This window comes from Acomys russatus, chromosome 32 (genome assembly GCF_903995435.1).
Source record: "Acomys russatus chromosome 32, mAcoRus1.1, whole genome shotgun sequence".
NCBI classification, from domain to species: Eukaryota; Metazoa; Chordata; class Mammalia; order Rodentia; family Muridae; genus Acomys; species Acomys russatus.
In genome coordinates this window covers 26,080,761-26,369,118 of record NC_067168.1, presented here as the reverse complement: position 1 = coordinate 26,369,118, position 288,358 = coordinate 26,080,761, and the positions used below count along the sequence as shown (strand labels likewise).

The 288,358-nt window shown below is 44.6% G+C and overlaps 6 protein-coding genes across 7 annotated transcripts; 2 read left to right on the top strand and 4 right to left on the bottom strand.

Moving 5' to 3' along the window:
* Window positions 1-35,833: 35,833 nt before the first annotated feature.
* Window positions 35,834-54,128, top strand: Cldn18 (claudin 18). Its single transcript, XM_051140535.1, has 5 exons — window positions 35,834-36,280; window positions 49,376-49,540; window positions 50,192-50,309; window positions 51,937-52,047; window positions 53,847-54,128. The coding sequence occupies exons 1-5, from the start codon at window positions 36,061-36,063 to the stop codon at window positions 54,016-54,018; spliced, it is 786 nt and encodes a 261-aa protein (XP_050996492.1). The 5' UTR covers window positions 35,834-36,060; the 3' UTR covers window positions 54,019-54,128.
* Window positions 54,129-74,304: 20,176 nt separating this feature from the next.
* Window positions 74,305-112,888, bottom strand: Dzip1l (DAZ interacting zinc finger protein 1 like). The gene is made up of 16 exons (XM_051140377.1): window positions 112,418-112,888; window positions 105,573-106,148; window positions 102,729-102,813; window positions 99,647-99,765; window positions 99,119-99,280; window positions 94,666-94,794; window positions 92,554-92,616; window positions 91,393-91,533; window positions 87,716-87,746; window positions 86,885-86,941; window positions 84,017-84,150; window positions 83,603-83,795; window positions 80,989-81,199; window positions 80,407-80,597; window positions 76,470-76,609; window positions 74,305-74,710 (listed from the first exon to the last, which is right to left on the bottom strand). Exons 2-16 carry the CDS (start codon window positions 106,071-106,073, stop codon window positions 74,546-74,548), a joined length of 2,322 nt encoding a protein of 773 aa, XP_050996334.1. The 5' UTR covers window positions 106,074-106,148; window positions 112,418-112,888; the 3' UTR covers window positions 74,305-74,545.
* An 8,142-nt stretch (window positions 112,889-121,030) lies between these two features.
* Window positions 121,031-127,444, bottom strand: A4gnt (alpha-1,4-N-acetylglucosaminyltransferase). Its single transcript, XM_051140632.1, has 2 exons — window positions 126,974-127,444; window positions 121,031-121,792 (listed from the first exon to the last, which is right to left on the bottom strand). Exons 1-2 carry the CDS (start codon window positions 127,382-127,384, stop codon window positions 121,178-121,180), a joined length of 1,026 nt encoding a protein of 341 aa, XP_050996589.1. The 5' UTR covers window positions 127,385-127,444; the 3' UTR covers window positions 121,031-121,177.
* Window positions 127,445-148,160: 20,716 nt separating this feature from the next.
* On the bottom strand, window positions 148,161-159,791 carry Dbr1 (debranching RNA lariats 1). The gene is made up of 8 exons (XM_051140461.1): window positions 159,474-159,791; window positions 158,832-158,956; window positions 157,254-157,334; window positions 156,361-156,446; window positions 154,278-154,502; window positions 150,943-151,023; window positions 150,403-150,548; window positions 148,161-149,019 (listed from the first exon to the last, which is right to left on the bottom strand). Exons 1-8 carry the CDS (start codon window positions 159,668-159,670, stop codon window positions 148,329-148,331), a joined length of 1,632 nt encoding a protein of 543 aa, XP_050996418.1. The 5' UTR covers window positions 159,671-159,791; the 3' UTR covers window positions 148,161-148,328.
* An 8,316-nt stretch (window positions 159,792-168,107) lies between these two features.
* Armc8 (armadillo repeat containing 8) lies at window positions 168,108-256,523 on the top strand. 2 transcript variants are annotated; one of them, XM_051140713.1, is made up of 22 exons: window positions 168,109-168,390; window positions 186,520-186,596; window positions 199,573-199,644; window positions 201,060-201,202; window positions 201,466-201,563; window positions 203,797-203,889; window positions 206,236-206,316; window positions 208,158-208,233; window positions 208,330-208,420; window positions 210,129-210,189; window positions 212,696-212,896; window positions 215,729-215,824; window positions 230,731-230,813; window positions 231,117-231,198; window positions 233,679-233,765; window positions 236,571-236,663; window positions 238,657-238,806; window positions 239,727-239,822; window positions 246,998-247,093; window positions 251,233-251,305; window positions 252,566-252,659; window positions 256,416-256,523. In XM_051140713.1, the coding sequence occupies exons 1-22, from the start codon at window positions 168,346-168,348 to the stop codon at window positions 256,447-256,449; spliced, it is 2,022 nt and encodes a 673-aa protein (XP_050996670.1). In that variant the 5' UTR covers window positions 168,109-168,345; the 3' UTR covers window positions 256,450-256,523. The 2 variants fall into 2 exon arrangements, with proteins under 2 accessions (XP_050996671.1, XP_050996670.1); XM_051140714.1 differs by lacking the exon at window positions 186,520-186,596 and having other exon boundaries at window positions 168,108-168,390.
* A 4,781-nt stretch (window positions 256,524-261,304) lies between these two features.
* On the bottom strand, window positions 261,305-285,385 carry Nme9 (NME/NM23 family member 9). Its single transcript, XM_051140618.1, has 10 exons — window positions 285,339-285,385; window positions 281,868-281,925; window positions 276,853-276,956; window positions 275,389-275,460; window positions 270,920-270,995; window positions 267,885-267,967; window positions 267,454-267,546; window positions 266,408-266,562; window positions 265,185-265,321; window positions 261,305-261,635 (listed from the first exon to the last, which is right to left on the bottom strand). The coding sequence occupies exons 1-10, from the start codon at window positions 285,369-285,371 to the stop codon at window positions 261,598-261,600; spliced, it is 849 nt and encodes a 282-aa protein (XP_050996575.1). The 5' UTR covers window positions 285,372-285,385; the 3' UTR covers window positions 261,305-261,597.
* Between the last annotated feature and the right edge of the window lie 2,973 nt (window positions 285,386-288,358).

Below are 288,358 nucleotides of genomic sequence, written 5' to 3'. Positions count from 1 at the left end.
ACAAATCAAGAGGTTTTGCCCATTTCCAAACACCTGGAGCCAGCAGAGTGAGTCCTGTCCAATGGAGGACCCACGCTGGCTGGCCACTGTGTCCCCTGTGACTGGAAGAGAGCCTAGAACACACTGAGCATCCAATAAACATCTCCTAAACAGACAATCCAAGTGAACACACACAGTTTCAAACATGGAAATTAATTCATGGAGGCAGGTTAAGTATAGTTTCTATATTAAAATTGAAAAAGGATGAAAAACAGAAGAAAATGACAAGAGAAAAAAGGGAGAAGGAAAAGGAGGGAAGGTCACAGATCAATCACTTCACAAAAGGAGATTTAAAAACCTTAAGTAAAATATCATTAAATCGAATTCCATAATAGATTGTTGTAATGTAGAGTATATTTCCAGGAGGAAGGGGGGAGCTTTTAATGTAAATATCCAATATAACATTAGGTGAAACCATCATGTGATATTCTCAATAAATAAAGGAAAAGTTCTGATGAAAATGAACCTTTTCAGGAACAGGAACAAAGCATTTATCAAGGCCTAAAATTAATAGTATACTAAAGGGTAAGGCATTGGAAGAGGTCTCTTTAAGACAAAAACTAGGCAAAATGACTGCCTTGTTACTTCTATCCACCGCTGTCTTGAACACCAGCAACTTAATTCTATCCACATAGAAGAGTTACAGAGAGGAAGCAACACCGACCCCCTAACAAGAGAACTCAGTGGTACCCAAGGTGTAGCACACTACTCAGGCGTTTACCTAGCACACATAAGGTCCTGTGTCTGAATACCAACACTGCAAATGAAGAGAGAATTCAGCAAGCTCACTAGAGACAAAGTGTGGATAGAAAAATCAATAGAGAGTCTATGCAGCAGTAATTTATTAGAAAACATAATAGGACAATAGCTTGTCCATAATGTCAAAATATAAATGTCTATATAAAGAGCCTTGGAACAAATAAATATATTTGTGGGGGTGGGGAGACTGAAATATTATTGAGGTTCATGAAAGCAAATCTGAAGGAACAGAGACTCTTGGCAATCACAGAATGGAAGCATCAATCTCATAAAGACGTCAAGTCTCCCCTAAAGAAATCTGTACATTTAATGTACTTCGAATCAATGCCTGGTCAATATCCCAACAGAAGTTTTACTTAGTAGGAAGCGAGAGGTCCTTCTTAGCAGAAGGTGACAAGAGCCTCCTGAAATTCACAGAGAAGCCTAAAGACCAGCGACATTGGGCACTGAGGAACCAGGCAGGTGGAGGACCCCTGGGGTCAGGGCAGGGGACAGAAAGTCCTTGTCCCACAAGATTTCAGACTTTCTGCAAAGCCACTGTAGCTAAGAACAATAGGCCCCGATGCCTCTCCAGATGAGGCTGCCAGTTAGTGTCGTATCTGGGAGCAAATTCCTCAGAACAGCTTCCCCCCGCCCCAACCCTACCTGGAAGCTCAGCTTTAAAGCATCTGCATTGTAGGTGTGTTATAGAAACTACATTTAAAAAAAAAAAACTTATGCAAAGAATCTAATCAATTCAGAAGGAAATAGAGTACAAATGTACTTTCTCTTAGTTACTAAAAACAGTTAAGGAAGGTATAATGTGCTTTACTGAAAGTGTTAATTAGCGGGCCACGGTAGCACACGCCTTTAATCCCAGCACCAGGAGACAGAAGCAGGTAGACCTCTGTGAGTTCCAGGCCAGCCTCGTCTACAAAGTGAGACCAGGACAGCCAAGGCTACACAGAGAAACTCTGTCTCAAAAAACAAAAAAAAAAAAAAAACAAAAAAAAAAAAGTGGCCCTTGAGCCTACTCCTTTCTTCCTCCTGTTTCTGGTCCTGGCTTGCCTCAAAGGTAACTCTTCCTCTGCCTTTGAACTCAGTGGGTAGTGTGGCTTTCCTTGCCTGCTCACTGCACAGCTATTTTCCAACACACAGTGCTAAGTAAGCCATTTGTTCTTTCCTGTGAGCCTGGCTACACCGCACACAGGAAGGAGACCACACGAGCTCGCTGACCTGTAGCTATGGGGAAGTTACATACCAAAGGTGTCTAACTTGAATCAGAAACAACCTTTCAACACTAGAAGGATATTAATGGTCTTCAAGCCAGCTCACAGAGGGTTTGTTTTGTTTTGTTTTGTTTTGTTTTTTCCTAGACAGGGTTTCTCTGTGTAGTCTTGGCTATCTTGTACTCTCTTTGTAGACCAGGCTGGCCTCGAACTCACAGAGATCTGCCTGCCTCTTCCTCCCGAGTGCTGGGATTAAAGGCGTGCACCACCACTGCTAGGCTCACAGGTTTTAATTTGAGTCCCAAGTGTTCTGTACTTCAACAGCTAGAATCTCTGTTAGAAAGTATCTCATGTAACCCTGGCTAGCCTTGAACACTCAGGCCTTTGCCCTGGGCTTTCCTACTGCACTGCCATACCAGAATCAGACACTTTATAGCCACAAAAAAGTGAAAGCATGATGGCAATATGTACAATATTAAATGAATTAAATGGTATATTTTATTTAAATAAATACTAAAATACTCCATAGGCCAGGCTGGCCTCGAACTCATTGGCAGTTCTTTGGTCTCAGTCCCCAAATGCTCAGTTACATGCATGAACTGCAATGTCCAGATTATTTATTTTTTGAAAAGGAAAAATATGTTGTAGGAGTGCATCTCTTCCTTGCAGGAAATGGCTGTAAGTTTTCCCTGAGTTTCTAGGTCAGGATCTAGTCCACGGAGCCAGCTCCAGATTTTAATATTACCATTACCTCCTCCGTCTTGAGGCATAATTTTCTTTGCGAGTGCCACAATTATGCCAGACAAATGATGACTTTGATACTAAAGGAAGAAAATTAGAAATCATTTCTTTTAATTGTCCGGTTTTTAGAACTCATTTTCAACAGGCCAGAACCAAACTGAGATTGCTAACTCCAAAAAAACCCTGGCTAACATGGGAGGCTGAGGCCAGTCGGGAGGACTTACACTGCTTCTGTGCGCCTAAGAATTTCATTTCACAACCCTTGGTCCCCACTGCAGTTGGTGATATGATCTTTTTAAACAGTCCTGAGTGCAATGTTTAAATCTCAGAGGACTCTGAATACCACATGCAAGATGCATGTTTTCCCCTCGAGGGTCATATCCCAAGAACAGGCACAGACTCTGGGCAGTAAGATGAAATGCGCCCTGGTACACACATAACACCTACCTCTGCCACCTCAAGGATGCACAGGATAAAGGCGATTTTAGGAGGTATGTTAGCCCTCTCTAGAGGGACAGAAACAATACAGTGTAGATATAATCATGAGAGAATTTACTAGATTGAACAGTCTCAGACCATAGCTCAGTTAGTAGAGTGTCTGCGCACAGGCATGAATAAGTGAGTGGATGCCCAGATCCCACGTGAAAGGCAGATGTCTGCCGCTCCAGTGCGGGGCAGTGGGGGGGGGGGGGGGGGGGGGGGGGGGAGGGGACAGGTGGGTCCTGAAGCTACTGGCCGGTCTGCCTATCTTAGTCGGGTGAGTTCCAGGTTCCGTGAAAGAACTTACGTCAAAAAAGAAAAACGAGTTGGAAAGCAATCAATAAACACTTGACTTTGACCTCTGGCCTCCACTCATATGCACAGCCACACGCAAACATGCACATACAGAAGCATGTGTGTATACTGCATGCACAGAGAGAGAGAGAGAGAGAGGGAGAGGGAGAGGGAGAGAGAGAGAGAGAGAGAGGGAGAGGGAGAGAGAGAGAGAGAGAGAGAGAGAAGAGAGAGCAATGTACATCCCACACCTTGAGTCACATGGTGAAAGACTGAACAGCCCCACCATGGTAGTCTGCTATAGGGAAAGTTAAGAAAAACAACAGCTTCTCAGTCCAAGAACTTAAAAAACCTCCAAGCAAGAGAAACCAAGAATTCAGACTGGGTCCAAGCCTGAAGGCCTGTAAGCATCCTGGAGAATTGTTACCACAAGTCAACATTGAAAGACCGTAGAACTGGAGCTGGCCAGACAGATCAGGGGTTAAGAGCACTGACTACTCTTCTAGAAGACGTGGGTTCCGTCCCCAGCACCCACATGGTGGCTCACAAGCACCTGTAACTCCAGTTCCAGAGAAGTTTGACTCCCTTTTCTGGCCTCTGTGGGTACCAGGCACGCACATGGCAGGTAGATGTACGTGCAGGAAAAAATACTTGCACACATAGAATAATAGAACAGGCATAAAGTTTTTACATCATTCACGCATTCACGCATTTTTGTTTTAAGGGGACAGCTGAAGAGTGTCCCCTCTAAGGACAGAGCCTCAGGTGGCAGCCCATCCAGTGACAAGAACCTTGTTCTCAGGGACCACAAGCATCTTGGTCCTCTTGAGACAGTGTGGGCGATTCTTGCAGGCACTGGGACTTTTCTCATTGTTAGCTTTCATCTCAATGTCTAAATTTAGTGGACTCCTGAAGTCTGGAAATCAGAACTCTCAGTGGGGTTAAATTTAAGGCTTCCTGGCAGAAGACGAAGCAGGAATCTTTGGGCTCAGTGGCAATTTTTAAAAAGAAGTTTAATTGAAGTCAGAGATGTTGCATAAATGGAAGATATAAGTTTTAATTGAAAAATAATTATAACCACTTAATCATTTTTAAATGAGGGCTGTAATTGCAGTCAGGGCACAATAGCCACATACAGACACTGAGATCCCCACTATAAAGCTGGGATGGTACAGCTTGATTTGCTAATAGCACTTCCACTTCTCCTCCCTTTTGTCTCAAAGATTAATTCAGGCAAGGGCTATTAGTGCTGTTAATTGGTTCTGCAATTTAGACCTTGTGTCTGTGAATGAATGACTGATGTGGTCGCTCAGCCAATAAATGGGAGCACTCCGTCAATGCTCCTCATTGTCCGGCAGGCCATCATCCTGGCTGCCCAGCCTCCCTCCCACCAGACATCGGGGACAAAAGGCCCCGTGCCTCTTCTAGGTCACAGCCTCAGAAGGACCTGTAGTAGGTCAGCAAGATGCCTTTGAAATGAATCTGACTTATTAGAACTAATGGATATTCAACTAGCATTCTTTCCTGCTCACCAAAGGAGGACTTTTTTTCTCTCTCTCTCTCTTTTGAACCCTCCTCTCACTTTATTACGAAGCTATCAAGGAAGAGGGGGCCTGGCTATTATGAATCTTGGCAAAAGAAAGGACCAACTGTGACATTAGCTAGAAGATAGATATATCCCCAGAGCTCCGGGAGAAACCTCCCTTTAGTTGCAGCAGTGCCTTCTTGGCATGGGCACCATACCCAGAGAGGCCTTGGAGACTTATCGGGCCCAAAGGGAAACCACATGGACTGTATTTTCCTCAAGGACATAAAAGATAAGTGTGAGCTGAAACATCACCAAAGGCATGTCTTGATTGAAGACCATCGTCATCAGCGGCCATTTGCAAAGCCACGCTGGATTTCACTACTCAGGGAAGGTGCTGTTACTCCACAAGAAAGCCCCTCTAGGCAACTGTAGACCCCTCACCCTGTGCCACAGACGTTCAGTTTGAAGCTTTCCTGGCTTTGGACACTAAGAGACAACTGCTTGCCTGTTGTTTTAGCTCCCTGGAGCGATCATAAACCAGGAAAGGCCAAAGAGGATACAGTGTGTCTTGCTCCAAACCAAGGGAGGGAGGTGAGGATGCAAAGGGCCTCTGAGCCCAGTTGACACTGCTCATGGAAACATGGGTATTCCTTCAATGTTTTTTGCAGACTGTATATCAGGGTTACACATTAGAGTCTTTGCCCGTGACGTGGGAGGTCTGTACTCAGCTTGGTTCCCATTCACACACACACACACACACACACACACACACACACACACACACACACACACACACAAATCCTTCCCTTCAAAATAAGAGTTTAAAAGCCTCTTCTATCTTGAGCAAAAAAATTAAAATAAAAATAAAGACTACACCATGAAGGAGACGCACCACTCAGATGAGAATATGAGGGAAAGTCACACAACACAAAGTAGCAGATTGCAGAAGAGCAAATTAGTGGGCACAGGTCTCTAGCCACAAACTCTATGGCAAGTGACAATAACTCTTATGTTTAGTAAATAAAGATGACGTCTACTTTGAGACTTATAAAGGATGATGTCTACTTTGAAGCTCATAAAGATGACGGCTACTTGAGGCTCATAAAGATGACATCTACTGGACTGAAGAGATGGCTCAGAGGTTAAGTGCACAGAGTGTTCATCCAGAGGTCCTAAGTTCAATTCCCAGCAACCACATGGTGGCTCACAACCATCTATATAATGTGATCTGATGCCCTCCTCTAGCATGTAGGTGTACATGCAGGCAGAGCACTGTATATGTAATAATAAATAAATAAATGTTTGTTTTAAAAAGATGATGTCTGCTTTGAGTCTCATAAAGATGACATCTACTTGAGTCTCATAAAGATGACATCTACTTGAGTCTCATAAAGACAACATCTACTTGGAGGCTCATAAAGATGACGTCTACTTTGAGACTCATAAGGATGGTATCTACTTTGAGGCTCAGCTCACCAGTGACAGAACTTGGAGATTCCTGGGTTTTCTGGACAAGTGAAGAAAATAAACAAGCATCAGAGATGCACTGTCTGTGGAGAACTTAAGGCAGTAATGATGTTCACTTAAGCTGGTTTTTATTGTCATTATGTGAGCTTCCCATTGCTGACAATGACAAATATTCCTCACTAAAGCATCTTCTATTATTTGAACATCTAAATGCTCTTTTGGATTGTGCTAAATTATCAATGATGCACATGTAAGTTTCAAATCAACATGTTTTTACTATTTCTTTTTGAATAAACATTTTCTATTGAGAAGTTAGTTAAGAGCATTCCCAGTTGACCCCAAGGCCATAGATGTACCTGGACACATTTGTTCCGGGTGTACATTCTGAAGGGTCAGGGATCACATGTGTTTGCTTTGGGCACAGGTAAACATGTTTGGCTCCCTAAAGTACTGTGTGTTTCCACCTGTCAACAGGAGACTGAAAAAGCAGTGACAGCATTGTTATTGTTAAATAATGGTGTCATTACAATCCTGCCATTTTATTAAACCACATGAAGAATTTTTGTGTTTAAAATGAAAACAGAGTGCAAACTTCATTGTAATAGTTTGCGTTAAAAAAAATATTGGGGCCAGACAGATCGTTCAGAGGTAAGAGCATGGCTGCTCATGTGGCAGCTCACAACCATCTGCCAGGTAATTTCCTGGAAATTTAGTACCCTCTTCTGTCTTCCCTAGGTACAAGGAATGCATGTGGTACAGAGACATACATGCAAGCAAAACACTCACATACATAAAATAAAAATTAAGTATATAGATAAATAAAGAGATATTGTAGCCAGGGACAATAGTACACGCCTGTAATTCCAGCACTCAAAGGGTATAGGCAGGAAGATCATAAGTTCAAGGACAGCATAGACCATATGACAAGATCCCATCTCAAAAACTAGCAACAGGAAGTGGCTAGACTGTAGTAGCTCAGTGAGGACCAGGTAGGGAAGCTCCCTGTCTTGATTACCTGCAACCTCTCACCTCCCTCAAAAGCCATCTCACTGCATCACAGACTCCAACCACAACCATGCATGCCCCAGGATCCTCTCCAGCAGAGCAACCACATGTGGCCCAGACCAGCTTGGCCTGGACAGACAGCTCTCCTGTCCCCATTACCTCTAACCCTTGCCTCACTCCAAGAACTCTCTACAGCAGACCTTCCACAAGTAGCCCAGGCTACCCCTTACACTGACCCATCTCTGCTCCCTCTAGTCTTCCTCCCACAGCCAACTTCCAGGCTCTGGCCCAGTGGGTTAAGAAACATAGCATATGTGTTCAGGGACCTACTGAGGCCCAAAGCTTTAGAGTCTCTGGAGCTAGAGTTGCAGACAGTTGCGAGTCACCAGGTACTAGGGTTTAAATTAGTCCACCAGAAGAGCAACCACTCACTCTAACCCACTGAACCATCTCTCCAGCCTTAGTGGTATGTAGGCTCAGTTTTCTTAACTACTAGATTTTATTACAACTTATTAACCAAGCATACAACTTATAACCCAACTAACCAAAAAAATAGGAAAAGGAGATTAAAAACCACCACAACAAAACCGTAAGGATATCAATTCCAAGGAACAATTCTCCTGGCGTAATCAGCAGAATTTCTTCTCCTGGAACCTGGAGTAACCGGAACCCGGAACCTCAGCAGGAGCCAGAGCCCCGAAGCCTTTCCTCATGCGATTCTCTCTAGGAGTGGCTCAAAGTGCAGCCATGAACAACCAAAACTATCCCAAGTCTCCAACAAGCCCCGCCTCCAGTTCTGGGCTCATTTATATATCTCCTCCCAGAGTCTGTTCACAGGAGCTTTTCAGCCTGCAACAATCAAGCTCCCACAACAGTAGATTAACATCACCTGTTCTCTCACAAAACCGTTCCAATCCCACACTTGGAAAACAGGTTTATCTCTCCTTCAGTGGTATCTCTTTGATAGTGAGATATATTTCTTGCAGGCAGCAAAAAGATGGGTCATGCTCTCTAATCCAACATGCTAGCCTGTGTCTTTTTAACTGGTGAATTGAGAACATTAATATTCAGAGTTATTATTGAAAGGTGGGTCATTTTCTCTGTGGCTTTTGGGGTGTGTTTATCCTTTTCTTCAGTCTGGAGTACTCAATCCACTATCTTCTGTAGAGTTAATTAGTGCTCATGATTGTTTGTTTGTTTGTTTGTTTGTTTTATCATGGAAAGTTTTAATGTCTCCTTCATTCATAAGAGAGTGATTTTCTGGAGCCCGGAGTGGTGGCACACACCTTTAATCCCAGCACTCGGGAGGCAGAGGCAGACACAGACAGATAACTCTGAGTTCAAGGCCAGTGATCTACAAAGAAAGTTCAGGACAGCCAGGGCTACACAGAGAAACTTTGTCTTGAAAAAAAAAAAAAGAATGATTTTCTGGGTATATTTTTGGGCTGGCGCTTGTGATCTTTCAGCACTTGGAATACATTTTTCTAAGGCTTTCTGGCCTACAAGTGGTTGTTCTAATTGCCTTTATATCACATGACTTTTGTTTTCTATCACTTTCAATGTTCTTTACTCTGTTTCCTTACTGGTTTAACTGTGATATGTCATGGCAGAATTATTTTCTGGTCCTGTCTGTTTGGTGTTCTGTGAACCTCTTCTTTGACCTCTGTGCCCTAAAACTATGGATTTGGCCTTCTAATGTTGTCTCAAATATCCTGACCATTCCATTAATACATTTTTTAAATGTGCATGCATATATACACACACATATATATAATTTTAAGAAAATTTTTTTCCAAAAAGATAGACACTACCATAGAGTAGAAGAATAGGAAAAGGGTTGACAAGGAAGTAGAGCTAGAAAACAAGTAGGTGTGACTATTCTAATATCTGACCAAATCGACTTCAAATCAAAAATCATCAGTAGAGATAATGAAAGCCACATCATCCTCTTCAAGAGAACGGTCCATTAAGATGAGATCAGAGTTCTAAACACATATGCATGAAATGCAAGTGCACCAAATTTCATAAAACAAATGTTATTTCCCCAATAGGCAGACTATTCAGACAAACTGATACCACACATCATATGGACCTAACAAATGTTTTTTTTTTTTTTTTAATTTGACCCAGAGGCAGAAGAGATGGCCTAGTAATTGCACAAGACCCAGGTTTGGTTCCAAACACCCACATGGTAGCTCACAGCCATCTGTAATTCCAGCCCCAAGGCATCTGGCGCCCCCTTCTGACCTCTGTACATACCAGGAATGCACATGTCCTACTTACATTCATGCAGGTAAAACATTCATACACATAATAAAAAAATAAATCATTTCTTAAAAGAAGAAATTCCACCCAGGCACAAAAGAATATTCATTCTTCTCAACAACACATGGAATGTTCTCCAAAATAGATCACATTTTAGGACACGAAACAAGCCTTAACAAATACAGTAAAATTGAAATAAATTCTTGTATTCGCACAGATCACAACGAACCAAAGCTAGATACCAACAGCAGTAGGAAATATACAAGGTATATAAACTCATGGAGACTAAACAGCGCGCGCGCACACGCACACAAAATAATAAATGAATCAAGAAAGAAACAAAAGAGTTCCTATAGTTGAATGAGAGTGAAAACACAACATGTCAAAATAACTGAGACAAACTAAAGGCAATCTTACAAGGAAAGTCTATAGTGCTAGTTGCCAACATGAAAAAATTATTAAATCTCAATTTAATAACTTAATGATGCACCTTAAAACCTTCAAAAACTAGTGTTAGAGGGAGCATATCTCAATATAATAATGGTTATACACTAAAAGTTTACAGTCAACATCACATTAAGTGGCAAAAAAAATTTACAGCATTTTCACTAAGATCAGGACCAAGGCAGGACCAATACAGTTCTTGAAGTCTTAGGTACAGTAATAAGACAAGAGAAAGAAATAGAAAGGCTACAAATAAGAAGAGAAGAGATTCTGGCGTCCTTTCTTCATGTTATATGATTCCATACATAAGAAACGCTAAGGACTCCACCAAAAACAATTCTTAGAGCTGATAAATATTTGCAGCAAAGTGGCAAGATACAAAATAAACACACAAAAATCAGTAGCCTTTCTAAATACCAATGACAAACACACTCAAAAAAGAAAAAGAAAGAAAGAAATCAGAGAAACAATTCAAAAAATCTGTGAATAAACAGAACCAAGGAAATGAAAGACATCCACAGTGAAACTTTTAAGCCACTGAGGAAAGAAATCAAGGATGACACTAGAGGATGGGAAAGGATCACCCATCCCCATAGGTTGGAAGACTCAATACTGTGAAAATGGACACCTTACCAAGATCAACCTACAGTCTCAGGGTGATCCCAATCAAGACTTCAAGAACATTCTTCAGAGACATAGAAAAAAACAATCTCAAAATTTACAAGGGGACCCAAAAGACCAAGAAAAGCCCAATCAATCTTGAACAAAATAAATACTGTGAGAGAAATTTGCCATGCCTGATATCTAATTATACTACAAAGCCACAGTAATAAAAACAGCATGGTAGTGGAACCAAAACAGACGCATGCAATAAAGGACCCAGATATAAATCCATGCAGTTATAAATACTTGATTTGACAAAAATCCAAAGATACTGGAGAAAAGACACCACCGTCAATAAATGGTGCTGGGAAACCTGGATGTCAACATGGAGAATGGAACTGGATCTTTATAATCATCTTGAAAAAAAAAAAAAGCAATTTCAAATGCATCAAAGATTGCAATGCAGGTCCTGATATCCAGAAACCGTCAAGGGAAATAGTAGGAAGTGCATTTTTTTTTTTTTTCTGAATAGGGCACAGAAAAGAAGACCAGCCATCAACAAAGGGATTTCAGTAGAACTAAAATGTTTCTGTACAGCAATAGAAACTAGTAATTGAGTGAAGAGGTGGCCCACAGACTGGGAAAAATAATTGCCAGATATATATCTGATTGAGTGCTCAAAATTAGAATATAGGGAACAGGGAACTCAGAAAACTAAACTCCAAGAAAGGAAATGACCCAGTTAAAACTTATGTAACTAAATAGAGTTCTCAAAAGAAAAAAAAAAAGGCCAGGAAACACTTTTTTTTTTTTTAATGCTTAACACAAATAACCAGGAAACACTTTTTAAACCTTAACCTTAACCATCTGAAGAATCCAAATTTAAACTACTTTAAGATTTCTTATTTGTTTGCCATCTCTGACTCTTACACTTTTTGTGCCTCCTTTTTTTTTTTTTTTTTTTTTTTTTTTTTGGCGATGATCCCTGAGCATGGGAGGTGGGGGTGTAGTATTGGTTATCCATTTAGGGCTAAGCATTGCACGAGCTCTTATTCTCTTGGTCAGTTGTGGATGTAACTGTAAGTCATTAGGGATCAACTTAAAACTATGTTCTAGCAGTTATGACCACATGCACGAGACCTGTGCAAGCTCAAGTCAGACCAAATGACAGCATGGAGAGACAAAACTCACAAAAAGTACTACCCCCTAACCAAGAGCAAATGATAACCGCTAGGAAGCATTGCCCCTGGCCCATCAAGCACATCCTAGTGAAAGCCCGTGAATGTATGGGCAGCACAAATTGTACTGCATAGGGGGACCCACGAGGTGCAAGGAAAGACTGGCCCCCTGTGAGTGTCCTGTGACCTTCATAAGTGCAGCATGGTACACACAAAATAAACAGTAAACCAGGATGTTTAGTGGTGGTAGTTAGCATTCCAGATTGGATTGGGCCAATCTGTGGGCCAGTTTGACACGTGTCTTTTGTCTTTGTTTCTGATGTTTCGCTGTATTGTAAGAAATCTGGGACTGAAATGAGTGGGCGGTTGTCCTCTTGGCTCTTCTTTGCAGGAAACTTGCCCACCCCTCCCCCTTGCTCCCCTGAGGCTCACTTCCCTGCCATGAACACCACCAGCTGTCTGACTCCTTGTAGACAAGGCGGGAGTCTTCTTTGCTTAGTCAAAGAAGCCAGGGATTGATTGGGACACCATAGATAAAAGCTGATCTTTAGTCCAAAGGCTGGAGCCCAAAGGCTGGCGGTTATGTGGGCCAGCTTTGGTGGAGGAGGAAGATGAAATAAGTCACCCCGACTAGCAGGGAACAGATGACAATGAATGGTTGAGAAGTGGAAAGAGACCTGTGCCAGAAGCAAAGGAGTCAGTGTAAAGTCATTTCAGCCTCTGAGGCAGAGGGCAGAGGGCAGAGGGCAGAAGGCAGATACTTTTGCTGGCCCTTGGCTGGCCAGCTGCTTTAGTGTGTGTGAGTCTCCTTTAACGAATAACATAAATGAGGCCCAGAGACACTAGCGAAACAGCAAAGCAAGACACTAAACCCAGGACCAGGGATCCAAGTCCCCTGTGCCTTCTTCCTTCCACGCAACATCCTGCGGTACCAGCTCACAGCCTGCCGCTCAAAATCATCTGCAGAACTTTCAAATCCTGATCTGTAATCCTTTGGGCTCACCCCGGGTTTGAACTGAGGACAAATCAAGAGGAGCAGTAGCATTTGCGAACTCACACATAAAGGTAATCTGTTACCCCCGTCGCCTTTGTAGGGAGGGGAGTCGAAACTGAGACTTGGTGCCATGGCTCCTGGATCTGGTCACCCACTGACCTTCCTGGGCACAGTTGAGAAGTGGGCGTGTTCTCTATAAAGGTGAGGCAGCTCAAAACAGTCTCACTGTGAACAGAACTGAGTTTCTTCTTGGTACCTTCCCATTGGGCTGAAAGGGACGGCCATAGGAAGGGGCAGGGATAATCGAGAAACTACCAACAGGAAGAGGCAACAAACACCTCCACAGAGTCCTCCAGAGTGGCCCAGACTGGAGAACCCCGGCTGGGAAAGCGAATGTGACAGACACAGGCTGTGAGTTTCCTGAGGCTGGCCAGGGACTTGAGGTCTGAAGCAGGCTGCTGGCTCCCTCTCGTGGCGGCATCCACCACCGGAATGCGCGCCTCCTGGCAGCTTGGGGAGTTGAAGGCAGTGAATTGGAATTCCCCTAGGGGCTTTTAAAACAAGCTCTGAGCCACAGGCCACTGCACTCCAAATAACCTGGAAGGAACTGGATCTGTGCTGTTCAATGCTGCCACCAGCAGTCAGGATCAGCTATCGACGACTACTCAGCATTAAAGAAAAATGAAGTTTAAAAAAAATTGCAGGAAAAGAGATGGACTTCATTTTAAGCGTGACATCACACAATCTCAGAAAGGACCCACGTATTTTCTGGCATACACAGAATCGAGCCGTGTGTGTGTGTGTGTGTGTGTGTGTGTGTGTGTGTGTGTGTGTGTGTGTGTGTGCGCGCGCGCGCACGCGGATTTTTATGCAATTTATATGTAATATAGATATGTAAACAAATGTAAATTTGGATACAGCTAAAAATAAGAGGATAAGGAAGGACTGAACACAGGCAATATAGACACAAGCTTATATCTATAAAGCTAAATGTTTTCCTAGTTCTGTCATGGATTTGTTTGTTTGTTTGTTTTGGTGGTGGTTACATGCATAAATTTAACCTGAAGTTTCACAGCTTCCATTTTCAATGTCAGTTTTAACTGTGTATAATTCATTTAATTGTATAGTCTTTAAGTCTGGTTAATTTTTGGTACGTCGTGTTTTTATTTTATGTTTTATTTCAAGGTTTTTAAAAATAATAAAGTAGGAAAAATGAACATTCTATTTGAGATGGAAATGCAGACTACCACTGGATTTCAAAACTTTGGGACTGGAAAAGAATTTCTGTATGGATTATATGTTGAAAGGGTTTGGGGTTTTTTGTTTGTTTTGTTTGTTTTTAGTGGTAAGTCTAATAAATGACATTACTTAATATGCCTCTTCCTTTTTTACTTTTTAAAATACAACTATTAGAAAACTTAAATTTACATAGGTAGTTCATATCTGCAGCTTAAATAATATATATGTAAGGTTGCCTTGTTTAACAGATAAAAATGCCAGGTGCCCTGTTAAATATGAGTTCCCAGTAAACACAAAATTTTAGTATATCTAGTAAATGTTTAAGTATAAATGTGTTCCATTATAAATTTTGGAGTATACTTATAATAAAACTCGTTGTTATCTATAACTCAAATTTAATTAGTATTGTTATCTGGTCACCTTCCTATGTCTCTGATGGCACCAATTGCACCCTTGCTACTCAGAATGTAGATTTTACGTGGGAGCTTGTCTGAAATGCATGCTTTCCAGCCTCGCCAGTGCTGCTGACGCGGGTTCTGCAGGCTAGCAAACCTCCACATGTAGAGGCACTGGGATTAACAGCCACCAGCCAAGTAGAGTCACAAAGGAGAAGAAAGTTGGGGCCTCTCAGTGCTCTTGGGCAAGGCAGACAACACTAAACCCCAGGCTCGGAACCATTCACTTCTCTTCTCATCCCCAAACATAAAGGTTACTTAAAAAACTGAATTTTGTATGAATTTATGAGTGAGGGAATGGATAAGTCGAATCAAGAACAAACTGAGGATCACTGAGAAGAGAACTTCACTTTTTCATTTAATTCTATGTGTTGCTATTGTGGTGTATGTATGTGCAGGTGCACACACGCCACGGCACATGTAAAAGTCAGAGGACAGCTTTGGGGAGTCGGTTCTTACCCTCTGGGATAGACTTCTGTTTCAAGCAAGGACTTTGACCCACTCGCAGCAGCCCACCAGCCTGAGAAACGCACTTCTGAGAAGAGCAAATTCTGGACTACGTAAGCTCCTGGACCACGTAAGTTCCTGGACTACATAAACTCCTGGACTACGTCAGTTCCTGGACTACGTCAATTCCTGGACTACGTAAGCTCCTGGACTACGTAAACTCCTGGACTACCTAAACTCCTGGACTACGTAAACTCCTGGACTACGTAAACTCCTGGACTACGTAAACTCCTGGACTACGTAAACTCCTGGACTACGTAAATTCCCGGACTACGTAAACTCCCTGCTACGTAAGCTCCAGCCGAAGAGACAGGGGCTCAGCAGGATAAATAGGCCACTTGAAATGAGCAGAATGTATGAACACCCTATGTGTCTGACCTTCATCCTGTTATCACAGACACTGGAGCCCTCAGTGACCCGCTTTCCATATCCGCCCTTCTCCTCTGGTTTCCAGTCTACAGTTTCACACACTAACCATGCCGCCCTACTCCCTCTGCTAATTTCCCTCCAACTCTATGCTCTTTCTTGTCGTGATTCTACTTCTCGCCTGCTGTTTCTTGAACAAATTTATAATTTATAAAGTCTCTACTGTAATTTCCCCCATCACATGTCCTACACATTTTTTCCACCTATGTTCCAGCACCCTTGCTTACCTCTGTACTAAATATATCTGTGGGAAAGAAAGGCAACCCAGAAGATACCCCTCCGTCCTCCACCCGCTTAGCCTCTAACAGCATAAGACAGTGTTTCACCCCTTTTTCTTCTCAAAGCACCCTTCTTTTGCCTTCCGTGACCCTACAGCCACAGCTGTTGTCTACCTCTCTGCTCAACCCTCCCCATCTTTTTGCTGATGCCTCTCACTCTACCTTCTCACTCTAAAGATTGATAGCATCCCAAAGACCCGATCTGGGCCCTCTGTAGAGCCGAGTTTGCGCTCTCTTCCTGAATCATCTCACTGCTCTAAGGACCATATTGCTCCTTACATCAGGTGTCATGCATATGCTGAGAGCTCACAAGGCCATGCCTCCAGGTCCCTGCAGCCAGCTGGGGAAGCCCTCCACAGTACATCTCAAGGCATCTCTGAGATAGCCTTGGCTCACCTAAGCTCATCTCTCTCCCTTCTCCCACCTCCAAAGTGGTTCCTCTTCTTGCTGCACTTTTAACTCCCATAAAATCTGCCACAGCACCCCCTCAGATACCAATGCTAGATGCTAGGGATCTGTCCCAACGGTTTCTCCCTTGCTCTTCTGTCTAGTTAACACTGTCAGCTGGCATGGGGGAGAGTCGCCTAAAAAGAGAGTCTAATGGAGCAATTGTTTTTATCGCATTGGCCCGTGGCCATGTCTGTAAAAGAGCGTCTTGGTTGTTTATTGATACAGCAGAGCAGAGCCCAGTATGGGCAGCACCATTCCCTGGGCAGGTGGTCCTGAACTGTATACAAAAGCTTGCTAAGCAGGAGCCTGATAGAGTTAGTCAGCAAGCCACACTCCCCATGGCTTCTGGTGGACCTCGTTGCCTGTGAGTCCCTCAATCGGAGATACCGTTGTGTGAAGTAGCAAGCAGGGCTGGCTCACATCTTAAATGCTAGCTTTCAACTTCTACCCTTCAATATTTCCAAATTCAGAGGCTTCAGTTTTTTTCAAAAACTAATGCCACGCATAAAAGGCAAAGTAAATCTGGAAGCAACCTACACACCCAATAGTGGAAGAAGCAGCAAGCAAACTCTTTTATGGAGCCACAGGACAAAATGTTGAAACATGCTGGCGATGAGTTCTTAATTAAGGCAATACTTTTACTGAGTATAAAGTTAAATATCAAAAAGCATGACTAAAAACTGTATTGTAGTCTGGTTTCAGTTACATAAAAACGTGTACAATATTAGGAAAAGATTAGTGGTAAATAAAAACAAAATGTTGGGAGTGGTAACTCCTAAAGGGAGAAGGAGAATTCTACATTATTTTCTGTGCTTTTGTGGTTTAGAAATTATACACACACACACACACACACACACACACACACACACACGTGTGTGTGTGTGTATTTATTTATATATTTATAATATCAAAATAAAAATTATATATGTTTATTTTTCTTAGATTTTATTTTTACAATAGTTTAGGTTCACAGTGAAGTTGAACGGGAAAAAAAAAAACAGAGACTTCCCATATATACCTTTTCCCCATCCTGTGCAGGGCTTTCCCCATTGCCCACAGCCCCCACCAAGTGCTTTTCCCCCAGCTGATGAACCTACATTGACATGTCATCACCCAGAGTCCACAGGATTCAGGCTCAGAGTTGTGCTTCCTGGAGTTTAGACAAGTATTTAGCATCAGCAGGCGTGTACCACAGCACATCACTTAAATCAGCTCCATACCCCAGAAGTCCTCTGGGCTCCACCTGACCATCCGTGTTTAGATATTGGAAACCCTTTTTATTTTCTCTCTATGTCTGTGTTTTATATGACATTTCTGATCAGGAAAAATAAATGTGTCATTGAAAGTAAGACTTTGGGAGAGAAAATCAGATTGGAGTCTTAATTTCTCCCATAACTCAGAACCTCCCTTGTGTAAACGGGTAGCTCCCCTGAATAAAGGCGCCCCGAAGTGAGCATGCAGCTCACTTACTCGCTATTGGGAGGTGGCGAAAAGCCAAGCAGGCCTGCAGCTAGTCAAACAGAAACCAGCCCTCCCACCTTATTTGCTCTCTGACTCTACTCCCCGAAAACCTGAGAGCAGGAAGCAGTCCTGCACTTCCTGAAACTAAAGGCTGATCTGATAAGGTGGGTGCTGGGTGCTAGTAGGTAAACCTGGCCATAGACGGCCATCATCACAACTCCTCCCCACACAGGCGGGAGTCCTCCTCTCATCCAATTGTAACTACCAAGTTAACTTGTTGCATACATTAGCTAAAGATGATTTCCTTTTATACTCAAAAGATTGCTTCATTTCAGTTCATCAAAAGTCAGAGGCAAACTCTCTCAGTTCACGCCCGCAGACATCTCAGTCTGGGAAACGTGATCACTACAAAAGACCTTCCCCAGGAGTGTTTAACAGGCGGAAATCTCCCTAAGAGGACCAGTACACTTTTCTTAGCTTACCTTCGTGCACCAGAGTGAAATGGTCTCCTAAATTCTGAAGGTTTCTCACAGCACCACATGCAGCCAATGTCCTAGCTTTCTCGGTGGTGTTTTTTTGACACACAAGCCAAGTTTGATTTTGTTACAGCTGAATTTCTTTGTTTTCGTTTTCTGGTTAGTCTTTGCATGTCATGCCCAAAGCTCCTGTCGCCTGTTCCGAGATGAAGATCTGTGACATTGTCTTCCTCTAAGACGTGTGTTCAGTTCTTTGGTCCGTTTTGAATTGGCTTTCATGTGTGGTATAAGGTAGGGATATGACTTTATTTTTTTTTTTAATGCAGAGATTCATCTGTTGAAGGAATTCATCTTGTTGAAGGAATTATTCTCCTTCTCCACTGAATTGTCTTTAAAAAAAAAAAAAAAAAAAAAACCTTTCAAAAATCAGTTGGCCCAAATATGATGGTTTATTTTTGGACCCTGAGTTCCATTTACTGAACCGTGAATCTATTCTTGCATTCGTGCCACGCTGTCTTGTGGATCCAGAATATGTTTTATAACCAGAAAGACTTAAGTGCTATAATTTTGTTCTCCTTCCTCGCTTGTCAGCTCTGACACAGAAGGCACTCGAGAGGCAGAGGCAGGTGGATCTCTCTGCAAATTGGAGGCTAGCCTGGGCTACATAGAGTGTTCCAGGAAAGCCAGGTCTACATGGTGAGCAGAGGAGTCGGGGATGAAGGGAAGAAGGAGGAGAAAGCAAAAGAGGAGGAAGGCTGAGGCTGAACTTTTAATGGGATTGTATTGAATTCGGTTGAGAGTTCCTAGTATCTGCTCATACTGACACCTGCTGCTTCTGTCTCCTACTGTTTGAATTGCAATTAAACATATGTTTATTCTCTCTTAGTGTCACTCTCTGTCACCATGCCTCTCTGATCCTTTCTATTGCCACCCTCCCTCCCTCCAAGACTTCCCACCCATCTCTTTTTTTTTTTTTTTTTTTTCTAAAAAATTACTTTTATGTGTGTACATATTTGCCTGCCATGTAAATGTATTACATGTACCTCTGGGGCCATCACTGGATAAACTGGAAATGTGGTGTCCATCAATCAGAATTCCTTGCCCTGATGAAAAGTAGACTGTGTCTTCTGTAGAAATGTACCGGCCAAGAGTCTCCATGATCTACATTTGCTCTTAAATGTCGCCAACCCAAAGCTAGTCACGAGCAATTGCCTAAGCTTTCTAACACAGAGATCTGCGATTATAAAACTGTGCCAAAGATGGCAGGGTGCTGTTTTCTCACACCTGTTGCTAAAGCCTTAGACTCCCTAGTGAGCGTCAGGGAGTCATACAACCACAGGCGAGAGTGAGAACTTCAAGAAGTCAAAAAAAGTCTCATGGAATTTTCTGTCAGCTATAACCAATAGAATGAGTTCATCATTAAAATGAGTTTTTCTTTGTTTTCATCTAAATAAATATCTAAAAAACTTTCTGTTGGACAAAGGACTACATCTTATTAGTCTGACTGCTCCTTGGTTTCCTCTTTCCCTAATTTAGCTGCTGTCCAAAAGCTACTAAAGTACACCAACAAAATCTATAATTTTCTAAATATCCATTATCTTTGGTCCTGCCTTTATCCCAATTAGTTCCCCATAAGACAGCGGTCGTCTCTTTTTATTCCTAGCCATTTAACCCCATGAAACTACTGACAAAGTCTGTCTTACCTAAAGGAAGACTGGTAACCACCTCTACACTTTTCTCCAAGTGTCAAAATGCAAAAGGGATGGCACCTCTGGGTAGGAACCTAAATGCTAATTTTCTTGTCTGTATTAGATCACTACCACCTGTATTAGTCAGGGTTCTATCAGCTGAAAGAGAACGCTAATCAAGCTGCCTTGGGCAGAGGGTGGGCTGGGTGGCGAAGGCAGAGGAAGACATGTTGGTTCGCATAAGGAAAACAGTCTTCAGGCATAGTCCAATGGAGAGGGTCAAATATCAGGAACTGAGTTCGACCCACTTCTCTGGCACTCTCTGCCATATTTGATTCAAGTTTCCATTGGAAATTCTGCCCTCAAATGTTTGCTAGGCTCACTACCTGAAATTCCACCAAAAGCACACCACTCTTTTCTTTCCCGATAGGCCAAAAAAAAAAAAAAAACTCCAGAATTGCTAGGGATGTACCTTAGTTAATAAAATGTTTGCCCAGAACGCACAAGGTCCTTGGTTTGAGGCCAGCGATGCACAAACTGGGCAAGGATGCACATGCCTGTAACCCTAGCACTCAGGAGGGAGAAGACAGATGGCCAATAGTTCAAAGTCACCCCTTGACTATGTAGAGAGTTTGAGGCCAGCCTGGGCTATGAGAAATTCTAACTTAACAAACAAACAACCAAAAAGGCTAAAATTAAGTCTCAGAGGCACTGGTGTCAAATGCCTATCCACAACCCAATCACTGTGATTGGGAAGTGAAAGATACCAAGCAGCAAGCGCCGCCCCCACCCCCACCCGCACCTCCACCCCCCACCCCACCCCCATCCCTGGCACCTGCCTATCCCACCTCTGCAGAAGAAGCCACTCCTCTGGAGCTGGGAACTGACCAGGGACTAAACGCTGTTCCTCACGGGAGCGATCAATGTGCGAGGACTAAAGTTAGTCAACTATCCAGTTTGTCTGAAACTGGGGGACTTTCTGAACCAATGGTTTTCTGGGATAAGGAGGTGAGTGCCCTAAGCAAACCAAGCTGGCTGGTCCCCTTCTGTTATCAGATGACTCAGAAGGCTAACGCTGAGCCACTCTGTACCCTGTGCCCTCTGACCTGGAAACCAGAATCACTGAGGCTCGGGATTTCTCCCTGTCCCAGGCTTCCTGTAAGCCCTTCCCACTTGATCCTCTGCCATTGCCATTGCCGAAAAAACGCCATCATGAGACCCTGTGGCCTGTATCTCATATGCAAATGAGGTGAACCACAGGCCCAGCCTCAAACTGTAAAGGGGCCGAATGAGCCTGATCATTCCAAGCGGAGTTTCAAGCTGCCTTTCTGCAGGTTATTCTCTTCCTCACTACCTCATGGAGCACTCTCCAGTTTCCTGAACACTCTCCATCCTCTGACTCCAAACCACCCTTTTCCCCTCTTCTTTCCGCTTCATTTCTCTTTATTACACTCTTTTCTCTTTGATCCCAAAGAAATGTAGACCTTCCTGCCTTTGAACGCTATCTTTTTTCTTTCTTTCTTTCTTTTTTTTTTTTTTTTTTTAGCCTCCCCAAAGCCATCTGCATTCGTACCTGCTGTTTTCTCTCTCAGTTTGCTCATACTTGATTTGGCTATGACCTCCAGGTCCAGACTGTACACAGGCCAAGAACAGACAAACAAATCCAGAGAGACAACTTAAGAAATTCTGTTTATAATCAATATTGAACTGTCATCTTTCAGTTTTCATGGGAGAATATCACGTATGTATGTATGTATGTATGTATGTATGTATGTATGTTTATATGTACGTGGTGCAGGGATTAAACCTAAGGCCTCACACATGCCAGCAAGTGCTCTAGAGTACATAATACATAAACATATCAGCACATTGCCCTATGTAGGATTTCTACTGCTGTGATAAAGACCATGACAAAAAGTAGTTTGGGGAGGAAAGGGGTCATTTCAGGTTAGAGTCCACGTCACAGTCCATCATCGAAGAAAGTCAGAGCAGGGACTCAAGCAGGGCAGGAAACAGGAGGCCAAAACCAAAACAGAGGCCATGGAGGAATGCTGCTTCCTAGCTTGCTCCCTGAGGCTTGTTGAGCCTGCTCTCTTACAACAGACATGATCACCAGCCCAGTGGTGGCACCACTTACTGTGAGCGGGACCCTCACACATCAATTATCAATCAAGGGAATTTCCTATGAATTTCACAATATCCTTGTCTTTAATAGCTGAATAGTATTCCAGTGTGTAAATGTACAACCGGTTTTTTGTTGTTGTTTTTTTTTTATCCATTCTTCATTTGGGGGACATCTAGGTTGTTTCCAGATTCTGGCTATTATGAATAAGGCTGCTATGAACATAGACAAGCAAATGTCCTTACTGAATGGTAGAATATCTTTTATGTATATGCCCAGGAGTGGTATAACTGGGTCTTGAAGTTGAGCTATTCCCAATTTTCTGAGAATGCAAAAGATTGAGTTCCAAACTAGTTGTATGAGTTTGTACTCCCACCAGCAATGCATGAGTGTTCCCCTTGCTCCACATCCTCACCAGCATGTACTGTCACTTGAGTTTTTGATCTTAGCCATCCTGACTGGTACAAGATGGACTCTCAGAGTCTATTCAGAATTCTTTGTTTATCTCTGTACCCTATCTTTTAATTGTATTCTTTTGCTTTTGGGTGTTTAATTTCTTGATTTCTTTATATATTTTGGATACTACCCCTCTGTCAGATGTAGGATTGGTGAAGATCTTTTCCCAATGTGTTGACTGCCATTTCATCCTATTGACATTATCCTTTGCCTTACAAAAACTTTTAAGTTTCAAGAGGTCCCATTTAATAATTGTTGATCTTAGAGCCTAAGCTGTTGGTGTTCTGTTCAGAAACTTTTCTCCTCTGCCAATGAGTTCAAGGCTCTTCCCCACTTTCTCTTCTAATAGATTTAGTGTATCTTGTTTTATGTTGAGGTCTTTGATCCATCTGGATTTGAGCTTTTTGCAGGGTGATAAGTATGGAACTAGAAAAGATCATCCTGAGTGAGGTACCAGCCCCAGAAAGACACACGGTATGTAGTCACTTATAAGCAGATCTTAGCCATACAGTACAGGATAGACATAGTACAATTCACAGACCCAAAGGAGATAAGTAACAAGGAAGAGCCAAGGTAGGATGCTTAAATCTCACTCAAAAGGAGAAATAGAGCAGACAGTGGAAGTGGTTGAAGAGAAGAAACAATGTAGAAGAGGGAGCACAGAGAGAAATGAGGGTGGAGACCAGACCCGGAAGAAGAGGAGGGGTTTGAGAAAGAATGGCAGGAGGACAAAGGGCCTACAGAGAGAAGAGAAACCATGGGCAGGGGCATTTCTGTGACAAGCTGGAGACATAAGACAGGGTAGGCTTCTTGGAGCATATGGTGTTGACTCTAGCTGAGACCCCTGGTAGCAGGGGTCATGGAGACTGAAGAGGACAGCCTCTATTTAGACAGGACCTCTAGTGGAGAGAGGGGAACACCAACCCACCCACAACAACTTCAACCCAAAATTTATCCTGCCTATAAGATGTGCAGGGGTAAAGATAGAGCAGAGATTGAGGGAATATCCAGCCAGTGCCTGGCCCAGCATAAAACCCATGCCATGGGAAAGAGCCAACCCGACACTATTAATGATATTCTGCTATGCTCACAGACAGGAACCTAGCATAGCTGTCCTCTGAGAGGCTCCATCCAGAATTGTATCAAAAGAGATGCTGAGACTCACAGCCAAGCATTGGATGAAGTATAGGGAGTCCTGTGAGAAAGTGGGAGTGGGATGGGGAATTGAAGGACTTGGAGGGGACAGGAGTGCCAGAAGAAGACTCACAGAGCCAACCATGAAGACTAGAAATGCTTGAAGAGACTGAAGCACCAACCAAGGACCATGCATAGACTGTACCTAGGGTCCCTTCACAGATGTAGCTGATGGGCATCTTAGCCTTCATGTGGGTCCCCTAGTAAGAAAGGGGTAAGGACTGTCTCTGACATGGACTCTGTTGCCTGCTTTTTTTATCACTTTCCCGTGGTGGGGCTGCACAGGGGAAGAGGACAACACCAGTGCTTAGTGTACTGTCTAGCTCAGTAACTGCTTCTTAAATGACTGCATTCATGAATGGATCAAATCTCCTAAAATCACCTAGAATGCTCCATGGCACTCCGCAGAACACTAACTGGGTCCATCTAAAATTGTGGAAACCATCCCAGGGACCTTTTGTTCCTTCCTTTCTCTTCCATCCTTGGCATGCATTATAGCACTTCTGCCAAGCTCAGTCCCTGCCCCTCAGACATGTCATCCAGAGTCATTAAGTTTGCCTGTCCCCAAGTTTAACACCTCTCCCTCAGGGTCGCCAAAATGCCCAGCCTCACTTTCAGTTCAAGAGTTGTATTTTTGGCCAGCATACTCTGCCATGGCTACTCAACAAACCTTACCAGGAAGTATCTGATCGGCTCAATCCAGGAGCACAACCGCTCAGACGTCAGCACTGATGCTGGTCTCTGAACTACCCTCGCCCATGAACATGCTGTCACCTCTGAGGAAAAAAAATAATGTGAAATATGAATACACATCTGGCTGTTGGTGTCATTTTTTATTCTGAGATAGTTTTCTATCTTTTTCTATTAAAACATTCTCTTATGGTTGTGGTAACTAATGCTATCCTTGCTGAGAAAAGCAAGTTGGCAACTTTCTCTATGTTCCTAAATCTTTCACATAACCATGTACTCATTCATAAAATCATAAAGGCTTGGGACCACCAAATCATCTGCAAACTCAAAGTCCTTTATTTGTTTTGTTTTTGCAGCGGAGAGAGAAGTTGCAGCATGGGTTACAAACTAGACTTTACGGCTGTTCACACTTAAAAGGTGACCTAGGTGGTCTAGGTCCCTGGGACAATGAGCACTAGCCAGAAGGAAGGTGTTAAGGAAAGATAGGCCTGGGGGGCTGGAGAGATGGCTCAGCGGAAAAGAGCACTGACTACTCTTCCAGAGGTCCTGAGTTCAATTCCCAGCAAACACGTGGTGGCTCACAACCATCTATAATGTGATCTGATGCATACTGTATACATAATAAATAAATCTTTAAAAAGAAAGACAGACAGACAGATGGGGGAGAACCAGGGAAGTGAGGATCCTCTGTGACGATATCCACCCTTACCACAGGCTGGATCTGTATAAGAACTTTGCCCTCTGAGAGCCTGTATCTCAGCACACAAGCATGTGCTGGCAGCAGAAAAGGCAGCGTCCTGCCTAGCATCCACTTGCATGTGTTTCCTGCTTGGGTTTTTAACTATAGATATAGTTGAAAATATACAGATCTACTTCTTGTCCAGTTCAAGAGCATATATGTTGTTTTGTTCAAATTCTTTTCCAAAAGTTAGTTTGAATTAATGAGCTGATTTTGGTCTTATGTTTTGTTGGAAATTCGTATGCAGTCAGTCATTCAACTGGTGCACAAAGCAATAATTAATACCAAAAACCTAGGGCTGGAGAGATGGCTCAGAGGTTAAAAGCACTGACTTCTCTTCCAAAGGTCATGAGTTCAATTCCCAGCACCCACATGGTGGGCTCACAACCATCTATAATGAAATCTGATACTCTCTTCTAGCCTGCAGGCAGAATGCTATATACATAATTTTTTAAAATACCAAAAACCTAATGGACACTAAGCAGTTATTCATGCTTTCTGGCTTTGAGTCTTAACCTGAATTGACTAGAGCAAATGGGCATTTATACCCCTAGTGCACAGACACGGGAGTTTTATCTCGTTACTCCCTCAAACTAAACCAAGTGGAAATGAGTCACTTGGAACACCCACGTTAGACTGAAACTCAGGTTTGATGGTCGTTTCTGTGAGTCATCTCTGAGTTGGCAGTGTGAGGTCATGACTTGAGTTCAGATCCCTAGCATTCACATAAAAAGCTATGCATGGTCATGTGCATGCACGGAACTCCAACATTCCATGTGCATGCTTGGAACTCCAGCACTATGAAAGTGACAGGAGGAACAAATCAGGCCTTGGTAGCCTCTAGCCTAGTTCCAACTTCAATGAAATACCCTGCCTCAAGGAAACAAGAGTTTACTGTGCACAGTGTTCATATACACTACATACACTTACACACACACACACACACACACACACACATGCACCACACACACACACACACACAGTTGTGGTTTAATTTGTGACTCACATGAAGAAATACAACATGACAGTTACTACCAATGGCAAAAGCAATTGCTGGTAATATCGTCGGACTCTCTGGTATCTTGATATTTGCCAGTGCCTTCTGCATAGTGTTCTGCGTATAATGCCCAGAACTGCACGTTTATTCCCATGTACAACCTACAGAACACTGCAGATAATTCAACACGATCGCTATCTCATTTTGCAGACAGAGACAATGAGGCTCGCAGAGGCTAAGTGGGCCGCTGTTGCTACATTTGTTTGCTAGCAATGAAGTGGGCATTGAGTCCAGGCTGCCCAGTTCCAGAACCCAAAGAATGTCTTGCAACTTATTTCCTCTCTCATCTCTCCACCACGATCTGCCTGTTGATTCCTGCACAGGCCACTCTGATGCCACCGAGGCCCCATTAACAAATTTGTTCCATCTGCAAGAGCTGATTTTCACTATATAGATAGTCCATGTTTGCAAATCGTGTTTAAATTTACCTTAACTAAAGCCAGTGCTCACGGACACTTCCACAGCCATAAATAAGAACGTGCCCAGGTTAGGAGTTTGGGTTATCCAACTGAGGGAGACAGAGTAACTCTTGCCTTCTGTGTGTTTTGCTTCCGTACTGTAAATAAGTGTCCTTTGTGAAGTCTATTTAGTGACTCCTTTTTTTTTTTCGTGTTTTTGCACTTCCTGTTGTTGCTGCTGTTTAAAATGGTCATTATGGAAAGTGCAGAGGTTCTTTATGCCACTTATAAGCATCAGTAGGCTCCCTGAGGAGAAAGTGCGTATGTGAGACCGTAGGCATAAATTATATTATCATTGACTATAATTTCAGTGCTAGTGAATCGAACATGTATATTAAATTAGCCATCATTGAATAGAGGTACACATAAAATAAAGTTATCTATTGATGAAAATGTGACCAGAGGTTCACAAGAACCTAATGGTGTATTTTTTCCCTACAAGCACTGTTTCAGAATTTGCTAATTCAGTATTGTGATTCTTTTAAACATAATGACTCTGAAGAGTGACAATCAATTTTATTTCAACATATCTTGTCAAAGTTTTTTGTTGTTGTTGTTGGGTTTTTTGGGGGGGTTGTTTGTTTGTTTTTGTTCTTTGTTTCTGTTTTATTTTCTTTGGTTGGTTTTTTTTTTTGTTGTTGTTGTTTTTGTTTTGTTTTGTTTTGTTTTTGTTTTTTAGCTCAAGTAGCAATGCCCTCCCTTGAAGAACCAAATCAGTGAGACACTGGATCTTCACAGTTTTGTAGCTCAGCCCCTGGAAACCCCGACCAACTGACATGCCACACCTTAGCAGCCATCCCCACAGTCGCTCACCCTCCACAGAGGAGAACCTGGTTAATCAGAAAAGAAACTCCCTTCAAAGGCAAACAGTGAGTAGAGTGTACATATGGTGGAAAACAAATGGCTCTTGGTACCATGTTGTGGAAATTATCTCACTTAGGTAGATAAAGAAGCAGGGCAAGCCCAGGTGGCACTAGTGAGTGACCCCCCTCCATTACACGAGCCATCTGTGACGTGTGCGCCAGCCTCTCTCAGAAAACGCCATCCCTATACCTGGTGCCCTCAGAACCTGGCTGTCTTTTGTCCTCTGCGTTTGTGTCGGCACTGTTCGGCATCATGTCTGTGACGGCCTGCCAGGGCTTGGGGTTTGTGGTTTCGCTGATCGGGTTTGCAGGCGTCATCGCAGCCACTTGTATGGACCAGTGGAGCACCCAGGACTTATACAACAACCCAGTGACCGCTGTATTCGACTACCAAGGGCTATGGCGCTCCTGTGTCCGAGAGAGCTCCGGCTTCACCGAGTGTCGAGGCTACTTCACCCTGCTGGGGTTGCCAGGTAAGGACCAGGCGCCAGGCTCCTAGGGTGGCTGCGGGTAGGGAAAAGGTAGGAGCCTGAGCCTGGGACTCCAGGAGAGGGACCAAGAAGCAAGAGAAACTACGATTCAATTTTGTCAGGAGCAGCAGCCACTACCACAATGGTTGTAATAGAAGTATAGGGAGAGGAGCTTCCTGGAGCTGTTGGCACTTCTGTCCCTTTAGTCCTTTGGTGTCCAGTTCCGCCAAGGACACATTTTTCTAATTGCTCTTATGTGAGCAACGGCATAGTCTCAACGACCGTCAAGAACAGAACTGAGGAGACCCAGACACTCACTGCTTTCTCCCTACAGAGCCAAGAGCCCCCTTGCTGCGTCAGAGAGCGCCTAGACCATGAACAGACTCTTAATACACAGGCCGCCTGTGCCTTGACCCCACTTCCGTGAACTCTGAAGCAACAACAAAAATAAAAAAATAGGCCAAGGGGGAAAAAAACTGAAGGAAAGAGTCGGGGTTCTCAGGACTGCATTCGATGGGCCTGTGCTTGTGGGTGGGGAGAGGCTCTGACCTCCTGGTGTCTGACCTCCAGAAAGTACTGGTCTCAAAGAACAAGATTCCAGACCCTCCCAGCACAGGAATGTCTACCTGGCAAATGAGTCCTGCCGTGAGGGAAAGATATTATGGGCTGCGAAGCCCCTTCCCCAGGTTGGCGTGTTAGCCACATAAAACTGTAGGGATTTTTTGTTTAGTGGGTTGGTCGTTTCAACCTGAAGAGAAATTCAAGTCACAAGAGGGTGTTCAAAGTGTCCTTCACTCATACAATTGAGGAAGGAAATGAGCAGGCAAGCGTGTCATTTTAGTTTTTGCTTATTTGCTCCTTCCACAGACAGACCGAGAAGTCTTATCAGGAGACTTGGTCTACGTTGGGTGTTGTAGGAAGGATCAGAACAGCATGGGGATTTTCCGTTTGACCACAGGGTCAGGACTTAGACACCCAGCACAGGAAGCAAGAGGAGATGGCGGTTATACACAGATCTCTCTTGTTCATAGTTTCACCCTCTGTGTACGGAGTGGTCCAAACTCTTGACGCACAGTCCCTATCTGAGGGGGTTTGTTTCATAAAATGTCTGCGGTCATTAGAAGTCTGAGACCTGGTACTTCCTGATAATGGGGTTGCCCTTCTGAGGGAAGGCTGCCATGGCATGGCCTGAAATCTAGCTGAAATCCAATGGCTACATCAACACTGTTATTTATGGAATTAGATGGATAAAGTTCTTAGCTCTATATTTCCCTTGGTAATTGCTGTGATCAGTTGTGTGCAAAAAACAGATTGTGAAATGGATGTAGGCAGCCCCAGTAGCCTGGCTGCTGAGCACAAGCCTTCAGGCTTGCAACCCTGGTACACCTGAGGGAAGAGAAATTCCTCTGGCCATTTGCTCAACAGCAATCAAGAACACCAGTAGCTGATCCCTGTAGAAACACTGGGAGCAATAGAACAGAAAGTATCTGTGGCTAGTCAGAGAGCCCAGGTCATGCATTATCCCTGAAATGAAAGCACCGATGTTTTCAAATTTCCAGTGGGAATGCAAACACAGCTTCTCAGGTTCAGCCAGAAACAGTCTAACACAACAGAACCTTCCAGATCAGTGCTTCCCAACCTTCCTAATGCTGTGTTCCTCATGTTGTGGTGACCCCCAACCATGAAGTTATTTTCATTGCTACTTCATAACTGAAAATTTGATACTGTTATAAATTATAATGATAATATCTGTGTTTTATTATGGTCTTAGGTGAGCTCTGTGAAAGGGCCATTTGACCCCAGGGGGTCATGACCCATAGGTTGGGAACCACTGTTCCAGAAGAACTTTACGCATAGGATTACTGGTTGCCTTCCTAGAAAAAGAGTCATTTCACTAGGCTCACAGCCAGGGGTCCACCTGTTCCAAGATGACTGGGTATAGACAAGGTTCCTTCTTGGGGGACACAAGGACAGAAAAGCAAAGCCCTTTGTTTCCCTCACACAAATATAAATCATAGGGGACTAAGCAATGACATAGGAATTATGGCATTAGGAGAAATATTTATTCATTCAATGAACATTTGCTGAGCACCAACATATTTAACAGCTTTCTGAGTACGAATAACATAATTATCAAGGGGCTTGAAAATCTAGAGACGATCAGTAAATGAAACATTTATCATATGGGGCTCCTTAACACTTTATGGTATGTATTTATCTAGAGGGTTATTCTATGCGTTTTAGGATATTTTACTCATTAGGTGGAAACAGCATTGTCTCCTAAGTCTATTTGTCACTTCGGAAAATGTCTCCTGACATTCCCAAATATCCTCAGGAGGGAAGGGCCATCTCTGGTAAGGAACCACCGTGTATAGTAAGTGACACATACAAAATATCAAGTCAGACCACGAAGGAAAGCTACATGTATGAGCTACTCAAGTTAAAGGGCACAAAACAGAACAAAGACATCAATGTGGCAGAGGGATCTGTAGGAAGTGGTGTCAGGTATGGAGACAGGGATATATATGGTTTTTAAAGGGATCTCACTGTGTAGCCTTGGCTGGCCTAAGACTCCAATGGAAACCAGGCTGACCTCAAAGTCGTAGAGATCTACTGGCCTCATATGTACGAAAATGGCAAAGATAAATTTAATTCATGAAAAATGACAATTTGAAATGCTTAACATACAACTATTTCAATAGTCTGTTTTACTCTTTGCACCTCATTTTTTAAAGTTGGGGTCATGTGTATTAAATTTGTATAAGCAAACTTTAGGGAGTTCTTTCATGGGCATATATTAGACAGTTCAGAAAGAAAGAAAGAAAGAAGGAAAAAAGAAAGAAAAAGAAAAGAAAACACAGAGGCAAATGGTTTTCAGACAGAGAGACTCCTATCAGAGAAAAGACTGTGGTGTGAAAGAATGGGAAGACACCGGCTCTGTGTGGGAGGGGTGAGGGGAGGAGGGGGCCACACAGGATAGGGATAGCTGACAATACAAGACTCAAGTGGAAAAAGTAAAAAAAAAAAAAAAAAGTCTTGCCAAGAGACATTTCTTAAATTCTTCAGATTCCTGGTGAGAATGTTATAAGACATTTATTTGTCTTCAACTAACATAGTATACAACAATAGTGGATGTTTTGGTCTTTGCTGTGTGCTGGGCATTATTTTAAGAAATCAGGACATGTTAGTATCTCTTTGACATTATTATATATCCATTGAACTAAATAGCCTATACTTTAATATTTTAAACAATCCTATGAAATAAGATCTTTTGCCTCCTCCATTTCACAGATTGAGGAAACTGAGTCACAAAGAGGATAAAGAATTTGCCAAGTGTCCATGCAATAGAAATGGCAGGTCAAAGCTGGGCATGGTGGCGCATGCCTGTAATCCCAGCACTTGGGGAGGCAGAGACAGGTAGATAGATCTCCATGAGTTTGAGGCCAACCTGGTTTACAGAATGAGTCCAGGACAGGCAGAGATACACAGAGAAACCCTGTCTCAAAAAACCAAAATAAAATAAAATAAATGGCAGGTCAGGATTCCACCAAGCTGGTTTTCTGCAAAGCCTGGGCCACTCTACAAGAATTCTAATCAAAGATGCAGGAGTTTCCCTCCAGAACATGACAAAGTGTTTATCAATAAGAAGATGCAAATGAGAAGTGTTTAACCGTTTTTGTTTAAGAATAATGACGTGATGGCCTAACTATATCAGATATTCAGCCCAATTTTAATGCTTTGATAATTAAAGTTGTGTTTTGCCACAAGGATGAATAAACAGATTAATGAAACAAAACCTAAAATTAGAAGGACACAAATGTGAGTTTAATGAAAGGTACGGGAGGAGGGGTTTACAAAACACTGGGGAAAAGAAAAGCTATTCAAAAAATGCAGCAGAAATTGAGTGGGTTTTATGAGAAGAAAATGGAATTATCAGGCAATACATAGCAAAATAAATTGAAGCTTAATTAAATGCAAAAACACACTAACTGCTCTTTAAATATTTTTAATTATAAAATAATTTATAATGTTTTTTATTTCCTAAGTGGAAAATATTTCTCTAAGGAAAATTAAATTCATTTGATTACATCGTTCAGCAAACATCTACTAAGTACATTTTATATGCCAGATACTGGAATGCACGTAAAATAGAATACATTGTGTGTGTGGTTTTTCCAAAACTGTAAATGAAGCTAAAAAGCAAATAACCAATAAAAATCATGTTGGTTGTACTTACTACAGCATATTACTAAAATTAACAAATAGTTCACATAAATTGATGGTAAAAGATATTAAAGTCTTAGTAAACAAATAAATGAAAAGCGCAGACTACCAATTCAAAAAAGGGGGAAAAAACAAACAAACAAACCAAAACCTACTTTGTAAGTATTTTGTTGTTGTGAGTGACCATACTGGCCTTAAACTCACAGCCTGCTTGATTCTGCCCCAACTCGTAACCCAGTGCTGGGCAAAAAGGTATGCGTCATCGCACCCAGCCCTTAAGCTTTCGGCTTTTTAAAAGGGAAAAAAAACTAAACAAAAAACCAAACCATCAGGGCCTCAGGACAGTGGCAGGGCTCAGGGGATAAAAGTGCTTTGCTCTGCAAGGTGAGCTCAATCCCTGGGCCTCGCGCTGAAGGAGAGACCTGACTCTGTCTCTCAGAAGCTCTGTTCCGGAAATGCACCATGAACACACACACACCCCAAACCCACAATAGTAAATAAAATAAAAAAACTTTCAGGAGCTCAAACTTATAGAGCAAAGAGATAGTAATTAAACAAATGATCGTGTATAATTTACAAATTTTACGATGTAGGTAAGGGTATAGAACTATATTTTCCCTTTTATTTTTATTTTATATTTATGGGTGTTTGCCTCCATGTTTACCTATGCGACTTGTGCTCTCAGTTGAATCTGAGGCCGGAAGAGGACATCAAATCCCCTGAAACTAGGCTCAGAATTGTGAACCACCATGTGGGTGCTGGGATATGAACCCCGGACCTCTGGAAGAGCACCCAGGGTTCTTAACCACAGAACCATCTCTCCAGCCCCTAGAGAAATATTTTTAAATACTGATACTGGGGATAAAATTTATGAGGAAATATTCTACATAAAGGAGATATCATTTTAAAAAGTGAACATAAATGCTGGCAAAAAGTTACACATTAAGTGTTAATTATTGCATTGCTTTTATGTAAAAAAAAAATTAGAGGAAGATGAAAATCTAAGTATCTAAGAACAAAAAAAAATTTATGTGAATAATAGTGTTTCTATGTAAAGGACTAGTAATTCAGACAAATTATCCTTGAAAGAGTTTTGGTGACAAAAAACACAATTAAGTGGGAGTAGCAAATTATCAAACATATAATCTCTTGGCCTTGTAAATTGCAATCTCTTTACCAATGTAAAATTATTCATCCAGAGAACTGATAAGAAAATATATCAAATAGTTTGTCTAGAGTTTTAAAAGGTGAGTGAATTGTTTAAATGCCTCCAAATCTTCAATTACAAACACCAAACATTTTTAGAGTCAGAAATTAGGGATAGTCAGCATAGCAGCTTTTTGTAGCCACATCAATTATTCATTTAGCTAGTTGAACCAACGCCTACCTACAATGCTTTCATTGCTCTTTGGATCACCATTCTCGCCAAATTATTCAGTTGCCAGTGTAACTAACAGAGTTAGAAACAGGAAGGATAATTTCTCCAGTGCCAGCAACAACAGCATCAGCTCCCAGAAACACACTGGCTGGTGTGGCACCGAGCTGTCTTTAAGCTGAACACCAGGTGGTTTCTCCGGGGATGTCAGCAAAACATCTTGCTCCATTCTAAAGGGTATTGAGCAAAGTCGTCCCAAGGCTATTACTGTAAACAGAATCAGACCAGCGGTCAACACACAGGGACACACTGCTCATTTTAACACCTGTTGTCACAACCCGGGAATCAGATTTTCTCAGTGGACCACTATTTGTTCTCTGGCAGGAACGCCTAAAGCATTGGTCACTCCTCTAAAGTGTGTAGATTTATAATTTCTCTTTTCATTCAGACTTTTGTGTAGATAGAGTTAGCTTTCGTTTACCACTTAAATGTAATTTTTTCTTTTCCAACAAGAATTGTAGCATTTCAACCAAGAAAGAAAGCACATTACCTAAATAAGATTCCCCCCCCTAACTTTGAAAGTTAGTGTAAAATATCATAGAGAAACTACTATAAATGAGAACAGATAATCCATTTCCCCCCCCCCCCGCCGCCTGCCGTTTTCAACCTACTATTTTGGTGGCATTACACCCATGTTTAGGAGGAATGAGTGCTAAGCCAGATAGCTGAAAACCAAACTCTCGGAGCCTTGTGACGCTGACAAACATGTCCTCTGGTGTGACCAAGGTTGATAAGGCCCCCAGGCACAAAGATTCCACCCACATTATTCAATCTAATTGATCAATCTCAGTCCCCCAGCAGAGAGACCAGTACCATTGACAGTTGGCTTGGCCTACAATCTCAGCTCAACAGTACTCAGCCATCAATGAGTGCATCTCATTCGTCGTGTTTAGCTTAACCCTTCATTTGGGTCTTTCTGGTTCATGCTCCATTCTCTGCAAACGCTGACCACAGAAAGTGGTGTCTGTTTAAAAGGAGCCTTGCCTCCATACACAGTAGGGGAAGACTATCTATATTAGCTATTTTTTGTGTTTATGAGAATAAAGGCTTAGGAGCAGGGGCTGGGTACATCCAAGATAATATTGAAATATGGGCTGGCTTCCTGGAAACTTGCCATGGCTATATACTAGCGGGGAGGGGCGGGGTGGTGGTGGTGATGGTGGGGGGAGGATGTGGGGTGTGTGTGTGTGTGTGTGTGTGTGTGTGTGTGTGTGTGTGTGTGTGTGTGTGTGTGTGTGTGTTTCGGGACCCCGAGACGTTCTAATTAAAACGTCTCTGAATTCAAAGGCCAGACATTCAGGACCAGCATGAGGCAACAGGTTGATAAATTCCCCCAACAAAATGTGGCCGCGGAGCAAAGACCCAGCTCTGAGCTCTTGGGTCCGGCTTTTCTCTGCGTGATCATACAGCTTCTGATAAATTCCCCTACTGTGGTGAAAACTTTGCCCCAACACGAGGGAGCTAGTGAGATCAGAAATGGCTCTGGGTGTTCTCTTTAGTTCTCTACAAATGGAGGAACTGACCTGCAAAGGCTAGATCACCAAAGGCAGAGCTGGGGACACTGTGGGGAGCCGCTCCCACGCCTCTCGGGGGAGGGTGGAAGGGACAGGTCAGGGACTCCAGCCAGCCATGACCCTCCTTGCGTACTTCATGGTAGCCTCCCTATGTGTGATAGTTGTATAGTTCCGTTTTATGAGGGACAGCGCTTTGGGCAGTCCCGATACCTGCGGATCAAGGGTGTGGCTCTAGAACCTGGCGTACTGGTCTCTGCTTTGCTTGTTCCGGCTCCTCGGTGTGGAGTTGGAGGAGGGCTAGTCTGGAAGTGAGGGGCGGGAGCCACCGTAGCTGCCCCTTACGGTATTTGTGGCTCTTGGCATTTGGCCAAACTCCTTTTTCACCTCATTCAATTCAATTCAATGAGTGCAAGAATGTACGACAGTCTGACTTACGATTCCAGAGATGTTTTTTTATAAACAAGGTCAGCCTTAGTGCTTTCTCCTCATGCTCTCAGGGGACGGGACAAACTTTGATTCCCTCTAGATGATGCATTCTGGGTAGAGGCAGAGCCAGTAGGGCCTGGAGGAGGGGGAAATCGGTCGGTCCACTCAGCCTGCTCCACGTTCCTCTCACCCTGACTGCGAAGCTAAAACCAGACAAGTGCCTCTTGGGGCCGCTTCCCCAACAAATGAAAAATATGCCCTTGAAGCAGGAGCGAAACTGAACTATCTAAGGAAAACAATGTGAGCAAACACTGAGCTGAGGGGACCTTCTGATTCGGAGCACTCCCCAACGACGACGACGACGCAGACCTTCCCAGCAGGAGGGCGGTGGCTTGCTCCTGGAGGCCTGGGATCAGCGGCTGAAGCCATGGCCACCACCACGTGCCAGGTGGTGGGGCTCCTCCTGTCCCTCCTGGGTCTGGCTGGCTGCATAGCCGCCACCGGGATGGACATGTGGAGCACACAAGACTTGTACGACAACCCAGTCACCTCCGTGTTCCAGTATGAAGGGCTCTGGAGGAGCTGCGTGCAACAGAGCTCGGGGTTCACCGAGTGCCGCCCGTATTTCACCATCCTGGGCCTTCCAGGTAGGTGAAGTGATGGAGGGACGGGAGAGGCTGACGGACTGTGGGTCCTCGAGGACTCCCAAGAATGACCCGCAATCCAACCCCGGGTGTAACCCTGGCAGCCCTAGCTCCCAATAAAAGGTGTGAACAAGATAAGTTGGCACTGCAACAAAGGGGGCAATAGCCACACAGGAGATGGGAGAGTTCATATGGCAGCCTAAGAGGAGGCGGTCTAATGTTAGGGGACGTGCTGGTGACGGCTGGTTTGAACCTTGTTGCTTAAGAAAAACATAAACGGCTTGCTTCCATGAGCAGGAGACTCTTCTGCCAGACTATACATAAGAGTATGGAAGGAGGGTGGTATTTTTGTTATAGACAGAGAAATTTATTGAGAGTGAGTTCAATTTTCAAATCTATTAAAGGTTTCTTTTTTAAATCGGGATCTCTGTAGGATGTAAAAATATTATCATTATCATCATTAAATTAAGAGTTCTTTTTTTCTGCATTTGCAATCAAAATATCTGGTATACTTGCCCTGAAAATCAGAGTTGTCAGAATATAGTGTTATAATAATTTAGAATATAAACATATGACACCATTTCACCTTTGAAGATAAAGTTGATTTTTTTTTTTTTTAGTACAGATAATTATTTCAAGGGACTTTGTATCATGGGGACTTTTGCATTCTTGATAATATACATAAAAACTCAATTCGTACTTAACAAAAACAGCAAGCAAAGGGCGTGGATGTGGCTCTGACTCTCGCGGGGGGGAGGGGGGAGCCCTTGTAAAGAGATAGACGAGACGGATTTACAAATTATCAAGAGGTTGTGGAGCCCTAGGAATGGAAGCGTAAAAAGCATCCTATGCCCTCATCTTTGCTTTGCGAAAGGAGTGAAGGGCGAGTGTCAGGGTGTGCTCGGCTTTGGAGAGCCACTTGCTGCAGGGCCATCATGGCCACTGACTCGGTGAGAAGCCTGGGCAGGGGACAAGGGAGGAAGAAACAGCCAGAATGGGGGTAGGGGAACAGACGGGGAGACTATGCTGTGTTAGAGGGATAAGTCATGAGAAGGCCATGCAAAACTGGGACTGCTACATGGCTAGCCACACCCATGTTAATTAGTAGATGGAGATAAAAGGCACCTGTCCTATGCTCAGGCACCCACCAAACACTACTGATCATGTGCTTTCTGCCACAACTTCCGCTTTGAACCTTCCAAACACCCGTTCTCTCCCATGTGGCTCACCTCCTGCTACAGCCCTTTTGCTCCCCTCTGACCATGGACTCCTTTCCCCTTGACCCCCTGAGAATCTCTCCTCTGACCCCTGTATTGCCACAAAACTTACTTTTCACCCAGGTTCTGGAGGCCCTTTGTCCTCCTGTCCTGCTGATCAACCCTTCTCCTCATATCCTCTGCCTCTCCTGCTGACCTGGGCTCCTGGCCTCCTTTCCTGGAAAACATTTTCTCATTTCTAGCTGTTGTCAAGTTCCGTCTCTGTCCTAGTCACTGACAATGAAATTAAAAGACTGCATTTTCTCGCCACTTCTGACAAACTCATCTCCTCCCTCAGTCTGGTCTCTATCCTTTGTCTTAGCTCATCTGCTCCTTTGATCACAGCACAGGGCTAGGGTGAATCTTCCACTCCTCGGTCTCCTACACATGTGAAACCCCAGGCCATTCTCAGACTCTGTTCCCTGCTTGATCACCATGCAGACATGACAGTACACCACAGGAGCCTTTCCACATGCTGTCGTGTCTTCCTTGCTCTTTCTTCCTAGGGCTTCTGCCCCATCCAATTCTCCCTCTCCTCTTAGTGTTCTCTGGCTGAGCTGCCCAGAATGTTCCCTTTCACCATCTCCAACTGCTCCTCCCACAAATTTTATCTGGAATTTTCCCACTTCTTCAAACTTAATAGGATGCACAAACCAGAGCTGCCCAAGAGCAGGCTTATAGCATTGAACTCCCCGCCTGCTCTTGACACTGCTCATGAACCCGAGATGTCTGTCTGCATATTTCTTGCACATCCTAGAGTATGCAATGCAAAACTGGCCTGTGGGCACCCCTGTAAATCCTGGTGAGGGGGACATGAGTGTCTAGATATGTCAATGAAAGAGCAGTGGATTTGATGGTACTTTTACATGGATGTTAGCAGCCCCAGGAAGAAAATGGTTATTCAGTGATGAGGGAGGTGGTCTGAATCTGAGCTTTAGATTACTAACTTCATTATTTATACATTTGTCTCGTTCGGCTATGTGTTAACACCTTTGTGAACCAGAGCAAGAGGCTCCTCCCAGTTCTGAACATAGGGCCTGATAGGAAGGCTGTTCAGCAAACTGTTGATAAATTAGGTTGAGCTGAATAATAAGATTTTATTTCAATGTTCATTTGCCATTTGCACACACACACACACACACACACAAATTACAGATATGTTTCCTCTCCCAAAGGACAGAAGATTGGTTTTGCATTTGTACTATATTTCTGCTGTCCTGTTTCCATGTGTAGAAAATGACCTGGTCCTCCTCCTTCTGAAGTAGACACTAGATTACCCAGACTTGTTATCAATAAGCATCTTCTGCATACTCACTATATTGCCTGGAACTAGACCTCCAGGGCCAGTTAGTCAGAGTAGTTAACGCTAGCTGCTGCAACAACCACCCTATGCAATTCAGAGGCTTCACGAAATGGAAATGTACTGGGTGACCACTTGAAGTCCATAGAATAAGAATAGAGATATGCCATTCATCAAAGCCAGGGCAAGAGAAGGTCCTAAAGGGAGTACAAAAGCTCCTAAACACGTCAGCCTGAAAGTGAGACGCGTCACCTCCACTCAGAAAGCATTGGCTGGAACTAGACATATGGCCCTGGAATATGGTGAGAGACGTAGGAGCTTCTGACTATTTGGTCAACACTGATCACCTCAGCCACGGGGCTCCTTTGAGCAGCAACTGTCCAGGCAGCAATCTACCCACCATGCTGGCCTCCCACCCACCCACTTCCATTTTCTTTGCCAGTGTTTTGTTAGTTGTTTCCAGTTTTGCATTACAGGATGTAGAACCTCTGGCCGGGGCCTTGTGCTCGCTAGGCATCTCCACTATAGCTCGACCCTGAGCTACCTCCCTTAGCCTCACTCCCGTGCTGACTTCAGTACTGCAAAGCAGCCAATTCCTTGACTACACAACGGCCAAAAACCAATGGGAGTGCAAGAGAAGGCATGCCGCTGATTTATGCTCATTTATTCAGCAAACGTTGCTAAATTCCTCTGTATGTCATCTGTTGTCTGACACAACAGCATGGCTTCAAAGAGCAGATATTTGGTGGGAGTGGCCAGGAATCCAGAAGAAGCAAGGGTTTGGGGAATTTCTGTGAAGAAAAAAAGATCCTTAGGACTTAATATCAGAGGAGTGTAAACACAGCCATGGAACTAAGGCATGAGCTCCTTCCCCAAAAAGCTTAGCTGGAAGGAGGGGCAACTTGGCAGTACCTTTATTCCACGGCAGGCTAGACAGGTGGCTTTTAGAGAGGAAGCCCACTTACCACCATAAAAAAAAGCCCTGAGTGTTTCAAACATGCACAGGGAGAGGAGGTCCTGGGCTATATTGAGGTTTAGGACACAGTGAGCTGGCAGAAAGCACACCCCAGGAACTGCAAAGATGACTGTAAGGTCCCACAGCAATGCACTCAGTGCTACTCTGTGTTGTTGGTCTTCTCTCTGTCGGGTAAGCGTGTGGCCAGAGGTCCCTGAGCTGCCTGTCTGTATCTCCCATGCTATGGTACATTGCTCCCAAAGGCAAGAGTGTATGAGAATAGAATGGGGGTGCTGTCCTGTATTGTCCCTCAGTCAGCCTAGGCTGAGGCATCATGAGAATGAGTGTTGGGGCGTGGGAACTTCCAGCAGCCTACAGATCCCCAGTGGTCTGGGTTGTAGGAACAAGATTCCCCTGAAAACCATGAGAAAGATAGCTTGGGAGTGGCCATGGAACGGAGTGTGGAGTTAGGTGTCACAACCTCATAAGCAGTGACACTAAGTTGCAACTGCCAGGCTCATAGGACTTAGATCAGACTAACTGGAGGAATGGGCAGGAAGATCATCTGAAGGCAACAGCGTAAAGGAGGTGGGGAAAGTGGAGGGGGGGGTCTGTGGAGCCTTGTGGGGGTTCTGAGGGAGCACACTTAACAACCAGAATACAAAGCGTAGAGACTTGTCATGTGAAACAGCTGGGTGCCTTCTTTGCTGAGCATAACAGGAACCCAGGGAAGAGGAGAGAAGCCTCCTTGGTGGTGGATGAAATCCCTAGAGACGGTGTGGAAACAGTAGCGAGATGGTGCAGGGGGCTTAATTTTGACCTAGGATGCAAGAGAAAAAAGAAAAACTGCAAGTGTTAATAGAGAATCCTGACAGATACCAATCATACTTTTAGTTATTAATCATAGCGGTCATTACTCGTAAGTTCTTCCTTAGTTTAAGCTCTTTTCTTGCAAAATCTTCACTTAGAGTTTCTCTGAAGAAACTATATCACGTCTGTCTGGGACTTAGACAGTCGTAGAACAATTGAACTCAACTCAAGCAGTATCGAGTCTCCTACAGACAGAACAGGCAGGGGAAAGTGACGACAGCAACACCGCACGCCACCAGCTCTGTGTACCTGAAAGCTGATTCCCTCTTGCTGTGTTCCAGTCCCGTGCAGCATGCAGTGCCCAGAAGTAAAGGGAGTGGCCAAGTGCTGGCCTGCACCTAGGCTCTCCTACACAGAACCATGTACAGCATTATCCTTACAAGGTAGAAACTGAGACACCAAGAGGAAGGAAATGGAATATGACCAAAATCACATGAATAGAAGATGGCCATGTAGCCACAAGTCTGAATGATTTTTCTAAATGGTCCTTTCTTCCTGCTGGAGTATTGCATCTACCCAGAGGGTGACCTGTGCACTGTTTCCACCACTTCCTGGAGACAGTAGAAGAGCAAAGCAAAGGTCAGTCAGCAGGCACAGGGGGGAGAAAGCAAACGTCCTGCCACTGCCAAGGAAGACATTACAGTCAAATACTGCTTGCTTAATACACTGGCAAACATTTGCATCATGTTCCGGGCAACGGCAAGCCCTAGGGTTACAGGCGGGTGTGTTAGGGATATCTTGGCCCCTCACATCTCCTGTCTTCATTTTCCCCACCTCTAAGACATCGCACTGTAAGGCGTGTATGTGAAGAGCTAGGCAGCTTCACAAGACCCAGCTGTTGGCACTGTTAAACCATCACTGTGGCTACAGCACCCAAAATATCCTGAGTAAAGATAACTTAGGGTGCTGTTCTCTTTTCCCTCATCCCTGTCATATCTGTGCCCTGGGTCTTGCAGTATTTCTCAGCCCCACGGCAGGCACTAAGACTCTTGGGGTTTTTCCAATAGGGGAAGTTTCAGTCACCTGTGCCCCCCTCCCCTTCTGCATCGCTGTCTAAAACCAACTGCCACTCATGAACTGAAGAGTTTCCCATCAGTCCATTCATCACATTATAAACAGAATGAGGGGTTTCAACCAACCTACACTGAAGCCAAAAACCTACAAGAGAAAAAAAAAAAAAATGACTGTTCTGAAGTATCTTTTCTAACGTCATCTTCTTGTTTCTGGCTTCTTCTTGCCTTTGGCTGCCTGTTTTCTCATGAGGTCTAATGCTCATGGTCATGTGAAACCAGCTGGTCTATTCCCAGTTGCTAAGAGAAAAACCTGGTCCTAAGAGATGGTTGATTCCACCCGTCACAAAGCTGAGCTGGGGTCTGGCAGAGCCTCGTGGTTTTTAAACAAGCTGTTTTCCCTCCCTTCAAACAAGCAAACAAAAAGCACAGCAAGTCTTTTACCATAAAGACAAATATTCCAAGACTTATACATCATCATACTTATGACGGAGATACCACAGGGAGCTGAGCCTATATATAACGCTCCTGAAGACCTGTAAAATGAGGTCACTTGCCCCAATTTATAAAGGAACAAAGCCGAGGCTTATGAACAAGAATGCCTTTGGTAAGATGGCCATTTTCACTATCTTAATTCTCCCCCAACAACTGGAGTGGGGGGCCTCTCTGACTTTGATGCATCCCTTTCCCCTAACTGGGCTTCCTTGTCTGGCTTCAGTGAGAGAAGATGCTCCTAGTTCTGCAGCAACGTCATGTGCCAGGTCAGGTTGGTACCCATGGGGGACCTCCCCGTTCTCTGAGGAGGCAAGGAAAACATAGAGGGTAGGAGTGTATTGGGGGGGAAGGCTGGGAAGAGAGGAGGGGGTTGCAATCAGGATGTAAGGTGATTAAATAAATAAATTTTTAAAAAAGTAAGGTGGAGAGCAATAGAGAGAAAAGACCAAAGTCAACCTGTGGTCTCCATTGTCCATGCACAAAACTTCCTAGCCATCCATGCAATCTGGCAAAATGGCCGGTCCTGGCTAGGTTCCAGGAGAACCCACCCCCTCCCTCCTTTGTGGTAATTTCAGTGATAAATGTCTTTATGGGCTCAGCAAGTTTTAACACTTGGTCCTCAGTTGGACTGGGGACCCACTGCTGTTTGGGGAGGGTGCGGAACCTTGCTGGAAGATGTGCCTCACTGAGGGGGAGGGATTATAGCTTTACCCCACTTCCAATTGAGACTCTCTGTTTTGTGTTTGAGTTCAAGGTATGAAGGTGTAATCTCTCAGCTTTCTGCCCCAGCAGCCTGCTAACCACACCTCCTCGGCCATTATGTACTCTCGCTCTGGAACCACAGACCAAAAAGAAACTCTTTCTTCAAAAGTCAAAAAAAAAAAAAAAAAAAAGAATGCTTGCTCAGCTTGCAGCTGTGGTGCTCCTGGTCTCGATAGTGGGGCCCGGGGTTCCACAAAGTGGCACACCTGAGGCTGGCCTTGTCAGGGTTACAGCCTCAGTTCTTGGTAGGGAGGCACATCACTGGAGTTGTATAGCTGGGTCTCACCTGAAAGGCTGACAAAATACTATAACAAAAGTGCCTTAGATCGGGAAATTTATGAACAGCAAGCCCACTGCTTGTTTCTCACAGCTCTGGAAGCCGGAAAGTCCAGGGTCAGGATGACAGCAGACCTGCTCCTCTTCCTGTGTCATCACATAGTAAAAGGGAAAGAAGAGCCAAAAGACTTTCTTGTCCCCTTTGAGAAGACCTACTGCCACTCATAAGGATTGAGCCCTCCTTCCAAGATTCTGCCTCTCTATACTATTTATACCATTGTATTGGGGATTAAGTTCATCTGGCTCTTCTGTTCATTGCTGGCCTGAATCTGTGTCGCCACTCTCCCCCACTTCTCTGTCTGTGCTTTTAACATCCCTTGGTGCCACTAGGTCCAGCCTCTCTCTTCTCAGCCGTCTTCTTCTTTTCCTCACCACAGCCACACACGTGGCAGTTTTATCACAGGTTCATGTATAGTCTGTACAAGCCAAAGCCATGTGGAGTTGCCAGGGAAATGGTTCTTTTAGGAAAACAGAGGGAATGGATATTTCTCGAGCCTGGCTTAATTTTATGCAGATAGCAAGTGGTGTCTGATTCTTATGACATCTGTCTCGCAAGAGATATCTTTATTTCAAAACTCTAGAGTTGAGGAAACTGCATCCTCGAGGTCAGATGACTTGCCCAGGGACACTCAGCTGGCATCAGAGTGTGGTAGAATTTGACACGAGGGCCTTCCTACTGGTTCCTCAAGCTCCTTGGAGAACCCAGGGCTGCTTTGTTCTGAAACTTCCCTGCCGAGGTCAGAAGTCAGCCACAGACTTCCCTATGTGGACTCTCCTCCAGCCCTTCCTGCCTCCAGTCAGAGGCCCAGCTGCCTGAAACTGTGGGTTCTCTCCCTGCTCCTCCAAGCCCCCACCCATGGGCCTTTGGTTCTCAGTAAACTAGTGCCTTCCCAGAGGTCCTCTGATGCCAGCTGAGTGCTCACAGCCCTGGGTGTTCTTTCCTCCTTGGGCCACCCTTCAGGTCCATCATCACACTTTACCCTAAAAGGTCTTACACCACCGAACAACTCAGAATGAGGCCATCCCGTTGGCATTTCTCTACAGGTTCTTGGGCATGCTCAGGTGCAACCAGGACTGAGGCCCACAGCTTGATGCCCCTCACCCATCAGCCCAGCAAAGCTACTTTGCTGAATAAGAAATGTCGCAACAAGGGGCGAGTTCCAACCTTTCTGTTTGCTTTCATCAGGCCGGAGTCTTGCTGGCCCTTCTGGCTGATAAGGCTAAGTATTCGCTGGGAAGAATGTAGTCACACCTTTGGTGCCGTGAATCAGACCACAGAGGCTGCTGACTCACATGTTATCATTTGATAAGCCTGTGTTGCTTGATCAAAATATCAAATAAGAGACTCGGAGACAAAGAGGGAAAGCTACGGTTCCAGATGATTTTTCTGTTTGCTTGTCGATGGAGAAGAGTTTGGGTTCCAGGTGGTAGACTCTTCGGCCTGAAAGGGAAGCTCGGGTCACCTTCTTGTCTCTCCGAGATCGTTATGGACTGTGCGGTACTTGTCCACTCACTTCATGGCACCTGCCTCCATCACGGTTCCCCTTCCCAAAAGAATTTCCAGGGGGTTCCAGGCAGAGAAGACCTTGGTCCACCCATTCAAGCCCAGGTCCCTAAACCCCAGGTTACGAATCAGTGTTGCATCCTTTCTAGAGGGTAGAAGTAAGAGATTCTGAAAACTCAGAGGGGCCTCAGGGCCATGCTGGAATCCTTATTCAAAGCAAGTCCTGCCTTCGTCACAGGTCTACAGGTCAAGGAAGAACAAGCAAGAAGGGAGTATCTGAAATGCTAGGACAGAAGCAGATGTGACAGGTTGCCCAGGGCTTCTCCCCCCAAGGGTTCCTGGAGCACACCAGCAGCCACTCCCCACTGCATTTTTGTTTCTGCCTGCCAGCTCCCCACATTGCTTCTCATCCAATAATGTCATATCCAACCCTGACACAGGATACGTGGAATATGTTTTTGGGGGACATATTATCAAAGCCACTCAATGGAGTAAGGGGCACCATCCTTGCCAAGGGTGGAAGAAATGTCACTTCCATGGACTGAGGGAAGAATCTCTTGCATCCTGCATGGCTGTTTGATTGGTTTTGTTTTATGTTAACAAGATGCCTTGCCAAGTATTTCTCAAAGTGGATAAATTATATATTCTTTTAATAGCTTAGGATTTGAAAGATCAAAGTAAGAGCAGTTTGTAAAACCTTTAGTAAAAACCTTAGGTTCCTTGGTAGACTGAAAACTGTAAAAGGTCCATAGGAACAAGACGGAGAGGATGTCTATGTTCCTGATTTTTCTGAAATGTCCAGTTTCCTGATAGTAACATCTAAAGACAGAACGGCCCCGAGGATATTTATTTCCAAAGGGTGTGGGCTGTCTCCTAAAGTCCTCTGAGTCACAGCTCTGGGCCACAAAAATCACTGTGTCATTCACTTAACCGCTCGCGCATGGCCACGTGTGTGTGTGTGTGTGTGTGTGTGTGTGTGTGTGTGTGTGTGTGTGTGTAAAGACAACTAGATGCACGCCAAGGGCCTACTGTCACTAAGTTTCTTTGGTGCTTACTCAGCTAGATCATTCCCAAGGTAAGAAGAGATCTAAGGCTTGGGACTGTGAAAATATGTAATCTCAGAATGCAAAAGCCTTGAAGAGAGGTAATTTCTCTTGAAAGTTTATTCCTCTATAGTGTCTGGGGAAAGTTTTGCAGAGGCTTTGAGCTCTAAATACATGAAGAAAAGTCAGGTCGGGTGATGAGCACCTGAAATCCCAGTATTTGGCAGGCTGAAGCAAAAGAATTGCTGAGAATTCAAGGCCACCGGCTACATAGTGAGCTCAGGGTATCCCTGGATACAAAATTAAACAAAATAACAACAAAGGAAAAATCCCTAAAACATGATGAGTGAACAGTTAATGGATGAGTATTATCAAGGCATTAGTAACTCATGGGCAAAACAGTTCAGCTGTGTGCCACCTCTAAATACACAAAGGTAGAAATGGATATACAAGGAGGTGGCATACATTTTCATTTGTTAATAAGGAAACGAACAATGTGTTTGTTCCTAGCACTATGAGGGGCCAGCAAAGGCCCTGAGCGTAGCTCTGGAATACAGGTTGAGCAGTAGAGCCATCACATTTTAGGAGCTGACAGGTTTTAGTGTCCCTCCAACACTAACTTCCTCTCTGGGTCTCACTGGAGTCACCAATACACTAGGGCAGAACTCAACTGTAATCTCAAGATGCCAAATGTATTAGTTCTCCCGAGAATGATCAGATGGACAGTTCACACAAACCTGCACTGAAAATGTACCTGCTGATGAGACCAAGGCTAGTGACGGTGGCTTGTAGAGCACTCCTCCCGCCAGAGAAGCAAAGTTGAAGATCAGCCACGACCTCCTGAGGGAGATGAGGAGCAGAACAAAACAGATGGAGGTCTGTAGTGTTGAGCTAGAGTCTGTGAGGTCTCATCTGAGGCAAAGAAGAGCCGTGGTAAGAAGGCATTTCTGGTGTTTCTTTTCTACTCCCACATTTGAATTTCACACAGACATTATTAACTGGCCTCACTGATGCTAAGAATGGCATCTCTTTCAGATGATCCCTTCATCAGTAGAGCTCTTAATTTGGTCCCTGGGGTCTAAGCAGTAGTGTGACCCTCAGTGGGGCTTTGTTTTTCTTCTCGAAGTAGAAATACATCCCCCAAAAAATGTTCACCAAGATGCTACAGACAGTTATCTCCCAAGAGGTGAGATAAAGACTCTTTGGGAGGGTCCTACATGCGCGGAAATATTTATAATGAGCACTTATTGCTTATATAATTAGGAACAAATTTCAGTGGCTTCAAACAAGAAAATAAAAAAGACCTTTCTATCTGTCCTCTGGCACTGCAGTGTCAGACAGAGACTCCCCTCTCATCAGCAAGGACCTTCAGCAGTGCTTTGGCCATGCTCTGGAGACTGCCCATCAACAACTAGGCTGGTTTCAATCAACACAGTCTCAACATGAATTAGCTTCAAAATATGCCTTTTCAATGATGTCAGAATGACCCCTTGATCCCTAGAAGAGAAGGTATTTAGTCCTCCTAAGCAGCTGGAATCCACAGGCCAAACTTTGTCAGAACTCTGTCCCTCCTGATTGACTTTCACCCTGATGAAAGCCTTGGAGTCCCTGGACCACAGATCGCCCCTCTCGAGAGAGACTGATTTGTGTCCAGAACACAAACATCTCACACAATAGGTCTCGTCTGCCAGTTCCAGTCACATGCCCACGCAGGAGTTAGTAATTCTCATCCAGAGGCAAGTTATTAGCCAGAAAGATTAGGGTTGGTCGATAACTCAGAGTGGGCCTGTGGATCATGCTGTCCCACGAGCTATTTGATTTCCATCTGAACAGTTCTGCTTCCTAAATTGAGAAGAAAAAAAAATTAAGCGTTTATAGCAACTTGACATTTCCATAACACTCAAGTGATTCCTTATTTTGCCAGGATATCAACCTATGGCATTTAAAAGTACAAGATTTTTTTAAATCACTGATTGATATAAGACATGGCAGCTCCATCAGGATTTGTGTGACGGAGAGAGGAAGGGGCTACACCAGGAGGATGAAACAACTGGTGTCTGGTGTCTTCTATGCACCAAGCATATGGTACAGGCATACATATGGTACACAGCTCAGCAGTCGGACTCCTCCAGACTGACCCACACTTGGGAACTTGCCCAGTGGAAGACACCAGATAATCTGTCTTCTTTATAACTTTCTTTACACTTTCAATGGGCAATCTTGATGCACGTCTCTCGACATTTCATCAAGTGTTCAGCACTGACATCCCATACCTAGTGTGGAGGGGGGGGTCTCACTAAGTGACTATTAAGATGAAAACCGTGTTGGACATATCTGGAGGTGAGGTCACTATATCAGGATCCAGTGGGACCAACAGCAACAATAGATTTCTAGAAAAGGGACACTATTGATAAACTGTGGTGGTGTTGACAGGCTTGATATTAACATAGTAATCATTATGTAATCAGAAACCTACAGCTCCCTGCAACCAGACCTTTTGGCTACTTTGTTGGTTCCTTAATCCCCTATTTATCCCACCCCTCCAACCCCCTAACACTAGGTAGGAAAGAAAGAAAGATAGAGGGGAATGGGGGCATCGCTCATTAGACTACTTCCTGCTGATTAGAGACATTGAGTTCCTTGGAGCAAATTTGCTCTTCTCCGTCAGGATATCCATTTTTTTCTTCTTGTCTCTTTATACACAACCATTTGACAAACTGAAGTGAAAAAAAACTGCAAACAACAGAAATCACAAGCAGCAGCAGCAGCAGAGGAGGAGGAGGAAGAACAGAAGCAGCTGCAGCCCCTCTCAGGGCTCTCAACGTTTATATGCCCTCTCAAAAGTCCACAGAATTCCAAATGTCACATATACACTTGCAGAAACTATCTGCAGCTGACAAGATCACGCACCTGCTAGAGCACAAGGCAAATCCCAGTCAGCTGCTGTGGGCAACCTGAAGCAGCTCCGTATGCCACACCTGGCATTAAAACAAAAGCATTATTTCCATAACATTTTTTGTTTGTTTGTTTTTAGAGAAATCAAAAAAATTCTCACTACAGCCGGCCTTAGTAGCTGCTTTTGGAAAAGGATAAAAACAGAGTACTACCGCTATAGCCTCTGCGCCTTGATTTCTTCATGCCAGGCTTAGTGCTGAGTTTCCCCCACACTCTGTGTCTGCTGCGCGAAGCTTTCAATTCCAAAGAAAAGACAAGCGAAATGGTGTTTGGGTTATTTGAGTTTCCTGTCAGCTCGATAAAGAACTTTATGATCACTGTACACAATTTTTTTTCCTTGCTGTACCCAGATTATCAAGTTTAGAAATAGTAGTAAATATCCAGAGCTCTCTCAACCTCACCCATCCATGATCTGTGGACATCTGTGAGCACATCCTTCATCACTCAAAGGAGTGATTGCACATATTCTGTACAACACCAAAGAAAACGGTTTATGGCCTTGCTAGCCCTCGAGGGCTCAGCTCTGGCTAACTGGGGTTGCTGTGTCTTACCAACATAAAACCTAATCGGTGTGGTGATTTGTCTGCTTGTGTCGTGCCCCTTCTCCTCCAGCCATGCTGCAAGCAGTGCGGGCCCTCATGATCGTGGGCATCGTTCTGGGGGTCTTCGGCATCCTAGTGTCCATCTTCGCCCTGAAGTGCATTCGCATTGGCAGCATGGATGACTCTGCCAAGGCCAGGATGACGCTGACCTCTGGGATCCTGTTCATCATCTCAGGTAAACACCTCAGGTCCCTCTTTGCTGCTACTGACACTACACTATAAGAGTGTCAACCCTGAGGGCTGGAGAGATGGCTCAGAGGTTAAGGGCACTGACTGCTCCTCCAGAGGTCCTGAGTTCAATTCCCAGCAACCACGTGGTGGCTCATAACCATCTATAATGTGATCTAATGCCCTCTTCTGGCCTACAGGTGTACATGCAGGTAGAGCACTGTATGCATAATAAATAAATAAATAAATAAATAAATAAATCTTTAAGGCAAGCATGGGACTGGGCCCTTAAAAAGCACTTGCTGGGTAGAACACTAGAAAGTGGTTTTAAGGGGAAAGCTCTTGCTGATAACCAAAGATCAGCCCCCAAATGCTTGGGTTACTTATCCTTGGCCCCAAGGTGTGTGGCAATATCTTTCTGCACACACACACACAAAAACACACACATACACACACACACATTAATGCTTCCAGAATTAAATATGAGACAAGTACCTTGCCTACTGTCTAGCACATAGGAATTCAATGTCGGTGGTTGGCTGGCCATTCTTTTACAGGAATGGAATATCCTACAGTCTTTCCATCTGAATTCATTTCAGCATGAACGACCTCAGAAACATTGTGGTCTCTTACACCCGCCCTTGTTCCTTGCCCACAGGGATCTGTGCAATTATTGGTGTGTCCGTGTTTGCCAACATGCTGGTTACCAACTTCTGGATGTCCACAGCTAACATGTACAGCGGCATGGGCGGGATGGTGCAGACTGTTCAGACGAGGTAACCTCCTAGTCCGCTTCCCGATGATCCACAGGGAATATTGTTAAGAGGACGGTTAAGCCACGTGCCTAATGTGACTGTCAGTGCCTGAAATAGCAAACATTTATCAGAGGCAGCCATGCCATAGCATAACTCCACAATGATCTCTAAATTCGTAAGCTTCGTTTTCATGAAATACCCTTGCTGATACGACTTGAGGCTGAGCTGGCATTTGCACTGAAATACGGTGACAGGTTCACAGTATTTATCTGGCATTCTTACACAGGCCCCATTGTGGTGACAATACGACAGACAGGCATGGCTAACTCAAGCTGTAAATGAGCATCAACTTAGAGCCACAGTCCGCGATGGGAGCTTGGCAGGAGCAGGGGAAAACTTCAGTATAAAGGAGTTAAGGAGCAGTACAGGTGGGGAAGGTGCCATCTTCTCCTGGTACTGCTGCCTTTTTCTCCCATTCATTCATTCACTTATTCCTTTACTCATTCATTCATTCATTTGGTAAATGTATTGAATACCTTCTGTGGCCCAGGCAGAGATCAGAATGCAAGAGACAGTCAAACTCCCCACTCTTGTGGAAGTCTAGGAGACAGAGATAAAACGTCACTATAATTTTATATCTGAAGGGAGAAGGACATATTTTGTCATTTTTGAGATTAAATTTCTTTTTATTCTATGAATATGAGAGTTTTCCTGTGTGTGTCTTTATGTCACATTGTGCCATGGCTCAGGAGGCCAGAATAAGGTTCCTATCCCCCTAAGACTGGAGTTTTAGACAGTTTTGAGTTACTATATGGATGCTGAGAATTGAACCCAGGTCCTCTAGAAAAGCAGCCAGTGCTCTTAACCACTGAGCCATCTCTCCAGCCCCAAGGGGAAAAATGTTTAATGGAAAAGCAGTATCGATACCTCTATTTGTTCAGCCTAAGTATCGATTGATGCATCTCAGCATTATGCACCAGCAAAATCCCAAAGGAGTAGGAAGGTCTGGTTTCAGGAGAGTGGTACAAATCCTCTCTGCATAGAAGTGCCTGGTAATTCTCCAGCCACCTAACAAGAGGTACAGGCAGAATAGAAAGATGATACAGCCACCATGATCTGACTCTCCGGAACTGAGGCCCCATTCATGTTTCTGCTTTGCTCAAGGCGGAGGAGGAAGTAATGTCAAAAGCTGCCATCACTCTTCTCCATGTCTCTCCCATAGTCTCTTGCTTATAAGGAACAGCCTGGAAGTAGCTAGTCAAGTCATTCCTGATTGCCTGAGACTTTCTCGATTTTAATACTAGGCATCTCACATCCTTTGAAAACACATCCTCACTGACCTAAAGCCTCCCATAGGTCCCAACTCCTAAAAGTCCACCGTATCCCATCAAACCTTTGTGCCTGAGCCCTTAGGGAAGGGTCACTATTTAATGAGGTCCACTATGAAAACTCAAACTACCCAAACTCCTTCAGAAACAACCTGAGGCTGAGTCTATCACTCTTGCGCTTCTCTGGCCAAATGTTGCAGGCTCTCTCGCTGAGCATCAGAGACCCATGGCAGGGACCAAATGGGAACAGGCATGCCTGGAGGCAGTGGGAAGAGCCTGGAGGGTTTAGTCAGCTGTAACCACGACATCTCCTCCCTCAGGTACACCTTCGGTGCAGCTCTGTTCGTGGGGTGGGTCGCTGGAGGCCTCACACTAATTGGGGGCATAATGATGTGCATTGCTTGCCGTGGCCTGACACCGGATAACAGCAAGTGAGTCCTCCCTCCCACCACAGCCAGCACTTCATTTGGTGTATACCGTGTTTTTTGGACCATGAGATGCACCTGACCGTAATACGCACCCAGCTTTTAGAGCAGTAAAACAAGAAAAATAGTAAAAACAGCAATCAGACCATTAGGCACACCCTAATTCCCCCCCCCACACTTTTGAGGCGAAAAAAGTGCGTCTTATAGTCTGAAAAATATGGTATGTTATAGCCAGAATAGTTGGTCCATATACATGGAAGAATAATATTGGCTAAGGGTGCATTGAACTTCTTCTTTTATGGGGAACCTAAAGAGTAGAACAAGACTTCTTTGAGACTGTTTAATATAGATATTCTTGAAGTTGGAGGGGTGGGGGGATAATTCTTCTAAGTTCCTACCAGTCTCAAAAAAAAAAAATGTATGTACCATGGCTCTAGCGCTAGGAACTCTGAGATGAAGGCATTGGGATCGGTGTCCGGTGAAAGTCCAGTCTCTGCTGCCAAGATGGGACCTTCCTGCATCCTCTGAAGGAGAGGAAGGCTGTTCACATGGGAGGAGGAATGGGAGGGTGAGGAAGAGATCCCTTCCACCTGGAGCCTTTACAAAACACAAATCTTTCATGGCTTGATCATGTTTTCAAAGGCCTATTCCCTTTCCGAGACTCTGACCCCTAGTTTCTTGAGACAGGGTTTTTCTATGTAGCCTTGACTATCCTAGAACTCACTTTGTAGCCCAGGCTGGCCTCAAACTCAGAGACCCATCTGCCTCTGCCTCCCAAGTGCTTGTGTTAAAAGTGTGCAATACCATCACCCCCAAAGACCCATCCTTTAACATTATCACACTGGGGGCAGGAGTAATTTTCCTGTGAATTTTGGAAGGCATATATTCACACCCCAGTAGCTTCTGATACCTTGTCTGTAAAACAAGCAAATTAGAAGTGACACATATGTACTTTCCAGACAACAGATCCTGTGACTCTTTGTCAAAACAAGGTCCCACTGGACATTGTCATCTTCATTTTAATTAACAGAAAGAACTCAGTAGTCGGCACCAATCATCTCCTTACAGCTCTGGCAGGTATATGCATTAGACAGACAGACAGAATTTTTTTATTAATTTTTTAGGTTAGAACCAAAAACAAACAAACGCCATGGAGATACACACTTGTAATGCCAACACTGAGGAGGTGGAGGCAGGGGAAATCAGGAGTTCAAGGTCATCCTCATTTACATAGAGCAAGTAAGAGGCCCAACCTGAGATATGTGAACTACTGCCGAAAGAAAGAAAGAGAAAGCAAAGAGAGAGAAGAATAAGAACAAGCAAATAATCATTTAAGTTTGCATGAAACATAATAGGTTTTGTTATGACATTTCCATACACGTGTCCAATTTTGTCATTATTTGTCCCATCGCCCCATATGTCCCCCATCTCCTCTCCCTCCTTGCTGATCCCCTTTCCCTCCAATAGTGCCCTCTTCTGCTTTCGTGTCACACGTCCTCCACCACCACCACCACCCCCTCTCTCTCTCTTGGCCACCCTTCTCTTTCTTTAAATTTCTCCCTCCCCTCACCAAGCCTCCCGTCTTCTCTGAAGGCCTGATGTAAAAGCAAGAAATTCTGCTCCACCACAAACAGCTTACGTCCTGAAGAAGATGGTAACAAAGTAGCTCAGTCTGATCAAGACTATTATACCTCTTCCAACACGGAACTGCTCAGTGCTCAAACTGAGACAATCAAGAGTTAACGGGGCAGTCCATCTTCCTTCTAAACACGCCAGTGTTCATGGACTGTTTCTTTTGCTTTCAGCTTCAAAGCCGTGTCTTACCATGCCTCTGGCCACAATGTTGCCTATAAGCCTGGAGGCTTCAAGGCCAGCACTGGCTTTGGGTCCAACACCAGGAACAAGAAGATATACGATGGGGGTGCCCGCACAGAGGATGATGAACAATCTCATCCTACCAAGTATGACTACGTGTAACGCTCTAAGACCCCACACACACGTGTGCAGAAGAAACCCTTCCCCAAGAAGAGCTCACCCCAACACAAGGAGCTTCTACCTTGTTCCCTTAATTGCTTTTGACTGACAGTTGGTAACACCTTGATTTCATCCATGAGGAGGCTAGACAGTCTTACCCATGTGTCTCTGTCTCTAAACAGCTGAGGTGTCATGTAAGAGTTAGAGAGGCCATAACACTCACCCCAGTCCTCTGCTTTGTACCATAGAGTTGTTTTTTGGGGTTTTTTGTTTTGGTTTTTTTGGTTTTTTGAGACAGGGTTTCTCTGTGTAGCCTTGGCTGTCCTGGACTCCCTTTGTAGACCAGGCTGGCCTCGAACTCACAGCAATCCATCTGCCTCTGCCTCCCGAGTGCTGAGATTAAAGGCATGTGCCACCATGCCCGGCCTGTACCATAGACTTTTTAATCCAGTGATGCGATGTAGCTTGACTCATTGACTAATACCTTGATGGTTTGGAGAAACTTTCCTTCCTCATATTTAATAAACTTGTTGATGATCTATTTCCCGCCGTTATGCCCCCAAGGAAGATTTCAAAAGGGAAAATATAGTTTAAGAGGCATTGTTTCCTACTCAATTTTGCTTTGCCCATGCCCAACTTGACTAATAATAATAATGAACACTGATTAGAGAGAGAAAAAATGGAAGAAAGATTCTTGTGATCTCCCAGACCTATCATCTGAGTTCCCATATGTGGCGACCTGAAGCCTTATTTGCCCCAGTGATTTCCAGGGGAGACAAACAAGCTTGTCTGTTTCTTGTGGCAGCTATTAATTCCATCAAGACCATGCCAGAGCTTTCCCTGGAGGTCCTCCTCTGTCAGAACTTCTCCCTAGAAAAATAAGAAGTGGTTTTTGGTTTTTTTGTTGTTGTTGGTTTTTTTTGTTTTGTTTTGTTTTGTTTTTTGGTAATCCAAATCCTATGTCCAGTTACAATAAATAGTTGATTAGCAAAATGGTATCATTTCTCTATGAATTAGCCTCACCCTTACATATAGAAAAATCTGGAGGGAAATCGAGTCTTGCATCGTCTATAGTGTACTCTGTAAGGTCCCACGTAAATCCAGCCTTCATGAAAAGCTCACTGATCCTAATTGTTTTCTTTTGGGGTCTCCACAGCCTAGGTACTCATCGGCACAGCCTTTGTTTAAACAAATAAGCAAACAAACAAACCCCAAGTCCTAGAAACTCTTTATTTTCAAAAAGAATAGTGACTGTGTGTGTGTGCTGGCATAGCTACAGTCACTGCCAGTTGACAGTAGCACTTCCTTGGCCCTGTGGTAGTTTTCTGACGCTGTGTCAGTCATTAATATGCAGGCCACACCCTTATTTGTGCTTGTGGGTCTGCCTTTTTGAGATGAAAACAGGAACTCCATCCCAGTGTGCAGCCTGAATGGGCTGCCAGGAAACGGAGATGAGAGCGCTCACCAAAACCCACCCAAGGCTGAAGCTGCATTAGTTCTGTAAAAGCCTGGCTGTACGGTTACTATGGAGAAAAGGGCAGTTCTTACATTAACAGTGGGTATATATATAAGCGGCCTCTGGGGGACGGGTGGGGGGGGGGGTCAGTGGATACACAGGGGTGGCTCCAGTCTGCCCAGACTATCTATGTCTGGATAAAGACCAGCTCATGATCTGCCAAAAAGTCGCGAAGGTGTTCACCAAGAGCCAAGGTGGTGCAGGGTCCTTCAGGCTGGGACCCCTGTTGCGTTAGGCTTCCTGAAACTCATTAGCTGAACCGGCATGAAGGGTGAACAGATCAAACCATTCTGGAGGGGGGAGGGAGACAAGGAGGTGGAAACGAGCAATTTGGGGCATGAAGATTACTGCAGTTCTTTGGGCCTAAATGGAAGGTCATGCCTTTGAGACCATAGGCACAATGAGCTTCCCCAGCCCAGAGACCCCCCCCTCCATCTCACCACCTACCCACCCATCAGAAAGTCCCTGGTCAGGTTGCGATCAGTGAGACCCAGCTGTGTTTTCAGTTAATAGTCCTCAGTCTAACACGTGATTGTTTAAAAATATCCCTATAGACTGTGCTTTGTCAATTTTTTTTGTTATTGCTCTGTCTTATTGTATGCATTGAGTATTAACCTCCGTGGTTTTGTTGCTTAAATATTAAAAAAAAAAAAAAAAACACTGTTAACTTCCATTTGAACAATTCTGTTCTTTTTTCCTAAGCTTTGAGATGCGGGTTATAAGAAGTTTCAGCGCTTCAAAGCTGAAAGCATCTTTCAGGAATCGCTCCTGTTTGCACAGTTTGGGTCTGCCAGAGCAGAAGCCCAGATGCCTGGTGGGCGGTTAGGTCTGGTCCCAGCCTGGTTAATGGTTTCTGAGTCCAGAAGTCTTAATGAAGGGAGGTTTTCAGAACAAGCAGGAGTGGATCTCGGAGCCTAAGTATCAGCTTAGACTGTTTGACCGTGGATGTGGCAGCCTGAAGTGTCTATCGGCACTGGCTTGTCCATAGCCCTGTGGGACAACAGAGCCAGTGCCTGCCCTCTTGACCTAAGGGATGGAATGAAAGCAAGATGAGCTGTAGACACCGAATCTGTATCCGGTGATGGAAATGGAAGAGTTGCCAAGTCAGAGCAGCCCGCCCTCTACTTCAGGCCGTGCCACTTTCCAGCTATTAGTCTAAGCAAAGTATTACCCTTTCTGAATCTCAATTCCCTTATCTATACAATGTGGGTAATAGGGACGCTGGAATAATAAGTACACAACTTGAAGGGACAGGGTATTGGCTTACGTAACTGGGTTAGCTGAAGCCAAGTTTGGCTCCGGCATAGCTGCGGCGAGGGACGTGAGCAAGAGAGGCTTCCTTGCTCTGTCCTACATCTCAGTTCTCTTTTCTTCCCTCTGCTTTGCTTCCCGAGAAGATCATCTAACCGGGTAAGGAGCGCTGATCACGTGGCAGGCAAGGAGCGATGATCATGTGGCAAGCAGGGAGCGATGATCACGTGGCAGGCAAAGAGCGATGATCACGTGGCAGGCCGAACCCCTGACCTTCCCTAAGCCCCTCCCACAAAGTCTCCATCCCATGTTCGTGCCTTTTTTACTCCCTAGTTTTAACCAAGGCCACTGACCTGGGAGTGAGTGTGGTTGCTTCATTTCTTTCTCCTTAGATTGGACCCAAATTACAAGGAAATTTTCAGAGGTCAAACTTCTGGGTCTCTCTAATTAGCAAATAGCCTATGGAGAGAGAAAAGAGGACCTAAGAGAGCACCCCCTCCTCCCCAGTTCTCAAAGAAAGCAGGCAAAGATTAAAATAAAACAATTAAAAATTTTAAACTTTACACCCAATTTGAAGTATGTGAAATTACAAAAGTAGTTAAAGAGGATCCTCAAGGCGAAGAGGGTAACCCAGCGATAGAGAGCATACTGAGCATGTGCGAGGCACCGGGGGTAACCCAGTGGTACAGAGCATACTGCGCATGTGTGAGGCACCTAGGGTAACCCAGTGGTAGAGAGCATACTGCGCATGTGAGGCACCGAGGGTAACCCCGTGGTAGAGAGCACACTGAACACGTGTGAGGCCCAGGACCAAAGAGGAAGCAGAAGAGAAGAGAAAAGGAAAGGTTAAAGGCAGGGAGCAGAGAGGAAGGGAAGAGAAGGGAAGGGGAGAAATGGCCCTCAAGCATATCATTTAGTGTCTGCAGGATCATTACAAACATTTATGATTTCTTTTCTTCGTTTGTTTACTTCTTGGATAATCTCCAGTCTGGACCCACAGAAGCTCACACACTTATGCATGCACACAGCAAGATTCCAGAGTCTTCCTCAAGGACCAACGTCTCTTTGATTTTTCTGTTCTTAAGCATTTGCATTCATACATGCCTCAGGAATGGTTTTGAACTACTGTATTCCGCCCCCAGCTCCAGTCAAGCTGATTTTCAACACCTCGCAGATCCCGAGTTTAAAAGGAACAGGGTATTCTCTTCATAATATCCCCAGCAGACGTGAAACAAGCATGGAGGAAGTCAAGAATGGAAGACAACATTTCAGGCAGGTGTGCAGTACACGCCTGTAATCCTAACACGCAGGAGGCAGGAAAAGGGAAGGTTGTAAGTTTGACACAAAGCCTGGACATCATCCCAAGACAGCAAGACCCATAAAAGCCTCCTAAGGAAAAAAAAAAAAAAAAATAGTGAACATATTACCAAACAATTGTTTAAAATAGTGTAACTGGGTCAACCTTAAAGTCTAGGACTTAAAATAGTTTTTGTATAGAACTAAGCTATGACAGGGTTTTGAAAATGAGCAAGATGTTTCGCTAGAGCTGGGGAGATTGCGCAACAGATAAAACGCCGGCAGCACCAGCACGGGCACTGTGCGGATCTGAGTTTGGATGCCTAGAACCACAAGGGCCAGACAACCCGTAATCTCAGCACCCACAAGGCAGACATAGCTCATTACCTAGAGAAGCTGGAATCGGCAAGCTCCAGGTTCTTTGAGAGACCCTGACCCAGTATATGCAATGGAAAGCCTCTGCACAGCTGCACACACACACACACACACACACACACACACACACACACACACACCCCACATGCAAACACATATACATATACACATCCATGCCACACATGCACACAAGCAAAAAAATATTTTTAAAATATATTTTTAATTTTTTTTTAATATAGATTATTAAAGAGTATTTTGAAAAATGCAAATATATTGCAAATTTTAATTGGTTGCTTCTAGTTAGAGATACAACTTTCTTCTTTATTAAATAGGAATGAAGTTTTTAACCAGGTGTGGTGTAATAGATGCCTTAAATCCCAACACTCTGGAGGCTGAGGCAGGCAGATCTCTGTTAGTTTGAGACCAATCTGGTTTACAGAGTTCCAAGCCAGCTAGAGCTCTACAGTAAGAATCTGTCTCAAAAAAAAAAAAAAAAAAAGGAGTTCCTTTTTAAGCATATCTAGATTAAAAACTAAAAGCTGAAAGAACAGTTTAAAAACAGATCAGGAGCCTTAGAAGAAGACATGAAATAATCATGAATCCAGAAACTTCCCTCAGAGTGGGTGTTCTAATTCTTGTTTCTCTTTGGAGATAGCTTGGCCTTCACCTCTCCCCTTGGTCACCTCCACTCACTGAGACCCACACACCTGTTAAGGAAAAAGACCACAAAGAAGATAGGACACATAGAAGGCAAAGAGGACAGACCAAAAGAAGAGCCTCTCCATCGCTCAGATAGACCTCCCCTTCATCCCACTCCCGCTGGTTCTCACACCATCTCCTGGCCAGAAGAGCCAGGCAGTAGAAACAGGGCTCGGATGATTTCAGGAGGGGAGCCTACTGTTGACAGCTGGTGGAGGCCAAAACAATCCAACCATGTGGGGAAAGACTGAGCTCAGGGCCCAAACGTGTAACTGCTGCAATTCACTAAACTGAACCTATAAACAAGAGGCCCCATATGAGTGACACAGAGGAAATTATTTTTCTAAAGAAGATTTAAGGTCCTCAGGAAGACTCATGAGATGCCTAAAGGACCATCTAAGCGTCTACGTGTATAAGACTCCAAAGCCTCGGACAGACAGGAAAATATTAAAAACGTTTATATAAAAAAAAAAAAATGATGATAGTGGAATCTCACTTTGAGCTTTCAAAGCTGTAGAAAAGTCAGGGTTAGCATTGTGGTTATTATCATCGATTGAGAATGCATAATCGGGGTTGGGGATTTAGCTCAGTGATAGAGTGCTTGCTTAGCAAGCACAAAGCCCTGGGTTCGGTCCTCAGCTCTGCACCAACCCCTAAACATACTTTGGGCATTTTTGAATAGTGTCTGAATACTAAGTTCAAACCTATAGCTAACCCGGCCTTAGGCCTAACCCTAACCCTAACTGACACTGAAACCCTAACCCCAATCCTAACCTAACTCCTGTGAGTGTTGCCATCTTTGCTTCACAGTTAAAGAAACCAGAGTTGGCTTCTTCTTCCTCGGGAAAACACCAAATGGCGGATGACGCCAGTGCAGCGGGAGGGCCCGGAGGACCCAGGGGCCCAGGATTAGGAGGGCGACGCGGCTTCCGCGGAGGATTTCGGCAGTGGTCTTAGGGGCCGAGGTCGCGGCCAAGGCCATGGCCGTGGTCGAGGCCGCGGGACTTGTGGAGGAAAAGCCGAAGACAAGGAGTGGATCCCCGTCACCAAGGTTAAGAATATGAAGATCAAGTCCTTGGAGGAGATTTATCTGTTCTCCCTGCCCATTAAGGAGTCCGAGATTATTGACTTTTTCCTGGGTGCATCCCTAAAGGATGAGGTTCTCAAGATCATGCCAGTGCAGAAGCAGACACGGGCTGGCCAGCGGACCAGGTTCAAGGCTTTTGTCGCTATTGGGGACTACAATGGTCACGTTGGTCTTGGTGTTAAGTGCTCCGGGGAGTTAGCCACTGCTATCCGAGGGGCCATCATCTTGGCCAAGCTTTCCATTGTCCTTGTGCAGAGAGGCTACTGGGGGAACAAGATTGGCAAGCCACACACTCTTCCATGCAAGGTGACAGGGCGCTGTGGCTCTGTTTTGGTGCGTCTCATCCCTGCCCCCCAGAGGCACTGGCATTGTCTCAGCTCCTGTGCCCAAGAAGCTACTGATGATGGCCGGTATTGATGACTGCTACCCATCAGCCAGGGGCTGTACTGCCACCCTGGGCAACTTTGCTAAGGCCACTTTTGATGCCATTTCCAAGACCTACAGCTACCTGACACCCGACCTCTGGAAAGAAACTGTGTTTACCAAGTCTCCTTATCAGGAATTCACTGAGCATCTTGTGAAAACCCACACCGGAGTGTCTGTTCAGAGGACCCAGGCTCCAACTGTGGCTACCACATAAGGCTTTTTACAAGAAAAATAAAGTGGATTAATTCTGTTTAAAAAAAAAAAAAAACAGTTGGAAAAGGTCAATTATTTTTGCCTAAGTAACTGTCCCATCATGCCCCCAGGGTTTGCTAGGATCAGTGTCCTGTGTTCTGGAATGTCTCTCAGTAATGAGAAAACTAAACATCAATGCCAAGACTGCCCAGCCACATTCTCTCCCGACTACACAAGGGAAAGAGATCATCAAATGGGAAAAATACACATAGAAACACATAAAAAGAACGGGAAGGAGAAAAGGAGGGGGACATACAAGAGAAGAAGGAAGGAATATGAAACCAAGAAACACAGTATTTAAATCAATTTGCTATAAATTTACTATTTTAATTCTTGATTTCAAAACTGCCAGCTAAGGGCACACAGTTGCACAATGCAGCGAAGGGCATCTGGCCAGCTTGTCTCTGGTGAGCCAACACCCTCAGCCCCTGTAAGGCTCTCAGCACGCTCTGTGGTGTGTGTGCACACGTAATGGCTTCTGGTCAAAAGAGAACTGTGGTGTGATGCCGCTCATAAGGGCAGGGAAAACCTCAGGACTACCCCATGCCCGCAAAACGCACTGTGTATAGAGAAAATGCCGGCGCCTTCCACGAGAGGATACTCAGGCACCCTTGAGGCTGGCTTTGGAAAAGGCCCTGCAAGCCCCTTGACTGTGAGGTTTCTCTAATCGTATCTGGGGTCTGAGTCAGTGTCCCCTTCCTTGCACTGAGTGCTTTGCCATTCCTTTCTTGTCTCAAGTGCAGCTAGAAGTGACTGTTCACTCTGGTTTCGGGTTTTTGACCGGTCCTGGCCTTTCCTGTTATCAAAGCTGCCGCCTGTAGCCCTCGTTGATGACAAAATCTTATTTATTTTGTTCAGCGGGTCAATTTGAACTTCCCCTAAAGACTATTTTGAAAGTAAAATGTCAAATGTATTAAGCATGTAGGGCTTACCACTCATATTTACTGCCCAAAGAGGGGAGGTTGCCATGGCAATGCCCCCTGCTGAAGAGGGTAGAGCTAGGCTGGAGGGCAGGCTGCTGAGCCAGCCTGAAAGTCTCTACCATAGTAGGAGTGTTTGCCCAAGTCTCAGGACTTAAGTCATCATTAACAGAGAGTGAGGAAAGCAAAAATGTCAGACTGCAAACAAACATGTCAAAAGGCAGGGGTGTGGTAAGAACTAGTGGAGGGACTCTGTGAGTGGATGTGACCGTGTTTTTATGAGGACTGTAGGATCATCCACAGAGAGGCAGAGCCAATAGTAGAAGGAAAGCCACAGAGAGTTAGTTACCTGGAGCTCACTGACATGAATGGCTTTGGCAGCCTCTGGTCAGGCACAGCAGAACTCCGTCTCCTCATTCCCTCCGACGCCCCCACACCGGTTAGGATTTCTTGGGAATCTGTACAAAGGAAATTTGCCCTCACTTCACAAAGGGCCATAGCAGCCAGCTTCAATGCAGGGTTGTTTTTCATTGTGGAGTCGGGGGGGGGGGGGGGCAATGGAGGGAGGGAGGGAGAGAGAGAGAGAGAGAGAGACCTAGCATTCTAGCTGCAGGGAAGGAGTTAAACTATGGTGTGGTAAAGCACATATATGCCGTCTGGGTGTGTTGGCAGTCAGTGCAAATGCTAGCACTCAGGAGGCAGAGGCAGGTGGATCTCTGAGTTTGAGGCTAGACCCATGTCAAAAACAAACAAAAACAAAACAAAACAATACATATACACTAAAAAGAAGGAAGGGAAGAACGAGGAAACCTTTAAAACACCACCACCACACTGTGCTGATGTACAGTACTGAGTTCAGCTCCCAGCACTCATGCCTGAACCTCGAACTCTAGGAGATCTGGGGCCCCTGGCCTCCCTGGGCATCTACACTCTCACTTGTGTTTACTCATCCAAGAGCATACACAAATAAACATGTTTTTTTTAATCTAATACAAAAATAAAACTCTCAGGAACAACACCACTGTATAACAACGCATGGAGGTGGGGCTGCAGACAGAAGGGAGCCCTCAAGCACTTGCTGGTGGGACTGTAAACCATCCCAGCCAATCGGAAATTAATAGTGGACTGGGCTGGAATTGCTTAGCTCCTAGTAGAGCCTCCTGCTTTGGATAGGACTCAGACTCCTGCAAATGTGGTTCGCTAAATTCCCGTGGCATTCTCAAACTCCTCGGGCTAAGACCCAGTTTTGTTGGAAAACCCAACTGAAGCTTCCTGGGGAAGAAAAGGGACTTTAAGATTCTGGGCATTAAACAGGAACAAACAGGCTCCCTTTTTAGAACAAAGGGTAGTTGGATCGGACAGACTCCAACCGATGATTCACAAAAGCCTGTCCTGACCATCTAGCAAGGCCTGTCAGGGACACGGCTGGAGACCAATAGCACACTGTGCCACGCTAACTCACTCCCGGATTCACCCACAGCTGGACCTCAGCCAACCCACCCCTCCCCTCGCATCACAGAGAGGATGCTCTCCCCTACCACCCGGTGCACACTAAAGACTTCTTTTCTTTTCTTCTCTATTCTCAAGCAAGGATACACTTACAAAAGTGCACTCTCTCTAACCAGCGCAGTCACTGTCAAACAATCCGCGAAGCGCAGGAGCTTGTTCTCATCACACTATTGTCCCTGGTGCTTCGGGATCCTTGACAGTCCTCAAGGGCCGCCGCTTCTCCTAGAACAACAGCCCTCCGCCTAGCAGATCTGACTTCAGAATTTTCATGCTGTTGTTATTTTTAGCATTCTTCTTGTCTCTACTTCATCCTATAGATTGCAACCGTGAGGAGCTCTGACATGTTTCGAGGCTTCTTTTGTTGTCACAGGGAGCTTCTGGAGAGGGTCCAACTTCACGACGGCCTTATGGAACAAGGCCACAGAGAATCGTCTAAATATTTCCATAAATATTTCCTGAGTATCTACTTCATGGCAGGTGAGACAACAGGTACCAAAAAAAAAAAAAAAAAAGAATGTGGAAGAAAGGGGGAAGTACCGTTTGTTGATATTCTGATGTGTGACACAATGTACCAAACGCCGCACTGAAACTTTGAAGTGCTCGGCCCATTTCACTCCCACAATAGCCTCTCAAAGCATCATTATCACGATTACAGCCGAGGAAACTGAGGCTTGGGAGCTGGCTCGCCTGGCTTCTCACCTAGGGATTACTGGAAGGGTGATCTGAATCGCATCTATCTGATTCAAGGCCCGCGGTGTTTCCATTCACCACCACTTTTATTTAGCACACTTTTATGATTCATAAGAAAAGGCAGGGAAGGGATCTTGGAAAAATGGAGGGCCCAGAGGCATTCTAGAAAGCTCTGGGAGTGTGGTCCTTCTACTCACCTCTGAGCCTCGGGAACCCAATCACCAGGGGCTAACAACAACCCTCCAAGATGGTGTCAAGGGTTGAAGATTCCCTGTGGTGCTCCCGCCGTGTGGTGTGTGGTGCTCGGTTTTTGCAGAACGGCCACTGTTATTCAGAACGACACAAACTACCATTTCCCAAAGAGGCAGACGCCATTCACCTACACGTGGAATTCTTGGAACTGGCCGTGAGTAGGGATTAGGACGTCTAGGATGGAAGACCACGAGATGTTTGCCAGGTGGCTTTGAGAAGGTTGTCCTCAAATTCTTCGGACAGTTTTCAATGAGAAGGAAATCTCACAGCAGATGCAAAAGTCAGGGACTTGCTTTCCTCCTTGGAGATCTTCAGTTGGTAGAGTCGCTGGCCAGGGATGAAGAGAGAATCTCCTTGGTTTAAGCCTTGCTTGTGAGTTTGTGTGAAAAGAGATAAACCGCATCCCCTAGACCTGGCCCACCGGGACCATCCCTGATAGCTACCACACAGCATAATGGATTATCAAATTCTCAAGAGCAGCTTCCAAAGTAGGGGAGGGGTGACTAAGGGAAAAGATTTGACGGGAATTGAAGACACAGGGCCTCATGTCTCTTGTAGCTATTGTCATTCAGAGCCAGATGTGTGACCCTTCAAACAAGTCCCCACCCCCTCAGCCTCCTTTATATACTGTAAATCTTGCAGGCAGCGCTTCCTATATATTTTAAATTTTAAAAAACTTTAAATAGAAGAATAGTGAAAAGAATTGTATCACATTGTGCAGAAAACTGAATTCTACACTTTAAAGTGATGAGGTTGTGTTGCACGAATTACAGCTTCATGATGATGATGATGATGATGATGATGATGATAATAATAATAATAATAATAATAATAATAATAATAATAATAAACGTGTTTTCAATCCCAGAGAGAATCAGCTGAGCTCTCGGGAGGCCTTGCAGGCCCAGACTAAGTGAATGGCCCTAAGTGTGAATTGCCTTCTACCCTATAATATAGTTAAATTTGATTTTTAAATGTTACAGGCACTTGCAGAATAAAATGTTTAAATTGTACCCAGATGATCAAGGCTGATACTCTAGAATCTTAGTATCCTGAAGGATGGAGAAGCCTGTGAAGACAAGTCTTCATTCCCTGACAGACAGGAAAAGCCCAGGTGGCAACATAGCCCCACTCCCACCCCCTGATGGGCTTATGAAACATAAAGAGGCAGGTTTACCAGGCCCAGAGCCCAGTGTGTAGACACATAAAATGGTGTAAAATGCCTATTTGGCCTAAGCAACTATCACTCAGCTTAGTAAACTCAGGAGTCTGCCCACCGTCATGTGTGAACCCAAGCATCCAACCCCATGTTCTGTTCACAGCCTTCATCAGGTCTACAACATCCGATAGCAATGGACATCATTCACCCCGGACACCCCACAACACGCTCCCAACCCCTCACAGGCTCTGTGCATGTCCTCTGCAGCCTTCTGTGGTCTCACCTCTGCCTTCTCTGAAAGCCTCTGAGACTCAGTGACCAACACAAATGGTCCCTTCCAACCAGAGCCATCTCTTGCCTCCAGTCCTGGTGGCACTGCGCTCTCACACTTGTCACAAGGCCTGGCGGAGAGTGTCAGGATGTTCCTTGCTCAATGGGCACATCAGGCATGTCTCTTCAACACCCTGCAGGTGGCTGTGTGTGGAAAAACAGTGGAGGAGGTCCGTTTGGGGAATGCGGCAACTGCAGGCTGAAAGGTTCAGAGAGTAGACGTCTCCATCTAGATTTGTATCTTTAGTTCTAAGGTGTAAATATAATGTCAACATGGAAACCACCACTCTCAACTTAAAAAGAACAATAGATAGTTTATTCTGCAGCCATTTGAGTGACCGTGGCCCGGGTACACAGATTTAGATCACCCCCAAATTGCATGTTCCAATGTGGAAGCAGTTTCACGAGGTTTTTATAGCTTTACAAAATGAAGAAAAGCATAAGCCAAGGCAAGTTTAAAATACATTGGTGGGTACATCAGAGAGGTGGGTACCACGAGATGGTACTATTCTGTAGGCCTAAGATACCATCTGGTGACATTCTTAGCTCTTCGATTGGCAGAAGCTAGCGCTCTGCTAAGTTAATAGCTTCTAAGAGGTTTTTATTTATTATCAAGAGATGTTAGTTTGGTACAGCATGGGGCAAGGGGTGTCTGTTCCAGAAGGCCAAAACAAGACCAAGATAAAGCAATAGGATCTGAACTTACAGAATTCCAATCCCTCCTCCGCAGTTACTGAAACTCCAATCGGTCCATCAATCTCCGCAGACACAGACTCCTTCCAAGGAGCTTTTCCTTCACAGCCAGGCATGGCTTCTTTTCAGGAATGTTCATTCACAAGACCAGAAAATTATGCTTCACGTGTCCCTGTGCACACTGGACAGAACTACTATTTGTGCTCATCGGTATTTTCAAGTCATTGGAAGCCCAAATTCAGGGGGAGGAGGGTATGACAAAGGACTCAAGCCCCTACAGTTGTAACCAGCAGTACCTGCGAAAGCCACACTAACCCAGATGCACCCTATGGGTCCCAGGTTATAAGGCTCACTGCCTGCATACGATCCTCTGCTATGTGAATTGGTACCCCCCGCCCCCCCACTGGCCTCTCTTGAACACATTTCAACCATCTCCTTTGGAGTCCTGCCTGCCAATTTCTGGCTTCTTCCTTGCAAGCATCAAACCAGCAGCTACACTGGAGCCAATCTGCTGTGCACTGCCCTCTTATACCATTGGTTACTCTTCTCTGTCTCCCAGGAGAGGGCTGCCTTCTCCTTCTGAGACCCAATTCTGTCTGCGAGCCATATATAGCCTAAACCCATAATTCCTGAAGGACTTCCTTCAAAAACGATTTTGTTTCAGCTGTATGCCATTAACCACTAGAGAACTAACTCCAAAGAAGAAAAGAAAATTGTAAAAAGGGGCTCAGAACCATGAAATAAATGCTGATTATAAATAGAGGCTTGAGGCTTTGTAAACTGATGTAGCTCTAATTTTTTTTTTCAAAGAACAAAGAAAAAGCAAGAGATTTTTTTTTTCCTTAATATCAAAAGGACTTTCAGGTTACAATTAGTAAATTGGCTAGCCTTTTTAAAAGAGGAAGGAAAAAAAAAGAACTTCTAAAGCCAGAGGCATTCCTGGAATGGCGGAATGCTGCCAGTCCAGGGACTGTCTGGGCCAGCCTCTTCACCTGGGAGACATGCAAATCAAAGGTTGCATAACTTCCCAAAGGTCCTAAACTTGAGGCTGACAGGATTTCAGCCTAGACCAGTCTCCCATCCTCTGGCCCTTTCTACTCAATCTATAGTGGGAGCCGCTTTCATGAGTGGACAGAGCTCCCCAGAGAACTTGGGTAGCTATGAGGCAGTGACGGTGATGTTCATGGTTGACACCTGTGGCTTAAACTTGTTTTATCCCCGAAGGTCCATGTGTTAGAAGCATGGTCCTTAGTATGGTAGTATTGAGATGGTGGACCTTTAAGAGGTGGGGCCTAGTCAGAGATCCTTAGGCGAACTGAAGACATGCTCTAAAAGATGGCAGGACCCAAGTCTTTCCCTAGCTTTTTGTCTGCCTTCCGCTTCCGTCTGGGCCAATAGTTTCCAGATTTTTGGAGCCAAAGTCAAAAAACTAAAGAAGTAAGTGCACACAAATAGAAAAACCACAAAGAGTTGTATTCAAAAGCAAAGCGGATGTGTGGCCTAGATGTGCCACTGAGAGAACAGCAGTCCGCCTGAGGTAGAGTGCTTAAGAGCACCCAGTTCTGTTTGAAGCTTTCTTCTGTGGGTCCAAGAGGAGAAGAGATTGCTAAGGGGCAAAATATGGGTGGTTTCCTGGTTTGATTGAAAGGCTTGAGCTATGTAAGCCTTTATCCTCTTCACTCATCCTTTCCAGTGATGCGTTGGGTTTTAATCACATGCCTGCTCAACGTGACATAGTCCTAAAATGGTAAATAGGAGTTTCTCCCTACATGTTTATTCTGAGGACACAGTTTGCCTTGTTGCGTGTGTATACAGCCCAAACTAGTCCAGGCTGGCTTGTTCTACTTTTCCTAATTTCTGTGTTTGACCACAAAGGTAGATTTACTAGCAGTTACTAGCGAGCCACTACCAACTGGAGGCAGAACACAAAGGAAGCCCTGGGCCTCACGATGCATGTGGCAGGTGTGAGTCACAGGCTGCAAGGTGCATTGTTGGAAAAGATATGTGTGCATACTTCAAGTCAAGTGAGGCCCCTGGTTGCTAAGATATTCCTACACTTGCCTGCATCACATCCTTGCCTTTGCAATCTGACACAGAGAGATACAGCCCGGGGGTGGGGGGATGACCCGGAAGCCTGGAATAAAGGATGTTATTTGTGGAGGATAGGAAAAGCTCTGACACTCAGCTGCCCAACCATGTAAATATGCTTAATACTGTCAAACCAAATTCCCAAGTTAAAAATGGTTAGTACTGAAGGCTTCGTGTGTGCTTTGTCTTGATTAACAACGAATGGTTGTTTGGGGTTTTTTTGGTTTTGTTTGGTTGTTTGGTTGTTGGTTGGTTTTGGTTTCTCAAGACAGGGTTTCTCTGTGTAACAGCCTGGCTGTTCTAGACCTTGCTCTGTTAGACCAGACTGGCCTCCGACTCACAGACATCCGCCTGCCTCAGCCTCCCGAGTGCTGGGATTAAAGGTGTACGCCACCACAGCTATTTTAAAAACAAATGTCCTTTGTTTTTCTTTGAGTTACTCTTGCCTTTTACTGTGAATGTTGCTGCTGCGAGCATGAGACTACAGGTATATGCCTGTATTTGGCATATAACAACAGAGGAATTAACAAACAGAATGATAATTTTAATTTTAATTTTGTAGCGTGCTTTGATTTGGTTTGGTTTGGTTGGAGACAGGACTTCTTTGTGTAGTCTCGGCTGTCCTGAATTTGTTTTGTAGGCCAGAGATCCTCCTGCCTCTGTCTACGTGAGTGCTAGGATTACAGGTATGTGCCACTGCACCTGTCTTGTGGTGTTTTTCTATTTTTCATTAACATATCATGATGATTTTGCATAGTTATGAACGATAGCATACTCTAATACATGTAAACAAAAGGTGATGATAAAATGAGTGATTAGCATTTCCATCATCATATGTTTCATCTCTTTGTGTTATGTCACCAATAAAAGAATAAAGTGGTGTATTCGTATAAAATGGAATCTTTAATCTTTTCATTTTATCTTACGTGTGTGAATGTTCTGCCCGCATGTATGTTTGCATGCCACTTTCATGCTACTTGCATGTCTGGTACCTAGGGAAGCCAGAAGAGTGTGTCAGATCCTCTGGGAATTGAACCTGGATCCTATGGAAGACCAGCAAGTGTTCTTAACTGTTGAGCCATCTCTCCAGCTCCCATAAAATGGAGTATTAATCAGTCTTTTAAAAGTGGGAAATTTGGGGGCTGGAGAGATGGCTCAGAGGTTAAGGGCACAAACTGCTCTTCTAGAGGTCCTGAGTTCAATTCCCAGCAACCATATGGTGGCTCACAACCATCTATAATGTGATCTGATGCCCTCTTCTGGCCTGCAGGTGTACATGCAGGCAGAGCACTGTATACATAATAATAAATAAATAAATCTATTTTTTTAAGTGGGAAATTCATTTACAGGCTCTAGTGTGGACCAACCTTCAAGACATTATGCTAAGTGAAAAATGCTAGTCACGTTCTTTACTGTATCCCCTCCCCTCTATCCTTTCTCTACCCTCTCTCTCCCTTCCTGTCTATCTGTCTCTCCCTGGGGTACTGTTTCTCCTTTCCTTCTCCCCTCCCCCATGCTCATTTAATAAACTCCATACAACATAAAAAAAAAATGCTAGTCACAAAAGGCTTCATATCATATGATTCCGTTTATATGATGCTCCAAGAGCAGTGAAATCGAGGGAGACAGAAACTAAGTGGCTGCCCAGGGTTGAAGAGAGTAAAGACTGGGGTGGCAAGAGGAAAAGCAAAGAGAGTTCTCTGGAGCCCTGGACCTCTAAGTTGGCTCAAGTTTCTGGAGAGCATCTGGTCATCTGTAAAAGAAGGATGAGGATGGGGGAGACTTGCTGGACCAAGCTGCCCAGGTCCCAGTCCAGCTGCACCACCGACTGATGGAAGGTACTCAAGCGGTGTCCTGGGCCCTAAAATGCACACACCAGCCTGAGAGGTCACTGTGAGGCCCAGTCAGCATTCATAGTGAGCAAGGACCAAGGGCTGGCACTCGGTGTGATGTCAGCCCAGCAACATCCCCCTTTTTCTGGCTCTGTCTCCTTTTCCTTTTCTTGAACATCAAGACTTCAGAGCCTCTCACCATTGGCCTCTGAGACACGCACCTGCCAGGTTTTCAGGCCCTTGGCCTTAGACAGGCAGCTGCCCTCTGGTTCTGTCCCGCTGGTTCTCATGTCTGAGCTCTTGCGTTGACCCACGCCATTGTCTTCCAGGAGCCTGCCGCTTTCAGGTGTCCTGTCACAAGATTTGTCTCAGCCTCCACCACTATGTGAGTCAACGCCCCTAATAAGTCCCCTATCTTCCTCCACCTCATAGGTTTTGCCCTGCTAGCATCCGTTCTCTTGCACTTCTAGCTGCCCCTACAAGCAGACTATACAGCAGTCCACAGGAGCAGACAAAACCCAGGGGCAACTGGGCAGATCCCAGAGCGCATGCATCACGGGGGGTGGGGGGGTGGGGGGAAGCCAGTACCCAGAGCGCATGCGTCGGGGAAGGCTGGCAATAGAAGTGTGCTGCTGCTCCATCTGTGAGGTCAGGGTATGGTGGAGAGAGACTGAGATGAGATACCACAAGCCTCACTTCACTCAAGCCGAGTGAATGTTGGCCGAATCTAGGAGAGGCTCCACCATTCCAGACATGCCGTTCCTCCTCCCTCATCACACAGCGACTGGGCTTAAAGAAAACACTGGAGGAACCAGGCTTGTCAACCGTAAAGAAAACACTGGAGGAACCAGGCTTGTCAACCGCTCAGCCAGAGTTTGTTCAAAGGGAGGAAATAAACGCTGCCTGCTGACCTGGAAAGCTGGAATCAAAGTGGTCAAACCATAGTGATCTGTCGCTATTCTCTTAGGAGCCATTCTCCACCTGAATTTCCCCCAAATCCTGAGAATTGTTTAGGCCCTAGTCCTGGGCTTTGTTTGAACAGAGCTTTTGCATCCTCCACTGATACAACCCATCCTTTCGCTGACCGCTGATCACAGAGCCTTCCTCCCTAGGCCCTAGGCCCGAGTTTCTATGTAGCTATGCCTAAAGCTTTGTTGTGCTCCTTGCTGTGTGATAACCTTCTCACAAAGTTTTCCAGGACTTAAATGTGTAAGAATAAACCATGAGGTCAGACTCTGGAAGTTTTGACCCAGTGCCTTAAAAACTGGTGCTGACTGAGTTGCGGCTCACCTGCCTCCCTGCAGACAGAGGGGCTTAAGGGGTCGCTGACAACTACCTACCTGCCCAACTGTGTCCAGTGTCTATGACGAGCCCTTTGCTCTCACCTCACTGAACGGTTCCCTTTATACCAATATGGCCCCGGCTCCCTCCCATACCCACCCCGTCATCACCACATCCCTTGGCTCTCTCCAGTGCTTTCCTTCCATCATGCTTCCTGTGTTCCATCTAGTCCAAGTTTCAGGACCACTCAGATGTCGAAAGAAGTCTGAAACGGTTGGCAATCAGTAAAACAACACTGGCAATGAGTTGAGCTGATCATGGCTGGAGCCCAGTGATGAGGACACGGACTCACCATACTGTTCCCTTCCCTTGTTCACGGTTGAAATTGTCCACAATGAGGAGTCAGAAATGTTATCTTTTTGTGGCAAACACAAAAGTGTTTAAGATGGCTGCTTTCTCTACTAGGATGATAAAAATTGCTATTCAAAACTGAGGAATGAAATTGGCTGGCAGGGTTCAACTACACTGAGCTGAGGCCTCATGGGACCCCAGGATCCCCCACCCCACCCCAACCAATGACAAAGCACAGTGCAGTTACAAAGGCTTGGCGAGCTCAGCTACCTGGGGACTCGAGAGTAGGCAGTTCTGGCTCTGAAGCTCCCTGTGAGAGCCTTGTGTTCTTGTCTGGGCTCTCCTGGTTTCTGCCTTGTGGTAGTTTGAATAATAACCCCATAAGCCGGGCGTGGTGGCGCACACCTTTAATCCCAGCACTCGGGAGGCAGAGTCAGGCAGATCGCTGTGAGTTCGAGGCCAGCCTGGTCTACAAAGTGAGTCCAGGACAGCCATGGCTACACAGAGAAACCCTGTCTAAAAAAAAAAAAAAAAAAAAAAAAAAAAAAAAGAATGACCCCATAGGCTCATAGATTTGAAGGCTCAATCCCCAGGGAGTGGTGCTATATGAAAGGTGTGGCTTTGTTGGGGTAGGTGTGGCCTTGTTGGAGGACGTGTGTCACTGGAGGTGGGCTTTGACCTTCCAGAAGCCCAAGCCAGGCCCAGCTTTTCTCTCTCTTCCTGCTTCCTGCACCATGTTTGCCTGCATGCCCATGCTTGCCACCATGATGTCAATGGACCAAGCTTCTGAAAACTGTAAGCCAACCCCCAATTAAATGCTTTCCTTTATAAGAGTTGCCATAGCTGTAGAGTCTCTTCACAGCAATAGAACACCGACTAAGACATGCCTTTTCTTTTTTGCCACTTTACAGTGCACTCGGCTAGATCCCCTTTCTGCCCCCTTTGCCTTGCCTGAGTAAAGTGCCGCAGTAAAACTGGCTGGCTGGTTACAGCTGGATCACGGCATCCCAAAGGCCCTAAACTGGCACTACTGAAGTGGGAGCTGCTTTGTCCCCTCGTCACCACCTTCAATCTCCTCAAAGCTTGAAAAAATAATAAAGAACAGAGAGGTAAATACATCTTATATTTAAATGCTCACTATAATACATAAATGTTTTCACACTAAAAAAAAAAAAAATACAATCTAAGCCGCGTGCCACCATGATGCACACCTTTAATCTCAGCACTCTGGAGGGAAGGCAGGCGGATATCTGAGTTTGAGGTTAACATGGTCTATAGAGTTCCGAGACAGCCAGTGTTACACAGAGAAATCTAAAAAATAAAAATAAAAAATAAAAAAATAAAAATACCAACTCCTCACCCCCCAAAATTACAGTCAATATAAAAAAAAAACAAACAAAGAAAAACTCAATGTCAGAAATGGTCTCAAAAATTAAACTCGTGATTCTGCGAGGATTAAGAGGCTTCATCCAAACTGCTCTTCCTTCTTGCCCGTGACAAGCTCTACCAGGTATCACAATCCTGAGAGCTTCTCTCAGGTTGTCCTAGGCTGGGTCGAGTGGTGTCCTGGTTAGTTTTAAATATCAATTTGTCACAACTGAGAAGGATCCAATAGGAGAGAGTGCCATTAGAGAAAGTCCTTTGAGGGCCATGTCTGTGAGGGATCATCTTGCCTGTTCCTTGGGTGTAGGAGAACCCAGCACACTGTGGGCAGTACCATCCCTAGGCAGGTGGTCCTGAGTTGCATAAAAAAAGCGAGCTGAGTACATACAGCTGTGAGCCAGTCAGCAAGCAGTAGCCTCCAGGGTCCCCGCCACGCTTCTTTGGCTGTGAAGTGAATTCCTCGGTCAGAGGTAATGCTGCGCAAAACAGCAAGTAGGCCGGCTTCGCGGTACAGCTTTCACCTCCCACAGTGATGAACTGTGACCTGGAATTGTAAGCTCAACCAAGCCCTTCCTCCTCTCAGTTGCTTTTGGTCAGAGTGTTTTATCACAGCAACAGAAATGCAACTAGGACAGGCAGCCTGTCCCCGGCTCCCATTCCACTCTAGCACTCGACTACTATGCCTGGCCCTTTGTGCCACCTACCTCTGTCTGTACCCCCAACTTAGTAGTGAAAAGCTAAAGAGTCTAGCACAGAGTAGGTAACTGATAACTGACTCGGGACCCATCTCCATGGTGACCTGCACATTACCAAAGACTTAGAAACAGCAACTCCTTCCAATCTGGGCTGGACACAGGGATCATGCAAGAAACAGATGGATGGATGTTACAGCTTTTCTAACACTTACACAAGACACCGCATTAGTACCCAGCCTTTTGGGGTAGCGGCCCGGACCCTGGCCATCTGGCACAGCAGTCCTTACAGGGGATGGGTAGAGGTCCTGCCTGTCTCCAGCTCTGCTTCTCTTCAAGGGCAAAGACTTCTTGGCTGCCAGTGAGAGCAAGAGGACCACCAGCCTCTTCCGTTTGGGTGAGCCCAGCGACACAACGAGGCTAAGCCCTCTGGCAAACACAGGCAGAATCACCAGCCGGGAATCCTGGGTCGTGATTCAGAGCTCCAAGGGCTGGCATCAAACTTTTCTGGGAGCTTTGAGCGAGACAAAGGCTTTGGCTTTCCTCTCTGGTCCAGGACCTGGGAGAGATCTTCCAAAGAGGAGATTTCCAAGTCACTCTCATCCTCTGAAACCTGCTGAGGTGGAAGAGGAGAAGAAACCAGATTTGGATAAATGCAGGAGGGCAAAAGAAAGACAGAAACGGAGGGGGGGGGCGGAATTCAGGGGGAAACAACTGGGAGAGGTGCCTCCTTGTCCTGCCTTCCAAGCCCCCTGCCTCTGAAAACCTGCTCCAGAGACTTGGGCCACAGTGACTGGAACAACTCTGGTATCCATACTAACAAGGCCAAGGCAGGCACCCTGAGAGGTTCATGTGCAGACCTGGTTTCTCATGTCTACACACATGCTCACAGCATCATGTCTGTGTCTGACATGAGTGTTCATTCACAACAGAGGGAGAAGGAGAGCCTGGAGATCTTTACGTGGGCCCCACAATGAAAACAATACAGCATGTAACATAAAGCATATAACATAAAGGATGGCGGTGATATTACATGCAGGTTTTTAGCTCCTCACATTGACAGAAGTGGAAGCCCAGAGCCTTGAACTTCTGAAGTTCTTAAGACAAATACACCTTAGTGGAAAGGACTCTTCGTCACAGACTGGTGCTCAGAGATGCCTGGTAAACACTAAACGTGAGAGGATATTGGGGGTGGGTGGGCAACAAGACAGCCTGGAATGGGTTTGGGCTGCAGTCAAGGAAAAAAATTAAAGTCCGTTTGGGGGACCAGGCTACATCCAGACTACAGAAAGAGCCCAGGCAAGGAGTTAGCATCCATGGTTCCCTGAGCTTCTGCAGGCTGCCTGGGAGTGGGCTTTGACATGCGACACTCCATGTATTTCACCCCAGCATGTAAGAAGATACCGTCCATGGCCTAGACAGCACCTCTGTCTGTTTTGGACTATTAGTGCTCTTTCTCAATGGAGAGCAGGGGAACCTGGGCCTCCTTACATAAACTCCAAGACAAGACAAGCACACTGTGAGATTACAAAAAAAAAAAAAAAAAAGTAGGTGGACGGGTTATTATAAAACAAAACGTGAGGGACTTAGGGACACGTAGCTCAATGGCAGCACCTGCTTAGCAGGCCCGAGGCCCCAGCATAGCACTAAACAGACAAGTGCTCACTTCCATCACTGTTGTTCAGCGCAACATCCTAATCATCTTAAAACGAACCATTTTGGTTGAAAGGAGGTCTGTATTTTTCTACCCTAGAAAATAAGAGAAAGTAGCAGCTGTTCCCAGATGGTAGGAGAAGGTGGTGAAAAGAGTCTGGCAATCACGTGAGTGCTAAGTCCGCAAATCCCAGAGCAGCTACAGCCTGAGGGGCACCAGGCCATCAGAATGAGCCATGGTGAGGCACCCACCACCTTGGATAGTTGGAACAAAGGCTGTGTGTGTACATTTCCCCTTCCGATGTACTGTGCTGTGTGGCGCCACTCTGATGCCTGTTCTTGGTGGACAGTGCTCTCCATGCAGCCCTGTGCTGGGGTCTTCTGTGAAGGAGCTAGGGAGAGGCCTACTGTGGAAAAGCTAGCACAGGAAGACAGCAGCCATAACAGGAAGCTCTTGGAGACAGGAAATGAGGAACTAACCCTTCGGCATAGAGAACTTACACAACGAGCCAAAGGGCTTTCTAACCATTAACATGAGCACAGAAATAATCCAAAGTGGTCATCTTTCCACATAGGCAGGGACAAAGAAGACAGCGTCACATGCCATGTCCCTCTCAGGATGTGTCAAAAGCCGGTACTTGTTCAGTTGTTCCCCAACCCTTCACCCCAGAACCCTCAAACTTGGAGCCGGAATGCCAGGCCATCCTCGAGTGTCCTACCTGAGGCTTCCTTGCTGGTGTGGAAGTCCTCTGGAGGGCCGCGTTGGGCCTTAAGAACACACTGACCCCTCCGGAGGGCTTCTTTGCTGGAGTTTCAAGCTGCTTCTCGAGGTTTTTGACCATCGACTGCACCAGTGTTGCTGGAAGGGAGACAAGTAGCCATGTCAGGGGAACAAGCCTGGCGAGTGAATGCTCCGCCCCTCTGGACTCTGTCTGGGCCCCAGTGTGGGCAGGTGGAGTAGAGAGTCAAAAGGAAGGAGGATTAGCACCTCCCCTCCCCGAAAGGGGGAAAAAGAGGCAGAGAAGGTCCAGGTTAATACCAGCCTGGTTTCAAGAGGCCTAGAATGCCTTGATAGGGGCTGGAATGATGGCTCAGAGGTTAAGAGCACTGGTTGCTTTTCCAAAGGTCCTGAGTTCAATTCCCAGCTACCTTATGGTGGCTCATAACCATCTACAATGGGATCTGCTGCCCTCTTCTGGCATTCAGGTATACATGCAGGCAAAAACACTATAATAAATAAATAAGTAAATAAATCTTTTTTTAAATGCCTTGATAATTTTTTTTAAAGCCTTGATAATTTAAAAATAAATAAAGATTAAAAAAAAACAAAACAGGGGACTGGAGAGATGGCTCAGCGGTTAAGAGCACTGTCTGTTCTTCCAGAGGTCCTGAGTTCAATTCCCAGCAACCACATGGTGGCTCACGACCATCTATAATGTGATCTAATGTGCACTGTATACATAATAAATAAATAAATCTTTAAAAAAAAAAAAACAGAAAGAATGCCTTGACAAGGTCACTGTGCTGAGTATAGTATGGCTGCGGCTGAGGCAGAGGCAGCCTTTTGAGTCACTCCTGAACTGCAAAGATTGGTGTGTAGTCAGGCGGTGTGTGACGGATTGGGAATGGCTGAGGAATTTAGCAGGGCACGCCTCGGGGCGTGGTTACCAAAGGCAGTTGTGTCGTGAGGGTTCTATCTCATCAGTGGGCAACACTTGGGAGGTGTGGTGAAAGGTAGAAGGTGGGGCCACATTGGAAGCAGGTTACTGTGGAATGTCCTGGCCTTTGCCTGTGCCCCTTTCTCTGGATCCCTGTCTGCCAGGGTGTGATCTGCTCCAGAGATGCCTTACAGTGACTGACGGGCCAGGACCTGGGAAACCATGCACCAAAACCAAATAGTTCTTCCCTTTAAGTTGCTCTTGGGTACTTCAGTCACAAGAGCGATTTCCTGTGAATTCCACACAGGAAACAGCGTTGACCAGTATCTTGGATCCTCAATGGCCCCTGATTCATGGTAAACCAAGACAGCCAAAAAAAAAAAAAAAAAAAAAAGAGCATGAACATCACAGGGCTCTCTGGATTCACATGCTCAGAGCCTCTGCCGACTTTTAGAGCTGCAACTACTCTTGGATGATTGGTCATTGGGGCTATTGGGGCTGGGTGGCTCAGCGGTTAAGAGTGTCTACCTCATTTGCAGAGGAGATGAGTTTGGTCACCATCTGTTGGCTCACAACCACCTGTAACGCCGGCTTCGAGGGATCTACCGCCCTCTTCTGGCCTTCACACGCATCTGTACTCACATGCACATGTCTACACACAGACTTACATATAATTAAAACTAAAATGAGTCTTGAAAAGACAGAAATGTTAGCCGGGCGGCGGTGGCACGCGCCTTTAATCCCAGCACTTGGGAGACAGAGTCAGGCAGATCCCTGTGAGTTTGAGGCCAGCCTGGTCTACAAAGTGAGTCCAGGACAGTCAAGGCTATTCAGAGAAACCCTGTCTCAAAAAACCAATTAAAAAAGAAAAAGAAAAGAATAAAAAACAGGGCTGGAGAGATGGCTCAGCGGTTGAGAGCACTGATTACTCTTCCAGAGGTCATGAGTTCTGTTCCTAGCAACCACATGGTGGCTCACAACCATCTATAATGTGATCTGATGCATACTGTATACATAATAAATAAATCTTCTTTTTAAAAAAAGACAGAAATGTTTATTAAATTCCTACCTTTGTTCCTTGACCTCGTTTTAATCATCTTGTTAAACTATACATTTTACAACAAAGAACCCAGAACCACTGGACAAAGACAAGCAGGGAGTAACACAGCCAGAACTGTGTCAGGAGACATGTGACTCCCAGGTTCATCATCTTGCCAGCCTACCATCTCACCTCCAGAAAGCTAGTCCTGGGGCTTCTGATGGGTTAGCAGGCTTGGATTATGCCACAGGCATGAATAAGCATTGCAGAGTCCATTAAGACAAGCACTAACAGGCTGGAGACATGGCTCAGAGGTTAGGAGCACTGACTGCTCTTCCAAAGGTCTTGAGTTCAATTCCCAGCGACCACACGGTGGCTCACAACCATCTATAATGAGATCTGGTGTGTAGGTGGACATGCAGGCAGAACATTGTATAAATAATAAATAAATGAATCTTTTTTTTAAATAAATAAATCTTTAAAAAAAAAAAAAAAAGCAAGCATTTACAGACTGCAAACTCCAGAGAACTGTAAGCTCCCTATTTTCAGCCTGGGCTGAGAAACACAACCTAAGCCAGAGGCCTCGCTTACATCTATAGTTTTATAAAGGAACCCTGAAAGGCTGGGAGCAGGTGCTATTACTTTGAGAAGACAAATGTTCAACTTCTCATCGTAATGACCTACTAGATAAAGTACATAAAGTTTAAAAAATGATTCACTCCAACTACCAAACCCTTAGCTTAAGTATCTACAAAACCCTAAAGTTGGGGGTTGGTCTGGTGTTATGTATTCAAATGTTAACTACTGGGCACCCCCCTCCCCCAAGATCTGGCTACCACCATCCTCACCAGTCTTTGCTGTGTCAACCTTGCTCTACCTAATTTAAAGTCAGCTGGTTAATAAAGTTGCTGAAGCATTGTAACTGGGCAGAGGAAGTAGGTGGAGCCTAGGTTCTCAGGCTTGGGCTCTAAGAGGGACCGTGAAGCTGGGAGGGAAAGCGGGGAAGGGGAACCGGAGAAGAAGGAAGTCACCATGGGGCAGTATGGACCAGGAGCACATGGCCATGAGGGCTGGCCTGATGGAACGGAAGTAGCCTAGGCAGGGGCAAGTACGGCAAGTAATTGAGGATGTGTAGCTGAAAAATAGCAAATTAGCTTAGAGGGTTGATATCTGCCCAGGTATGGTGTTTTAAAGCTTTTATAAATCTAAAAAGTTCTCTGTGTCTTTTATTTGGGGAGCTATACTAGCTGAAGTGGGGTAGAAAACCCATATGGTTATTTAGGAGCAATGAGGGTGTAGTGAGCCCCCCACACACACACAAAAATAATAATAATAATTGCTACAAAGCCCTTTTCGACCATTTGCATCCCTGCCTGTATCTGAAGAGACCATCAAAGAACAGTTTCTTCCCTACACAGATAAAGCACTGCTGTGACCCAAAGGCTGTTAGTGGAGACTTACTCTAGACTTCCAGTTACCTCTGCTAGTTATTTGTCCCATAGGCTCCCAAAAGAGAGCTGATACCTTAGATGGTCCATTCTACTGGTAAGAACATGGGACACAGAAGAGGTGAGAGTGCTCCCCTAACTTCCAACATTTAGAAAGCTCAATGACAAAAACAGGGGTCAAAATAGTCCCTGCCCAAGTCTAACTTCTTCCTGGCATTTCAGGGCCAATGAAAAAGTACCAATTAGAAAGCCCCATTCAGCCGAGCACGGCGGCACACGCACGCCTTTAATCCCAGCACTCGAAAGGCAGATCTCTGAGTTCAATGCCAGCCTGGTCTACAAAGCAAGTCCAGAATAGCCAGGTCTCCACAGAGGAACCCTATCTTGAAAAACCAAAAAAAAAAAAAAAAAGGAAGGAAGGAAGGAAGGAATGAAGAAAGAAAGACAGACAGACAGACAGAAAGAAACCCATTCCAGGGTACACAGAAACTAGGTCAGGAAAAGGACTCACCTGAGGAAGCCAGCCCACCCGAGCCCTTGCCAGAGGGCTGGCCACTCTCCTCTGAGGTCTCAGAATCAGACCAGCTCCAGCTGTCCTTCGGCTGGGGTGCTGACCTAGAAGGAACTTTGGGGGGCTGAAGAGACACATGCTGCACAATGTCTCCCTCTGGCTCCTCTTCAGAGCTGAAAGGCGGGGTGCTGCTGTGAGACGAAATGAAGGGAACATGAGCCAGAAAGAAAACATTTTTAAAGCTAAGACTTTGCCTTTTTGGTTTGCCCAGAGCCACCTCCACTCCGCTCCTCTCTCAGACAAAGCATAAAGCTCAGAATACCTGAGGCTCCACCTTCCACTGCAGCCCTGGGTTGGAGGGGGAGACGGGATGGGGAGGAAAGGTCCACCTGGACCAAAAGTGAAGGATTTCCAGTCTCTTCTCAGAAGCTCATGTTGAACACCACCTGAGGCACTTCCTATATCCATGTCTATCCCTGTCCCTCCTCCAGAATGCAAAGCTCTCTAAGGGTCTAGGACAGGCTCTCTGAGGCCAGAGGCCACCACTTCAGATGCTACAAGAGGCCAAAGTCTAAAGCTCACCTCAGCCCGGGCCCAGGGGAAACAGGGGTACTGGAGGGTCCATGCACTCGGGGGCGTGGAATAGGGGTGGACACCTGGGTGAGGCCAGGGCCATGGCTGCTGTGGCTCTGAGGAGTTGCCGTAGAAGGTTCTGCTGGCTTGGATGGCAGTGGCATATTCAGGATCCTGGTCTTTGGCCGGGCCTCCCTTGTAGCCAGTGTGATTCTTTTGACTAGAAACACAGAAAGGTATGACTTGTAGAACGTGCCAGTGCTGGGCACTGAAATAATGTAGAAAAAAAGTCTCACATCAAAGATGATCAAGCCACATTTGACAGTAGCCCCACATCATGAGTCCCTCTGCTAGGACAAAGATCCAGTTTTATCAGACAATGGAAGAATATTCAGTGTCTCAGCGTCACACTATCATAGAAGATCAGGTAAGCCAACCAGTCTGAGGACCCAGGCTGACTTTGCTCACAATGGTGACTACTCAAAACCTCCAATTCGAGAGGCCTTGCAGGAACACACCGCTACCACCAGAGGTCGCTGCAGGACTACATAACTATCAAGAGCTGCCAGGACCTTTCAACTCACAACCCAAGGCTGTTGTGCCCAAGGGAGGCAATTAGATTCCACTCCTCTGTTTTCCACATTTCATCCGGACCCATTAGGGGACAGGGAGCCCAGCAATGCTTATTCATGGAGAGAGAATTGAAGAGAAAGTGCATCACAGTGAGCTAGAGCAAGTGCTTTCCATGAAACTTACAAATAGGTACTGAATTCATCAGGAAGTGTTTGCCCAAGGTCAAAAATGTCTTTGGAGAGGAGCCGACAACTGACAGCTACTGTGTACCAGACACTAAGTGAAGCTCTCTGTATGTGTCTGTATGACACCCACACATCTTCAGGCAGTGTCACTCTCCTGCTTTACGGAGACTCTGAGCTATGAAGGAACTTGCCTTGCTCTCCATGATGCAAAGCGACAGGTGCAAGCCTGGCCGTCCACCTGCCATGGCCTCCGAGGCTTCCCACAGCAAGCTCCCACACAAGAGGCGTGGTCTAAACCAGCGGTTCTGAACCTTTCTGATCCTGCGCCCCCTCACTACAGTTCCTCATGCTGTGGTGAGCCCCCCAACCATAAAATTATTTCATTTCAACTTCATAACTATAATTTTGCTCCTGTTACGAATCCTGATGAAAATATCTGATATGAAGACATCTGATATGGGACCCCTGGGAAAGAGTCAACTGACCACCTCCCCCAAAGATGTTACGACCCATATATTGAGAACCCCTTAGACTCTATGTAGGCAGAGGTGAGCACCGGCACAGGGCTTGTGGGGAGTGTGAAGATAAGGACCCAGGACGGTGAGGAAAGACTTGCAAAGTGTCGTGAAAATACATCTCTCATCTCAGTCAGTGACTTGAACCCCAAAGCCAGGGGAGGGGTGATGTTGAAAAGAGAGGCTGTCTCTTGGCCTTCTGATGACAGATGGTACCTCAGAGAAGGAAGACAGCTTCCTTTCTCCTAAAGGCAGAACTCTGAGCCCATTTTTATTCCTTCCCGGCCTCCCCCGAGTGTCTAGCACTCACTCCTGTGTCTGGCTGGATCACATCTCCCGGTCTTCATTTTCTCATGTGACAGGGCAGGTCCTGGCACAAAGTGAGGCAAAGCAGACTCTGCTCTGTACTAAGTGTCGGGCCATGAGTGAAGGACTGTAAGTCTAGATCCAAGCAGGAAAGCCATCTGTCTGTCAGAGATGTCTGCAAGACCAAGAACTGTCCTTTAAGGGCAGAACATTGACCAAGGCTGGAGTTTCTCAGATAATAACATAATTTTTACCACATTCTCCTACTGCCTGCCCTGCTATCTCTTTACAGACGCTGCCTGAACATTAAGGAACAGTGCTTTTTTGTTTGTTTGTTTGGTTGGTTGGTTGGTTGGTTTGGTTTTTGGTTTTTCGAGACAGGGTCTCTCTGTGTAGCCTTGGCTGTCCTGGACTTGCTTTGTAGACCAGGCTGGCCTCAAACTCACAGCAATCTGCCTGCCTCTGCCTCCCGAGTGCTGGGATTAAAGGCGTGCATCACCACACCAAGCCAGTAACAGCGCTTTTTAACCTAAAATACCTGCTTAATACTTACACAAGAGATAATTTGGTTACTCACATGATTGCTAGGAATATTTTTGCCAATTCAAGTGAAGGAAAAGAATAAGTTGTAAAATAGTTGGCCCAGGTACCAACTAAAATCACCTCTAAAGTCCCCAGAGACGTGCAGGACGTGCTTGACAAACTATCTGCATGAAGAGCTCAGCCCTGATCTGCTGGACACGGAGACAGGACAAGCATCCTCCTGGCCACGCATGTCCACACGAGGGAGGAAATAACACGGAAGAACCTGGGTATCTTTAATCCTCCACCAGGAAAGCCTCCACAAGAGCCTCAGCCCACCCCCACCTCTCACTCTGTTTCTCCATCAGAAGGCCTCTGCCTCCTTCACCTTTGAGGAGCTCACACGTTTGCTTGGTTCATCCGAAAAATACGACGGTAGGAAGGGTAGCTTGCTCTGCCTCAGCCAGAGTGGAACCCTCTCCTCTGGTCGTGCTCTCAAAGCATGGCCTGTCCTGGGCTCACCTGCAGGTTGGCCATCTGGCTGGGACACCACAGCTGTGCTCTCCCATCTCTTCTTCACCTTGCTGGTCACCTCCTTATGGAGTTTTTCCCTCAGACGCAGAAATTCACGGAAGCTTCGGGCTGTCTGCTCTCGCTGGGTTCTCAGAAGGGAGTCCAGGTGTCGCAGAGTCTGAGCTGAAATTCCCTTTGTGTCCTAGAGGAGACAGGGGTTCACCTTGGCATACACAGGCTCCCTCCGGCTTTCCCTAGAGCTGCTGACAGGGAGGCATTGTGACCGGAGGCACTGTGACCAGTGCCGCTGGCGAAGTGGGAACAGAGAGGGTAAGCCGCGAGTATTGCGGAAAGTGTGAGAATTCATGGTCTGGGGGCTCTATCACAAATGACTAGCCCAACGGTGGCGTCCCAGGAACTGACCCTCTTTATCCCCAGGCCTTCCAGCTTCTCTTCCAGCGTGTCCTCCAGGATGGGCCGGAACTGCTTCAGCCAAGTCGGGTTGTTCCTCAGAGCTGCTAATACCTTCCTCTGCTCATCACGGGAGCCCTCCGGCTCTGCAGCAAGACACAGTAGGCAAGGTCAGTGCTCCCTCCCGAGACCGCCATGCCCAGAGCCCTGCTGTGCCTGCCAGGGACTCTCATTTCCACAGGGAGTTCAGAGCAGACCACTCCCACATGTCCACCCCTGGGCCAGAAGACGAGACATTTTTCTTTCTGGGTGTCACTGTCTCGGACTCGCCACCCACATTCCCAACTCCTGCCAGTCTAGACCTCCCAGGTCTGGGCTTGGTCTTGAGGCAGGTCAACCCATAGCTTTTAGAACTGGAATTAAGCCCCGAAAGCAACTTGTTCCCTGGGCTCTGGTCTCTGATCCCAGACCAGCTCCCATCTCAGCCAGACTTCCATCTGAGTGCCTCTCCTACCACTGAGCTCTCCTACCATTGAATCTGGTTCCGTTCCTATCCCAATTAAAGGGCAGACAAGATCATCCCTTCAAGTTTCCTCTCCAGGTTGCTGTCTTCCCTCCTACTGTGTAGTACGTACTAGAATTACTTGAGCTAAAACTGCACGTGCCTGCCCCTCCCAAGTCAGTCCCTCCCACGTATCTAGGAAGGGTCCTAGAATCTACATCTTCCCGTGCATAGACGATTCTGATAGAGGTAAGTCATATACTGCACTTTAAGAGATGCTGATCCTTGGGCTGGAGAGATGGCTCAGGGGTTAAGAGCACTGACTGCTCTTCCAGAGGTCCTGAGCTCAATTCCCAGCAACCACATGGTGGCTCACAGCCATCTATAATATGATCTGAGGCCCTCTTCTGGCCTGCAGGGGTACATGCAGGCAGAATACTGTATATAATAATAAATAAATATATCTTTTATTTAAAAAAAAAGAGAGAGATGCTGATCCTTGGAGTAGGAAAACAAGCAGCTACAAGAGCTAACTGCTACAGAGGACCAGTCCAGGACAACAGGAGGGTCTCCCAGGAGTGTCCTTCAGAGCCTGTGGGGCACTGGTTCTCACACTTGCTAATGCTTCAATCCTTTAATACAGTTCCGAGTGTTGTGACAAACGCAAGTATAAAATTATTTTCATTGCTACTTCATAACTGTTATTTTACTACTGTTGTGAATTGTAAATATCTGATATGCAGGATGTCTGATACGCAACCCCTGTCACTCAGCCCCACCCTCAACCCCGCCCCCTCAGGGGTCAAGACCCACAGGTTGAGAACCACTGCTGTAGGGGCTCCTACACCCTATGCACTTTGATTCATTTGCCATTTGCTACACAAATAGTTGCTCTATTGATTTTCCCAGGAAACATGGACAAGCGTCTGTCACCTCAGATAGAGTTGAGATGACAAACCAAAGACACAATGCTACCCAAGCCTACCTTGGTGAGCCAATAGTTAAAGTGGGGTAACTTATAAGAGCATGGGCAACTTACTGGTAGCTACACCACCAAAAAAAGGTCTCCCTCCTCAGGACTCTTCAGGGAGGGGCAAGGTGTCTGAAAGTTAACGGGCTCTCTGTTGAGCGGGTCTCGTGTGACTAATCACAGCCAACGAGTGTCCAAGAGGCCACATTGTGCCTAGAGGACAGCATTCCACAGCAAGTGTGGGCAGAAGAGTGCTGGGTGCTGAGGGCGTGGAAAAGCCCGTCCTGTCTCCCCCAAGGACCTGCTGGGCAGACACGGTGGCTCTCAAGCTGGCTACACATTAAAGCCACCCAGGCTAATTACATCAAAATTAGTGATAATGAGTCACAGACCTTAGTTTTTATCTTAAAGCTGCCTGGCTGTGCTTCCAAACATCATCCCCCACTAGGGGAACTCTGAGTTTCCACTCCGTGCCAGCAGTTCTGCAGGCAAGGCCCTGCAATCTGTGTTTGGACAAGTGCTGACCAAGCCACCCTCCTGAGGTACCTCTCAATCAGCATACCCTGAGGCATGCATCTTGACCACGGCTACCCACTGGAACTGCCTGAAAAGCTTTCAATGCCACTAAGATCCGGAACCCACCTCCACAGGGTCTGCAGGGTATGGAGGTAGCCTGGCCCTCCACATGGTTGCAAGTTCTCTGGGTGGGTCTCAATGCACAGAAAGTTTCACAGTCATTTGGGGGAAGAGTCAGAACACACAGCAAAATACATGAGGCAGACTCCTCGCTACTGTCCATACCCCCACTCCCAAAGTCCACTTCCCTCGGTCTGAGCTGTGGTCAGAGAATTTGCACATTTGCATATCTAATGGGTTTCCAAACCCCGATGCTCCCTGACGGCCTGGGACATGAACAGACACACACACCTCAGCGTGGCAAGCAAGTGACAGGTCCACCATAGCCATGGGGACTCAGTCAGCCACCTCAATCTCTCCCTGTCTATGATGTGGAGAATTTGGTTCAGGCCACCTGACGGTCTTGTTACTTCTTGTTACTTCTGGTCCTCCGTGATCTACCTACAGCTCATTCACATGGAGAAGAGAGCAGCGGGAACCATTTGAAAGCCATCGCAGCGAGTTCTCTATTGCTCTAGGTGGGGCAGGCACTGGCTCTGCCACCAGTAGCCTTGTGACTTGGTGACCCTGTCTATTGCTCCGAATGACTCTGCCACCTGTAGCCTTGTTGTAACTTGGTGACCCTGCAGACGAACATTGGTACCTTTAAACAAGATACCCGGTGCATACAAGGTGCCGAAGAAATGTCTACCACAGCTTCATGTGTCCAGATAACAGTTAAAGAGAAACTAAAAAATGAGTAGGGGGGGGGGGCGGGGGGAAATTGGCCCACCTTCTTCAGAAGAAGATTCCTCTTCTGTGTCCACAGCCTTTGGCATCTCTTGGACTTCTGAGAAGACAGGAACAATTAGTGGCACCAGAACCCTGAAGCCCACCCGACCCTCTCACCTTCACCCCACCCCACCCTACCCCACACCCCCCAACCCAAAGAAAGGCGTAATTAAGAAGCCCTGGGTGAAAGCTGGCCTCTAAGGGCCACCCCTCCACAGATTCATCTTAACCAGAGGGGCAGGATGGAAAAAGGTCACAAATGCAGACCCTGGAGGCAGGAAGGTCAGGTTCACATCCCAGCCCTGCCCACAATAGCTGTGCAGGAGCTGACAAGTCCCTGACCCTCACTCAGCGTCAATTTTCTTATGTGGAAAACAGAGTAGTAATCCCCACCCTCATTAAATCACGTGATGAGGTGAGGCCCCTGAAGAACTTGGCAGGGCACACAGTCGTTGCTAATGGCATGCCCAGACACGGTGAATTAGAAAGACTCTGTAAGGGCTCAGCTTCATCAACGCCATGCCCAAGACCCTCACTCCTTCCCTCCCACTAGAGAAAAAGCAAACTGGGCATGAAATCACCGACAGCTGGTGGAAAGCTTGCAGCATAAAAACTATACCCACCCTCCCTCCCTCCCCCCCTCCCCCCATAAGCCCTCTTCCTTGTTCAGTTTGACAGCCTGACACCAGAATGTGTGTCTCACAGACAGCTGTCCAGCGCGTCTCACGGACAGCTGTCACCAGTCTTCTACCCACAAACCACCTGGGTGATGGAAGGGAAAGAGCCTAAGACAACCTCAAAGACTGGCAGTAAGCACCCACTGTAGACTTACCCTCCACCTTCCTGAGGGACAAAGTCTGGATCTGCAAAAAGGTGGGATAGAGCAGGTTACAGCCAGCCAAGGACATTGTAGTGACTCGGCTCTGAGCAGATCAGCCCAGACCCAGGAAGACAGGGCAGTCATTGCTGTCATGTCACCCACGAGGGGCTTACCACCCGGCCCCGTGCACACCTCATCTCCCACCGTGTATCTGTGCAAAGACATTGCACCAAGAAAGAGTAGCAGCTGGCGGTCCTGCTCAGCTTTCTTGGGGACGGGAGACCAGAATGACTGTCTTCAGAGGACTGTTCCTTCAGGGCAGGGGCCCTTGGAGGCAGAGTGCGACAGGGGTACAGTTGGTATGGAAATAAAATTGACGTAAGACAGGCAGAAAAAGGGAGAGATTGTAGCCAGCGGTGCAAACACCTGAGTTGAGGACTCATCAGAGCAGAGGCCAGACAGCGTCCCTGCCTGGAGGGCTGGCCCAGGTACCCGTTAATCTGCTCAACACACCTTTCCTAACAAGGGCCTTTTCCTTCCTCCTTCACAGGTTGCCAACTGGGCAGCCCAATGTGGTCAACATGACCTCAGATGACAGTTATGGCAGTCCGTCCATGTTGGGATGGAGCGTTCTGGACTAGCAAAGGGTCAAGAGTTGTTAATAGCCAAGTGTTTTTGGTATTCTTGATCTGTCTGTTTTGCCACATGGAGCCAATGAGAGATAAGACGGCTTCTGAATAAAAGAAACACCAGAAGAAGACAGATATGCAAAAGACTCAAGTCCTGGTTCCCTTTTATTCGCAAACTTCCACTGATCCCCTGCCTTAGGCTGTGAAACACCATTTAGCTAGATGGTGCATGCTCTCTTCTGCTTCAGGGTGGGGTCTTGTCACCTGCTGTGCCATGTGCTGGTTCTCATCCAGTATCGATCCCCAAGTGTCTCTCCTTGCCTCTCTATACTGCAGTGACTATAAAACCAACTATGTGGGGTTAGAGAGATGGAGGAGCCAGTTAAGAGCACTTGCTGCTCTTGCAGAGGACCCAGATTCAGTTCCCAGCAGCCTCTGGTCTGCCAATCTCCAAGGACACCAGGCACACACGAGGTACAATACATGTATGCAGGTAGAACGTCCACTCACATAAAAGAAAACCTTTTTTGGTTTTTTGTTTTGTTTTGTTTTAACTGAAGACCGCTTTAAAAAAAATTATGCTCTTTCCCAGTGTCTCAATTAGAGTTTCTATTGCTGTGAGGAAACACCAGGATCAAAAAGCAAGCTGGGGAGGAAAGGGTTTATTTGCCTTACACTTCCAGATCATAGTCCATCACTGGAGAAAGTCAGGACAAGAACGCAAGCAGAGCTGGAACCTGCAGGCAGGAGCTGATGCAGAGACCATAGAGGGGTGCTGCTTACTAGCTTGCTTCACATGGTTTTCAGCCAGACCCACCAGCCCAGGAATGGCCCCACCCACCGTGGGCTGGGCCCTCCCCCACTGATCACTAACTGAGAAAATGCCTTACAGCTGGATCTCATGGAGGCACTTCCTCAACTGAGGCTCCTTCCTCTCTGATGACTCTAGCTGTGTCAAAGTTGACACACAACCACCATCCAGTACACCCAGTTTCCTTAAGGTTCTATTTGCTCACTGACACAGCTTTGACCAATCACACACCGCCAAAGTCTTGGGCTGGTGAGATGGCTCCGTGGATAAAGGCACTTAGATTCTCGAATCCACATAAAGGTAGGAGGAAGAATGGACTCCACAGAGTTGCCCTCTGAGCACCACATGTGTGCTGTAGTGCACACACGCACGCGCGCACACCCACACACACACACACACACACACACACACACACACACATGAACTAAATACTTCTTTTTGAAATGTTTGGGGCAGGAGCCTTTTCACCAACTTCGTCCATCAAATACAATTGTAATGGTTAGGGCTGTGCCGTTATCATCTTGTAACTATGGCAGCTGAATGTAAAAGTAAAATCAGAGTGTGGGTTCCCAGTGGCAGGGAGGTGGTGCTACCCACAGGCGGCAACTGTTGCCTCTTTGGGTACAGGATCAACATAACTGCTACTGCATGTTCTGTTAACTTGCGCCAACAGGTTCTGAAGCCACGCCTCCAGAGCGGATCAGAGGTGGCTTACAGCAGAGAAGGGGCCAGCGTTTGCAGGGAGCAGGGGACAAGGGTAGTGTTGTCAGAACGCTTCCTCCTAGACTGCAATATTCGACCCTGCAGTAAACTCCTTAAAGCAGGAAGGTAAACAACTCAAAGGGCTTCAGGAAGTCCCTGAAACTGACCAGATTCGCTAGGCCCCTCCTGGCCAGAATTAGGAATAAAAACTGAGAGTCAGGAAGCTGAGTTTCAAAGAAAGATCTCTGACGAGCTGAGCTGCAAAGACTCTTGAGACCAAACCAGATGCCTACAAGGAGCAGAAACTCCTGAGCTGCCCAGAAGATGTCTGGAGCAACGGAGTCCCTTAGAAGGGTCTCTCTCCAGCCTGCTGAGCTGCCTGAAGGCTGTGAAGTGTGCTTCACGTTCCCAGCCTTCGTGAGTGGTCACCCACACTAGGGTTGGTTTTGGCGGTATGAGTCATTTCTGGTCCCGTAAGTAACCCCAGTAAAACTACTTGGTTCATCAACATGGACTTTGGTGGCATCTGTACTTTAGCATGTCATGGATTCCCCTACCTGGGGTGAGTAAATTTGCATATTGTGTCTCCCAGGAAAAGTACTGTCACATGACAGGAGGACATAGTGACTGAAAGAATGTGGCTAGGAAACAGAAAAGTGTAACTAACAAGGGGTCCTGGTCAGTGACAATAATGCCAGGGCTATGTGGAAAAGAGGAACCTAAGGCCCCGGCTGGGACTCAGAGGGGGGGGGACTCAGAGGGGGTAGCTTTCCCACAGACCTGGGTGTCCAATGGGGAGCTGAGTACAAGCTGTGGGTGGGGGAGAATTCCTAAGAACAGGTGAGAAGACACAGCACCCAGCTTTAGGAGGCTCTCGGAGATCCAGCAACTTTTATCTCAGTGGCGCACACCTTTAATCCGAGCACTCAGGGAGGCAGAGGCTGGCAGATCACTGTGAGTTCGAGGCCAGCCTGGTCTACAAAGTGAGTAGAGGACAGCCAAGGCTACACAGAGAAACCCTGTCCCACCCCACCCCCCCCCAAAAAAAAGGCCCCATCAGAAGCCACTCCTGGTGCTGGCTCTATATTATATATTTACATTATGAATCATAACAGTGGCAAAATTACAGTTATGAAGTAGCAATGAGATAATTTTATATTTGGAGGGTCACCACAGCCTGAGGAACTGTAATAAAGGGTCTCAGCAGTAAGAAGGCTGGGAGCCACTGCACTGAAGAGGAGAGAGTGGTGTCTATCTTGAAGGGCAGTTTGAGGTTTAAATGAGGTACCATGCAAAGTGCCAGCCTGGGACCAAGCAACCTGTGTGGTCTTCGGTGGTAGAATGAGCTATCTGTCACTGCCCCCTTGCAGGACATACTGCTCCCGCCTAGAGGGAGGCGGCTGCAGCCTTTTACCTTCCAGACCCTCTTTTTTCCCCTTCACGAGCCTTCTGACACCATCAGCATGAACCCCGGAGGATCCAAAGCCATCCTCACAGAAAAGAGGCCTGGCAGCTGCTGGCCCTGACTAGGAAAAGGGCGGACCTACCGTCTCCTCCTGGGACGCGATAAGCCTGGCTTGTTCTTGAAGCTGGGCCCGGAGGGCGTTGATATGACGTTGAGACTGCGCAGCTGCCTTCTTCTGATCCTCGGACAGGGTGGCATGGAGCCTGTCATTCTCCGCCTGCAGCTGGTGGGCACAGGAAGGTTGGTCAGTAAGATGGCTGTTAGGGAGCCAGGAGGTCCCTATAGCCAAATGCTTGTGGCGGGCCTCGCTTGAGGCAAGACTGGGATTTAAAACTGTGCAGGTGTCTTTCTAAAAGTTCTAGCTGCCTTCCAGTCTAGGTACATTTTTGAGCTGTGCCAGCAAAGAGAAAATGGAATTCAGGCCTCTAGGTTCATGGAGGAATGTTCTCTGTCAGATGTGGTCACCCACTGAGGACAGTCAAGTAAAAAAGGCCACTCGAAAAATCATCAAATTCATTTTCAGATAAAAACAAGTGAAGAAAATGTGTTACTCTGCCACCTTTAATGTAAGCGTAGAGATAACATAAAGAAACTCTAAAGAATATAAATGAGACAAAGCCATCACATGGGGGCTGGGTAACCCTACAATGCAATGAGCCCAAGTGTCCCCCAGGGGTCACGCTCTGCCATGAGCCATGGCATCTTCTGGGCCGTCAGCCAGCAGAACCTGAGAAAGTTAACCAACTTCCTCTTTAACTTGCCTCCTCTCATGGGCATCTACACAGAAGCATGTCTTTGTCCTGAGGTCTGCTGCTCTCTGTGCTCTGGACTCAGTGTGCGAGTCCCTCACGGGCTCCCTCTGAAATATCACTGAGGTCTGATTCACCCACCTGGTTCTCCCTGGAGGTGGAGGTTTTTAAAGACTCCACACATGATATGACTGATAACTCATCTGAGGCTTATAGCACAAGAGGGCCCGAAGCGGGTACAACTTAGTGCAGGATGCATGGGATTCAGAGCATGGCTGGGGACGCCTGCTCCTGGCTAAGGAATCTGCAGGATAGACAGATGACCCCCACTTATATATTAAAGGGGGCTGGCAGCCATGAACAGTATCAGCAACAAAATACCTGATAACCAGCTCCAGGTAGAGAATGGGAGGGGACCTGGGGGGGGGGGGAGGAATGCTGGAGAGGGAGTGGCCATGGGAAACCAAACTCTCTTGCTCCAAAACAAGAGCTACCTCTCTCCTCTCAGCTGCCCGCTCTTCGTTCAGTGCCTTCATTTTTCTCTTCCACTCTGTTTTCTGAAAAAGGATAAAAGCTTGTCAAATGGAGCCCCCTAGGTAGTAATAAATATAAACTATAAAACTATGAAGAGTAAAAAGTACTGGCTCCTGGTTAGACAGAAATACTAGTGGAACACAATAGAGAACCTAAGCCAATTGTGGGGGAGGGATAAATAGAAACTTAGTGTGAAAGAGAGAATGGAGACATGGATTATTGACTGGTGTTCAACTAAATGGCTACCTGATCAGAAAAAATAAAAATAAAAACTTGGAGCCGGGCGTGGTGGCGCACGCCTTTAAGCCCAGCACTTGGGAGGCAGAGGCAGGTGGATCGCTGTGAGTTCGAGGCCAGCCTGGTCTACAAAGTGAGTCCAGGATGGCCAAGGCTACACAGAGAAACCCTGTCTCGAAAAACAAAAAATAAATAAATAAATAAATAAAAATAAAAACTTGGATGCCTATTTTAAACCAAAACAAGCTGTAGACAGGCTAGATAATTACACATAATAATAAAGACAGTAAAAATAATTATAATAATACTAATAATTAGCAATAATAATTGAGGCCATAGACTCACTCAAAAAAAAAAAAAAAAAACACACACACAGAGGAATATTTTCTTTTTAAACCTCAGAGTGGGTACAGCAATAACGGACGGACTAAGAGGCTAAAGGGATGTCCAGCAGTGAAGAGAGCTTGCTGCTGTTACAGAGGACCTGAGTTCAGTTCCCAGCACCCGTATCAGGTGGCCTGCAAATGCCTGTAACTCCAACTCCAGGAGACAATCCAACACCGTCTTCTAGCTGCACGCCCTCACACATGTGTGCGTATACGCAGAGACACAAACGTACACATAAGTAAAAATTAAAATGACGTTTTTTTTTTTTTTGAGACAGTGTTTCTCTGTGTAATAGCCCTGTCTGTCCTGGACTCCAGACTGGCCTCGAACTCAAGAAGATCCACCTACCTTTGACTCCAGAGTGCTGTGATTAAAAGCATGCTCTACCATGCCCAGCTATTAAAATGACATTTTAAAAGGCTGACTGTTTGATGCCAAAGAAGCTTTACTTTTTTTTTATGGGCAGACAATAATAAAGTGAGAAAAAAACAGCCACAACTAGAATAGAATAGCAAAAGGCTAGATTAATTTCCACATGTTATACAAACTCAAAAATGAGAAAGGAAAGCAGCAATAATAGAGGTAGAAGAAGAAAAAAAGAAAAAAAAAAAAAAAAAAAAAGCCAAGTTTAAGTGGCTCACGGCTGTAACTCCAACAATTGAAAGCAGAAGCCAGAGAGTCAGAACTTCAAGGTTAAGGTCCTTCTCAGACACACAGGCAGTAGAGGCCAGCCTAGGCTACATGAGACCTTGTCTCAAAAAGTGGGAGGGAAAAGGAGAGACTGCAGAAAAAGAGAACAACGAATATAAACAGAGTTCAAGTTCATAGGAAAAGAAAAGTGGTGTGTGTGTTTACATGCTTGCATGTATGTGGAGGCCCCCCACCCCAGTGGTAGCCCCCAGTGGTAGCCCCCAGTGGTAGCCCCCAGTGGTAGCCAGAGCAGACTGGGTACACATCTCCCCAGCTGCGTTCAGTGACCTCATAGTGATGGCCTGATGGGAGCCTGCACACCACAGGAACTGGCAAGTGGTCTTGTGTTTGTTTGTTTGTTTGTTTGTTTGTTTGTTTGTCTTAAATCCGAGCTGACAGCTAAGTGTTTACTCCCACACCATAGATTTGTCACCAATATCTTCATATCCCAGGACACTGTCACACTTTCTGAATTGCTTTCAAGTGTGTTAGAACAAAGGTTAGGACAAAGATGTCAAAGGACCCACCTGTGTTCACACGTGGTCACACGTATCAGGTAAACATTAGGGTTAAACACAGCAGCAGCCTCTCCTGAGACCCTTACTCTGGCCTCTCATACTGAACAAGGCCTGAAAACATAAGAGCTTTGGGGTCTCTCAACCTCACCAAATCCACAAGGCGAAACGGACGCCTCGGGGCGGGCAGCTGGATTCTCGGCTGCTTCGGGAGAGAAGGGCATGGAGCGGCCATCAGCTCACCTGTGCCTCCATCTTCTCTCGGAGGGCCTGGAGCTCCTGGGCCTGCTTGAGTCGCTCCTCTGACTCCTCATCCCGCAGAGACCCAAGGTGGGACTCAGTCATACTGTGGTACTGTAGCACCTTCAGCTTCTGAAAAACCCAATAAACGTTTCCTTAAATGGAGTCCGAGACATGATATTGGCTTTACACCTTACCCCAGTACAGAAGCAGAAGAGTGAACCTCATCACAATCAAGAGGCTCCCCCGTTTGCCACTATGTGCCTACAAATGTCCACACAAACCAGCAGTCCTCTCCCTACGGGTCTCCAGAGGCTCACCCCTATAAACACCCATGGAAAAAAACACACTTTTCCAGTGAAATTCTGCTATTCCCAAACCCTGAGCTTGCCCAACTGCTAGCCAGTTTCTTCCCAAGTCTGGAGTAAGCTGAAGAGGGCCACACTTAGGGCCCACGTGAGAAACGCTGGCTCTCCAAGCTGTACCCTGACAATTCCTGCCTCTTACACACACACACACACACACACACACACACACACATACACACACACACAGAGAGAGAGAGAGAGAGAGAGAGAGAGGCTGTCACCAGAAACAGCTGGGGTGTTGTTGCTGTTGTTGTTGTTGTTTGGCAGTGTTCAGAGCTATGTCACTTACACCTAGTGACTCTTGAACTACTGTGAAAAGAAGAGGTAGGCACAAGTGGGTCAAAGACAGACTCCTTTCCACCTGCTTACCCATGTTCTACTAACAAAGCCCATGTCTGTTCCTACACAGAAGAGACAGACCCTATTACAGCTTTAAGAATCTCCGAGCCGGAATTTAACTTAGTGCTCTTCTTGGTAAGTTTCCTCATGCACTGCTTAAGCAGGACCAGGACCAAACGTTAATCATTTTTTCAGCTGCAGTGTTCTTTGCTGGCAAATGCTGTACCAGAAGCCTGGACAACTGGGGACTTCTGATGGGTCCCCTGTATCGCTGCCATAGCACATCACACAGCTGGCTCTTCGCACTACAGACTTCCCTGGCCCGCTTTTCCTGTTGGCAAATCCTCTAGCATCTTTGTCTGCTCCACGTATCCTACCATTCCCTCTGCGGTCAGGCAACATGGCCAAAGCAAGCGCCAATGCCTCGGTACCAAGCGAGCTCCAAGGAGAAATACTTTCAAGATGATGTACGTAGGTCCCGGTGGCCTTCCTCACATCAGGATGTTGTGTCTGGTTTTGAAGCTATCTCACAGTCCTTTTCAGTCATTCTAAATAGAATCTTACCCCTTTTCCCTGAGAATTTAAAAAATAATGAGTTAACAAAATAGTTATCCGGTGACACTGAGAACCTTGTATCCAACATGGTCTCTCTATATAATAAAATATTGAAAGGAGTCAGGAGACATAGAAATACAACACAAATAATCTTATGGGCAGACAAACAATAAATAAAAACAATCATAAGGCCGAGCAGGGTGGCGCACACCTGTAGTCCCAGCACTTGGGAAGGCAGAGGCATGTGGATCTATGTGAGTTCCAGACCAGCGTGGTCTCCAAAGCAAGTCCAGGACAGCCAAGACTACACAGAGAAACCCTGTCTAGGAAAACCAAAACCAAAAGCAAGCAAACAAACAAAAAACCCAAAGAAAAACAAAACTAGAAACAATCGTCAGCTATTCCAGTATTAGAAGAACGTGATCTGAGTCAGAAAGGGAGCCATGGCTGGTAAAGGATCGTGCCTTCATTTTCTGAAACTCAAGAGTTTCTAACCAAAAGTAATCCTTTGGCCTTTGAAGGTGGTTTCCAAACAATGGCTTCTGATTCAAATTCAACAGTTATTTATAAACGTCCACTCAGCAAGCAACGTGTTGGGAAGTGTAGAGTCGGGACACTTAAAATCAGGAACAATGGTTATAAAGCCGGTGGTGAGAGCAGAGGGCCACACTGTGAGGTAGCAGCTTGCCTTGCACAGAACTTCCCGGACCCAGCAGGGAAGCACTGTGGGCTGGAGGGCTTTTAACAATTACAGATAAAACAGAGACCGACAGATACGGTCCCTCTGTACTTTCCCATCCCAGGTCCCAGGCGTGCCCTAGGACAAGCCCCCTAGGAAAACTTGCCTGTGTGTATCTATAGGCAAAATATGGAATGACGTGAGAAAAACATGTTGACAATTCACTCTCAAAACAAAGTTCTCTTGATGTGAGGAGGACCAATTAGAAATAAATACATTTTTAAAATGATTTTCCATCTGTGCATATATGAAAAGATAGGACTTAGCAGTAATTTTAACAAGGTCCTTCTACATTGGCACCGGTAGTGCAGCGAGCAGAAAACAAGACCTTGACTTTTTTTTTTAATTTTTTATTTTTTTTTTAAGACTTATTATGTATACAACACCCTGCTTGCATACATGTCTGCCTGCCAGTAGAGGGCACCAGATCTCATTATAGATGCTTGTGAGCCACCATGTGGTTGCCGGAAATTGAACTCAGGACCTCTGGAAGAGCAGCCAGTGCTCTTAACCTCTGAGCCATCTCTCCAGCCCGACCTTGATATTTTAAAAGCTACATTGAAACTTCAACTCCATCTCTTACTAGCTGTGTGGACGTGAACAAATTACATGGTGTTGATTTCACCTGGAAAAAGGGATGTGCTATACACTCTTGAAGTGCGTGCACACTTGCACACATTCCCCCCCACCCCCTCCATTTAAATGGAACTTATCCAGACAAACTGGCATATACTTGTAACTGCAGTACTCTATGAGACTAAGGCAGGATGATTGGAAGCTTAAGGCCTGTCTGCGCTGCATACGAAGTGTGATATATGTACATTTTTGCGGCGGGCCATAATGGCTCATATTGTAATCTAAGCATTCATAAAACAAAGGCAAGAAGATTGCTGTTAAGGCCAACCTGGTTTACAGAGCAAGTTCCAGGCCAGCAAGGTGACATAGACCCTGCCTTAAAAAACAAAACAAAAACAAAGCAAAACAACAACAACAAAAAAACAAACAACATCAACAACAAAAAAGCAGCGTTCCTCACAGAGGCCGGGAACAGTAAGTACATCCAATAAATGTTGCCTATTATATGCAACTACCTCAGACACCACTAGAGTATCTGCCATAGAGCCAGGATTCACCATGTATAAGTCAGGAGAAAAACAGATCCATTTATGTTCTACCACGTTTCTTGCCAGTGATGAGAACACTTTGTAGAAATAAGGTTAGGGTTCTAGAGGATTCTAACTAAACGCCAGATGGTGTTAAGTACGACATTATGTGCTAGTTTAAAGTTGTTACGAATCTGTTGTACCCCAAAGAAACTAAGGCACAGGGAAGTAAACAAACCCACCCAAGATCACACAGCAAGAGTGTGACAGAGCAGTGTGGCTTTCCCTGGGCGCTGGCCTCTGCTGCCCAACCTTACACCGTGTCAGCCCCAACAACAACAACACAAGTACAACCAGTGCAGACTAAGTCATGAATTCTGAGAGTGGGAGGAGGCCTCCCTGGGCAAAGGGCTTGTTGTGCAAACATAAGAAGCCGAGTCAGAGATAGTGGTGCCTGCTTTTAATGCCAGCACTTGGGAGACAGAGGCAAGCCTGACGTTTCAGCATAGTTGACTTCCAGGATAGCCAGAGCTACATAGTGAGACCTTGACTCAAAAACAAAACAAAATCAAAAAGAACCTAGGTTCCATCACTAGCACCTATTGAAAACCCTGGCACAGCAGAGCACGTCTGTAAAACAGGGAATAGAGCTGGAGACAAGCTGACCCTAAGGGCTCACTGGCCAGCCACTCAAGTCAAAATGGGGTGCTCTAGTCAGTAAGAGTCCATGGCTCAAAAACTAACGTGGGGGGATAAAGTGTGGTGATACATGCGTTTAATGCCAGTCCTCGGAAGGTAGAGGCAGGTAATCTCTGTGAGCTTGAAGCTAGCCTCGGCTACATACTGAGTTCCAGGGCAATGCAGAGACCTTGTCTCAAAAAACAAATAAATAAATAACCTGAGGTGGGAGGTTTGGAAAGATGGCTCAGCGGGTAAGAGCAACTTGCTATTACAGAGGACCCAAGTTCTGTTCTCAGCACCCACATGAGGCAGCTCACAACAGCCTGTAAGTCCCAGTTCCAGGGAATCTGAAGGCCTTGTCTGACTTCTGCAGCACCCACACCTAAGTGCGAATTACACATACATACATACACACACACACACACACACTCAAATAAAAATAAGTCTAAAACAGAACTAAGGTACAGAAAGATGGTAGAAGACATCTTATGTCCGCCTCTGGTCTCTACATATGTGTGCATGGGTAGGCTCATCTGCAAATGCATGCACACACACAAACACACACACACACACACACACACACACACACATACATCCACACAAGATTAATTTTTAAGAACAAATAAACAGGTTTTCAACAAAGTAACTTTGAAAAGCCTTGCATCAGGTACCTCTTCCAATGTAGAGTTCTGGTTGGCAACCGTTTTAAATTCATCCCAAAATAATTGTTTCAATTTGTCTATTTCCCCATAAAGCTTGCTCCGTTCTTTTTCCTTCCATTCATCAAACTTTTTCTTAGCTTCCATTTCTCTCTGACGAATCATCTCTAATTCCTACCAAAAAAAATAAAAAGCAACAATATATTCATTACTTCCACATTGTTAACAAACCTTTGCTGAGGGCCCGCTAAGGCCTCCCTATACATGCCTCATAAGGCTACAAGGACCGGAAGAACACCCCAGCCTCTGTCCCTGTGGTTCAGACCCGCAGCGGTCCTTTCCAGACGAAGTACAACCATGTTCCATATTTAAGAAGGTGGCCTTCTCTAACTTCCGGCTCCGGGAAACCAGTGGGAGTTTGGGCCCTGTGGGAGTCTTGCGCATGGCTGGCCACAACACCCTGAATAGTGTCGTGTCGTTCCCCCGCCCCCACTGCACCCCACCCCCTACCCACCCCCCACCCCACCCCCGCACACTCACCTGGACCTGCCGCTGCCGCTCGGCCTCCCTCTGGGCTTCCAGCTCCCCTTGGGTCCACTTGAGCTTGGCCCGAAGCTCTTCCAGCACCACCCCCAGCGGCTGCTCCTGCTTCTGCTTTCCTGCGGTCCACACAAGGAGAGGTGAAAAGACTACTGTGGGCCATTTCCCCCTCTGCGCTCTGAGAAGCTCTCCCAGAATAGGTCACTGGCCAGGGACAAAGAGCATGTCCCCACTTCCCTGTCCCTCTGGCTCCTCACACTGATAAAAACAGGAATAGACTAGCAGTCGACTAGGATGGTACAGTGTGGGAAAGAGATGTGACAACACAAAGCGCTTAGCACAGTGCCTGGCATGGCAGTTCCATAAACGTGAGCCACTAGTGGCTGTACTTTAAAGCAGTTGGACAGTAATGACAGATGGACACGCAACTATTAGGGTAACAAAAACTGAAATATAAAAGTACATTTTGTGACTTCCAAACGGTTATTACTGAGTATCTTATTAAAAAATCAACCTTGGGGCTGGACAGATGGCTCAGCGGTTAACAGCACTGGCTTCTCTTCCAGAGGACCCAGGTTCGACTCCCAGCATCCACATGGTAATTCAAAACAGCCTGTAGCTCCAGTTCCAGGGGGCTCTGGTGCCCTCTTCTGGCCTCTACAGGAACCAGGAATATGCAGACAAAACATTCATATACATAAAATAAATCTTTTTTTAAAGATTTAAAATAAATAGGCCAGGCGTGGGGGCACACTCCTTTAATCCTAGCATTCAGAAGGCAGAGGCAGGCGGATTTCTGTGACTTTGAGACCAGCCTGGTCTATGACGTGAGTCCAGAACAGCCAGCTAGGAATGCAAGAGAAATCTTGTCTCAAAAAAACCAAAAAAAAAAAAAGATTTAAAATAAATTAATAAAAACAAAAAATCAGCCTTTTCTTTGAAATAAACTCTGCATTCTAGGCAAGGGCTACATCTTCACCTAAACCCCCTTAACATTTTAAGACAGGCTTTTGTAAGTTGCCCAGGGTAGCCTTAAACTCTCAATTCCCTTGATTTAGCCTCCTATGTGGCTGGAATTAAAGGTCTGTGCTACCAGACAAGTGGAACGAGAAATTTAGGAATGGAGAATTATTTTGGTTTAATAAAGTAGTATCAGGTAAGTATCAACTAGAAGAGCTGGCCTCGGACAGCCAAACCGCCTCAGAATAAAAAGTCACTAACACCAGCGCAGCAAAAAATACCTTTAAAACACATTTCCCGGTGCTGGAGTGATGGCTCAGTGATTAGGAGCACTTGCTGCTCTTCCAGAGATCCTGAGCTCAGTTCCCAACATCTATGTTGTGTGGTTCAAAACTGCCTGTAACTCCAGCCATGGAGGAGGATCTGACACCCTCCTGTGGCCTCTGTAGGCGCGCACACACACACACACACACACACACACACACACACACACACACACACACACACACATGCATACACACACAGAAACATACACATAAATAAAAATAAATCTTTTTTTTTAATATTTTTAATTTCATTTTAATTTATGTGCATTGGTGTGAGGGTGTCAGATATTGGAGTTACAGACAGTTGTGAGTTGGCATGTGGGTGCTGGGAATTGAACCCGGGGTCCTTTCGAAGAGCAGGCACTGCTCCTAACCACTGAGCCATCTCTCCAGCCCCAATAAAAATATGTCTTAAAATAGAAAAAAAAAACCCACATTTCCCTCTCCTTCTATTAAAACACTAAAAGATATGCGCTAAGATTTACACATGAGAATGTGACTCCTGTGCACATCCTGTGCTACACAGTAGGGACACTTTGGAGTTACCGGCTATTCTGTAGCCGTAATGGGAACCGGAACTGATGGTTACAACACGAAATCACGTTTTCAAAGATGGCTTAGAGGTGGCAGAGTCCCGCCTGGTATGAAGAACCGTGCGTCTGATCCCCATCACTGCATAAGACAGGCTTGGGAGCATACACGTGCAATCCCGGTACCCACGAAGCAGAGGCAGGAGATCCAGGAATTCAAGACCAGCCTTAGCTACATTAAGCAAGTGCTAACTAACTCTAAAAAAAAAAAAAATGTTTAAAAATAAAAACGGGCAGAACTGTGGTATACTCTCGAGCCATAGTCAAAATGCTTTTTATATGCTTATAAATATATGCAGAAAATACATCAAAATAACTGCCGGTGATAACGTCCATTATTATTTTTCTTTACCTATATATCATTATCATATCAATACCTGTATCCCATATCAAAGACATGTTTTTACAAAAAACTAAGAAACCAGAATTTAAGACATAGACTGTTTTTCCTTAATAATCCCCAATATAGAACTATGAAGAGATATATAGTGCATAGTTAAATGATACTGTTTTAAGGGTGTGTGTGTGTGTGTGTGTGTGTGTGTGTGTGGCTATCTAAGGTATGAACCTAGAACTTTATTGCTTACAAGCAAGTCTTACATTACTGAGCTACAGTCTCGACTCTAAAACTCTTTTTCCCCATAGATAATTACAGTGGTGGGAAATGATGACGTTTTCCTTAATGAACATTTTTTATTTACATTATGTGGTTATTTTGTTGTACAGGTATGTCTGTTGAACTCGAAAAGCACATATAAGTTTACAAGGAGAGGAAGAAGCCTTGCCTCCTCATTTTAGAATTCGGAATGGTGTAATTAAATAAAGTGATAAAGTCATGATAAGCTACAGTACACAGAACAGCCAAAGAACTGGTCTGACTGCTCACTTGCCCCATTTATGCTCACAGCCAGCCTCAGAGAGCTGCAGACCAGGCATGGAAGCTAAAGGCCCGTCGAGTCACGGCCTGCTCCACGCACAGCGAAGGGCACAAAAATTCAGAGGCAAAGTGCTGACTACTGTCCTATTATGGGAAGGATCAGCTGCAACTAAACTTACCTGTCTGGCCGTCTTGTTCCCTATACAGACAAGACCACGCAGGGCTCCAGGTGGCCGGCCTCTCTAAGAGACCCTAACAGCAGGTTCCTGTGCGTGTGGCCCACTCACCAAAGCCTAGCCCAGCAGGTCCCAGATGCTGCCCAGACTCACCGACTTCTGCCACGCCTGCATGTCTGCGCTGGATGTGGCCCCGGAGAAAGGTGGCATTCATGAACGTCTTGTCACATAAATGACACTACACAGAGGAGAAGCAATTCGAAGTGGCAGATTAGATTCCCTCAGACATCATGGAAATTTTCTGTATTGAAACTGCCTCCACAGGGCCCTATGGGTTGCTTCAGAAATAAAAAGAATTTGAAGGGTTTGGGAGTGTGTGAGGCCCTAGGTTCAAGTCCCAGCACCACGTGAATAAGGACAGACTGATGGATGTGGGAAGGAAAAGAAAATGGGGCCACCAGGCAGTGGTGGCACACACCTTTAATCCCAGCACTTGCAAGGCAGAGGCAAGCAGATGTCTGTAGCTCTGGGCCAGCCTGGTCTACAGAGTGAGTTCCAGGCCACCGAGAAACCTTGCCTTGAAAAAACAAGAAAAAGAAAAAAGGGGAGGAAGGAAAGAAGAAAGAAAGAAAGAAAGGGAAAGAAAGGGAAAGGGAAAAGGGAATCCCAGTTTTTAGTAGATCTCACTATAGATGGCTGTGAGCCACCATGTGGTTGCTGGGAATTGAACTCAGGACCTTTGGAAGAGCAGACAGTGCTCTTAACCTCTGAGCCATCTCTCCAGCCCTGGTTTTTAGTAGACTAGGAGGCCAGTGAAAATAACCACCATACATCACAGCCCCTCATACAACCGAACGTAACCATGTCAGTAAATTTTAGTCACTATTTATAAGCAGAAATGGTACATGTAATTTCTAGGTGGTGATTTTTTTTTTTTTTTTTTTTTTAAGATCCTGGTGGCAACATACTTAACTGGAGAACTAAGTCAGGAGGCGGAGACAAGCAGATCTCTGTGAGTTCAAGGCCAGCCTGGTCTACATAGCAAGTTCCAGGCCAGGCAGGGCTACATCATGTGATCCTGTCATAAAAAAAAAAAAACCTAAAGTGCTGGCACGGGATGTAGCTCAGTGTTAGAGCCCTTGTCTACATTGCACAAAATCCTAAATTTGATCCCCAGCACTACAAAACACAAAATAAGGCTTTAAAAAGCATATCAGTTCCTACTGTACAGAATGATGGGCTTGAAGGATGAAGTCAGGCAGCCATCTTATACCATGAGATGTCTGGAGCCGTAATTCAGGACTGTGACTCGGGGAGTGCAAAGTTAGCCTTCTGCCAGCCAGGACCTGCAGGGAGGATCCTTTGTGTTGCAGAAGCTGCTACACCTGGCTGTGTGGACTACCTAGTGCTGAGATAAGACAAAGGAACTTGGGCAGAGAGTCTCTCCAGGCTCTGCTCTCTTCCCAGCCCGCCCTGAGGACTTGTAACAAGTTTATATAACTGGAGAACTTAGCAGGAGAATGCTTCCTTTACAGCCTGCCCTGAGGGCCAGGTGGGATGGAGTGTGCGGGCGGGTGCCTGATGTCTATATAAACCTTGCATTGTGCTTTAATAAACGGAGGTATCAATCGATCGATTGATCGATCGCGGATCCTCTACCTGGCCTTCTTGTCTCTGTATTCTCTGTTCTTCCCCCATCTGCACCCCTTCTTTCAGGATGAACCCTGGTTTGAAGTTGTCCCGCAGGACGGGGCAATGAGACACATAATAATCTGGCAAAGCTAGAGATACAGAACTGGGTCACTGGTAACTGGTATTCCATATGGGTCCTGTGTTGCTTACAGTCAGCTTCTGCAGGACTTTCCCATCACTTGCAGTACAGTCCCAGTGGACAGCGCCTGCAGTGACAGATTCTGCCCCCTGGAGACTTAACATGACAGAAATAAACCTCTAGTTACAAGAGGGACTTAAAAGTTGGGTGTAGCGGGGGAATAGTCTACAAGTCATTTACTGCCTCGCCCCACACTAACAGCCTTGCCCCAAACTATGAGTCTCCTGAAAACCTAAACTAGCATCCAACTGTGACTACAACATCCTAGAGCTTGGTCCATGGCCAGGGTTGATGTCTCGAGCTACTTTTCTGGCACGGTGGACTCAGATGCTCAAGAGCTGCTCTGGGGGCGAGGAATGGGAGGATACAAGGGATGGGATAAACATTGAGATGTAACAAGAATAAATTAATAAAAAATAAAAAAATAAAAAAAAAGAGCTGCTCTGGACACCTGTCTGAATCAGGAAGTCATTTTCTAAAATGAGCCTCCTTCCACTATGCCTTACCACACACTTAGTCCAACATCCACGTGCATCGGTGCACACATGCCCTTATCCAGCACACTCCGCATACAAACAGACTCTCCCTCCTTACACATACACGCACAAAGGCATGTACCTTCTATACACACTCACATCCTTAGGCGTGTAATACCACATACCCTTCATCCGTTCACACATCCATCCCTACACGCAGTCTGTACAGGCAGACATACACAACCTTTGCCCCCTCAAAGACACACACCACAGACACATCTTTATGCTCTACTTCTTAGCTGCGTCCCTTGTGTTAAGTCAGTACAAGCGCACGTTATACAACACATGTTCTGCACACACAGATATCAACAGCTCTTCAAGCCCTTGCATATACGCATTTAACACACCCCCATGCACAGATACAAACCGTCACACACTATTACACGCGTCCTCCCCGTGCACAGGAGTACTTCTTTACATAACCCTATACACTCAGCTCGCGCGCACACACTCTACACTTACATAGCATGGAACCCAACAAGAATCCTCAGGCTCTCACGGTGCCGTCTCTAAAATCTGCTCATAACGTAGGAATGGCCTCTCAATAGTCTCCTGGTCCAGTACCACTCAACTGGCCCGGTGCCTAAGGTGTACAACAAGCCCAGGCTCCCCTCAGCAAAGAGCCCTCACCGTGTGGTAGCTGTGGGCACCCGTCTGCAGAAGCAGCTGCTGCAGGGTGCTGATCATCTTCCGACGACGCCGGCTCTCCTCTCGAACACCCTTGAGCTCATCGGCCTGGCGACCCAGCTCCTGCTGGCCACGCTGCTGCTGGCCCAGGCTGGCCTGCAGCCGTGTTTCCAGCTGCGCCACGCTGGCACTCAGGCAGTCCTGGCAGTGCAGCAGGTATTCAATGATGAGCTGTGCCAGGCGCAGCACCTTGAGCAGCACGGGGTCCACGGGCTGCCTACAGTGGTTGCACACCTCTCGGTCCAGGTTACAGAAAGTGACACCAGCAATGTTCTCCTGCAGGGTGGCCACGTCCAGCTCCCGAGCCACACGGTCCACGTCCACAGCGCTGATGCGTCTCCAATCTATGCTTTCCCGGCGAGGCTGGAACTTGAAGGTGGGGAGGCTGTAGGCCCCGGACAGTGGGCCACTAAGGCCCTCAACACTGGCTGCCGGGTACTGCATGGGCAGGAGAGGCTCTGGGCTGACCACAGGGGTAGAGTGCCACCAAGGCCACTGACCGAGGAGCTGATAAAGGACCTGGAAAATGGGCGAATCCAAGTTAGACAAAGTTCAGGTGGGTGGGTGTACCTTCCATATACCTGCTCAGCAAAACCTTAAAGTGGGGGCACAGTGAGATGCCTTAGGGCAGCCGCTCACTATGCAGCACTGTGTTGACATGACTACACTGTGAGAGCCAAAAGTGGGCCTTCCACCACATAGAAACGTATCTGAATCCTCTGCCTTGGGCAAGTCTCTTCCTCTTAAACCTCCTGAGTCTGTGGGGTAGAAGGAAACCCACTTGGAAGGACTGTGGTCCATGACACACGTAGCCTAGCGCCTGGCACAGGGTGCTCCCTCAGGAATCCCCTACAGAACCCTTGGCAAAGAATTTTGTCAAATGTACAAGTGGGCTCTTCTGCAACCCTACTGTTACCTGGGATAGAATCTGACAACTCTCCAGGAATGGCAGAGCCACCAAGGATCACTACAGTGCCTTTGGTTATACCCCACGCTAGTAGAACATGTGAGGACTACATTTCCCAGCTTTCTCCTGCAGCAAGGTGTGATCATGTGACTAAGTTATTTCTGGGCGGGACTGTAACTGAAACAACCAGCCAAGAGGGGCTTAGGAAAGCCAATCTATGATGGGCCTCTTTGTTTATCTGTTGCCTTCCCCCCCCCCCCCCCCCCACCGCCCCTGCATTGTGGGTGACACACAAGGCCTTAGGCATGCCAGGCAAATGCTCCAACGTGGACCTTCACTCCAAGCCCGGTAACAGATTAGAGCAGCAGTTCTCAACCTGTGGGTCACGACCCCTTTAGGGGTCACAAATCAGATATCCTGCATATCAGATATTTACGTTGCCGTTCATAACAGTAGCAAAATTACAGTTATGAAGTAGCAATGAAATAATTGTATGGTTGGGGGTCCCCACACCATGAGAAACTAGAGGAAATGGTCATAGCATTAGGAAGGGAGAGAAGCACTGGGCTAGAGAAAAGAACTCTGATTTGTTGTTGTTGTTGTTTTGCCAAAAGACTCAGATTCTATTTTATGTATTAATGGTGGGTATGCTTTCTAGGCTTTTGTCAAACTACCAGAAGCTAGAATCAGTTAAGTGTAAGGAACTGTAATTGAGAAAATGTTTCTGTAAATCCAGACAGTAGACAAGCCTGTAGGGTACTTTCTTAATTGATGATTGATGTGAAGGGTCCAGCCCCTGGTGGGTGGTGCTATTTCTGGACATGTGATCCTGCAGTATATAAGAAAACAAACTGAGCAAGCCATAGGAACAGGCCAGTAAGCAGCATCCCTCCATGGTTCTGCTCCAGTTCCTGCCCTGAAGTGTCTGCCTTGAGTTCCTGTCCTGACTTCATTTAGTGACGACAGGAGAATTGTAAGCTGAAATAAGCCCCTTTCTCCCCCCTAAAGTTGTTTTTGATCATGGTATTTTATTATAGCAATAGAAACCCAAACAAAGACAGTAGGCACACACATTTTTTTTTTCTGTCTTTGAGCAACGATTTGAAAATATCAATGGGAATTTAAAATGAATATGTCACTACGAAGAATTAGAACTGTGGCTGGAATGCAGTTCAGTAGTGGCTGCCTATCATTCATAAGACACTAGAATTGACCTCCAGCACTGAAGAGAAAAGAATAATTTTTGGGGAAAAAAATGCTTCTTAAAGACAAGCCTGGTACATGTGGATCTACCATGCCAGATCTTGGGAGTTGGATCAAGAGGATCATGAGTTCAAGACCTTCTCCCATTACAGAGTAAGTTCAAGACCAGCCCGAATAACTGTCAAAAAAATACTCAAGAGGGTCAGAAGGCTGGCACTGTAGCTCAGTGGTAGAGCGCTTGCCTTGCATGCCCAGAGCCTTGACTTTGATTACCAGCACACACATACAAACACATACACACACACAAACAAAAATATACACACACCACAAACACACACGCAAAAACAAACACATACACGCACACAAAGATTCTTAATAAAAAAGGTCAATTATGATCTACTGTACAGACAAACTCATTTGCACCAAGAAAGGTGCCTATGAAAATATTGCCATTGCATTATTATTTGTAAAAGTGATGTACAGCAAAGTACAATATGGGATACAAATGGCATTTTATACAATGAAATTCTCTGTGGCTACTCATAAAGGCAAGACAGTTTTTATATACTGATAGAGAATAATGACTTCATACGTACACAGATATATATATATATATGTATATGACTTCATTTTTGGTTCACTATTAATATAATCACATTTAATAATAACTCCAAAACTTATATAGATCATGTTGGGATGGCCATCTTTGAGAGACAGAAATAAGACCATGAAATGGGGATAAATAAATGGATAGACAGATGACAAGCAGATGGCAGTTGGTTCGACAGATGAGCCTTACAGTGTTCCTTTGAGTGACTCATACCTGGTCTGACTATGTTAAATATGCACGGTTGTTATTCACGTGATTCATCTACATGTCTGAATTCATAAACACAGAGTTTCTAAAACAGCCAAAAGCTATTGGCATTGTCTATCTCCAGGAAGTGAAAGTGGCTGTCAGATTTTTATTTTTTATTTATTTATTTTTTAGATTTTTTATTTATTTATTTATTTATTTATTAGATTTTTATTTTTTAGTTTCTACCTCCCTACGCTATTCAAAGCTCTTCCCATCGTCACCTATTACTTTTATTATTTTTAAATTAAAAAAAAAATATACAGCTTTTGCCATTGCAAACTGGGAGCCTAAGACGAGAAAAGATGCACACCTCCCCTGTTCATCAAGTTCTCTGCATCCTGTGCAATCCCACCATTTACATGCAATTCAAAGAGAAGTGTCTTAATTTATCTTCCTTGTCAACTTGCCTGGGTTTGGAGCCACCTAGGAGACACACCTCTCAGCTTGTCTATGAGGGTGTTTCCAAAGAGGATTATCCCAGGAGGGAAGCCCCACCCAGATGTGGGTCCATCCCATGCCACCATTCTCTCCTTTCTGGCTGTGGAAACAGCGGTTAGCCACCTCACACCTCGACCACCATGCCCACCACCACAACGGACTATATTCCCTTCAATCATAAACCAGAAGAGACCCTGGCTTCCTTAAATTGCTTTTGTCAGGTATTCGTTACAACAATGAGAAAAGTAACAGCATAAAGAGGTCACAAAACTCAGCACAGAAAAAAAGCCTTGAAGAAACAGTGGGGCCAGGTGGACAGAGGAAAAGCCCTGTCCCCTCTGAACTGCCTTCCCCCAGAAAACACAGTGGCAATGGCCAAGCCAGCTCTCCCTGCTTCCCAGGACTATGAGAAGCAGCTGGGGGCAGGGGAAGGGCTCGGAGGTCACACCGGCAATGCCGCATGCAGTCTCTAGGCGTGAATCTACAAATAGATATGGTACCATTATCCCAATTCCACAAGCCAAACTGGAGTCTGGATGGTGCGTATGGTCTGCCCCAACCAGGGAGACCAGAGGTGAACCACAGCTACGCAGGCACCTGCCTCCAAAGTCTGTGGACCTGAGCTATTCCGCTATGGTAAGGCTCTCCTCTTACAAGTTTTACTTTGACGAGATGTTCACCCTTTTTCCCTTAAGCTGCTAGTTCATTCATTCATAAAGTCTCCCCTTGTTTACTGTATACCTGTTTGAGCTTAGCACAGCTGCCTGCATTGTGGGTACTGTGTGTTGAATTAACCACAGCCCTGCTCCCCACCTTGGGGTTCAGGGTGACTCCTTGCTGCCACAGTGCTGACTACAGACCTCCTCGGATGCTCCTCAGAATGGCCGCAGAATGCCCTGAGCCTAGCTTTTCAGTTCCAAGTCCTCTCCTTCCTGTCTCTAGACAGTCTTCCCAAACAGCAGCATCCGGCATAAGCATGCCTCACAGTCACCAGAAAACTAATATATGTCTACCTTGTTCAATGTGCCAGGTAACAAACAAAACAGGAGTTGGCTGACATGGTTGGTACTCACCATGCTTAGCTCCAACCTGCAGCCTCACCTCCAGGGCCTCAGAGACAAGTGCCCACAACAAGCCTTGCCGCTGAGCAACAGCAGGTAACCAGGCATGCTGTGCACAAGGGTAACAGGACACCCACTTCCTGTCCTCACAGGCCTGAGAACCTCACTCTTTAACTATTTAAGCTATGGCCTGCAGTGTTTGCCAACACTCTCTCTCGCTCCACTTTCCCTCTGCTTGTGGATGCTCCTGCCAGCCTCCTTTTTCAGTAATGCCTTTTTTTTTTTTTTTTTTTTTTTTTTTTTTGCTGCTTTAAGATGGTCCTCAGAGTCCTCAGCTCCCTGGGCTGATAACAAAACAACAGCATCACTGAGAACGTGTTAGAACCCAGAGCTGAGGCTGGCAGACAGCACAGGTGGTAAGGCGCCCGCCCCCAGAAGCAGAAAGTCCTGCATTTGCATTCCCCAGAACCCACATAAAAGCCAAGTACCATGGCACATGCGTGTAACCGCAGCACTAGGTAAGGGACGGACTCAGGCAGATTCCTGGAGGTCAATGGCCAGCCAATCTAGCCAATCAGTGAGTTGGGGGTCAGCAAGAAACCCAGTCTCAATTAACCACGGTGGAGAGCACACAAGACTCTCCTGTTATCACGTAATAACAGCATAGTTCTGATGACCTGAGCTAAATCCCCGAGACCCATATGCAGGTGGAAGAGAGAACCGACTCCGCGGAGTTCCCCTCTCACCTCTGCCGGCATGCCACACCCCTTCTCCACATACTATATACACTAGCAAACATCGAGGCAGAGAACAGTAGAGGGAAACACCCCCTGCAATAGACCGCGGAGAGCTATGGCAACATGGAGACTGTTCCCTAAAACTAATCCAAAAAGAGCTGCCATCACCTTCTGAGTCGCAAAGAAGTAAAGATGTTTGCCCAAGATCCGGACGCTGGATTCAAACCCAAGCAGCTCAGCTTGGGTCTGGGCTCCAGCCACTGTCTCTGCTGCCCCTCCAGAATAGACAGCCCTCTGCCACCTCCTTCTGCTCAAGATGGACACATGCTTCAAGGTTCCTCTCTTTAGTGTCACCAGAAATCCTTTCTAGGTCCAGAGTCCCGATTTCCTGGCTCTCCTCTGGGACCCCAGAGCACTGAGCACTTACTCTGGTCCATGTCAGTAAATGACTCCTAAGTCTTCACAAAGTACCGGGCACCAGAGCCAGCATTCAGTGTAGATGGGACCGCAGACAACGGTTCTGCCATTACGAAGGACTGGGAAGCAAGGAGGGAGGAAGGAAAAAGTGAAAGGAAAAAAGCTCACATCTCTGAACTCCACACACAGCTATCACGTTGGACATATGTTGTCCCACTTAACTCTCACAGCAAACCATTGCACAGATGAAGAAACTAGGAGAGTGAGTCAGGAAGGCAACAATTTTCCCACAATGGCCTAATTACAGTGTCTGGCTCCAGAGTTCATTCTCCGAGAGTGGTAAGCGCCAGGGTAGGCTCCAACAAGGGGACCACACCAAGACATAGCTGCATCCTTCTCCCCGCTCTGCTCCGCCATGTCTGAGGTTCTCAGGAGGCTGCACATGACCTAATTCGGACCTGTCACAGCTCAGTCTCTGACCTATTTCCTGATGGCTATTAAACTGAACAAAACTGCCAAAAAATCCTAGGCCCTTTCCCTCAAAATTCTGTGTTCTTGGAGTTCTGGGGAAATGAGGCCAGGACTGGCAAGCGGTAGAATTGACAGGAGCAAGTCGCCTTTCACTGGGACTCACTACAGAGAAATGCAGGCACAGAAAAGTGTCTGATGTGGTGACCATCAGCACCCACAGATTAGCCCCACTAATGAAAGCTCTTGTGAGTGGGGCTCAGGCACATCAGAGAGCCCTCCTACAGCCCACCGGAGCTGTCAAGACAGGGCCTCCCAGCTCGCTCTCCTAGTGTCCGCAAAACTTTCTTTTTCACGGCCTCAACAAACTTCCTAAAAGGAGTCATATTCCGTTCGCGAGTTATCACTCCCATCTTCTTCTATGATGCTAGAGGTCTGATTCCTAGAAATCTGGGGGTTCTGGCTTCAAAGGGTAGACAGAAGTGCGGGACTTCATATAGACGGCCATCTAATGATGGCAGCTATTACGCATCAAGCACCTCCACGCGCCAGGCACAGTACCAGACCATAAAAGGTGCTATTTCTCTCTGACACCACAAACCTGAATCACACCAACCAACCTCCCAATAACGATGGCATTGGTGGCATACAAACAATACAACAGATTGTTTTTTTCTTTCCTTGTGGAAATACAGTACCTGAGATTTCTTGAGCAGAATGCAAGGGCTGCCAGGGTTCACAGCGAATCATGACCCAGGGTCAGTGCTGGACATCTTAAATCCTCAATGTATCTCAGCCACAAAGCCTGTTCCCTGGTAAGGACAGGAGACAGAAGACAGAGCCACATGAGCATGTTGCTGGTTACCAGGAAACCACACACTCAAGGGGCAGGGACGCAGGCCTTCTCCAGACTGAGTTAGCAGCAGACTGTTTTCCCACATCTGGCAATAGAAACACAGGGCAGAGATGATTCAACTGCGTTTACCTGCCTCTACAGGTTTTGATGGGGTCTGGGGAAATTCCCCGAGTCCTACTTCACTCTCATGAGTTAGTGAACCAAATGCAGCGCTGTGCTAGGGTTTCCAGCCTGCTCCGCAGGGAGAACATCCAGTTCCTCTGTAGCAATTCCACACTCAATGTCAAAACAAAACAAAACAAAAAACATGTGACAGTGTTTACCACCTCCCAAGTCACCGGTTCCCTGGGGAAACAAATCCTGGAAGCTATATGGCTCATCTGCCTACCTGAATTCTACCAACGATAATGTTCACAAAATTGTCTGGTCATCTGGGTTTTTTTTTTCCCCTTTTTCATTTAAGTGACATCTCCCCATCTTACTGTCTCTTCTTCTTCCTCAAAAATGAAACCAAGAGGAAAGTTTAGAAGATGTGAGGCTTCTAGGGGGCTGTGGGCAATCATTTGCAAATTTGCCCTGGCTTCCAAGCTAACTTCACAGTGCCTGCCCTGGGGGCCTCTGGGCTTGTCATTAGAGCTAATTGTCATGGCTGCCAAGGAAACCTTCCCACAGTTTGCAAACATGCTCTCCACAAAGCAGAGGTAAGGGAGTGCCTGGAACCCCTAATGGAAATGAGAGATCAGGGACTTTCCAGAACACTACTTTTACAAACCCTGCTCTTGATCTTAAGAGTTTATTATTTTATTAAATAAATGTCTTTAAAAATTAAAAAGGAAGGCTCATTTCTACCCTTCACTGTCTAGTCTAGGGGCTGCAACCACTCTCAGAACTTCCAAGCAGCAAAAGAAGAGATTCATCCTCCAAGGCGCAAAGATCTCCCCTTGTAGTTGGGCCCCTGGGCCTAGCAACTTTAATCCAACCCACAGCTTGCTGGTGTGCGCGTGCTAGTGGGACCTAACACAGGGCCTCACACATGCCAAGTATGAGCTCTACCACTGAGCTACATCTCCAGATCCAAGAAGATATTTTTAAGACTGTACTAGAAGAGCATTTACGTGACCCTGGAGGTCAACCAAACTCCAGGGCAGGCCCTACACACAGGAATAGTAGGACAGCCGGGCAGTGGTGGCAATAGCCCTTAATCCCAGCAAAAGCAGGCAGATCTCTTACGAGTTCAAGGCCAGCCAGGTCTACATAGTGTGAGTTCAAGTATAGCCAGGACTGTGCAGAGAGACCCTGTCTCAAAAAATAAACGAGCAAAAAGAATATAGCAACAAGACAAATGGGGGGGGAGTCCTCAAAGTCGGGTGGGTAGGGAAGTGGGGGTGGGGTGGGGGAGTATGATCAGAATACATGGAAGAGCTGGTTGTGGTAGCACACACTGATAGGATTTGCTGAAGGAAGTTTGGGCAGGAGGATCACAAGCTTGAGGCTAGCCTGGGCTACACATTTGAGGAGGGAGGGGGCTACAATCGGGATGTAAAGTGAATATATAAATTAAAAATTTTTTTAATTTAAAATTACATGCAATAAATTCAGAGACTTTTCTTTATTAAAAACTTATTCTGAATGTCTGCCACAAAAAGGTTTTCTTTAAAACAAAAACGGAGGCAGGGCTTTGACTGATGGCTCTTGGGAGTATCTTAGAGATATTATCCTAGGCACAGAAGAGTCAAAAACAAACAAAAGCTGCTTCCCACGGGAGAGAAAACTTGACAGATTACACAGTGGTTTCCTGTCTATTAAAGCATTACTGCTTCCTAACAAGGGCTTCTCCATCTTTATTCGGGCCAGACCTCTCACTAGAATCACCAGGCCTGATGAGAGGCAGGGGGTTGGTCAGCCTTGCTGGCCACCACTGCCACCTTTCTACTGAGTGGTCACAGGACATTCAAAACTGCCTACCAAGTGCTCCTTCTCCACCTGGTGTTCCAAGTATCACGACTGAGCCTCTGACAAAAGTTCAGCTAACCAGGGTAGAACCAGAAGCCCAGTCCCCGAAGCCCAGCTGCAGATGAGGTTTCTGCTCCCAACCTGAGGCATGCATCTAAAATAGCAGTTTTCAAACCTGGGGGTGGCAACCTCTTTTGGAGTCCCTTATTAGATACCTTGCATATCAGATTTTTTCCAGATATTTTCATTACGATTCATAACACAGTAGCAAAATTACAGTTATGAAGTAGCAGGGAAAAAATTTTATGGTTGGGATCACCACAGCAGGAGGAACTGCATTACAAGGGCCGCAGTATTGGGAAGGTTGAGAGCCACTGCTCTAAATCCATTTCCGCGGGAGGGAGATGTCTCCAGACCTTTGGTGCTAGCAGATAGACAACCTTTACTGAGCAGGGTTGTTTTCACCAGCCAGACCACAGGTCGATAAAGGAAGCAGGAGGTAGCAACCGTTTTTTGTTTTTTTGGGTTTTGGGGGTTTTTGTTGTTGTTGTTTTGTTTTTTGTTTGTTTGTTTGTTTTGCTGAACATTTAACTCACGGGTGAATGGTGGAGCAAGTTTAGAACATCACAGACTCAGTAGGCCCCTCCTAATCTTGTTATAAATCAATCCGTGGAGTCATGGTCAGGCCAGCACCTGCCCTGGGCCCTTCTGGATCGTTTGTGAAGGCAGTCCTACCCAGGCCCTGTCCTCTGCTCCTGTCTCAATCATTCGTGCCCTGTATCCAGTGTGTGATCAGACTTCTAATTACATCCACCCGTGACGCTGTGCTCCTGTTAAACTTCAGCCCTGGACCGGAAACAGAGGAACTAGAAACGCCAAAGCTTGTTTTAAAATTATCTTGTTAGTAACCGATCCCCACTTCCCTACAGAACTCAAATCTTCAGTCTCTTATTTCGCGTTACTGTTCTCAAAAACTGCAATCCCAAGACCACCCTCCTGGAGAAGCTGAGGGTTGGGCGTCGGACATCCCCCTCCGCCCCCCATTCCGCGCCTCCAAGCACGCCAGTTCTTTCCCCGCAGGGTACCTCAGTCCAAAACAACCCGAGGCCGCTGGGATGGAGGCGCAGAGAGCAGGACGTCGTGAGGCACCCTTGGCCACGCAGCTCGGTTCCTTGCTAGGTGACCGCAGCCGCTAATGTTTAACCTGCGCGCGCAACGGCCGGGTAGCTCCGCCTGGAACCGAGCTCCCTCCCGCGGCTCCCGGCTGGATTCCAGGCATAGTTTTCCTGGGAGGCCTGGGTCACCCGGAGCAGGGGCTGGTGACTGGAGGTCTGGGGGGGGGGGGGGGGTGCCACGTCCTAACTCACCCCATCCGCGGGTCCAGACTCACTCCATCTCCTGCAGTGCCGTCCGAGGATGCTACCAGCCACGCGAACACTACAAACGAGCCCCGGGACCCAGCACGCCTTAGGTTCAGGGTCTGCAGTGCCTCCCGCTCCCGCCCCTGTCCCCCCACCCCCACCCACAGCAAAGGCGGGGCTTCTCCTCAGCGCCCCGGAATAGCTATTTTTAGAGCAGTAAGGGTCGGGGTAAGGAGGGTATGCCGCTTTGAATCCGTTAAGGAAATCCAGCACCCAAGTTTCCAGGCCTTGGTCATCAGCAGGACTGACTCCTTTGTCGCCATTCCTTCACTCCCACATCTCGCCAAGGGCAGGGTGCAGCCACTGTCCTGAGGTAAACTAGGACAGCTGCTGCCACTGCCCCTCACCCTCTGCAGGCATCTCTGCAAGCCCCCAAAACTAAAGTGGTCAGCTAGCAGTCACTTTCTGGATCCCTTATGCACTAACTTTGCCCAGAAAGCTGAGGTTAGGAGTTGTGGGAATGATTTTTCTCTCCTGATTATATTTTAGGTCCCTGCTCCAATCTCGTTGGGTCTCATGCCTTTAAGTTCTGGGACGTTTGGTTGCATCTTAGGGCCTTCCTCTCATCACCACTTCAATATGCCAAGCTATTCATCTTGGGACAGCAAGAATGAAAAGTACTGGAAGTAAGTGTTGGCAAAGGAAGGGGGGAAACGCAAATTCCTCTGCGTTGTTGATGGGAACACAAAATGGTACGGCCGATGTGAAAAGCAAAATGGTGACTCCGCAGAGAAGTTCCTTTGGGTTGCCACGATTCAGCAATAACAACGTAGTGGTAGTCTGAGTAAGAATGGCCCCGTAGGCTGGTAGATTTGAACGCTGGTCACCAGGAAGGGGCACTATTTGAAAAGATTAGGATTGGGAGGTATGGCCTTGTTGGAGGAAGTACCTCACTGGGGGGTGGGCTCTGAGGTGTTTGGTTTTTTTGAGACAGGGTCTATGTAGTCTTGGCTGTCCTGGACTCGCTTTGTAGATCAGTCTGGCCTCCAACTCACAGCGATCTGCCTGCCTCTGCCTCCCGAGTGCTGGGATTAAAGGCATGCGCCACCACGCCCGGCTTGGCTCTGAGGTTTTTAAAAGCCTATACCAAACCCAGTCTTCCTTCCTTTCTCTCTGCTTATGTATTGGGATGCATTGCAGCTACTTCTCCAGCAGGACACCTGCCTGATGCCATGTGCCCCGCCCCTCAGTGGTGATAATGGAACAAATCTCTGGAACTGTAAAGCCCCTGATTAAATGCAATCCTTTATAGTAGTTGCCTTGGTCACGGGACATGGGTGTTTAAAATAGCACTATCTGGCTGGCAAGATTGGTTCATTAGGGAAAGGGCTTTGCCATCAAGTCTGACATCCTGAGTTGAATTCCTGTAACCCACATGGTAAAAGGAAAAGAACCAACTCCTGAAAGTTGTTCTCTGACCTTTGGGACTACAGAGGCACATGCACAATGTAAAATAAAATAAAATAGTATTATTCATAACAGCCAAAATGTAGCCTCTGGTCCAAGATCAACCCAGTCAACACTCCGGCAGGAGAAGGAAGGGACTCATGAGGCCCCTGCTCTATCTGAGGAGCTGTTGTCAGTTGGTGGATTCTGGGATAGGGAAGAGTCCATTTTTTTCCCCAGCTGTATGGCCTGTGGCAGGTTGCTCATATTCCTGTGGATGGTGCCCTACAGCCATGCACATACAAGCGGTACTAACTGGACTCAGTGGGTAGAAGAAAAAGAGGAGGAGGAGGAAGACACGGGTTAGAGGGGAAACATAATCTAAATGGGCAGATATAATCTAAATGCATTGTACTCACGTGTGAAATTACCAAAGAATATCTTTTAAATTTAAACAGTAAAATCAAAAGAGAACAGACTGATGGGATAACCATTGAGATGTAACAAGAATAAATTAATAAAAAACACAGACTGGGCCCAGGGGTCCCGCTCAAACTAAGGCACCAGCCAAGGACAATACAGGCGGTAAACTTTAAACCCCTACCCAGACCTAGCCAATGGTCAGAGCATTCTCCACAGTTGAGTGGAGAGTGGGATATGACTCTCTCACGTACTCTGGTGCCTCACATTTGACCATGTCCCCTGGAGGGGGAGGAGACCTGGTGGCACTCAGAGGAGGGATAGCAGGTTGCCAAGAAGAGACTTGATACCCTATGAGCATATACACGGGGAGGTAATCCTCCCCCTCAGGAACAGTCATAGGGGAGGGGAATAAGGGGAAAAGGGGAGGGAGGGAAGAATGGGAGGATACAAGGGATGGGATAACCATTGAGATGTAACAAGAATAAATTAATAAAAAAAATTTAAAAAAACAGACAGAAAATATTGCAACATAATATTAAAGTAGTACTGTTCATAACATACAGGGAGGTTACAAATGAATAAAAGTAGAAAAATACGCCAACATTTTAAAATGTTATTACATGCTATACATGCTGTAGAGAATAAGAAAATATACATTGCCAGGTTAACATTGGTAACTATCAACCTTTCCAAAATGAGTAAGGAAATTGTATTGCTCAGTTTTCCTCCAAACTACCATCAGTGTTTTAAACTCCCTCTTTTCTATCATACAAATGGTACTCTTTACATAAGTTATTCATTTATCTTTCATACTTAATAATCAAAAACTCATCTTACTGCAAAACTAAGGACTTTTCTATACATCATTGCCTCAAAAAACCCATACAAGTATAACCCAGAATAAAGACATATGTATGACATTGTTATTGACCTATTTGCTCTCACTGAAAACAGTATATATTTTTGAGAAGTTGAAAAGGTTGTCACTCAAGTCCCTCAAACTTTCGTGTTCAGGAAGATTAGTAGTTGGAGAGCGTTCTTCAAATCCAGTGGTTTAAAAAAAAAAAAAAAAAGCCAACATGGATGACTGCACTCTTTCCCAACAGAGCCAGTGGGGGAATCCTCACCAGTGGAGAATTAATTGCCAGGGTTCACTGTCCCAGGGACACAAAGAGGGCATCATCCTCCTGACGGAGAGGGGCACACAGCCTGACTGCAGGGTCAAGTATCAGAGAACCCAGCAAGTAACGGAATAAATAAACCTAAGGCAGGACACAGGATTTGTGTTTTGGGTTGTTTGGTTTCTTTTACATTTATGTGTTTTGTTTAGTGTGGGTGTGTGCAAGTTTGGCCCAACAGGTATCTTTGCCCAGTGAGCCATCTCACCAGTTTGGCTTGGTTTGTTTTGGTTGGTTGGTTTGGGTTTGGTTTGGGTTATTTCTCAAGACAGGCCTCGAGTCCAGGACTGTCCTTGACTCACTTTGTAGACCAGGCTGGCCTCAAACTCACAGAAATCCGTCTGTCTCTGCCTCCCCAAGTGCTAGGAATACAGGTGTGTGCCACCACGCCTGGCTTCACCAGTTTGTCTTTTTTTTTTTTTTTTAAGTAAGACTATCAGAGCCATGATTCTTTTTTTTTTTTTTTTTTTTTTTTTTTGGTTTTTCGAGACAGGGTTTCTCTGTGTAGCCTTGGCCATCCTGGACTCACTTTGTAGACCAGGCTGGCCTCGAACTCACAGTGATCCGCCTGCCTCTGCCTCCCGAGTGCTGGGATTATAGGCGTGCGCCACCACGCCCGGCCAGAGTCATGATTCTTGAAGAGGAAAATTTAAGAAATGAGAAAACAGATGGATGTAGATTCATTAAGACATCATAATTTTGTGTTTGGAAAAAATGTAAATTTTCCATAAATGAAAGAACCAAGAAGTAGTTCTAGAAAATCTTGGCCTATCACTGCTTATAGAGAGAAAAATATTCATTTTCATGCCTCCTGAACATTGGAAATGAATTTGTTTTTATTTTAATTGAAAAAATAAAAACTACGTATGTTTATGATGCACAACATGCTTGGAGAAAGCTAATTTTTTTTTTAATCTATGAAGGAAAGTAGAGTCCTTGAGCTTAAAATTTGCTCTTAAACAACAGCTGAGATGGCAGGGTAAATGTGTGTTGGAGGAAAAGGGCAGTGTGGGGAAGGCAGGTGTGGACAGGGAGGGACTGTCCTAAAAACAAGTGGCCAGTAATTAGAATACATGTGCTGGGACCAAGACTGCTTCTTTGGCCCCTAAATTAGTGCTCGGTACACAGGAAGATCAATTAATATATACCAAGTTAATGAGTTAATGAGCACTGCTGCCGTTTATACATGGTTTCGTGTGTTTTAAGCTCAGTCTCCATTGTGATGGCATTGAGAAGTGACAGAACATTTGAAGAAGTGGACTGTAACTGGGTCATGGGAGGGTTCCATCATCCGAAGGAATTCATGTACTTTTGATAGGATTCTAGTTAGTTCCTGCAAAAAAAAGGAACCCCGAGCCGGCCATGGTGGCACACACCTTTAATTCCCAGCCCTCGGAGGCTTGGGCAAAAGGACCTAGAGTTTGAGGCCTGCCTGAGATACAAGACCTTCCCTCTGACACTATCCCCCTGGTGGTGGGGGATGGGAGAGACTGGTTCCTGAGCGTCTCTGGCTTCCCGATTCATCATGTGATCATCTTCTACATGTTTCCGGTCATGTCATCCTCTGTGATGGCTTCACTAGATGCCAAACAGACAGAGTCATCACAAGCAAGATTTTAGCCTCCAATTCTACAAGATAAATAAAATAGTGAGTTCTAGGACAGCCAGAACTGCATAGAAGGATCCTTTCTCAAAAATCAAAACAACCACCAGGCTCCTTTCATTCCGACAGGTGTTAAAAATTCATCTTACACTATTTGATAAAAATAGAACAGAAACAGACCTCTAAGCTACCTACCAGCCTCCCTTGCAGCTACAATCTAGCCATGGAAATACAAAGATACATGGTATTTGCAATTGTATAGGATGTGCATAACATCTTATGAAATGCATTTTTTTTTAATCTTCCTTCTGACATCCTAGTGTCTGGGTGGGCTGAAAGTCCAGCATCCACATGGAGCATGGCCTGCACACACTAGGACAACAGGAAGATTCAAGCATGGGTCCCCAACGATATACCTGTTAATAGACCCATCCTAAATTATCTGCCTTCAGACTTGCTATCCCATGAAGGATAGTGTTTATCTTTACAGGCTGTTTTCTTAGGAACCATTCTGTCATGCCCATAGAAAGTTAACTCTGAAGATGTGGATTAACTCCTAGCCCCCAGAGACAATGGAGACCAAGTGAAAAGTGTGGCAGCCCAGGAAGGGTCCAGTTTCCCACAGCAGCAGTGGCCCTCTATCTGGTACCTGTACTTGGTTCCCTGGACACTATCCCTTCTGCACCTTGAATCAGAACGCTGTAGGTCTTGGGGCAGTGCTTTCGAAAGAGATTCTCCACCAGAGTGTTGCTTCCACTGACCACAGTCCTGCCCTCTTGGTTCATGTAGTTCCACAGATGCAGCGCATAGGAGGCGTTGAAGCTCGGCTCCGTGTCCCACACTTGGTAGTAGCGCCTCCACTGCGGGTAGGGGATGGGGTAAAATCGCTCAGGATGAAGGAACGAAATGTTGCCACACTTCAGGTCACCCAACTCTTGGAAGTCTTTAAGTCTGCACCACACTCTTAACATCCTTGTCATCAAATTGGGACCCTGGTTGCCCCAAATGCGTGAGTTATAGTGCTCAACAAAGTTCTCCATGCAGGCCCACAGAAAGGAGTAGTGGGGGAGGAACCCAAATACCCCGTTACTGGAGTGCCGGGAACCCTGTGCTGCCAAGAAGTTCTCCTCAGGGATGGCCCGGATGGAGATGACATCAGTGTCCATGTAGATGCCACCATACTTCCATATGACAGCCAGGCGGCATGCATCGGAGCTCACATGGAGCCAGTGTTTCTCTGTACTGCTGTTGACCTACGGAAGAGGTACGGATGAGCCCCCAAGCCGTAAGGGTGTCTAAGAAGGAATGCAACAAGGCTGATGCCCCAAAATCGATTTGACAGCAAGCCAAACTTTATACTTTTTTTTTTTCAATTTACGTTCATTCCCCCATTTTTCCTTGAGTCTATAGCAAATGGTACCAATGCAAAGATGTTCAGCACCCACTAAAGATTTTTTGAAAAGCAAAAAAAACTTTTCATCAAAGCAGTGGAAAGGTAGGAAACTTCAGCTGGAATTTCACAATGCACAGTATGGGTCATTCTTCCATGTGGATTATACTAACCACAGATATGAAACCGTGAAAGCTGGATTTTTGTTGTTGTTGTTGTTGTTTCGAGACAGGGTCTCTCTGTGTTAGCCTTGGGTGTCCTGGACTCACTTTGTAGACCAGGCTGGCCTTGAACTCATAGCGATCCGCCTGCCTCTGCCTCCCAAGTGCTGGGATTAAAGGCATGCACCACCCCAACCGGCTTGGATTTTTTTTTTTCAAGTCCTCAAAATGTTTAAGATTGTTTTTTTTTTTTTAAAGGCTAGGAAACTTTTTAAAAATCATGTAGATTTTTCTCAAAATTCTTAATTTCTCAAAACTCCAATTTCTCAAAATTGGGGGGAAAGAAAAAGAATCTGAGGGTGCATGAATGTGTGCCTTTCTTTGCTTTAGGCCTTTCTATAAAATTCAGCGAGGACCTGCTTACCATGCACCAAGCACCATGAAGCTGCTAAAAGCACAGCAGTGAACACATGGCAAAAATCCTCATTAGGAGGAGATTGACAATAAACAAATATATACTGTGTTGGGTGTTGAGGAGGAATATGAAGGGAATAAAAAGACCCAGGTGAGGGGACAATAAAGGGGCGAGAGGGGACACAATGTCCTATTAGGTTCCAGCAGATGGGTGGATGGGTGCCCCGTGGACACATCCAGGCGGAAGCTCTAAGAGGAGCGGTCAGCCAGTGTGAGGGCCCTAAGGCAGAAGCAGAGTGGAGGGAGGGGGAAGCCAATGACAGCAGAGCAGGGTATGGGAAAGGAGGGTCAGACCATGCAGATTGGGATCAAGAGTTGAATTTATCTGGAATGCTGAGCAGAAAGGAGTGATGTAATCTGAATGGGCTTTCCAAAGGTCACTTTGGCTGCCGTGTGGACAAGAATCTGGGGTAGTAGTGGAACCGATGAGGACAGAGGCAAAGAAACAGGCTAGGAATTTGTGGAGTCAATCTATGCTTGGACCAGGGTGATAAGCCAGTGGGGATGAGAGAAGCGGTCAGGGTCCATATTGCACATAAAAGCAGATCAGGCTTTGCTATTGTGTAGGGGGATAGGAAAGAATGACTCTACACCTAAAATACAAGCAAAATGGAAGAGGAACCCAAAGGAATAAAAATGATCCGTAAACATCTTAGCATTTCCCTTTGGAATGGTAAGAGTTTGAATTAAAAAACCAAATATATTTTTCTGAATTTAAAAATATCAAATAAAAGATTAAGAAAGGACCTTTGGTCTTGTTCAAAAACAGAGTTGTTAAGATTCTACTATAAGGGGGCTGGAGACATGGCTCAGTGGTTAAGAGCACTGTCTACTCTTCAAGAGGTCCTGAGTTCAATTCCCAGCAACCACATGATGGCTCACAACCATCTAAAATGAGATCTGGTGCTCTCTTCTGATATGCAGGCAGAACACTGTATATGTAATAAATAAATAAATCTAAAAAAAATAAAAATAAAAACATTCTACTATGAACAAGAGCAAGCTAACAAAACCTCTGTAGAAAACACCTCAGTTGCTGAAAATCAGGCAGTCATTTACAATTCCTGAAACCTCAGGAACAGTAGCTAGCGCGTACCAATGATCGTTCCGAACACTTTGTAACCTGCACAGATCTGCAGAGAATGGGGTACATGGTCATTCTACCTATGGGATGAGAAGCTGAGGGTTCGGGACGTTCGGTCATTTGTCCCCAGGCACAGGGGTGAACTGAACCTAAGCAGCCTGCCTTCAGACACTCACTCCTTCGCAAGAAACTCTGCTTTGGTAAACATCAGGATAACTTGAGGATATGAGGGTCATGACTGAACTAAGAGACAAAGGATATAGAAGCCTCAGCAAAACAGAAGAGGAACCTGCCTGGATGTGAATATTAGACTGCCATCCACCTGGGACGGGGCAAGAGACTGAGAACTACGGCCATGCTGATCCCGGACATCTTCAAGAGCTACAACTGCCTGTGGGGCCCATGTAGCTGACCCAGCAGTCCTTAGGAAGTGACGTCACCATGAACCCTCTCTAACACATGCCCCCATTTATCTCCAAATGAGTCCCAACTGGGACAGAACATGCCGTGGCTCAGATCCCTCAAGAATATCACGGTCTGGGTGCTATGGTTACACACCCCAGCACAAAGCCCTACAGACTCAGAATCTCAGGGCCCACTTTGCTCCTAAAATCTAACATGTAAAATCTAGGTCCATCTTAGTGCAACCCAAGCTTTGCTACAAAGGACGTCTTTAGTTTCAAGAGGTTATTTACGTACCACACTGTAAGAGCTAAAGTGTCCTTAGTTCAGAACCAGAACGCGGTTGTGTGTGCGGTTCTCTTTGAGATAGTCTCTCACTAGGTAGCCCTGGCTGTCCTGAAACTTGCTCCGTAGACCAGGCTGGCCTCGGACTCAGAGGAGCCACCTACCTCTGCCTTCCAAGTGCTGAGACTAAAGGCATAAGGCACGGCCGCCTGGCTTAATGTTCTTATGGAATAATTCAACCATGAGAAAAAAAGATGTAGTGTACGGCATCCCAAAAACTGCAATCTTTGAGATATCCCCCACCCCCAAGGAGCAAACTACAGTTTAGATAAGAGGAATCTAGTCCAAGCATGGGAAAGCTGTGTAGTCCGGGGCCATCCTCCAGCGTCTTTAGAGCCACAGGGACAAAGCTGGCTGTTGTCTCTATCTCTAGTGCCTGCCTTCCTGGCTGTTACCTCCCCTGCTGCTCCTGGGACAGTGACACCCGCTTTCCAGGAACCCTGCCACTGGCAACTGCCAAGACTAGCAGCAGATGGACACTTACTACATTTGAACTGATCCACTTCCTCCTGGCTAATCTCAGTTTGCTATTTCCAGGCTCTTATAACAAACAGATGTGGCTTTCGCATCTAAACATCTCCGGAGCACCCCTAAAAGAAACTGACCCCCAAAAGCTGCCCTCAACCCCAGCCTGATCTACTAGAAGGGTCCCCTCAGGCTTACAGCTTAGTGTGACAAATGTTTCCAAATAACAGCAACTAGATTCAAGCCTGCCAGCCACACACCAACCCACCAGAGCCCAGGGAATGAGGCAAGCCAGGGCAGGAGTTTCTTTTCCTTTTATGACTATGCTAAAGTAGGTCGAATAAAGACCACCCAAAGATACCAGATTCCTGGAACCTGTAGATAAGGCGTGAGGATCCTTGCCAATGTGACAAGTTAAGGACACTGACATGGGGTGTTGATCCTGAATTACCCTAATGAGTCCTTGAGAATACCACAGATTTAATGATCCAGGTGGGCAGAGACTCTACATACACAGAGGTATAGTGGGGGTTGAAGAAGGAGGCAGCCAGTGAACTGATGGGCTACAGACCAAGGGACAGTTTGGCTACCAGAAGCTGATAAAAACAAAAAACAAACAAACAAACAAACAAAAAAACCCAAGCCCCTGATGTGACTGTGGCTTGCTGAGCTGAGAGGGAAATCTGTGTTGCTGTCGGCCACCAATTCTGAGATCATTTGCTAAGGGAACCTTTGTAAACTAACACAGGGACAGACACAATAGCCTCTCTTTTGCTACTTAGCTCACAAAGCTTAAATATTTGCTGACATTTGGTCCAGGGCAAGTTAGAATTTAGATAGAACTTCATATGGCATACAAAAGTTTATGGCACCAACTTTTATATTATTTCTGTCCTTAAGAATAATTTTCTTGGAGCTAGAGAGATGGCTCAGCGGTTAAAAGAACTTACTGCTATTCCAGAGGTCCTGAGTTCAAGTCCCAGCAACCTCATGGTGGTTCACAACCATCTATAATATGATCTAATGTGCATTGTGTACATAGCAAATAAATATTTTTTTTAAAAAAGAATAACTTTCTTTATAAGATCAACATTTTTGAAAGTCGATTCCATTTCAATCCTGTTCAAACATCTATTGTGTGTAGTTTCTTTACGATTTTTGTTTTGTTTTGTTTGTTGCGGGGAGAGGGGGCCTGAATTGTCTTTAGGTTTTAGAACTCTTGGTTCTTTGAGACAGAATCTCAAGTAGCCCAGGCTGCCCTACAACTTCCTATGAAACCAAAGATGACTTTAAATTCCTGACCTCCCTACCTCCACCTCCCAAGTAGTGGGATCACTGGCGTGTGCCCCATGAAAGCTTCCTCAGTTCTCTTTAACACTGGGATGGTCACACAGCTGAAATGATTCTGAGTTGTCTTAGACTCTCCTGAAGACGTCAGTTAAAAAGCTCAACTAAGACTGTCTAATGGAATCCTTGAGTAACTGCCTTCTAAATTCCCTTATGCGTTACCCAACTGTGTGTCCTCTGCGGCCAGCACTACACTGACATACTATTTCCTTTATTATGACATACTGCCACAAGAGGCGGACCATCGGATTCCTACGCGTTCCGGGTCTTCTCAGTCACATCTTGCCACAACCCAATCTGATGGAGCAGCAGACCACCGATCCTTCCTGAATTCTCAACCTGCGTCACTTTCACTTTAAATATTGCCTCCTTTCTGCCTCTGGCGTTCAAAGGGTTAGCATAGATGGGTTTTAAGTGATAATGAAAAATAAGGCCTCCTTATGCCTAGGAAAGATTATCAACTCATTCAGTTAAGAGAAGCCTCCAATACACCAAAGAGCCTCAAGGAAATAAGCCTCGATGCAAAGGAAACCTGTGCAATCACCAGTGGGAACTGGCACGTCTCCCATTTGTCTGAGCCAGAACTGCACAGGGTGAACAGAGGGCAATCAGGAAGCCACTAGCCTGAGTTTCTAGACTAGACTAACCTACTGTCCTGAGCCCTTGCCCTCAGTTTGCCTGTCTACAGTGAGGGTGTTGGACTCATTTCCTGAAGGTTCTGTTTCTCCCTCCCAATGCAGACTTTCTCGATGCTTTGAACACTTACTTTGGTGTACCATGAAAACAAGGGCGTGTCTTCAAATAGTCTTTTCATGTCCAAAGGCACAAAGAAAACATTGCCAATGGCTGACAGGAGGGAGAAGGCTGGGTAGCTGGCATTTGAAGTCAGCTCCATGGCATTGCTAAGCCCTTTCATAAAGAAGATGATGGGCTGTTCAGGGTAGATTTTCGCAGCAGACTCCACGGCACAGGAGACCAGTGGAGGTGGCTCCACTCTCTCAGAGGTCTCTATGAACACAACGCTCCGTCCATTGCTCAGGAGGCTTTCTGGCCCCTGTGGAGACATGAAGGGAGGCAGGCAGGCAAAGAAGCACTGAGACCTCAGGGTGAGCTGGTACAGCAGGCCACAGGCAAACAGTAGGACCAGGGACAGGTAGAGATGAAGTTCCCTCAGCATATCCTCCAGTCCTCAGGGCGTCTCCAGGCAACAGAGTTCATTAGCGTTCGCTCTGGTGGTCCTGATGGAGACAGCAGGCAAGAGAACGAATGAGTAAGAGGATCGCTTACCGATTTAGGCGGAAGAAATCCCAAGGGGAATATAATCAAGTCAAGCCTGGCAATATTTTTTTTAAAAATTCATCTTAGGTTTAGATTTATATAGTAAGACATTCGATTGTTTAATATACATACTATTAATGCATGAACTGTCTGAACAGAAGAAAAGAAAATCAAACGCCAGACTATTCTGAGTCTTTAGATGTCAAAAATAAGGGAAATTCTGACATACATTCATGACTTTTGTAAAAAAAAAAAAAAAATTACAAGAAACATTCTTAATCTGATAAACAATACCTGCCAGAACAATATATAGATAGATAGAAATAGATAGATGCTAATATAAAGATAATAATATAGATAATGATATAGAGCAATCAGTCTTCTCCAAAGCATGCCAATAAAGCTTGACTATGATAAACTGCCCGTCGTCTCTCTTGCTAGTCAATAGCATTCTAACTCTTCTAAACCAGTCAAGGAAACAAAAGGAAAAAAAATTATTTTTTGCCTTCCACGTAACTCTTTCAGAAAACTCAAATCCAGGAGCCCAGAACTTACCTTCCAGCCAGGGACCTGCAGTTCACCAGTACTTGAGGTCTAAGAAGTGAGGACGCAGTTTTTTTCCTGTATATGCTCTGATAACTCCCTGCCCAATCTTCTAATTCAACCACATACAGAAAAGTAAATCATTGGCAGATTAAGACTAAACAGAACTCCCCAGGAAGCCCTTCCCTTCCCTAAGCTCCTCCCCCACACACCCTAAAAGGCAAGTCCTGAGGACACTAGGAGTTCACAAGATTTTTCAGGTGACCCACATACTTGGCAAGCCAGTTTGGGGATCTATCGTGGGGGCCTCGAAGAGACTCCTCTCGGACGGAGGAAATTATGAGAGCACGATGCTGGTGCCGATACATCCTGCGTCCGCTCAGTTTAGTTTTGCAATCATGATTAAAAGAAAAGGAAGACTGTTTGCACTATCAAAGTGGTGGACATACTCCACCAGGCTAAAGGCCCTGGGATATAAAATGAAAACGCATCCCCAGGTGTCGGCTTCAATGGCTGCAGGGTCTTTTTGCCTTGAGGTATCATTCTGGGGTAGAATCGTTCTCTTACTCTCACAAGGTTAGCTTGATTGCCCTCAACTAACCAGGGCTCCCCCCAAAAGTATTGTCCCCTCCTTGGTCTACCCTCGAAGTTTCTGATGTGAGCGTTCAGCAAGCCTCTTTGAAACTCGTGTCTGCTCACAGAATCACCTGCCCAGATCTTTCTTTCAGGCAAAACCAGGTTCCCCTGGATGCTGTGGTCTCATCAGTGAGGTACCCTACTGGACAGACTGTGGACCCAAGTCCTGTATTAAGGTAGGTTGAAGCTATCGCATCCCTGGGTTTCTTTGTCTGAGCATGCCCAGAACTAGCACTTGGATCTCCACAGGTTCCTCTTTTGGGGCAATTTATTTCTTCTGTGGACCTGATCAGGTCTGAGCTCAAGGGACTCTGGCACCTTTCGAGGATTCTTGGAGTTGAAGAGATGTGGGTGTTCTTGCCTACAAACAGGAAGGAAGATGAGTGTTCTACTACATGTTTGAGACTAACTGGGGAGCTGGGTTTGTGGAAGTCATATAGTCCTTGTATCCAAGTAGGTCTATAGCTGCTTGTACAACAGCCTAAACAAAAGAGACAGCTGCCCAGGCAAAAAGCAGTATCCTCGGCGGCCTTTCCAGTGGGGGATGGGTGAGAATTTGATGCAATGAAATCCCAAGCTTCACTAGTAGGACCTGCTGACCAAGAACCAGGTAGAGTGACAGCTCCATCTGTCACAGGTTGACACCAGGACAAGCACTAGGACCCTCGAGAAGTGCAGAAAATAACCTACATCAGGCTCACTGTGAGCATAAGATGGCTGACGAAGCAATGCTGACTTTCCACCAGAGAGAGGAGGGAAGACAGACAGTGTTACTAAAGACGGAGTCAGACAGAGTGGCACACATCTGTGATCCCGGCACTGGGGAGGTAGAGGCAGGAGGATGAAGACTTCAGAGTTAGCCTCAGTCTTATAACAAGTTCAAGGCCAGCAACCTGAGATATATGAGACCCTGCCTCCAAAACAAAACAAAAATTAACGTAGATGGTACTTAAGGCTCCTTGATTAAAAAAATAAAATAAAATAAAGCTGCTTCCTCACTGTGTAACCTTTTTAAAACTTATTAATGAAGGGGCTGGAGAGATGGCTAGAGGTTAAGAGCAATGACTACTCTTCCAGAGGTTCTGAGTTCAATTCCCAGCAACCATATGGTGGCTCACAACTATCTATAATGTGATCTGATGACCTGTGGACACGCAGGCAGAACCAGAACACTGTGTACATAACAATAAATAAATAAATACTTTTTTAATTTTATGAATGACATTTCTATCCCAGTAAACTTTTAAGGAGAAAATATTTGCCCTCTGTGAGCTGGTGCCATGTGTCCAAAAAACAAACTACAGGTGCCCGGGCAATGTTCAGATCCCAGGTTGATGTCCCTCCTGACCTTCCTGAGCAGGCCGCCTGTCATTTGAGTCACTCCACATCTAGCCAACATACACCCAGCTTCTGTCTATTCAGGCCAAGGCCATAGCAGAGGTTCTTACCTCAGTCTTCGTGGACCCCTAGCACCCACAAGGATGGCTTTCAGGAACCTATCCATGGGGCTCTAATTTGCATCAAACCTGGTTGTCATTCACCAAGGCTTATCACTTTCAAAAAAAAAAGTTGTTCCTCTTGACACCAACCTCCCTGCCCCAAGACACTGTTTCCAAAATGTCTTCAGTTTTTTTCACTAAAAAATATTAGGCTTGGGCTGGAGAGATGGCTCAGAGGTTAAGAGCACTGTCCTGCTCTTCTAGAGGTCCTGAGTTCAACTCCCAACCACCACATGATGGCTCATAACCATCTGTAATGAGATCTGGTGCCCTCTTCTGGCAAGCAGGTGTACTCACCAGAACACTATATACATAATAAATCAATAAATCTTAAATATACATATATATATTAGGCTTTCTAAGCTGGGCATGGTGGCCCATGCCTTTGATCCCAGCACTTGGGAGGCCAAGGGAGGCAGATGGCTGTGAGTTCGAGGGCAGCCTGGTCTACAAAGCGAGTTTAGGACAGTCAAGGCTACACAGAGAAACCCTGTCTCAAAAAACCAAAAACCAAAACAAAACAAAACAAAAGTAGGCTTTCTCAAAATCTACAAGCATCCCTAGAAACCCTGGTGTGAATATTTGATAGAGAGCCCAGAGAGCTACTGAGCTTTGAGCAGCAGATATGCCAGAATATGCTGGTGAGGGTCACAGATCTGAGCATTACCTGCTTGCCTGCTTTCCAAGGAACTTCTGCTTTATACAAAAGAATTCTTTCTCTGTCAGAGTACAAGCCATATCATAGTCTATGGAGCCCAGGTAACAGTTTTGGTTGGTAAGGTCTTGAGAAATGTAGATTGGTATGGCCCCAAACAAATAAACCAGATAGGAGAGAAAAAAAAATCTCTGAATCCAGTATTATTTCTATTCCTATTTATGAAGCTGTTTCTTAAATATTGGGGCTAAATTTTTTCCTTTTTTGTGGGGGGAAGGGAGGCAAAGCAGAGAGGAAAATCACTGAACCATACGGGAGCCTTTAGAATTCTTTGTCTCTGTGCATACTCTTTGATAATCTCAATTAGAAATAGTTCAGGAATTGGAGCTAAGCAACTACTTGAATAAAGAACCCACTGTAACAGGCCAGGGGAGGTAAAAGGACCTTTAAGAGTCAATGTTTATTGACTTGAATTGCACCTAGAAAGTACACTTTGCCTTTCCGTAGCTTCTTTGAACTCAGGTTTATTGTGAAAAGGAAATGTGTAAGTCAGCGACACTCATCCTATTTGCTTTGGCTTTTAGTGCCACGGTTCCGGTTTTTAACATTTGTTTAGCAAGTGGGACTGATAAACTTGTTAAAAACATTTAACTACTCACATCACAAAACAAATTATCCAAAGCGATAGCTTGGCCACGCGGCTTACTACTTTCCTTACAAACAAAGTCCAAAGAGGGCTTTGTATGGCTGGACATGAATAGATGGGGAGAGACAGCTAGACACAGGCCTCATCTCACCACGGAGTGGGAAACAACCAGATAACATACTGCTCGGGAACCCACTAAGAAATAACAGAAAAGGTGTTGCAAACTTACGTCGGTTGCCAAAGACCCCAACAAAATACAGGCCGCTAGTCTTCTCAAGTCCAGCAGCCAGGGAACACCTCTACAACGGCAATGGTTGACAACTCCTGTCTTCTGGAGGGCTATGAGCAGGGCTACTATTATTTCCTGGGGGCACGGGGGACGGGGGTGGGCGGGAGTGCAGGGGTAGCAGCTGCAGTAGGTGGTGACCTCTATGAGGAAGCTCAAAGCCTGGGTGACAGTGAGAACCAATGGGGCAACCTGAACCACGGAGGCCACGTGAACTCTTGACAACCACCTACGTCCGGAAGGTGACCACAGAGACCAGGAGCTCATGGAACCGAACCCAGAGGAGCCAGTGCCCCCCTCGGGCTGAGGTTCCAAGACTCCAGCCCAGGAGGCAACAAACCCGGTTCCGAGTCCCACAGCCGCAGGTGCCGGAGATGGAGGCCGTTTTCTAAAACACCCCGTACCCAGATAAGCTCATGGCGGGGGACGGGGGGGGGGGGGGGGAGGGGGCAGGGGGGCTCTTGTGAGAAGCATGAATGTGCCTGCAGCCAAAGTGAAGACGTGGTTTAACACTATGAGAGCCCGACAGAGCTCTGTGGGAGGGCATGCCACATGGGGCCCAGGACCACATATTCATGATGGACATCTGGGAGCCCTAGGGTACCAACTGTCCAGGAGCCTCACAGAGATGGCCTGTCAGCTGTCAAATTTTTGTCCTTCTAGATCCTTGGCATTTGTAGTACAGTAACAATTAAGGACAGTAACAATAAGGACATTTTCATGATATTAAAAAAAAAGAGTAGTGATATCATTTTTTAAAATTTATTTATTTTTATTTTATGTGCATTGTATGTCTACGGGTGTCAGATTTTGGAGTTACAGACAGTTGTGAGCTGCCATGTGGGTGCTGGGAATTGAACCCGGCTCCTCTGGAAGAACAGTCAGTGCTCCCAACCGCTGAGCCATCTCTCCAGCCCAGTAGTGATATCACTAAACTCTGAATGAAGTCAGTGACTTAATGGCACCATACCTTGCAATGTCTTTTCAGCTACCTTAGACTCCCAGTAAAACAGCCCTAGCCTTGTGCTTCAGGTTTCTTTCTTCTTGATTTGGGCACAAAGACTTCCACAGCTGTCAAGAACATTGTAATATTACACACACACCCATTTCACATTTAATCTGCATATAAAACAGCTACTGGGAGGAAGAGGTAAAAAAAAACAAATGTTCTCAGGGAGCCACTCACAGCCGCCTACAGCACTTTGTAAGGCTTTGTGGCCCAAGTGCTCTGATTCAGAGTCCAATTCCATCTTCCACAAGGGAAGTGGGAACATCTTAGACCTATCCATCCTGCCACCACTGGAGCAAAAGCAGCATAACTACTGTATGGAGTGAAATAATTACATGGATTAAAGGAGAGGTACACTGTGGATTCTAACAGCAGACACGTGAGTCGAGGGGATGCGCCAGATGAAGACCTTTGTAAGGATACCAGTCTCTGTGTCTGTCTCTCTGTGTGTCTGTCTCTTTCCTTCTGCCCCCCCCCCTCCTCCTTCCAAATGGTAAGCAACAAGTGCCTTCCATTTAAGCCACCCACTATGGGGTATATTTTGTTGTAGCAGACTGAGCCTTGGCAGAAACACCATGGTAAGATTCCTTGTGTTTCACGAAAATCTGTTTTTTAGCTCCAGACCATGTTAAAACTGCCCCCTAAGAATTAGAACCAGGGACCGGGTGAGGTAGCTCAGTGGGTAGGGGACTGGTTTCAACCCTGAGGATATGAGTTCCATCCGGGCAATATACCGGGTAATGACCAGGCCTCAGTGGGGAAGTAGTGATCTGTATCCACCACAGGTCACCACAGCACAAGGTCTCCTCCCCTCTCCGTCTTCACACTTTCTGGGCTATGGGCATGTCTTTTTTTCCCCCTAAATGGAAATCCCTATCTATACACACAGTCCCCCAAGTTGGAAGCCACAGAGCCTGAGAATGGTGTTGAGAACACATCCCTTCCTCCTGGAGTACAAGCTGTGTGTGTAAACACAAGTTCTCCCAGAAGCAGATGCTAAGGCAATGTTTACAGTGAGTGCACTTTACTAGGACACTAGCGATATGGGTTTTCAAAGTGGGCACATGACTTTGTATAGCTGAGACAGCTTTCAGTTCACACTGAGACTCTGGGAGAACCCCGGCAGGTAATATGGCAGGCTGCCCGCCCTAAGACTGTCTTAGCTAAGGCAGGCTCAGCCAAGTCACCAGGCAGTCCTCAAGCTAAAGTCTGGCATTAGAAGAATCTTGTGTCTCCAAAGAATAGGTAGACTTTAGGGATCTTTTTACACACAGTCGTTGGCTAGCAGTGGCTGCCAGAGGAGCCTCACAAGGAACTCACTGCAGTATCTTCCACCATTCCTCCCTCAACCCCGACCTGCCCCCCCATCCCCATCCTCCACCCCTCACCACCACCACCACCCCACACACAGCTCAGCTACACTCTGCAGTCAGAGGTCTGTGAGAAGGCATTCTCATGACCGCCATATGGGGCTGTACACATCTACTTCCTCCCCAGGGCTCATGGGGAACAGTGTTTCTGTGCTTCTGTTCCTTCCTGAGGATAGAGTTTAGTCCATCCTCATTAAATACACATTGCAAGCCTGCAACTCATTACCTCTCTTCTGCTAACGCATGTGCTCAGATACCTTACTGGGCGGATAGCTTGCCTTCATGCTTGCTTGACAGCCATGCCTTTCTGTTTAGGTTTGCCACCTGTCTACCCCAGGAGGCACCAAATTTCATCTCATAGATTATACACATATCCCTTCTTGCTGCTGTTATGTAAAACAGCTTCACTTCCACCTGCTGATGGAGACTGGTAACTCCCACTGGCTACCACCCCTGTCCCTGAACTCAAGCCATCCAACATGCCCTGCAGATGTCTGTGAATCCATGGGACCCTTGCGGTGGTCACTTAGCAGAACTCCTCACTGTTTGGGACTAGAATCCATAACACCTATGAGCTCAGAGTTTCAGTGACAATAAACACAAAGTTCCTACTAGGTCACTAGGAGTGACAGTCAGTAGGGCAGCTCTTATTTTTAACCCCTTGCTTGCTGGATCCTTCCTTTTATATAACAAAGCACCACATACAGATATCTGAATTGGCATTAATGTACTGCTTCCTGAATCATGACATCTCCTTCTTTCAGTGTTTTCCTCCAAGCCACCATGGCATCTGTCAAGCACATTCCATGAAGTTGCCTTGACTTGGAGTAATTTGTTATGAACACCAGTGGGTCCCACAGTCACAGGTCCACTCCTGTAATTCCATCACCATAAGGTAATGGGCAAACTCTGCACCCCATGAGATTCCATACTTACGAACCAAGCATGATTCACAAGCTCCACACAATGATGCTGCTTTTGAGGCTTTGCGGGAGTGAAGGAGGGCTCACACACAGACCTGGAAATTTCTTCTGAGGATGCACCCATGCATGACAGTTTATCTTATGTACCAAATTAACTAGGCTGAGCAGAGCTTGGAGAACTGGTAAGCATCATTTATGTGTGTTCCTGGGGGGGGGGGGTTCCTGAAGAAATTAGCATTTGAATCAGTAGACTGAATAAAGGTCTACTGTAGGCTCAATTATCCTTAACAATTATGCTTTATTATGAACTTATTAAACTAGCATACCTCCCTTACAACCCGACTAGCCTAAATAAGAGGGAAAGAAGATTAAGGAAAACAAGAATGAAACCTTCTGGGTGTCAGTTCCTAGGAACAATTCTCCTGGCATAGTCAGCAGGATTTCAGCATACCAGCAATTCCACCAAAGTTGCTGCTGGAACCTGGAGCAACCGGAAGCCGGAGCCTCAGCCAGAACCCAAAACCTTGAAGCTTTCCCTGGAGTGGGTCTCTCTAGGAGCATCTGGAAGTGCAGGGAGGACCAGCCAAACAATACCAAGTCCCAAATAAGCCCAGCCTCCTCTTTTGGGGCTCATATATATATCCTCTCAGTCTGCTCAAGGGTGTTTTTCAGCTGGCAACCACCAAGCTCTCCCAGGAAGTGGTTAGACTTCTAAGTGGATAAACATCCTGCTCCTTTCCCCATCTCACACTTGGGATCAAAACAAAAACATGTTTATCTCCCCTTCAGTCTACCCTTGTCAACACGTGAACATCACCCAATGGGCTGAAGGCCTGAGCAAAACAGAAGGTTGCAGAGCAAATCTGCTCTCCCTCCCTCCTTGAGCTAGGACACCCACATTCTTCTGCCACTGGACATCAGAACATTCAGACTCAGACTCAGACATTTCAGCCTCCCCTAGTCCCCAAAACTTCTTGGGCCATTTTACTTATCTGAACTTCATACAAGTATTCTTTTTTTTCAAGCTTGCAGGCAGCATGTTTGTGGGACTTCTTGATTTTCTTTTCTTTCTTTCTTTCTTTTTTTTTTTTTTTTTTTTTTTTTTTTTTTTTTTTTTTTTTTTTTTGAGACAGGGTTTCTCTAGTCCTGGCTGTCCTGAATCTCTCTTTGTAGACCAGGCTGGCCTCAAACTCACAGAGATCCGCCAGCCTCTGTCTCCCAAGTGCTGGGATTAAAAGCGTGTGTCATCATGCCCTGCTCTTGATTTTCTTATGTATCTGATCTCCTCTTATCTATCATCTGCATCTATTTATTTATCTATCACAATAATTTATCTACAAATGTCTATCTATCCATCAATCTCCCATTTACCTTCCTACCTACCCACATGCCTATCAACCACTGGACAAGTTCTCTGAAGAACAAATAACTAACAAAAGAGACCTAAAGTAGCTAACTGACCTTGGCGCTTAAGAAAGCATTTGGTTTCCTCAATAAACATTAGCAGCTCAAGGTCTTAGTGCTGATCTCTGTCTCTGACAGTTTGAACAGTCAGAGGCAGAAGACGTGAGGCCATACTTGGTTGGTGGGAGCTGGGCTGTTGAGTTCGTATCTGGTCTTAGCATTTGCCACCCTACCCAGGTGACAATGGCTGCTGAAGGCAGAAGCCATACTGAAGACTTGCCTGTCCTTAGACTAAGGAGAAATGAATGAAGAGTTAGGAAACAGGTTTTTAAAACTATGACTGGATGGAACATATTCTTGTCAGAAATGTGTTTTAAAAAAGGAAAAAGAAGAAAAGTGGTGGAGGAGATGGAGGAGAATGAGAAAGGGAAGTAAACAGCAGGGGAGCAGAAGATTCCAGAAGGGAAGGATTGAAAGAATCTGGGAGCAAAGAGCACAAACTGTTAGCAAAAAGGCACTGGTCCACAGTAAGCGAAGGAAGTGACATGTATGTAAATTTCACTAGAAAGATCCCAAGATGATATTTTAAGTCAGCATATAAGAGGCAGAAATAACTAAGCTTCAAAATCAAACTGCCACTGGCAGTGTTTGCAACAAAACTAAGTGGCGGGTATCCCCTTAGATTCCAGATACAAGTGAATGGTGACCAACCAGCAGTCCCCAAAGAACTCGCAGCTCATCTAGGGAGAGCAGAGATGAGAGAGGGGACCTGGGAGAAGCAGAAACACAAAGTGTCTGAGCATGAGAAAGTGTGGGAGAGTAGCAGGACATCAACGGTGAGGTCGTCTCTACACGAATAAATACAGTGTACAGAAGGATACTGTGATTCCCCGGCATGGCAATTAGAATGGCCAAATTGCAGAACACTGACAACATGGAAGGGTGAATGACTATGCTGCTGAGTCTGCAAATGGAACAGCCAGTTTGGAAGGCAGCTGGCAGTGACTCATGATCTACTACTGATGATGGCCCTTGATAGACACCCATGGGAGCTGAATGCTTAGGTCAACATAACAACCTGAATACGGGTTGGTTGTTTTTTGTTTGTTTTTGTTTTTGTTTTTTGTTTTGTTTTGTTTTGTTTTTTACCCCGTATAGTTCTAATTATCTGGTATTCTGGAAAAGACAGAGCTCCAGAGGGAGTGAAGAGATCAGCAGTTGTCAGGGCTTGGGGGATTTTTAGATTAGAGAAATTATTCCACATGATGCTATACTGTTGGATACAGATCAGTATTCATTGTCTGAATCCCTAGCACGTACCGTAAAGTGTAAACACTAATACAGACGGGTGACGATGAGGTATATATGTAGACCTGTCAATCATACCAAAGCATCACTCTGGGAAGGGATCATTTTTACTATATCTTTTTATTTTTTTTAAGAGAATTGGTTGGTGGGAGTTAGAGTGTTGAGTTCATACCTGGTCTCAGCATGTGTCACGATAGCCATTCTGTTAATTTTGCTTATCATAAGATGCATGTATTTGGATCATATTAATCCTCTGCTAATGCCTCCGACTTCCTCTGCATCCCCCTCCACACATACAGTCACCTTCCCAGCTTCCTGTCTCTTTTTTTTTAATTGAACTCTACTGAGCTCAACTAGTGTTGTCTGTATATGTGTGGGGGTGGGGCCATCACCTGGAGCACAGTGATTTACCGGGGACCATACCCTTAAAGAAAACAATCTCTCCCTCCCTGAGCAGCTATCAACTGTCAAGTGCTCTCCTCAGGTAGGGGTGGGGTCTCACATGATCTTCTTCAAATCATGCTGGAGTGTTGACTGGCTTGATCGCCTACAGGTCTTGTGCAGGCAACCATAACTGCTATGAGTTTCTGTGACCTGTCAGGACTGGAAGGCGCTGTTTTACCCCAGTCCTCTTCCTTAGAATCTTTTTATCCTATTTTTATCCTATGTTTTCTGAGTCTTGGGGGGAAGGAGGTTTGCTATAATGGAGAAAGCTATGCCTGTGTACAAGGGAAATCTTTGTACTTTCCTCTCAATTTTACTGTGACCCTAACACTGTCAAAGTTTCTTCTATCTACAAAAATTTAGGAAAGAAAGATGATTGACAGGTGTGGTGGTGCACACTTATAACCCCAGCACTTGATAGGCAGAGGCAGGGGGATATCCCGAAGTTTGAGGCCAGCCTGGTCTACACAGTGAGGTCCAAGACAGCCTGGGCTATGTAGAGAGACCCTGACCTTAAATAAATAAATAAATATGCAATCAGAGGGGAAATGTGTATTTCATGCAAAGAAACAAATATACAAATAGGAGATTTATTACCCCAAAAATTTTATCAAAAAAAGATTATTAGTAATGCAACATTTTAAGGTACTAGATACCAGCTAAAATCAACATCCTTTTTTTTTTTTTTTTTTTGGTTTTTCAAGACAGGGTTTCTCTGTGTTGTCTTGGATGTCCTGGACTCACTCTGTAGATCAGGCTGGCCTCGAACTCACAGAGATCTGCCTGATTCTGTCTCCCAAGTGCTGGGATTAAAGGCATGCACCACCAGGCCCAGCTCTACATCTCCTTTAAAAAAGAAGAAGAAATAAAGAAAGAGAAGAAGGGGAAAAAAGGACCAAATAAAGGTTACTTTTCAATCTACAAATGCTGAGTTTATCATCAATTCACTTTCCCTATAAGAAATGTTATGAGTTAGGTCCTTTGAGCCAAGGAATAATTGTACCAGGAAACAGAGACAGATAAGGGAATGCAAACAGCAGAATCGTTAACCGTTGAGTAAATACATATATTGTTTAAAGCCTCTAAAAACTCTACAATGCAGTTTTCTATTTAAATACAGTCAGCACAATATAACATAGAGTTTATAATACATATAAAAGTAAAATACGCAGGGTGAGGTGGTGGCGTGCCTGTAATCCCAACATTGGGGAGCCAGAAGCACACATATGCGGAATTTTTAGGCTGACGTGGCTTACACACCGAGATGTTGAGTCAAAAGAAAGAAAAAAGGCGGGGGGAGCGGGGAATGTCTGATTAAGCTAAATAAAGTTCCACAGGGTCACAGTGGAGATGTACCCCTGGAGCATTCATGTACTGTGTGAAAAGCAGTGTTACCTGGAAAGAAACCATATGGCTATAATTTTAAAATGTAACTGCAATCCCTAGAGAACCCACTAAGACCACACAACAGCACTCATAGCCACATGAGGATATGAAGGACAAATAGTAAGGAAATTTTGATTATTCAAAAAATGCTAGAAAAGGAAGTATGGCAAATGGCAATGAATTGGGGGGATATATTACATACTCACATCCACTACCCATACCAAACACACGTATGAATGTCAAAAAGTCATTTCTACCAGTAAGCAAAATACTAAAATAGAGAGAAAAGGAAAGCTTGCTATTGGTAGCTATATTATTCTGAGACTTTTCTGTGTGTAATGTGGCCTAAAGTATGTGAGTGTTCACGGGATAGTCTACCTCTGTCATTTTCTAGGTCCTCTCAGGAGTTTGGGCACCTCCAGATGCCACAGCTGCCTGCTTGCTTGCCTGCCTGCCTGCTGCCAAAAATCATCAATGAACAGGATTCACCAAACACCCAGCGCAGCTGCTCTGCGCGCCCATTTAGAACAGTCCCTGCCTACTCCAGAGAACTTGACAACCAACCAGAGTAAAGAAGCAGTAAGTGACTTTCGGAAGTGGTACAGCCACTTTGTCCTTTTATTTTTCCCTTCTGTCCCACTTTTCCAACATCTCTAGGCACAAATTTGGCAGAGTGTGGTGGTGGTGGGGTGGGGGCGGTGGGGGTTGTGTGGAGTAGATGCCTCCTTTCTCCAACCAAAACACCATTGTTGTAGAAGACTGAGAACGTTGGTATCTGGGGCTCATTCTGCACCCCAACCCCTTTTCACCCCCCTGTAAGTCTGAGAAATGCATGTCTCAAAAGCCCCCAAGTACTAGGCTGAGACTGGGCTCTGAGATGGTTCTCAGTCAGAGTGCATTTGTAAGAGAACTTCGCTGTGTCACGTGTACCTGTTACACATTTCAAAGTCCGCATTAGCATCCTGGCACTTCTCACCTCCTCCCCTCCCCTAAATCCCTCAGGCCCAAGGCCTTCCCTGTCCCCAGTTGCTCACTCTCTTTATAGACCTGCTGTTCTCGCTGTTTTCCTCTGTGCTCCGGCTCCTGATGTTCTCACTATGGTTTCTCTATCCTCTACCATTGTCCCCTCTCTCACAGGTAGCCCTGGCCGTGTCTATTCTGATGGTCATGATCGATCTACGTTCTCTGTGTCTCTTTGTCCCCTGGAACCAGACAGACTGAGGAAGCTGTGGGTCCTGGGCAAGACAGCCTCACATTCTGAGTCTCACATAGTGTTTTCTCTTTGAGTTTGAATAAGTCTGTTGTTTGTGTATTTGTTGCACTGACCGCTTAGAGGGAACACCTTGATTATCTGTGGCTCTCATGTTCCCTTCCCCCATTCCCTTTTGGAGCTAAGGACAGAACCTAGGGTCTTGCCCTTGCTAGGCAGGTGAGCTAAACCCTCAATCCCAGCAATACAGTTTTTAATTAGCTACATATAACTATTTCAGAGAGCATATTATCAAAATATGATTTTATATATGATACACACACACATTACTTTGATACCAGAGCTTCAAAGGCAGAGGCAGGCAGATCTCTATGGGTTCAAGGCCAGCCTGGTCTACCAAGCAAGTGACAGGACATCCGGGGCTACACAGAGAAACCCTGTCTTGAAAAACAACAACAACAACAACAGCAGCAGCAGCAGCAAATATGGTCTGAAGAGATGGTTAAGAGTGTGCTGTTCCTGAAGAGGACCCAAGTTCAGTTCCCATAACCCATATCAGACAGCCCACAACTGCCTGTAACAACAATTCCAGGTGGGCAGCTGACAATTCTGGCTTCCTTGGGCACGTGCATTACATGCACACACACACACACACACACACACACACACACACACACACACAATTTAGAAAAAAGTTAAAATTCTTTTCAAGATTTCTCAGTGTTCTACAAGAGCAGCAAGCAATCTTAGCTGCCGAACCATGTCTCCAGGTCATAAAAATAAATCCTTAAATTTAAGGATAAATAAAGCAAAATCCCATGAGAAACAAAGAACAAAGGAAATTTTCATAGATGGACGTAGAATCATCCCTGTGACATATTGTCAAGCAGGGGGTTGAGGGGGAAGTACTGCAGTGGCAAGGGTGTATGGATTTCCTGCTTCTCAGGCTTAAGGGATTCCATACACAGGCTGGCCATCTGTCACCAGACTCCGTCAAGGGCAGCTGAGGCATAGAAGTTCAAAAAGAAATAAAGGAGAAAGAAAAAAGAAAGAAAGAAAGAAAGAAAGGGGGCAGAGAGAAGGAGCCAGAGGCTTGGGTTTTCTATGTTTTTTTTTTAATGGTTTTAAATATTTATTTGCTTGTTTATTTATTTATTCATTTTACATGCCAACTGTAGCGCCTCCATCTCTCCTCCCAGTTCCACCCTCCTTTCTTCTTCCCTTTTATCCACCCCTCCCCTACTCCTCAGAAAAGGGGAGCCCTCCCTACCAACCCACCCCAGCACATCAAGTCGCATCAGGACTGAGCATGTCCTCTTCCTCTGAAACCTGGCAAGGCAGCCCTGCCTGGGGGAAGTGATCAAAAAGCAGACGACAGAGACCATGTCAGAGAGCGCGAGAGCCCCCACTCCCCAAGCTGTCCATCAGCCACATCTGTGCAGGGGCCTAGGTCCAGTCCAGGCGTAGTCCTTGGTTGGGGCTTCAGTCTCTACAATCTCTCCTCGGCCCAGGTTAGTTGGCTCCGTTGCTCTTCTTGTGGAGCTCCTGTCCCCTCTGGGTCCTTCTATCCTTCCCCCACCCTTCCACAAGATCCCCCTGTACTTCCCCCAATGTTTTGTCTGTGAGTCTCAGCATCTGTTTCCATCCACTGCTGGGTGGAGCCTCTCAGAGGACAGCTATGCTAGGCTCCAGCTGCAAGTACAGCAGAGTATCGTTAATAGTGACAGGGATCGGCTCTCTCTCACCGAGTGGGTGTCAAGTTGGGCCAGCCATTGGCTGGGCATTCCCTTAATCTCTGCTCTATCTTTATCCCTGCATATCTTGTAAGCAGGGTAAATTTGGGGTCAAGGTTTTTGTGGTTGACTTGGTGTTTCCCACTCTCCACTAGGAGTCCTGTCTGGATAGAAGGGGGCCTCTTCAGCCTCTATGACTCCTACTACTAAAAGTCTAAGCTAGAATCACATCCTCCTAGCAGCCTACCTTGTTGTAGGTCTCCAGCTTGTCTTAGAGATTCCCCACCCACGGTTTCTCTTCTCTCTGCAAGCCCTCAGTTCTCCCACCCTGCTCTCCCCATATCTGGTTCTCCACCCTCAATTCTCTCTGCACTCCCTCTCCATGCTTATGAAAGCAGAAAGACCATTACAGATTTCAGAGCAGAACACAAACAGAAGCAAAGGTTGGAAGATACGCAGTAGCTCCCCCTCGTGGAAGGCCAGGTGACACGCACAAAACCCCCTACATGATCTCTTCGGGCAGCCCTAGCTGCTGCTTTTTGACAGGGGTTTTGACTTTGACAATCTTCCTGCTGAGCTTTTCTGTGAAGACATTGTGTCCCATGGTCAGTCTGATCCCCCGTAGGGAGAGTAAAGTCATATAAACACCCATCCCCACGCCTCCAACTCCTCTACCCTAACCCCACCCATTTCCTCCCCATCGCAGGGATTTGTTACTCAGTGATAGAGAATTTACCTGGCACATCCTCGGAACACATACTGTAATCTCAGCGCTTGGGAAGCTAAGGTAGAAGATTTCAAATTTCAAGGCCAGCCTGGCCTACTTAGTGAGAAAACACACAAAAAATGTTTAGATGGAATTTACCTTGATCTATTTACCTAGAGTCCTCAGTTGTGGTTGCTGGCCTCTTAGAAACATTCGTTCAGAATTTTTAAAAATTGCTTTCAAGATGTATTGATTTTTATTTTATGTGTAGGAGTTTTGTCTAAGCCAGGCACAGTGGCACAAGCCGTTAATTGCAGCACTCAGGAGATCGGCTCTCTCTCATGGAGTGGGTGTCAACTTGGGGCAGCCATTGGCTGGACAGCCCCTTAATCCCTGCTCTATCTTTATCCCTGCATATCTTGTAAGCAGGGTAAATTGGGGGTCAAGGCAGATCTCTGTGAGTTCAAGGCCAGCCTGGTCTACAAAGGGAGTCCAGGACAGCCAAAACTACACAGAGAAACCTTGTCTTGAAAACAAAAACAAAAGTTTTGTCTGCATGTACGTATGTATGTGTACCACACGTGAGCCTGACACCCTTGGAGGCGAAGAGGGAGTGAGATCCATGTGGGTGCTGGGAATCAAACCATGAACCTTTCCAAGAACAGCGAGTGCTCATGACCAGTGAGCCACCTCTCCAGCCCCTTCACGCAGTATTTTAAAATGGCTTGGTGACAAAACTAAAAACAATTTGTTTATTAAACTAGCACATTTTCTACAATTAAATTTGACATTTGAATAACATAGAGCATCAAGAACTGTAGTCTAGCCGGGCGGTGGAGGCTCACGCCTTTAATCCCAGCACTTGGGAGCCAGAGGCGGCTAGATCACTGTGAGTTCGAAGCCAGCCTGGTCTACAAAGCAAGTCCAGAATAGTCAAGGCTACACAGAGAAACCCTGTCTCAAAAAACCAATAATAATAATAATAGTAGTAGTAGTAGTTGTCGTCGTCGTCTAATGATGTAATTTAAACTGTATATGCTTTGATCTGTTTAGAGTGATAACAACTTTATCCCTAGGCACATGAGCACACAACTGCCAAGCTGTATTTCTGGGTTTTCCTTCCTCATTAGAACTTTTAGACTTTTCTTGTTATTTCTTGTCTTTATTATTGATACTGATTTGTACAGCATCATCAACACCATCATTATCATCATTATTTTATTTGAGGTGAGGTCTCGTGTATCCCGGAATTCCTGATTCCCGTGGTGTACCCACCATGCTGTGTATGATATACTAGGGATTACACCACCGGAGCCCCAAGTCCCCAGGCCCCCTCCCATCAGCATTGTACACGTCAGGCAAGTGTTCTACTAAGCTACATTCCCCAACCCATGCCAACTTATCTTACTTTTCTGGGGTATAGTGATGCTCATATTGACTTTAGTCTGGATCTTGTGCTTTCTACCCAAACTCCCATGCAGATCCCTTCGTTGCCCTCGATTGCCATCAGCGTGTTCTTTTGTCTGCTTTGTTTGGCTCTTTCCAAGACAATGCAGACTGCAGTGGAGGTGGCAGGTGTCCTTGTCTTGTCCCTCGGCTTTGATAAATGCTTACTATTTCTACAGTAAACTAGATGGTAGGCATTAATTTGTTTCAATTTTTACACTATCAGCAACCGGACTCAATTTTTTTGTCATTTTCCTCATCTATGAAAACCATCATTTTGTCCTTAGACCTTTTCCTCCACTGTATGAATAGGCTTCGTAACTGAACCACCTCTACCATTTGGATCATGTTAAATCATCTTTAAAGGTACTGTCAGGCTTTACATTTTTTTTTATTGTTTTATGTATATACCTATCCATGTATTTGTTCGCATGTATGTCTGTGTGCCATGTGTGTGAACGATACTCCAGGGGACCAGAAGAGGGTATCAGATTCCCTGGAACTGGAATTACAGACAGTTGTGAGCCATCATGTGGCTGCCGGGAATCAAATCCAGGTCCTCTAAAAGAGCAGCCAGTGCTCTTAACTGCGGACCCATCTCTCCAGCCACAAGACTTGTTGTTGTTTTGTGAGACTGATGTTTCTTTTTTATACTCATTTAGATTTGGCGTCAGTGTTGCACTTGCAATTCTTTTTCTATCTTTTGGACCAGTTTACATCCCGTGAGAGGTTATCCGGCTTGGAAAGCTAGGTGGTTTCCTCCTGGGACTTGGCTATTATGCTACAGGACATGTACTCATTACAGAAAGAAATCTGCTGTACACATCATAAACAGCTTACCAGACACATATGATGATGCTTTGCTCGTTCAGAGTTAAGCCCCGAGCCCAGGTGGCACCCGGGAGAATGCAGGGTACCACCTGCAGACACTAACCACTCAAGTGTCCTTGGGAGTGTCCAAACATAGCTGTCCCAAGAGACAATAAGGAGGGAGAAGTATAGATAATAAGGAAGCACCAGCACCGTGAATCTCAGGGATGGGGCTGAGCACAGGAGGGAGGCTCAGTCCTGAGCGTTTGCTCCCTGCTTATGTAGCCTGCTCGCTGGAGGTGAGATACAGTATGGTTTATTCCTCCTAGGGTGGGAACTCACAGTGGTCTTAGATTGCTCACCACCCAAATAAAACATAACTAAAAGATTCAACTTGTCTCTGCCCACTGTTCTTGATAACAGGCGCCACAAGCTGTCATTCAGGTTACAAAGGCACCAGATATTTTATGAGAATCACTTTTTGATATTTTAAAAAAAAAAAGATTTATTTACTTATTACGTATCAGTGCTCTGCCTGCATGTATGCCTGCAGGCCAGAAGAGGGCACCAGATCTCATTATAGATGGTTGTGAGTCACCATGTGGTTATTGGGAATTGAATTCAAGACCTTTGGAAGAACAGCTAGTGCTCTCAACCTCTGAGCCACCTCTCCAGCCCTTTGATACCTTTCTTTTATGGAAGTGTGTTTACTCCATTTCAACCACAGTTCGCATCAATAAATTGTATTTCTGGGCTGGAGAGATGGCTCAGAGGTTTAAGAGCACTGGCTGTTCTTCCAGAGGTCCCGAGTTCAACTCCCAGAAACCACAAGGTGGCTCACAACCATGTATACTGAAATCTGGTGCCCTCTTCTTACAAGCAGGCACACATGCAGACAGGATGTTGTATACATAATAAAGAAATCTTAAAAAATAAATAAATAAAAGAGCCGGGCGTGGTGGTGCACGCCTTTAATCCAAGCACTCAGGAGGCAGAGGCAGGTAGATCGCTGTGACTTCGAAGCCAGCCTGGTCTACAAAGCAAGTCCAGGACAGCCACGGCTACACAGAGAAACCATGTCTCAAAAAACCAAAAAAATAAAATAAAATAAAAATAATAAAAAATTTAAAAAATTGCTCCTAAGAAATTCCAGCCGTAATTCTACCAAACTTTTACAGTGAATGGCCTCTTGTTGCCACTGCAGTAAATCCAGCTGAACCGAATTAAAAAGTAAAAGGCAGGTTTATTCAGGGATTAGTTGCTCCAGGAGGATTCAGTTTCACAGCAGGTAGTCTGTGAAGTGGAGCAGCAGAGGAGTCTCTTTAGTACCAAAACCTCCAGTATGACAGTAAAAATATTTTTGCATCTTTCTTTGCAAAAGAAAAATTTATTTATTTATTCTTGAGACAGTGTCTCTCTACATAGCCCTGGGTGGCCTAGAACTCACTTTGTAGGTTTATTTTAGTTATCTGCCTACCTATCTCCTGAGTGTTGGCATTAAAGGTCTGGGCCACTAGGCACAGCCTGTATTTGCATCCTTTCTTGAGGAAGCTAAAGCATTGTTTGCTTTTAGAATTAACATTTATTAACTCTAGCATTTGTGTTACATGTAACCACTTTCTGCTTTAAGAACTGTTGCTGTGAGAGAGAATACTTCGAATTGCCTCAGCCATGTGTATTCTTTTCCTTGTTAAAAGACTTTTCTGGGAAAAGCTCCATCTGAACCTGTGGAACTCAAGTTGAGTGGGGCAAAAGTTCAGTTTCAACTACCTTATGTAAATAAAAGATTTTGTTTAAATGAAAACAAAAATGGAAGGAAACAAGAGCCTCAAAGGTTTATGAAGACAAATGCTGACGAGACGGACGCTAGCCACCTGAGGACTTTGCTGAACTCGTGCTGGATCTGGACTAGCGGGGTGATGAGAATGGGAGCCTGGGAACCCTGAGTCCTCGTCCAGGCAGCCCATGTCGTGTAACTAGAGCCAACAGAGGTGTAGCTGTTCCACATGAGTCCTTGAAAATGCTTTACTACCTTCAATCTATCTACAGCAGGAGGGACAGCATTCATACAGTCTTGTTGGTAATTGATACTAAACTACATTTGCATATAGCTACCAAAGTTACATAAAAATCAGCTAAAATATAATATACAAGAGCCAACAGGATATTAATTTCAGCAATTAAGTGGCATTCTATGCATCAAAACATTTATAAGCCAGGCGGTGGTGATGCATGCCTTTAATTTCAACATTTGGGAGGCAGAGGCAGGCAGATCGCTGTGAGTTTGAGGCCCTCCTGGTCTACGAAGTGAGTCTAGGGCAGCCAGGGATATTATACAAAGAAACCCTGTCTCAAACACCAAAACAAAACAAAATTAAAATTTACAAAAATCTTTATAGTCCCATCTTAGAGAAGAGTGTTTGTCAAAGTTCATATGTTGTTAAGTGCTGAAAAATGGAAGCAAATAACATCTTAAAAAATGGCCATCAAGGGCTGGGTAATGGTGGCACACGCCTTTAATCCCAGCACTGGGGAGTCAAGAGGCAGGTGGATCTCTGTGAATTCAAGGCTAGCCTGGTCCAGGACAGCTAAAGCTGTTACAGAGAAGCCCTGTCTCAAAAAAAAAAAAACCAAAAATGCCCATCTATCAAATTTCATATAAATTTTAATAAGTTTATATCTGAAAAATATAAACACACCTAAAAACAAAGCTGATATATAACCAAAATTCCATCATTTCATTATTACAAAGTCCATTCATAAATCTAACCCTAAAAACAGGGTCTTGAAATCAATCACATCCTACAGCCCTGTGACAAGTGCTCCATCCTACTCATCCTCATCCTCATCATCTGCTGCAGCGTAGATGGCTTGATTCCTCCTCTTAATTTTTTTTCTCTGTTCAGGTTCATGTTCATTGCTCAGCCTCTTCAGTGGAAACTCAGCCAAGTCCTTTTCGTCCCCAGACTCCGGGGTGTCACCAGGTCTCCCCTCCCCACTAGCGGGAGAATGGGATGCATCATCAGAAGACACAAACATGGAGCCTGGCAAGTTCCTGATATCCGAGAAGCTTGTAGAGAAGTCAGAGACTTGGTCAGAAGAAGGTTCTACAGAACGCGTGTTCACGTCACTCTGAGCACTTACTGCTTCTTCGTCGTCCTCTTCTTCATCCAACATTATTTCATCTGGATTAATGGAGGACAGGGCAGATGTGTCTGTGTTGTACTCACTCCGGTCTTCTCCAGAATCGTCAGTCCCCAGATCACCCTGCTGCTCATGTTCACCACACAGATGATCTTCCTTGGCCTTCTGCAGCAGGACGTTAATGTCTGTGATGCCAAGCTGGGCACAAAACTCTGTCGTCTGTGGACTGATCCTGTGAAGCAGCTGCACCTGCGCCTGCGGCTTACTAGGATCATAACAAGAAGCTGTCACACTGAAGTTACAGGGGACTTTTGGGTCATGGTTCAATTTTTCCATCACTTCCTTCATAGCTTCTTCGGTGGCACTATAATCCCATCTGTAACGATCAGAGCAATTGGCTTATACACCTTCAAACAGTAAGTAATAAAACCTAAGTGTGGACTCCAGATATAAGGATTAAAAAAGAAACTTTAGTCAGGTGGTGGTGGCGCATGCCTTTAATCCCAGCACTTGGGAGGCAGATGCAGGTGGATCTCTGTTGAGTTCGAGGCCAGCCTGGTCTACAGAGTGAGCTCCAGGACAGACAAGGCTACACAGAGAAACCTTGTCTTGAAAGACAAAACAAAGCAAAAAGAAATTTTTAAAATTCTACATGAGGGGGCTGGAGGGATGGCCAAACAGTTCACTGGCAGCTCCTCCAGAGGTTCTGAGTTCAATTCCCAGCAACCACATGGTGGCTCACAACCCTCTGTAATCGAATCTGAATCTCTTCTGGTGTGCATGAAGACAGAGCACGCATATAGATAAAATAAATACATCTTCAAAAAAAAAATCTACATAAGAGCTGCAGAGATGGCTCAGTGGTTAAGAATACTGGCTACTCTCCCAGAAGATCCTGGTTCAATTCCCAGCATCCTCATGGTGGCTCACAGCCATTTGTAACTCCAATTCCAAGGATCTGACTCCCTCTTCTGGCCTTCATAGGTGCCAGACATGCATACAATGCATAGACATTCATGCAGGCAAAATGAAAATTAAAAACCCACATGATAAAATTATAACTTAGCAAAGAGTCTTTAGAAATTAAAAAAATAAAAAAGTACTCATCCCATAAAACAAATGTGTGTGTGTGTGTGTGTGTGTGTGTGTGTGTGTATACACTAAATCTTCACTACACTCTATCCTGAAGCATATTTACATTCACAAACTTACTTGGGTTGATGCTTAACAGGCCCCTTCTTCTGTTAGCTTTGGATAAAAATACTAGTTTTCTCCACTGACTTTTGTTTTTGTTTTTGTTTTTTCAGACAGTTTCTCTGTGTAGCCTTGGCTGTCCTGGACTCGCTTTGTAGACTAGGCTGGCCTCGAACTCACCGCAATCTACCTGCCTCTGCCTCCCAAGTGCTGGGATTAAAGGTGTGCGCCACCACGCCTGGCTAGTTTTCTCTAATGTAGCAGTCAGTCAACCTTGAGTACAAAGCTGGGGCCTCATGCCAATGCTTGCCAGGGCTAGAGGGTGTAGGCTCCTCAGTCAGGCCCAAGTTAGAGACAACAGGCAATTACTATACCTCACAAATGTGTCAGATCATTAAGCAGGCACTGGCTTTGCTATGAGGCTTGCCAAATGCTCAGAACCCCAAAAGCACTGTCCCCTCGCTCCCCCCCTCTTTCTGCAGACTGAAGCCAACTCCTCAGGGTCCAGCACACAACGCAAACCAGAGACAACACTGTACACGCAGTGCAGAAGGCAGGTGCCTACCTTGTGTGCAGACCATTGTCTTCTGGCATATTCCACAGGCCCCCGGTCACATTAGTGAGGTCGTCAGTGGCCCTGAGAACAGTAAGCCATTCAACGTCATACTCCAGGTAGTCGGGAGCACTGGGGTCATGCTCTATTTCCAACACCTACAGGGTGACATCAGAAATGTTAGGTAAGTCATTTATGTTTAACAGTCTTACAGGTTTTCTTTTTCAGTCTTACAGTATTAAATCAATTTAATTTTAAAATGTTAACATAAGCAACAGCAAAGAATTCTCAGAAAACATAAATTCTATATAGCACAAATAAATTCAGAAAAAAAAAAAAAAACCTATTTCTTTAAAAATCACTGGAAGATTTAATACCAGCAGGCAGAGGCAGGAGAATTTCTGAGTTCAAGACCAGCCTGGGCTACAGAGTGACTTCCAGGACAGTCAAGGCCTCACAAAGAAAGCCTGTCTGGAAAAAAACAAAATAAAACGAACAAACAAAATTACTAGAAGAGCAAAACTTTTGTAAAATGACTCATTTTCTTCTTACCTGAAGAAAGTCTCTGTGTGGTAAGCACTTGTCCAAAGCTAAAAACTTAGTTGCTTTGCCTGTTTGTTCTTTATCTGTGGCCTAGATGATACAAACTATGAGTTAGGAATGACACAACATCACAGGTAATTCATACATTGAATAGAATAGAAATAACATTTTAAAAAAGATTTATTTATTATGTATACAGTATTCTGTCTGCATGTACACTTGCAGGCCAGAAGAGGGCACCAGATGTCATTATAGATGGTTGTGAGCCATGTGGCTTCTGGGAATTGAACTCAGGACCTCTGGAAGAGCGACCCCTGGGCCATCTCTCCAGCCCCCCGGAAATAACCCTTCTCACATGTGCTCCCAATTCTGTGACAAAAGAATGACTACTGCATAAACAAGAAACAAACAAAGAGAAAAGGGAAAGGGGAAAGGTCTACATCCATTTGTGCAATGGGATGCAAAACATTAACCACTTTGGGCTGCCATTTCCTCCAAAATTCAAAACAAACACTGGTGATGTCGACGATGTCAGATACTGACATGTTTTATATGAGTGACTCACAGAAACAAACAAAAGAAACTGGTTGTTGCTAAAAACTTGTATTTCAACAACAACAACAAGAAACCCCTTGTATTTCATGATTCTTTTTACATGAATTATTCCAAGAAACACAACTCAAACCACTGGTTGTCTACAACTAAGAGCGCAAAGTTGCTTACAAATAGGAAAAAAAGACTCTGAGGTGTGATGGACACGGTGTAAAACTAATCTGTGAGCCAGACAGTGGCGCACGCCTTCAATCCCAGCACCTCAGAGGCAGAGGCAGATGCATCTCTGTGTGTTAGAGGCCAGCCAAGACTACATGGAGAAGCCCTGTCTCAAAAAAAAAAAGAGGTCTGGACTATGGTATTCAAACAATTTTAGACATTTACTACTTAAAATTACTAAATTATATAAGATGTGTTAATTTTTTAAAAATGTATTAATCTTGAAATTTAAATTATACCCCTATAGAAAAAAAAATTTTTTTTCAAAAGTGAATCAACAAAAGGGAACAGGGAGAAGCCACAAGGATGAAGGTAGTAAGAAGCAGCAGGACACTCGGGAGGCAGAGGCAGGCGGATTGCTGTGAGTTCGAGGCCAGCCTGGTCTACAAAGTGAGTCCAGGATGGCCAAGGCTACACAGAGAAAGCCTGTCTCGAAAAACCAAAAAAAAAAAAAAAAAGAAGTAGCAGGAAAAAAATGACTGGAAACAGAGCCAGGTGTGGTGCACGCCTTTAATCCCAGCACTCGGGAAGCAGAGGCAGGAGGATCTAGATGAGTTCGATGCCAGCCTGGGCTACAAAGGGAGTCCAGGACAGCCAGGACTACAAGAGGAACCCTGTCTTGAAAAAGGAAAAAAAGAAAAACGAAAGAAAATGCCACACGGGTTTGCCTACAGTGAAAACAGGAAGGGACATGCAGGGAGAAGACACAGAGGTACACACAGCTCACCATGCTTGAGGATCAAGGATTACAGTGGTGACAAAGTGAGGCAGAGATGACGGGAGATGTGGCAACCAGACAGTTTGGAGAAAAGGCGGATTTTGGTGTGGTGAAAGGGTGGGCAGGTCACACAGTTAAAGGAGCCTGATAAGCCAATTAAAAGGATTCAAGCTATCGGGGATACACAGATACGTGCTCCTGAGGATGACAGTGGAAGACGGAGCTGAGGAAAGCAGCAAATCAGATAGCTCAGTGAAGCTCAGGAGTTGGCTGGGATGGAGGTGCAAATCTCTAACCCCAGCACTCAGAAGGCAGAGGTGGCGAGATCTGGGTTCAAAGCCAGCCTGGTCTACACAGTGAGACCCCCCACTGTCTTATAAAAAACAAAACAAGACTCAAGAGTGCCATGAGCCCTTAAGAAGTCAAAGCAAGCAGCAGATGTGGGAAGGTGATTCGTGTACCGGTAAACCTAGCCGGCACAACCACTGAGTGACCAAAGACAAAACGAAGGTCACTTCCGCCCTTCTGTAAGACCACAGCAGGAAGGGCTTTGGGAGCATTTTCAGACAGGAAGTTATCTCAAGAATGTTGCTAATGTAGGAAAGCCGTGTGGGAAGCCTTACGTGTCACATTCCTCTCTACAAACTGCTCATCAATCTATTAAACACTCTGAGAAAGTCTATACAAGACATCAAGAGATCTCCAACCTTAACCCTGCATTTCTAAATGCTTTCCCGAGCCACTCCCCACCCATGCCACACTCCCCCCCCCAAAAAAACCCTTTTGGTAGTCATCCTGTGCTCACTCCCTCTCCCCAATTCTTATTACTCCAAAATCCCTCTAGACTCTGCATTGTTCTGTGTTCTTTGCCTTAGGTTAGAAGCTCCCCTTTTGCTAAGCAGCACTCTGCCTCTGATTTCACATCACTCCTACACACAAACCTGCCAATTACTCTTTCTAGAACAAACACCTGGCTCCACCAGTCTCCAACTTTTTCATCACCTTCTAGAGTTCTAACCCCAAACTCATGCTTTCTCATGAAGTATCCCATAGGAAAACCATCTAGAAAAAGAAGAGCTAACAACTGGAGAGTTCTGCAAGCCTCTGGAGACCTGCGAAGGGGTCCAATGGCCCAGCGGGCACTGTCCTTCTAGAGCAGATGTGCCATGCAGTGCTTCCCCAAGCTGCTGGACCAAACCCTTCTCTGCTGAACAGGTACATTGTTCCTGAAATAGTTTTGGTTCGTTTTTGGTTTTTTTTTCAAGACAGGGTTTATCTGTGTAGCTTTGGCTGTCCTGGGCTCACTCTGTAGACCAGGCTGGCCTCGAACTCACAGCTAAAACAGTTTTATTTGAACTATTTCTAAGGCCCTTTCCAATACAGACTTACTCTAGAAGGAGTAAGTGGCCATAGCTCTGGCTAGAAGCATTCTGATTCTGTTCTAACTGCATCCTGTCTGTACCTCACGGACAGGAGCTTGTACCCCAAGTGCACTGTGCTCTCAGACCTTTAAGTCTTCCAACATGCTGGTCCCTCTGTTAAAACACTCATGGACTGTAGTTCCTCCTGGCACCTCAGTTCAGCTCAGCCACGCAGTCCTTCGCAAACTTTCCCTCTCCAAAGCTAGACCCATCTCATCCCACCACAGTCTGGCTCAGGCACCCTCCAGCACCTCAGCCCTTTCCCACTGCTCTCACTCTGTTCTGTAATGGCTTGTTCATTTCTTCCCCACACTGAGTACTGAGTGAGTAAGCCCTAAGAAGTGAATTGCATTTCTGTCTCCTGTTTTACCACTGTACCCACGGTGCCTAGTTCATGGGTGTTCAATGACCAACGGCAGTGTTTTCTATCGTACCTGATGCTGCATCAAGGCGGCAAATTTTACATGCAGGTGTGCAGAAAACCAGTACGTGGGCTTCAGGTACTCCAGCAGCTCCGAGGCAGCAGGACTCCCTAACGTGTTATTCTCCACTTCTTGGCGGAAAAAAGATTTGGTCTTAAGAAGCTGCTTCTTATTTCCATAATGATATATACTTCTTGGCCAATCGTGAGATAAGAATATATCTATAGGCTGCTTTAACTTTAAGAACAGAAGAAGAGAAAAACAATTCTTAAAAATAGACTAAGCAAGACCAGCCCCTCCCTTGTCTCTGCCACCATGTACCCGGCCGCTCTTGTAGACCGATGAAGTCGCTTTCCGTGTTGCCTCATCCTAAGAACACTTTAAGGAAATAATAAAAACACTAAGCTCCCTGTTCACCTAGACAAAGAGAAGCAGCTTCCTCTGTGCCTCAGACATGCTCCTGGTGTCTGTAGCAGGGCGGAGCAACAGAAGCACCTTCATTAACCTGACAATCTGCTGAGGCCTGCCACGCCAGATTCCTAAAATGTATAATAACCACAGTTCCTTTTTCCTAGTAAAGAACTTTTAATTTTGAAGATCTGGAAAAACAGATTTAATGAGATTCTGAGTACAGTTAACACAGTAAACCCAAACACTTAACAGGAAAAGGCTAGGACATGGGCATGTAGACGTGTGGCAGTGCCTGACAGCCAGCCTAGGCTACTGACTCCTAGACCACCACCAAATCTTCCCTAAGCTAGTCACATAGTACCAACTAAATGCTCCCTCAGCTATAGAAATTAATATCTAAAGTTGCTTACAGGGAAAATACAAAATATGCTCTGCCCGTTACTTATTCTTCAGCACTATCACGTAATATGAAACAAGTACTCGGGAGACTATATTGAAACAATAACTATTTAGGCCAACATGTAATATAGCTCAGCTATAACAGTCCCTGAGTGGACAATGAGAGTTGAAGAAGGGTGAAAGCTCATACTAGAGAAACGGCAGTTACAAAGTAGCATCCTGTCGGGTCTTACGGGATTAAGTAGGATGTGGATTAGTAAGGCATCCAAAAGAACAGTACCAACAGCTCATAGGAAAAGCCTGTGCAAACACTACCCACTGCAGCTCCGGGGACCAGCTGACAAGAGCTGAGACAGGCTCTACCACAGACTACAGGGAGGTCCTGGGCAGGTTCCTTTACTGGCTAGACCTAAGCTCGTCTGGTTAAACAAGGAAAGCAGAGTGAGAGCTGCCTCACCGAACCTGAATGAGATCGTATGAGACAGCATGTGTGAAAACCACTCAGCGCAGTGCCAGCCTTGCAGTGGGTTCTCAAAAACTTGAGTTTCCCATATTCCTGAGTAAGTCAGGGTTTTGATACCATCCCCACAATTTCCCATCTCCTCTATCATCTTTTCCATTGGTCGTTTTCTATTTAATACTATTATTTAGTTATTTTTTAATCTAATTCTAAAACTTAGTAATATAAAATCTTGTTTTCTCTCTCTTTTTTTTCTTCTGAGATAAGATTCTGCTTTCCAGCTGGGCTAAACTAAAACTTATAACCTTTTTGCCTCAGCCTGCTGAGGGATCACATTAGACAGGTGTGTACCATCACACTTGCTAAAATATTAATTAAAAAATATCATTTTGTGGGCTGGAGAGATGGCTCAGTGGTTAAGAGCGCTGCCTAATCTTCCAGAGGTCCTGAATTCAATTCCCAGCAACCACATGGTGGCTCACAATCATCTATAATGTGATATGATGCCCTCTTCTGCAGATAAAGCACTCGTATACAATAAATAAATAAATCTTCTTTTAAAATCATTTTATTTCAGCAAATACTCTTTATCCTTAACCTAAGTATGTGAAACTATAAATTAAATTACAACCGCTTGTCAAAATAAGCCTTTAACCATTAAAAAAATTAAAATCTGTTCAACTGTGAAACTCCTAAAAACTGTTCAAACTGAATTTTAGAAATACTGAACTACTATTTTCAAATATTGCAAAGTAATATGACCAAACACATTTTGGTACAAAATTAAACTTATGTCAAGCCCACTGTTACATACTTTTCACGTACCTGTTTTAATTTGTAGACCTCTATGTTTCTCACATGATATATACTCCTTACGGTAGATGAATTGTAAGGGGGGCACTCAAAATGACCTTAAATTGAAAAGAAATAATCTACATGACTCTTGTCTTTCCAAAAGCGGTTCCAACTTTCCATTCACATGAACCATGTAACAAGAAGCCTGTCTTTGGAGTCCATGCCAAAGTGAGAGAGCAGAGCGGGGTGGTGTGGTGAGGAAAGAGACTTTCAGTCAACAGTTATATTAAATATGTACTTTTTAGTTGCCAATTGAACTCATGAAATGTGTGAAATCTGTATGAATCTAAGCCACTGCTGTAACTGAAAATCATTTAGATATAGTGGAGTGGAAGGTAACTATGGCATATCTAACAAGTGAGCAGATTACACATAACAAGTAAAGACATGGATTTCTAAACCATGTTTAACAAAGAAGACAGCTGCAAAAAAGGTGCATGCAATGAGATGCATGTATTCAAAGTGTAAAACACACTGTTCGACACACTGACGCTCCTGTGTATTCAGTAATGACATGAATAAGCAAGTGAACGGTAAACAGCAAGTTGGAAACAGTGATTCCCTGGCTATTAGAAGGGGAAGAAGAGGAATATGACAGGTCAATGAACTCCCATTGTACCTATACTGTTGTGTTGAAAATCAAAATCAAAATTGGCCAATACTGAATGGATAAAACTAGATCATAGAGACATAGATATAATATATAATATCTACATTTTTCTATGCACAAAATACTTTTAATAAAAATTTAAAATATAACTTACAGAAGAAATCTGATGAAGAAGTCAAACTATAAATTTTGCTTACTTTACTCAAGGGCACGTAAGCTCTAAAACACAGAAGTAAGTCCCTCAGAGCAGTACCTTTTCGATAGTCATGAGATTTGAAGATGCCAGAGATCCCACCAATCCTTACACCTCGGTATTTTACAACGCCAGCTAAACCTGAAAAATTATACAATTCATTCAGTGTTATAGGCAAAAGGAATCTACTGAGAGAATAAACCTTTTAGAAGCCTGGAATTCTATCCAGTCCTCAAAGTATTTGAAACTATTTGTCATAATAAGGTTACTCTTCCAACATCATTAATGTGCTGATAATACACAAGGCAGAGAAGGCCTGGAGCCAGTCAGCCAAGAAACCAAGTGGATTCTAAAAGGATGAATGAGGTGGGATGTTAAAAACCAACATACATACTGTGGTACCTAGCTGAATTCACATGCAGTAGGTGGCAGGAATTGGAGAGAGGAAGGAAAATGTCCTCTGTAATGGACTCACACAGTAGGAATCAAGTTAACAGGTATGTCTGGAGAACCTGTAGTTTCCATATTTCATTTTTGACTCATCTGACAATTTCCTCTTTTCTTTTTGTTTGAGACAGGTCTTACTCTGTAGCTCTGGGTAACCTGGATTTGACTATTTAGACCGTGATGGCCTCAAACTCCTAGAGATCTGTCTGCCATGTGCCCCCATGCTCAGACCAAACTCATCTTTTTCGTAATATGGCGATTGTCAAAAGATGACAAATCAGTAATAAAATAGAGAAACAAAGTTCCCAAAGTTGTAATTTCATCACTAGAAAAGCCTGAAAATTATTCTAGAAATAATCACTTAAGTAAAGAGATGATGAAAGGATTGCAAACTTTCAAAGATGGAAAACGTAGTGAATAAAATGAACATTTTAAATGATATCATAAGGAATCTAATCAGCTAAATCCAGAATGCAGGCAACGCTACAAGACAATCTTTCATTTTCTACAACAAATAAATTACATAGAGAAAGAAAAAAAATTACATAGAGAAAGAAAGAAAAAAAGAAAGAAAAGACGACCCATTAGAATCTAAGAGACAGAGTCCTGAACACCAAATGTCTGGATTCTCCCTGAGCAAGTAATTTGTAGAGCTGGTAACTTAGACATGCAGAGAAATAAGAGTACCAACAAGGCAAAAGATAATGGGAGCTGGGTGTGGTAGCATCCTGCACTCGAGAGGCAGAGGCAGATGGATCTCTGTGAGTTTGAAGACAGCTTGGTCTACAAAGCAAGTGCAGGACAGCCAAGGCTACACAGAGAAACCCTGTCTCGAAAAACCAACCAACCAACCAAATAAATAAATATAGAGTACAACAGAGTAACAGTTGTTGAAGCTAACAAGTAGAGAAATGTATTCTAGTACTCGGTATTTTCATGTATGTTTAGCATTTTCCATTATAACGTTTAATTCAATAAGACAAAATAAAGACTATAAATGAAATTTTTGTAATCATATTATTTAAACCATTAGAAGAAGGATGGACGGATGCTCGTGACTGGCCATGTAATAATTAACGACTTTAACTCAATTCTCATGATTACTTAAGCTAATGGCATTCCCCAACATTACATGTCTTCCAGATGCTGCCCCACTGGTAGAAATTCTGACAAGTGTACATAAATACATACCTAAATAGTAAATATTTGGTGCTACCCAGCCACCATAGGGTAATTCTTGCAAATGGTTTGAGGCTTCGTGGTTTCCTCCAATGAAGATTGTGAGAACTGGGGCCTTTTTCTCTCCAGAGTAATATCTACAACGTAACGGTAAAGTTGTCAGGAACCAAACTACCCACCGCAGAAACAGCAAAAGGATCAGAAGAAGAAGAAGGAGAAAAAAAAAAAAAAAAAAAAAGCCCGGCTCAAAAAAACAGTCAAACGGCCCCCTAGTATCCATCCATCTATCCATCCTCCCTCGTCCTTAAGAATGAATGAATTCTTGAGCTTCGAGCTAGTATACATTCACTGGAGTCAAGAACTTTGTGAAGTGCTCGGATATAAGTCTGGGCTTCTACAACCCACACTGACACACAGCAGCAGGTCCAGTAAAAACTGGATCACTAAATTAACTAATCCTAGAGCTCTAGCCGTCATCCCGATCCCTGGGAAGAAGACAGATGTGTACTGAAAGGACAGGAACATTTCTTAAGCGCTAGGTCCTACAGACACAAGGTCGGGGGCCGGAGGAACTAGACCCTCACCCGGAGCTCGTCCCCGCAGGCGGCCAGCGTGCACCCCGAGGACTCCGAGGCCCGGCCGCGCGCCCTTTACCTGTAGAAGGTCTGCATGTGGCGGTACTTGGGCGGCACCGCCATGCAGCGCAGGTCGGCCTCGTTGCGCACCGCCTGGAAGTCGCCGCAGCACAGGAGGAGATCCACCGGTCCCGGGCCGCGCCGCTCCGCCAGCGCCAGGGTCTCGTAGATCTTGTCCAGCTCGCCATGGCAGCAGCCGGCCACAGCCACCCGCATCGTGATGACAGGCAGCGGAACTCCACCGCGGTGCCCTCGACCACCTGCAGCCCGGGCCGAACAGCGGAGAACACCAGACGCGCCACCCGCCCAGCTCCCGCCAATATCAACAGAGCCCCGGAGAGTTTAGACTCTCTATGTAACTTCCGGCTTCCAAGTCTCGCGAGAGAGGGAGCGGGGAAGGGCCGGGCCAACACCAGGAAGAAACTTTAAACTTGTCTTATAGACTTTGTGAGACTGACTTCTAGCTATCTGACGCGTCTTGTAGTTTGAAACTAGAAAAGGAAATAAGATCTCAAAAAATAGGAATTTAATTTAGGAAAGTTAAGGTAAGTAAGTAAGCAGGAGCGATTGAGCAATTTCCTAGAGCAAACCTCTCCCAGCAAAGAAAATCACCTTAAGAATGAATTAAGGGGAGAAAAAAAAAAGAGAATGAATTAAGGCTGGGCGTGGTGGCTCACGCCTTTAATCCCAGCACTGGGAGGCAGAGGCAAGAGGATTGCTATGAATTTGAGGCCAGCATGATCTACAAAGCGAGTCCAGGACAGCCACGGCTACACAGGGAAACCCTGTCTCAAAAAAACCAAAAAGAAGAAGAAGAAAGAAGAAAGAAGAAGAAGAAGAAGGAATGAATTAAATACCCGAACGCAGTAGCTCACGCCTTTAATCAGGATGTTGGCTCTGTTTCTTAACAATTAGACTTTATTATACATCCAATAATCCTATACAAGAAGGAAAAGGGGGTTAAAAGGAAACGAGCAAACCTTCCGGCATCTGTTCCACAAGACAGATCCCCAGGTATCTCTGGCCTGCACGCTGGTCTGGCTGTAAGCCGGTCTCTGCCCAAATCCACGTGCGATCCTCCAAAACATACAGCCTTCTCCTCTCTCCTCCGTCTGCGTCTCTCGGGCGTGCAGCCAGGGCTACACAGAGAAACCCTGTCTTGAAAAACAAAGCATGGGACTGGAGAGGTGGCTCAGTGGTTAAGAGCACTGACTGCTCTTCCAGAGGTCCTGAGTTCAATTCCCAGCAACCACATGGTGGCTCACAACCATCTATAATGTGATCTTATCATACTGTATACATAATAAATAAATCTTAAAAAAAAAAAAAGAAAACAAAGCAAACAAGTCAACACAATTTCTGGAGCGAAATGGTGGCAGCTAGTCAATGAACAATGAATGGCAGAGAAGGAAACCAGCAGTCAAAAATAGAAAATTATAATTAACATGATACAAACATTTAAACATCTGAAAAACAATCAAGTAAAGGCAATTTAGGCTGGGCAGTGATGGCACACCGATTTAATCTCAGCACTCTAGAGGCAGAAGCATGCAAATCTCTGTGAGTTTGAGGCCAGCCTGATCTCAAGTAAATTCCAGGACAGCCAGGGCTGTTAACATGGAGAAATCCTTCTGGCATAAAACCAAAAAAGGAAACAACAACAAAAACAAAGAAACTGTCTTAGAAAAAGAAAGAAAAGACAATCTAATCAAGGTTATACAGAGATTTGTAAATCTATCACTGCTTTTCTTCTTCTTCTTGTGTCTACTGTTTGTTTTGGTTTGCTTTGTTTGTTTGTTTCCGTTTTTTGTGTTTTTGCGTTTCTCTGTGTAGCCTTGGCCATCCTGGACTCACTTTGTAGATCAGGCTGGCCTCAAACTCGCAGAGATCCACCTGCCTGTCTCCCAAGTGCTGGGATTAAAGGCCACCTCTCCCACCTTGTTTGTTTTGTTGAGACAGGGTCTTTCTATGTATCCCTGGCTGGCCTGAAACTATGTAGACCTGACTAGCCTGGACCTCTCAGAAATCTGCTTGCCTCTGCAAGTTACTCAGATTAAAGGTGTATGCAACTATGCTGGCTGGCTGCTTTTTTTTTTTTTTTTGAATCAGACAAAGTCCTAGGAACAAAGAACACCAAAATCAATTCTAAGGAAAGCAAGACATGTAAGCAGAGACTGAGGAGATAATTGAAAGACTCTGGAATAATGTCAAAGACTAAATACAAGGAAGACAGAGAGGCACTGCCTGCTGGGTAGATCACTGTCTACTGGGTAGATCTCCAAATAAGTTAGGACACCACCTTGCGGGGGCCGGAGGTGTGAACGTCTAAAGGAGAAAAGGGTGGTGAGGTTTGCTGTTGTGAGAACTCTTTCTCCAGGCAAGACCAGTAGTCAGCACTTACATGTGAAAGAACCACTGACCGGCACCAAGACTATGGCTTTGGTAAATTTTTGGCTGAGGTAGCCTCAGACACACCAGTAAGAGTGTGAACATGGAAAGCCACTACCGACAACAAAAACCTGCATGTAGGAGCCAACATTTTGTTTCCACAGGAGATTTATCTTCTGCTTTTTATGTTGGTCCTAAGTTACTTTACAAATGCATAGAGAAAATAAAACCATGCCCAGGGAAGCAGACATCAAGTAAAAAACAAAAACAAAACTCACTCACACACACACACACACACCCACGAACGCACACATACTTTGGAGGTGGCCATCTTAGGCTATATAGTAAGACTTTGTCTCCCTTGGAAAGACTATTCCTTCCACTTCCAGTGTTTCTCATTTGCTTGTAATTCTTCATCTAGGTTTGAGGCCCTGTGGGATTGTCCTCTTCCATATTAGCATGTTCATTGAATTTTTGTTGTTTAGTTGGTTGGTTTTGGGGTTTTGTTTTGTTTTGAGACAGGGTTTCCTTGTGTACCCATGGCTGTCATGGAACTTGCTCTGTAGACCAGGCTGGCCTCCAACTCATAGAGAACCTCCTGCCTCTGCCTCCCAGGTATTGGGACTAAAGGTGTGTTCCACCACTGCCTAGCTGTGAATATGTCCTGTCGGCATGAGCATGGCCTTGTTAAGGATTCCAGTGCTTCAGACCCATGTAAACGGCAAAACCTCCCCTGGGGGGAGGTTCAGGAACTGCAAAGCCTTCCGCTGGTCCAAGTATGAGGAAAGAGTGCCCTTTAGGGGCTGGAGAGATGGCTCAGAGGTTAAGACTACTGTTTGCTCTTCCAAAGGTCCCGAGTTCAATTCCCAGCAACCACATGGTGGCTCATGACCATCTGTAATGAGATCTGGCAGGGGCAGGTGCACATGCGGGCAGAATACTGTATAAATAATAAATGCATTAAAAAAAAAAGAAAAGAAGAGTGCTTCTTAGCTAAACCCAGTGTGTACAGAGGCTATCAAACACAGCCTTCTCACCACACACATTGACCGCCTGAGACTACTCCCCTACAGAGACCCCCCCCTACCCAAGTTAGCTAAACTTGCCTCCGTGGTCAGCTGTATAAAACAAACCTGCTCTAAGTTTCCAGCTGCTCTTGGTGCATCTCCATGAGAGCGTGGCCCATCTGGTCCCTTCTGTAAGTGTGTCTGTCCTTTCTTTGCCATAACCCCAGCTTGGCCGATCCCTAAAGTCACCCAGATCAGGGTGGACTTCATTCTATTTCATACAGGTATATAATGTATTTAGATCGCATTCACACCACCCTCATCACCATCTCCCTCCCCCTCTCCCCTCCCATGCATACTGATCCCTTTTTCCTAACTAGGCCCTTCTCTACCATCATGTCTTTTTAAAAAGTGACTCAGAGAATTTCACTGAGTTTGCATAAGGTTTTTCTTTTTCTTTTTCTTCTTCTTGCTTTTTTGAGACACGGTTTTTCTGTGTAGCTTTGGCTGTCCTGGACTCGCATTGTAGACCAGGCTGGCCTCGAACTCACAGCGATCTGCCTGCCTCTGCTGGGATTAAAGGCAGGCACCACCATGCCTGGCTGCATAAGGTTTTTCTATAGGGGCATGAGTACCTTAACAGTAGCTACACCACTTAGAAAATAATGTTTCAGCCCGGCATGGTGGTGCATGTCTCAGTCTCAGCACTCGGGAGGCAAAGGCAACTGGATCTCTGAGTTGGAGGTTAACCTGACCTACAGAGCACATGCTACTGTTGGTTCATGCATGGAGATCAGAGGACAACTTCTGAGAATTGGTTCTCTCCTTCAACCTCTTTTGAGATAAAACTCAGGTTGTCAAGCTTGGTGGAAAGTGCTTTAATTTCTGAGCCATCTCACTAGCCTGCATTCTACTTTTAAACATATAGCTATATTAAATAAAGTGGGTCAGAGGAGAGGACATCCTATTGAGACTTTAGGCGAGAGTAGCATGGAAGAATAAGGAAATAGTGGGACCCACAGGGTCCTGGAAACCTACAAGAAGAACTTTATGACAGGCAGATCTGGGTCCTGGGGTCCTCCTCAAACTAAGGCACCAGCCAAGGAGAATATAGGCATTAAACTTCGAACCCCTACCAAGACCTAGCCAACGAACATGACACTCTCCACCGTTGAGTGGAGAGTGAGATCTGACTCTCACATGAACTCTGGTGCCCCTTTTCTGACCACGTCCCCTGGATGGGGAGGCCTGGCGGCACTCAGAGGAAGGATAGCAAGTTACCAAGAAGAGACTCGATATTCTAAGAGCATATATAGGGGGAGGAGGTCTCCCTCAATCACAAACATGAGGGAGAGGAGAAGGGGGGAAGTGGGAGGGAGGGAAGAATGGGAGGAAACAGGGGAAGGGCTAACAATCGAGATGTAATGAGAATAAAATAATAAAATGGAAAAAAAAATATGTGATGGGTATTCTTGGCTGTCAACTTGATTACATCTGGAATTAAAATCCCAAAGTGGAGGGTACACCTATGAGGGATTTTTGCTTAATTTGAAGCAGCAAGATCGTTCTTTTCTTTCCTTCCTTCCTTCCTTTCTTCTTCTTCTTCTTCTACTTTTCTTTTTTGTTTGTTTGGGGTTTTTTTTGTTTTTTTCGAGACAGGGTGTCTCTGTGTATCCTTGGTTGGCCTGGACTCACTTTGTACAGCAGGCTGGCCTAGAATTTACGGAGATCCACCTGCCCCTGCTTCCTGAGTGCTGGGGTTACAGGCGTGGCCAGCAAGATCTATTTCTAATCTTTGAGGTAGGAAGACACGCCTTTAATCCAGATAGTTTGAGCTGGGAAACCTCACCTCTAATCTGGGCCACACCTTCTGCTGGAAGCCTAGGGAAGAAGAACATGGAAGAAGGAAGCTTTTGCTCTTTGGCTGCTTGTTCCTACCTCCGTAGCAGGGCCATTCCTTCCCTGACGTTAAAGCCTACTTCTCTGGGATTCTGGTATCTACTGAAGACCAGCTGAGACACACAGCCGCATGGACTGCACAACTACTGGATTCTTGGACTTTCAATTCACAGTCAGCCATTGTTGGATTAGCTGGACCACATTCTAATAAATGCTCTTTCTATAGATATAGATATTCGTTCTATAAGTTTTATTTCTGTGGAGAACCCTGACTAATACAATATAGTTATTCAACCTGGGAGTTCTTTTTTTGTTTGTTTGTTTTCCTTTCCCTGAGACAGGGTTTATCTGTGTAACAGAGCCTTGATTGCCATGGACTCACTTTGTAGAGTGAGTGTAGAACTCACAGAGATCCACCTGCCTCTGCCTCCCAAGTGCGAGGATTAAAGGCGTGCGCCACCATGCCTGGCCTCAACCTGGGTGTTCTATATAGGTACTTAGAAAGACTTTTCAAATTTCTTACTTCTTGACCTACATTTATATTTTTCTTCATTAAACTCTTATTATTGTGCTGGCTGGTCTTATGTCAACTTGACATACGAGCTAGATTTATCTGAAGAACCTCAGTTGAGAAAATGCCTCTATAAGATCCAGCTTTAAGGCATGTTCTTAATTAATGATTGATGGGGGAGGGCCCAGCCCATTGTGGGTGGCACCATCCTCGGGCTGAGCAAGCTTTGGGAAGCAAGCCAGTAAACAGACCCCTCTATATCAGCTCCTGCCTCCAGGTTCCTGCCCACATTGAGTTCTGTCCGGACTTCCTTCAGTGATGGAACAGTGATTATGGAAGTATAATCCAAATAAACCCTTTCCTCCTCAAGTTACTTTGGTCATGGTGTGTCATTGTAGCAATGGAAACCTTAACTGAGACAGTTATTGCTTTTTTTGAATACAGGGAGACATGTCATTCTTGTTTGCAGAAATTCTGGAACATTGTCCTAGGGACCTAACATGGCCTGTGCTGTCTTAAACTACCACAGCCTCAGTTATCCACAGGAGATCCTCACAAAAGTGTGCCCACTAATCTTCCCTTAGGAAGGGGAGGGAGGGCTCATGAAGTGCAGAGATGGCACAGAAGTTTCTCACAAGGCCAGTTCATGAATAAACAGTAAACAAGTGTTGAGGGAGCGTTGTGGGTGATTATCCTCTGAGTCAAGCAACTGAAATCCTTGGCATTTTGCTGTGGCAGCTTGCAATAGAGCATCTCAGTTGGGTAGCTGAGGGCACACACACACACACACACACACACACACACACACACACACACACACGAGGAGGAGGGGGAGCACAGAGAGAGACAGACCAGAAGGGCAAAAAGTTAATAGCTCAGGGAAATCCTCAACCAATACAGTAGTGGACACATGTTCTGGCCTCAAGATGGATAATCCAAAGAGGTGTTCTATGTATTTCTTAGAGGTGCTTGAAGAATACACAGTGATCTCAATTGCAGACTTTTATATTGATTTTTTTTCTTTTCTCTTTAGAGTCACCAATTCTGTTCCCTAGAAGTACTTCTCAAATAAACTGCCTGTACTCATATCTTGAGCCAGGATGAAACAAAGTAAAAAAATGTGTATCCAACAAACATTTAATACATGCATATAATAGGCATCAAGATGAAAGACTGAGAAGATAAAAGTTGTGGAGTCTCCCTGAAGTGAATAGTACAAGTAAAGTTGTCCCCTCCCCCAAAACCTATATAAAACAATATATTGTTAGAGGTAGCATAGGACAGGAAAGAACCAACGGATGCCTGAAGTCAAGGAAGGATAGGCTGGGGGGATGGTCCAATGTGTGAACCCTCTCGCCACTAAATTTGATGATTTGACTTTGGTCTCTGGAACCTGGACGAAAGGAGAGAACTAGCTCCACAAGCTGCATCACACACCCACACCCACACACAGACCCACACCCACACACACACACAGATAAATGTAAAATCATCTTAAAGAAAATATATAGGGGTGGGGAGAGTCACCAACTCGTACTTGGGGGCGGGGTTTCCTGGAAGCTCTATTGCCAAGTTAATAGGTGAAGTGTAGATCACCCATAGCTATAGATCAATTGTCAGTGCTTTTGTGTGCTGGGTGCAGAGTTACAATCTGGCTGGTTGTAGCAGACATACTAGGATTTAATTTTAGGTGCTAAAATAATAATAATAATAATAATAACAATTTTTAATTGTCAATATTTTTAATAATTTATTATTATTATTATCACCATCATCATCATCATCATCATTATTATTATTACTTTGGTTTTTCGAGACAAGATTTTTCTGTGTAGCTTTGGCTGTTCTGGACTCACTTTGTAGGCCAGGCTGGCCTTGAACTCACAGCGATCCACCTGCCTCTGCCTCCCAAGTGCTGGGATTAAAGGCGTGCGCCACCACGCCTGGCTCCTAGGTGCTAAAATTAAATGGACATGGATGGACATTTACATTTTGTATTAAGGAATATGGCAATGTGTACCAGAATGAAAAAGAACACAACACATTTGATTTCACAGACTATGATTCAGGGCAAGGCTAAAATTTTTAAATGGGTTGATACTGGCTTTAAACAAAATTATTCAAGGAGTAACAGTACGTGGGTAAAGATTGACAAACACTGTTTAGGAGATACTGTTACAGCAGGAAGGTTCTTTTAAACCTTCCAGCCTTCCAGATGTGCAACATTTTGTAACAGACTTATAAACAATGGTGAGAAATGATACAGTGGACGTAGACACTAAAGTACAGGAGGAAACGAGGAACAATGAGAGAGATACACTTTCACTTCAAGAGCACTCCGAAGTGAGATACCAACCTGTATTAGGGAAAGCTTCATTTATCTGGGTATTTTAGCACGAGATATTCAGATAATTGACCAATTCGCTCTTCCTCCACCCCCGCCCCCCGTTTGACTGGAAAAATGCTAACGCGTGGACAGTGTAATGTTGAAGTGGGTCGAGCACACAATGCTAAATAAGCAGGTCGTACTTGAGCGTTGAAGTGTGAACGGACGATTTTTATTGCAGGCGTAAGATCTGGGGTTGAGACCAGTTTCTCCAGCTTTAAGATGGAGATAATTGCTGAAACTAGGAGTTTGGTGTAGAGTGAGACAACGAATGTGAAAATGAACTTCAAACTCGTAGGTAACGCCACCTATTAGCGGTTAGCAAGGAGAACCTGTAAACTGGAATTTACGACGGCCCACGGCTCGTAGAGCTGGAGCTAGGCTCCGCCTCCGGGCAGCGGAAGGTGGGGCAGGTAGGCCTCTGCGCATGCGGAGACCTCTGCCCGCGCCCACCTCTGACCCTAGCCGAGAGTAGCTGCTGTTTCTGAGAGGACGATTCGTAAGCGGGGATCCGGCGCGGTTACCCAATTCCTCGTCCTTCTGCCCGTCCCTTCGGTGCTCCAGCGACGCCCGGAGCACGGTCGGTTCTAGGCAGTTTGCCTGGCTTTCTACAGAGTCCCCGGCTGCTCGCCCCATAGGTGGCTGTCGAAAGTGCCGGCCGAGCGCCGGCGCCGGCAGCAGCCGGGTGGGAAGGCTCAAGATGGCGTGCCTGTTGGAGACCCCAATCCGCATGAGCGTCCTCTCGGTGAGTGACCCGGCCGACGCCGGGCAACTCGGTCCTATCCCATAGCATTACCCAGGTGCCCGGAGCCTCCGGAGCAGCACCCGCTGTTGTGGTCTCTGGCGGGGTGCACGCGAGCCGGGCCGAGTCGGAGGCGTCTCCCACTCAGCGGGCTCCCACCGGTGCGGGTTCCCAGGACTGCGTCCGGCAGGCGGGGGAGGTCGGACTCCAGGCAGCCGGCCCATGGGCGCGGCTTAGGTTTGGCCGAGCGTTTCCCCTGCTTTCCTCTCGGCGCGGTTGCTTCCTCGGGACCCAGCTAGCTGCCCGCGGAGGTTCGCGGCAGGCCTGGGACCGAGCGTCCACTCCGCTGTGGCTAGAAGAGATGCGAGTTCTTCAGCTGCCACTGCACAGAGCTGCCAGGCTAAGGCGGTGTGTCTTCTGTCACGTCTCTACACCCAGGCACCTGCCCAGGGTATAACTCTTGTTGTTGTGCGTGGTTATTTAAATCCCTTTGCTCTGTGCTGCTGCTGCTGCTGCTGCTGCTGCTGAGGTCGCGGCTCTGAGACTAGAGAAACCATGTTTCTAGGTCCCGGTGTTCGTTTTTCTTTAGGGAGAGCAAAACATTTTAGAAGGAGGGACCAAAAGGTGGGAATACAAAAGATTAAGTTTCCTCATTATTAAAAGAAGGGAACATATCGATATGCCTTATCTTCCTAAGTTAAAAAGAACAACTAAAACCCAAGAAGGCGACTTTCACCTTCCACTGTATTGTCCTTAAAAGAACAGGACCAGGAAAGAAACGAACAAGAACGAAAGTTGCTGCGAGGTAACTTTGGAGGGTTTTACAACAGTTTTTTTTTTTTTTTTTTAGCAATTGGACTCCAGATAGACCCTACCAACCTCATTTGTTGTTGGAAATAAAGAAATAGGCAGGCAAAGAATGATTGGCCGTGCTTCAGACCTGTGGAGACCTACAGAGATGATAGTTGGATTATAGATGACTTGTCAGATTCCTACAGTTTTGCAAGCAACTCCAACCGGTTCCTTTTCTCTTCGCTGACCTCTCACACTAACACACTCACGTGTGCAAAGGCACCTGGCCCATCACTCCAATTGAGGCTTAGAGCCATGCATCTGCCCGCTGCTACCCAGAAAAGACTTGAGTTACAATACAGTGCAACAAATCTATCCCTGCATCCAGTTTACTAAACTGTTTACTTAAGTGTACCGTTTGCTCAATCATTGAACACAGTAATTAGCTCATTACTTCACTCTGTGATGTCCCGGAGTGTTTTGTGGGAGAACAGACCAGTGACTTTTCTCATTGTATTTTTCAAAAGGTAAAAAGGATGTGCTGCAAGAGTTCAGTTTCCTTTTGATTATGTCATATAGATTGCAGTTATCCTTTAGATAGAACAACGGTTCACCCCTCAGCCCCCCACCCCAGCATACTGATGATTGAGCCCAGTCTTTTTGAGCACACTTGGAAACTGCTGTTCTAAAACACGCTCTGGCCCCACCTGTGGTTTCTTTCACTTCTTGTACATTCTTAGCTTGTGTTGTGCATATAGCAGAAAACTTGCTTTGTCTCACTTTCCCAGTAAATAATTGTGTTCTGTTTATTCCACTCAAAAACTTCTTGAAGAATATTTTCCATTTTGAGTTAGAATTTTCTTTAGCCCTAGTCTCATTTGGGAGCATAAACTAGCTCTAAAGTGTAATTTTCCAATTCTTCAGCATTAGCGCCTTAGGAAGGCAGAACTCTGGACAAATGGTTTAAAATGCCTGAACTTGCTGATCTTGCCAGTTTAAAGGGGAGGGTCTACCTTTCAGTAAAGCACCACTTTAATATCAGGTAGTAGTTAGAAGTTCCTGGGGGCTGAGGAGATGGCTCAGTGGGTAAATCGTTGGCTTCACAAGCTTGAGGACTTGAGTTAGGATCCCCAGTCAGTACCCACCTAAACAGCCAGGTGCGGCAGTGTAAGGTCAGCACTGGGGGGTAGATCCTGGAGGCTCTCTGGCCAGTGGGGCTAGTCAGAACAGAGAGTGAGTGACCCTCACTCAGGTTCAATGAGTGACCCTGCGTTCAAAAAGTAAGGTAGAAACAGAGGAAGATACCAGACATTGACCTTTGACCTACACATACACGTGCACTTAGGTGAATCCCTTTAATAAGCTACTTACTATGTACCGGCGAACTACCAAGCCCTGTATTGTGTAGTTTAGCAAGTGCAAGGGTGTCAGAAATGCTCTGAAGGAGCTCACAGTCCTGATGACGCTGCAGTGCAGTAGCTGTAAGGTGACTAACAGGAATTCAGATAGTTTTATAGTCTGTAGGCCATTGTAGCTTCTTCCTGAGAGACCTCAATTGCTTGCCTAACCTTAACTACTCAGTTCACAGATCGACATTGTCATCTTGACTTTCCTCCTACATCTAGTCTCAGATCTTTGTGTGGATGTCATCCATAGCATCTAACAAAGCGTGTTCTTTTTCCTAAGAGGACTCAGTCATGACTTCCCGGTGTGATGCTGTCTTTCACTCATCACGCTGTTAAACTTCCCTGAATCATCTTTGACTCTTCTTTCACTTACGTCTGTATAATCAGTTGTTAAGCTGTTTCTTTTTATTAGTGCTGCTCATGTGTTTCTGACTGATGGCTTTCTTTCAGACAGTATTGCTTTGTGCATTCATTAGCACATTTGAATTATTATTATATTTACTTATGCACTTGTATCCTTACGGTGCACAGGTGAGGGGCTTGTCTTGTAATATCACTGGGCTTGAACTTGTAAGCTCAAGTGCTCCTCCTGTCTCAGGCTCTGAATAGCTGACCTACAGATTTGCCCTACTACCTCCTGCTTTAGTTATTTTTCCTGCCTCAGTTCAGGTCCATTTCTGCATAAAGTTTTGTAAAGAACACTTTGGAGGAGTACTTTTCCGTTTGAATTCTTAGTGAGCTCTGACTTGGGAAGAGTTGATATTCATATATCACGTCAGACTTCAGCATGTTTATCTTCCATACAAACCATCCGTTCCATTGCATTTCTTAGGTTGAAGTCATTAATTCTTCCAAATTCCAGTAACATTGTCTACTCTTTTGCAGTTGCTGTTTCTCTTTTTTTTTTTTTTTTTTTTTTAATTAAAAAAATTTTTTTTTTTGGGAGACACAGTCTCATTGTAAAACTTAGACTGGCTTGAATTCAAGGTCCTTTTGTTGGGGCTGGGGAGATAGCTCAAGTTAAGAGCATTTGTTCTTGTAGAGGGCACAGGTTTGATTCCCAGCATCCTCATGGTAACTCATAACTCCAGTTCCAGGGGATCTGATACCCTCTTCTGACCTCTGTGGACACCAGGCACGCACATGGTATACAGACATACATGCAAGTGAAACACACATAAAATAAATACCTTTAAAAAAAAGTTGTCTTGCTTCAGCCTCCAAAAATTCTGTATAGTTTGTTGGATATAATGTGTTTTAAGCTTCTGACATTGGCCAGGTAGGCCATTAAGTTAGGGACTTAAGTTAGGAAATATGTGGTGAGCTACACATACCTAGCTATGTCCTTTGGAGATTTTAGTCCAATAATAACACAGAATCATGGAAGGTTTTACTAACGACCCTGAACTGAGAGTTCAAGAATGAGTTAAAATTAACTAGGAAACAAACAAACAAACAAACAAATGACAAAAGCATAGCAGGCAAAGGGAGAGCCCTTTGCAGCTCCCTTTAATAATTGCCCTGCAGTAATTTCTTATCGAGAGTAAATTAATTCAGAGATAAGTGCTTGGCCTTTTTAAAAAATCCCATTATTAGAGCCTTTTCTTTTTCTTCTTGTAAATACAAGACACTTAAATGCTTAATTGAACTGTTGGAGGAGGTGGACAGTCTTAGCTCTTTGTTCTGTCCCATGGCCATTCCTGTTTAACCTAACCCCTTCAACACAGTCCTCATGTGCTTGAGACTTAGGAAATGTTTTGTATTGATTGTATTTATTTTTATTTTTTTGAAACAAGTATAGGTTTACTGGAAGTTGCAGAGGAGTCATATGTGTAACTTACTCAGGTTACCTTTTGGTTTTATTTTACATAGTTACGGAACTAGGAGATTGGTATAGTATGTGGATAGTCTTGTATCATTTTATAACCATCGCTGTTAAAAGATACAAAAGTATCCACTACCATGAGGATTTCCTTTATGTTACATCTTTTTAAGTCACACCCCTAATCCCCCACCCTTAATTTCTGGTGATAACTACTTATCTCTTTTCCCCTCTTGATAACTTTGTAAATTTTCTGCATTGTTACCTGAATGGAAATAGACAGTATATAACCTATTGGGGCTGGTGTTTGTCACTCAGCATTATGCTTTTGAGTCATCCAAAGTATTGTGTATATATACAGTTTGTTTCTTCTTTTTGCCAAATAGTAGCCTGTGAGTGGAAGTCCCAGCATTTGTTTACACCCAGTCATCAATTGAACATTTCTGTTTCTAGCCTTTGGCTGTTATAATCTATTGTGAAAAGTCATAGACAGGTTTTTTTTGAGGGGGAGGGGTGTGCGGGCACGCCTATGACTGAAAAAAATGCCCAGAAGTATAATCACTAAAAGTATTGCTTTACATACGAGAAATGTATGTTTAGTTTGTAAAGAAACTGTTGAGCTTTTCGGATTACCATTTTATATTCCTATCATTAATATATGAGAGATTAAATTTCTCCCAGTTCTTATCAACGGTATTGTTAGTTTTCATTTTAGCATCTCTAGTAGCTGTATTTGTATTTTATTCTTTTAAATGAATAGCAATGTTGAAATCTTTTCATGGAGTATGGAGAAATGTTTGTATCTTTTTAACTTTTTAATTGGACTGCTTACTTTTTGATTATTTAATTTATATGAATTTATATATTTTTAAAAATATTTTATTCAATTTTAATTTATGTGTGTTGGTGTGAGGGTGTCAGGATCTTGGAGTTACAGACAGTTGTGAGCTGCCATGTGGGCGCTGGGAATTGAACCCGGGTCTTTTGGAAAAGCAGGCAGTGCTCTTAACCACTGAGCCATCTCTCCAGCTGAATTTATATTTTTATCAGGTGGGTATTTACAAGTATTTTATGAACCGTGGGCTTGGTGCCCTCGCCAAAAAGAACTTTGATCTCTACTTGATGCCTTACAGAAAAAGTAACTCAAAGAGGATCAGAGGTTTTATTGTAAAACATAACAAACAAAAAAAAACCTAACCAACAAACAAACATAAGACAATCTTTAGACTAAAATAGGACTAGAGAAATGGCTCAGCAGTGAGAGGTTAGGCTCACAACACAAAATAGAAGAAAGCACGCACACACAGAATCCATCGAATCTTGGATTTGATGAAGAATTTTAGACCTGCTTAAACAATTAAAAAATGAGATTTGTTTCATTTTGTTTTGTTTTTTGAGATAGGGTTTCTCTGGGTAGTCCTGGCTGTCCTGGAACTTGCTGTGTAGACCAGGCTGGTCTCAAACTCACAGAGATCCACCTTCCTCTACCAAAGTGTACACCACAACACTTGGCTGATAAATTAGATTTAAACAGAATGAAAAAAAAAAAAAAAAAAACTACAAAGACCTTGTTAAAAAGATGATTGCATTTTGCTTTGGTCAACTTTGTAATTGTTTGAGGATGGCATGATAATAAAATGCCTTTGAATTGTTCATATCTACAGCTCAAGTATTTGTTGGATTTTAATTAGCTTCCTTACCATCTTCCCCAGAGGCTGTATGTCCATTTTGGTGAGCAGCTTTTAGCATTCTAGGTTTTCTAGGTCTAGATAGCTCTCAATTTTTGTCTGTTCAGTTCTTGGCAGTTGTGTTTTATTGGTCTCGCCTGTGCTGCTTATCGGTTTGCTCTCTTGTGTGGACAGTTAGTGGTGATTAGAAAACTCTGTGAAGACCTCCAGCTAGCCTCTAAGCATAAATTTGCCTTTCTTCAGTTTTAGTAATAAATACAAAAATAAAATTTGTTCATTATGTTTTAGAAGTTTGCAGTTAGTTTACAAAAACACCAGTAAGTGCAGGGTTTGTCAGGAGCGGTCCTAAAGGAGATTTGTTGATGTGAACTTCTTAATCATTAGGGGCAATGTGTGACGTATGGGAGCTGCTTATTTCATGTTTCAGGACATTTCACAGTGTTTTAAAGGAAAGGTTGCTTCCCTAATTCAGACACTTTTGGTGCTCAGCACGGCCTCTAACCTGTGAAGAGTCTGAGCTGTTTCATAGAGAAGCTTCAGTCTCATCTGGGGAGCTAGCCTTTGGATTGATTCTGGGGTTCCCTCCACCCCCAACCCAGGGCTGTGCGCATGTGCTCTGCCACTGACCTTTACCTTCTGCATTTTGATTCTTTTTTTTTTTTTTTTTTTGGTTTTTTGAGACAGGGTTTCTCTGTGTAGCCTTGGCCATCCTGGACTCACTTTGTAGACCAGGCTGGCCTCGAACTCACAGTGATCCGCCTACCTCTGCCTCCCGAGTGCTGGGATTAAAGGCGTGCGCCACCACACCCGGCTTTGCATTTTGATTCTTGATTTGATGGTTGTTTTCAAGTAAATACCATCTGCCCAGTTGATTTCTGGGTAAAGACAGAGTATTATTTGGCAAAACATAATTTCTGTTCCCTGCTGGAAACTGAAGAACAGCCTCATGCACTAAATGTTGGTGCTGCGACCCCTGCAGCACAGTGGTGGGTTTAGCATCCTCCTCACAGAAGTACACGCACATGGTCTGAAGAATCACTTGGTTTCAAGGGGTTGTGGGTTCCCTGAAGCCTGCGCACCAAACAAGTGCTGTCAGATGTCATTTTAATTATTTTTGAGTGGTAAGTAAAAGTTAACAATGCCATCTTTGGGACTTGGATCTGTGGAATTTTAACGTTTTTGTCCTGAGCATAACAGTGAACTCTTCCACAGGGTGAAAGCTGGCTGTTGTAAGGACTTTGTGTGGTTGATGGTAAATGGACTTGGAATACAAAGCTAGGTTAACTGCAGAGTCAAGCTAGAACGTAAGATACGTGAGAGTCTCAGCACAGGCAAAAGTGGAAACACCGATCAGCTGTGGCTCATGATATTGCTGATAGAGGCCATGAGGGTTACAGGCAAATAGATCCAGAGGGAAAATAGGAAAAGCTCTTAGCAACTGTTAGATGAACCGCTGAGTGTAAATAAGCACCATGGATAGCTCCATGGCACGCTGGTTACTGTTCCTGAGAATGGGAAGCAAATGAGGTTCTTATAATCAGGAGGCAGCCGGCCTGTGCACACTTGTGCTTGCAGGATGTGCTGTGGGAGACCATACCCAGGACCTTGAAGGCACTGCGCTAGTACAGTCTTGAATAACTTATTGTATGGTGCAAGGCAACATCTACTTGTGTCTAAGTAGCTCACTTTTTAAATGTCAAGATTGAGAAATAGGCACTTGCTGTATCTTAGAGGATTTCCTTGGCCATCTTATCATTGAAGGCATGTGGATAACGTCAGCCAGACCCAGAAAATATCTCTATCTCTGTGACACTCAACAGTTCTTTTTAGTCCATCTGTGCTTGTCAGAGATAGTCTCCATTTTTTTGGACTGCCACATTATGCTGTTTTGCACCATAGGTCTCTTTAGCTTATTGACTCTATCTAGGGGCATCTCATAATGCCTATACTGAAGAGTAAATGTATTATTTTTTAAAGAGAAGGAACATTCACCATCAAATATGTGGCTCTTTGTGACTTGTACTGTGCTTAGAAGGATATGCATCATAGTGTTTAGTTTTAGGAGTTGAATGCTATGTTGCTTTTGGTTCTTGAGAACACCAAAGCTGTTGTTAATCATGTGTACCAGAGGCATGAAAATATATTTCTAAAAAGCTGAAAATATATTACTAAATTAAAATCTCACTATAGAAAAAGGTGCCTCTCATATTCCTTTTACACTAACCGTGCACTGGCTTTTTGGTTATGAAAATATGAGTATAAAGTTAGGGAATATTTTACTTGGAAAAAAGCAAACAGTATTTAGTTCATCTTTGTCATCTTTTATTGGGGAAAAAACTAAGAACTGGACATATTAACTTCCCCTCTGTTGTATGCTGAATGTCCAGCTCAGCTCTATAAATTCCTACATTTTAAAATGCAAAATTGAAGCAATGAGCTGGTTCATCAGGAAAGAGGCACTTGCTACTGAGACAGACAGTGTGAGTTTAATCCCTGCTGCAGTTGTCTTCTGTCCTCACAGTTCACTGTATCTTTTGTGTACCAAAGTGTATGTATGTGCTCCCCCCCCAATAAATAAATGAAAAAACCCAACATTGTATTCTTGGCTTTACGTTTTATGAGCACTGACTGAGTTGCTTTTTGTAAATTCTGTTAATGTATAAAGCCTGGTTTTCTGTATTTATTGAGACGTCAGGTTTCCAGCATAAAAGGTAAAAATGATCTATTTGGTATTCTCATGTTTGGAACTAAAGCAGGTCATACTTTAGGAGTCACAGATGCCAGAGTATCGTACATTATGGATTGGGCTCCACTCAACTGTCAAGTGTCATTTTAGAAACTGTCCATTAGTTGAGGTTATAGGAAAGTGGGGTTTTGATTAATCTGGAAAGGAAGGATGTTGTGAAACTTAAGTAATAATAAAGAATAATCCTATGGTGGGATCTAAGGCTAAAAATAACTGCAAATGTATTATGTGAAGTATCTGAAAGAAATGTTATGCCTCTGCTTGAGTCCTAATGGGGCCAGAAAAGCATAAACATAACACACAGCCTTGGATTTAAGTTGTTAGTGTTGGCATTCTTTCTCCTTTTGGAAGTAAGTTGGAATTTTGAAATATAGAGTGAAGGCAGGGGCTGGAGGGGTGGCTCAGTGGGTAAGAGCACTGATGGCTCTTTCAGAGGTCCTGAGTTCAATTCCCAGCAACCACACGGTGGCTCACAACCAACTATAATGTGATCTGATGCCCTCTTCTGCAGATAAGGCACTCATACACAATAAATACTTAGCGTGAAGATCATTCTGTCAAGTGAGATAAGCCAGACTCACAAAGAAGAAAAAAGGAAAAAACAAAAACAAAACCCATGGAAGTAGAAAGGAACTGTTACAAGCCAGAAGGGGAAAAGGAAAAGTAGGTATAAGAGAAGATGATAGAGATGGTGGCTAGAAGTATGTGCACATGAAAGGGTCACAGTGAGACTGGCTGCTCACAGGTATATACCCCAGTGAAGAGTAAAGACAGAGGTAGTGAAACACAATAACTTTTATAGCTTTAGGTCTCTAATGAACTAGTCTAGTAGTTTCGTTTATTTACCTCTAAACTCAGGTTTGACGCTACCAAATTGCCTCTATTCATGTCAAGTCCTGACTTTAGCAAACTGTCATTTCAGACCTTTCTTGAGTTTTATAATGGATTTTTCCTTTTTTTTTTTTTTTTTGGTTTTTCGAGACAGGGTTTCTCTGTGTAGCCTTGGCTGTCCTAGACTCACTTTGTAGACCAGGCTGGCCTCGAACTCAGAGATCTGTCTGCTTCTGCCTCCCGAGTGCTGGGACTAAAGGCATGCGCCACCACGCCCAGCTTATCAATGGATTTTTAAGAAGGAATGGCTTAAATTCATCCTGCTCATGGATAGTTTAAGAGATGCAGTTAGAGCCTGTTCTGGCTTGTCTATTTAGAACCTCTGATTAGTTTTCTTTCTTTTTTGTTGCTCCTAAAGAAGTGTGAAAATTGGGTGATTGCACAGCCCAGGTTGTCTCCAGTACTCCTGGTTTGTGTGTGTTCTGTGGTAATTATTAATAATTTCTTTTTACACTTAAGTCATTTTGATTCAATGGCCCAGTGTTGTGTGTGTGTGTGTGTGTGTGTGTGTGTGTGTGTGTAGTATGCCAAAATTTAGCTGCTTAAAAACAATGTTGGATCGGAGAGATGGCTCAGAAGTTAAGAGCACTGTCTGTTCTTCCACAGGTCCTGAGTTCAATTCCCAAAAACTACATGGTGGCTTACAACCATCTATAACAAGATCTGGTACCCTCTTCTAGCATGCAAGTGTACATAATAAATAAATCTTAAAAACAACAACAACAACAAACAATGTTGGTTAGCCTGGCATGGTGGTGCACACTTGGGATCCCAGCACTCCGGGAGGTAGAGGCAGGTGGATCTCTGTGAGTTCGAGGCCAGCCTCGTCTCCAAAGTAAGTCCAGGACAGCCAAGGTCACACAGAAAAACCCTGTCTTGGGGGGCGGGGAACCAAACCAAACCTGCCAACCCTACTCCCTAAAAGAAAAAACAAAACAGTGTGGTTATCCCTTAGTTTTTGAAGGTCAGGAGAGTCGCTGAGGGTTAGCTGGCACTAGTGCCTCAGGTCCAAGTCTCCTGAAGTTGTAGTCAGTGTCAGCAGGTGCCTCAATGTGATCTGAAGGCTGATTTTAGGAAGACTCTGGTTCTCCACTCATTCCTGTGGTTGTTGGCAGGACAGCATGTGGGCCTCTTTGTAGGGTAGCTCAGAGTCACAATTAGCTTCTGACAGACAGAAAGGAGGACTTTCTGAGATGTGTCCTATCTTGCCTGCTGCAGGCTCCTAGTGCAGCCCTCCCTCCAGGAAGGCACTGCTCAGGGCCTGGACCTTGGCAGGTAGGGGTCAGTGGAAGCCATTCAGGAAGCTCTTTGCAGATAGTAACCCCGATGAAAGGAAAATTGCACCCACGTAGTACTTTGTATAATGGAGCTCAACTTGTGACTTTTTGTTTTCCTGAAATACAAAACCTGCTCTCAGATTTTCCCTTTTCTGTACCTGTTTGATTTTCACAAGATTTATTCAGTAATCAATTTCACAGCCGTTAACTGATTTACAAATTTGATAAATATGTTTTTTTTTCTGCTGAAGGAGGTTATATAAAAAAATTTTTAAAGGAGTACTGTTCTACTTTAATAAATACATTTGTGATGGCTTTATTGCAGCTTTGAGTATGTAATGTGAATTCACAGCCAGGTTTTGAGGGCATGCCAACCTGTTTTAAGCCCCTTGTCAAAAGGCACAGACTTAATAGATGTGACTCTAGCTCTCTTTGCTGTCCTTCCTGAGCATGACTGTCCTCTGCACTTTAGCTGCCTACTTTGCACATTCCTGCTTTGGTTGGAAAATGGAAGAATCACCATAGCTCTTTGGGCTGCTGAAAGTTACAAAAAATACCCATAATTCAAAGGTGTTTTGAAATGATGGAGGAGTGGCATTATGAAAAGACAGGGCACCAGTGACTCTCCTAACCTGCTGTGCCCATGGGCTGGAGTAAAGAAGGACGTGGCTCAAGCTGTGACCCCGGTCCAGACTGTTGACAGACATAAGGAGGAAGAGCCCTGCGACCTTCAGTTTAGTTTCCCTCACCCACACTCACCTCATTGTCCTTTGCACTGGCCACAGCATTAAGCTCTGTATCTCCTCTCACTAACTGCAGGTCGCCAGGGACTCCAGGGCCATGTCTCATGTCCACTTAGCTGTCTGTGTACTTTTTCCCCCTCATCCTGCCTTCTGTTTCTTCTACTAGACTTCCTTTAAATTTTACACAAAATTGCTTATTATACATAATTCAACTGTTATGATTTTTTCTGTTTGTATTTGCTTTTGAAAAAATTTTATTTATTTTTATTTTTTATTATGCTTCTTTTTTAACATGTACATTTATATTATTGCACATGAATAAAATAAACTACATATAGCAGGAAGAACCACGAGACAATCAGGAATTATATAAATGTTACATTCATAGTAATTTGGCTATTTGTATTTGGAAAACTTGAAGTAAACATCTTTTCCTATCTTGTTGGGTCTAAATTTCTGAATGAAAATCAATACCTATCATACCTCATCTCTATTAACTTAAAACATCTATCTTGATCTACCGCTAGACTTTGTTTATGCCTAAACTCTGTGTTCCTTTTGTCTGTGTTTAGAATGAGACATGTTTCTTCACCTGGTAACATTTCTCTTTTTATTTTTTCCCGAGTGTTCTTAGCCAATTTCCCGCCTCCATTCTTTCTCTAGTATTCACAAGAGTGGGTAGAGATCTATCTTACTCCTCACTGGGGTTTTCAAACCCCTTGAAGTGTGTCAGGTTTCTTATCTCCAGACTTTATCTGATCATTCCTTGGCTTAAGGTCTTAGCTCCTAGCTCACGCTACTTTTTCTTTTCTTTCTTTGTTTCTTTGCTTGTTTCTTTTCTTTTTCTTTTTTTCCCCCCTTCTGTTTTTCAGTTTTTGAGACAGGGTTTCTGTTTCACAGAGCCCTGGCAGGCCTGGACTCTATAGACCAGGCTGGCCTCAACCTGGGATTAAAGGTGTGTGCCACCACCAGGCCTGGCTCATGTTCACTTTTTCTAGTATTATTTCCTTGATGATTGATGGAAAATTAGTGTTTGTGCTATTCCCCCCCCCCCCCCCACCTTCCCCCCAGAGTCTGTAGCCCTGGCTGTCCTGTCCTGTTCTTAGAATTCTCTATGTAGACTATGCTGGCCTTGGGCTCACAAGGAAGATCTTCTCACCTCTGCCTCCTGAGGGCTGGGTGCACTACTAGACCTGGCAGAAATTTAGTTCTCTAGATAAACTCTTTTCTAAAACTGTACCCAAATCTAATAATCATACTGTCTTCCTGTCTTGAGTTACCAGCTTCCAGGATTGTTTCCAGGAATAAAATAAAATCCTTTTGTCATCTCTGTTTCAAGTATTCTGACTGCCAAATCATCCCCACCAACCCACTGTCATTATAATCAGACCTCAATGCAACTGAGCCCCTCTGGAGCTTTGCTATGTTTTCTTGATGAAATTCTCACTGATGTTCTCCATGTTCCTGAATCTAGCAGTCAGGGCTTAGTTATTATCTCATGAGCGGGTCACTAGGATTTGACGTGGTTGACTGCTCCCTCCTGGAGCCATCTGTGAGTTAGCTTCATGTATTGCTGTCCACAACACGGACACACAACCCGGACACACAACAGATTTCTGGCCGTGATCTCTCCATGATTATTGCCTTAATGAATTAACCCTGTTTATAGGAGGATAATTTTTCTGGTTTGTGTTTACAGTTTATAACTTTCCCCTAAATCCTAAACTCAACATGTACCTGCTTGCTTGGGCTGTTCATTGGTGATTCTCGGTCCTAGCATAATCTGAAGCCAAATTTTTTAATCTTCCTACCTAAGTCTGTGCTTCTTTTGTTGTTTTGTTTTGAGACAGAGTTTCTCTATGTAGCCTTGGCTGTCCTGGACTCATTTTGTAGAGTACGCTGTCCTCAAACTCACAGAGATCCCCCTGCCTCTGCCTCCTGAGTACTGCAATTAAAGCTGTGTGCCACCACCACCTGGCTAAGTCTGTACTTCTTAAATCTTATTCGTCTCACTGACTGGCATGTCAGACTTCTAGGTGGCTCAGAAAAACTTTGGGTGTTGCCGTTGGCTTTTCTTTTCTTCCACATCCTACATCCCATCTGATATCATATAGCCGTTGACAATCTTTTCAGATTTCTCTGTTCATCTGGAGTCTGTGAATCTTCCTAGCTCACCGTATTCACTGTGGTCCTGGCTGCTGTCATGAAGTAACTGAGCTCCTCCTGCCTGGCCTCCCTATATCTGTCTCGTAGCCCTTCCCCTTTCTCTACTCATTCATAAAGTTCACAGCCAGAACACACCTTTAAAAACATTGGTCAATCATGTATCTATTGTGTGATTTCCCGATTCATGCTATAAACATAAAAATCCTAACACTGACTAACAAGACGCCATACCACTGCTGTCTGTAGAAAAATAATGAATGTTGTGTAATTAACGATTTCTTAGCAGCCATGGTATTACATGTAAAAAGAAAACATAATCTAAATGTTATTAAGACCCAGATATCAAAATATTATTTCAATTCATCTATGTAAGTTGTTAATGAGATTATTTTACTTTTGTGATATTTTGGAAGTAGCGTGTACTTTATATAGTTCAGGAAAAAATATTAGAAATACTTGCTTTTTATTTTAGTTTCACAAAATTGACAACTGAAAAAGTAGATTCACATATTCATAGGGAACTCCAAACGTTCTTGAAAGTTTCCTAATGGTTGTACTGTTTATTCTTAAACTCATAATTAGTTTCAAAACTGAGCAAAATTCAGTTTCTATCCTTATTTCAAATAGTACCAAAAAAAAAAAAAAAAAAAAAAAAAAAAAAAAAAAAAGCCATGTTAGACTAGTGACCGCCATGTTGGACAAAGCAGTTCTTTCCCAACATTCGTGTTGTGGACCTCGCCCCACTGCTTTCTCCTGTGCTCATTCTGCTCCAGCTGTAGTGCCCTCTTGCTCTTTCCTGTGACAGACACGTTGTGTTTCAGAGCCTGGGTGTGTCGCTGTCTTTGTAAAGACCTGCCCTTCCCTAGGCCTTTGCTCAAACATCACCTCCTTACCGGTACTTAGTACCTGGACTAGTCATCTCTCTCCCCTCTTAGCTTTCTGTTACAAACTGCTACCTAAAGACACAAGAACTACGGGGAGAGGAGACCCATCTCTGGAGAAAAGCAGTGCAGTGCAGGAATTGCTCCTTGCAGACGCAGATGTGACTGTGTTACGAAAGATCCTTATCCTCTGAGCTGCTTCCTGTCACAGTGGCTTACGGGAGACATGGCCGACTTCATATACATCGGAGCTTTGGGCGGCTCTTCCATCATTGCCTTTGGCATCTTCTTTGGCATGTAACAGAACTCTCAGCAAAAGGCAGTGTGAGGCACTGAATGGCGAGCCACAGCTCACTTGCCCTTTCACTGTTCATAGTCTACAGCCGCCTCTCCAGCCTCCGTCTTTGTCAGCACCGGCAGCTTGCCAAGCGTATTTGGCAGGTAGTGCTTTGGCTTTACACATCCTGTGGCTGCATCCTCACACTGAGTGTCGTTCCATATCCATTCTTCTGCACAGCACTCATTTTCTAAGCCCACCCTTCCAGTGTGGCACATACACTTCTGTTTTCGTGTTCTAGGAGGAAACACAAGACTGCAAGCTGTGGCGTGACTTCTTTGTCTTCAATATGTTTCTTGCTACTTCTGTGCTTGGCCTGTTGAATGAACCAGGCACAGAGCTGCAGAGGTTGGCTATTAAGGAGGAAATTTTGAATAGCCCAACAGTCTTGAAAAAGAATTACACAGTAGGCTAGGGGAGGGACACACTCACAACTTTATTATTTAAAAACTTACTAACCGGGCATGGTGGTGCAGGCCTTTAATCCTAGCACTGGGAAGGCAGAGGCAGGCAGATCGCTGTGAGTTCGAGGCCAGCCAGGTCTACAAAGAGGCCACGGACAGCCAGAGCTACACAGAGAAACTTTGTCTAAAAAAACAAAACAAACAAAAATAATAAATAAATAAATGAAAAAGTTACTAGAAAGCTGTGGTAATCAACACGGGTACTGGCATTAAGACTATGCATGTTAATGAAAACCAAGAATAGAAATAAATGAACTTGTGGGCTTTCCTCAGCCCCCTGTAAATGGGATTTTTGAAAAAGTCACTAAGACATTCAATGGATAAAGAATAGTTCCTACAAATGGTACCAAGACAACTAGATGTTCACATTAAAAAAAAAAAAGAATGAATTTATGTTAGTTAAGATACATAACAAGCCAGGCGCAGTGGCGTATGCCTGTAATCTTAGTATTTGGGGAGACAGAGGCAGGAGGATCTCTGTGAGTTTGAGGCCAGCCTGGTCTGCAAAGCAAGTCCAGGACAACGAAGGCTACACAGAGAAACCCTGTCTCTAAACAAACAAAGAAAAAAACCAACCAACCAACCAAACACAAAGTCTGTGCATCATACCTTTTTCTTCTGTTGGTTTTATGCATATTGCAAGGCAACAGAAGACACAGCTGTGGAGTAAGGGATGAGCTGTAAAACCAGATGTCAGCCCCTGGGGAAGAGAGGCTCCATTTGAGAAGTCCAGAAGAGTTCACTATTAAAAGCCAGGAAATAAGTAGGGACTGGATAGATGGCTCAGTTGGTCAAGTGTTCACTTTAAGGTCCTGCGCCCAAGTAGAAAGCTGGGCACGGTAGCACACACTGTCATTCTAGCACTGGGGATGTGGAGTCAGGAAGGTTCCTCCAAGTTCAGTTAGACACTCTGTCTAACTTAAATAGGTATGACACAGCTTTTCTGCTTGTTTTACAGATTTACTCAGTCTACCCTAGCTTAGAATTTTTTTAAACTTTTATTTATTTTTGTTTTATGTGTTTATGGGTGTTTTGCCTTCATATATGTCTATGTACTATGTACGTACATGGTACCCACAGAGGTCAGAGGAGGGTGTCAGATTTGGAACTGGAGTTACAGCTCATTATGAGCTACCATGTGGGTGCTGGGAACTGAACCCTAACAAGAGCTGTGAGTGCTCTGAACCACTGAGCCATCTCTCCAGCTCGGTGCTGTCTAGCTTTTGCTCCCAATGTAGGTTTCCTTATTTATTCTTGTAGTTGCCTGTAGCCTTGGTTAACTAACACCATGTGATCAGACACCCCACTGACAAGCCTCAGAAGCTTTGTAAGCTAGGGAAGTGGGACAGACAGCTATTTAGATCCTGCCCCGATCCTGTTATTTTGAGGAAAATAGACCCTTGCAGGTACTTTAATGCTGGTGGAGGGCATAATAATTTCTATTTTCTGTGTGTGTGTGTATGTGTGTATATCTATCTATCTATCTATCTATCTATATATATATATATATAGAGAGAGAGAGAGAGAGAGAGAGAGAGAGAGAGAAAGTATGAAAATACACATTGATTTTGATTTTTAAAAAAAAAATCTGTAATGTTAAGAGTCTGCAGTTCTCCAGGGATAGTAGATGGTGTAGAAGTGTCAGCTAGAACCATACTGTGACAGTTAGCTTTCCCACTAATTTGAGATTCTGAGAAAACTAGAAAAGTTCCTTTCTCACAGTAACATCTTGTTGGTAATGGACAGCAGTACAGAAGCGCATTCCAGCACACAAGAGAAAATGAACAGGGGACAAAAGAGCTTTTTTCTAGTTCTTCAGTAGGTTGTTTTAAATAACATTGCATATTGAAAATTAAATGTAAAAGAACACGCAACAAAATATATATTACAAGAAATTGCGTAATAAAAAGAGCACATCCCACAGTACAAGTAAGAGGTAAGTGTCTCCCTAACTACTCTGTTTTTGAGAGAGGGGCTTACTGTGTAGGTTGGATCGGCCTCCTGCCTTGGCCTCTCTGCAGCTGGGTTTCTAAGTATGCGCTGCCTGGCTTCCCTTAGGCTGTGCATCCTAACTTTCCAACTCTACCATGTACCATCCAGTTCAGACTAGACAGCTCTGCGGGGTTATGAGTTGCCTTGACTTTGAACTGTTTTTTTTCTGAGGAGCTGCTACCACCCCACTTTGTCCATTTTTATCTTTTTCAGCTTGTTACAGTACCACTCCCTATGTCTGAGGGGCTTCCTTCTCTCTGTCCAGGAGCTGTTCTCTTCTGTTGTGTGTACTAGGCAGAAGCTTGGGCCCTTGATGACTTGTAGGCATGCACGCACGCACGCACTCACGCACTCACGCACGCAGCCTCTAGCTGCCAGTGGAGAGCACTTGTGCTTGTCTCTCCTGGGGCTCAGCACAAAGGCTCCGTGTCTAGTTATGTTTCTGGTGAGAGCTGGCTGTCCGCTTTCTCCCCTAACCTATAGTTGATCACAGGTCTTTCTCAGAGCTATTTTAAAAGACTAATTGCAAAAAGTAGTATTCCCCTTCCCCTGCTTTAGTTCTAACTTTAAGTGAACTGAGTTATGTATCTTGTTGACGTCCCAAATTATTCTATCAGTTTCAGTACCAAACTCGAATGTTTCATAGACTGACTTTTTTTTTTTAAATTGAGTGCTCTTTAAAAAAAAAAAAAGGTGACCATTTGCATCTTGAATTGAATACTGTGGTTTCTAGTTATTTTAATAACTAAGAAAAAAAAACCCCTACTTACATCAGTGTGTCAGTAAGGGAGCAAATAAAATGTGTTCTGGAAAGAGCCTGTGCTCTTCCTTAAGGTAGACTGGTTAGCAGTTTGTTGTGGGTAATGTTATGAATTAATTTGTTATTTACATGGCTTCAGATGTCATCATTTTTCCCCTACTTTCTAGGAAGTAACAGCTAGCAGTCGCCACTATGTTGACAGGCTATTTGACCCCGATCCCCAGAAAGTTCTCCAAGGTGTCATGTAAGTAGTTTGCATTTAAGACTCTATCAAAAAGTCTTGTTTGTCTTCATGTTTTAATCTGCCAACTATGATAATTATGAAAATGTAGGTATAACTACACTTGGCTTCATTTATGAGTAGTTACTTAACTTTCATGACAATGTTTTATTATAAAAGTTTGTCTGTTGGTAGCTACTAATTAACATGATTGGCCTCATTTTTTGTAGAACACTTGTTTTTTATTTAAAATGTTTGCTACAGAGAGTGCTTTTACTTTTTCCTTTTGGTTTTTTGAGACAGGGTTTCTCTGTGTAACAACTCTAGTTGTCCTGGACCTCACCCTGTAGACCAGGCTGGTCTCGAACTCACAGAGGTCTGCCTGCCTCTGCCTCCTGAGTGCTGGGATTAAAGGCATGCGCCACCACCACCCGGCTTGTTTTTACTCTTTAATAGCTACAAAAGCATAATAAAAAATTGATGGTTAACAATAGAAAGCAGTGGGAGAATAGGTTAGTAGGATTTTGTTGTTGTTTTGCTTTGTTTGTTTTGTTTTTTCTCATCAAATTTCCAAGTGCTGGAAACCTAAATATCAACATTTAAAAAGCAGCTATTAGAAAAATTTAAGTTCTTGTTAACAGAAAGCATGCATATCGTTCTTTCCTTCAAAAGTTGTTTGTTCTTTAACAGGGGGGAACATTTTAATCAACACGTTATAATTGATTTTTATAACACTGCAATTGGGCAAGTGGGATAAGATTTCAAGTGACTGAAGGCGAATCTTCTCCCCTTTTTGAGTTTCAGTGGCTTTTACTTTTAATATGTTAGTTCTGAGGAAGGAGATCCAGCCCGAGGCTGCTCATGGAATTGGGAAGCATAGGACCTACAGGCCTCAATTGTGTGCAAGGAATAAGGCTCGAAAGAAGCTGAGGATGAAATGCATTTGGGGTAGCCGTGAGGCACAAATGGATGAGTCTCTTTCTTTTCCTCTTTCCTTAGTAACATTTTCACTTTTCAGTTAAATAGTACTTTACACTTTATTTTTGCTCAGCAGTGGTGTGATGAGATGCTTTGCATATAGCCTTTCTTTTGACTATAATTCTTTTGTTAAAAATAATTACATGTGGCCAGGCAGCGATGGCGCACACCTTTAGCCACAGCGCTCAGGAGGCAGAGGCAAGCAGATCTCCATGAGTTTGAGGACAGCCTGATCTACAAAATGAGTTCCATGGCAGCCACGGATATATAGAGAAGCCCTGTCTTAGGAAAAACAACAACACAACAAAAAAAACCCCAAACCAAATCAAACCAAAAATTGCATCTATGTGCACTATATGCTTTCCAGTGCCTACAGAAGCCAGAAGAGGTCATTGGGTTCCCTGAAATGAGTTACAGATGGTTGTAAGTCAGCCATTGTGGGCACTGGGGACTGAACCCAGGCCTCTGCAAGAGCAGCAAGTGCTTTTAACTGCTGAGCCATCTCTCCAGTCCCTTGCCTGTAATTCTTATTCAGAGCCAGGAAAGCTGGCTGGGACTCATTTAAAATATTTTTGCTGTATTTCCCCTTTGTTTTAGAGAGACAAGAAGAGATGATACCCTGTCCCTCTTTGTCCCCTTAACTGAGAGAATTTATGATAATTCAATCAGCTCTTTTAAAGACTAGTTTGAATGTTATTTTTTAAAAAGTGGTATGAAAGTCTCCATTGAGTAAATCAATTTTGGTTTTGACTACTCCAGAAAGTTAGTTGAGAGGGTAGGTTTAAATAACATTGCTCTGTAGGCAGGCAGGCACTCCCCCCATGGTCACAGCTCTCTAGATAGACAATGCTGGATATTGCTAAGGATTGGGGGGGGGCGGTTTCAAGACAGGGTTTCTCTGTGTAACAGCCCTGGACTCGCTTTGTAGACCAGGCTGGCCTCAAACTCAGAGATCTGCTTGGCTCTGCCTCCCGAGTACTGGCATTAAAGGTGTGTGCCACCACTGTCCAGCTAGGACTTTTTTTTTTTTTTTTAAAGATTTATTTATTGATTACATATACAGTGTTCTGCCTGCACATACACCTGCACACCAGAAGATGGAACTAGATCTCATGATAGATGGTTATGAGCCACCATATGGTTGCTGGGAATTGAACTTAGGACCTGCTCTTAACCACTGAGCCATCTCTCCAGCCCCTTAGGATTTTTCAGTTCAGTTGAAAATGCTCATTGAGTGTTTGGTATATATTAGAAGACTGCACATCAGGAGAGAGCTAGGTTTACTAGAGATCTCACCTGATAAACTTGTACCTTGGGTTATGTCTGATGCGAGTAACTAAGGTGCCGCTTGTCACCTTCAGAGACCACTATAGCTTTCTAAAAGTTGACAAGTGAGAAAATTCAAGAGTCAGAGATGAAGGGACAGGAGGAACACTGAAGTGTGACGAAGCAGAGTAGTTATGATGTGTCAGGTAGCCTTAGTGTCCCTTGAGAAGTGTCAGGTCTCAGACATGGCTAGCTGTCAGGATGGGCAGACAGAGGGAAGCTGTTTATGTGAAGCCCTGGATTGAGCATGGGCGCTGGAGTTAGCCAACAGTAGGTTAAATCCCTACCTGTGACATTGCATGCTGGGGTCCTTTCCTAGCTGTGTGATTGCGCCAATTACTCAATTTCCTTGAATCTTTATTTTGTCATCTTACAGAGACAATACCCACCTGTACTGCCAGGTTGTTGTGAGAAGTAATTCAGAAATATAAAATTCAGTGCCTGTTATGGATACTACCAGTTATCTTTAAGTGGCCAGTTATTATTGGCCAAGCTTAAGATAACTTTAAAAACAATAGGAAGAGGCTTTGAGTTCCCAAGTCTCCTCTGCGTTGTAGAGTTCTTTCTCTCCGTCTATTTGCTGCACATATGTGTTTCCTCACCCCTAAAAAAACTTTTCTTCAACTGATGAAAAAAGAAAAAGAAAAAAAAAGATTTGAATCTGTTCAGAAAACAGAAAGGAAAAAAAGTAAAAAAAAAAAAAAAAAAAAACAGAAATAGGGGGCTAGAGAGATGGATCAGAGGTTAAGAGCACTGTCTGCTCTTCCAAAGGTCCTGAGTTCAGTTCCCAGCAACCACATGGTGGCTCACAACCATCTACAATGATATCTGGTGCCCTCTTCTGGTGTAAAGGTGTGCATGCAGACAGAACATTAATTAATTAATCTTTTAAAAAAGAAAATCAAAAGTAATACAGTCTGAACTGAAGAGGAGAGGAGCTGGAGTGCTTGAATCAGACAAGAGAGTGCAAGTGCTGGTGTGATAGCTACTTATGTCCAGTGACCATCGCTCCCTTCTCTGTCAGAGTGGACTAGCTTTCCAGAGGCATAGCGACTATGGTTTTCATAAAGCTTTTTTCTTTACATACAAATATTTGTGTTTCCTGAATTACATCCTGAACAATGTCACTGTCTGACAATTATAACAAATTATAGAGTAAAAAGTGAACTATATTTTTAATATCTAATTTATTTTTAAGTATAATTGTTCAGTACAGTATCGATAAATGAAAAAGGGGACCACTATGATTTTTAAGAAAAAGGTGCACCTAATTTTTCCTTTTTATACACATTTTCTTATAAATCATAACCGACCAAAGATAGCCTGCTGCTTAGGGAGGAATAGACAAACAAGTAAAAGTTGCAGATCTAAAATGTGCAAATGGAGGAACATAAAAGAATTCAGAAGAACTATGGTTTAGTCTACAAGCCAACCAGAGTTTTGTTTTTCTAGACACATTAAATTAAGTTTTTTTTTCTCACAAAAGATTATGAAAATAAATAACATACTATCAGGAAAATCAAAATGGAAGAAATTAAAGGTAAGCAGTGAGTTTTCATTGTAGCGTGTAACTTTTGACATAACCATAAGCATAGAAAGCTGCCTATGGATAACCCAGAGCATGCAGAAGCAAGTCACCTCCTTGGTGAACGCAACCTTTTTGGGAAAACTGTATTAAGAAGCAGTTAATCTAATGTAACTTTTTGTTGCTAGTATAACATTCAGTGTAAACTTGTATGATTGTTCTATATCAAAGGCTTACATACAAAATCCAATCCTGGTTTTTTCCTAAAAGAGCAAAGTTTCATCTGGGCACGGTGACACATGCCTGTAATCCCAGTACTCAGAGGCAGAGGCAGGTGGATCTGTGTGTGTGTGTGTGGGGGGGGTTGGGGGGAGGATGTGTGTGTGAGGGGGGTCTGCAGGTGGGAGAGGAGGAGGAGGAGGAGCAGCGCAGTTTTATGTGCATAACTGAATAGGAGATAGGTGTGGCCTGAGTTGTGTGCAGGTAGGGGTGGGACTCATGAAGTGTAGTAGACTTTGCCGTTACAAAAGGGGGGGTAGGCTTAGTAGACAGATGATGCTGTGTGAATGCTGAGCTTTCTCTAGTATGGAGATCTGTATGTGACTTAGACGCAGAGAGATGGAACATTACACCCATAATTCTGGCACACAGGGGCCAGAGGCAGGAGGAACTTGAGTTGGAGGCCAGCTTTGGCTGCATAGCAAGTTCAAGGCCAGCCTGGATTATGTGATACCCTGCCTCAAAACAACAGCAGCAAATACCAAAAGATGGGTACAGTACAGTTTTTGGCAACCTTGTTGTGGTATCGGTTCAACTATCTTAAATCTCATAGTTGAAGTGTTAAAATTTTTTGTCCATCGTGAATCAAACTCCTTAAAGCCCCCCTCCCTGTCCACCATATGCCATGTGTTCAGTAACATCTGAACTAGGTTCCTGGTCTGGTTTTTATTTTAGCGATCCTTTGAAAGATCAGCTGATGCTCCCTTGTGACCGTGCATTTATATCCCTGGGTTAAGAGGCAAAGGTGACATGAACGAACACAGCTGGCTCTACAGTTTCAAAGCGGAGTCTAACCAAAGCTAGCCTATGTCCCTCCAGCCACTCCCAGCACAGTCATTGCCATGGTGTGAACTGTGAGGCTCTCACCAAGAACCAGGTTCTAAAGTGCTTTATAAAGGGTTTAATGTGCTGCTGAGATGACGTGGTTTTTGGCAATGATGACTGTTTTCTGATTCCAGAAAATGATATATCTCTGCTTTTGATATAGTCAGGTTCCCTGTCAGTCAATATGTATAAAAAACCAGCATAATAGAGCAGTGCTGTGACAGGGCAGTCCTGAATTTTAACAGTAGTGCTCTAAAATGAAGCAGCCTGGGAGTTATGGCCATAGTTCATTAGCTCAGCTCGACATTGGCTTCCTGCTATAAAACACCTCTTTCTATGCGTGTATGTGTGATGCTGACTTTGAAGGCCTGCTATGTATTTGCTTATATATAACACATCTTTTCATATGTACGAGGCACCTATTTGCTGCCACATTATTTTGTAATGTTCTAACACATTCTTTGATGTTCTTTTGGAATGCTTAGGTCTAAAATATGAATATTCCTCAAAATGTTGGAAATTTGTTGAACAATTATTTATTAAGTTGTATACTTCGTGTTTTGGAGAAAATAAGGTGATTTATAGTCATGTTGTTAGAACAGAGTTAAATCCAGCAAATAGTCTAATTTCAGAGGCAGTATTTAATTTGCAAAATCATTCATTAAGGCCGGGCATGGTGGCACACACCTTTAATCCCAGCACTTGGGAGGCAGAGACAAGCAATCACTGTGAGTTCAAGGCCATCCTGGTCTACAAAGTGAGTCCAGGACAGCCAAGGCTACGCAGAGAAACCCTGTCTCAAAAAAAAAAAAAAAAAAAAATCATTCATTAAGGGTAGATTTAGTCAAGATACATTGTGTACATGTATAAAATTATCAATAAATAAAAATATTCTAAAAAGAATATTTGTTTGCTATTAAGAAACTCTAAGATGCTATAGAAAAATTAAGTATTTACTTTAAAATATTTTAATTTTATGTAAGTAGCTGAAATTATGTTTAATTATCTGCCTCACAGAGTAATTTATAAGACTGAGCCAAATTCACAACAGTTTTCAGGCCTGTTCTTATCGTACATGTGGTAGGAGTACAGTAAGTGTTTAAGTTGGCTTGAGCCAATTTCCTTTGCAATGTTTGCTGCTTTAGCCCAAGGATGCAGCTTGGTGCTAGAGGAGACTTGCTTAGCATACACAGGGCCCAGGTTAGATCCCAGAACGGGGAGGAAAAATGATTCCTAATTCAAACTTATAAGTAATAAATCATAATGGAGCTCATTTAAAAATCTCTTGTAGGTGCTGGAGGCTGGTCCTAGTTACGCGCTCTCCCTAGCCCTGAGGTCTAGTTACTGAAGCAGCTGACGAATGGCTAGTCGTTAATCTGAAATAGAAATCATGTTTAATGGGATGTGAGTCTGTGTATCTCATTCTCTAGCAGGCTTAGGAATGGAAAGCTCAGCATACTTGGATGATTCAATAAGATGTCTTATTATAGTGCCTTCTTTTTTGAAGATGTTGCTTTATTTTTAGCCACTCACAGATATGTGGGATATTTTTCCTCCTTAATTTACAACTTATTGTCTTTGCTAATAAGAGTTCATAAGTGGGCCTAACCTTATACTCAGATTGTAGTTTTTAGTGCCTAACATATTATTCACTGATTTCTTACCATTTAGAACAAAAATGACTAAAATAGTATTTTCTTCTAAATAAGAGCTGCCTCAGGTAATCGAGAAATACCACTGGCTTAGAATGAACTGGTGTCGCTAGTCTATAGCCTTATGTTATTTTATTTTTAGGGATGATAGGTTTTAAGCTCAACTTTATACTTTGACTATTTAGAAATAAATATAGGCTTATTCCTGATTAAAACCTTGTGTCTTCAGTGGGTCTAGATTCCAACTCTTTTTTTTTTTTTTTTCTGTCTTTTTTGCCACTATTTTAACAGCAAAGTGTACTGTTTATTTTTTCCTCTATGCTCTAAATTAAATGTATGCTTGTTAGGCCTTGTACATTGCATTTAATATTTGGCCCTTTGTTTCTAATCTCTTTCAGAGCAAAGTAAAGGGAAGTGAAGTAGAACATTCAATCTCCATATAAAACTGTGTGTCCTAAAGCCATTCACTGGTGTGCAGATTGTGACTTGCTGAGCTCTTTACCTGACAAGTGCATTAAGGTGCATTTGTAGTTTTAATATCAATTCCTCCAGCTCCCCAAATGGGCTATCTCTAAGACATAGGTTTAAATCTTTCTTCCTGAGTGTTCTTCTGTTTTTGTTTTGTTTTTTAATATTTATTTTTGACAATTTCATGCATGTAAACACGTATCTTGATCACCCCCAACCCATACATAGGTGTGTTATTTTGGCTTTGCTTTAGTGTCTAAAGTCAGAGGAGAACTTTGATTTGAGGGATTTCTTCTCCAGGCTTCCTATGTTTTATTGTCCCTAAACATGAAAGAGTTTGAGAACCTGCTAAGTGCCTGAGCACCATGCTGTGAGTGTCTGTAATGCTGAGTGTAGCTTCTGTCTAGAGGATTCAGAAGGCCAGTGGAGTCAGGTAACTCCAGACACAGTCCGTCTCCTTTGATCTGATTGCAGAGAACCACGGTGATGACCAGCATCACACACTTAGCTGCCCCTCCTGACTTCAGGCTTGGCAGCGTACCAACCTGGCCACATTCCGCTGATATTCCTTAGGCTCTGCTCTCTTCATGCCACTTCTGTGATAAAACACATATCCATCCCCAGGCCTCTCCTCTAGACTCTCTTCTCCCTGTCACTTTTGTTTCTTGCCACCCTAAATGGTACCTTCTTTTTCCAGTTGAGGTTCCTTGTATGTGCTCCTAGAAGTTACTGTTTTCACATTCAGCCTCACCTGTGAATAGGCTGTTCTTTCTCTCTCGCGATCTACTGACCCAGGTCTGACCATTTCCTACAGTTCAACTTACCCTCCCATTGCCTCAAAAATCTTTTAAACCTATAAGATATAAAAATATATTTTTAAGCCTTTATTATAAATACTACATTTCTCATTTGGCTGGCCTTACACTGTTAGTAATATTTTGTCTCTCCATATAGATTGTAACTCTTCAGACTAGGCATCCTATTGTGTGATGTTTTGTAGCCTTTGCAACTCCTAGTACAGTGCTGAGTTCATCAGCTAACTGGTGACTTTCAGAAGAACGGAAATCATGCCTGCCTTTCTCCCTAGCATCAATAAACAAGATAGGCAAGAGATTGTGTTCTCCTGATGTCCTGGGAAGAGGATGTCTAACTGAAAGTTAAAAATGCTTTTATTTGTATACAGACATAGAAAAATGAAAGATACCGAATTCATTTTTCTTTCTCATCGGGTTGCTATATAGGCTTTATGTGTAGAAGGAAATGGGAAAAAAATCATCTGCCATAGAAGACAGAATTAGTTCTTTTGTTTTAGTTTTGGGTTTTTGAACCAGGGTCTCCCTGAGTAGTCCAGGCTGTCTGGAATTAAACTCATGATCCTCCTGTCTCAGCCTCCTCAGTGCTGGAATAACAGGTATAAACTCTAAGCCTGGTGACATACTTGGATCTCCCACTTAATATGGAGTTCTCAAAATCAAGCAAGCACACGAGCCTGAGCTGCAGCTTTCTCATGTGAAACAGGGCTGATCTTACCAAGGCTGCCATGAAGATGAAATAGAGTAGTAGCACTCTGGAGTACTGTGTAAACCTTAAACAGAGATGGGATGGATGCCTGGATAAACAGACAGACAGACAGAGAGATAAACAGATAGATTAATCTTATTTGATTTTGTTATACTGATGTCTTCACTGCGTTTACTTTTTATAAAAGTGCTCCTCTGGAGTACATTTTAAAGAATTATTGTAAGTAATAATCCATATAGTGACATCTCTGTCAGGCTTACATTCTTGCCCGGAAAGGGAATGGATTTATATCCTAACAAAGTGATGCCTGTGCTGCAATTAAAGGCTCACAGAGGGAAACCTACCTAAAACTGGAGCTGTCAGGTCATCCTGTGGGGAGTGACATTGACATCAATCTTAGGCCAGAAGATTGAGGAAAGAAATGATTTGTTGATGACAGGTAGACTGACAGATTCTACTGTTCCTAAATGTGACTGTTATCTCTTTTTGTTTTAACAGTGTCATGAAAACGACTTTCCAGGCCGTTAAGAGTAACCACTGAATATATTTAATTTGCTGGCTGTCAACATACCTATGTAACAGGAGTATATTTACTTACTGGAGCCAAAGCATTTTTTTTAAAGACATTGATTCGAACTATAAGATAACAATGGTTTTGGCAGGGCATCTGTGCGTGCAAGCGAGCATGTGTGTCTTTTGTCTATAACCCACTTTACTTCAGGGTGTTTAGAATGGGCCCACAAATTACTGCAGGGACAGACATCTAACTTCTGCTTAGTTTAGGAAAGATGAAGGGGAAACTGAGGAACAGGGTTGAGAATTTTGTAGTAGAGAACCAAAGACACAGCAGGCGCTTGTGGCACAGGTGTGCTGGCTGCACTTAGCACAGGCGGAGAAAACACCAAGAATGGGAGATAATGAAAGTGCGTGACCAACTGCCAGGTTAGAATTGTGTCTCTAAGAAGAAAGCAGTAGGCTTAAGCACGGAAGTAGGTCCCAAGACGTACAGTCTCACTACTGTTCTTTACTGAGGTCTTGGTATTTTACTGTTGTATAATTGCATATCAGAACTTCATTAAAAAAAAACTTAATAAGTCTTATTCAGCCTAATAATCTCATAATGAATAGTTAACTATCTATTTTAAATAATCCAGAAGATCTGAGGGAACATTTATAGGGAGGGTTAGATCAGTCTTGAAAGACCTACCCTCAGATATTGAGCTAATAGAAAAGCCTGAAGTTTCAGTGTTTGCCTCAATACATAAATGTGTGATGATGTCAGCTTTCAGCACATCTCTATAAACATACCAGGATTCCTCTGTGATAATTGAAGAAGATAATTATAGAAGAGGCTCAGTTAACACTTGTTGTGTATCTTAATTAGGTGCTGAGGATTGAACCCAGGGCCTTGAGCATCTTAGGCAAGCTCTTTGTCATAGAGCCATGCTCCCAGCCAGTAAATGTGCTTGGTGTTGGAAATATGTGTTCATTTGTTGAGTTGGGTTTTTTGTTTTTTACTTGCATCCCCCTGTTTTCCTACCAGATCGTGCTTTGCTAACTCTGCATTTTTTTCTAAGAGTGTAACTTTCTCTGGCCCCCGCCCTGAGACAGGTTTCTCCATGTAGCTTTGGCTGTTCTGGACTCACTTTGTAGAACAGGCTGGCCTTGAACTCACAGAGATCTGCCTGCTTCTGCCTCCCCTAGTGCTGGGATTTTACAGGTATATACCACTGTGCCTGGCAAATTGTAACTTTCAAGATGGCAAAATATTCTTACATATTATAGACCCCTGCTGTTTAAAACAGGGAGAAACAAAAATGTTTGGGGAAAGCATATTTTGGGATACAAAAGAAATGGGTAAGCTAAAACCTGAGTGCCACCTGACAGTAATCTTAATACTCCCTGATCTAATTTCCCCTTATTATTTGGTAACACTGTTATACTATCCTGCAGTGTTTTAGGTTTAGAGTAACAACACTTACTTAGTACACCTAATCCCCAGAAGAAAAGTAATGCTTTCCTGCTTATAGAGATCAGATGATCTATAGTGTTCTGATATGTAAATGCTTAGGTCTGACTACATTAGAAGCCTTCTGAGGTAGTTGGTTTTGAGAACTGCCAGAGTCTCCTGAAACAGCTGTGTGGTGTTGATGATTCAAATACAGTGATTTTTGATAAACTGGTTTTCATTTTCCAAAATGTTTAACTTTCTTTAAAAAAAAAAAAAAAAAAAAAAGATTGATTTATTATTATGTATATAGTGCTCTACCTGCATGTACACCTGCAGGCCAGAAGAGGGCATCAGATCACATTATAGATGGTTGTGAGCCACCATGTGGTTGATGGTAATTGAACTCAGGACTTTTGGAAGAGTAGTCAGTGTTCTTAACCTCTGAGCCACCTCTCCAGCCTAAAATGTTTAACATTTAATGAAAGCAAAAACAAATTTTTATTTATATGACATACATACCACAGGAAAAATAACATTTGCTTTTTTATTTTTAATTAATTAACTTAACTTTATATCTACTGAAATTTCCCATCCTTCCTCTTGTATCAGCCCTTTCTCTTCTCTCAGTACTTCCTCCCCACCCCACCCCCATGCATTCCTCCTTCCTTTCTCTTCAGAAAAGGGGAAGCCTCCCATGAATTTCAACTAGCCCTGGCATATCACATTGCAATAAGACTGGGCGCATCTTCTTTTATTAGGCTAGATTAGGCAGCCCAGGAAGGGGAAAGGGGCCCAAAAGCAGGCAGCCCAGTCAGAGCTCCTGCTCCTGCTGTTAGGAGTCCACATGTAGACTGTCACATATGTGCAGGGGGCCTAGGTCTGTCCCATGCATGTTCTCTGGTTGGCGGTTCAGTCTCTGTGAGTCCCTGTGGGCCCAGGTTAGTTGATTCTGTAGGTCTTGTGGTGTCCTGTTTCCATTAGTTGTTGGTAAAGCCTCTCTGATGACTGTTATGCCAGGCTTCTGTCTACAAGTATAGCAGGAGATCATTAGCAGTATCAAGGGTGGGCTCTTCTCTTTCATGGCGTAGGTCTTAAGCTGGACCAGTCATTGGTTGGCCACTCCCTCAATTTCTGTTTCATCTTTGCCCCAGAACATCTTGTAGAAGGGCATACTGTAGATTGAATGTTTGTGGCTGGGTTGGTGTCCCAATCCCTCCATTGAAAGTCTTGTCTGGTTACAGGAGATGGCCAGTTCAGACTCCATATCCATTGCTAGGAGTCTTAGCCAGGGTCTCCCTCATAGATGCCTGGGAGTTTCCATTGCTCTAGGTGTCTAGCTCATCTCAGCCATGCCTCTGCCCGCTATTCCAATTGTCTCTCTCCGTACTCTCCCTCTATCCTCCCCCGACCTAATCCCTCCTGTTCCCATGCCATTTGCTTTAAGTTTGTACAAAAAAGGGTTTTCCATTTGTTTGTAAAACTAACACTGGAAGCCGGATGTGGTGGCTCATGCTGGTAGGATTTGCTGAAAGCGGCGGAGGCAGGAGGGTTGCATCTGGGCTACACATTTGCCAGGCTTGGTGGCGCACACTTTTAATCCCAGTACTCGGGAGGTAGAGGCAGGCAGATCAATGTGAGTTCAAGGCCAGCCTGATCTATACAGTGAGTCCAGGACAGCCAGAGAAATTTTGTCTCAAAAAATAAAACTAACCTTGGAAGTCTCCTTGGACATCCTTTCACATGTCTGAGGTGCCCTTGGGTGCAGTAGTGCTCCCTCTCCACCTTATTGCTGTGTGGAAACATAGCCCTCTGTGTTCAGTAGCAGACAGTTCTTACCAGTTAGGACAGGTATTTTAACAATACTTTACTGGTAATTTTGAGTTTGTTTTGCCTTATTTAATTTTTTCTACAAATCTTTGGGGCCATTCATGAATTTGTAAACTGAATAGACATTTATAGAGGTACTCTTAATTCAGAATGTAATTTTATTTTTGAAGAACTCTGCTTTGTATGGCTAGAATAAAAACTGGCAAATATATTAAACAAACACACACACACACACTTTGGGGTGTTGAATGTGAGTGGGTATATGAGAATATAGGGAATATATGAGAGTGAGTGTGAATCCCCAGAAAGCTTGTTGAGCACAAATAGAGGAGCCGTGCTTCTAAGGTCAGGTGGGAGGTGGAACATAGTGGTACTTGCTACAGAGTCAGGAAGGTTCCATCGGCTGGTGGGTTGTCGCCCACTCCCAGAGCTGTGCTTGCTGTTGTACAGGCCCACAGCCAGTTAGTACCTGTCTCTTCCTTCTCTTGAGCAGCCTGGCTGGCAGGAGTGTGGCCTTGGGGTGTTTTACTAGTCTCTGTACTTGCTTTCTCAGGGCGTTGTACGATAAAGTGGAATGAGTTAGTCTTTGGTACTTTCCTATGACGTCTCAACTCACTTGTTTGTTCTGCTTTCTTCCCCTGTATTCAGAGATATGAAAAATGCTGTAATTGGAAACAATAAACAGAAGGCCAACCTTATCGTTTTAGGAGCTGTTCCAAGGTATGCTTGTGTCTAACTTACTTTTTCCCATTCTTGCCAAGTTTCCTATGTCCTTCCTCAAATATAAGATCCTCTTCACTTATCATATTCTTTCTCGTTTTTTAAAATAAATTTGTTTTTAAATAAATGCCTTAAAGTACAGTCACCATTTCTAAGGAAACATATATACATAAATGCGTGCACGTGCATGCATGCATGGGACATCAGGGCTCATAGAATAAGGGATATGGCCGTAAGTGGTGGAGGTTGAGGACTTGAGAGTAGCTCTTTGGCAAGCTGGCTCAAACTGGCATGGGATGATTAGAGAGAAGAAAGCTTCTCATTCACAAAGCACTTCACAAGGACTCTGAACATTTTCGTTAAGAAAATTAGTAAGAGGCCCTCTTAGTCCTGCTACTCTGAATTCAGGGTCCATGTCTACTTTGCATTTAAGATTCAATAGAACTCGGCATTGGGAGTCTTCATATCCTGAAGGGACCCACCAAGAAGTGGGTAGCATGGGGATGGTGCGGTTTCTACAGAACTACTTGCTTACAACTTTCAGATTTATACTTTGTTAAACTGAGATACTTATTTGTACAAAGTAAGACAATCTTTTAGTTTTTTTTTCTTTTTCTTTTTCCCGTCTCTCAATGTTTTCTCATTGAATTAGTGGATGATATAAATAAATACTCAAAAAAATCAAGTAAGTTCAGATAACCATATTTTTATTTATTTTTTCACTTTTTTGAGATTATAATATTATACTATTTTTGCTTATTTTTCATCTCTCCAAATCTTCCCTCTCGCTCCACTTCCTTTCTCTTTAAAATTCATGCCCTCGCCTCTCTTTTTATTAGTTGTCAGTGTGCACAGGTACATGCATGCGTATGTGCACACATATTCATTCCTAAATGTGTAAGTTCACCCTGTATATTGTTACTTGTATGCATGTTTTCAGGCCTGACCAATCTATACTGGATAACTGGTTAGCATGCTTTTCTTTGGAGAAGCCTCTGTCCTGTTGGCAGCATTCCTTAGTTGCCTGTTCTTCTTTATGTAGGGCTGGGGCCTTGTGAGGTTTTCCCTGTCCATGTTAGCATATCTGTTGGTGTCCTCTGTGTTTAGTCATGTGGTGAGACTTTCTGGTGCAGCTTCTGACATTCCTAGGAAACACAATCTTACAGCAACTTCCCTGTCACTCTGCCTCTTACAGTCTTTCTGCCTGCTCTTCTGCAGTGATCCCTGAGCATTGGCTGCAGGAGCTATGTTGTAAATGGTCAGTTGGGAGTGTGCTCTACAACTCTAGCCTTTGCTGTGTCCACCATATTTTTATTATGTGGGATCTATTTCCCACACTGCTTTTATTATACTACTTTGTTACATTAATTACTCTTTGTTTTACAGTCTGTTTACCAAGTCCCCTTATTTTTTAGGTTGTTGTATTTGCTTCAACAAGAAGCCTCAAGCACAGAGCTGAAAACTGAATGTGCAGTGGTGCTGGGGAGTCTTGCAATGGGCACGGAGAACAATGTCAAGTCTCTGCTGGACTGCCACATCATCCCTGCTTTACTGCAAGGTGTGTGGGGAGCAGCTTCTGCATACTCTGTTTACAGGGTTTTAACTTGTGCATGAAAGCGGTGTCTTATTCTCGGAAGTGATAGCACACACCTTTAATCCCATCACTTGGGAGGCAGAGACAGGTGGATCTTTGTGAGCTCAAGGCCATCCTGGTCTACAGAATGAGTTCCAGGATAGCCAGGACTACACAGAGAAACCATACCTTAAAAAAAAAAAAAATCAGTCGATCAAGCGTGTTTCATATGTAATTTCTTTTACTAGGACTACTATCCCCAGACCTGAAGTTCATTGAAGCTTGCCTCCGATGCCTACGGACAATCTTCACCAGCCCTGTCACTCCAGAGGAGCTGTTGTATACAGTGAGTTTGGGGATCAAGATAAACTTGTTTGTCAGTGTGTTTCTAATTTGCCCTAATTCACCATAACTGTTAGATGTAGAAGTCTCGGCAAGTATTTGATGTTCTGCTTACTTGGAATATTAAATGTTGTAGACTTTGTAAATGGGTGAGTGACAGTTACACGCTTTGAGGACTTGCAAACTGTTTTTCAAGGCTTATTTCTGCGTGGTGATTATAAATTAAGGGAGTATGTTTTTCTAAATTATGAAGCATTTCAATTTTATGCCTTGGTAATTTTATACCATAGAGACAGTAGAGAATTTAAAAGTGTTAGATGTCAGGGCAGTGGGTGGGGTGTGGGCAGCCACAGAATTGTTTAGTGGACTAGCTGACTGGACTGTAGTGTCGGCTGGGAAGCCACTCAGGCACTAAATTCAGAAAGTACAGCGAGTAAGGGGAGGTTTGTATTTGGGAATCTAACTTTTCTGACAGGTAACTGGGGGCGGTTATGTAACTTCCTTGTTCTTTCTATCATGTATGGACTATAGGTACAGAAATTCAGTTGACAGAGAGGGGCACACATGAGGAACCGGGCTAGGGGTTGTTGGAAGAAACTAGTGAATCAGAGAGCAGCAGAGGAAAGACAGGAAGTGGATTAGGAGGGAGCGGAGTCTTGGAAGCTGGTCAGCCCCCTTTCCCTCCACTCATTCTCAGCCTTTTGGATTTTTCTGGCTTTTTTGAGGTCTTAGGTTTGGTTTTGTTTTTTACTACTTGTGACAGCACAGAGAGTCACACTAACGTGTAAACAAGGGGCAGGGACTCCACTTTCAGGGAATTACAGCCTTCTCTTTTCCTACTTAGCCCTTGCGTGGCTCGGCCGCCCTTTCCCCCTCACCTTCTGTTTCTCTCTGTAGACCAGCATAGTTTCTTGGGGAAATTTGTTAGGTTGCAGACTTTTAGGTCTTCCCCAGACTTGCAGAGTCAGACTTAGTCATTGAGAGCAAGCATCCTTTGGACATAAGCATGGCTTTGGAACGTGGTCCACCTTCACTAAAAAGCTTGAGCCAAGTTTTCTTTTCTATCTGGCTCAGTCTAAGAATCCCACTTCAGTTTGTAATTGCTTTTTGGTTGGTTGTTTTAGTTTTCATTTTTCAGAGACAGAATTTCTTTGTGTAGCCTTGGATGTCCTAGACTCATTTTGTAGACTAGGCTGGCCTCAAACTCACAGAGATCTGCCGGCCTCTGTTTTCCCCAGTGCTGGGATTATAGGTGTTTAACATTGATCCAGGCATGTAACTGCTTTGCATTACAAATGGAAGATCTTGGACAGCTTGGCAGCAGAATTCTCCTTTCCTCTGCCACCAAGTGAGCAAAACAATGGCCTATAAAATATTCTTATGTGTATGTATGTGTGTGAGTGCTGTGCATGAATGTGTGTATACTTTCGTATATATGGTCCTGTGGTGTGCACATACTTGCATTGGTGTCCTTGCACACTTGAGGCCAGAAGTTGACATTGGGTGTTTTCCTCAGTTGCTGTCCACCATACAGATTGAACCCAGAGCCTGTAGACTTGAGCTAGTCAAGCCAGCTGGCCTGCTTTGGAGCTCACTCTCTCTATTCCTATGGTGGAATTGCTGGTGGGTTGCTGTGCTCCCTGGCTCTTCTGTGGGTCCTGGGAATCTGAACTCCTGGTTCTTGTGCTTGCATGGCTGCTTGGATAGCAGGTACTTTACCCACAGAGCCATTGCTCCAGCCCACTAGTGGGCTTTATGTGAAATGTCCTGTCCTGGGTACATTGAAAGCAGCTAACTGGCATTATGGTTGCTACTGGTGCTTACCATAACATCCCAAGACCTAAACTGTTTTATATGGTACTTCTTCCGTATAAACTGTGTAACAGTATTTGTGCTAATATGTCACCCCATCACATTTAATTTCAGAGTTGATTTTTTTCCCTACTCTTTGCAATGCTGCTGTTTTATAGTGAGAACCTTGGTTACTTTTGAGAGAGAAGTTAAGTTTCTTCTTATGTATTTTATTTGCAAGAATGACTACGAAAACATCTTTCCATATCCTGTGCTTGAACAATTCTGATGGCCATGATGCTTTTATTTTGTTGTTCTTTAAAGAGACTTGATTTAATGCCATTAAGATAAGAGGCTTTGCTGTGTACTTGCTTGTAGAAAGACTGTCATGTATATGCTTAAGGCCTAAGTTCCATGTTGCTGTTGGCTCCTTCCCTTCCATCCAGGATGCCACGGTGATCCCGCACCTCATGGCGCTGCTGAGCAGGTCCCGCTACACCCAGGAGTATATCTGCCAGATCTTCTCACACTGTTGCAAAGTAAGAGCTAGAGAAACGTTCTCACTGTAAACCTGTCTGTCCTCTTGTAACAAAGAGCTGCTTGTTGAAGCCTGACACACACTCTGGCTTGCTCTCTGCTGTGAGTGTGATACTGGGGTGAGTGCTGTTTGCCATCTCTGAGCAGTGTGTAGGTTTTATTGACTTGAGCATACTGTTTGTGTCCTTATTGAGGGCTTTAATCTATTCACTTAAAGGAAGTGCTGAGGGCAGTGTGGGAAGAGTGCAGAGCAGTGGCTCCTTGCTCCGCCCTCCACAGCCCTCCATGTGCTTAGTGTCAGAAAGCTCCAATTTCTGTGCTTTCAAAGGCTCCTTTTTTTTTTTTTTTTTTTTTTTTTGCCTATTTTGAGACAGGGTCTCTCAGTGTAGCCCTGGCTGTCCTGGAACTAGCTCTGTAGACCAGGCTGTCCTGGAACTCAGAGATCTGCCTGCCTGTGCAATAGTCCCAAGTGCTGGGATTAAAAGTGTGTCCTTTTTTTAGTATGAATTTTGAGAGACAGATTTGGACCTTAGAGAAAAATCAAGAGACTGAGAAATCTAAAATAATTATGGAGCATTCATCTAATTGTCCCATGGGACAGGACAACTGAGAAAGCTCATGTGCTGATATGATCTCTAAGATACATTGTGAAGAGAATTTGAAGGATTAGAACAGTGTATTTAATGCTCTACCCTTTGTATAAAATGGGATAAAACACACACATGCATTGCTTATTTATAGTTTGTTTGGTCTATTCTGGTTTTTGTTGATGTTTGTCTTAAAACTCACTATGAAGACAGACTGGCCTCAAACTCTGCCAGCCTCCACCTCCAAGTGCGGGGACTAAAGGTATGCCCTACCACACCTGACAGCTGCTCTTATTTAAAAGCCTAGGCTGGTTCTGAGTAATGACCCTTCTGCTCAGCCTTCAGACTAAGAGATTATAGGTGGAGGCCACAGTGCCCAGCTTTTTTTAAAAAGTAGGAATGAAATATCTTAATATTTATGCTTGTGAGCCTAGCCTTTAACAGCTGAGCCGTCTCTCCAGCCCAGTATGAAGTATCTTAAAGAGCAGAACATCATAGTTAGGTCCCCTCATGTCACAGAAAGGCTGGCTTCAGAGTAGAGGGAGCAGAGGTACAAGTGTCTTCCGTTCTCATCTCTGCCAGGGTTTGCACTAGTATTTTCTTACTGTTTAGTTGTTTTGAGTTCTTTGTATAATCTAATGTCAGTTGAGTAAGCCTTTAAAGATTTTCTCCTATTCTGTGACTGCCTCTTCACATGTTCAGTTTCCTTTGCTGTACAGAAGCTTTTTAGTTTCAAGAGAGTCCAAAATGAGACAGATTTGTAGGAGACCTGTTGTTGTTGGTTTTTTTTTTTTGTTTTGTTTTGGTGTGTGTGTGTGTGGTTTGTTTGTTTGTTTGTTTCTTTTTGTTTTTTTTGAGACAGGGTCTCTCTGTGCAGCCTTGGCTGTCTTGGACTCACTTTGTAGACCAGGCTGGCCTTGAACTCATAGCAATCCGCCTGCCTCTGCCTCCCCAGTGCTGGGATTAAAGGCGTGTACCATTGTGCCGGGCAGGAGACCTGTTTTTTACTTGACTCCCTGTAATCATCTCCATCATCATGTTTATAGTGAGCAAGCTGTTCCAAACAAGTCAGATCATTGAAAGCATTTGCAGCAGTGCCCACCACACAGTGAGCACCTAGTGGGTAGTGCCCGTAGTTGTGTGCAGGTGTGTAAATGAGCCGGGAGGGAGGAAGATATGCTTAAAGCCTGTGCCTTGAGACTGTCATCAAGCAGTTATAAAGGATGCTGCACTCCATCCTGGATGCATAGCTCTGGCCATGTATCATTATAACCTAAGGTTGTACACAAGGATATATCTCAGTCACGTAGAGGATGGGGGTTGTGGCTCCTTTGGGGTTCAGATATCAGCTATCTCACGTATCAGATATTTATATCATGATTCATAACAGTAGCAAAATTACAGTTATGAAGAAGCAGGGAAAATAATTTCATGGGTGGGGCTCCCCACAACATAAGGAGATATGTTAAAGGGCTGTAGCACTAAGAAGGTTGAGAACCACTGACTTAGATTTTTTTCCATTCTTTATTCTTGAGTGGTAAGGAGGGAGATATAGACATGCCATGGGGCAGTTACGGCAACACACACACACACACACACACACACACACACACACACCTGTCTGCCTTGCTTTGAGGTCCAGTTTGTTCAATCATAGCACAACTGAGAACTGTGTTCTGTGGGAAATGTAGTTTAAGTAAGCGTGGTTTTATCAGAATCATGATTTTTGTTAATATGTTATTATATTCTCTTTTCTTGCAGGGGCCAGATCATCAAACAATCTTATTTAACCATGGGGCAGTACAGAATATTGCTCACCTATTAACCTCACCCTCTTACAAAGTAAGATGTAAAAAGTTATGTCAGATTTTATTTTCATTTTCATCAATAGAAGAAGCCTGCATATTTTATTGCTTCTTCTATAGGTGTGATGAGGAGTAGGTTTCCATCCGTCCGTCCGTCCATCCATCCATCCATCCATCCATCCATCAGGGTGTTTGTTCCATCAGTAAAGTGGTACAGGGCGTGTGTTACTATTGCATGTTCTTCTCTTGGAAAAGTTGTCCTCTTCTAGTCTTTCATGACGTTTTCTGCCATGAGTTACGGATTTTCATTTGTGAAATAGTTATTTAAGGTTTCTATAGTCTGTTTGTAGTGCTGAATTCATCGCTTAAACTGATGCCTCCAAGTGTATAGGAGCAGTGGCTTTGGCTTTTATATTTGGAGCCTTTCTTTAGCTACACAGACACAAACCTACAGTATATGTTTACATACAAATCAACATCTAGAAGATATTCTGTTTTGTGTTTTGAGTTAAGATGTCAAAAGTTTTCAGGCTTAATAATTTTTTTATTGTCTTTTATGTATAGATAAGGAATATTTACAATCCATTATTAAAATCAAGTCAAAACTTTTGCTGTTCACAGTTGCCTAGCTATCAGGCTGTAGAAATAGTGGGACATTGTCCTGTGTCTTGTTAAAACTAAATTAGTCAGAACAAGGAAGCACTAAATTTTGCTCTCTATCTGCTCGTGGTGACAATGGTCTGCTTTATTGACTTAGTTTCCTTACTGGTAAGTCTCCACCTTAGACGTCTACTGCATGGTTATTGGTCATGGTGAAAGCTTAGAAGATAGGAATGCACATGGCCCTACCCACGGGGACTCACCACCCTGTCTCTCAGCTTCATGTCTTCTATTATTATTATTATTATTATTATTATTATTGTTGTTGTTGTTGTTGTTGTTGTTGTTGTTATTATTGTTGTTATTATTATTATTAGTAGTAGTAGTAGTAGTAGTGGTAGTGCAGCAGCAGCTCCTCCTCCTCCCTGAGTCCAGTTAGTTCCAGACATGTCCAGATGGGTGTGGGAGCATGCACTGGGGCACAGATACCTACCAGTGGCCACATCCATAAAGAAAAGTGAATTTCCCCTCAATAGCCATCAGCTGCCAATAAGATATAGTAGGGGTTAGATAAGATCAAATTCGTGGTATACGTGTTTGAAACGTTGAAAGAATCTTTAAGACATACTATTTTTAAACACAGTTGTACAGGTGCTGGCAGTTGTCCTGTTACTGCCCAGTAGCCTGACCCAGGTGGTACTCCAAATAGCCTTTCCTGAAAGCGCAGAAGGAAGAGACACCGCTTTTCAGGAAGTTTCATTGCCCCTTCGTTTGTGTCGTCCTCCAGCTTCTTTAACTCCTCATTTCTCAGTCTCCCATCTTTTTTGCCCTAGATTTATTGGCACTTAGCAATTTTTATTAAGCTCCTTCCTTCTACCTTATAAAACTTACATTTTATATAAAGTTTTCTTAGATTTGATTAGGTATTTTTCTGTTGATTTTTGACTGCTATTTTCTCACTTTTCGCTCTCTATTATTTCAAAAATTACCCGTTTCTGCTATAGTCTTTGCATTTGCACGTACTATTATTATTATTAGTGCTGTGGGACCATCTTTCGTTTAGTTTTTCCCATAGTCCTAATGAGTGAATGTAGGCCCATGTGCATGCTAGCCAGGCAAGTACTTCATCAGAGTTGTGCTTCCTGCTTACTCATAGTTTAAGTAGAATTAAATAATTATTAAAAGGAGGAGTTTCTATTCTAAAGCATTAAAATCATATTTCAAAAATTAAGCAATTTTAATAAACAGATGTTTTGTTTTCTTCATTTGTTTTTGCAGGTTCGAATGCAGGCACTGAAGTGCTTCTCAGTCTTAGCCTTTGAGAACCCGCAGGTGTCGCTGACCCTGGTCAATGGTAGGCTGGAGCTTTCGCTGGCACTTACGTGATTGAGTTTATGAACATCACAGACTCAGAGGACTTTCTTACACTTTGATTTTGTCTTGTTTCTAGTTTTGGTCGATGGGGAATTGCTGCCGCAGATATTTGTGAAGATGTTACAGAGGGATAAGCCTATTGAGATGCAGCTCACATCAGCCAAATGGTAAAAGTCAAAACAGCATGGGGGAAACGCCATTGGCTCGCTGCCATCTTCATCTTGTTGCGAGTCTGAAGCCGGAGCTTCACTACGCTGCCTCACACTTTTCTAAACTGGGCGTGGACTCTATACCTGGTGTGAGGATCAAGGCTGTCATCTAAAACTGTTGACAGAAAGTTATTAAATCTTCCATGTGCTCTCCTTGTCTTTACGGAGACGTAACATAAGTAGATCAGATATGGGCAGTTCATTCCAAATGAAGAGGCCTGGCGTGTTTGTTGAATTATCAGTACATTAGTATGTTGACTGCGCACTGTACGGAGTTCTATGCTGTGTTTAAGTCTCCAGTAGAAAACTTAGAATTCTGTATTATAGGTTTCTCTGCTTGTTTTTTGTCTCAGATTCAAACTGAGTATTTATCTCTTGTTAATACCTTAATGGTCTCACAGAAATAGTTTTTTAAAAACAAAAAATAGAATATGCTTGACAGTGAGGACAATACTATAAAAATTTTAGCCCTCTAGAATTTAAGTAATAATTCTACTGGTTTGTTTACAGCCTTTTGCAAAAGCTGAGTGTGGTGTGTTTTAGTCCCTGCTCGCAGCTTACTGAGGAACTCAAGCACAGAAAAGCTCACTAAGTTTCTGGAGGACCTAGTTTCTGAATATTTACTGCCTGCTTTGGAGGCACATGTTCTTTTTATTGTAATTTTAAAAATCACTTTCATTTATTTACCTTTTGTTGTGCATGCATGTGCACATGTGCATATGTGTACCATTGAGAGCATGTGGAGGTCAGAGGACAACTGATCAGAGATAGTTCTCTTCATGTGGCCATGTCGGTCCCAAGTACGGAACTCAGGGTGTCAGGCTTGCCAGCAAGTGCCTCTGCCCACTGAGTCACCCTACTGGCCCTATTTTGTTTGATTTGTTTTTTAATTTTTATTTTATTAAATTTCATTCAAAGCTAGATATAGTTATGGAGTAAATTGCTTCTTGGTAGACTTGAATCACTGCCCAGCCGCAGAGCTGCTGTTGGGGGCTCCAGGCCCTTATGTCTGATGGAGCTGCACTGTCTCTGTGGTTCCGCTGCTGGAGACTTGGAGTACTACCTAAGGCCCTTAAGCTTCTAACACTGTATTTTAATATGTCTTTCCTTTTTGTTAGGAAAATTTTAAGCTTTAAAAAATATAGGAGGAAAAAAAGAAAAGAAAGAGAGAGGGAGGGGAGGTGTAGAGAAAATCAAAAGAACTTAACTTTATGCCCAGCACCTGGCGTTAAAAATATGTGTACTCATTCCACTCACTGGGACGTTTATTTTGGAGGTTGGTTGTTGTTTTGGTTTTTCAAGACAGGGTTTCTCTGTGTAGCCCTGGCTGTCCTGGACTCGCTTTGTAGGCCAGGCTGGCCTCGAACTCACACTGATCCACCTGCCTCTGCCTCCCGAGTGCTGGGATTAAAGACATGTGCCACCACGCCTGGCTCTTTTTACTTTTTTAAATAGCTAGCCTACTGTTTATATATGTATTAGTTTTCTTTATTTCTGAGCTAACTGAATTTCATGTGAGGAGTGTCAGAATCTTATCACTTAAGTAATAGAATATGGGTTTTCTTTGTTTTTTTCTGTTTTGTTTTCACCCCATTAACTCTTAAAGGCACTTAGTATTTCTTTAATGCTTTAAGCCTCAGGAGTAATTTATGTCATTTTATTCCAGTTTAACTTACATGTGCAGAGCTGGAGCAATTCGGACAGATGACAGCTGTATTGTATTAAAAGTAAGCCAATTCATTCTCTAAAAATGTTGACTATGAATGCTGATATTCTTGTTTATTTTTACACACTTGCATTATGGTATGGGTGCTTTGCATAAAATGTTATCAAATACCATGCTTTCTGTGGTATACCATGTGGCCAAAACTGAGTTTATATTTATATGAATATCACAATAAAATTCTTTTGTTATAACTTTTCTTTTTAAAGAGTCTAACATTGTACAAATATATAAAATTTAGATGAAGTAGAGCTATTTGCCAATTACACAGATAAAGACATACATCTCCCCCACAGCCAGAAATAAAAAAACATAATAAAAGTAGTAAATAACAGAAAACAGTCATTATCTATTATCTGTGTTCCAGGTCAGATGCATCCTGACCTTCGCCAAGCCTGGGCAAGGGACCGTTCCTAATAGCCAGGCACAGCAAGCATGCCTGAGAGAGACTGGAGCCTGGGTGTAGCATGCCTGCTCCTAACAGCCAGGCAAAGCAAGCATGCCTGAGACTGGAGCCTGGGTGTAGCATGCCTGCTCCCGCCTAGTGTGGAATACTTTACTAACCCCAGTTTCTGGATATGAAAATGGAGGCAGCGGGTCTCACTCAGCTATCTCATAGAAGTATTGTGAGGGTGGACATGTATCAAACACATCCCGGCCAGGCAGTGGTGGTGCACACCTATAATCCCAGCACTCGGAGGCAGAGGCAGGAGGATCTCTGTGAGTTTAAGGCCAGCCTGTTCTACAGAGTGAGATCCAGGAGAGCTAGGGCTGTTACTCAGAGAAATCCTATCCGGAAAAACAAACAAAAGCCACATTCCAATGTCTTATTTGCTTTAAAGAACAAAACAAATGTATTACCATTGTTGAAAAGATGAGTCCCAGGATCATTAACAACATTTATGTTTAAGCTGAGTAGTGGAGGCTCACACCTTTAATCCCATCGTTCAGGAGGCAGAGACAGGCAGATCTCTGTGAGTTCAGGTCAGCCTGGTCTATAGAGTGAGTTCCAGGCTTACACTGGGTAAACTGGAAAAACAAACATACAAAAAAAGAATAGTATGTTTACTTATGAGACTGAGTCAAGCTTGAGGCCATCTTGAACTAGTTAGTGAAACCCAGCCTAAACAAAACAAAGCACCAAGAAATCATACATAACTAGATAAACTAGTGACTAGGTTGATTAGTCCTTGGCAAAAAACTTAAGATGTCCTGATAAACAGCTGTACATAGACTACTAAAGGCTTTCATGTATTTATTTCTCTAGCCCTTATTGTATTCTTTTTTTGTTTCGTTTTGTTTTTTGACACAGGGTTTTTCTGTGTAGCCTTGGCTGTCCTGGACTCGCTTTATAGACTAGGCTGGCCTCGAACTCACAGTGATCTGCCTGGCCCTGCCTCCTGTGTGCTGGGATTAAAGGCGTACGCCACCACACCCAGCGCCCTTATTGTATTCCTTCTCATCATTAACATGGGTTTACTAATACTATCTTCAGATGGTTCAGTTGGGAGCATTAAATTTGATAACCCATGAATTTATAGGATTAATAATGTTAATAATTGGGTATGTTAGGAAGCGAATGCAACCTTCCCCTCAGAAGCCTACCAGCTGAGTGGTAAAGGTTGAACTAATTGGCTTCTGTGGTAAAATTAGAGCAGGATAATGTAGCTGTCGTTGAGGCATTTATGCTCCTTTAAGTAACCAATAAAAGTCATTGCTTTACCAAGTTTTAGGGAAAAAATGAGCAGAAATCTAATAAGTAGTGAAGCATAGTTGACTATAGTAGTCAGGACAGTTTCCTATAACTATTAACACTTGTCTTCTTCTACGTAGCCCTTGAAGCGGAGTCGCCAGCCTTAGAGATAATAAATACACAGGTTAGTTTTAAGAGCGCAGTATAGAGACGGTAGTAGTGTCAAGGTGCTTAAAGCACCTTGGAAATAAAAATGGTTTAGTGGGTACCACACTCACTCCAGCACGGTGTTGGGGAAACCTAACAACTGTGATTGATATGGCTCACTGACATATTAAAGCTGGTGGAATCCGAGAGGGACAAGAATATGGCAAGTTATATTTTGCTTTTGTAACTGTAGTATTAGTTCTTAAAACAAAAATAAAAGTGATCCCAACCACATCACTAAGAAAAAAGGATATCCTTGCTGATTAAACTGCCGGCTCTTTCAGGGTGAGCACATAGATGGGGCAGAGCTGTTGATATGGTTTGTCTGTCAGGATCTCTCAAATGTCTTTTATAAGGCTCTCCAATAATGTTTGAAGGCAAGTTAGTGCTTCTTTTAACATAATTAAGAGCTTAGTATGCTAGAACAATCTGCTCTGAATTTTGCTGTTTTCACATTTAAACTTTTTTTTTCCTCTAAAAACCAGTTGAGGAAACACATCATACAAACATGACTGCCAAGCAATAGCACTGGATTGATTTAGTTACCAAATGCTCTTCATCAAACGTCTACCTTTACCAAAAAGCAAATAATTAATCTCCCTGCTTTCAGACTTTGCCTTGTTTGGTTCGAATGTGCAGTAAGGAAAGATTGCTAGAGGAGAGAGTTGAAGGAGCTGAGACACTCGCCTATCTGATTGAGCCAGATGTTGAGCTCCAGAGAATCGCTAGCATAACCGACCACCTCATTGCCATGCTTGCTGACTATTTCAAGTATCCCAGCTCAGTGAGCGCCATCACTGACATTAAAAGGGTATGTTCTTCTGGACTTTTAAAGTTTTCTTACTCCGCACAGCTTTGAAACATTGATAACTAAATGAGAGCCCATTTACATAAAGGAATCTCTTATCTTGTTTAACATAGGGAGTTTGTTAAAATCCAGTTTGTTTAATGTTATTATCCAGTTTGTTTAATGTTTATTTCACTAAGCACAAAATCAAGAATAGAAGTTACATTCTTGGCTTCCTTAACTAAATCTCCAAAATAGTGGGGTTCCTACATTGAATGTTGACACTTCATCAGTATCTAATTCAGTTCAGAGTCACAGGATCATCTCTGCTGCTGCTGCTTCTCTCTCTCTCTCTCTCTCTCTCTCTCTCTCTCTGTTAGGGAAAGGGTGGTATGTTTTTTACTGCCCAGTTGGTCTATTTACTGTCCATCAGTCTTTTCTACTCCCTTTTCCTATCTTCCTCATTTTGGTTTTGCAGTGTGCTTTTAGTCTGAGGTTAAATGATGCCATACCATTAACCTCAGCTTGGGACCACTAAGGACCAAGCCATGTTTATTTTTTCTGAAAATAAAGTTTCTTAGAGTTTTGTTTTGTTTTTGAGACAGGGTCTCTCTGTGTAGCCTTGGCTGTCCTGGACTGGCTTTGTAGACCAGGCTGGCCTTGAACTCAAGCAATCTGCCTGCCTCTGCCTCCTGAGTGCTAAGTGCTGGGATTAAAGGTGTGTGCCACCACTGCCCAGCTCCTATTCTTTTGACTTTCTACCTCCCAACCTGTTTGCCATATCCATTTCTCTAAGAGAATCTATTGCATAACTTTATTTAAGTAGGTCATGGCAAATGATAATGATTTTTCTTTGTGGTCAGGACTGGCTTATGAATGTGGCGGTATTCCCAAGAGTGACTGCTCTCTTCACCTCTCACAAGTCTTGATTTCTGAAGTCACTCCTCTAGCAAGTGGTGGCCTGTTTGTCATCTAATGTTGAAGATAAATTATATGTTTGTCTTCTCTGTCTGAGACGCTAAACTACCTGTCAGTGGCACTTACACTAGTCACACACACTGCCCTGTGTTAAAGTTACACCTCAGAAGCCAAATGTGATGGCACATGTAAGTAAGGCTGACACTCAGGAGACTGAGGAAATAGGACAGACAGTGAAATTGCTGTCAAATTGTGTTACATAATAAAAGACCCTATCTCAAAAACAAACAAACAAACAAACCCCCGAAAAACAAAAATAAAACAAAATTACATGTCCACTGTCCTAAGGTAACATTCTCTTCCTGGCAGAAGTGGTGGGCACATTGCCTCATCTGTTTCCCTGGGATATTTGATAAAATATCTTACTGACAGGAAATACACAAACGAATCCTGACCCTGGTCTATGAACCCCTGAGCTTTCCTCCCCAGCAAAGCAAAGAGAAAAATGAACATACCCCAAAGAAGCTGTTCTAAAAGCTTTATATGTAAGCACATGTCACATACTTAATTCACACGTGGGAGATGATTCCTGCTGCTTAGAATTTTTTCCTTTTCATTTTTTATCATAAAAGTGGAATAATTTTTAAGTGACCTCCAAACGACAAACATGAGTGAAAATTTGATTTGCAAACTCTTAATTTTGCTGTTGGATTATCCAAAAATGTCTTAGCTATGAAAGTATAGATATTAGACACACTGAAGGACATTCTTATGCTAATAGTGGATGATTTTCAGGATGTGTCAGTCAAGTTTGTGTTTTGTGGCATGAGTTACAGCTGGACTGTGAGATTAAGACATGAAGCTTCTAGACCTCAAAGCTAAGCAAGTGCTGACATTGCAGAGCCTTTCAGTGAGCCATCAGGGCCTGCACTTTTCGATCCTGTCTTCTGAGTGTCTTGAGAGCTACCTCATGTGGATGCTGCACACCTTTGTTATCCTAAACCAGTGGCAGTTACCTTAGAACGCCGAGGACCAAGCCATCACCAGGAGGGTTGTCACTGATTCCACTAGTGCTTTAGTGATTTCAGACAAGGGTTTCATAGTATTCTGAACAATACTGCAACTAAAGGAAGAGTTAACTTGCCTAAGACAGGCGTTTAGGAAAAGGTGTTCATCTAGATAATAATTTATGACTTACATTTTAAAATGTTATTGATAGGTCTTGTATCGTTATAATTCATGCTTAAGTATCCTGAGAAAATGTTCCTATTTTAATTTTATGGTAGTTTTTTAGGAGAATAGGTATGTGGAAGAATTGCTGCCATAGCCATTTATGTATATTTAAAGATAGCAGTAATTGCTTCATGCCAGTAATTAATTTTAATAATTTTCTTTAAAGACTCTATACATAAACCTAATAGATAGTGATAGTGACCCTCATATTGTTTGCTGAGGATTTTCACAGAGGGTTTCCTAGCTCTAAAAGTTTTTTAAATGCCAAAATTAGAAAAATATTGGTGTAATAGCATTCAGTTTACTCAACTTGAAGTTATAGCCTCTACAAGTCTAGGTGCCCCTTCTCTTTGTGCCCCTCTTCTAGGAGCTGATGGAGGCCAGCGTCAGTGCCACTGACACTGCCATCTGGAGCACTGGTCTCTCAGAGGCCAGCGTGCCATTTGGTTTTGTGTTTTTACTGTATCAATGCCAGAAGCTATGGTAGTCACTTTAGACAAGGCATGCTGACATAGACACAGCAAGATCTCAGTGTAAACAGAGCGCAAAAGTAACTAGGAAATTCATTTAGTGACAATACCAATGTTAATAGTTGCTACTTTTTCTGAAACTTAGTTATTTTTCTGTTTACTTTATTGTATTATAATTTATTAAAATGTAACTTATGGACTAATTTGGAGTTTATCTTTGCCCCACTTCCTATAGCTTGATCACGACTTAAAACATGCCCATGAGCTCCGCCAGGCTGCATTCAAGCTCTATGCCTCTCTTGGAGCAAATGATGAGGACATCCGGAAGAAGGTGAGTCTGGGAGAGGGGCGTCCCCCAGTCCTGACAGCCAGCAGGCAGGGAGTGACGTCAACCTGAAAGTCGTGGTGAAGAGCACTAACAGTGACAGAGTGACAAAAGGCAGAATTGAAGAATGAATGGGACCTGGATTTGGGGGGTTGTTTGTTTTTAGAAATAGAGTGGCATGGCCATGCTGGAATGACGAATAACCGGCCTGCTGTTTTGTGTCATTAACATGGATCATTATGTTGCACATTTTTGCATGTGTTCTGATAAAAATCATTTCTAGCACTGTGAAGCTTTAGACACCTTGAAAGATCTAACACTAGAACTGTAAATGTTATTTATTGATATACCTTCTAATGCCATTGAGAAGTTCAAATCTATTGTATATTGTTCTTTAATAATGTGGCTTAGTTTTATGTTTTGATATTTTAATTTTATTTTTTGCTACTGTGCAAGTTTAATGTGAATAAAATCTTTGTGGAATGATGATTTTATGTTTAGTGAGTGGTCATCTGAGTTTCCAGCTCTTCTAAATGTCTCATTGGTACCTCACCCCCATGCTAGTCCGACCCGGAGCTCACTCTCTTTATGGTACCTCACCCCCATGCTAGTCCGACCCGGAGCTCACTCTCTTTATGGTACCTCACCCCCATGCTAGTCCGACCCGGAGCTCATGCTCCTCATGGAAATAAGTCGAGGTAAGACATACAGTGTACTGTTAAATTCTAACCCGGCTCCCCCACAAACTAAAAGGCTAGAATTTACCACTCAGAAACTTACAATCTGACAGATTTCACACAAGGGGAGTACAGACATCAGCCATCCAAACCATGTGCCCTGTCATGAGTGGCCATACTAAGAGCAACTGGACATTACTTATTGAATATAATGATTTTCTGACTCTCCCACCTGTGTTGATATTTTAAGGAGAATTGTGAGAGAAATTACAAAGTATTGGCATTTACCATGATTCAGAGAAGTATTTTAGGCTTGTTAGAGAAATGAAGGAACCAACCTTAAGTATGTTCAATGAGATAAATTGAAAAAGAATCGTCTTTGAAAAAAAATGGAAATATCAACTATTAGGTTAGATATATGAGGAGTTTTGATTTTAAAACCATCTTAAAAAGCACAACTGATGTTTCCATGTACCTCAGTCTAGTTTGGCTAGCAAGTCATTTTTGAGTATGATTTACTTCATTCTTGACACCTGTGACTTTCACCTGTGAATGGTTACTTCAAAGCAAACATTAGATATGTGATATTACCTGTGTCTAACCATGGTTATGGATGTTGACACTGAAATATTTTGTTCACTTTAGACATGTGGTGTATCACAAGAAAAATGTTTTGATGGTAACTTGTATAGATAAATTAATGATGACATGGAATATGTAACTTATTACTGGGTTATTAGGAAATAGGAGGAATATTTTATCCATCCTCACAGCTCCAGAAGACCATGCCGTAGAGTAAAAGGGAGTTAGATAGATGGACCATAATGGGGGGAGGATGTTCATTTGTACTTCACTGTACTTTTTTGTTGTCAATAAATGATTGTTTTTGGAATTAATGACAGTATGTGATATCATGTTCTAGAAGTTCTTGCAACATAACAGTCTAATCAGTAGTTTACTAAAACTTGTATTCACAATGTGTACTATTTCTGGTAAGGCTGTTTATAATTTCTGTAGAAAGACAACAAATAAAGAACAAGTTATAATTGTTAACTATAGTTTCATGTGTGGTAAAGAGAAGTCACTGTGCTATTCTTGTGTGATGGGATTACGTAGTATTTTAGGGAGTTACTTAGATTTGGGAAATTGTTGAGTAGTTTACAGTTCATAGAACTCACTGAAGAAATTGTAAAGTGAGAATTATGAAGAATATTTATGACAAAATCTGCTAAAAGTCTGGTCTTAGAAGTGGAAAAAAAAACTCCTAAATTTTAGTGTATAAAAAGTGATAATTCTTCCTTGGAATGCATTTATTTTTATTCTTTTCTTTTTGTTGAAATGATTATTAGGATAGATTGAATTTACTTTTTCCATGAAATATTTCTTTCTCTTTTATACTTAACCCATATGTAATTTGGTTGTATTTTTTGTGTAGATTCTTAACATACATTGTTACTGTTTTTTAATGTAGCACTTATTCTTGTCAATATAGAATTTCAGTGTACTGATATATGTGTGCATAATCTTGATAAGAAGTTTCAAGAACTCTACACCTACCTTCCTAGGCCCTTCAAAACAAATTTTTTAATTTATATTTTTATTGTTTTGCATGTTTTAGCCACCAAGATGAAATGTTCAGTTGGTCTGGTTTTTATATTGGAAACGGGAACATAATTCAGTAGGTAATATTCGTCACAATCTCCTACTATGGCCAGTTAAGGAAAGGCTGAAGAATAAATACAAGAAAACCAGAGCACAGAAATCAGGGACAGTGAGAAGTATACACAGCTGTAAAGAAAATGGCAACTATCTCTCCTCCTATAATTGTTTTTCTCTCTCTTACTGCTTTTAAAGATGGCTAAAGGTCTGTTGTGTTATCATTTCTTGATACCTTTTCTTTGAGTCAGGCAAAATTCAGTTTAAGATTAAACATGATGTCCATGTCCAAGATTTGACACTCCTTTTTTGGAATCATGTTACTGTATTTCCATTAAAACCAGCAATAAAACTCAGCCATTCCTACAACTCAATACATGTCTGTTGAGCAAGAGCTGGAATGTGGTCCTACACACCAACAATCCCGCTCTAGGGAGGCTGGAAGCTGAGGAATCAGGATTTCAAGGTCCTTCTCAGCTACAAAGCAATCTTGAGGCCAGGCTGGGCTATATGAGACCTTGTTTCAACCCTCCCTACCGGCCCCCCCCCCAATAGTTGAGCAAGTGTAGAAACAAAAATGCAGAAATAATGCACACGGGATGTGTTGTTTAGTATGACTGGATCTTCTTTCCACTGTACACAGCGAAGTTGGCATTTTGTTCCCTAGCTTTTCATCTTTTATCACTCTGGCATATTCACTAATTTCTTAACTGCTTGTATTGTGTGGACAAAAGGTTCAGATTGTGAGCGTGAAGACATTGCCACTGGCTTTGTCAGGAAGAGAGAGAAGCCTAAGACCAGGCGGGCTCGCTGAGCTTACGGCGTGTTATACCTGACTGCATTAGCCCTGGAAGGATTCAGCTTACCTGCCATAACTGACCCCAGTCCTTGAGTGGATTATGTTAGAGAGACTAGGGGCGTGGACAGGAAATGAGAGCTCAGTACAAGAATCCAGAATGTCTTAGCTATAACTAAATTAGCAGTAGTACCAAGTAGGCACTAGCAAGGGGCAAGTCTAATTTGTAGTGACACCACCTAGCAGTCCTGGTTAGCTCACAGGGCAGGACAAGAGGCAGGAGATGCTGGCATTGCCAGTGAGTGGTTAAGCCATACATGCAGAGCCAGCAGCAGTGAGCAGCCCTACACTACAGCTTTGTAGCCGGCTCTCATGATGACATCGCTGCACTTCATGCCTGTTGAGCATCAGGGACATTAGAAACTGAACAACTCTTACCTCTATCTTAATCTCTAAAAGGAACTAATGGCATATGGCAGAAATTTAAAAAGTATACATTGGGGGAAAATGGCAGCAGCACAGATAAATTAACTGCTAGGAAATTAACAAACTAAGGATATTATTTTTGTTTTGGGTAAAAGTAAACACATTACAAATGTTAACGAAGCCCAGATTGTAGTCATTGTCCCCTCTGGGCCTTTCTGAACGTTTCCTCTTATGTCTGAGTACTTGCCTTTTAGCTGGAGGTACTTTTTGATGAACTAGAATGTAAGCTCCATGAGGGCAGGGGTTTTGATATTTTGTTCGTTTCTGTATTCTTAGCATCTACACCTCGGTACAGTTGACAATAAAATTTGAAGAATGAATGACCAGTGAACAAAGTAATCAAAGAAATGGATGAATGAGCTGTGTTATAGAATTACATTATTCTGTAATGGTTATCAAATTATATGTCAAGCTGACTTGATCAGGAGAAGAACTTTAAGACGGGAGAAACAGGTGCCTGTTCTTCATAGACACGGCATAGAGAAAATACAAGTGATTCTCAGTTGTCAGGAGGCAGGCAGTCCTAATTTCCGAGTGTCTACTAACCTGAATTATAGGTCAAAGAGAACGTGCTTTACCTCAAAGCAACTATTGTATTCTAATTAGAGATACAGGATAGTGCTGGCCTGTAGTTCAGAACTAGCATGCCAAGACCCTGTGATCCATCTTCAGCGCTGCAACATATAGAAAAGATTTTCTTCTTTCTCTCTGTGTGATTTACAGTTGTGAGTCTGGAATACATTTTTTAAGGATATATATGTAAGGATAGGATGTAGTTTGTGGGAACTGACCTGACTGTTTGCTAAAGTGTTGTTACACCCATGTGAAGTGCTTTCCCACTTAATGAACATCTGTCGTCCATTAAAGCTCAGCGCTTTCTTTAGTTAAACATTGACCAATTGAACTACTGTCAAAGTTGTGTGAATTGTCCAGGAGAGAGACAGGCTTGTAGAGGGAGATCAAGAGCTTTACAGTGGTAGCTTAAAGCTCAACATTCATTATAAAATCTTAGTAAGCCAAAGGGGTGAGAAATGGTCAGGCAGCATTATCAGGGGCACAATGGATTATTTGGAACAAATCATAGTGCACCTGTTGTTCTGAATGAGATTGAGATCTAATTGCTTTGGGAAATGTCACTTTTAACTCCCTCGGTGCTTTTTCACTTCACATTTGAAGAACTGAAAATATGAAAACTCAGTTTTTCTCCTGGGGAGATTTACAGGAGCTTTACATGGCCTGATTCAAAGCACTCAAGGCTGGGATTCTTTTTCTTTTTAAGTGACAGGGTCAAGCTATGTTGCTCAGGCTAGCTCACACTCGTGGCCTTCTGAATGGCCAGGACTGCAGGTGACAGACACCACTGGACTAGCTTGCTTTTTATTTTTAAATTAAACTTTTAAAAACTCTGAGCAGTATAAATAATGACAGAGGGAAATACGAGCAAAAGAGGCCACAAAGAATAAGGAGAGTCCCCTTCCTGCCCCCGTGCTGGCAAGGAAGGTGAGCCATAATGTGTTTACGTATGATGTCGGCCACATAATAAGCACTCGATAAATAGCAGCAGTTGTTGATTGCTTTAAATTACTCCATTGGAGAAAAATTAATACCATATATGTCTTTCACATGTTTAAAGAGAAGATGAGCAATGTTTGAGATGTAAGTAAGGATTTATAATGAAGAAAGTGACTTTATGATGTAAATTGCCCAAATTGTCAGTAAGTTCATTTCAGAAAAAGATTCTTTCTATTTCAGAAAAATACTCTTTCTATAATGAATCTCTTGTGACAGATTTGTTTTATAACTTCAAGATACATTTAGGAATCCAGGTTCTTGAAATGTTATTCATGGTTATTTAAGTATTGCCATCGTGATCAGCACTAACACAATTACTCCAAGTACTCACTGTTCCTAGGAAACAAATTCCCAAATGTGCTCACATTATTTCTTTATTTTCAATGCTGTAAGATTTTATAGTGTTTCTGTATTTGAAGTCAATTTTCGTATTTTGAACTTTCTCCAAATTTTGTTACTCATCCACCTTGAAAAGTCTGGTCCTTTGTTCATAGCTTGCTCTTGTTATTGTTTGGTCTTTTGGCTAAGAGTATAAGTGGCCATATATTTAGGTTTTATAGTTTTACAAGGTGTGAGAGTTCTAAGTGGTTGTTTGAGAGGCACATCAGATTCTGTATTTGTTTCTTCCATCGCAGATGTAAGGAATTGCTTCTAAGCCTTTCCTGCGTATTGAATCAAACACCTTGAACATTGTGAGGGTTTTCCATGGCACCACAGACATAACATCCTCTAGGACTTGGCTTTGCTATATATACAAGTTCCGAGTTTATAATTCCTTAACTTAACTGGTGACTAAATTGTAAGTTACCTTCTTAACCCTGACCTTCTAAAGAATTCTAAATGAGCCCTGTGACACCCATTCGAGATGGTAAGTGTTTCTAAAGAGGTAACCAGGTTTTGCCACATGTCCATGGTGGGAGACCCTTGACCTTCACACACTGAATGCAGCAAACCTGTGTGTCATACTGCTGTATACACATAGAGATACTTGGAGAAGAAAGCAAAAGACTTACCTCAGAATTTCAGTCAATGGAGACATGAGTTAAGTGTCTTCATACATTTTTTGGCATGTAGTTGATAAGTTCTTTATAATTTAGTTAAAAGACAGGTGTTTTATAAACTGAAAAAGGAGGGGCTAAAATGTGGTCTTTGATTACATTTGTAAAGCAAGTGGGCAACTTAGTTGGATTATTCAGGAGTATTTTCTCTGAATATGAAGTATTTGGAGTAATTAAGTGCTTGAAAATAGCAGACCTTAAAAAAAATTGAGTTTTTGAGAACTCAGGTGTGTGTTCACTCTTCATAGAAAGTGCCAGCACAGGGGTCAGCAGTGCACACCTGTTACCTCTGCAATGACTCACCTTGCCTTTAAGAATGGCTTCTGCATTTTTAAGTGGTTGAAGAAAGGAAAAATACTTCTTGAAATGAGAAGAGTAAATTCATTTCAAGCTTGTTCCTATAAGGCTCTGTCTAAATACAGCCATGATCATTTGTCTTGAACTCCCAGGGCTGAGACAGAGGCATGATCCCCTGTAGTTAAAGGTTTTACTGTACTGTCTGGCCTTTACACAAAGAAGTTATTCTGTGTTGACATTGCATAACCTTAAAAAACAAAACATCAGCAACAACAAACAAACTACCATAAGCCAGTGGTTGTCAACCTATAGGACGTGACCCCTTTGGGGGTCAAACACACATGAGTCACCTAAGACCATCGGAAAACACAGATATTTACATTATGATTCATAACTAGCAAAATTACAGTTATGAAGTAGCAACGAAATAATTCTACGGTTCAAGGTCACCATAGTATGAAGAATTGTGTTAAAGGGAAGGCTGAGAACCATTGCCATAAACAGATTGGTGGAAAACCACATTTACTGTTTGCCTTTTTTCGGTCTGTAAAAGAAAATGGGGCCCCACAAACCAGGGACGGAGACACTAGTCTGCCTTCCTGCAAAAAAGCATTAAGCACTAAAGTGTAATGTCACTACATATTACCTACAAATCAGCTCCCATATTTGAATGATGATGGCATATAAGAGACTTTGGGCAAGTGAGATGACTGTGGCTTTTAGTTATGATATAAACTATTACTGGATTCTGTAAATTGATTAGGAATATTGCTTGAATAAGATGCTATATCCAAGAGAAAAGCAAATGTAAAACATTGTGCTAGACGGTTGAACATTATACAATTCAGAACATGCAGATATACTGTATTTTGAAGCTGAATTCCATGTAACTAAGAACAGCTATTGATTGAAACTCACTTGGTGCCGGACACCGTGGTAAACCTGAGTGTTTTATCCCTCTTAAACCTCGCACCATCCTGTGAAGTAGATGACCTGGAAGCAATCAGTTTGGTCAAGGTGGCAGCTAGCAAATAAATCCTTAGACTGAATGCTGTCCCAGTCTCTCTGAAGCTAATGGCATACCTCTAGTAGAGCCCAAGGGTGATGTCAACTGGTAAGAAGAGTGTATGGTTAGTCTAAAATGGGGAACTTGGTATGGAGTTACATAGTGTGTGCTAGCTGATGGCAGGGCAGCAGGCTGAGAACATACGCCAGCTTTCTCTGCTTTTGGTACTAGGTGGCTAATGAGATACATTTGTGTGTTTGTCATTCATGATATATCACCTATGTAGCCAGTAGTAAAGCAAAGATTGGTTTATACCTTGTAGGCTTAAAACAGATGAGAATAAAATTCTGTACAGTCATTGTAGGTTTCATAAGTGTATGGAAAGTCTGGTTTACGCTGAAAGCCAGCTTTGCCGTGATTAATTAATACATGAAGAATAAGAATGACCGTAGCAGGACAGGGTGATACAGCCCGTCAGCGCTTGGGAAGCGTGGGCCAGAGGACGATATAATAAAGGCCACATAGCAAAGACCACAGTGTGATTGTAAGTGGGATAAACTGTTATGAAGGAGTTTGCAAAGGTCCTTAGGAAGAACTTTTATTGAAAAACTTTCCCTTCCACACATGGAAATAGTTGTTTCAGAAGTCGGGGCCTATAGTTGGAAATCGTCATCTCTGTTTCTTCTGCATCAATTTTTAAATGTTTTTCCAAGGGTACTGTCTAAATGCAATTATATTGTAAATTATTCTAGAGAGGAAATATTCAGATTGTTTCAATCTTTGGCATTTTTCTTTTAAATAATTTGTTTATTTTGATTCTTTTGAGGTGCTGGGATCAAACCCAGCATGTACATGCTAGGCAAGCCACTCCAACCCTGAGCCACATCCCCAGCGAGAGGTGCTATTTCAGCGTTTGATTTTGTGCAGATTCCTTACAGAGTAGATTTAACCTTGAGGTGATGTGTGAGATCTTTTGATTGTCCAATAGTCACTACTCTGTCAGGTTGTAATGTTCATCATTAGAACACAAGCAACATAAAGGCAGTGCCTGGACTATTAAGGTGTTAGGCTTGTACAGCTGTGTGTCTACAGAATAAGCTTTTTACATTGCACAGGTCACGCCCCTGGAGCAGTAAACAGAAGAAGGTGGAAGGATGTTTGTTGCTGTTTGAACGGTGATGTTTAATGGTTCTATTCTTTCGTTAAACTACAGTGTAATTTGGAGGCTGCTTAGGTTCTGTGCTGATGTCAGCTAATGATTGAACTTAAAAGTTTGAATTTCTATAGTAACACTTTTTATAGATGTGTTGATTTTTTTAAATACATGGTAACATTTCTGATATCATGTTTATACTTTTTTGTTGTTGTTTAGGTTTAAGGAAAAGTTGAGCCTAGAGAGAACCCACATTTCTTGAAAGTATAGACTATATTAGAGCTGTGTGTGTGTGTGTGTGTGTGTGTGTGTGTGTGTGTACACACGCGTGTGCAGGTGCATGTGTCCATGCTTGCTCATGTGGAAGACAGAGGTCAACGTCTGTATCCTCCTGTATTCCTTAACACCCTCTGTTTTCTACACCATTATGAAAATCAGTCTTCCTTTACTAACATGGGATCTTACATTCACAGTGCTCAGCTAGGTGAGTGTTTTGCTCTGCTTTGTTTCTTTAATGATACATTTCTGATCCTTTTAGCTCTTTATAAGCTCTCAGGAAAAGATGACTTGTGTCCGGGCCATAACTGGATTATGGGTCTACAGGAGTTTATTAATGAAGGACTGAGTTTCTCTTGTATCTAAAGGACATCTTTGGCTTGTTGACATAGGCATATGTGCAGTGAACCATCTTGGTGTTATTTGGGTACTGTACTTTCAGTATCTCTTCCTCATGCTTAACGACCTTCATCCTGGTGGCAGGGATCTCTTGTCCCATTCTACTGTACCCATGTCCACTCCTGGAAGAGCTGCAGTGATACAAATGCAGCAGTGTGCAGATACTGACTGAGGACACCAGTGCAATACTTATGCCACTGACCTAACCATAATGCAGACATTTAATCCTGTAGTCACATTCACAGCCCCAGTCCCCAGAAGAAAGAGAACAACTGCCTCCACTGGAACAGCAGCTGTTATCGGTTCCTCTTATGGTTGGATGCAGTATCTGCAACAGAGGGCAGTACCTCGTTTATGGGATCTCCAACAAGACTCATGGGTCAGAACAACTTTCAGCTCCATTTGACATTACTCTTACGTCCTCAAAGGACTCAAGATGCCATTCTGGGCGCTATAACTGGACGCTATGTCATTCTGGGTGCTATGATTGGGTGCTATACCATTCTGGGTGCTATGACTGGGCGCTATGCCATTCTGGGTGCTATGACTGGGCACTATACCATTCTGGGTGCTATGGCTGGGCACTCTGCCATTCTGGGTGCTATGACTGGGCGCTATGCCATTCTGGGTGCTATGGCTGGGCACTATTCCATTCTGGGTGCTATGACTGAGCGCTATTCCATTCTGGGTGCTATGGCTGGGCACTATACCAATTCTGGGTACTATATGACTGGGCGCTATGCCATTCTGGGTGCTATGACTGGGCACTATGCCATTCTGGGTGCTATGACTGGGCACTCTGCCATTCTGGGTGCTATGACTGGGCGCTATGCCATTCTGGGTGCTATGGCTGGGCACTATTCCATTCTGGGTGCTATGACTGGGCACTATGCCATTCTGGGTGCTATGACTGGGCGCTATGCCATTCTGGGTGCTATGGCTGGGCACTATTCCATTCTGGGTGCTATGGCTGGGCGCTATTCCATTCTGGGTGCTATGACTGGGCGCTATGCCATTCTGGGTGCTATGACTGGGTGCTATGCCATTCTGGGTGCTATGGCTGGGCACTATACCAATTCTGGGTACTATATGACTGGGCACTATTCCATTCTGGGTGCTATGACTGGGCACTATGCCATTCTGGGTGCTATGACTGGGCACTATGCCATTCTGGGTGCTATGACTGGGCGCTATGCCATTCTGGGTGCTATGACTGGGCACTATGCCATTCTGGGTGCTATGACTGGGCGCTATGCCATTCTGGGTGCTATGACTGGGCGTTGTGCCATTCTGGGTGCTATGACTGGGCGCTGTGCCATTCTGGGTGCTATGACTGGGCGCTGTGCCATTCTGGGTGCTATGGCATGGTTTATTGCTCTTGTCGTTCCAACCACGGATCTATAAACAATGTGGCACTCCATTAGACTATCATGAGCCAATAAAACCTTGGCAGTGGTCACCTCTAAATCCTTCCCTGTTGACCTGGGCATTTGTTGTCTGGATTTCTAAATCTGCTCTTAAAACCTTATAATCACATTTATCCTCATTTTGGTGGTGGTATCCACCATGATGCTCCTTTTTACCCCCTGCATGTATCATTTTTACCCTCTTGTGGACTGATAATCTTGATGAAGAAGAATCAAGTTCTCAGGTTTTAAGCTTCCCAGAACCCTGGCAAGGCTCCTGAAATCTGATTTATAACAACTTCATCTACAAACCTACACCTATAGATGGCCTGGGAAAGGTCAGTTTGTGCCCAGAGTTAAGGTATCTCAAAATAGCTTTACTGTAAAGAGCTTAAAAATAAAATGTGATGCTATATTCCACTGTTAATAGTGGTGGGCACTGACTCTTCACCATTCTGCCTGATCAAGGAATCTCTCCATCAATACTATTTTTTTTTTTTTTTTTTTTAAGTTTTAAACCATGTTTACTACTAGACACTCATATTTGCTGAATAACTGAGTGCAGGAGTGCAGGTGGGAAGGGAAACTTGCCTTTCCTGTCTCGGATGTGTGGTTCACTGGGCCTAAGTCAGTCTCTGGTTTTTGCTTACCTTGCTCTCCATATTGCTTCTAAACAGCCTAATGATCTTGTCCAGGGAGACTGATTGTTGTCCCCAGTGATGACTTGGAATGATTGCTCTGTTTCCTCATTCTGCTGAAGACCCAGGGAGGCAGAGGATTGCATGAGATTGTAGCAGATCACTGCGTATCATTGCATTGGATACCTTCCCCCACTAGGTTGACCATCCACTCATTTGAGTCTGGTCAATACCTCGCTCCCTCTCCCTGGGCTGTTCAATTGTTGGCCCTAGTAACCTTGGGGAGGAGGTCATAGCCTCCACATGGGGCCATAGTAAGCTTTTAGAGATCTCTAGCCCATCTCTTATATAGTTAGAATTTTTCATAGGCTAAGTAGTTTCAAACATTTACTTTACATGTATTTGTTTGTGAGGAGTGTGCACACAAATGATGTATGTGTACTCCAGTGCCGTGGTGCGTGTGTGAAGGTCAGAGGACACCCTGCGGGAGCCAGTTCTTCCCAGCGTGTGGGTTTCAGGGATCCATCTCAGGCTCCCAGGCTTGGTGGCAAGCACCTTCACTGCTGAGCCATCTTCCTGACCCTCACTCGGGTGTTTATGACCTATCGCTATATTGTGGGAGTCTTCATTGGATGTTTATGTTACTGCTGCACTATCCCGTCACATGGCAGATTTACTTCTTTGGCTGAGTGTGGCCAGTCAACATTGTCCATAAGTCTCTTTCAAGACTTGCCCATGCCTGGGTTTCCTAAGCACCTGAACTGAGAGCTGGTAGTGTTTTGAGTTTTTAGAAAGTAATCCTGTATCTCATTCTCCCATACTTACACAGCCTTTGATGCCTTCACTGTAAAGATACAAGAAAGCGATGGGGAGGTGGTGGTGGGGGTCACGGTAGGAGTATGTAAGCTTTATGTTCCCAACTTGATGTATTCAGCATAGCAAAGGTAAAGGAAAAAAAGGACAGAACGCAGAGGTTCCAATAACAAGTGGGACTTTACTCTTGACGCAGGCTTGTGGTCCCCACCACTTAGGAGCCTAGGGTGACAGGATCACTTGGGTTCCTGTTTTAGTTAGAGACCACCTAGGGCAACACAGACAGACCCTACCTCAAAATGAAAGAAAAATGGGCTGTTCAGTCAACTTATGTCCTGTCGGAAAAACAAAGTCCCTATAAAGTAGATGTGAGTGCAGAGTTGCTGGGGGCATGGTGGACCTAGGAAGGATTTGAAGTGGGAGGTAGGTGCCCAAAGGAACATGGGGATCTCTTGCAGGTGAGTACAGGACTTGGGGGACCAATGGTGAAAGATTGGTACAGGTGGGATTGTGTCTGCCAAGAAGCAGGCAGGCATCCACATTGGGGGGAAATTGTAAGAGAGTTAGTTTAAAAGAAAGAAAGAAAGAAAGAAAGAAAGAAAAAGAGTAGCTAGCTGGGTGAGGTGAATCAGTCACATCTTTAATTCCAGCACTCGGGAGGCAGAGGCAGATGGAGCTCTGTAAGTTTGAGGTCATAGTCTACGAGACTAGAACAAGACAGCAAAAACCACACAGAGAAACCCTATTTTGAAGAAAGGGGAAAACGGAGCTAGCCTGGAAAAAAAGGCATATGGGAGGCTAGCAGTGCTAATGGGGCAGAACATGGATGCTCATACAGGTAAGAATGTGATGAGCGTTGGCCTGGAATAAGGGACACACACACATTCTTGTATTACATTGTACATATTCTTGGGCTATGTGACCAATGTCCTTTACTCTAACCTTTAGGTACGATGTGGTTCCTTGTTCCTTCCCTCCCTCCCTTTCTTCCTGTCTCTCTCCCTCCTTCCCTGTGTGTATTATGTGTGCTTGTGTGTTGTGTATATGTGTGTGCTTGAGTGTTACATGTATGTGTGTGTTGTGTATGTTTGTGTGCATGCGTTTTATGTGTATTGTGTGTTATATGTTGATGTGTAAGGGAGATCACAGCTTGCAGACTCTGGTTCTCTGCTTCCACCATGTGGGTCCAAGTGCTTGATGGCAAGTCCTCAGACTCAGTGGCAGGTACTGTCAGCCACTGAGCTTTCTTACCGGCCTGAGGTTCTCCCCACCCTCCCTCCGGCCCCCAATGTATATGAGTGTCTCACTTGTATGTCTTTCTGTGCCACCTGTATATAGTGCCTGTGGAGACCAGAAGAGGGCATTGGATTCCCTAGACTGGAGTTAAAAATGGTTGTGAGTTGCCCTGTGGGTACTGGGAATCAAACCCAGGTCCTGTGAGAAAGCAGTGCTTTTAACCACCGATCTGCCTCTCTAGCCATAGGTTTTCCACTCTTGATAGTAATGATCTCTTTATTGGTCACCGTAATTGAAATGGCTTCTGAACATTCTGAGATTTCTCACCTCCTGTTCTGAAGCCAGGCTTCTGAATCCACTCATTTGCTCTAGGTTGGTGGGCTTAAGCTTCAGCTTTGGCTGTACCCTGGACTCAGCCTTTTTACAAAAACACAGTCCTGCCTATGCACGAATCAGATTCAATTGGTGTGTCCTAGACACACGGACTATCAACAGTTCCCTCAGGGTCTTGGTGCTAGGTGTTCGAGGTGCGAGCAAGGCCTCCTCCCGATGATACATCATTCATGGTTTAGAACTATATTAGAGTAGTGTTACAAGTGTTACTAAGTACATGGACTCTGCAGTCTGAGAACTCTTGTGTTATCCAGGATCCTCAGTTTCCTAGCATGTCAGTGGAAATATTCTTAATAACGCTTACAGAAGAGATAAACAGAAGAGTCATATAACCAGAGATATAAAACACTCAGCACGATGACTGATGATACTAATATTTTTGTGTTTGCTCTAATGCTTTAATAGGAAAAGCCTGTTTTTTGATAGCCCCATGCAAGTTAAACTTAACTTCCTCTGCATCCTATTCATTTATCAGTACATGGCCTAATGAAGACGGATTTTAGGGTATCTTACTTTGAACCATAAGAAGCAACACTTAATAATTGTTATGATTTCCTGTACCAGGGCCTGGTGCTGTGGTGAAAGACAGCTAGGATTGCTTGTAAATATTTAACGTAGCCTAAATTTGCTTGGTAAAGTGGAACTGCAGAGTGGCTGTGTCGGAACTTACAGATTTCATTCACTTGATGAGGGCAGTGTGGACTGCGATTTGTTGTCATTCTCACCGGAAGTGCCTCTAGTTCACTCACATCCCCTCAACCCAGATTGTTTGTGCACACCTCTGTAGTACTTACGCCATTTAAATTGTTGTAAATGCCTTTAAAAATCAAGAAGCAGTTTTGTCTGTCGTCCATCCTGGCGCGCCCCAAGTGGGTGCTTGGCCCATCTCCCTGGTGAGCTGCCTGCCCCATGGCAAGGTGATTGGCGAGAGGTAAAATCCTTTGCTAAAAACATTAATCTCTTAATGGACATTAACATACTTGCATTTACAAGCAGTGAAGTTTGTCACCTTCATGTTGTTATTTATGCAGCATTAACCTTTTTCTCCAGATCATTGAGACTGAAAATATGATGGACCGAATTGTGACTGGCTTGTCTGAGTCTAGTGTCAAGGTGCGGTTAGCTGCTGTCAGGTATGAGCTTTACGTGGTCTGAATCAAATCCCTTGCTGTGTGTTTAGCCTGTTTCCTTTCCGGTCCTTCACTAAGCGCAGGATGCAGATGTTCCTGGAACGTATGCTCAGGTGAATTCACGCAGTGTGTCATGTTACCTAACAGAACCTAGCCTCCAAATGCCCGTGAGGTGTCTTGCAGTAGCTGACTTAGTGTCGATAGCTATGCTTGAAGTGTACGTTCGTGCTAGTGAAAAAGCCAAGCAATTGATTTGAAATGTGAGGTTTGGCTTCTTGGGAAGCTAATTTTGATCATTCTTTATAGATGTTTGCACAGTTTATCCAGATCTGTACAGCAGCTTCGAACCAGTTTCCAGGATCATGCGGTGTGGAAACCTTTAATGAAGGTGAGAAAGTCACAGCAGTTGGCACAGAGCCTGTGGGAGCTGAGCACCTGGGTCTAGGAGCACATCTGATTCTCGGGTAGAACAATTTGCTGTTTATGTCAGATGTTCCAAGCAGCTCTGGACTTAGCGACTGCGGTCAGCGGGTCAGCAGGTCAGCTGTGAGAGCACGTCCTAGCCCAGGTTTCTTTATTAGCTGGAGTTCTCCATCTTCTGTATGTTTATTATTACTCTTTAAACTTAAATCCAGAGTTTTCTTTGTAGCCTTTAGAAGATGGGAAAGAGTAGGCTATTTATACATATAAAAGAAGACTTGGGCCCTTAACTCTGCTTTTGGGTCTCCCATGCCAGCAGGAAGGAATTCAACACAAGTAAATCTGAATTAAAACTTCTAAAGGCTCAACCAATTAGATGCGGATAATAATGTTCACCGTCATATGGAACCATGGTCAACTTGGTCTTTGATCCTTTTGTTTTTAAAAATCTTTTAATTAACTGTGTACATTTCATTTACTCGGTAGAATTTAAAATTTTATTTTGGTTTTTGTTGTTGTTTCTTTGGTTTTGAGTATTTACTATGTTTTAAGCAAAGCCTCTGGGCCCCCAGGCCTTGCAAAAGCCTTTTACTATGGTGATCTTACCCTTGATCTAACCTTAGGTTAGAGTCAGGACACCAGTGTGACAGAAATAAGAAAAAACATCAAGCAGGAAAATGTGAATTAGATTTTGAAGGTAAAAAGAACAGAGAAGGATTTCTTTCTGTGAGCAGAAATGGTATGTACGAAAAGTTAGGAGCTAGCAAGGGCGCCTTCATGACCATCATAGACGGTCTGAGATGACTGAGATGACCTGTGGACAGGTAGCCAGGCAGAAGCTACAGTGCATGTCTGAAGTCTTAGTAACTGCACGGCAGAGGCAGGAAAATGGTGAGTTGAAGGCCTGTGTGGAATATATAGTGAGACCTTGTTTTGTGTGTTGTTGTTGTTGTTTGTTTGTTTTTAAAGTGGAATTTGACCAGTGCTGTAGGCCTTGGAAATTAACATGCTGAGTGGTTCTTATGGGGAAGCTGATCTCACGGCAGAGCATATGACTTACTTACTCTTTGAGGTCTTGAAATAAGATGATAGTTGTTGTTTTAGAAACAGCTTGAAGCCTAGAGCTACTTTACTGGAAGACATGACAGCATTGGGTATGTGGTTTGTTTAGGTTTCTAGAAGGATCATGATACAGCTTTGTGAGGCTTATCGGGACAGAGTTGTTTCTTCAGTTTCCCCTTTGCTGTGAGCCTTCCTTCTCAGCCTGTGACATCACACTTGTCTCACTTCCATTCACCGTCACCACTCTCTGAGTTTCCTTCACCTTATTTCACCTGTTGGACATATGGCACTCTTCTGAACATGACTCATTTCCTGTTGTATTTTTGTTTCCTGAAACTTATTGGGAGCCCCCAACTTTAGAAAGGTTATTTGCCTACCCCAAGCACAACCTTAATGTCTTCCCACACTGGGAGGATATGGTATCCTCGGGTAGGCCAGTTCAGTCAACAAGTCTGTTTCACATTCAAAATCTCTTAATTAAAATCAGTGAATCCAAATTTGACATTCCTAGATTTTGGAAGACTCTCCTAAGTTAATGTTTTCTTTTATACGTCCTACTTTTTCCTTTCAGGTTTTGTTTGTTTGCTTGTTTGCTTTGCTTTGCTTTTTTTTTTTTTAATTGAAAGCTTGATTTTGATTTATTATTCACCCAAGACTTTTTAACTTTTTCCTGTTTCCCAAAATAACTTCTTTTGTGTCTGGACCTTTTTCTCTGGTTGCTCAGCTCAGAATCTCTGTGCCATGCACATGGAGAACAGAGCAGGTGATTCCTGTCTGCTCCTAGGGCACATGGCGACGAGCAGTCTAGAGTTCTGTACTCATGGCTGTATGGAGGTCTGACTCTCAAACCATGGCTTAGTCACATGCATAAGGTGTGCTGTTAGATGCAGATGTTCATCCTCATTTTGATTTCTCATAGTTGAGAAGCTGCTTATCTATCTAATTTTTCTTATTTGCTTTTCCATATTTTAATCTGTTGGTTAACAAAACACAAGAGAATAGCCCTTTAATTTTAATAAAAACTTTGTGTTTTAAATTCTTCTGTTTGGGTTAAATTCGTATGTATGTATGTATGTATGTATGTATGTATGTATGTATGTATGTATGTATGTAATTTGTTTTCTTATTCTGGGATCAAACCCAGGGCCCCATACTTGGTAGACAAGCACTCTACCAACTAACCTATACCTCCAGTCCTGTTTTACTAAGTCTCCATTAGCTTGACAGTAGAGGTCAGCTTCTGAGTTGCTGTATTTTTTCCTACTTATACTGTCCAGTATAAGAAGTCAAGCTGAGAGATAATTGTTTAGGGTTTTACTTAGTCGTCGTCTAGGACCTCACCTTTAGCATTTCAAAGTTAATGACATCACCCTTTTTATTCTATAGGTTTTACAAAATGCACCTGATGAAATCCTAGTAGTAGCATCTTCCATGTTATGTAACCTTCTTCTTGAATTTTCTCCAAGTAAAGAGGTTAGTATTGGTTTTCTCTTATCTGGCTAAAGTTTAGTCAATTGTTATTTTCTTTTTTCCCTTCTTTGTTTTTCTTTTTATTTATTTTGGCTTTTTGAGACAAGGTTTCTCTGCATAGCCCTGGCTGCCCTGGGACTCAACTTGTAGAGCACCTTGGCCTCAAACTCAGCAATCTACCTGTCTCTGCCTCCTGAGTGCTGGGATTAAAGGTGTACATCACCACCACCACCTGGGTTTTCTTTTCTTAAAATAATAGTTGGTGTTGACATTTGTGAACTGAAATAAGTCACTTAGTTTTCAATGATGGGATTACTTCCTATTACTTTGTTCCTCCTATCTGTCATGTTCAGTGTACTTAGCGGATGTCACAAAGCCTGGAGCCCTGCAGTAACATTCACCTGTAAGCTCAGCTACTTGGGAGGCTGAGGCAAAAGACTTTCAAAAGCCCAAGAATTTGAGGCCAGCTTGTTTATAAATAAATAAATAAAAGATACCATGGTATATAGTTAGTCCATACTGAAATTGCAAGTAAAGAATTATAAAAGTATAAATAATAAACTGTCTTCAAACAATATTTACTGAAGAATAATTGACTTGTCTTTAGAAAGCAGGATTGTAAGTCATTTCAAGGGACTAACTCCCTGCATCTGAAAATACTATTCATTGGTCACTGGGGAAGAATGAATGGAAAGATTTTTTTTTTTTTCTATTCTATTCTTAATAGTTCCCTACATGTATCTTGAATTTTAGTGGGTTTTACTAGTGTTACCATCTCTCACCTCCTCCCTCTCCTACTGAAACCCAGCAAAGCACTCTCCTGCCTTTTTCATGTATTATTTGTGTGACCCACTGTGTTTAATTAGAGTTGCTTGCATGACCATAGATGGAAGTAATTTACTAGAGCGTGGGCATCTTGACCATGGTTACACTACTGAAGAACATCACAGACACACATGCACACATACACGTGCACGCACGCGCGCGCACACACATGCACACATACACGTGCACGCACGCGCGCGTGCACACACACACACACACACACACACACACACACACACACACACACACCACAACCCTTAATGGACAGTAGGCCCTCAGAAGGGGTGGAGTCTCGCAGGCCCCTCTATGACCGTGATGGAATGTTGGCCAGCAGCCCAGTCTGTGCAGGTCTTACAGTGGTGTCCATGGCTGCCGTGAGTTTGGCAATGGTTATGTCAATGTTCAGAAGATTCTTTTTGTTCTACATTTCCCTGTCCTTCGGTTCTCATGTTCTTTCTAACGCTCCTGTTTATGCAGTGTTCTCCGCTGTTTGCAGGGGTCCCGTACTACAACTTATGTTTTTTAAGCTCATGGCTTTTGTATTTAATAAAGAAAAATAAACTTAATAAAGAATGGGTAAACACCTTATACAGTTTTACTGTTTCATCATCTCTGGCCTGGGCTTGTAGAACATGCCTACATATGTACAGAAAATGGATCCAGTTTCCAGGAACAACAACGTGTGTGTGTGTGTGTGTGTGTGTGTGTGTGTGTGTGTGTGTGTCCTTCCTTCCAGTCCTGAGTTAAGGCTTACTGCTTGTTGGCCCTCTAGCAGTTTGTAATGGATTTTCTATATTGAAACATCTGCAGGCTTTGTTTGACTTGCGGATGTCAGCACCAACAAGGTGGAAGTCAGCAATGGGTACTGAGCATTCTTCCACTATAGGCACAGAGAACAACTGAGGCTCTCAGAGGCTCCCAGGCCTCTGCCTGCCCTGGAGCACTGACCAAATCCTGAATGAGTTACAGTCAGAGCAACCCCAGCCATCTAGAGCAGCCTGTGTCATGTCCAGCGAGGAAAGTGGTGGATGAACTCAAAAGATCTGATCCAGAAGAAAGAGAAATGCTAGAAAAATCTGGTTGGAGCAGTTGGCAGAATTGGAGTAGAGGGTTTGTGTTGATAAATGTTTTAATTTAGGATTAACTTTTCTGCATTTGGTAGCTATATTGTGATTGTCTAAGGGTATCTTTGTCCTCAGGAAACACGCTGAAATACTGAGGGCTAAGGAATCAAGTCTGTGCTCTGTTTTCAAATGGTAAAATAAAACAAATAATGTAGATTAAGTACATAGAATAAGAGATATGATAAAGAGACCATGGCAAGTATTTGAAATACCATGATTTGAATACATGGCCTTCAAAGGTGTCGTCTTGAAAGGCACATCCTGAGTCTGTACTGCTGAATCCCTTAAGAGCCTCTAGTCACCAGGTGGCATGTGCCTTTCAGCAGTCATTAGTGGTAAGTCTCACTCCTGCAAGTCTGGGTTTTTAAGAACTCTCTAGAAACCCATTTTCAGTGAGATATTCAAGCTATAGTCAGTAGTTAGGCTGTCCTGGGCACAAGAAGTGATGCAATTTAAAGAGAGCAGATGTACTGTTCACACGTCATGGCCGATTGATTAGTGCTGAGAATAGGCTGGAACTTGGCTTCTGCAGTTGTTTGCAGTGAAGAGAACAGGGAAGTGGACAGTGGAGTGTAAGAGTATGAGAAATGAATGTGTATTCGGATGCCTGCAGACTGTGTGTGTGTGTGTGTGTGTGTGTGTGTGTGTGTGTGTGTGTGTGTGAGAGAGAGAGAGAGAGAGAGAGAGAGAGAGAGGGAGAGAGAGGGAGAGAGGGAGAGTGTGTTCCTGCTTTGTGAAAACTGCATAGAATTAAGATGGGGAAGAGATCATTCAGTGGGTGGTTTGCAAATCTGACATGGACTCTGTTTTGTGCTGTTATTTGTTTATTATTCCATCTTGATTTTCCTTTTCTCATCAGCCAATTTTGGAATCAGGAGCTGTCGAGCTGCTCTGCGGATTGACACAGAGTGAAAACCCTGCTCTCCGAGTGAATGGGATTTGGGCTTTAATGGTATGTTTCACGCTTTGATGTCACATTTACAAGAAAAATAGAGGCGATATCAAAATTGTCACTATGGCATATGTTCTGGAATTTTATTTTTTAAAAACTAGCTAACATAGTCCAGTTTTCTGATGCCCTATGACCTGAAAGAGTCTGTGTTCATCTTTCAGGCTTGTCTGTAAAGGAGTTGTTTGGTCATATAGCACACCCTCATCTGGGAACATCTGTGTGCCTCTGAATACACTACTGTCATAGCGAGCTGCTTATTTTATGTTTGCATGTAGTTACAGATAGTAAACCAAGGCATGGATTGATGGTGTGCTGACGCACACAGTTTCATGTTTATGGAGTACAGGTTTTAAACGATAGATGTTCTGAAGTAGCTGAGTTGAGCTGATGTAAGCATCACTCATGTAGTTAGCATATTTTGTAGAACAGCTACCTTGCCAAATACTTAGTAATTGAACAGTTTCTAGTAAACATAATAAATGATTTCTTAAGTTATGAGATCAGAACCATTTTTTCAAGATTATTAAACTTCATTGCATTTTGAAAAGGAGTAAATCTATGTGGACTTTGAAAACCATACTTAGAGTATTCAAATTTTAATTGTTGTGCCAAGGCTCGGTGCATTTGCAACTGCTATTTTAAAAACGCTATGTTACTACATTTATTTAGTAGGGGAGTGTGCACACATGCCACGGGTGAGAGGACAATTTGGGCAGGGTCAGTTCTCTCCTTCCTCCATGTGAGTCCAGGGGCTCCAGGCCAGGTCATGAGCTCTTTACCTAACTCAGCCCTTCGCGGCCCCTGCTGCTGCTTCTGTGTACCTTCCTTACTGATGGGAAAGTTGGCCTGGGTGTGCAGAAGATACTTCCCAAACAGCCAGTGGGTGGTGGGAATGGGCTCCAGTGGCCCCCACGCCTGTCATGTCCCTGCTCCATGCTGTATCTGCTGAGTTACTGACATGAGCTTGGGACAGAGATAACAATCCAATAAAAGTCCAAATCTGATTGTTTGTTAGTGACTTTTCTCCTTAATACAACTTGTAGCTCTTTTTGAAACACTCCCAGGCTTTTTTTCCCCCCTTAAGTTTTTACTACCATCTTCCTACCTTACCTTCGCTTCAGGACTGCCCTCCCAGCATCAGTTTCCAGTTTCCTTTACACTGCAGTCTCAGGAGCCCCTCCAATAGGAGAGCTTAGTCAGAAACCCGTGTTTCTCCGTGTCTATGACCCATTCCCCAGATCTTCCACTTAGATAGCCTGTGGGACTTGAGTTGACAGCTCCCTGACATGCACCGGTCTGTTGGTACACACCAAATGAGTCATCTCGCTCTGCCATCTGTCTTACTCTGATCGGTTTCCATATCACCAGCTTCTGTAACCTTTGTTCACAAACATAAGGCTATGGGATTACCATGGCCTGCGTCTCTGATGGCTAACAGGTGCACTCCTACTGTCATTGTCCTCCATCATTGAGAACCTTGCTTAGTGATAGGTCTTAGTTGCTCAAGCAAAAATGAATTTCTGAAAATAACTACATATATACCACCAATTTATAAGAGATTTTTACAGCAAATGTTTGTTTATGAATCGTTATTTGACATTTGCTATTTTTTTTTCTTTAGACGTAGAGCTTGGAATAAGCTGGGCTAATCTATTATATGAATGAGGAACTAAGTAGAAACAAAGGAGCCAGTGGCCATCTGAGGTGCTAATAGCCAGGGCATACCTCCCACCCACTGAGAGTTTCCTGTGTGATAGGATGTACCATCGCAACACTAGCATTAAAGTACATGAACCTGTTCTCAAAGGTAATCCGTAGGTTGGTTTTTGTCCAAATGCTCATGTCAGTAAGTGGCTATACTCTGCATGTAATATGTCTAAGAGTGTGATTAATCCAACTTCCTTCTGTACTTTGAATGATCAGGGCTCTATTAAAATACAATTTAATGCAGTGACTATAGACATGATTCTTGTAATTTCTTTAATCCTTTCAGAATATGGCATTTCAGGCTGAACAAAAAATAAAAGCAGATATTTTACGAAGCTTGAGTACTGAACAGCTATTCCGGTTATTATCAGATTCCGATTTGAACGTGCTGATGAAGACACTGGGACTTCTCAGGAACCTCCTTTCCACTCGGCCTGTAAGTAACATCCCTGGGGCTCCATGTGAGTTCGCTCTACATTGCTCAGCATCTGTGAGTGTGAGCACTTATTGGTCTGTCACCTCCATGGGTGCACTGGGAACTGCCTCACTGTAGAACCCCTGCCTGACTGTTGGGTACCCCTGTCTCTGCTGCATGTATACCTGCCTTGACTTGTCACTGTTCTTAACTGATTTGCTGAACAGAATGGGTCATCTCATCTGCCCATTGTCCCTGAGGCCTGTTTTTCACTTGAAAATTCCTCCTGGTTTTATTCCACACATGCTATCCACCCCTTGGTCACATTCCAGTGTTATTGTGGAGAGAAGTTGGTACATGAATGAGTATAAGAGGCTCAGCCTGGCTAGTGGGATCACTGGGCATTCTCTGATATTCCCTGGCCATCGTCATCAGTGGCTTTCCGGTAGACAGAGAACATGAGGTCTCTGCCCTACTTGTCTTTTCAGTCATCCTTGCGGCATTTGTACCCGAAGACCTATTAGTGTCTCCTGCTCTGATTCCTCATTCATTTTGTGCTTCTTGATCCTCAGTGCTTTTAGTTCTCTTTATAGTACACACATACACACACACATGAGCCCACGTGTGCAAACACACACGTGCATGCACACATGCACACACAGAGCATGGACGGCTTCCAAATACAATAAACACTGGTGTTTGGAATCTGGTTCTGTATGCTGTAGTGCTCTCCTTGAAGCAGCTGTTTGTAAGTCAGGTGTGGTGCTACATGGCCTGTAATCTCAGTACTTGGACAGTGCGTCAGCAGTTCAAGGCCTTGACCAGCTGTATGAGACCCTCTCCCAATAAACTAAAAGTAAAATGAAATAAAAAAGAAGCCTCCTGTGGCCTTTTTCTTTGTTTTCCAGATGGTAATTGTGGATTTCTCATTGTTTTTATAGCATATAGATAAAATAATGAGTACTCATGGAAAGCAGATTATGCAGGCTGTCACTCTGATTCTGGAAGGAGAGCATAGCATCGAAGTCAAAGAGCAGGTATGTGTGCAGAGCCTTCTGACTGTACGTACAAAGAGCATGTGTGTGTGTGTGTGTGTGTGTGTGTGTGTGTGTGTGTGTGTGTAGCCTTCTGACTGTAAGCACAAAGAGCAGGTGTGTGTGTGTGTGTGTGTGTGTGTGTGTGTAGCCTTCTGACTGTATGTACAAAGGTAGATCTCTTACCCCATCAGCTCCGTTCAATGATTCCTTCCCCTGGGGTAGAGGAAAGCGTGACCAGAGTCTAGTTTCTTAGTTATTCATATGCCATATGCACTGTCCCTGTCTCTGCAGGAACATCCTCCTTTAAGCATGCTGGACTTAACTAGTGCTTTCTCTAGTACTAATTATAGCCTTCAGATTCCCACACTCCCTGATTACATAGTCCTTATTCTGAGGACAGTTTTGGGTTCTTTACTCTCCGGCATCTTTTGTTCTTGGTTGCCATTTTGAACCCTTATTTTCTACAGGACATACTTAGAGCAGGTACAAAAGTACAGCAGCTACCTTAGTAGGCAATCAGTTGGGAGTCACTTTCTGTATTTTTGTTTTGTTTTGATTTTTTTTGCTTGGTTCTGGTTTTTCAAGACAGAGTTTCTCTGTGTAACAGAGCCTTGACTGTCCTGGACTCACTTTGTAGACCAGGCTGGCCTCGAACTCACAAAGATCCACCTGAGATTATAGGCATGCGCTACCGCACCTGGCACTTACTTTGTTTTCTATTTTTTTCTGTATTTTTCTATTTATGCATTTATCATAGAATTTGTGTACATGTTATTTTGCCCCTAAAATAAAGGTCACCTGCCAAGAAGTTAGCATGGAGTCTGACGCTCTGCTGGTGTTTGCTTTCCTGACATAGTTATTTGCTAAACAGCTCTGTCATGTTCAGACTTCATGGAGTTGTACATGCGAACATGAATACACATGCATTGTGTGTGTGTGTGTGTGTGTGTGTGTGTGTGAGAGAGAGAGAGAGAGAGAGAGAGAGATAGATGGGGGGCACAGACAAATTGGAGAGCAGGGGGGTCCAACATCATTATGGAGAGTTGATTTATCCTCTGTGCCCATGACTTAGAGCCATCCTAGATATCAGAGAGCTTAGACTTGAGAGCTGGGCCTGGATTTAATTGTGAAAAAAAGTTGATTAAGTCATGGTTAGACAAGTGTCTTAGGTGACTTAAAATTAAGACATAAACTTCTGATGAGCAGTAATTTAACACTGAGCAGCTAAAATCTCAGCCTCGCTGGAAGTAGTTGAAATGAAAGCCACCACTGGGATGTAAGAATGAAGAAAGACACTGTTCAAAAGGACTTGCCACTTGAAAAGTGTACAGCTGGATTCTGTCTGTAGAGACAGCTCACCTGGGTAGGTCCCCACCAGTCTGAAAAGAAGCAAGGTGTAAAGGCCAGACAGGCTTTAGATATGAGCAGAGCAGCTGACAATAGTGTGTTTTCACAGGCCACTCACAGAAATTCAGAGGTGGCCCAGAAGTAGTGTCAATAGGAGGCTTAAGCTGGCTTGTTGCTAGAAAGTGAATCCTCCTCAAAAGTATCTAGTAAGTTATTTGTATTGGGGCATACAGTAAGCTGCATACATACACAGTATATAAGTGTAAGTTTTCACAGGCACATTTACTCATGAAGCTACCATTGTAACCATACATTGCAAGGGATATTGCAGTCAAGGAGTATACCTGTTGTTAGCTTTCTGTCGGAAAGAAGACAGGTTTGTTCATTCATATCACTCCTAGTCAACAAGGCACGGGACACAGCAAGCAGAGTAAATGAGACACACAGATTGGGGAGGATGAAATAGAACTGTTCCCCAGACATGAAGAGTTGTGTAGAAAATAGCATCCACTCATTAAAAAACAGACAAACAAGTCTAGAACTAAGTTAAGACAGGTGACAATATAGAAAATCAGTTCTTGTCATACATAAGCAGTGAGGGATCAGTAGTAATACTAAAAAACAGCATTTGCAGTAGTTTGAAAAAAACCAAAGTCTTGTAAAGGTCTGCGTACTAAAATTTATAAGACTCTGATAGCAATAAAACTAAGAGCTAAATAAACACAAAGATATAAAATGTTAATGGCCCTCTCCCTAAATGGCTTATAGACCACATAATACCAGTCATGATCCCAGGATAAATAGATACTAAGATAGTTATGAATTATTGAAGGCTTTCAGTTTCTGAAATCTCTGGAAAGTAAAAGGAACTAGAACTTGTGTCTGAAGGATATAAGAAGCTTTCAGAACAAAAAGAAAATAACCAACAACAGATACCCCACAATAAAATATCACTACAGATTTGGAATGGCATCATTTAGGAAACAGTAAGTAACATTTACGCCTTTATTTGTGTGTGGGGTGGGTGTGCTTGTGAGGGCAGAGGACAGCATGTAGGAGTCAGATCTCTCGTTCCACCATGTGGGTTCCAGATATGGAACCAGGTGGTCAATTTTTTTTAATTAAACATTTTTATTTATTACATAGACATTTATAGTATTCCACATATATACAATAAACTACCTGTAGCGAGAAGAACCATGACACAAACAGGAATTATATAAATGTTACATTCTTAGTGTTTTGGCTATTTGTATTTGACAGCCTTGAAGAAAATATCTTTCCTTTCTTGGTGCAGGTGGTCAATCTTGGTGGCAAGTACTTTTACCTGCTGAGCCATGTCACCAGCCCTAGAGTGGCAAACAGTTTTAAATGGCCATTTGTACAGTTGCTAGCATGAAGGCAGTGAGGTGCAATATGGCACACTTTGAAAAATGGTATGGCATTTTCCTTACAAGGTTAATATACACAGTCACCCTCAGTATCGGTGGCCCCCTCCTCTGCACATGGATGCCGGATTCTTCAGTCTCCTGTCCCATATATAAAACAAATGGGTATAGTATTTGTATATATCTGCATACATCCTCCTATATACTCGAATCTCTGAATTACTTCTTGTGTAACAATAAATGCTATGTGATCAATCAATACTATATTGTTTAAGGAATAATGGCAGGAAAATGTATATACACTCACCATACAAGCTTTTTCCCATGTGTGGATGTGGCATCCACAGTACAGAGGTCAGTTGTTGCTATCGCACAGCCACTAGTCCCATCCTGGGTATTAATTCATATATAGATAAAAACATATTTTTACAAAAACTTTGTCAGCATTTATAAGAATTATTCATAGTCTCCCACAAAACTAGAAATAAACCAAATGACACTCAGGTGAGGAATGAGTAAACTATGGAAAACTGCTTAGCACCTGGGGTGGGGATAGCACAGTGGACAAGTTTTGATAGATTCCAGAGCATGGACACGCCTTAGGCACATTGTGCCACGTGAAAGCAGCCAGGCTCAAAAGTCAGCCAGCGTGTTAGGCAGGTCTGTTCATTCATATAGCAGTTTCTAAACGACAACAATGAAAAGAAAGCGAGTCAAAGGCATGCAGGGTGTCAGTGGTGGGTCGGGGGCTGGGCAGAGAGGTAGAATCACTCCACGGTTTTAAGATTCTTCTCACATTGAAGTCATACCAAAAGTTTAACTTCTTATTTCATGTGTATGAGTGTTCTGCTGTGCATGTGTGCGTGTGCATGTTTGCCTGGTGTTGTCAGTAGAGGCCAGAAGAGGGCACCAGCTCCTGTAGAACTGGAGTTAGAGACAGTTGTGAGCTGCCATGGAGGTGTTGGGACCAAACCTGGTTCCTCAGGAAGAGCTTTTCACTCCTGAGCCGCCTTCTCCAGTCCTTCATTGCAGCATTTTCCAGGTCTTGGCAGACAGTCCTTGCACCTCTTTAGTTCACATTTACCCTACTGTAAGCTTGTGCTTTTTTAATTTTTAAATCTTATTTTAAGTGTATGTGTCTCTTGGCTGCATGTATGTACGTGCCTTGGACACTCTGGAACTGGAGTTACAGACAGTTGTGAGCTGCCCTGTGGGTGCTGAGAATTCAGTCTGGATCCTCTGGAAGAGCAGGCAGTGTTCTTAGCCACTGACCATCTCTTTGGCCCCTGCTGTATGTTTGAGCAACATTTTTTAAAAAACATTTATTTTATATATGTATATAGTATTCTGCCTGCATATGAGCCAGCAGGCCAGAAGAGAGCACCAGATCTCATTATAGATGGTTGTGAGCCACCATGTGGTTGCTGAGAATTGAACTCAGGACCTCTGGAAGAGTGGCCAGTGCTCTTAACCTCTGAGCCGTCTCTCCAGCCCCCTTGAGTGTCATTTTTAAAAACTGATTTCCAGTAAAGTGAAAATGCCCATTGTTAGTATATAGACAGTTTTTGAACATTGATCTTTCACCACTCACTCTCCTGACTTCTTTTGTGAATAACTCAGAATTTTTTGTCTGAATGAAAACACTTTAAAATATGTTATTCTTCTCTTGTTGTTTAGGTGACATGCCAGTATAATGGATATGTAGGAGCTGATAAAAGTGAACGTATTTTCCTTGTTTCCAATACTAGAAGAAAGTATTGTCTTTCCCCCTTAAATATGAGAGGTATAGGCTTTGAGAGATTTTTCTTAAGAAAAAGATTTTTACATAGTTTATTGAATATCAGTGAGAAGATACTGGGTTTTGTTTTTGTTTTTGTTTTCAGTCAGTTTTTCTGCATCTATTGAAAAAATTGTTATTGGCTCGGTTTTCCCCTAACAGCTGCTGGGCAGGATGCGTACATGGCTGTGCTTCAGCAGAACTTCACTCACAAAGTCGATAAGCTGTTGGGTTCACTCACAGGCCATAGTTTGCCAATCTCTGCTTTGTTTTATTGATTTTTCAGTTGTTGGCACTAGTGGATTAGTCATGCATTGATGGTGTGTGTGTGTGTGTGTGTGTGTGTGTGTGTGTGTAACTTTTACCTTTCTGCTGTCTAGTTGATACGCTGAGTTGACTTAGCTCAAGAACCAATTGAATGTCTTCAGTGTTCTTGTGCACATAAAACTATAGTAAGGTTTTTGTGAGGCTCGGGGATCTAGTCTGACCCTCCAAAAAACCTCTGTCCTGTTGAAGGAGTCTTCTGTATTTCTCCTCTATATCCCTGAGTAGAGGGCAGCTCTTCCAGGTGAGCCTTAGCGTGCTGGCACTCCCACCCTTCCCTGAGAACATTGGACCTTTGTAAGCTCTCATGCATAGTCAGTCATTTCCATGCGTTCCTATTAGCTACAATGGCCAGCTCAGTACTGAGGCTTTCTGAGAACTGGGGAAACAAGCACACAGGAGAACCAGCCCTGGTTCCTCTCTATCCTGCCCCTCCCCTGCTCCCGCCAGGCTCCACCTCTCTACGTTGTTTGACCTTGCTCTTGACATTTTGGTTTTGTCCTCGTAAATTCTGGTGATGCCTGTTTAGGGAGGATTCTCTCACCAGCACTGAGGAGCATCTCCTTATAGGGCGTGTGAAGTCATTCTGTTATCAACGCAAAGGAAGAGCTGAAGGAAGGGAAGGAAGGCAGATGTGCTTCCACACGTACTTTCAGTGTGCCTGCATTAGTGAGCTGCTGCCAGCCGATCTGGACAGAAGACACCGGTAGAAGACAGACAAGAGTGGATGCTTCACTGGTTCTGTGCTATAACCCCCTGCTGGTGGTTGAACTGAGATCAGAATGTGGTCAGAACAACCACTGCTGCCTCAGTTCTGAACTTGAATCCCTTGAAGTCAGTTGCTACCAACCCTTTTCCCATTAGCCCTAGTGAGTTAAACTAAAAAAGCATCAGATCAGGCTGCCTCTAATTTCAGCACTTGGAAGATTGAGGCATGAATAGTACTGCAAGTTCAAGGTCAGCCTGGAATACGTAGTGAAGCTCTGCAAATAAAATATATCTGTGTGCACGCACGTGCGTACGCACACACCCATGCACACGCCACACACACAAAAGTACAAGGCTACTGAGACTGTTGATTGGGTAAAGCTAGAAGGAGAGACCTGAACCCACAGCTGTCCTTTGACCTCCACATATGCACTATGTCACACAGCACTCACACAAACCTGCCATGAACACAGGCCAACAATAATGTTCTTATAAGAAGGAAAGATTTTCTTTTTAGAAGTACAAATCCGTGGTTACTGATTCTCTTAGGGTCCTGTCTGATAATCTGTCACATCCCAGCACATCTTCCTCAAGCCGTACTGTCACAGCTTATCATGATCCAGGTGCCCAGGATTAATATTTCCCTAGTACTTGCTTAGGCCTTGGATTATAGAAGTTGTATTTTCTGTCTGTTGTGTGCCAGAGGCTGCCTTCTTTGGTTTGTATTTCAGATCTTGTACCCTAGTAACCTAGCACAGCCATGTGCCAATCAAAGTGAAATCAAACTGCAGACTCCTTAGGACATTTGAGGTCTTGGCCTGAGTAGAAAATAGTTTCTTCCTTAGCTTAACTCAATTACGTTTAACAAAGGAAAAGGCTTAGATTGGAAGGAAGTGAGTCCGTGCCCCATCCTCAGTTCTCATGCCCCTTTGATTGCTGTGCTTCAGGGTCATGTTGCTTCCTTCCAGAAGTTTCTCCTAGCCTTTATAGCCTTTATAGTACCCAACAACTTCTGTTTTCTTGGTTTCTTTTGCTTCAGTGAAATATAGTTGTTTCTGTAGCAGTGTCAAAGTGAGGGTGCATGTCAGTAACAATAATGTGATGGTGCAGCAGCTTTTATATGGCTTAAAACCCAAAAAGAAGCCACTGAAGTGTTTGAGTTCTTGTTTGCATAAGACAGATTTTTCTTGGATGTGGTTACTTTCTTGGCAGGAATGGCAGGAGATGAGAATCCAGGCATTGATAGAACCCATGAAAAGCTGTGCACCTTCAGATGAGAAATTTCCCACTAACTTCTAGGAACTTTCTTTTTAAATTTCATTGTATTTTATGTATATGAGTGTTTTGCCTGAATGTGTGTGTGTGTGTGTGTGTGTGTGTGTGTGTGTGTGTGTGTGTGTGTGTACACATACATACATACACACACTATGTGTATATCTGGTGCCCACAGAGATCAGAAGAGGGCATCAGATCCCCTGGAACTGGAGTTATAGGTTGTTGTGAGCCACCATGTGGGTGCCAGGAACCAGACCTGGGTCCCCTGCAAGAGCAGCACGCATTCTTAACCACTGGGCCACCTCTCTAGCCCCCAGGGGAGCTTTCTTGATCACTGGCCGTTTGTTCTTTTCCAGACACTGTGCATCCTAGCCAACATTGCAGATGGGACAACAGCAAAAGAGCTTATTATGACGAATGATGACATCCTGCAGAAAATCAAATATTATATGGTAAGCTTCAGTCTATGGTATGTAGCATTGGAAGGGCTGTGGCACTGCAGCTCGGCACTACAGAAGAACGCTAGCTCTTCTGTAACAAATTCAACGAGTTTGTATCCTAAAGTAAGAGAAGCAAGTCCAAGCCCTAGAAACATGCTGTGAGCACTGTGAGTGCTACCACCCAGCGCCCCCCGGTCCTCTGCCCTCTGTGCCCCTCTTCCTGAAGACTTGAGCTCTTGGTTCTTCTTAGTCCTGTCTTCCTCGGGTCTCCCAATCCCATGGACATAATTCCTCTGTCCACATGGTTCCTCACTTCCTTGACATGTTTGCTTCCAGACACAGCCGGCCACCTACTGCTGTGTCATGTCGCCATCATGGGAAACTGCCAGTTTAGCAACAAATTTTGTTAAATTCTGCTAAATGCCCCCATCTTTTAATCTGATGCTAAACACCCCCATCTTTTTCAATTTGTCCATTTTCACCACAGCATTCTAACTATGAAGGACGTCTCCCCATCTCCTTCTTCCAGCAAAGGTGTCTTCTCTTTGCTGGACATTTCATAGTTAATAATTGCAGAGAAAGGCACAGAACCAAGCCGGATGATTGCTGTTTACTTATCCTGTCTTACGTTCTTCACTGAGTCTCTCATAAGCTGTGCTTCCATTCTCCCCAGAATGGGGAGATCTTTAAGCTTAAACATTGTTTTGTCCCACCTTACTCTTTGCTGTACTAAAAGAACAGAAGATAAAAGCTGCATGCCCCGTACCCCAGCTCCTTTGAGTCAGGCTCTTGGCCTGGTAAGTATTATGTGTCCCGACTCACAGTAACCCTGATTCGTTTCATCCTGTTCCCTTCTAGCTCCCTTCTACCTCCTAAGTGAAGCCACGCTCTTTCCTGCCTCAGGTCCTTATCTGTTCTGACTTCTCCACCTGGGACACTTCTTTGTCCCACTCCTCAGTCTTCGGATCCCAGCTGCACTGATAGTTCATCTCTCTGGGCCCTTCTTGTGCGAGGTGTTATAACGTTGTTTTCTTCAGAGCAGTTGAGTTGATGTAGTGATGTACTGTGTGTAGCCACTGTCCCTGTCAAGGCAAGGACTGAGGCAGTAATGTGCACAGCTTGCTGTCTACCACCTTTACAGTACATGGCCCAAATACCTGCTCACTGTTTGTTGAGTACAAACCTAAAGTGTGACCTGGTAATTCCCTTGTCTTTTCATTACGTGGTGTCTTCTGTCTTTTGAACATTCTCTTGTGTCGGCCATCTCTGGTGCGCGTGCCCCTGGGCTTGCTCTGCAGCACTAGAAGGAAGGGCTGACTCACCTCCTATGTTCACTGAGTCATCAGGTGTACTCGTTTCCCACTGCCATTCAGAACTCCTTTTTTTCTAACAGTATCTTCTGCATAGCCACACTGCTCTCTTGCCTCCAAGTTGCTCTGACCTACTTACTCTGGTTTCATCCTCGTCACTCAGCTGCACCTGTTGTGGTGAAGGTCACTGGCGAGCTCTGGGATGCCCAGTCTAAAACCTCTTTCCCTTCCTCACACTCCCCACTTGAACACAGCTGACTGTTTCCTCCTGGAAACATCTCTTCCTCTTAGCTTCCCTGAGACCATACCCCAGACCTTTCCTTCTCCTATCTGCTCTCCTGCAGTTGCTGGTCTGCAGCTTTGCTTGCACAGTAGAGCCTCCTTGGGGGGGCTTTCACAGCTTGCTTCATCTTTGCTCTCCCAAGATTCTAATCTAATAAACTCTGGGGTATGACTTAGTTACCCAGATTTTTAAAAAGTTATTCTTATGTATGAGATGGAGGAAAGCCATTGGCCTAGCAGACTCTCATCTATGCCACGGTGTGGTTTTCCATCTCTGCGAGTAATTTTAAAAGTGTCTCTGAAACCTGAGCCTCCCTTCAGGACTCTGGACTTGGTACCCTCCTGCTTACTCAGCATCATCTCATGGTGCTGATGGCCTTTGAGGCTGCTGTTCTAAGGCCCCTCTCTCCTCCTCTGCTATCTACTCCAGAGTTAGGGTTAGGGTTTTGCTCAAATCAGGTGCCATGTCAATTTTTCCAGTTCTGTCCACAATATGTCTAGATTATCAGCAAGTCCTGTGAACCCTTCCTCAAAAACCAGTTTTGAATCTCTTCACATCTTCCTATTGCTACTGCCCCCACCGGAGTCCATGCCAGTGCATCCACCTCCTGTCTGGTTGCCTGTCTGATAGTGGTAGGCTCTCAGAACCACCCTCCAGTTCCCTCCCCCAAAACAATACTCTAAAACTGTAGGTCAGACCTTGTGTCTTGTAAATTCTTCAGGGGCTTCCTCCGAATGCATAGTGAACCCCAGTGTCCTAGTGTAGCTCACAAGAGCCACCGGACACTCTTTGAGCATGTACTGGTCAGATCCCTTCAAGAAGTTTTCTTTTTGAAGCCCATAGCCCCATGATTTTTATATACCTAGTGCCTTCCTTTTCTTTGAGTCTCTATTTAAATGTTGCCTCTTTCAAAGAGATCTGTGTGCGCTCACCTGTGTTAAGTTCCTACCACTCCAGCTGCCCTTGTTATTGAATAAGTGACAAATTAATTTCCTAGTAGTAAATACTTCAAGTTAGTTTGCTCAGTTTACTCAGTTAGCCTGAGGCTGGATGCAGATGACAGGCTTTATTTTTTTTTTTTTTTTTTTTTTTTTTTTTTTTTAAAGATTATTTATTATTGTGTATACAATACTCTGCCTACATGTACACTTGCAGGCCAGAAGGGTATCAGATCACATCATAGATGGTTGTGAGCCACCATGTGGTTGCTGGGAATTGAACTCATGACCTCTGGAAGAGCAGTCAGTGTTCTTAACCACTGAGCCATCTCTCCAGCCCGGTTTTGTTCTCTTTTGGCCTAATGAACCAAGCCAAATATTCTTTATAAACCATTGACAGGCAAAAGAAGAATGACTCACCAAAATATTGTGGAGGAGGAAGCCATGCCCAGTTCTTTGTGTTGTCTTTGCCTGCCTGCCTGAGCCCTCCAGCAACCCTTAAACATGTCATGCACGTGGGGCTCCTTCAGATAGATGTACACGAATTATTTTAAGGCCTTTATTATTTAATTCTTTCTTTCTTTCTTTAATTTGATATGTTTGTATGTGTTTGGGTGTATGTGAATGCATCACATGTGTGCATGGTGCCCTCAGAGGTCAGAAGAGGGCATTGGATCCCTTGGAACTGGGGTTATAGGCAGTTATGAGCTGCCATGTGGGTACTGGGAATCAAATCTGGGTCCCCTGGAAGAACAGCCAATGCTCTTAACTGTCCTCCACCCCTCACTTAAGACCTTTAAAATGGAAAAGCAGGGAAATAATCTAAAGGCTGCATACTATTTATTTATTGAGTCATCTTTCATTAGGAGAAAGCATTCTATAGGGATAAGCAGTCCAACCTAACCAGAAGGTTGCATTTACAGTACTTACTGGAAGGTAAGTAAGGATCATGTCTTAGACTATGAGGCACCTTAGCCACAGCTGAGACATTTGACAAGCCAGGTAGCGATTTGATCTAGGTTTTGGAGATATTCTAATAGAAATCAGAGTAGTTTCATTATTTCAGAAGCCAAAATCATTCTATCATTCTTATTTTCAGCAAATAGTATCAAGAGAGTAAACTGTTTATAAAGTGTGCTTAAATCTGATTGTTCGTGAACCTCCTGCCTATAGCTTCGCTTCCTAGCCCAAAGGAATTATTGGTCTGCTTGAGCAAGCGAGGCCGAATAGCTGATATAAAGTCCACATCCAACTAATCACTGCCTGTGACTGAGCATGCATGGGCAAGTTAGCAGTGCAGAGCTATTGGTTCCCTTGTTTCAGGGAATGTGAGGTAAAGCTCAAATTTCTCACCCATGGCCTCAGCTATTTTATTTGGCCATTGGATGGTTTTAATTTTTATTGTCTTTTGGCAAGGGCTGCACTTTTCTATTGGCCAGATTTCCCATCATTCCCTATTGCTAAAGCCTGACCTTTACCCTCTGTAATGTTAACTTTATAGCTCCTCAGGTTTGTGGCCTCTGGTTCAGAAATGTAGGAATTACCTATGGTATGTCATGAGAAAAATTATGTGCAGTGAGACTACACCATTTTGATTGTGCTCCTTTTCCGCGTCAACAGGGTCATTCACATGTCAAGCTGCAGCTTGCCGCTATGTTCTGTGTATCAAACCTCATATGGAACGAAGAGGAAGGTAAGATATTGGTGAGGTTTGTACCAAAGAAAAGTTTGGATGGACATTTTTACATAGGGAAAGCAGAAGTGCCTTTGGAGTCCTTGGCAGAAGCCCCACACATTTGGACTAGCTGGCTTCCAATGTTACAGAATCGTCTTGCTGTGAGAATCACTAGGGTTAACCTAAGTCAGCCAGATAATTAATGTTGAGTTGGCCCCCACCCCCATACTTGACGCTATTCGAGTACTAGATTACAGAGGGTTAGCTTAAGAAGGAAGCCCCAGACCCTATCTTTGAGAGAGCTGATGAAGGGGATGCTGGGTTGCCCTTGAAGAAGGTGAGAGGAGAGAGTGGCAGAGGGTAGGACTCGCCGAGGACATGCACCTTTGGGACCCATCCAGATAGCGTGATGGCAGGTGGGCACACAGTGAGGCAGTGCACAGACCAGTTGAGAACGAACCTTCCTGGGTGAAAGGGTCTCGCCTAAGCTGCCCGTTCACTCTTTACACCAGGCCAAAGGCATCCAAGGTGGGCTCTAGGCATAGATGGTTCTGTGCTCCGTGTCTCTCTGTATGTAACCAAGCAAGAGTCAGATTGGAAGAGCACTGGGCCTCTCTCTGCTCCCGGTGGATGCATTAAAATCATCTGGGAAAGCGGACAAATACAGTTTTGGCGCCTGTTCCTAGAGAGTCAGGGTTCCTGGGTGCAGGAGAGGGTGGTGTGTGCATTCAGCGGGGAGGAAACCCCAGGGAGCTTCCTCTACAAAGGGGGAGGAAGCAAAAGCAGATGTAACCCCCAGGCCGTGTGGTACCGTGTGCATGGGACTCGGGACATCCAAACCAGGCCTTGGCAGTCCTCTAACTGCAAGATAAAACAGAGCGGCGTGAGATTAGAAGGGCCACGTGTGCTGTCACAGAGGCAGCAGATGCTATGGGCATCGGGAGTGGAAAACACTCCTGATAGGAATAGGAAACGTGTGGTTTGTCCTTAAAGAGTGACAAAGCCTAGTGGCACAGGGTCTTAACAATGTGACCAGCCCTGCTTCTGAAGTCCGTGCAAGAGTTAACTTATCAGCAGAGCCCAGGGTGGACTTGAAGGAGGGGTCAGGAGGCAGAGGGGCCAGGCGGGAGGCTGTGATGGGGCTTGATGGGACCTGGCTACGGCTACCCTACCCAGGGCTCTAGGGGCCAGGAGGGTTGGCGTGAGTGACTGGGAAAGCTGAGGGGGAGCAGCACCCTGCATTGTGTTCCCATTAATCTAGAAGTTTCAATCTTTCAGGCTCACAGGAACGCCAGGATAAATTACGAGACATGGGCATTGTAGATATTCTACACAAACTGAGTCAGTCGCCAGACTCAAACCTTTGTGACAAGTGAGTATCAGTGTGAAAGGGCCTGGCTTTGGGCCATCCTTGGTTCTGTGTGAAAGGTGTGAGCTGTTTTGGGTAACCCGTGTGGCCAGCCCTTTAAGATGGTTCACTGTGTGAACCAGCTGTGACATAGGGTGTTCTTTTTCTTTTTTTACATTTATTTGTGGTATGTATGTATATGGGTGGGTGGGTGTGCACCGTGGCACATGTGTGGAGGTCAGAAGACAACTTGTTTGGTTCTCTTCTTCTGTCATGTGGGTGTAGAGATGGTGGTCAGACTCAAATCATACTTGTCAGAAAGCACCTTTACCCAGAGTCCTCTTGCTAGTGCCCAGCTGTGACGCCTGGATATAAACAGCCATCTTATTCTGAATGGATATGACTTTCAGCCATCTTGTGGTTATCTGAAGAGCACCCAGAGGTTGCTCCCTTACATCCTCTTGACCATTAAAATAGAAATGCATTTGGCATTTGAGGGACACACAGAGACCAGTAGTGAAACACTCGTTGGCTCAGAGCGTCACTGAGCTCTGCCTTATGCTGTTGCAAAAGGCAGCCCCTGCCTCGGGAAGCTCATCATCCCTGGGAGGGGCAGGAGGTATAGTCAGAGAACCAGCCAACCTCAAGATAACCTCCCTACCCTCCACCCCTACCCAACAAGAGATGCTTTTCCTGTGCCATCTTACAACAGCCTTCATTTTCCCACTCACTTCTGAGAAAGCAGCAGGGAACATACTCTCTACATGCTGAGATAGCTCCGAAGCCCTCTTGCCTTCACGTCTGGCTCTGCTTTTCACATCCATGCCCCTCATACCCACCCCATAATGTAGCCACGCCCACTTGCTTACAGTGTCATAGCTTCAGGCATTACATGTTCTGTCCCATGTGATTTGCCATCCTAGTTGTTTCCCCTTAAAGTCCCCATTGTTCTTTTTTTTTTCTTATTACTCACTCTATTCCAGTAACTTCACTGCGTTAGGTATTGATTATAAAAAAGTGAATAACTTGGTGAAGTCCTTCCCATGTGCAACGTAGATCATAGTGCAAAAGCCAGACACTAAACAAATAGACACATATCAGGTGATGGCCAGCATAATAAAGAATAACGACCATTTCCTTCATGTCCTATAGTCAGAAAAGGTCTGAGGGTGTGGCAGACAGCCCAGGCTTAGTTGAAATGAGAGTCCTCTATACAGAGGTTAGAGCGAGACTGATAGAGGCAGGCAGCCTAGTTCAAAGGCCTGAGGTCCAGGGGTTAATGTAATATGCTGAAGGATCCACAAGAAGAGCAGTGAAGCTGGAGAAAGGTAATGAAGGGGCTTCGTCACAGGGGCAAGGGCTCAGCAGAGCTCAGCTTTGTAGGCTCTTCCCCAGGACTATGGCTTTTTTATTCAGGGTTCTAAAAGGGAGCTATTAGAGAACTTTGAGCAAGAGACAGAAGCAGGTCTGCAGGACTTGCTTACGGATTTTGTATGGAGTCTTCTAAGGGAAAGAGCCGGTGCCCAGGTTTAATCCTGAACAAAGGGGTAGAGGGCGTTGTGCTTACCAAGAGAGGTGCATATGGGGAATCTTCAGGTTGGGGTAAACAGAATTGAGCTCTTGTTTGAACATGGTGCCTGTTGATACCCAAAGACTCAGGAAAATGTGACTGGGACGTAGATTTGAATGGTATTCAAAGCCGTGGAGCTGGAGAGAGTCACTGAAGAAGAGTAAGAATAAGTTGAGAGAAAAATGCTAAGAACTAAGGTTCAGGGCCCACCAACAGTTATGGCAGATGAGAGAACTCCAGCAGGAGAGCAGGAGGCTCAGCCAGTGGGGTAGGCAGCCATGCTGGTACATAGCTGTCCTGAACGCAAGCAGGGACATGCCCAGTGGCTCTGTGTCTCCTTTAGACCTCCTCGGCCAGCACCGGCTCTGCTCCCTTCGTGCCTGTCTCCGTGATCTGCTGTTCTAGGCTCCCAAAGGATACAGAGCATGTGGGGCTTCTGTCCCACGGGTTAGAGAAGATGAGTCTGAGGAATTTGTAGCCCCAGGTGTCAATCAGATGAGCCTAGGGCCAAAGGCAAATAGAGGCTAGCCACACGCTGCAGGCAGGAGCCGCTGCCTTCCCTCCTCAGCTGCTGGCTTAATTAAGTTCTCCTGACTGAGAGCCAGGATGCTAATTAGGACTTTGGTCAGATTTGTTTGGGAGAGAAGAGTTCTACTTAAAATTGTCTCTAGGGGGAGCTAGAGGGCAAAGAAATGCCTCCTCAGAATGGATAGACTAGGTTTGGGTTCTGGTCTGTATTGTTTTAGGCCAATCTAGTGATGTTTCTCCAAATTTATGTGGCATATAAGCTTTTGGTACTTTCCACATGCAAACCCCTACTAAGAGAAAAGGCAGGCGTCTGGAGTGGGATGGTTGCCTATGATCTCAGCACCTGGGAACCTGAGAGGAGGATTGTGAGTCTGAGGCCACCTCGGGCTGCAAGCTGGCTTCTGTGGCCTCAGGAAGGAAGGGAGGGAGGAAGGAAGGAAGAAGGAAGGAGGGAGGGAAGGAACCAAGGAGTGAGCCACTCAGCCTGTCTGTCCTCTAAAACCACCTGTCTAAAAGACTCACTAAATAACAGATAGTATAAGCACAATAAGATGCACTCTGGAGCCCCGATAATCAAATAGCTTACTAGATCTAGAAAGATCTAGCAGTTGAATCATCGGGTTCCCTTTTTCTTTGGATGGGACAACAGTGGCTCGCCCTGTACCCAGGCTGGTCTGGAACTCATAGTCTCCCTCCTACCTCTCTAGTCCTGTCGTAGATGTACACCATCACGTGAGCTCAATTGATGGTTTTAAAGACTAACACAGGATGTCTATTAGGACCCTCCTGTGTCTATAATGACACACACAGTAGTCTGGCAGCTAAGCAAGGCAATTCTTGGCCTCTACTTTAAAGGCAGTAAATGAAGGCCAGCTGGAGCAGCGCACGTGTGTGATCCCAGCAGGAGGGATTGCAGCTTCCTTGGGGAGCAGGAGCAGGAGGGGCATTGCAAGTTCAAGGCCAAAACAGGCTGCATACTCTCTAGGCCACTAGAACTCTCTCAGAGAGAGAAACTCTGTGTCAAACACACACAAAGGAACAAACAAAAACCTCCAAGACTGTACCCTTGACTTTACAGTAGCAGCTGTAATTGAGTCTAGTTTGTCATTGGCCTAGTCTACTTGGGCACACTTTCATCAGCTAAAAGCAGGTCCCAGTTTTTAGCATTTTCTTTCTGTAAGCTAGGCACGGAGGCCATGGGACTTTCTAGCTCCACGCTTATGTCTTTATGGTCTGCCAAGCTGTAACCTTCATAGTTCTGAGGCATCTGAACCAGGAAGAAGCTTATCCCATAGGCTCTGGACCCCTGTGTGCCTCAGCCCTTTGCTTCCATCAGCCTCCTGGTGCCTTCCCTGGACCCATCCATTACAGCTACATAAAGTCCACACTGCAGTAAGGATAAGTCAGAATTCCAGATCTGTCTTGACTGTAGGAAGACTGTAGGCTCTCGGCACATGCCAGGCAATGTGGAATGTCGCCAAGAGACAGCAGGCTGAAGGGTAAGAAGAGCTGTCCAAGAGAAGCTCAGGGAGAAAAATGCCTGGTGACCATAGGTCTCTGCCCCATAAGGTAGGTGCTCAGTTGGGCTCAACCCAGCTCCCTCCCAACTACCACTGACCACAAGGGTTTCCCCCACAGTTACAGTTGTGAGACGGTACCTAATGGGAATTTTGTGATTTCAGGGCAAAGACGGCGCTGCAGCAGTACCTGGCATGATGGGAGAGCCCTGGGCACCTTCGAGCACCCCACCCCTTTTCTAAGGAAGTACAGGAGCTAGCCTCATTTGACTCCTTCTATTTGCACACGTCACCTTGGACTGCAGGGAGCTGTTTTGCAGAGCATTTTAGTAGGCTTAGATCTCAAATTCATCTTGAGACATTTTTTTGAGGTAGTAATTTCCTCAGAGGACTATTGTCTTTTATTTTGTTTTTGTCTGAGCTACCTGGACTCTTTATTAGAACAATCAATCATTTTCCTTTGGACCTACAATTTTTGACCTATGCTGCAGCCACTTTGTGAGCAAGAATGATGTGTGTGTGTGTGTGTGTGTGTGTGTGTATGTGTGTACGTGTATGCACGCGCATACACCAGAGTCAGAATGAATGGTTGTGTGGGTGAGAGATACCTCAGATTTTTCTTTTCTTATTTTGTGTGAAAATCTCTTTTCTACAGATTTTCCAGGGTTTAAGCATTGCTTGCTGTATAAAAAACAAAAAACAAAAAAACTTTACTGAATTATATACAGTTTGAATGAAATGTTATTTTAAAAACAAAACAATTGTTTAGTGTTCCATAAAAGTTATGTTGAATTTTGGTCAGATGAATATTTGTAAGTAAAAAAAAAATATATGCATTTCTGAACCTCAACTTACATAGATTTTCTTTATAAAAACAAACAAAAAAGACAAAAAAAGACAAAAAAAGACAAAGAAAAAGTTTGGCTACAGTCTGCCTGAATAACAGGCGCTGTACATGGTGCTGTGCAGATGGTAAGCTAGCATCTTACTGCCATCAATATTAGCAGGTACAAAGCCTTTGGTTTTTGTTTGTTTTTCTTGTTGTTGTTGTTGTTGTTGTTGTTTTCCAGCTGAATCCAATAAGTTCTCAGGCTTCCAAGTCAGAAGGACGGTGGAATGGAGCGAAGTGAGAAAACAGAATCACTCTAGGATTTTGAAACACCAAAGGGAGATAGAGCTACTGATAGCGGAGGGCTGCCTTTGACAGGACTGAGGACCAAAGGCCTCCCAGCATCCCTAAGTCCTGTTCTTAGTGTGGCAGTATGTGCCAGGGTCTCAAAACAGACCTGGAGAGCAGGTTGCCACTTGCTGGAAACAAGCCAGATCACCTCCTGTTTCCTGCGGCAGCATGTATCACGATGAGGCTAGCTTGTTCCCCAAATGTGTCCTAGAAAGAAGTAACAAGGTAGAAGCTGCTTGTTAACTGTCCCAGCAAAGGCCACACAGTAGTGGGGAATGCTGGGTGCTGCGCTGTCCTAGAATGAGATGGGAAGTCTTTTCCTGAATGAAGCTAAAATACTTCGTGTTGAGAGAAGGGAAGAGAATCCCCCTTGATGACTGAAGATGCCCCGCCCCCCCCCCCCCCCCCCCCTTTTGGCATCTGCTCCAACTTCTGGTCCCTTCAAAATGAATTCAACAGAAGTAGAAACAGCCTTCCTTTCCTTTTCCTAGGAGGAGATCAGAAGCTTGCAGTGTGTGCAGCTGCTGGCACCCACTCCCTCCCACCAGCCACTCCCGATAGGGCTGCTCACCCGAGAGCTGCCTGCACCTTCCTTGGAAGACTTAAGTATGGCTGATTGCAAATGAATGTTTTTTAATGTATTTAATGCAATGTTTTCTGTTCTCCATATGACCACCCAAGATGCAAACACAGAGATTCCTAAGTTGTTTTTTCCAGAACTCACTGATTTTAAAAGCTGTCACAACAGAACTTGGGTTTTGTACAGATGTCAGAGTGTTAATATGAGAAAACTAGCTTGAGGAAAACCTAGGATTTCTGGGAACGAAGCCTTCTCAGGGCCCACTCATTGCCACCCCTGGTGCTGAGACTGTACCGTTCCTTAGCATTTGTAACAAGATGCTACAGTGTCAGTTTTAGAAAATACCAGTGAATCTAAAGAAACCAATAGCATGTTGCTGAGACAATCGCGAACCCAAACAGCATGAGAGGCTGAAGAGGCCTTGAACTCTGTGGATACAACTTGCCTGTGGGTATAAGATATGGTGACATAAAAAGTGCTTTACTATGATTAACTTTTCTGATCTGAATGAAGGGAAGTGTATTTATTAAAACAAAGCTGTTTGCTGCTTTATGCAGGTGCAGTGTTTGGTCAGCAAGGAAGTGGGAGAACGGGGCATGGTCTTATGTCTACACCCAAGTTCCTAATGAAGCTTCTCGCTCTAATACTGCATTCTGTTTCTCCTTTTGTGCCCTGATTGTAACCCAGAATTTATGAACTAGAAAAGAATGTCCAATTTAATAAGTTGCATTTTTTTCCTTAAGCACTTTATTCAGAACAATACATGTTCTTCTGGTAGTGTTTGGATAATATGATTTTAACACATGCTAATAAAAGCCAAGAAAAGTCATGGCAACTTCTTACAAGGAGTCTGTTTTCCAAGTGATCGGAGCGCCAGGAAATGGCAAGAGATCCCGTGCGCTGGCTGTGAGAGGCTGTGATTTGTGGTAACTGAAGGGCTGTGAGGTGGTTTTGCGTTGCAGAATGGAGGTCAATACCTCAAGCCAGCGAGGGTTCCCCGCGGTACCTGCAGTGGTGTGAGGGTTCCTTTCCCTGGTCCCCGGGAAGCCTGCAGACTCTGTAGGTGCCCATTCCCAGCCACCAAGACCCCCGCCCCCCCGCAACCTGCTATGCTGTGTCTTTCTCTTTACCCACCCCTCATACCACCATTGCCACAACCTGCTAAAGTCCAACTGAGTTTGACAAGTGACCAACTGCTGTCCTTCTGCAGGGACACACAGATGTTCCTCACTTCCTTACTATGCTGTCGTCTCAATCTAAGCCTTATTGTGGCTCTGAGTTCTAGGCCTCAGTAGAAATAGAAAGCCAGGGACACCTGCTCCAGAGCATGATGACAGAGGAGGACAGTGAGGTGGGTGTTAAGAGAATTTTGGTGGCATCAATCTCTGGGGTACACAAAGTGACCATAGGTGGATGGCCATACAGCCCCCTTTTTCATAACTTCCCCGGGGAAATGTGCAAGGCCTGAGGAAGGGGACATTGCCACTCCGGGTCTTGGTAGCGACCCAGCAGAAAGTGTCCCAGCACCTGGAAAACTGGGATAAGTCTGCTACCCCACCCTGCCGGACATTCTCTAAACAGAGCCCCATTCATTTCCTCCTTGAGTCAAGTTTTTCTTAAGGTCCTAGCCTCAAGGAGAGCTAAGGCAGCCGGAAGGGCCATGGTGCAGATGGCAGAGCCACCTTTGCTGTCTCTGCAGCTCCAGGCTCCTGCTTCTGTGTTGCCAGGCAGCAGGACTGTCAGGGAGGGCAGGCCATAGCTAGTCCTTGGTGTGAAGCCACCCTTTTGACTCCTCACAGGAGACACTTGAACAGAGAAAGTGAGAGATCTAAAAGCCCTGTCCAGAAGCTGCCTTTGGCTGGTTTCTCTTAGTGGGTGCCAGATGAAGGAAGGGTTGCTACCAAGGGTGCTGTCCCCAAGAGTGGCCTGACCTTAACAGCCACTCACTAGAGCCCTCTCCCAAACTTCATCCTTAAGCTGTGGATCTTATGGATTCTTCAAAGCAACACAATGTGGGACGCACAGCATCCTCAAGGCCAAAACAATAAAGGAGTGTGTCACCATTACTGTACCCTGCTCCCACTGTGCAGCCTTATCCTATCCAGCCACCCCCTGGGAAGGGCTCACAGAAACATCGCACCTTGGGCCCAGTTCCCCACCCACTCTTTCCTCTTTCCTCTGCTTTTAGAGGCCTTGATTGCTCCAGCTCTCCTCTTGCCGGAGAAAAGGCCCCTGGCATCCTGACTCTGGGGAGCTGTGCTAGCTGGCAGTTCGGTGCACACCCTCCTACGGGTAGTTTGGAGCTGTACTGATGCCTGTTGGGTGGAAGCTGTAATGTGGTAGGCCTCTGGAGCCCCTGTGCAGAAAGAGCACGGCCCCACTGTGCTCATGTGCCTGGAGTTCAGAATAGTAGATCCTAGCTACTGAGCACGTGTCATCGGGGTACACATCAGAGGTGACTTAAGGTCATGGAACTTTACACCTTCTTTCATGCCTTCTATCTTCGGGCAGCTTGGTCAACCTTTTCAGAGCCAGCACAGTGCTCAACGGCGCGGAGGTCGACAGGACATAATGCCCCCAGTGAAGAGCTGGTGTGTGAGAGCAAAGTGCCTGCTGAGAGCCTACAGTCACAGGACAGTGCACTGAAGACAACCAGCAAAAGTGTGCTGGCATTTTCCTTGTGCTGAAGAGCACAGCCTTGGTCAGCTCACAGATAATGCAAGAGCAGGGTGGTCACAGGTTGCCATGCATGTGTGGCAACATTACAGGATACTGTTACTTTTTACTGAAATCTTTACATCGCCCAGAAGAAGGGGCAGCTGTGCCAGCAACTCAATGAAAATTGAAGGCTGCCTGGCCCCACAGGAACACATGATTAGGTCTTAAAAACAGGCTTTTGCCATATTAGAAGCTCCCCTCCCTCCCCCCCCCCAAAAAAAATAAGGGAGGAAAGTATTAATTAGGAGCATGGTCTGATGTGTGGTGAAGTACACTGTTAGTGACTGCCCTTGCAACTTGAGTAGGTAACATGGGCAGTGCCAAAGCCTGTTCATACCTGTTCTATGTCAGTATGTGGCATGCCATAACTCTCAAGTACTTTCAGATCATCAAGTTACTAAGTTGTTGAAATGGCCAACAAGTAAAGGTACCTGCTGCTACACCTGATGACCGTCAGATACCCAGGACCCATATGCTGGAAGGAGACAGTTGGCTTTCCTATGTTGTCGTCTGAGCTGTATGTACTCTCATGCACACACAAACACGCACAGGCACAATGTTTTTAAGGTACCAAGCTTGGATCAAAGCAGTAGGTTTATTGTTGGGGACACCCAGTGTCCCCTGAGGTGACACCATGTCTCAGAGAGAGTACAGTGACTAAACGGTAGGGTCTGCTTTGTAGACTGTTCATAAGGCAGGGAAGTGTATACAGTTATTTTCATTGTTCACAAAATTGGGCTATACCAAGAACATATTGCTGCTCTGAAATCATCCTGGGGAGGTCCTTCTGTGCATACATGAGCTCCGATGTCTCCTCTTGTGGCCTTGTGACTTTGACCTTGGCAAAAGGCAGCACAGCATCCCAGTCCTCAGATAGACTCAGAGACCACAGTCTGAGCCTCCGCATCTACAGGGTAACTTTATTCTATAAGATTCCCGAAACAGCCAAGCCTCCTATCCCCAACCTCCCCACCCCACCCCCAAACAAAACAAAACAGAAAAATGGGACACAGCTGAGTGTTGACAGGCGAGATAGTCAGAGAGTTCATAATAGCTGTGATAGGAGGAATGATTAAACAAGTTTAAGAAGAAGGGGCTGGAGAGATGGCTCAGAGGTTAAGAGCATTGCTTGCTCTTCCAGAAGTCCTAAGTTCAATTCCCAGCAACCACATGGTGGCTCATAACCTTCTATAATGAGATCTGGTGCCCTCTTCTGGTGTGTAGGCACACATACAAGCAAAACATTGTATACTTTAATTAATTAATTAAAAAAAAAAAAAAAAAAAAGAACGAGCGATTCAGGTAGGTCAGTGCTCTCCACAACAAATCTGGGAGGAAGATGCTGTTTGGGAATTATTAGTTTGGGATTTAATGGGCTTATTGTCTGCATTTCCATACAGGCACAAATGGACGCAGCAAAGGAAGTAATTTCCAGAAGCTGTTTAGCTGGTGAGCAGTGGAGCCAGGATCTGACTCTGGGGCCTGTAGCAGGAAAAGGGCTAAGTAGGGGAAGGTGCGTGCTCCTCCTGGTGAGGCTGCCTCACAGAAGCCACCTGTGATCGGGGCCTCAGACCCTTCTGGAACTGTCTCCCTTGCTCTGTCAGCTGAGGCCAAGATGTCAGGTCCCAAATCTCCAGCACTCCCCAGGAGCCCTAGTCAGCTGTTTCCAGCCACTTCACTGCCACCTACCCTGGGTAGGTGTGCTCTGAAGGTCCTGGCCCTGGCAGGGCTGTCCACCAAAGTGGGAAGGCCAAAGGACACGTGAGCATGGTTGTGTGAACTTGGGTCTCTGGCCCCCACAGAGCTGTACTCCCTGAACTGGTGCACTAAGCATGCTCCTCAGCTCCCACCTACCCATCCTGAGATGCTGAGCTTTAGATCTTGATACCATAAGGACATCAAACATTTGGGCAAATGTATAGGCTAAAATCCAAACACAGGCAATAAGCACTTTAGATGGGTGTGCAGCCTCCTCTTTGTTTTTGTTTGTAGATTTGGTTTGGTTTGCTTTTGTTCTTTTTTGTTCTTTTGAACTCACTCTGTAGACCAGGCTGGCCTCGAACTCAAAAATCTAACTGCCTCTGCATCCCAAGTGCTGGGATTAAATGCATGCCCTATCACCTGGCTTGCTTCCTCTTAAGAAACTAGCCTTCACATCCATGGGCTTTTCCCCTAGACTGTTCATTTCCTCTCGCTTTCACCTCACTGCAGCCTCCGTGCTAGCCAGACCCAGTTCTTCTGTCAGCTACAGAATCAAGGTTCTCCTCACCTAGACTCTGGTTTCTCAGCTACATCTGGAGAAGGCGATAGCCTGGCCCATTTTGCCCAGGCAGGCGCTGTCAAAATTTCCCATGGAGGGAGAGAGAGTGATTCCTTATAGTCCACTCTAATATAGGCTGAGGGCCACAGGGCCACAGTAGGATCCAGAAGGGGCCATTTACTAGGCAGTCTGGCTTTTCAGCAAGCCTGCCGGGGAATAGGGAGGGGGTGTATACAGGCACAAGAGAGGGACACCTGGCCTTGAAGTAAACCTCACAAAATTATTAAAATTTCACAAATGATTAAAACACTTTTAAGGGTGTTCAACAACCTTAGCTGTTACAGAAATGCAGATTAAAATCACTTTAAGATTCCATTTCAAACCAACAGAATGGCTACCATCAAGAACTCCAATAACAGACAGAGGTGCAGGTGTGGGGAGAAAGCACCTGTGTACACTGTTGATGGGGATGTAAGCTACTGCAGCACTCTGGAAACGGGTCTGGAGGGTTCTCAAAACAAACATAACACTCCTGGGCATGTACTCAGAGGATTCCAGGCCGTGTGACAGTGGTAAGTGCCCTTGTTCAGTGCTGCCCTATCCACAGTGGCTAAGAAATGCAAGCAGCTGTTGAATAATCAAGGTTTGCACATACGTAGTGGAATATTTCTCAGCTCCAAAGAGAACAGATTTTTCAGGGGAATGGGTGGAATTGTTGGGGGGGCGGGAAGCATTTTAAGTAAGGTAAGCCAGGCCCAAGTGGGCAAATGCCCTGTGTTCTCTCATATGAGACTTGTGGTGTCAAGTGTTCAGTATGGCTTATATCACACGGGCTGTGCAAGCCAGGAAGCAAGGTGAGGCAAGGTAAGGACGACCTTCAGGCACAGCACATAGTAAGAATAACAATTAAAAAGAAGGGGCAGTATGGGTGGAAAGGTGTAGGCAGGGAAGGAGGTCTTGAGATTGGGAAGACGAGGGTGAGGGATGGGCAGAGGATTAACTTTATCAAGTATGGAAGGCAATGTCTGCCCACATGCACAGTTAACAGCTTGACTGTTGATAGGATAACCAAGTGCCATCTGCATGGATCCAAGCCCCTCTCTAAGAGGATGGGACTAGTGCCTGGTGGCCTAGCTAACAACCCAGATATGGGAAGGAATAGACCAGTGTGGGGAATGTATTTCTCACTGTTAACTAAACTGAATTACTAGCAACTGCCTTCTGAAAAACCAGTGCTGAGACCCATAAACAATGGTGACACTCAGCCTTAACCAGAGAAGCCTCCCCTGACAATGGACAGGGGTGAATAAAGAGTCATGACTGTCCAGGATGCAGAATGTGAGTGACAGGAATGGGCCAAGGCCTAGGTAAGTCACATACCACACCCCCTCTAAGGCTCAGGGACCATTGTGAAAGAGAGGGCCACCAAACACCATTCCCTACAGTCAAAACTGCTGCAATCAGGAACGTATATCAGCTGTTGTTGCCTGCGTGGGGCCCACACGAGGTCAGCCTCATGAGGTCCCACCCTTCTAAACTCTTGACTGTCATAGACCTTGGTGTGTGTGGGGGGGGTCATTGTCTTTAGTGTGGTGCTCTCTCTCCTCCTCTTCCTCCTCCTCCTCCTCTTCTTCTTCTTCTTCTTCTTTTCTCTCTCTCTCTCTCTCTCTCTCTCTCTCTCTCTCTCTCTCTCTCTCTCTCTCTCTCTCTCTCTCTCTCTCTCTCTCTCTCTGACTCCTCCAGGCATTTGCTAACATGGCTTTGAATACAGGTGGCCCTGGTTAATCTTAGAGGATGGCAAAACAAAATAAGCAGGTGCAAACACTAGAGAGAGAGGTGGGGAGTAGAGGGTGGGCCAGATGGCAGGGAGGTGGGAGATGAACGGGATCAGTATACAAAACATGTACATGTGAAAGCATAAAGATAAAGTTTTAGTTGGTTAAACTCATGAAGTTTCCCGCAAGGCTTGCAGAAAGGCAACGTGTCTTTACTCCACAAGAAGCAGACAAACAATGACAATGCGATATTAAAAAGCAGCCATACAGCTCAGTGAATGCACTAAGTGGTTTAATGCTGACACCAGTTGCACGGTGACCTGTGTTTCAGAACAGGACTTTATTGGCTAATTAGGAGGCAAGTGTCAGTTTCACACACACAATCCTAAGTGGCTTTCACTTCATTGCATTGACAACTCACCCTGCGGGGCTTCCACGTCTTTATCTGAAAACTTGAAACTGGGGAAGAGCAGGGCCAGCTCTCTCTTGGCGTCCTCTCTGTCCCGGCTTCCATGCACAGCGTTAAAGGGCATGTCTGTGCCGTACTGAGCCCGGAGACTGGGAGCATTTGGTCCCATGTAAAAGAAACAGTTGCTTCACTTGAAAAGAAATGCTTTGCTCTCTGGTAGCAGGACCATCAGCTACCAATCCCAAGAACAGCCACACCGGGGGTATTACACACAGGATCTGGCTACATCTCACTTCTGCTCAGAGGCTACAATTCCCACTGTTCCGGGTCACTGCCGAGGACTAGCACCGTGCATCGCATCATACAGCTCTTTATGACTAATCTGGGTAAGAACAGGAACACTGCAAGGTAAGACCTACGTGCTGAGCGCTGCTCTAAATGCCTCTGCTCCCTCCCCGCTTTACAGCTCAGAGAGCTGAACTGAAGCCCAGGAGGGACCTGACCCATTAGGTGGTGACCTAAAATCTGAGCCCTCGGCTGCTCTGCTTAGCCCAGTTGCCTCAGTTGGATGCCATTGTTCCTTGTGACTGCAAAACAGCTATAGGACGTTAGGGCTTTGTTTTGCTTTTTAAAGATTTATTACGTAATTACGTATACAATGTTCTGTCTGCATATGTGCCTTCACGCCAGAAGAGGGCACCAAATCTCATTATTGATGGTTGTGAGCCACATTATGGTTGCTGGGAATTGAACTTTGAGCCATCTCTCCAGCCTGGGCTTTGGGGTTTTGTTTGGTTTTGCTAAGTTCTTTCCTGTTGTCTGCTCATGTCTGTCAGCTCCAAGGACCACTGGCCCATGGATTTGGCAGAGCTGACTTCACGCTAGTTGCTGAGTCACAGAGCTGAACAGGAAGCTGACTCCAGGGGGCTGTAGGAGTTGAGTTTACAGTGCAGGCCAAGGCTGCAGTCTCTGACTCTTTGCATTGGGTCCCTGAGATCTGTGACTGTGAGCCAAACTCAGCAGTGGCCTTTAGAAGGAAGGAAGTAGGGAGGGTATCCCATGTCAGGGAGACTGGGAAACTCAGAGGAGGAAGATGTCAAAAACTTCCCAGATATATAGAAAGGGACTTCCTGCCGCGCCCCCCCCCCCCCAGAGAGCAGACAGCATCACCCACATTTCTGAACCAAATACCAATTGAAGCTTGGGACAGATGAAAGGACTAGAGCTGGTGTCACCTTTCAGGATATTCCCTCCTGGCCACATTGGGGTCACAAGGCCCCAGGAAGGTTTGCCAAGCAGTGACTGCATCCTCGGTGTCCTCAGTCATGGTGAGGATAAGGAGGTGGCTGGGTCCGCTGCACATGTGGTGGACCAGCTTGTCAAATGCCTCCTAGGCACAGGGAAGGAGACAGTGACTTGGGGCAGTAGCTACTGACACCTGCAGAAGACCAGCAAACCCAGACTAACCCCACACTGGAAGGGACTTAGTGAGCAGCCTGGTGTGCTCATGAACACTCAGCCTTGGCCTGGCCACCTCTGCCTTCTGGGATGGTGATGACCAGCCAGACCCCAGGTCCCCAGAAAGGTGAGCCAGGGCTAAACATGACTTAGGTTGGACAGTGGCGTGCCAAAAGTCTGGTTTGCTTGGATATGTAATATATGAATACAGTGTGGGTGGGACTTCCTTCCCGACGCCCCACAGCCCTTTTTCTTCCATAACAGTATCCCGGGTTTCCTTTGGGGAAGATCCCTTCTCTGTTCCATTTGTTCCTCATTTCCCAACCACGCTGCTTAGCAACCATCACACCTCCGACCTAGGAAGTGGTGCTATGGCCTAAGAATGGTCACTCATACTCGCCAAGTAGGCAAAATCCTAAACAGAAGCAAGCAGAAAAAGTAAGTGGACTTTAAGTGGCAGGTGGCGATGTCTTAAATGGTTGGCTTCTGTGGGCCCTAGAACTTTCTTTCTTCCTCTTTTCTTCAAGCTTTCTTTGGGCTTTTTTCACTTTCTGTTGTGAGATCTGGGAGCATCCGTCTAACAAGCATCTTTATTCCATTACTGACAGTTAAAATCTCTTCCTTGAAGCCATTGTACTTGGGCTGTACCGGCTCTGACCATATTCTGAGGGCAAATCCATTGCCCACCCACCTGCTATTTGTATTCTTGTTCTCCACATTACTCCCCAGCAACCCTCCCCCCTGCCCCCCGTTGACCTATCAGCATAGTGCTAGAGGAGGAGAGATGACAGTGAGATAGACCAACAGAAGCAGATGAGCTGACCTCCTCAGCTCTGTGTTGATAGAACACTTGCATTTCCTCCTCTGTCAGGGTTCTCTCTTCGTTTAATAGTATGTCAAATCCTGCTTCCTGGATCTGCAGAACACACACACACACACACACACACACATAAATACATATACATGTAAGTGTGTATTCTGCAGATGTAAGTCAAGCCCACATTTACAGGGATCTTAATGGAAAAATTAAAAAAAAAATAAAGGTAGGTAACATTAAAGCAATGCATATCCTCAGCCCCTTCAGCACCTACCCCCAGACCTAACATTCTCCTAACCCTTACTAGAATTTGAATTATAATTCATTAGAAGCCTTTTTCCCCTAGCACATCAGAGCCCTGCCGCTGCCCCCATCCCTCTGTATCCACCACAGGGGACCTGAGAACAGTCACGCAAGGTATGTCTTGTACCTCCTACCTTCATGATGATCTCATCAGCCTTTCCGTGGGCCACTGCATCTGGCTTAATGATGGCTAATGTACAGGTCTTCTCTGATGACACTGAAATAAGGCAGGGAGGCACTGTCAGATGCTTGAGGCTCTTGGGAAGCCATTTACAGGGACAGTGCTGTTTCAACTCGGGCTCCATTGCACTGAGTACCAGGTATAGACTTGGGCTTCAGGTTTCCAGCCTTTGGCCTCTAGGCTGTGCCACCGTAGACTCAGACTCTAGAGCATGGCACCAACCCACCTGGCACCAGACCATAGCCTGAGTTAGGTGAACAACTTCCTGCCTCTCTGAATGTTCATCTAGGGACACGACATTTCCAAAAGACTAGTCAGGAGCAGAAATTTGGAATGACTACATGAGTGGTCTGGAGATGGCTGAGCAAGGAACACAGGCACAGAGGTACCAGGCCCCCATGCCTTCCTGTCCCCTCTTGAGGTTCTCAGCTTTCATTGCTGTCCATCTTGGTCTCTTCTCATCCCCATGACTCCTTCGCTTCTGCAAAGTAAACTTCTTTTATACATATGGGTGTTTTGCCTCCATGTACACCTGTGCACCATGGGCATACAGCACCACAGAGAAGAAGGCATTGGCTCCTCCGGGAGAGGATTTACAGACGGTTATTAACTGCCACGTGTGCTCTGGGAGCCCTCTGAAAGAGTGTCCGGTGCTCTTAACCTCTGAGCCTCTCCTTTCCTGCTGGGTGGCAGAAACGATTGCCTCCAGCCCCGCGTCTGAACTCTGTGCTTCCCAGCTCTCACAAGCTTCTAAACTTCAGCTTCAAACCTCTTCGTTTCTCTTCAGGTTCCCCGAGAGAAGGTCAGACAGAGCAGCCTGCACCTTTTTTTGTTGTTGTTTTGTTTTGTTTTAGTTTTAGCTTTAATTTTAGCAGTGCTGGGGGCAACCTTGAGGATCAGAGGCCACTTAGGTCCAAGCTATCGGAAACTCTGTAGGGAGCCCTTTGCCTAGTCCAGGAACCCTTCTTTATTGGGCTGCTATGTACATGAACTGGGCCTTGGTGAGTTATCTGTATTCTCTACAGAACCAACACCCCCCACCATGTTCTCTGCTTCCCAGCGTTGTCTATCTGTTGTGCCACAATGAAGCAGAACCATCGGTACCTAAGGAAGGTTTCTACTGGCAACATCTGTAACGCACTAGGTGGATGCTGTCCATTGGATAGATGTCTGCTAAGGGCCCAGATGCCAAAGGCATGGGGCCCAGCCGGTGGCCCTGTTGGGAGGTGACTGAACCTTTGAAAGGTGGGGCTACTGACAGGTGGCCAGGGTCTTGCAGAGGCTTGTGGCACTCCAGCTCCTTTGCCTCCTGGCCGTGAGAGACCTTCTCTGTCGTATGTCCCTTTCCTGTGCTGCTGTATCACAGGTTCCAAAGTCTCTGGACCAATTGACTGTGGGCAGAAATCTCCAAAACCCTGAGCCAAAATAAAAGTCTTGCCTATAGAAGATGATTATCCTAAGTATCTTAAATGACGACAGAAAACTAACTTGCACGGTACACGTCACCCTAAGCAAAGGCCGGTTAGCTTTTCTATGGCTACCATTTCTGATAGGCTGTGGACACTTGATACTAAGGTATTCTTACGATTGATTCTGGGATGTAGTAGGCTCATGAGATCACCTAAAGGGTCGGGGCGAAGAGGCCGCATCTTCCAGCTTCAGTTTGAAGGGAAAACCCAGGGAAAGAGGCCAGAGAAAGAGAAAGATGTTATCTCAGAAAGCAGAGGGAGGGGACTAGAGCTGTAGTTCAGAGGTAGAGAGACTAGCCTAGCATGCATGACTGCTTAGGTTCCATCTCCAGATAAACAACACACACACACACACACACACACACATACACACACACACACACACGCATGCACACATACATACACATATACACACATACATACACACACACATACACACACACACACACACACACGGGGCTGTGGGGACATTGAAAAAGCACGTGACCACCATGAATTTCAATCTTTCCTGCAGCAAGAGCCTGTGGCTTTTGTCACCAGGAAGGTCACTGTGCCTCTCAGGAGTGCCCTTTTAGGAGCAGTGGGTTCAGAGCCAGGCCACACACAGTAGGTCGACAGGAGTGGAGGTGAGGGGTGGCTTCAAGATGTGGACAAAGTTCATGAGTCTTAGCTGAGAGGGAGAAAAGGCTAAGGGAGAGAGAGAAAGGGCTTCATGTGGTTTTCTGGATCAAAGAGACTTGACAGTGGAGGATGTAACAGAGGAAGAAAGAGCCAAGCATGCAGAATAGGTATTTCATGTGAGAGCCAAGTCACAGCTTGTCTTCTCCACAGGTTCCTGGCTTTCCTAAGCCATGCCTCCTGCCCTGTCAGACTCCAATCGCAATGGTCCTTACTGTGCACCCCTGAGAAACATCCATGTCTCTCAGGCTCCCTCTACCAGGCGCATCTAGTCCCGGTTCCCAGGCATCTTGGCAGTTAACGTGAGACATCTTCCCGGCAGCAGCGTGTCTGATTGACTCTGGTCCTTACCCTCAACCAGGCCACTCTTTTCATAGGAAGGCTCAGGAAGGGACACAATGCAGTGCATGTGAGGTCTAGGGCTGATAGCTACAGGGTGCGGGAAGGAGAGGTTGGGGCTGTGAGCAGAGGAAGGAAGGCTGTGGAGAAAGCAGGCTCCTGGTGTTTGAGAGAGAGGGCAGTAAGGAAAACGTGAACTCTAACTCAGAACTCATTGCTCCTTTTCTCCATTATTACTGAAGGTTCTAGAAAGATCATTTCCTGGTGTCCAATAATTGCCTTCAAAGTCATATTTGAGTATCATCAGACAGCTGTCTAATGTATCCATGATGGCACCATGGGCAAAGGGATATCTGATACCAATTGTTCGCAGCCAGGTGATCGAAGACAAAACGCTCATGGCTAGCTTCCCAGAACTGAGACGGCCCAATAGCCTGGTGAGTCCCGTGTTTACAATGCACATCAAGTCAGAATCTACCTAGTTGATGAGCTCTGCACTCACCTGTGTCCCCATCCTCACCACCATCTTTTTCACGGGGAGGACACTTGACTGCACCAAAAAGGGCCTCATCAGTAACCTAGGACAAGTCAGTCACGAATAGAGAGGATTTAGCCAACACAAACTATTGTCAAGACTTTCAACATCTGCAGAAACGACATCAAAATACAGAGGTTTAAAACACAGAGTGTAATGAGCCTTGGGAATGGGGACACAGTCATCAGAGTTTGGGCAGCAAGGACCTTGTTATAGCTGGGTGGTGAGGGGAGTCCTTGATGGGCTTGGGCTTAAGGGCCAACATCTTAGCCAAGCATTAGTAGAGACTAAGAAATGGTTGGCGTTGAAATACAAGGGATGAGCCACCCCGAGCAGAGAAATAAAGGGACAGACCATTTCCCATGCAGTGTGAGCATGTGGTTTTTCCCTCATAAGGAAACTGCCTAGTAACTTTAGAACCATGGAGGTGTGGCCTGATTCTGTGTATTCTAGGAGAGGCCTGAGCTCTTTGGAACTTACTATGGAAGCCTGGACAGTGAACACCCAAGGGTGGGGTGCTGTGCTCTCGGCAGATGCACAAAGTGCTGGGAATACCTCCATACACCTGTGGTGTACCCACTTTAAAGGTTGTCAGATAACTGTGAAGGTGGTGCAGCCTGTATTATTGTGGAAATAGTTTCTCAAAGCCATAAGTCATGCTGATTCTGTCTCCCACAGTAGAAACACCTGGATTTCTAAATGAAGGAAATGAGCAGTGTGTGATCACAGCTAAAAGCCCTTTAGGAATTTGAGTGCGTGTGTCATCGGGAGAGACTTACCATGAGGCTAGGGGAAGGCCCTCCTAGCCTTTGCTGTTGTTTGGGTGTTCCCAAAAAGCCCATGTATTTTTTTCATCAAATATATATATTCCCTGCCCCCTCCCCCGAGACAGGGTTTCTCTGTGTAGCCTTGGCTGTCCTGGAGCCACTTTGTAGACCAGGCTGGCCTCGAACTCACAGAGATCCCCCTGCCTCTGCCTCCTGTAATGCCTCTGTAATTCTCTGCTGGGATTACAGATGTGTGCCACTGTGCCTGGTTTATTTATTTATTTTATAATTATATTTATATTCCTTTTTTTATATCCCCTGTTTCCCCTCCCTCCTCCCTCCAGCTAACCCCTCCCCCCACCTCCCCTCTGCCCCCCCCCAATCCACTCCCCCATTGTTTCTCTTCTGCAGGTCTCCCATGGATATCAACCAAATGTGGCATAGCAAGTTACAGTAAGACTAGGCCCCTCCCCTCTCGTATTGAGGCTGGACCAAGCAACCAAGTGGTAGGAAAGGGTCCTTAAAGCTGGCAAAAGAGTCAGAGGCAACATGTGCTTCCACTGTCAGGAGTCCCACAAGAAAGCCAAGCTACACACCTGTAATGTCTACGCAGACGGCCTAGGACAGGTCCCGTGCAGGTTTCCTGGTTGTCAGTCAGTCTCTGTGAGCCCCTTTGAGCCCAGGTTGGTTGAGTCTGTGGGTTTTCTTGGTCCTTGACCCCTCTAAAAGCTCGCTAACTTAAACTCATGGTCCTCAACCTGGCACGATGGTGAAACCTACCGAGGTGGGGCCATAACGGTCACTAGGGAACTTGAAGGTGTTTGGGAGAGGTTATACTTTCCAGCCCTCCTGAGATAAACAGCCTTTCTCCACATGCTGCCTCGACAGGGGCTTACAATCAGCAGACCTGACTGAGCACGGACTGAAGCCTAAGCTGTGAAGCCAAAATGAGCCTTTCCACTTTAAAGATCAGTTGTCTCGAGGATTGTGTTATGGGAACAGAAGGCTGACCAAGTCACCACTCAACTTACCTCCCTCTCTGAAGTCAGTACTAAGACTTTAGTTGTGAGTGAAAGGGGAGTGGGTGAAAATGTTCCAGGGGTCTGGAAAGGAAAGAGGATGACTTTTTTTTTAAGGACGACTTATTTATTTGTACAGTATTCTGCCCATATGTGTGCCTGTACTCCAGAAGGACATCAGATCTCATTATAGATGATTGTGAGCCACCTTGTGGTTGCTGGGAATTGAACTCAGGACCTTTGGAAGAACAGATAGTGCTCTTAACCTCTGAGCCATCTTTCCAGCCCCAAGAGGATGGCTCTTAGGAGACTTGCAAATGTGCACCCTCCCAAGGCCCTAGCTGAAGGAAAGGCCCAGTGTGGGGCATGAAAGCTGCCACGTGGGGAGGGAGCCCCATGTGAGCACACTTGAGAGCCTGCCAATTGGACACGTGACCTCACTTACCACATTCCTTTCTCTGCCTTCCGCCAGAACCTTCTTTTCGGCCTCCAGCTGGTGTAGGATGGTCTTCTGAAGCAGCGGGGCATTCGCCCCCTTCACCACAGCCACCAGTTCTCCTCCCTGGAATGTGTGACACACCGGGTGAAATCCTCTGCACAAGGGTCATCACTCTCTGGAGACAAGAGTGTTTAAGGCTGTGCCTAAGGTCAAGGTTCAACAACCCTTGGCCTACATCCTCCACCCTCAGCCCTGCTACCGCTTCCGGGGGGCCCATCCCACTGTGACGCCCTCATTTCGGTGCTTAGTTCTGAACTGATTTCTCTCTGATCTCCACCTTTTCCTTGACATACCTTTTGTCAAAGCCTCCTTTAGGGACAACCATCAGTCAGTTAAGGGAGGAACAGTACATAGAAAACTGTGGCTAAATGTGATTTATATGTGGCTTATTAGCAAATTTTTATTGAGTACTTACTTTACCAAGCACTGAGGCTGAGGCAGAGAATATAAGCATTAACTTTATACAGGGAGTGGCCACTCCAAACACACAATAAGATAACTGCTTTAATAGGAGACACAGTGCTTGAAGATGTCAGCATGAAGCTGGGCAGTGCTGGCGCACGCCTTAAATCCCAGCACTTGGGAAGCAGAGGCAGGTGGATCCCTGTGAATTTGAGGCCAGCCTGGTCTACAAAGTGAGTCCAGGACAGCCAAATGCTACACAGAGAAACCCTGTCTCAAAAAAACAAAAAAACAAAAACCAACAACAACAAAAAAGTCAGCGTGGAAGTGGAAGAGTCAATTCTCAGTACTGGCTGCGGTCCTCAGGGAAGGTTTCATAGTGCTCTTGCTTAGTGGGATCTGAGCTTTCTGCTTTGTTTTTCAAATGTGTATCACTGAGAAGTGGATCTGAGGAGAAGGTCCTGTGGAGTGGTTCTGCTTCCATTTCTCTGCATCCCTCTGTGACCCGCCATGGGTTGGAGATTGTGGCCTGAATCCCCAAGGGTGAGGGTGATTTTTGTTTTGGGCCTAAGCAATCAAATAGCTTTGGTAATGGCCGCACTCTGGGACAGCTCTGAAGCCCGGTGTGGCTGGTTGGACATAGCTCTCTCCTTCCTACCAGACGTTCTTTCTCCTCCCTCCCCAACCACAGCCGTACAGCCGTCACAGAAGCTGGGTCTCCCTCCCAAAAGACAACGGTCAAGTGATATTTTAGCCCAAGTTTCTAGTGTGGAGCTGGCAAGATTGCTCAGCAGGTAAAGATACCTCACACCAAGGATGAAGATTGTGGTCAATCCCCAGGAACCACTTGGTGGAAGGAGAGAGGCAACAGTCATTTGACCTCCACATGAGTGCTATAGCATGCACACACAAAATAGAGAGAACTGTAATAAATAATTAAAACAAGTTTCTAATATGCTAGACTCATGGTGCTGAGGCTAAGAGCTGGACTAAGTAACTTGGCTGTGTGTCGGGGGGAGGGGAGCAGGGTACTGGTACAGCAGTCCCTGGTTTCCTTGACTGCCGTGAAGGGGCAGGGCTGCATCAGGATCAGCATATCCACCACTTGTCTCCTGGGTCTGACAGACAGCCTCACCCTGGGAAGGCAGGAATGCAACAGTAGGCTAGGCAGTAGGTGCTAAGGAGCAGGAGCTGGGCACAGATGGCACACCCAAAGACATCCAAGTCATTTGTCAGCACAAAACCTTTTGGTTCCCAGGAGGCTCCTGTCGCTTTTCCTTTCATTTCACACTGTGGTTATCAGGGCAAATCACAGCTTCTCTATCTATAACGTATTCATTTCCCCTAAAAGTTCCCCTTGGCAGAGAAGAGAAATCTGGAAACTCTGCTCTGAGAATAAAGCTGCAATTTAGAAGGTCCATCAGCCAGGTCAGATCATGTGCATTCTAGGACACGCACCCTTTGCCATGCACAGTCACCTAGGAAGGCTGTCCAGCCCTCAGTGGCCACCATGGAGCTGGGTCTCTCATCTCCTGTGGAACAGGGCCCACAGGTAGGAATGAGCACACCTGTGCACGCCCATCCATGTCTTAGGGAAGGGCTCCATGAACTTAGTGACTCAGTCTTGAGGGTGTGTCAGGGACCCTTGGCACGGCTGAGGCCTCGTGGTGGCTCCGAGAATCGATGCGTCTATCTGAACAGCAGTGATGCGCAGTCAACAAACAGCTTTGCTTCTGCAACGATACTTACTGCATAAAATAGAAAGGTTGGCTCGCACTTCCCTCGGTATTTTTCCAGAACATCAAGAGAATCTGCCTCTGCCTGGAGAAAGCAAGCTGTCAGAGGGTACCCTAGGGGCGGCTAGTGCAGGGTCACAGCAACACCAGGCCCTCCCTCATAATGAACAGACCTCCAAAAGGAACCCAGTTCACTGGCTTGCCAACACATTGGTGACAGCTGTGCCAGCGGCAGAGCCTTGAAGAGTCAGGTGAGAAGGAACTGAGCTGTCCTGGTTCCCCGCCCAGCTACTGCACTGGTCCAGGGAACCCCATCATCTGACATCCTTCTGTGGTCCTGACTGCCAGTGACAGGCCTGAGGGTCCTCCCACCTCTCGTTCACTGTCTATTGTTGGGGGTTGATCTGGTAATAATGTATTCAGATGCTAATTAGTGGCTCCCAAGGTCCAGTTGCTGCCCTGACACATTCTTGCAGTCTCACCTACACCTGTCCTTGGTGTGTAAACCTTGCTTTAAGTTGATTAAAGTTGATTGGTTAATTTAAAAAAAAAAAAAAAAAGGCCTGCACGTGGGCAGGGCAGAAACGAGGTAGGTGTGGCAAAGGTTCTCGGGCTTTAGGGGAGGAGAGAGGAGTCGGAAAGAGGAAGGAAGCAGAGCTGCCTCAGTGGGTTAGCATGGAGAGACACACGTGGCTGGATGGGCGTGGATGGAGGAAAGCAGCCCAGATGGAGAACATTAGCAAGTATTTTGGGATTACAGATGGGAAATAGCCCAGATAAAAAAGATTAGAGCAGATGGCATGGGTTGGGGGCTGGGAAGGGATAAGGTTAGTTTAGAGGGTTAACATCTGCCCAGCCCCAGGTAAAATGAGGCTAATTCTAAATACAACAGGTGTCTGTGTCTTTTATTGATTGATAGCAGGTTAGCTAATACCTCCATAATAATTACAGGCTAATTTGATAATTAACCTTGTTATATATTCTATAATTTACTACAACAGACTATGGCTCTTAGAGTCTGACCTTCTGAGAGATTAGTGTAAGTGAGCCCTGTAGGCTCCTGTTGTCTTTAGTGTCTGTGAACCTCACAACACATCACTGTGTGGTGTGTCAGCGGGGTTTCTTTCACACCCCCATGGAATTACCATTTCTGCACGGTCAGCAAACATTTGCTAGAAGATCCCCTTTATGACACTGAGGACGGAAGTCTTGACACTGGGCCCAGAAAATGACATGATGCCCAACAATGCTCACTAGCCAAGCCGGATACACAGATGCATCTGAGTGGCATGCCTTTTTTGCCTGCATACAGCTTGGTGGTGAGGCTGATACCTTCATTTCTAGAGAAACTATGAGACACGGGACAACTGGGCACCTTTTGATCTGAAAATGGCAGCTTGTACTTCCTGTCCCCTGCTTCTTCCGTGTTTCATTTGTTTACACTGCAATGAGACTTTTTGCCTAGAAGGAATCTTACCAGAGCAAAGTGGAGAAGCTCCAAGCCAAGCTCGATCCTCATCTTCTGGAAGAGGCTCACCACAGGTTTGCAGGGGCCACACCATCCCTGGTAGACGTCTACAACTGCAGGAGCCAGGGAGTGACAATGTTCAGTAGACAGCCACAGTCTACCCTCACACCTCTACCCTCTGCGATGGATGTGCTAGCAGGGTAGGTGTCAGCCTAGCACATGAGGACTGAGAAGAAAACATAACCATCTCTCACGCCAGCATGGAATTCTGCATCTGAAATATGTCTGAAAGATCAGATGTGCAAGGCCATCCTCGATCCTGCCTGCCAGGGGACATAGCCAGCAGAGCATAACTGTCATCTGAGGAGGCTTCATCCAGCAGATAAAGGAAACAGATGCAGAGACCCACAGGCAAACATTAGGTGAATCTCAGGGAGTCTTGGGGAAGAGTTTGGGGAAGAATTGAGGAAGCTGGAGGGGCCAAGGACACCACAAAAAGACATAAAAAGCCAAGTAACCTGGGCCCATGGGGGCTCGCAGAAACTGAACCACCAACCAAAGAGCATGCATGGACTGGTCCTAGGTCCCCTACACATATGAAGCTGATGGGTTGTTTGGATCTCAAGTGAGTCCCCTAACAATTGGAACTGGGCATGGGACTGTTTCTGACTTGGACTCTGTTGCCTCCCTCTGGATCCCATTTCCTTAGCAGGGCTGCCTTGTCTTGCCTCAGTGACAGAGGAGGCACTTAGTCCCAGTGTGACTTGGTATGCCAGGGTGAGTTGGTACCCAGGGGGATGGGATTTAGGGGGAAGGGAGTATAGGAAAAGAGGGTGGGAGGGTAGGACTGCAAGGAGAAGAAGTAAGTATAGATGGAAGAAGAAACATGTTTTTTTTAAAGATTTATTTATTTATCATATATACACAGTGTTTTGCCTGCATGCACACCAGAAGAGGGCACTAGATCTCATGGATGGCTATGAGCCACCATGTGGTTGCTGGGAATTGAACTCAGGACTTTTGGAAGAGCAGCTAGTGCTCTTAACTTCTGAGCCATCTCTCCAGCCCCCAAGAACATGTTTTTAAGGTGGTCCCTTTACCTTGTGGGGATGAGGCCTGGTGCAGTATTACTCAGTGACTATCTGAATGTGACTACTCCAAAAGTAGGTCACTATAGGTGACCAGGAAGCATCCAGGTGACTCTTAGACACTGATAGCCAACTTGCCTTTCCCCCAATGAATTCAAAGCCACTCAGATGGCACTTGCTGCTCTTACTGAGACCCAGGTTCAGATCCCAGAACCTACATGGCAGCTCATAAATGCCTGTAACTCCAGTTGCAGAAGATCCGACACCTTCTTCTAGTCACTGGGCATACCGCACATGCACGGTGTGCACTTACATGCAGTCAAAACACTCATACACTTGCTTTGGGTAAAACAGCATCTTGTTTAACTTTGTGAAATCAACTTTCTCCGACAAAGTGGACTCAAGAGACTCTTAGAGGAAAGCTTGCATCCCTTTTGTGGCCCCATTCTAGTCTGGGTTTGATGGGTCTCTCTCTCTCTCCCCTCATCTAATTGGAGCAAACCATGAGGCCTAGAAGGAAGCGAGGCGGAGTCAACTCAAGCACCAGATCCTGCACAGACCAGAGGGAGACAGCAAGTGGCAACCTGTGGAGGCCCTCCACATTGTAGAGGAGGGATAATCACCAGAAGACTCCCGACACTCAGGAGTCTGTGCCTAAACTGCACAAGCGAGCAACCCTTTTCCATATGTAGGTAGGGTGGCACTGCCTCAGGGAGACAGCAAAGGCCCCTGGGATTAACCTCTTAATCCTGTGAAGTTTCCACACCTAGCTTTTGGAGGAGACATACTGAAAACATTGCTCAGCGGAATCAGATCTTTCTGACATCATCATCTGTGTTCTTTCAGCTGCTCCTGAAACTGGACAGGATACACCAATTTGGGAGTGCCGGTGGGTCTGACTGATTGAAAAAAAATGTGCAGAAAATGAGACTCGTGCTAGGTCCAGGATGGATGAAGGAGGCCACACACAGGAGCAGCAGTGGAGGTCGAAGGAAGGAAGGAGAGGTGGCCTCTCAACCTCAAGAACAACTGAGTGTGAGAGAGACATCCCTTTCCAGACAAATGAAAAAAAAAAAAAAAAGAAGAAGAAGAAGAAGAAGAAGAAGAAGAAGAAGAAGAAGAAGAAGAAGAAGAAGAAGTGGGTGGAGCCGGGGAGAAATAGCTGGAGAGACAGAGGAAAGCTAACTTGATTCTAGACAGACTGTGCTTCCCATACCAATTAGAAAACACAAGACAAGAGATCTCAAAGGCACTTGAGACACTGGAGGGAAAGGGCCTTGAGCCCCCTCACTGTCTATTCTGAGAGCAAGGCTCAGGGAGTCTTTGAGAACAAGTCCTTCACCACTGACAGATGTTTGTGTTCCAACACACCACAGGCAGAAAGTCAACTAAGGAAAATGTCTCTGAAGACAGAGGATGCCGTAAACAGCTCTACGGAGGAAGGCAGCTTCTATCGGATTCTCATCCTCTTTCCACCTTGGCTCTGGAAAGAGTGGTAAGGACAAAGGTCGACTAAGTGGCCACAGAAGGTGTAGGGAGCAGGATGTAGGAACACCGGAGAGGAAGAGCAGGAAGTTTTCACCTTGACAGAGGGATGCAAATCAGAGGACGATTGGAAGGCATGTAACTGTGCATAAGTCCAAAGGCAGGTGAGGAAGGGCAGCAGCAGATGGGACTTTCAGTGTGGATGTGTGTGTGTGTGTGTGTGTGTGTGTGTGTGTGTGTCCATTCCTCTAACCTGCCCAGTGTTAGGTCTTAGAGGAGCCGCCTGCTCTCGAACTACTCAGATTAGACCTAGCCCAGTCAGGAAGCATTAGCCATGGTCACGTTAAGTGCTTATCTGGGTAGCTGGCACACAGCAGAGTCTCCATAAGATTATGTGATAATGGTTTGTTCACTGTTGGTAAAAATGCAATGGTTTGTTTCATCCTGGAGCTGTATTTAGCTGCCCAGACCAGACACGTGGGTACAACAGTTAAGCCTTGGCACTGTCAGAAAGCTTCATAATCCTTCCAACTGGAGAGTGTGCCAACACTCACACCCCCACACACTGGATCAGTGGGACTAGTGTTATTTAGTGTCCATTTGGCCCCAGGCTTGGGTGAGTCTGCTTCAGAGGCCAGATGAAAAAGTTAATACTGTTGTATTAGAGTCTGGGGTGACAGACAGGGTATGCCAAACTGGAAATATGGGGGCAGGCAAGGGGGGGGGGGAAAGCTTGACAGAGCCCTGGGGGCACTCCCATGAGGAGGAAAGTGGAGATCAGGAAAGACCTCACATGGACAAGCTGCTTTGGAGGTGGGCCTTGGAATGAGAGCTGTGACTGTCAGTGGAGTAGAACAGCAAGGAGACAACGAAAAAGTGAGAAAGCCTGTGGCATGCTTGGGAAAGACATCTTAGCTCCAGACACATCTCAGGAAACAGTAAAGGACGTGGCTGGAAAGGCACGTGGAGAGTTCTTGAATACTGAGGAGTCACGGAGATAAGCAGAAAGAGGAGAACAGAGCAGAGAATGATGGGATGCCAAGTGATGGAGGGGAGAGGAAGGAATAATGGGTCGGTGACGGTGGCTACTTCTAAGACTCCAGCCTCCTGCCATGCACCCAGCGCCAGCCCTTGAGAGGGGCCCGGCTCTCACGTGGCTTTCTAAGAAGCGCAATAAAGTATGGATGGGACTTTTAAGTTACCAAGAGGCTGACCTGCAGCTGTCTCCTCACAGTGCCCCGCTCTGGGGGAATTGAGTTACCGTGTTGTGGGTAACCTCAGGCAGAAACCCACAGCAAGAAATTATGTAACTGGCCAAAACCAGTGAGGCCTACTGACAACCACTCAGTGAGCTTGCTCCACCAACAGCTGCATAAATGAGCTTGGAAGCAAGTCAGCCCCAAAGTGAAAATCCATCCAGGATCCATACACTGGGCCTTGGTAAAGCCTGAGGGGGGGGTGGGCAGAGGCAACCAGCTGGACTGTCGCTCTCCATCCTGAACTGCAGCTACTGGAAGACAGTAAGTGCCTAAGCCACTATTGCATGGGACACTGTTGCCCCAGCAGGGGGTGACTGATACAAAGGAGACAGGTGTGGACAAAGGTTGTGCAGTCTCTGGTTGGTTCCAGTCCTCTTTCTCCATTCTGGAGGGTTCCAGGAAACACCCCCATTATCCTTCCAAAACAGTCTCCTTTAGTGCCTAGGTCATCAAAGTTTTCTCTGCCTGGTCATCAAACGGAGTACAACAATCCGCTCTAAACCAAGAGATCCCTGTTACCTGGCTGGACTGAGTTGTTCATGGAGCCGAGTTTACTGATGTCCACTGAAATGAACTACAGTGGTACCCTGTATCCTCAGGGGATGTGCTCCAAGACACAGTGGGGAACGAGCTGGGTGGGACTGAAGCTGACACAAGCACTTTAGGACCGAGACAGTCAGTTTGACAACTGTTTTCTAAGAGACTAATGAGCAGGTGATATATACAATGTGGGCACGCTGACAAGAGAACGGTTGGTGTCCTGGGGTGGGAGGGCAGGGAATTCCAGCATGTCTCAGAATGGTGCATAGTTTTTAAATTATGAACTTATTATTTCTGGAATTTTCTGTGGGACTATGGTTGAATGCAGGTTACTGAACCCAAGGAGAACAAAATCATAGCTAAGGCAGGGCTGCCATGCAGGCAGACACAAAGAAACCACCTGGTTCTTTTTTCTGTTTGCTTGTGCATTTTGAAACAGAGTCATGGGTAGCCCCAGCTAGCCTCAGACTTGCCGCGAGCCTTCAGCTCCCAAAGTCTGGGGTTACAGATGTTCACCGCCATACCTGGCCTATGCAGCACTAGGGGTTGAGACCCAGTCTTAAGTGAAAAAAGCACTCAGTATAGCCCCCTCTTCACATGCACATCATTGAATGATTTTGAAAAGAATGGACCAGGGGGATTGTTTCATCACCAGTCAGTCCTCTGGAGCCGAGCATCTCCTCCCAAAGCTCCTGGGTGCTGATGTTGACCTGCAGCCAGAGAGGATCAAAAGCAGTGTCAGCACTGGCAGAGATGGGAGCCCCTTCCTCCCCGAACCCTGTTTCTCTCTGCAATATTCCTAAATGCACATCTGTCTTCTCTACACAGTCTTTCTTTCTTTCTCGCCTTCCCCCATACACCAGGAAAAAAATTAACCTAAAAACAGTGTGTGTCATTCTTAGCCACTAAAAAAATGTTGCATGTTATTTGTCCAGGAATCATAGAGAAGGTTGCTCTGTGTTGCTAACCCACACACAAGCAGTACCACACTTCAGTTTCCCTTTGTAGCTCATGTCAGTCCACTGGAGAGATGGTTCATCGATTAAGACAGGTGGGTCTCTTTGAGTTCGAGGCCAGCCTGGTCTACAGGGCAAGTTTCAGGACAGCCTGGGCTACAAAAAGAAACCCTGTCTTGAAAGAAAGACAGATAGACAGACAGATAGACAGACAGACAGAAATAAAGAACCCAGCTGATTAGCAATCCCATACAATCTTACAAAAGCAGCATAACAGAAACCTTTGAGCATGAGTCTCGTGTGTGTGTGTGTGTGTGTGTGTGTGTGTGTGTGTGTGTGTGTGTGCGCGCGCGCGCGCGCGCGCGCGCGCGCGCGCCTCTGCCTCCCAAGTGCTGGGATGAATGGTGTGTGCCGCCATTGTCTGGCACTCATCAGCTATTTTATTTCCATCACTTGACTCTTTGGAGACTGCTCGCCAGTTACTCTGTGGACTGACCCTTAGTCTGGCGTGCCTGCTTTCTGCTGACTTGGCCCTTGTGGTGTATCCCTGGGCTGGCTTGGAGTGGTAGAGGAGCTGCAGAGATTTGCCCTCATTACAGCCAATCAGGTGAGCCACAGTTTCCACCTGCCCATTAGAGACCACACTCACTTGGCTGCTCAAGGAAGTCAGCCAGGATCCTCCACTAGACAAGGCTTTTTTGGGGGGGAGGGTGTTTTTTTTTCAAGACAGGGTTTCTCTGTGTAGCCCTGGCTGTCCTGGACTCACTTTGTAGACCAGGATGGCCTCGAACTCACAGAAATCCACCAGCCTCTGCCTCCCGAGTGCTGGGATTTAAGGCAAGAGCTACCACGCCCTGTGACAAGGATTCTCTTGTTCCTGCTAATGTTTCCATAGTGTTACAGTTCCAGTGAGATGTTCCATAGGCTCCTGCATTTGGACACTTGGTCCCAAGCCAGTGGTAGCATTGTAGTAGCTTCTGGAGCCTTTACAACACGGGGCAAAGTTGGTCTGTCAGGATAGGCCCTGAGGGCTATCTAGCTCAGCACCCACTTCCAGTTTCCTGCCCAGACATTACATCTAGTCTGCCAGATGTAACAAGCCATGCAGCAAGCTCTCATTGCCGAATACGGAGCCATAGCTGCTGTTCCTCTGTGCCAGGATGGACTCTATCCCCTGAACAATGGACACAAATAAACTTGCTCTTGAGTTGCTTCTGCCTGGTATTATGTCACATTAAAGAGAAATAAAATGACTATACGGTGTTACTTTGACACTGTACAAATGAGAGGCTAGTGAAAACTACAACCTGTTTTCTTTAAAGTTATTTTTTTTTTAGGACTTATGTACTTTTATTTCATGTGTATGGGTGTTTTGCTTGCATGTATGTCTGTGTACCACTTGTGTGCCTGGTGCTTGAGGAGGCTGGAAGAGGGTGGTGGATCCCCTGAAAGTGGAGTTACAGAAGGCTGTGGGCTACTATTTGGGTGCTGATAATTGAACCCAAGATCCCTAGAAGAGCAACCAGTGCTCTTGACCACCGAGCCATCTCTCCAACCCCCTACAATTTGTTCTTGATACAAATATGTAAAGGTCTGTGTTAGGATGTATTATGCATAAATTACAACAGGAAACTATATACTTTTACAGATTCCGTGTGTGTGTGTGTGTGTGTGTGTGTGTGTGTGTAGACACAAAAGAGAAGAGCTCTTTTGAAGCCTTAAGTGAGAAAGTTAGACTGATATCATCCTGGCCTCATAGCTACTGCCCTGAAGCAAATGACAGGAAGGATCAAAAGAGCCCTGTCACCACCCAGAGGCTTAACTGATGTCACTGGCACCTCTCTTCCTCCTGGTCCCCTTCCTGGGACAAGCCACACCTGTCCCGGGGCCAGATGAACTGTCTTCCTCCTGGTAGTAGGGTGTATCAGCTTGGAAGACTCTTGAATTTCCCCAAGACCTACCTCTAGAGAGAAGAAAGACTGCCTGGCACCTTTGACCAGATTATTCTTTGATGTCATGTGATTTCTGTATCAATTATGGAAAGAGTCCTGAAGATAGAGAGAAGACAGGGTTTCTGGATTGGAGCTCTTGGGCCAATACATTCAAAGAATGACCTCATTGTGGGTCGAGAAAGATCTCACACACACACACACACACACACACACACACACACACACACACTTTCTCAGCAGATGGGAGCACTTGCTTTGAGTACTGGGTCATGCTCAGAGCTTGGAGGAATAATACAAAACATGACTAACAAGTATTATTGTCCCCCAAAGGGGTATAGGGCATTAAAAGATGATGTAAGAAGCACAGGGGCCATTGTGGGACACATCAGAGCATGCATGCAGGTGGCTTGGAACTGTCCAGAGTCTCATCACATAACTGTTTATGCACAGGGATCAGGGAGGTTGAAGAAATGGTCTGCACAGCAATAATGGGGGAAACCAGATGCTCCGAATCTACCACAGAAGATCCCCAACTCTGGAGTCCTAGTATGTCAAAGCTGCATGACCCTTTGAGATAATCACACATCCTTACTTCACAGGTGAGCTACCTAGAGGGACTTTGTCTCAAAAACAATGAGGTGCAGGGAGGGAAAGGAGGAAGAAGAGGAGGAGGAGGGGGAGGAGGAAGAGGAGGAAGGAGAGAGCTGGCTTGTCCTAACATGTAAATGAAGTAAAGCGTTGTACATAGCAAATGCTCATCACACAGCGCCTCTCAAGCCATGTTTTTTTCTTAACGGAACAGGGCAGGGGAACTGGTCACTACAGAGTACACAGATGCATGCCCAAACCCAAGGAATCTGTATATATCCTGTGCAGTTTCTGCAATTGTTATTCAACAGAAAACAAGTTTGCTTCACCTTCTCTCCGATTTGTGGTTTTACACTAATGCCCATTCGAGTCTTACTGTTTCAAAGCCCTGTTAAGAGCTTCTGTTTTGGTCAGGTATATTTATATAAAATGTAAATTATCTGGAGCACCATTACTAGGTGATCCAGATAATTTATTTCCACTTTAACACGGAAGAGTAGGGCACTTGGGCTCCAGGACACTGTCGCATACTGCTAGCAAGTAGAAAGTCATCTTTATATATTGCACCCCACTCCCACACCGCGCTCTCCAATCAAGTGCCAGGAGCTAGCGGCCCTCGAGGCTTACCTGCAGAGCAACTTCTTTCTTCTTGCTGCCCATGACTCTGCAAAGAAACCAAACTTTGTTACCTGGGCCTGTCAGAGCGGCAGCTGCCCCACAACCTCTATAAAAACCAGCAAGCCTAGAGCCTTTTAAAGGGAAGGCCAACCGGGCAGTGGTGGTGCACGCCTTTGATCCCAGCACTTGGGAGCTAGAGGCTGGTGGATCTCTGTGAGCTCGAGGCCAGCCTGGTCTACAAAGCGAGTCTAGTACAGCCAAGGCTACACAGAGAAACCCTGTGTCGAAAAAAACAAAAACAAACCGAGGGGGGTGGGGAGTGGAGAGGGGAGCCAGTCAATGTACTGATGCCAAGAGAACAGAGACGTAGACTGCCACGCTCTTCCCTCCCTCCTGCCTTCCTCCCGGGGAGCCAGAGGCTGCCAGGATGGTTTTTTTGCCCGAGGATGCCCGCAGGAAGCACCACCAGCTAGTCACATTAGAGTGCTCACTGAAGAATTCAAGCAAATAAAGGGTATCCCGTAGTCCCCACAAGTCCCCACAAGTCCCCACAAACTACTGGGAAACAGCCTTTGCGAAGGATATCTCCTAATAGATACCAGATTCCGGGGCTTGGACAAGGCCAAGGAAGGAGTCTCCAATCTGACTGGGCCGCGTCTTTGCAACGGTCGTCCTGGCAACCCAGCACCCAGCTCACCGCCGCTAGGGGGCAGCTCTTATTGGTTGGACGGAATGTCAGGGTTGGGATGGCCTAAGGTAAAGATCCCACCCTTCCGTGCTTGGTCTCTCCTTCTCGCTTGACTGCCAGAGTAGGTGTGCAGCTTTCCATTCATTCCTGGCATTCTTGAAGAAGGAGTGGCACGCGGAGGTGGCTTTCCAGGAATATGAGAGCTGTCCTTAAGTCTTCAAATAACTGTGAATTCAGAGTTAACTAGGAAAGTCAAGTCCACGTGTTCCCAACAGGTACACATAGTGAGCATTATTCCAAGCGTATCAAAAGTCTGATTTGATTAAAAGACAATTAAAAAACAGAGATAGGTGTGTGTGCCTGAGAAGGTGACTCAGATGTTAAAAGCACGTATTATTCTCCCAGAAAACACGGCTTTGAATCGCAGCACCCACAAGGTGGCCTACAAGGGTCCGTAACTCTAATTACAGGGGATCCTAAGCCTCTTATGACTTCCTTATGCTCCTGGCACTGCACGTGGTGCATATACATATATTCAGAGAAAACACACACATAAAATAAATTAAATCTAAAAATAAGAACTTTAGTGTACTGTTTGAACCATCAGTCTCGCCCCCCCCCCATCCCAAATGCATCACCTTGGGCTACCGTGCTTTTTATGTCATTATTTAATGGATTTCGGGGGGGGGTATTTATTTTTAAATGCATAAGTGCTTTGCCTGCAAGTATGTTTGTGTCTGGTGCCCAAGGCAGTCAGAAGAGAGTGTCAGACCAACGGATCCTCTTGAACTGGAGCTATAGATATTTGTGAACCATCATGTCGGTGCTGAAATTGTCCCCGGATCCTCTGGAAGAGCAGCCAGAGCTTTTAACCACTAAACTATCTCTCCAGCCCCTGGGACTTTGTGTGTGTGTGTGTGTGTGTGTGTGTGTGTGTGTGTGTGTGTAAATATTTGATAAAAATTAGTCAGTGAGATTGTTTTGCACAAAAACAAATCTCTGGAAAACATACTTCTTAATTAGACTCACACTAAAGAATGCATTTATTATTTTGCTTTGTTTTAATGCAAAAATGTCTAATCTTGTGGCTAATGAAACGCTTTGGTCTGAAAGAATCACGTTCTCCTGTAAGACATGCTCTTTGCCACAAGGTGGTGGTTTGCTCAAAGGAATCTCTTCTGGGGCCCAAATTAAACAAGTGCATCTTCATCAAGCCGCCCGGAGCTGGTTAAACTGTGTAGAACAAGGATGAAGAACAAACCGGGCGGGCAGTGGTGGCTTACACCTCTAATGCCAGCATGGGAGAGGCAGAGACTGGCAGACCTCTGTGAGTTCAAGGACAGCCTAGCCTACGGAGAGAGAATTCCAGGACATTTAGAGCTACACAGAGAAGCCCCATCTCAGGGAGAGAAAAAAAGAAAAGAAAAGAAAATCTGGCCATGTGTTATCCTCCAGTTTTTAATCTTAAATGATAAGGAAATAGAAACACAGAAGCAGGACTGAAAAACTTCTCAGTCAGGCCAGTATGGCTGGATCCCACATCTGCTATCTTCCTCCCCGCCCCCAAGCCTGGAAAAGGGGCATCCTCCTTCAGCCCCAGTTTCTCATTTGTAATGAGGAATATGATTAAAGCCATCTGGGAATGTTGTAGAAAAGATGTTGTTTTTTGGTGTCACTGGACACTAACCCCAGCACTGTTGTTGCGTGGCGTCGTTCCCCCTTCACAGTGTAGAGTGGTGCTGGGCAGCAACTCTGGGCAAGGACCACAGTGGTGACCCCCACCTACACTGCAGCCTGATGGAGCTATTTGATTAGTTTTCCTCCATCAGATTGAAAGAAGTAGGAGCCTGTCGTTTCTTTCATTATGTAGCCCAGGCTGGCCGTAACATGTGATTCTCCATGATACTGGGATTACAAGTATGGACTGCCGTAGCTTGAGGAACTACAATTTACCAAAATTGTGTGCTATATTCACTCCATTTTTTTTGTCTTAATAAATCTTTGCCTAAAGTTAATTGTTACAGTTAATAATTAACTGCTACATTTAATTGTATCCACACAGTTAATTCCTCCACACCCACTGCTAGTGTTGTTTTCTACAAGTTATAAAAAGGTCCAATTCTTGACATTTTAAGAAAAAAATATAATCAAAAAAAAAAAAAAAAAAAAAAAGTACAATGTTACCTTTTGGTCTCCAGGGGCTGGAGGGATGACTCAGTAGTTTAGAGCACTTGCTGCTCTTGCAGAGGCCCTTGCAGAGTTCAGCTATAGCACGACTCCCAACTGCCTGCAACTCTACTTTCAGGGCATCCTGTAGCCTCTTCTGATGACAGCTCCTCCA

Bases quoted from the DNA above. Each gene is read 5' to 3' on its own strand.
- Cldn18 (XM_051140535.1), top strand. From the start codon at position 36,061: ATGGCCACCACCACGTGCCAGGTGGTGGGGCTCCTCCTGTCCCTCCTG. The intron at 49,541-50,191 runs GTAAACACCTCA...CCTTGCCCACAG, and splicing joins GATCCTGTTCATCATCTCAG to GGATCTGTGCAATTATTGGT. The intron at 50,310-51,936 runs GTAACCTCCTAG...CTCCTCCCTCAG, and splicing joins GTGCAGACTGTTCAGACGAG to GTACACCTTCGGTGCAGCTC.
- Dzip1l (XM_051140377.1), bottom strand. From the start codon at position 106,073: ATGCAGTACCCGGCAGCCAGTGTTGAGGGCCTTAGTGGCCCACTGTCC. The intron at 91,534-92,553 runs GTAGCTCTTGTT...TGTGCCCACCAG, and splicing joins GGGCAGCTGAGAGGAGAGAG to CTGCAGGCGGAGAATGACAG. The intron at 83,796-84,016 runs GTCAGTTCCTGG...TGTCTCCTCTAG, and splicing joins AAGGCCTGGGGATAAAGAGG to GACACAAAGGGAATTTCAGC.
- A4gnt (XM_051140632.1), bottom strand. From the start codon at position 127,384: ATGCTGAGGGAACTTCATCTCTACCTGTCCCTGGTCCTACTGTTTGCC. The intron at 121,793-126,973 runs GTAAGTGTTCAA...CCTCTTCCGTAG, and splicing joins TGTTTTCATGGTACACCAAA to GTCAACAGCAGTACAGAGAA.
- Dbr1 (XM_051140461.1), bottom strand. From the start codon at position 159,670: ATGCGGGTGGCTGTGGCCGGCTGCTGCCATGGCGAGCTGGACAAGATC. The intron at 156,447-157,253 runs GTACTGCTCTGA...TTTCAATTTAAG, and splicing joins ATCTCATGACTATCGAAAAG to GTCATTTTGAGTGCCCCCCT. The intron at 154,503-156,360 runs GTACGTGAAAAG...CTGTTCTTAAAG, and splicing joins AGGTCTACAAATTAAAACAG to TTAAAGCAGCCTATAGATAT.
- Armc8 (XM_051140713.1), top strand. From the start codon at position 168,346: ATGGCGTGCCTGTTGGAGACCCCAATCCGCATGAGCGTCCTCTCG. The intron at 206,317-208,157 runs GTAAGATGTAAA...TTGTTTTTGCAG, and splicing joins TAACCTCACCCTCTTACAAA to GTTCGAATGCAGGCACTGAA. The intron at 251,306-252,565 runs GTAAGATATTGG...TCAATCTTTCAG, and splicing joins CATATGGAACGAAGAGGAAG to GCTCACAGGAACGCCAGGAT.
- Nme9 (XM_051140618.1), bottom strand. From the start codon at position 285,371: ATGGGCAGCAAGAAGAAAGAAGTTGCTCTGCAG. The intron at 281,926-285,338 runs GTAAGCCTCGAG...CTCTGGCTGCAG, and splicing joins AGAAAGAAGTTGCTCTGCAG to GTCAACATCAGCACCCAGGA. The intron at 266,563-267,453 runs GTCAGCTCATCT...CCCTGTGCCTAG, and splicing joins ATCAACACAGAGCTGAGGAG to GAGGCATTTGACAAGCTGGT.